The 288358-nt window shown below is 42.1% G+C and overlaps 5 protein-coding genes across 15 annotated transcripts in view; 4 read left to right on the top strand and 1 right to left on the bottom strand.

The window, feature by feature from the left end:
* Positions 1-48256: 48256 nt before the first annotated feature.
* tnni4a (troponin I4a) lies at positions 48257-63936 on the top strand. Its single transcript, XM_060903533.1, has 6 exons — positions 48257-48337; positions 51203-51256; positions 52677-52808; positions 61660-61749; positions 63301-63471; positions 63745-63936. The coding sequence occupies exons 1-6, from the start codon at positions 48257-48259 to the stop codon at positions 63829-63831; spliced, it is 615 nt and encodes a 204-aa protein (XP_060759516.1). The 3' UTR covers positions 63832-63936.
* A 25139-nt stretch (positions 63937-89075) lies between these two features.
* Positions 89076-184319, top strand: cald1a (caldesmon 1a). 7 transcript variants are annotated; one of them, XR_009651006.1, is made up of 17 exons: positions 133688-133884; positions 134352-134448; positions 146556-146696; positions 153104-153434; positions 153528-153563; positions 153651-153797; positions 157423-157514; positions 159989-160262; positions 161314-161454; positions 168870-168913; positions 169141-169216; positions 170605-170742; positions 170867-170962; positions 174069-174137; positions 174377-174419; positions 180167-180203; positions 182854-184319. XR_009651006.1 is itself a non-coding variant. In XM_060903179.1 (16 exons), exons 2-16 carry the CDS (start codon positions 134375-134377, stop codon positions 182865-182867), a joined length of 1710 nt encoding a protein of 569 aa, XP_060759162.1. In that variant the 5' UTR covers positions 89076-89187; positions 134352-134374; the 3' UTR covers positions 182868-184318. The 7 variants fall into 7 exon arrangements, 6 of the variants coding, with proteins under 6 accessions (XP_060759162.1, XP_060759161.1, XP_060759164.1 ...); XM_060903179.1 differs by lacking the exons at positions 133688-133884; positions 174377-174419 and adding an exon at positions 89076-89187 and having other exon boundaries at positions 182854-184318; XM_060903178.1 differs by lacking the exon at positions 174377-174419 and having other exon boundaries at positions 182854-184318.
* Positions 184320-185990: 1671 nt separating this feature from the next.
* Positions 185991-200021, top strand: tnnt2e (troponin T2e, cardiac). Of its 5 annotated transcripts, XM_060903176.1 has the most exons (17): positions 185991-186028; positions 186142-186149; positions 190062-190085; positions 192174-192194; positions 192892-192912; positions 193101-193115; positions 193299-193313; positions 194184-194207; positions 194521-194542; positions 194652-194712; positions 195479-195595; positions 195683-195760; positions 195877-195990; positions 197854-197966; positions 198080-198170; positions 198697-198734; positions 199833-200021. In XM_060903176.1, exons 1-17 carry the CDS (start codon positions 185991-185993, stop codon positions 199876-199878), a joined length of 846 nt encoding a protein of 281 aa, XP_060759159.1. In that variant the 3' UTR covers positions 199879-200021. The 5 variants fall into 5 exon arrangements, with proteins under 5 accessions (XP_060759159.1, XP_060759160.1, XP_060759157.1 ...); XM_060903174.1 differs by lacking the exons at positions 185991-186028; positions 186142-186149 and adding an exon at positions 192688-192708 and having other exon boundaries at positions 189980-190085; positions 193095-193115; positions 193293-193313; XM_060903173.1 differs by lacking the exons at positions 185991-186028; positions 186142-186149; positions 198697-198734 and adding exons at positions 192688-192708; positions 198386-198426 and having other exon boundaries at positions 189980-190085; positions 193095-193115; positions 193293-193313.
* Positions 200022-213733: 13712 nt separating this feature from the next.
* Positions 213734-224486, top strand: arl1 (ADP-ribosylation factor-like 1). Its single transcript, XM_060903171.1, has 6 exons — positions 213734-213828; positions 222516-222653; positions 222753-222834; positions 223390-223501; positions 223583-223761; positions 223849-224486. Exons 1-6 carry the CDS (start codon positions 213825-213827, stop codon positions 223877-223879), a joined length of 546 nt encoding a protein of 181 aa, XP_060759154.1. The 5' UTR covers positions 213734-213824; the 3' UTR covers positions 223880-224486.
* A 2024-nt stretch (positions 224487-226510) lies between these two features.
* The window catches only part of utp20 (UTP20 small subunit processome component), a 73467-nt gene continuing 11619 nt past the window's right edge, over positions 226511-288358 (bottom strand). Inside the window, exons 8-62 of the mRNA XM_060903170.1 lie at positions 287003-287158; positions 282049-282195; positions 281799-281933; positions 281600-281677; positions 278526-278704; positions 278185-278319; positions 278006-278094; positions 272852-272957; positions 272609-272759; positions 272432-272494; positions 270955-271113; positions 270792-270868; positions 270584-270663; positions 269284-269551; positions 268950-269147; positions 262097-262187; positions 261913-261998; positions 261290-261415; positions 261038-261204; positions 257797-258005; positions 257279-257422; positions 253583-253662; positions 252977-253236; positions 252719-252863; positions 252533-252620; positions 252296-252439; positions 252128-252181; positions 251832-251984; positions 245686-245841; positions 245438-245578; positions 245126-245263; positions 244575-244714; positions 244405-244493; positions 243987-244294; positions 243734-243873; positions 242010-242166; positions 241826-241924; positions 241573-241740; positions 241322-241488; positions 241072-241213; positions 240782-240898; positions 240477-240647; positions 240204-240335; positions 236679-236789; positions 236495-236574; positions 236083-236152; positions 235816-235998; positions 235580-235711; positions 235333-235465; positions 231313-231500; positions 231157-231228; positions 230799-231065; positions 227184-227310; positions 226941-227086; positions 226511-226840 (exon numbers count right to left, since the gene is read on the bottom strand). Coding sequence (XP_060759153.1) covers positions 226685-226840; positions 226941-227086; positions 227184-227310; positions 230799-231065; positions 231157-231228; positions 231313-231500; positions 235333-235465; positions 235580-235711; positions 235816-235998; positions 236083-236152; positions 236495-236574; positions 236679-236789; positions 240204-240335; positions 240477-240647; positions 240782-240898; positions 241072-241213; positions 241322-241488; positions 241573-241740; positions 241826-241924; positions 242010-242166; positions 243734-243873; positions 243987-244294; positions 244405-244493; positions 244575-244714; positions 245126-245263; positions 245438-245578; positions 245686-245841; positions 251832-251984; positions 252128-252181; positions 252296-252439; positions 252533-252620; positions 252719-252863; positions 252977-253236; positions 253583-253662; positions 257279-257422; positions 257797-258005; positions 261038-261204; positions 261290-261415; positions 261913-261998; positions 262097-262187; positions 268950-269147; positions 269284-269551; positions 270584-270663; positions 270792-270868; positions 270955-271113; positions 272432-272494; positions 272609-272759; positions 272852-272957; positions 278006-278094; positions 278185-278319; positions 278526-278704; positions 281600-281677; positions 281799-281933; positions 282049-282195; positions 287003-287158 — 7698 coding nt within the window. The 3' untranslated portion in view covers positions 226511-226684. The remainder of the gene's footprint in view (positions 226841-226940; positions 227087-227183; positions 227311-230798; positions 231066-231156; positions 231229-231312; positions 231501-235332; positions 235466-235579; positions 235712-235815; positions 235999-236082; positions 236153-236494; positions 236575-236678; positions 236790-240203; positions 240336-240476; positions 240648-240781; positions 240899-241071; positions 241214-241321; positions 241489-241572; positions 241741-241825; positions 241925-242009; positions 242167-243733; positions 243874-243986; positions 244295-244404; positions 244494-244574; positions 244715-245125; positions 245264-245437; positions 245579-245685; positions 245842-251831; positions 251985-252127; positions 252182-252295; positions 252440-252532; positions 252621-252718; positions 252864-252976; positions 253237-253582; positions 253663-257278; positions 257423-257796; positions 258006-261037; positions 261205-261289; positions 261416-261912; positions 261999-262096; positions 262188-268949; positions 269148-269283; positions 269552-270583; positions 270664-270791; positions 270869-270954; positions 271114-272431; positions 272495-272608; positions 272760-272851; positions 272958-278005; positions 278095-278184; positions 278320-278525; positions 278705-281599; positions 281678-281798; positions 281934-282048; positions 282196-287002; positions 287159-288358) is intronic.

Genomic DNA, 288358 nt, shown 5'->3' with positions numbered 1-288358 from the left:
TGAGTTTTGTATTTGGTAGGCGCCTGTCTTTGTCTGGTTTATCAGACTGGTTTGTATGCCGTATCTTTAATATTTCACTTCACTGAAACTAAAGGGCCGAAGCCTGTTCCAGCATCACAATGCCCCTGTGTGCAAAGTGAGGTGCACAAAGACATGGTTTGCCAAGAGAGGTGTGGAAGAACTTGACTGTCCTGAAAAGAGCCCTCACCTCAACAGGACTGAACACCTTCGGGATGAACTAGAATGTACACTTAGTACCAGCCCTCCTCCTCCAACATCAGGGCCCAACCTCTTGTGCTTTTGTAGATGAATGAGCACAAATTTCTACAACCACTCTCCAAAATATAGTGGAAAGCCTTCGCAGAAGAGTGGAAGCTGTTCCAGCAGTAAAGGGGGAACAACTCAATATTAATCCCAACGGAACATCTCATCTCATCATCTCTAGCCGCTTTATCCTGTTCTACAGGGTCGCAGGCAAGCTGGAGCCTATCCCAGCTGACTACGGGCGAAAGACGGGGTACACCCTGGACAAGTCGCCAGGTCATCACAGGGCCGACACATAGACACAGACAACCATTCACACTCACACCTACGGTCAATTTAGAGTCACCAGTTAACCTAACCTGCATGTCTTTGGACTGTGGGGGAAACCGGAGCACCCGGAGGAAACCCACGCAGACATGGGGAGAACATGCAAACTCCACACAGAAAGGCCCTCGCCAGACACGGGGCTCGAACCCGGATCCTCTTGCTGTGAGGCGACAGCGCTAACCACTACACCAACGTGCCACCCCCCCCAATGGAACATTAATAATTAATTTGATTTTGGACTGGAATGTCCAATACTTGGGTGTCCATATACATTTGGCCATATAGTGTACCATATTACAGGCAACTGTAATTTGTAATACATATATTTCTGACTCTGCTGTAAACAAAGTGATTACACTACTGTGTTGACTTCTAGGTAGGTTGTGCTAGCTTTTAGTGGCCACTTTAGTAAGTGACCTTTTTCATATGTTTCTAAATGCTTTCTTAAGGACTGTAGTAATAATAATAATAATAATAATAATAATAATAATAATAATAATAATAATAATAATTGATATAACACTTTGAAATGTGGATTAAAGGTAGACTGCCTTTCAGGATTTTCAAGTTTAGGTCATAAAAATAATTTTCCTTGACACCCAATTATTTTTGCTTAGTGGACCGAAAGCTACTGAATTCAAATCACAGATTTCTGATTTTATTCGTTTTTTTTTTTTAATAGAACATTTAATGAATTTAGGGACATGTGGCCCTAAATTCTCCGCAATTTTTTCCAGCTTCACCATGACCCAATTCAAGATACTATGTCATGCTTCACATGGTGGGCTTTCCCCTTTCGTGCAAGGCATTGTGGGATACAAATTTGAAACAGGAGAGGAAAATGGAGGACACTAATGAAACATGAAAGACCGACTACAGTAATGGAAAGTGAGAAGAAAAGACATCATGTTGTGAAGGAAAGGAAACGCAGGACCAAACTAATAAATATTGGCGGTCAGCGAGCACCTCGGTGTGATCAGCTGTTCATTTAGCGACAGAATGATGTAACTGTCAGTGCACGGTCAAGGTAAATCTGTAGATGGCAGTAATGCAACACTGGATGCCAGCTGCCATAAAATCCAAAAGAAGAAGAAGGAAAAGAAGAAGAAGCAGATAAACCTGCGCATGCGCACATGGACTTCCTCTGTCTGCTTGACTGCGCAAAGTAAGCGATTTCATGCACATTATTTGCTAGGGAATCTCCTCAAATTAAATAACTTCCCAGCCACAGAATGGTCTGGGGTTTTTTTTAGATATTGCAGAAATAAACATGGATTCCATGGATTCATGCTACTGATGCCAAATTCTGACCCAACCATCTGCATGCCATGGTAGAAATTAATACCTATTAAACCTGGCAAAGTTTTTCCAATCTCTATTGGCCAGCAATCCTTTGCCCACTGTAGTCTCAGCTTCCAGTTCTTGGCTGACAGGAGTGGAACCTGATGTGGTGTTCTGCTGGTGTAGCCCATCTGCCATAAGGTTCAACATGTTTTGCATTCTGAGATGCTTTTCTGCTCACCACAGTTACCCACTTTTCTCCCAGTTCTCTCCCATCGGCCAGCTCTCCCCATCATATGACAGCTACCAACCAGTGAGGATGAATGCTAATACATGCTTCCTCCAAGACAGGTGAAGTCAGCCAACTGTGTCTTCTCGAACTGCTGCTCATGCAGGGCAGTGTAACACATTTGCAAGAAAGCATTATCCACCATTTTCCAAATACACGAGTCTAGTGTCACTGTGAATGCAAATAAAAAAAGAAAGCAGTGATATCTAAATTTACTTTGCTTTTATTTCATTGCAGACAGTATGAACCTAAGATATTTCTTTTTTTTCTGGTGAACTTCATTTCTTTTATTAATGTACATCCATTCCTGTATTTCAGGCCTGCAACACATTCCGAACATGGGCTGAGGATTTCCAGTTTATCAACAGATGTGTGAGAGAATTACTGAAATGTTCCTCAAAGAAAGAAAAAAAAGTGATTTGGATATTTCATCCTCTATGGTGCATAATACCATTAAAAAATTCAAGGAATCTGGAGGAATTTCAGTGCGTAAAAGGCAAGGGCTCAAGCCTAAGCTGAACACCCGTGATCTCTGATCCCTCAGATGGCACTGCATCAGGAGCTGTCATTCATCTATAGCTAATATAGCCACATGGGCTCGGGATAACTTTGGCAAATCTTTGTCAAGCACTACAATATTGAGTTATTAACAAATGCCAGTTAAAATTTTACTGTGCATAAAGGAAGCTTTATGTTAACTGCGTCCAAAAGAATTGTCTACTTCTCTGGGCTTGGAGGCATCTGGGATGGACCATCACACAGTGGAAACATGTATTGTGATCAGAGGAATCAGTATTCCAGGTCTTTTTTTTTTTGGAAGAAATGGATGCCATGTGATCCAGACCAAAGATGAAAAGGACCATCCAGACTGTTACCAGTAACAAGTCCAAAAGCCAGGGTCTGTCATGGTATGGTGTTGTGTCAGTGCCCTTGGCAAAGGTAACTTACATTTCATTGATGGCAGCATTAATACAGAAAAGTACATTGAGGTTTTGGAGCAACATATGCAGCCTACAAGACGACATCTTTTCCAGGGATATTTCAGTAAGAAAATGCAAAGCCACATTCTGCACACATTACAAAGGCATGACTGAAGAAGAAGAAGGTGCCTGTTCCCTCTTTTCCCAGCAGAGAATGTGTGGCGAATTTTGAAATAAAAAATATGACAACGACGAACCCATACTGTTGCGTACCTTAAGATCTGTTTGCAGGAAGAATGGGACAAAATAACACCTGAAACATTTCATCACTTGGGGTCTTCAGTTGCTAAACATATTTTAAGTGTTGTGAGAAGGAATGGCAACATTATAAAGTGGTAAACTTTTTGTAAATGTTTTGCAAGAATCAAAATTGAAATGTGTTTATTAAAAAAGAACTCAATAAAATCCATAAGATAAAACATCAAATAATGTGATGTCTGTGTTTTGGATTTTGTACCCTCCTGTGTAAACTCTACAGAATATTGTACATGAAAATCCCAAAATATCAGCGGTTTCTGAAACAATGAATCCAGCCTGTTTGGCACTAATAACCATGCCACAGTGAAAGTCACCACAATCGTAATTTCTCCCCACTATGATATTTGGTGTAAACATTAACTGAAGCTCTTGACCTATACCTGTAATATTAAGTAACTTTAAAAATGCACAATGGAATTCAACACAATATCACTTTAGATCCATGCATATATTTGAAATTTATGATATTGTATGTAATGCACACACATCTTGAAACATCGATAAAGGACATTTATTGTCAAACTCAAGAATTAATTCACAATAAAAAAATTCAAAGTGACAGTTGGTCCACGTTCGGCCCGTCATGCTGGAGATTCTGGGTCTGTGTCGTCCAGGGGTCTCAGCAGCAGTGACTGAGGGTGTCAGGAATCTGTCACGGAGGTGAGCTAGCCTGATGTGCTGATCCTGAACTGGCGTCGTGACTCGAGGCTGACCAGGGCGTGGACGATCCCTGGTGCTCCCTGTCTGTCTGTAACGCTGACTCAAACGGGAAATGGTCGAATGATGAACACCGAAGTGCCGGGCGACCTCTGTCTGTGTACTTCCGGCACGCAACATCCCGATGGCCTGTTCACGTTGATTTTGGCTTAGGCGTAGCATCTTCAATAATGACAATTTTCCCATCATTTCCCCCGGGTATTTATAGGCAAGATTGTGTGTGTACAGTGTATGCAAAATTTGTTTGAAAATTAAAGCCTGTCCATGTCATTGACTACCCGAGTCATATTGTACGTTATTGAGTACAACTCCCTTAAATTCTGATTTGAGCACAGATTTGGAACTTATTCGGGCGGAACGAAGTTATTTTTCCATTGTGATATATTTCTTTTCTTCTTGAGATAAACTCAGCACGAATTCAGCAAGTTTTATCAATGTGCGTTTTTAAAGTCACTTAGTGTATATATATATATATATATATATATATATATATATATATATATATATATATATATATATATATGGTAGCTTGAGGCACAAACATCTATTGGATCCTGTTGAGTCATGGATGTCAAGCTTTAAGAAATTATTTGGAGTAAATGACATTTGAAGACTCTTTCTGTTTTAATTAAAAAAAAAACACCCTTGATAAATATTTAAAACCTTCAGTAATGACCATGCCACACAGAGATACAACAGGCCACACTGATCTCATCTCCCATTCACAGCACATTGCATCTCGCTAAGCTAAATCTGTACACATTAAAAGCAAGATTAGCGTTCACCAAATGGTAGCAGGGTATGAAATTGGCTGGATTCTTGGCTTATTGCTGTTTATCTGTCTATATTATGTCTGAAATGATCAACATTGAATCACAGACGATGAATTGAAGGGCCATGGGCCATTCATCTGAGCCCACAAAGCAAAGTGGAGGCTCAGGGAAATTGGCAGGGACCTCTTTCACAAGGGCAAATCTCCACATCATCAATGCCCTCTGTGAGTTTCTGCATTTTCACTGAAAGCTAATTAACTGATTAGCCTGATTTGAGAATGAAATGAGCTTGTCTGTCCGTGCTGGAGAGTATGCCAACTGCCAGCGCAGCTACGTGAATGGGAGAGTGGGGACTTTATATCGCTGGATAACTGCTGAGTATTATTGGACTCCTATGTTCAAGAAATAATGTCTGTTCGAAATGTATCTTCCTTTCATAATGTAAGCACTACTGTACTTCATTAGCATGGGAAGTGCTGGCTTTAGTGATGATCACTGTAAGAATAGGTCATCATCTTTTTTTTGGAGGGGGCACACTACATCACATCACATTAGATTACATGGTATTTAGCAGACGCTCTTATCCAGAGCGACCTACAACAAGTGCAAAAGCCAGGTACACGAAGTGCTGAACTTCTAGACAAGAAAGTTCTAGTGCCAACTGAAGAAGTGACAGAATAACACTTAGTGTAATATTCTGCTGAAGTACCGACACTCAGCAAACAGCCAAGGAAACAAACCAACCATACAAATTTCAACTAAATAGAGAAAAAATAAAACTCAAATGGCTAACCCCAGGCTAAACAGTACACCGCCTGGGTTGGTCTAGACCAATACGCAGTTACACAGTGGGCAAGTAAGCAGGGGAGAGGTGCAGCCTGAAAAGGTGAGTCTTCAGTCTGCGCTTGAAGGTGGTCAGGGAGTCACCAGTTCTGACCTCAATGGGAAGGTCATTCTACCAATGAGGAGTCAGGACAGACAGCAGTCTTGAGCAGGCTGGGCAGAAGTGGAGAGGAAGGAAGGGCCAGGCGACCAGTAGTAGTAGTGGATCAATGTTTTGGTGCATGGTTTACTTTGTTAAAAATTCACAAATCCAATCAAAGGCAAATGGTAAGCAGTGTTGTTTGTGGCTATGTAAAATACCCTCATATACCTGTCAGATTGTAACCATTGTGATGCTGGTCCATACTCGTCCCTGATCTACCTAAGAAATTAAACAGTGTTTACTTTGGCTTAAAACACTAACTGGGCAATTTTCATTTTCCATTCATTAGGAATAGCAATTTCTTTTGCTGAGGCAAGGGAAAGGGGCTTGATTGAATTCCAAATGAAAAATGAATGGCTTAAAAAAATACCCACTGAGAACATAACAGTCCATTTACTCAGCTGATAAGGCTTTTTATACCCCTTTACAAGATATGGGGCTTAAAAGTAACAAGTCTAGTATTCAGTATATATTGGCTAATTTAATACGATTTTACATGTTCTTTCCATTATCTTTAGCTTTAAGTCCTTGTCAGGAATATTTCTGATATCCCAATGGCGACCATGTTAAATATGCATGCTATATGTTTAATCAGGTTCAGGCAATGGAATTTATTTTGTTGCAGTACAAAGGTGTGCTCTATGGGTTGTTTCTATTGTACAGTTTACACGTTTTATTTATAGTAGAGCAGATAAGCAGATGAATCGTGCACAAGATGATAAAAGCATGAAACTTTCAGGGTTTGTTCTTGAGGGCATAACAATTAATTTAAGATATGGAGGTGCGCTCAGTTTGACCTTGGAGGTCAATTAGAGGTCATTGAGGTCATCAATAGGACATTTCTATGCATGAGAGCTGAAATGGGTGTGTTTTTGGGAGCAATTTTGCTAAAAATGTACAGTAAGTATAAATATGCATGTATTAAGGCATAATCAAGTAAATAAACAAATAGATATATACCCATAGAGGTAAATGAATGAAATAAACAAAAAACGTAATGATAATAACGTAAAATTGGGAAATGGGGGCGGCACGGTGGTGTAGTGGTTAGCGCTGTCGCCTCACAGCAAGAAGGTCCGGGTTCGAGCCCCGTGGCCGGCAAGGGCCTTTCTGTGTGGAGTTTGCATGTTCTCCCCGTGTCCGCGTGGGTTTCCTCCGGGTGCTCCGGTTTCCCCCACAGTCCAAAGACATGCAGGTTAGGTTAACTGGTGACTCTAAATTGACCGTAGGTGTGAGTGTGAATGGTTGTCCGTGTCTATGTGTCAGCCCTCTGATGACCTGGCGACTTGTCCAGGGTGTACCCCGCCTTTCACCCGTAGTCAGCTGGGATAGGCTCCAGCTTGCCTGCGACCCTGTAGAACAGGATAAAGCGGCTAGAGATGATGATGATGAGATGGGAAATGGCAGATGAACTGTAACTGATAGATACCCAGGTAAACTACATAAATTTAATCATTAAACTGGAAGGATTTCTTATCTGTTAGTGAAAACAAAACAGAATTGTTCCACTTTCTTTCTGTTCAAATTGCTGCCATGGCATTAGCTCCTGGCAAAGAAGTATATGCCACAAACGAAAAAAATGTCCTCAGCTCTCCTGTTAACTGTGATGTAAGTAATTTGGTTCCATGCACTCAAGAGGAGGCAGACACAAGGCTATTCCTTCATGTGGCAGATGCTGCTAAAAAGGGACTTAAGAATGTGTTAGTTAGAACAGTGGATTCAGATGTGGTCGTCTTGGCAGTAGCTGTATTTCAGAAAGTTGACCTTGAAGAAATGTGGATAGCCTTTGGAACTGGTAGCACTTTCTGCTATATTGGCATCCACAAGGTGGTTGCTGCTCTTGGTCCTTCCACTAGCAATGCTTTGCTCACATTTCATTCTTTCACTGGCTGTGATACAACATCAGCATTCTGCGGCCATGGTAAAAAGACTGCTTGGGACACGTGGCTTGTGTACCCAGAAGTCACGGAGGCTTTTCACGAAATGTTGCAAATGCCACAAGAACTGAGTGACCTGTCTTTGTCACAGCTGGAACGCTTTGTTGTTCTCATTTATGACAGAACAAGTGCATGTGTAGGTGTCAATGAGGCACGGAAACATCTTTTCACACGAAAGTCAAGATCGTTGGAAAACATCCCTCCTACACAAGCTGCTTTGAGACAACACATCAAACGAGCCATGTATCAGGCTCATGTATGGAACCTTGCCTTGGTTATTAGGCCCCAGTTGCCAAGTCCTTCAGACTGGGGATGGGTTAACAGTGACGATGGATGGCAGCCACTTTGGACAACACTACCTGAGGCCTCACAGTCGTGCTATGAGCTTTTGCATTGTGGTTGCAAAAAGGGCTGTTGTGGTCAATGCAAATGCAAAAAGGCAGAATTGAAGTGTACTGCCCTTTGTGCATGTTCTGGAGACTGTAATGATTAGAATACTCACATTAGGCCTGTATCACTTGTATCACTCATTTGGAAGTCATTTTACAATTACAAAGTATATACTGCTTGGCAATATGCTACAAAATCATAAAAGTTGTTGAAATTGACATAACACATCATATATTTTAGAGTGACCTTCATCTTAACCTTGACTTCTAAGTGTAATATCACTATAAATGGACCCTCATGACCTAGAAAAATGGAAATCCACATGTAATTACAATTTTTGTCACACTTATATGATAAAATGCCCCAATTTTTAATCCTGTCCATTGAAATTGCACATAACAAGGGTCGATGACCTCTAAATGACCTCCAAGGTCAAACTGAGAGCGCCTCCAGATCTTAAATTAATTGTTATGCCCTGGAGAACAAACCCTGAAAGTTTCATGCTTTTATCATGTTGTGCGCAATTCTTATGTTTATAGGGCCTTAACAGCTCTACTATTACCATTTAAGCTAAATCTATTAATTTAGACCCCATCTTGTCTGTCATTATCCATCTTGTGGGCTTGTGTTCCTTTATCTTTTCAGGTGCTGGATCAAAAGGACTGTGAGTTTCTGCAGAAAAAAAAGATTCAGTTGTGAAGTCTTACACTTTACAGGTATAGAGAACATTTGAAACTTATCGGGAGATTTATATAATTTCTATTTTCTACCTTTTTTTCCTGGCTGTGCACTACAATACTACATCAACAGCAAAATTAAGATTCAAGTTCATGTGGCATTAATGTTGTCATTTATCATTTGAATGAGCAGATCTGTAGAGAGTTTTGTCCCCAGAGAACACCATGACATCATGACATTTGCGAAGCTCCTTCCAAAAATGACAGATGATCTCTCCGTGTGTCAAGCTTTAAGATGAATGTGACTCTTTGTCTCGCTGATGTGGCATCTTTGTTCTAACAGAGTCAGAGTAATTATGCGCCCAGAGGAACATGATTTATCAGGGATCGGGGTGTGCAATTTGCAGGCACAATTGCATTCTGTCTGTGGAACCCATATTTCTGCATATCAGGCTATGAGAACCCTAAGTAAATATTTAAGGGAGGACTCACAATTATATGCAGCAAATGATTAATGCCAAGCGAATGGCTCACCATTCACTGGTGGGGTGGGTGTCAAGCTAATTATAGTGGGTGGATTGAGGCCAACCACAGCATTTAGAGAAGATCCTAAAAGCTTTTCTAGGAGACCTGCTCTACCTTCATGGCTCCTCTGAGACTAAACAAGATTTACAATGTTTTCTTAGCCCTACAGTTTGTTTTAGCTGCTGGCACAATTTCTCACCTTGTTGAGATAAGAGAAAGGTGTACGCTCTATGGACCTCTTCCTGAATATGCATTTGGTGAAATTGTACCAATTTTCATTTTCCAAAACACACATGCTAACTCAAGACTCATGCACTGTCCCTGCCAGCAAAGTGACTTTCCGTGTTCCCAAAGACAGCTGGTCGAAAACTGTCCATCACTAATCTAAGATTACCTGCCACCTGACTGACATTGCACCTGCCACCAACATGGCATCTTGCATGTGACAAGTCCACAAGATGGCTCCATGTTGCCATTTTGAGCTCAACCCAACTAGGTTACATGGGTGGCCCAGTCACAAGCCACTCACCTGCAGACACTATCCTGAGCCCAGGACTGAGTCCTGTTAACCTTAATGCAGACTGGGGACATTTGTCTGCGCTGTCTCCTCAGATCTGTTCACCAAAGGTTTAACTACTGCAAGCATGAATTTTCCAGTGACATTGGTTTGATGTTAAACAAAATACACAAGTCCCTTTACCACAACAAGTTCTCACTGCATGAAGGTGCACAAGGGGACATCTGCATGAATGAGAAAGCAGATAATGTGGTTAAATTTTATTTGATTTCATTTGAATGAGGTTGTGATAAAAGGAAAGATTGCTGATTCCACCTTTATAACTTTAGTCCTGCAAATAACCCACTTAAACTCCCAAAATCCATGAGCAGGTCCAGGCTCACAACTTGCTGTCAAAGCTCCATACTTTTTTCTATTAGTTTCATTGCAGTTGGATTTGGATATGGACAGGGATACGTATGTCCCTGCCAATCATAAGAGAATACTGAAAGACATTCATCCCAAGCCTCACTTCAACCTCTCATTTGATTGGCTTGGAGGAAAGCACACTAGTCATGCTCATGGGAAAAATATTGGAAGACATACTGTACAGTAAGCAGGTGACCCAGCAACCAAATCAGGTGACTAGCATGAAAGGGTAGCACATTAATGCCAAGCTGTGTACAGTACATGCCATATGTTGAGTAGTGAAATGGTTATAACAAAAAACTATGCAACTTTGTTTGGGCGGGGGATAATAAGTATGGGACAGTAATAACTATGGGACAGTTAATTTTTATATATATATATATATATATATATATATATATATATATATATATTTGAAAAGAATGTTTTACTGGGAAATACATCACCACTCGTACTTTTTCATATGAGCTACATTTGGGACATGGAGACCCAAAACCGTGACATGAATCTCTATATGTCACTCGTGAGGAAATCAGTGAATTGCTTTTGATAAATTTGGATATTTTTTTTGTTTGTGAATGTGTCTATATAATTAAAAGAAAATCACTTTGGCCTGAAAATGTGAAGTTTGTCTTCTTGTGTTGAAAAACTCGCATTTTTCATACGAAATACATCATGGATCTGAGTAACATATTTAACAGTTATTCCACAAAGTCAAGTCGTATATGAGCTAATAGCCGATGAGGTGTGTAGCACCAAGTCAGGTATAAGCCATGTACGACAAGATTGAATGGAATAACTGTTTTATTCTATCCACTTTCACTGGATTTAAAAAAACAGAGCATCTCATCTCATCTCATTATCTGTAGCCACTTTATCCTGTTCTACAGGGTCGCAGGCAAGCTGGAGCCTATCCCAGCTGACTACAGGCGAAAGGCGGGGTACACCCTGGACAAGTCACCAGGTCATCACAGGGCTGACATATAGACATAGACAAAACAGAGCATTTTTATTTTTATTTTTTGCAAATTTGATAAATAAAAACTTTATACAAAACGTCAGACAAAATAATTTCCGCTTAGAATGTAAACAAACCGGCGAAATGACAGGAGCAATTTGTGAAAAATGCGATAATAATAATTCTTGAAAAATTAAAAAAGATACATTCTTACCATGAAATACTTTTATTCCATATTTTGTTGCTTTTTTTGTATTTTGGGGGGGGGTTGTTTTCAAGTAGAGTTTTTTTATTTCGTCCTCGGTCCATTCAGTAACACGCTCCGCCATTTTCTTCTTCTTCTTCTTTAGGGTTTTTGGCAGTTTGGCGCCACCGACTAGGCTGGAGTGCGGAACAGGAGATATTGAGGAGGGAGAAAATATATTCTTTTTACTATTTCTGTTTCTTTTAAATACTTGATAACAAAGTGATATATCTGACTTGATGCACGCCACCATTTTGTTTTTCTCTACTCATGGTATATGAGCTGCTATCCTAGTAGTTGAGTAGCCAATCAGAGCACGCAATTGCTCATATCCAGTGAATTTGGACAGAATAATTCCAGATATTTCACTACAATGATGTCACTCCCAATGTTTTCCCACTGGCTAGATGTTCATTGTGAGCATGGCAAACCAATCCAAAATTAAAATTCTTTTGATTAACTTGCGTATTTTTTGTGGATGTGTCCATATAATATAAAGAACATTACATGGTGGCACGAAGAAATGAAGCTTATCTTCTTGTGTTGAAAAATATTTTCACTTGTTTGCTTCACTCACTCATGAATATATACATTCACTCGAAGATAATCGTCATATATTCACGCAACTGTGTAATATCCTGTATATATACAGTGTGGGAAATAAGACCGGAGCGGTGAACATTTACCGGTAATTTTCGCATTTGTCGAGCTGTCTTTCAAAAGCAACAAACTGGATGGCCCATGAAAAAACTGTAAAGATATGGGTCTCATCTATTTCCAGTTTTCTTCCAAATATTACACTGGGCGAATACATTTTGTCATAACATGCCCTGTGAAATGAGGGCCCCAAAAGTCCCAGCCCCGCCAAACTTTACAGGCATGTCCCTCTCCCAGAGGTCTTTCAAACAAGCCCATGCACAACCTGATCTGACATCAGGAGCAAGCGCAAATCGTGGAAAACTTTAGCAGAAGCCCTTGCTTCAACCGCTCTCATATGCGGGGATTTTAAAAAAAACATAACTCAGACATCGAAGGTCCTAGCCCCGTCAAAATGTACAGGCACCTCCCTCTCCCCGAGCCCTTTCGAACCAGCCCAGACACAGCCCAGTACGGCCCCGGTTCGGCCTGTTATGGCCCTTTTCCACTACCCTTTTTCAGCTCACTTCAGCTCGCTTCAGCTCACTTCAGCCCGACACGGCTCGCGTTTCGACTACCAAAAAACAGCACGACTCAGCTCGCTTCAGCCCTGCTTAGCCCCCAAAACTCGCACGGTTTTGGAGTGGGGCTGAAGCGAGCCAAACCGAACCGAGTGAGGCTGGGGGCGTGAGCAGACACTCCCCTGTGCACTGATTGGTGAGGAGGAGTGTCCTCACATGCCCACACACGCCCCGCGAGCACGCTGGGATCTGTAAACACCGCAAACCCGGAAGAAGGAGAATTACGAATTGCAAGAATTTCTGAAGCCTTATGCGCCTCGCCTCATCTATACGCTCTTGCCAGTATCTGTTGGCGTTGTCGGTGACAACAAGCCACAGCACCAAGACCAGCAACACTAACGACTCCATGTCCTCCATGTTTATTGTTTACTGTCCGGGTCGTGAGACTACCGCTTAAAAGCTCACTGATGTCACTGTTTGCGCTGCTTAACGACATCACCTGACGTCCACCCACTTTCGCTAACTCCACCCAATGTGTCCACCCACTTCCAGCCAGCACGGTTCAGTGCGGTTGTAGTCGAAATGCAACTCCAACAGCCCCGCTCAGCTCAACTCAGCCCAACTCAGCACAGCACGGCTCAGCCGCGTTTGTAGTGGAAAAGCGGCACTATTCTCCCTGAAACCCCTGCGTGAGCACTGCTTGCCGAAAACTTTAATATCAGTCTTGGCTCAAGCCAGACTTTAAAAATTCATAACTTAGCCATCCAAAGTCCCAGCCCCATCAAACTTCACAGGCACATCCCTCTCCCTGAGTGGCACATTCAATAAGACAATAAAAATAATACACTTAGTATTCACTGTTGTTTTTATTGCATGATGCAGTTGAATGAGTGTTTTAGGGTTGACGGTATCTGATTATTTGAGTCAGGTGATTAAGAGTTCAGTTTACATGAAACTTTGCAGTGCAGTATTATGTTAAGTGCCAAACTGCCAATCAGTGGTTATGTTGTTATTATTATGTGCATTTTTTCATTCATAATAAGAATGACAGTCATAGTCATGCTTTGTAGGATGTAGATTTATATTTTAATAGAGTTTTTTTCTTCTATTTTCTAAGTTCTAGTCCAGCAGATTTTAGTCTGAATGCCAAATGATATCATCATGTCAAGTTTTGAGTCATTTCAAAAGTCATTTTGTTACAAAGTTACTTGGAATCTTGTACTCAAAATTTTAACTCTATTATGTAAGAATAGTTGTATTGTTAATTACTAAATTTCTTATAGACTTATTATAAACATAGTATAAAAAAATAGTCATTGTTAACATGACGTTTCATGGTACCTATATACGGTATGAGTACCAGTAAGTTGTAACCAACTGGAACATCCTTGTCCCCCTGTACTTTTTTCTAGACATGGAACTGACCTGTGTGTACTGCTGTTTTCTTGGGTATAATTTTAAACATGTTTTTCTTTTTTCTTGAATCTTCTGACATTTTCTTGTAAATGAGATTCAATTTGTAGTGTAATTAGCAACTAATGTCTAGTATAATTTGGCCTTTGAAGATCACAACAATGTGCCTGGAAATAGCTGAGAAGCCATCTCCAGGCATCTAAACCCCTTTGGCTTCCAGGGCCCTAAGGTGGGCCCCAAACCCCTGGTTGCATTGTTCCGGGCCTTTGGCCCATCATTCAGACAGGCTGAAATTTAAACGGACAGACAACACTGTGACAGTGTACTTAAAAATCCTTATTTCCCACACTGTGTGTGTGTATTAAGTGCCAAACTGCCAATCAGTGGTTATGTTGTTATTATTATGTGCATTTTTTCATTCATAATAAGAATGACAGTCATAGTCATGCTTTGTAGGATGTAGATTTATATTTTAATGATGGGATGGCATGGAAACTGCAAATAAAAATGCAGTGATTTCTACATTTACTTTGACTTGTATTTCATTGCTGACAGAATGAACCCAACATATTTTATATTTTGTCTGGTCAACTTCATTTAATTTGTTGATATGCATCCATTCCTGCACTTCAGGCCTGCAGCACATTCCAAAAACTTTGTGATGGGGACAATTTAGGGCTAGTAATGAGGTAAAACAATTAAATAATGATGTGATTTGAAACAGGTGATGTCAACAGATGATTGTAGTCATGACTTGGCACAAAATCAGTATCCAGGAAAGGCCTAGTCTTTGGGAAACAAAGATAGGCTGAGGATCTCCAGTTTGTCAGCAAATCCATCCCTTATCCATAACCGCTTATCCTGTGCAGGGTCGCAGGCAAGCTGGAGCCTATCCCAGCTGACTATGAGTGGGAGGCAGGGTACACCCTGGACAAGTCACCAAATCATTGCCGGGCTGATACATAGAGACAAACAACCATTCACACTCACATTCACACCTACGGTCAATTTAGAGCCACCAATTAACTTAACCCGATTATGATTTAGATCACATTTGTTTAAATATCCAAAAGGTCATACCCTCCTGGCAGAAACAGCAAGGATTTGTGCTGAAATATTCTTGGTATTTGCTATCATAGGAGCAAAAGAGCACTAAATCATGAAATATTTACATTTTACAGTAGTTTTAGTTAAATTTTTTAACCAACCATTTAAATTGTGTCCGTGTTCAAAAAGTTTGATTTTATTCCCAGTGATGCTTGGGTAAATTCAGACCCTACATTTTGTAGAGTCTTTGTAAGAGAAAATATCTTGAATATAGTCACATGTATTGAGTATTTTCTATTATAAGCTCATGCAAAACCAAATGTCCATCCATTATCCATAACCGCTTATCCTGTGCCGGGTCGTGAACAAGCTGGAGCCTATCCCAGCTGACTATGGGCGAGAGGCGGGGTGCACCCTGGACAAGTCACCAGATCATCACAGGGCTGATAGATAGAGACAAACAACCATTCACACTCACACCTACGGTCAATTTAGAGCCACCAGTTAACCTAACCTGCATGTCTTTGGACTATGGGGGAAACTGGAGCACCCGGAGGAAACCCACAGACACGGCAGAACATGCAAACTCCACACAGAAAGGCTCCCGTCGGCCATTAGGCTCAAACCCAGAACCTTCTTGCTGTGAGGCAACAGTGCTATCCACTACACCATCGTGCCACCCCTTTGTCAACAAATGTGTGAGAAGATAATCAAAATGTATGAAAATAGTGAGCAAGCCTAAGCAGAACACCTGTGATGACTGATCTGATATACTGACGTGTGTGCTCATTTAGTCCCTAAAAATGTTAAAATCTGTTACTATATTTTTAAAAAATGATTAAAACCTATTATTAAATTGTTGAAGATGAATACATAAATAATAATCAACTAGACTCATAATTAATAATGAATAGGTTTTTGAAGACCCATAATTAATAATGTAGAAGAAATTGCAGACATGAGAACATGTTTTGGAAAGGAAGCCTTTGAACCCTGCTATTGGCAAATCTCTCTGCTCTCTGGAAATCTCATTACGAAATCTCCAGGAAAGTTTCGATGCAAAACCGATAATAACAGGCAGGGGCATAATTCTCTTGTCGCAGTGTGTCTTCAGTATTGGCAATTCATTTGACTTAAATGATTTGAATTAGCACTGCTGACACATGGTTAGTGGACTGTTAATGAGAAATGATCAGGTGCCTTGGGGAGGCGTTTGGACTTTTAAGATTGAATGATGGATACTTAGTTATTATTAATCTTGTTTAAGTAATAAGCATTTGCAAAGGGCAAAATGGAGAAATCAGGAGAAAATGTGTGGTTAGTGACCTTTTAAAAGCAGGCGTGAAATTGTGAAAACAACATGATGAAGCATGTTTTGCTGCCATGCACCACCATACATACATCTGCACATGTACCAAAGAAATGAATAAATAAAGCCAGTTAGGGGATTTTAGAAGTCTTGACAGCTTTGTGATGACAAGTTAGAATTTTATCAGTAGTTGTCAGTGTATATCCATGGCATGACTTTACATACATTACATACACATACAGTATAGCACACTGTGAGACACATAAACATGCATAGGTGTATGATAAAGGTGAAGGCTCACACTTTTCTGATAAACTTGATTGCCTCAATCACTATTTAAATAATATTGGCTGGCTTTGAGTGGTATATCAGATATATTCCATTCAGCTAGCATGATACTGAACGAGTCAAAGATGAGTACTGTAGCTGAATGGAATATATTGGATACACCACTCAAAGCCATTATTATTATTATTATTATTATTATTATTATTATTATTATTATTATTATTATACATTCAATGGAACAATTATAGATTTTCCAAAAAGTTAAGAACAGGGGGGTAATTTACCAATATTGAATGCTGATTCTGATCGAATGTAATTCAATGTTCTGTAAATCCAATGTACATGTACAAAGTTCTAACCATAAACTATATACAGTGGTGCTTGAAAGTTTGTGAACCCTTTAGAATTTTCTATATTTCTGCATAAATATGACCTAAAACATCATCAGATTTTCACACAAGTCCTAAAAGTAGATAAAGAGAACCCAGTTAAACAAATAAGACAAAAATATTATACTTGGTCATTTATTTATTGAAGAAAATGATCCAATATTACACATCTGTGAGTGGCAAAAGTATGTGAACCTCTAGGATTAGCAGTTAATTTGAAGGTGAAATTAGAGTCAGGTGTTTTCAATCAATGGGATGACAATCAGGTGTGAGTGGGCACCCTGTTTTATTTAAAGAACAGGGCTCTATCAAAGTCTGATCCTCACAACACATGTTTGTGGAAGTGTATCATGGCACAAACAAAGGAGATTTCTGAGGATCTGAGAAAAAGCGTTATTGATGCTCATCAGGCGTGAAAAGTTTACAAAACCATCTCTAAAGAGTTTGGACTCCACCAATCCACAGTCAGACAGATTGTGTACAAATGGAGGAAATTCAAGACCATTGTTACCCTCCCCAGGAGTGGTTGACCAACAAAGATCACTCCAAGAGCAAGACGTGTAATAGTCAGCGAGGTCACAAAGGACCCCAGGGTAACTTCTAAGCAACTGAAGGCCTCTCTCACATTGGCTAATGTTAATGTTCATGAGTCCACCATCAGGAGATCACTGAACAACAGTGATGTGCATGGCAGTGTTGCAAGGAGAAAGTCAGTGCTCTCTAAAAAGAACATTGCTGCTCATCTGCAGTTTGCTAAAGATCACATGGACAAGCCAGAAGGCTATTGGAAAAATGTTTTGTGGATGGATGAGACCAAAATAGAACTTTTTGGTTTAAATGAGAAGTGTTATGTTTGGAGAAAGGAAAACACTGCATTCCAGCATAAGAACCTTATCCCATCTGTGAAACATGGTGGTGGTAGTATCATGTTTTGGGCCTGTTTTGCTGCATCTGGGCCAGAACGGCTTGCCATCATTGATGGAACAATGAATTCTGAATTATACCAGCGAATTCTAAAGGAAAATGTCAGGACATCTGTCCATGAACTGAATCTTAAGAGATGGTGGGTCATGCAGCAAGACAACAACCCTAAGCACACAAGTCGTTCTCCCAAAGAATGGTTAAAGAAGAATAAAGTTAATGTTTTGGAATGGCCAAGTCAAAGTCCTGACCCTAATTCAATCGAAATGTTGTGGAAGGACCTGTAGCAAGCAGTTCATATGAGGAAACCCACCAACATCCCAGAGTTGAAGCTGTTCTGTAGAGAGGAATGGGCTAAAATTTCTCCAAACCGGTGTGCAGGACTCATCAACAGTTACCGGAAATGTTTAGTTGCAGTTATTGCTGCACAAGGGGGTCACACCAGATACTGAAAGCAAAGGCTCACATACTTTTGCCACTCACAGATATGTAATATTGGATCATTTTCCTCAATAAATAAATTAGCAAGTATAATATTTTTGTCTCATTTGTTTAACTGGGTTCTCTTTATCTACTTTAAGGACTTGTGTGAAAATCTGATGATGTTTTAGGTCATATTTATGCAGAGATATAGAAAATTCTAAAGGGTTCACAAACTTTCAAGCACCACTGTACAGGTTGACAGTTCAAGTTCAAAGTTACTTTTGGTCATAGTTAATTGTTACATTGCAGTTGTTCAAAACAACAGGGCTTTGCTGAATGGAGTCCATGAGTGAAGTCCTCTTGTAAAAGTCTCCGTCACTTTCCTCACCTCCAAGTAGAACTTTGACAATATTTCCCCTATTGCTTTCTTTTCCAATTTTTCGATGTCCATTGGTGTGTTTTTCTCTTGTAAATATGCATGAAGCATATCCACTGAAGTTTTGGTAGCCTTTCGGGTGTTCAGTGCATCTTTGTCTTTCAAAATTCTCTTTCAAAATATATCTTCCACTTTTAATCTTCTGCTTTCAATCTTCCGCTTTTAATGAAGTAAACCTTGTGGCCACGTTTGTGTACAACCCCAATTCCAAAAAAGTTGGGACAAAGTACAAATTGTAAATAAAAATGGAATGCAATAATTTACAAATCTCAAAAACTGATATTGTATTCACAATAGAACATAGACAACATATCAAATGTCGAAAGTGAGACATTTTGAAATTTCATGCCAAATATTGGCTCATTTGAAATTTCATGACAGCAACACATCTCAAAAAAGTTGGGACAGGGGCAATAAGAGGCTGGAAAAGTTAAAGGTACAAAAAAGGAACAGCTGGAGGACCAAACTGCAACTCATTAGGTCAATTGGCAATAGGTCATTAACATGACTGGGTATAAAAAGAGCATCTTGGAGTGGCAGCGGCTCTCAGAAGGAAAGATGGGAAGAGGATCACCAATCCCCCTAATTCTGCGCCGACAAATAGTGGAGCAATATCAGAAAGGAGTTCGACAGTGTAAAATTGCAAAGAGTTTGAACATATCATCATCTACAGTGCATAATATCATCAAAAGATTCAGAGAATCTGGAAGAATCTCTGTGTGTAAGGGTCAAGGCCAGAAAACCATACTGGGTGCCCGTGATCTACGGGCCCTTAGACGGCACTGCATCACATACAGGCATGCTTCTGTATTGGAAATCACAAAATGGGCTCAGGAATATTTCCAGAGAACATTATCTGTGAACATGATTCACCGCGCCATCAGTTTTGCCAGCTAAAACTCTATAGTTCAAAAAAGAAGCTGTATCTAAACATGATCCAGAAGCGCAGACGTCTTCTCTGGGCCAAGGCTTATTTAAAATGGACTGTGGCAAAGTGGAAAACTGTTCTGTGGTCAGACGAATCAAAATTTGAAGTTCTTTATGGAAATCAGGGACGCCGTGTCATTCGGACTAAAGAGGAGAAGGACGACCCAAGTTGTTATCAGCGCTCAGTTCAGAAGCCTGCATCTCTGATGGTATGGGGTTGCATTAGTGCGTGTGGCATGGGCAGCTTACACATCTGGAAAGACACCATCAATGCTGAAAGGTATATCCAGGTTCTAGAGCAACATATGCTCCCATCCAGACGACATCTCTTTCAGGGAAGACCTTGCATTTTCCAACATGACAATGCCAAACCACATACTGCATCAATTACAGCATCATGGCTGTGTAGAAGAAGGGTCCGGGTACTGAACTGGCCAGCCTGCAGTTCAGATCTTTCACCCATAGAAAACATTTGTCGCATCATAAAACAGAAGATGCGACAAAAAAGACCTAAGACAGTTGAGCAACTAGAGTCGTACATTAGACAAGAATGGGTTAACATTCCTATCCCTAAACTTGAGCAACTTGTCTCCTCAGTCCCCAGACGTTTACAGACTGTTGTAAAGAGAAAAGGGGATGTCTCACAGTGGTAAACATGGCCTTGTCCCAACTTTTTTGAGATGTGTTGTTGTCATGAAATTTAAAATTGCCTCATTTTTCTCTTTAAATGATACATTTTCTCAGTTTAAACATTTGATATGTCATCTATGTTCTATTCTGAATAAAATATGGAATTTTGAAACTTCCACATCATTGCATTCCATTTTTATTTACAATTTGTACTTTGTCCCAACTTTTTTGGAATCGGGGTTGTACAGTACAAACTGTTACAGTCACTCACGAGTGCAGAAGTTTTACGTCTCTGACGTGTCTCTTTTCCAGCTTTTCCATATATTTAATGCAGAAGATTAAATGCATGAAGAATATCCAGTGAAGTTTTGGTAGCCTTTCGGGTGTTCAGCATGTCTTTCTCTTTCAAAATTCTCTCTAAATCTTCCATTTTTAATGAAGCAAACCTCACGGCCATGTTCATGTACAAATTGTGACAGTCACTCGCTAGTGCAGAAGTTTTACATCTCCGATGTGTTGCTTTTCCAGTCTTTCTATGTCTGTTGGTCTATTTTTCTCCTGTAAATATGTGGGAAGAATATATAATGAAGTTTTGGTAGCCTTTTGGGTGTTCAGCGCATCTTCATTTTCAGTTTTCAGTTTATTTATTTCGTGCTTAAACCTAGCACTGGATCTTCTCTCTTTCCCGGCCAGCAAAGAAATGATTGTGCGCATGCGCAGCAGAAAAGTTTTGTCATTGGATCTTCACATGAGCGCCAATGTGTGACATCATGTTGACGTGCAATTATTATAACAATATTGCACACTCATTCTCTATTGGGGAGAGCAGTGTAATACATGGAGGATGAGCGATATGATAATATTGCATGCCATCAATAAACCCACAAGAAGGGAATAGAATACATGTTTTTATTCCATGGAAAAAGTGGCCCGTATGTATAATAATCTGCCATATCATCCATGGTATATTTTGCTTTGTGTCCAAAGCACGTTCTTTGTGAGACATGTTTGTGTTACAGAGGCACACATTCACACTATTCAGATAGTCTCGACTGCTTCAGTGACGTATAGTATGCATCAACATTGACTGAATACATAGCTGTTTCTCTCTCTCTCTCTCTCTCTCTCTCTCTCACACACACACACACACACACACACACACACACACACACACAATCTTTCCTCTTGAGGAACAATACCATAAAGAAATAGTGGATAATTCCCCAGGCATGAGTGTAAGCATACTAATACAAAGAAAATGCCATGTTATGTCTCAAGGCACTGCTTAAGATTGTGAATCCAGTTGAGCACAGCTACAAAAAACAACTCCACCATGCATCCTTGTGACAGAGTTGCTGGTTAACATCAGCATAAAAATCCATAATCAGTGTCAAAATTCAAACACCGTTTTATAAATGGTGAAGGTTAAGAAGGTAAAATTCAAGTTAGAGACAGGGTTAGTGTTCACATCAATTTATTCTTTCACATCCACGACCCAGTAGTAACAGTATTATTTTATTCTAATGTTTCATTTATTCATGACTATTCAGTATGAGCACTGATTATGAGGCATTCATTCTTTCATTTTCTATGCCACTTATCCATTGTGAGTCGTGGGTGAGTTGGATCCAATCCCAGATGACATTGGCTGAGACGCAGGCTAACACAGAGAGACAGACAGCCATTCACACCTATGGGCAATTTGGACTATGGAAGGAAACCCTCATAAGCACAAGGAGAACATGCAAACTCCACACAGAAAGGTCCTGGCTGACCAGCAGGTTCGAACCCAGAACCTTTTTGCTGTGAGATGACAGTGCTAACCACTGTACCACTGCACCACCCAATTATCAGGCAGCTTTATGTAATCTCAATGTGTTAACACAAGGCTAGCTAGCAGTTTCTATCCTTCTAATTGAGCTTGATGTGACTCATTTGACTTGTGAGGCAACCATTCTCTCAGAACAGATGTGATTCTTAAAGACAGTAACAAAAACAGCCTGTTCGGTTCAGAGCAGAGTCAACTGGTTCCTCTCATTCAAGAAAAAATATATATGATTTAATATATGATTTTGCCATCTATATCAGTTTCATTGTTGTTAACAAATGGTTTAAAGGAGAACTGAAGTCATTTTTAAACTTGCTTTATTTCTTAATGAACGTGTTATTCAATTATGTTTTCGATTTTAGTAACCTTATATCGTGACTCGTATTGGCAACTAATTGCAATTAAATATTATACTTATCGGCCTATTCGGTTTTTAGCCGTGTTGAATTTAGTTCGTTTGGTCCACGGCAGGCGTCACTTATCCACGCGATCTTCACGAGACTTGTGTGAGACTTCGAAACATGAAGTGTCAGCCAGGTGTCAGTGCCACCATTTTGAAAACTGTTTTCCAAATGAAATACTGCATAAAAACGAGTTTAAATGACGATTACTGCCTACTTTTTTCAAACTTTCCTGATTGCTATCAAAACAAACAAAACTTCCAGCTCGATTGCATCAGCATTCGAAAGAGGGCGCGCGCATCTTTTGACAACGTTGGCAGATGTTGGTCACTTTGATTTCCGCTGTACGTTTTACTTCCGTCCTACGATGTCTTGCACAGGTCTCAACGAATCTTGTTTACGGCCATTGCTTTGACATATGGACTGATATATTACAGAGCGTATTTCAAACACTCATAACTTGCTACAGCAGCGTCAAAATAGCTATCAAAAATGCATTCCTATATTTAATAAAATGAGATAAATAGAATTTTGATAATAAAAAATTTACCTTCAGTTCTCCTTTCAATTAGATGAAAAATACATGTAAGTAGAGGCTGAGGCTAAAAGCCTTCAGAGGAGAAGCTAGAAGTAAATAGACTAAGCCTTCATTCTCCAATCAAAGTCCAACTTTCACAAAGAGACAAACTACAGAATTGTAAGTTGCGTGTTTCTTAGTTTGAATAAAAAGAGCTGGCTAATGGCAAGTGTAGCGTTTTTGCTGTGTTTATTATGATAGTGTGGCATCGGGGGTGTGGATAAGCGTCAGCTGGGGACAGAGAGGAGGAACAGATCTACAGAGCAGGAGAGGTCAGCATCGCTGGTATCTCAGGATTGAAATGTGTCACTCAACAGAGAGAGAGAGAGAGAGAGAGAGAGAGAGAGAGAGAGAAACACTGATTGTTAGGTCTGCCTGTTGTCACCTGATGGTGAAGAACAGTGTACATTGCACACTGAGTGCAAGCAGGGATTCCGGTAAGACTAGCTATCACCACATAACTAAAAGGAAGATGCAGAGGGTTACACAGGGAGCCCTGGGACATGAAGCGGCCTGCCACTACCCCGTCAGCAAACCTGGGTGAACGTGTTAGAGTGAGGAGGGGACAGCATCCAACCATCCCAGTTTACCAAAACACTCTATGCCTGCACAGCAAATTCCCCAGTGTTGAATTAACACTTTCAGAGTTTATTTGTGTCCAGTTGGACATATATAAACACAGTAGGGTGTTAAATCAACACTTTGGGTGTTAATTCAACACTGGGGATTTTGCTGTGTGAGGACCTTCCAGATCTACTCCTTTACCAAACAAAAAGCTATTAAGAAAAGGATTGACTAAACAAATAAGTTTTCAGCCTAGACTAAAACACTAAGACCGTATCTGAGTCTGAAACGCTACTTGGAAGGCTGTGCTTGCAGAGAAGCTGGAATACAGAGAAAAAGACAAAGCTGAGCTCACCAGCGCTGTGTGTGTGCACTTAAATTAAAATAGAGATGCTGAAAAGTGTCAGTGAAGCAAAATAAAATGTACTTTGTGTTGTCGCAAGTCTGTCTACTAGTTTCTCATTTCCCAAGAGTGTCACAGCTTGCTATACGGAAGAGTCATGGAAAGATTACAGACATGAAAAAAAAAAATAGAAACACAAATGGTGTCTTTCAGTGTGTGTGTGTGTGTGTGTGTGTGTGTGAGAGAGAGAGAGAGAGAGAGAGAGAGAGAGAGAGAGAGAGAGAGAGAGAGTGTGTGTGCGTGCACCTGTGTGCATGCATAATAGTTGCATGCTTATACATAATATGATACCCCATGCTGTAAATCCTAATGGGTTCATAATAGTACGGTAATAGTACATTTACTATTATATTATAGTACATAAAAAGTACATTTAATCAGCCTCCATCTCTTTACTGGGGACAGTCATAGCCTAAAGGTTAGAGAAGCAGCTTTGGGACCAAAAGGTTTGAGTCCCTAGACAAGCAGGAATGGCTGAAGTGCCCTTGAGCAAGGCACTAACCTCCAACTGCTCCCCTGCTGCTGTGGGTATCTCAGGGTCCTATTGTACATCACTCTGGATAAGAGCGTCTGCTAAATACCTGTAATGTACTGTTTGCCTCATGTTTTTTTGTTTTTTTTCCACCACCCCAATTAGTCGACATCCCCACAGCAGCGAATACTGAATGCAAAGCTTAACTAATCTGTGCAACCCCTAGTTGAGGGTGCTTCCTCGAAGACGCACTTTCTATGGCATCAAATGTAAACATAAGTATACAGGAACCTGTGTACCATACCTTGCTTCAGGTATAAAGTAGTATACACGTAGCAAACTAGAGTAAACTAGTAAAAGTTTTCCTTTTCACATGCATGCATGGTTTGAGAGGAAAGCCTTCAGTTTTATCAATATGTCTGTCATGATATGGCATAAACTATTTAAAGAAATGCTGACCACGTACATAGGATATAAAATATTAACCAGGCCCTCTTAGACCCTCAGTTTGATGGGATAACTGAAACTGTGAAAATCAGAGGTGCGATGGTTCTAAGGGCACTCTTCTTCACATGTTTTATGAATGCCCAGAAATCATAACTTTATGATTTGTGGAATTGTTGTGGAAAATCCAGTCTCTGCAATTTTCTTTATATAGAGTGAATATTGTGCTGATACTGGATTGTGCTTAGACGATTTGAAATCTACCAATAATATTTATTGCCTAGAATATGAAATATCTATCTTCAAAAGCAATAAATAGACACAGAGCATTTTTAAGGTATGTGATCTATTTAAAAGGTTGATAACAATGCATCGAGAGCACAACTGGATATGGCACCAAGTTCTCAGGTTAAGTATGTTATAAAACTATTATGTCGGTTAACAAGTGATTTAAATGCATCATATCAATAATAGTGGGGTGTTTGCATATCCGAATGTTTAATGTTCAGACCCCAGATCTGTGAACTAGCTCCACTACCCGCTGTGCCACCATGCTCCCTGATGAAATGTAGAGCAGAAACAGAACTGAAGAGAAATGCCAGAAGTCTTGAAGAAAGAAAATGAAAAAAGGGAACTTTTCTTACAGAAACATCAAAACCAACTCGTGCTTCGTGCCATAGGCCAACTTGTGACACTCTTGTCAGAGGTTGTCCTAGTTTTTACATTTCATAACCTTAATGTTAATGTCACTTGTATTGAATAAGTGTTCAAACTTGTAATGAACCTAAATTCATGGCATTCGTGCATTATACTCTGGATACAGATGAGGTGAGTATTCAATAAAGAGAAAATGAAAAATGAGGATGAACGTGCACATCTGTGTGATAAATAGTTACGTCTTACTCTCCTCAGACATTTCTTTTGGCACCATGGCCTCAGCTGTGAAGCCAAAGCAGTCACGCTGGTTGAAAAACTGTCCCGACTCAGCTCTTAGACTTTATTGCAAGTCTTGGTAAGTGCTTGTACATCTTTTTCTCTTGAGGCATATTACCCTGAGGTAAAAACGAGTGCATGGGGGGCATAACAAAATGCAACCCACTGAGCAAAAATGACCAATCTGCATCTCAGTGGTGTCCTATAATTGACAGTGTAAATGAGTTTGAAAGTGAAAAGTTAGTGTTAAGAGCACGCATGGTGTTAGAATTCAAGTTGGATGAGAAATAAGCAAGCTATTTAGTGCTGAATGTATTCGACCTGGAACTTCTTTTCATCAAGCACAGAGTTTTCGATGCAATTGCAGGGTTTTACTGGGAAACAGCAAAGTAGGCAAATCCAAGGGGCGAATCAGAACTGAAATCATGATACAGGCAATAATTTAATTTATAATTTATCTCATTTAATTTAAATAGATTTTGCTTTGCTTTTTTTCTGGGAACACAGCCAGGCAAAGCATTTTGCACACAATCACACCTAGGGTCAATTAAAAGTAGTCGATTCAAATCCCAAGTGGTGTAAGAAAAGAGCATTTGGGAGCCAAGGGAATAAATTTGACCATGCTCTCTGGGTGGGAAAGATGGCATCCTCTCTTTCCTCTACTAATCACAGCAACGCTAGCCAATCATGGGAATCTGTGAACTTATGTACAGTACTAGTCAAAACTTTGGACACACCTCCTAATTCAATGCTTTTCCTTTATTTTTATTAATTAAAAGACACTTAAGTAATGATGTCTTAAAGTAATGATGGATGTTGTTTCTCTTTACTTAGTTGAGCGGTTCTTGACATAATATGGATTACTACAGTTGTGGAATAGGGTTATTTAATGTATTTTTTTATTTACTATTTACTGTTTGATCTCAAATGCATTAAGAAGGCAAGAAATTGCACTAATGAACTTTTAATGAGACACACCTGTTAATTGAAAAGCATTCCATGTGACTACCTCATGAAGTTAAGATAATGCCAATAGTGTGCAAAGCGTCATCAAGGTAAATGCTCATTACTTTGAAAAATCTAAAATATGAAACATGTTTTGTTATTTAACACTTTTTTTGTAATTCCAGATATGTTCCATATGTTATTTCATAGTTTTGATGTCTTCAGTATTGTTCTACAACATAGAAAATAGTCAAAATACAAAAAAACCTACAACCCCAAATCAGAAAAAGTTGGTACGGTATGGAAAATGCAAATAAAAAAAGAAAGTAGTGATTTATTAATTTACTTTGACTTGTATTTCACTGCAGACAGAATGAACCCAAGATATTTCATGTTTTGTCTAGTCAACTTCATTTCATTTGTTAACATATATCCATTCCTGCACTTCAAGCCTGCAACACATTCCAAAAAAAAGTTGGGATGGGGACAATTTAGGACTATTAATGAAGTAAAACAATGAAATAATGATGTGATTTGAAGCAGGTGGTGTCAACAGGTGATTGTAATCATGATTTGGTACAAAATCAGTATCCAGGAAAGGCCTAGTTTTTGAGAAGCAAAAATAGGCTGAGGATCTCCAATTTATCAACAAATGTGTGAGAAAATTATTGAAATGTTTAAAACAATGCTCCTCAAAGAAAGATAGGAAGGATTTTGTATATTTCACCTTCTACAGTGCATAATATCATTAAAAGATTCAAGGAATCTGAAGGAAATTTGGTGCATAAAGGGCAAGGGCTCAAGCCTAAGCTGAACACCTGTGATCTCTGATCCATCAGATGGCACTGCATCAAGAACCGTCATATCATCTATAGCTGATATAACCACATGGGCTCAGGATAACGTTGGCAAACCTTTGTCAAGCACTACAGTACAGAGTTACATCAACAAATGCCAGTTAAAACTTTACTGTACAAAAAGGAAGTTTTATGTTAATTGTGTCCAGAAGTGCCATTGGCTTCTCTGGGCTCAGCGGTATCTGGGATGGACCATCACACAGTGGAAACGTGTACTGTGGTCAGATGAATCAGTATTCCAGGTCTTTCTTAGAAGAAATGAACACCATGTGCTCTGGACCAAAGATGAAAAGGACCAGCCAGATTGTTACCAGCAACAAGTCCAAAAGCCAGGGTCTGTCATAGTATGGAGTTGTGTCCATGCCCTTGCAAAGATAACTTACATTTATTTGATGACAGCATTAATGCAGAAAAGCACATTGAGATTTTGGAGTAGCATATGCTACCTTCAAGATGGCATCTTTTCCAGGGATATTTCAACAAGACCACACATTATAAAGGCATGGCTGCAGAAGGAGAGGGTGCCTGTCTCCTCTGTCTCCAACAGAGAATGTGTGGAGAATTTTGAAATAAAAAAAAATTACAATGTACTATTGCACACCTTAAGACCTGTTTGCAGGAAGAAGGGAAGAAAATAACACCTGAAACACTTCATCACTTGGTGTCTTCATTCCCTAAACATATTTTTAGTGTATATTTATTCATTCAATTGGGAGGTGACCAAATTGGTGAGAAAGTGGGGGTGGGATATTCTTTGTAAAAGTCTGCACAGACAATAACACAAAAGATCTCAGGATTGAACTGTGAGGTTATAACCATAAGCTGTAATTTGCCAATCATATTTTGATTTAATCTATTCCTACCTTTTCTAGCCACTGTGTATTTTTGATGATGGCTTGCACTTGTTGGAGTTTGGGGGGGTGGCAACCTAGAAGCAACATCGTTTAAGGGCTGGACAGCAGGTGCACAGACACACCACACAATTTCATGTATGTAAAACAAAATGTGTTAGTGTTACCCTCAGTAAGTTGTTGCCAAAGGCTCCTAGATGTCTTATCACTTATAAGAAATCATACAGACCAGCTTAAAATCATCCTTCTGGGGATTTCCAGCGTGGGTAGCCAGCACTTGTCGTCTGCCAAAACTTCGTTTTGAGTATTGTGTACATGGGCCTCTCTGTTCTATAATAAAGCACTTTTTTTTTTTTTTACAGCCTGTCCTTTGACACACTCACACTGACAAACGAGGAACCTCCTGACTCAACAGAAGTCCAGAAGGATGGCAGTTGTAGCACCCACTAATGATCATACTTGTCCATGACTGGCATCTGCTGTCTAGTTCTTTATTAGGGAATCATCATGAGCTACAACCAAGAAAGAAAAGCTAACCGCTTATGCCAAAGGCTCTGGTACACTGTCCTAGCTATATTTGGTTGAGATACCAGTTTTCTTTACCTGAATGAGCTTCAAATAGTTTCGTTCAGCCCAGTGGAATTCGTGTGTTCAGCCTGATAAAGTTTAGCCCAAATGTTTTTGAGTCAGTGCACACTGTGTTTTATCAACTTTATAGTAAACGCATTCTTGTCTGCCTAATCCTTGCCATCAGAAAGCAATTTGTTCCAGGTTAAAAGCTAATTGCCCAACACATATTCCCTCTTTCATTTTGCCACTGTATTTTTAGTATTTGTATATAAGGTCTGATATGCAGTGTGCTCAAATAATGAATCATGTAATAGCACGCCCTAAAACATAATCTCATTAAATGAAACAAAGCTTCCTTTTTTTCCTTATGGCAATTTATTGCTTTATCTCATCTCACATCCATATTGGCTGAATTAAGCATAAAATATCTTTAGGACAGAATACCGAGACTTTCTGAACCACAGCATTATAAACAGAATTTCTCCTTTTCTCTTTGATTCTCTTCATGACTGGTGTGTTTTTGGAAAGATAGGGCTGGTGCACTGGGAATCAAGTTTCGTATGATGGGCCGTGTGCAGAGTGCCTGCCCCATGGTGACCTCATCCCTACAAAGTGTCTACAGCTCAACGAAGTGTCTCCTGGCTGTCTCATGCTCCATCAATTCCAATGACAGGACACAGAGATGGAGAGGAGATGCAGGGCATGATGGTTCAGCCCAGGGTCAATATATCTGCCATGGTGCCACTTTACCTGACCTGATGCAGAGGTCACACCCAGCCAGGACACTATTTATGTACAGGATGGAGATAATTCTTCAATACCTGGGATGTATATTTATTTATTCATTCATCTTGAGTAGAAGTGTAAACCTTAGACTCATAAGGCAACGATTCTGCATTTGTTGATACTCCAATCATCTACAATACAATATGATTTAATTTAGTAGCCTCTGAATGATACATTCAGAAACAAGGGTAGGCCTACCACTGACTCACTGATGATAAAGACATAAAGTCAGAGTTACAGGTATAGCACATCGCTAGCCTATGAAATTATTTATACATCAGTTTATAAATATGAACAACATATGAAAAATTATGAACAAGAGTAATTTGTTCTTTTTCAATAATAATTGATTTATGTACAGTACATTGATTAATTATAATTGGTTACCTTTTAAATTAATAGATTGATCCAAATTGCTGATTCCAGGGGCGATTCTAGCATCTGATCTTTGGGGGTGCTTAGCCCCCAGAGCTGACAGAGGCAACTGGCTTGAACGACAGTGTTTCCATGTTTATTCCGCATTTAGACTAGACTTAACTAGACAAGAAGACTAGACTAGACAAGACTAGACTTATGCAATGTTTTAACAGAAGCTGACCCAATAAACTATGATATCTACACATTTACAACCACTGACACAAATATTTACGTTATATTTTTAACTAAACAAGACCTACTACTGCATTTGTAATGTTGGAGCTATTCATTTTATTGTGTTGTGTTTAACAATTGTAACTCCAGTCCGTACCTTCACATCTCACTATGCCAGTAATACTCAGGTGCTACTTCGAGTTCCTCATCGGCGTGGAATCCAGTTAAAAAAACACCATGTCGTAGCAAGCACTCGTGCGGACAGGCAGCCCAATCAGAGGGGACGCAAGGAGGAGAGGTATTTTACTGGTCATAGAACTATCACGTAACAGGTGAATTCAAGAACACACACACGCCCGAGCACACATTCATTGCGCAGTGCGCAAGGGCACTTATTTCTGAAAATTACGTCCAAAAGCAGTGTTTTTGAGGGTGCTGAGCTAGGGGGTGCTGAGCTCATTTTTGGGGGTGCTTAAGCACCCCCAAAAATAGGCTAAACACGCCCCTGGCTGATTCATTCCACCCCAAATCTGCTTTATCCTGGTCAGGGAGAAGGTACTCCTCCAAGACCATTGGATACAAGGCATTCTAGATTGGGTTTCAGACTATTGCAGGGCCAATATGGGAAGCAATCAAACAAGTGATGCGAAGGAACCTTGTGTGCAAAGGTTCATCCAGATTAGGCCTCTAAATTACCTGTTTCCGTTATTTGCATTTTTTTTTCTTATTACTTCTTCTCATTTGCAAAAACACATATGTACACAACCCTACATCAGAATGATTCCCAGGCAGACAAGCAAATGGCTTAATAGAAAACCATCTGGCTGACATCATCAGAAGTTGAACTCTCAACCTCTTGATATTGCTTATCCAGCCATACAGCCAACTACTGCCTGGAGTCCAACAGAGCATAATTTGCCATTCTCTGTCACTCAGAGTGACACTAGGAAATTATGAGCATCTACATGTGGAAGAGAGCAGATAAGGTTTTAATCTAAGTGTGTTGTACTGGCCTGTGATGCAGCATGAACAACAGTTCAAAAGATGCATTGGTTCACTTCAGGTGTCTTAGACTGGGGAGAGCTAGCTTGTGGGTGGTAATTTTCAAGTGACGGAAGAAAATGGGGGTGAAAAAAGGAAATATATCTCATCTCATTATCTCTAGCTGCTTTATCCTGTTCTACAGGGTCGCAGGCAAGCTGGAGCCTATCCCAGCTGACTATGGGCGAGAGGCGGGGTACACCCTGGACAAGTCGCCAGGTCATCACAGGGCTGACACATAGACACAGACAACCATTCACACTCACATTCACACCTACGGTCAATTTAGAGTGACCAGTTAACCTAACCTGCATGTCTTTGGACTGTGGGGGAAACCAGAGCACCACCGTGCCGCCAAGGAAATATATATATATATATTCTATCCACATTCTAGACTATCAGCTCATATACTGTGAGTAGAGAAAAACAAAATGGTGGAGCATGTTGCTGAACCAACCGAGGACAAAATAAAAACTCTACTCGAAAACAAAACTCCAGAAATTATCAAGTATTTAAAAGAAACAGAAATAGCTAAAAGAATATAATTCTCCCCCCCCCCCCCAGATATCTCCTGTTCCACACTCCAGCCCAGTCAGTGGCAGTAATGCACCTTTAAGTTGGTTTGCCAACTAAGAAACCTTTATTCGAAGAAACCTTTATTTGTCACATGTACACTTCAAGCACATTGAAATTCATCCTCTGCATTTAACCCATCTGAAGCAGTGAACACACGCACGTGCGCACACACTCAGAGCAGTAGGCAGCCACACCAGAGCACCCGGGGAGCAGTCAGGGGTTAAGTACCTCGCTCAAGGGCACTTCAGCCCAAGGCCGCCCGACATCAACGTAACTGCATGTCTTTGGATTGTGGTGGAAACCGGAGCACCCGGAGGAAACCCACACGGATACGGGGAGAACATGCAAACTACACACAGAAAGGCCCTCACTGGCTGCTGGGTTCGAACCCGGAACCTTCTTGCTGTGAGGCGACCATGCTAACCACTACACCACCATGCCGCCCAACTGCCAAAAGAAAAAACCCTAAAGAAGAAGAAAAAAAACAAAACACTACAAAAAAGCAACAAAATATCTCATCTCATTATCTCTAGCCGCTTTATCCTGTTCTACAGGGTCGCAGGCAAGCTGGAGCCTATCCCAGCTGACTATGGGCGAGAGGCGGGGTACACCCTGGACAAGTCGCCAGGTCATCACAGGGCTGACACATAGACAAAGACAACCATTCACACCTACGGTCAATTTAGAGTCACCAGTTAACCTAACCTGCATGTCTTTGGACTGTGGGGGAAACCGGAGCACCCGGAGGAAACTCATGCAGACACGGGGAGAACATGCAAACTCCGCACAGAAAGGCCCTCGCCAGCCACAGGGCTCGAACCTGGACCTTCTTACTGTGAGGCGACAGCACTAACCACTACATCACTGTGCCGCCCGCAGCAAAATATCAAATAAAATATTTGATACTAAGAACGTATCCCTTTTAGTTTTCAAGAATTATTATTATCACAAATTGCTACTGTCATTTTGCTGGTTTGTTTACATTCTGAGCGGAAATGATTTTGTTGGACGTTTTGTATCAAGTTTTTATTTATCAAATTTGCAAAAAATAAAAATGCTCTGTTTCTCAAAATCCAGTGAATGTGGATAGAATAAAATGGTTATTCCACTCAATTTCATTGTATATGGCTTATAGCCAACTCGGTGTTACACACCTCATTGGCTATCAGCTCATATCTCATCTCATCTCATTATCTGTAGCCGCTTTATCCTGTTCTACAGGGTCGCAGGCAAGCTGGAGCCTATCCCAGCTGACTACGGGCGAAAGGCGGGGTACACCCTGGACAAGTCGCCAGGTCATCACAGGGCTGACACATAGACACAGACAACCATTCACACTCACACCTACGGTCAATTTAGAGTCACCAGTTAACCTAACCTGCATGTCTTTGGACTGTGAGGGAAACCGGAGCACCTGGAGAAAACCCACGCGGACACGGGGGGGAAACATGCAAACTCCACACAGAAGGGCCCTCGCCGGCCACGGGGCTCGAACCCGGACCTTCTTGCTGTGAGGCGACAGCGCTAACCACTACACCACCATGCTGCCCGTTTTATATATATATATATATATATATATATATATATATATATATACAAGCATGTGACTACTTTAATGTATACTGTATATTTCCATCAGTAGTGTTTATATTGCTAATAACTGATTTGAAAAGAATATATATGTACTGTATATTGCACCTCTATTGCTATAAAATCAAGAGACAACAGTCTGTATGAATAGGACATCCACTGTTAATGGTGGAAACAAAACAAACATGGGTTGAAAAAGCTAAAGCAGCTATGTCCTGTGACAGTCGTTGTTTATTTTAAAGCTTGCGGCTGTGAAGAGGCATTCCGCTACAAGAGTGCAAGTGTCAGTGCCTGCCAGTGATGTTGGCGAACGCTCCCTTACTCATCCAGCACTGGGGAAAACAGGTGTCAATCCACCCACAGCATTTGGCTTAAGTCTGCAAGCCATGCAGTGACAAGGCAACGGGCTCTTTTTGTTACCATAGAAATTCAAACTAATAGACCGTATGCAGTGAAGACTAACAGTGCTGAAAAGCTTTATTTCTGCTGGTGAAACTATTTTTATCAGCAGACATAATGCGCATCTCAGCTGCCATGTAGTCCTGTCCAAATCTCTGTTGCTATGATTTGTTTTGGCTGAAAATGAAGCAGAGTATCATCTCCTACAATTTTGATCGTAAGATAATAAAACAGCGTGTTCATATGCACCACACTCATCATTGATCACAGATTGTGTTTTGTTTGTTTGCTGATGTTTACACGACTCAAATACATGAAAATCTGACCCCTAGAGTGCCACAGTCAACATGTTGAGCAGTTGCACTGACCAGATGAAATGAAGCAGTGGGAATTCATATCTGTACATGAGACCAGATTACAGAGGTCATTTGTACCACACTGATGCTTGCTCACAAGCTTGCGGTAGGCCAATTTATCTTCAGCTCTCAAGGACAGCATGTAGTGTAGTGTGAAGGCTCATACACTGGAGAAATGTTTTGTGCTGTGCCTGCTCTGTGTGTGGGCTCATTTTTATACCACCTACTATTACTGTGCTATTTGCAGTCAGCATGTGGGCAGATAGTGAATGCGTATCAAGAAAGTCAAGGTTTTCCACACTCAACACAAGGTTTTAAATGGGTCTCAACATACACATGCCTAATGCTAGCATTTGGGAACCATTTCATAATTTTCTGAGAAGATTATATTTTGGTTATCAAAAACAATGCTTAACTTGGAGAACTTCCTGTTAGGAGACCCTGAAAGAACATTACAGGAACATTCCCAGTATGTTAGTTTGTAGTTACAGAAAATGGTACCCAAACATAACCACTGGTAAATGTTCCTTGACACTTGTTATATAACCATAAGAGAACATTGTGTTTTAAAGTTTCCAGAATGTTTCGGGAACAGCACTGACTTTGTTAACCAAAACAGTATGTTCCCAGAAAGTTAAGAATTGCTTCAATCACAATCACAGCCCCAACCAAACAAAAAAACAAAGCGGAGTCAAACACTAAAGTTCTAGAAATGTTCTGTGTTCGCTGTGATGTTACTATAACATCGGAGCACAGGTGGCCAAGTGGTTAGAGCGCTTGACCGCTAAGCGAATGGTCCCTGGTTCGAGCCTCGGATCGACGGGGATCTGGGGCTCGCTCCCTGTCCACCCAGCAGTGAATGGGGACCTGGTGGAAACACTGGGGAAGTTAAAGGCGGCGAGAAAAGGAACTGACCACCCTACCTCACTATGCCAATGGCCCAGGACAAGTGCGCTCTCTAACAGGCACTCCCCCAATGTACGAATCGTATATGGGACTCCCCTTTGCTTTACTATAACATCAGTGAAGACAAATTAATCACCTGGGTCAGATCCAGATTTTCTCCAACCAGAGCTCCTGAAATGGGTCAGACATGGAGTACAGACACGTTTCTGATCTTCTCTACCGTTTTAAATACCCATAGTGATAATTTGCTTCTTATGTTAAATATTTGATAGTGATGCCATGCTGTGTGTGTTTGCAAGCTGTTTTTAGTTCAAATGAAGACATAAAAATAAGTCCTAATGAGACATGATGGCTTACGAAATTGTTTGAAATTGCCTAGTTCAGACAAACAGCATGCCCGAATGCCAAGAAGGAAAAACAAGCATGTCCGTAGTGAGAGCTCTCATCCATGTTAAACAGCTAGCTTCCTCATGGGACAGAGAAAAGGAGAACTTGCCCCAGAGGCAAAGCATTCTGTCCTTGCCATCCCCCATCCAGCATCTAGCAAAGAACATAAAAGTCACACACCATCACAGACTACCCAGTGCCCTAGTGTCTGCTGTGATCAGCAAGGGTGAAAGCTGTGGGCTAGATGTGTCCTCTCTACTGAATCACTGCTCCAAGCAGTGCTTCGCAAAACAAACAATGCACTGCTGAATGATGGCACAAGGTGGCATCTCCTTGGCTGTATGCCCGATGGAGGGATTTGATATGCAAGCCTGCTGATGAATCACAACTGGCAGAACATTGCACCTTGTATGATTTATTTAGATACCATGACACATATTTTAGAGGTTAATTCATCTAGGTCTCAGCATAGTTTGAAATGTAGTGAAAAGAGTGTGAAAAGAGTGCAGTCTGTTCAACAGGTCCCATGGCTCCTGATCTAAGCCCACACACATACCTGTGATTAAAGACTACATTACCCATGGGTGCTATGTCATCCACAAAGAGTCCTCTCTAACTGAGTGAAACCATGTTGCCACTGGCTATGTTATATTTGACAGAGAGTGATATCAGACCCATAACTAATGAAAGGGCACCGGAGTGCTATTTCCCTTGTCTGGACACACACCCTTGGGACTGACTTAGTGGAAAATCATTAGGTAAATCAAATGTAATTAAAATTACAGCCAAAGAACTTAAATGCACATGTATCTGGGATGGTAATGTCCAGCATTAGGCCTGCAAATTAGTAGTAGTTATTCTTAAGAGCTGGTAAGTGTTTCAGTTTATGTCCACTATGTGCCTGGAGAAAGGCATTGGAAATTCCTTGACACTCAGACTGGAGGCTCCTGCACTCAATGTTTTACTTGTGTGCCCTGGCACATAATTAGTGGCAACTGCTTAAAACAGCAGGACTGTTAGTGTCATCATGCTGTAAAAGTGTTTAGAAATCACCTTGGGCTGTTTATGCTAATGAACTCTGAAGCATGACATCATTGCCTCAGCTTCATTCAGTGTGGTATTCTGTGCACAGCCCAAAAAACAGTGACGTACCGTAAATAACCCACAAAAAAGGGACAGGAATACTCACCATGCTGCTGCAAACCTGAAGTGTTGATTACTGAAATTGGCTTCTGTGTGTTTGCTGCAAATAGATGGAAGCACTTGTGAGGAGCAATCTTTGTTTTCAGGTGATTCTGACAGTAGTAGACAGTGATGCACTGCATGAATGCCATTTCAGAACAACCACTTCCTGCTGAAATTTTTATTTCGAGCAGGAGGACACCTGATTTTCTGGTGAAAAATGAAGACTGTAGCTATGTAGTTTTGCCCACGTCAACTACACTGTACAATACAAATATAGCTACACTGTACCGGGTAACTAACACTAGAGATATGTATGCATTGCACTAGCCAGTCAGAATATAGGTTATCATTTGTTTGATCGTCTCTTTTTGGGCAGCACGGTGGTGTAGTGGTTAGCACTGTCGCCTCACAGCAAGAAGGTTCTGAGTTCGAGCCCAGTGGCCCACAGGGGCCTTTTTGTGTAGAGTTTGCATGTTCTCCTCGTGTCTGTGTGAGCTTCCTCCGGGTGCTCCGGTTTCCCCCACAGTCCAAAGGCATGTGGTTAGGTTAACATGGGGCAGCCATGGCCTGAGGTCGGGCTGAAGTGCCTTTGAGTAAGGGCACCTAACCCCCAACTGCTCCCTGGGTGCTGTAGCATAGCTGCCCACTGCTCTGGGTGTGGTGTGTGTGGGTGCTCATTGCTCACTTGTGTATGCATGTGTGTGTTCACTGCTTCAGATGGGTTAAATGCAGAGGTTAAATTTCACTGTGTACTTAAAGGAGATACGCAGAACCATGGCCTCACTTTTTGTTTATAAATGCCTTGAGACCTCAAGAATGGCATAGGAATAGTTTTAAGCATTAACAATAAATCCATCCATCCATTATCTGTATCCACTTATCCTGTTCTACAGGGTCGCAGGCAAGCTGGAGCCTATCCCAGCTGACTATAGGCAAGAGGTGGGGTACATCCTGGACAAGTCGCCAGGTCATCACAGGGCTGGCACATAGGCACAAACAACCATTCACACTCACATTCACACCTACAGTCAATTTAGAGCCACCAATTAGCCTAACCTGCATGTCTTTGGACTGTGGAGGAAACCGGAGCACCCGGTGGAAACCCACACAGACACGGGGAGAACATGCAAACTCCACACAGAAAGGCCCACATCAGCCACTGGGCTTGAACCCAGGACCTTCTTGCTGTGAGGCGACAGTTCTAACCATTACATCACTGTGCCACCCAACAATAAATCTAATGAATGAATGAACCCTTTATTGTCACTTAGTCACAAGTACCAGCGAAATTGGCCGTCAACCCGTCTGTACATATGCACATACACATACATACAATTGACACAGGGGGAGTAGACAGGACAGGAGGACAGGGATGAAAAATACAGAGTAACATGAGGGGATGGGAGGAGATAAAAGCAACCCCCACACTATGATCCTGTGGGGAGTACAGTGTGGAAACATTAAAAAAAAACACCTCAGCACAGAAGCACAAATAACACAGTACACTTTACAACATGAAAACTCGGGACTTGAGGGGGAAGGGGGTGAGGGAGGGGGCAATCATGGGAGGGGGGTAAGGGGGGGAGGGGCAGAGGTATAGGTAACCCAGCGCAAACAAGCAGTCCGGTCCTGCAGCCATGACGGCGCTTACCCACTTGTCACACTGGGGGTAAAAGCGGTGACCATGGGAAGTGGGGGAAGGAATACAAGAGTGTCTCACTGCAGTGATCTTCAGGGGGAGTTGTCCCAGCAACGGCCTTGGCCAAGGCCAGTGCTGTCTGAGGGAGCCGAAAGCAGATAAGATTGGGATTGTTTGGTCTTGGGGTGAGTAGACGCATTCTTTTACACGACTACCCTGTCCATTCTGGTCTCCGAATCGATCCATTTTCCTTTGCAAAGCCAAAAGCTTCTCCATGATGTTATCCATGTTGCGGTTCAAGTTCTGAATAGCCACAGTCTGAGTGCTGACAGCTCTGCCCACCACTTCAATCATGTCGGGCAGCTTTATGGGGCTTTGGACAGCTGTCACTGTTTTCTGATTTCCTTGATAAACCAGGGCAATGCCTAATCCAATCAGCAAAAGTCCTGCAATCATGGTTCTGAATAGGTAGATGTCTTCAATGTCCTCCACAGAAAGAACAGCCAGGCACATGACCCACCACCTCTCCCACGCATCCATCGTGTAGCCAGCTGCGAACGTTCCAGCAGGACAGGCCGGTTCCCCCGAACCCAGGCTTCTCGTCAAGAAAATTGTGTCAATTGCGTGAAGAGAGAAGTTTATCAATTCCATGATTTTTAGTTTGGAGAGCAGTGCGGAGAGAGTCTCTCAAAAGTACAGACAATAGACAGACGAGACAGAGAAGCAGAAGCAGGGAAGATAAGGGAAGGAGAGTATATAATTATTGATATAGTAATTTTTACGATTAAAGTGATTCAAATAGGTAGCGTTCTGAGTGAATGACCTTGACATCTGTGACATTACAGCAGGAAGGCTATCGGTCTCATCGCCATTTCTGCTATACTAAAACACAGAGCTAACTGCAACTTCGATCCTCCATTTTGAGCTAATTTATTGCCATGCCATGTAGATGTGTTGCTGGCGGGTGCAGCAACACAACAGAAGGTGGATTTATGTTGTATTCATGGCCCAAGAATGTTCAAACTGCAAAGATTTGGATGCATTTTGCGAGAAATTCATGGATTGGGTGCCTACGAAGTGGTCTCTCCTCTGCTCTGCACATTTTACTGAAGACTCGTATGAAACCTCTGATCTGTTGAGGAGCGTTGGCTATAAGCCCGTATTGAAAGAGGGTGCAGTACCAACAATTAAAGGAAAAGAAAACTAAAAGAAAAGGAAAGGAAGTTCAGTTGCACCAGTTCTCCCAGAGTGTGAGCCAAGCAGTAATAGTGGAGTACTCAGTATGGAGGAAATGGAGAATGAGTGGACCAGCTGTCTGATTCCTCCACTGGATATCCCTCCCTGCTGGATATCCTTGCCTCAGCAGCAATATCTCGCCCTTACGTGGAAGAAGCGAATGAATGAAGAACTGAAAGTCAGATTGCTTCAAAACAATCGGCCACAAGCTCGGCCTTCAAGAAGTGAGAACACAGACGGGTAAGATGCGACTCTCATTTGGTTACATAACAAAAAAACAACAACACTTGTTGTTTACCTGCATTTAGATTAATGCATGTAACTTGTATTGTGCATTAAGTTACCAGTATAAGATTATTTAATTTGCTTCAGAACGTGATTATCTCAGTTCATCTGATTATTTAATTAGCTTTTTACATTTTATCAGTGAAAATGCATGCATGTACATGTACAGTATATTGCATAAGTTATAATGCCTATCCTGTTTTAATGAGAGTCACATGAGACTGTAATTTCAATTCCATCCAATTCTCTAGACAGCTTTGTTCTCTGGCTTTATTTCGTAAGGTGGGGCCTCCGTGGCTGAGGTGTTACTGTCGGATTCACTTTCCGATGGTTCGAACTGATATGATTCTGTGTGTATATATGAGAGTTTTTTTCTTTGTTGTTTGTTTTTTGTTTTGTTTTGTTTTAAACGGGGTAAAGCCTTTACAAAAAACAAACAACAAAGAAAAAAACTCTCATATATACTAACCCTGATTAACCTGTATACCCTGTATGCCCCCACATTTTGTATGCTGCTGAATCTGTCCTTTTTTCAGTAGCTTTGTATAAACAATAACCGCTAAATGTAATGCAATGTTATGTAAGGTGATCGCCTAGGCATTCTTATTGTGAAAAGTAAGTCACATGTACATGGACTGGCATTTAATGTTGTATTTGTTCTTTTCTATTTGTTTTTTGTCTGTTCATATTCTTTTTGGGGGAGTAAAGTCAGTTTAAAAATGCCATTAAATGCATAGGCCTATAGGCCAAGTTTAATGACCTTGAGGTTATCAGAGGTCATATGTCGTTTTACAAATGAAAAATGAATTCAGCACCCAAACATTTAACAAACAAGGGCATTTGCTAACTTCATTAATCATTTTAGTGCATTTCATTCCTTAGAAAGCTGAGAAACTGGGTTCAGCTGAGACGTTTACAGGCCCAAAGTTCAATGACCTCTAGAGGTCAACAGACGTCAGATAGAGCTCGGCATATTGCAGATTTGAATTCGGCACACCCAAATTGACAAAATAAGACTGTTTGCTGACTTTGTCTCAAAAATGCCTTTAACTCCTTAAATAAGCACTTTTTTGAATTTTGGTACCAGTCTACAACACTGAACCTGTAATACCCAGTTATCCTGGACACTCTTCCATACTGGACATGGACTTTTGGTTTCTGTTTCCGGTTGAGAGTACACTGTGCGCATTTTGGCTGCCGCTTCTCACCAGAGCTTTTCCTTTTTCTATTTTTCACCCCTTTGTTTTTCTTTTTGTGATTTGATGTTTGTTCTTTGCTTGAATGTTCTTTATTTGGGTGTTTTGTCCGCCGGTTGTGGTGTAGCTCCGGACCCAGTTTTGGACATCGGTTTCTTTCAGGCCTTGGTCTGCTATGGGTAATGCCTGTGCTCCTTGCTATGGACTGCGATGAACTCATTGCTCTTTTTAACATCGGTGTTGTCCAGTGCTTTGTGCGGCAGTGCTTCTGTGCTTAGTGCAATGTTCTGAACGATGTTGTCCAGTGGTGTCATGGTGGCTGTGCAGGCAGTTTGGGACATACCTTCGTGTGCCTTTTGGTAGGACTGTGGGCAGCTACACCACTGAAATTACATCCTGACCCTCTTTTGGTGGACTTTTTTTTCTCTCTCTGTAATTGTAAAGTGACCTTGGGTGTGAGTAAGGCACTATATAAATTGAACTATTATTATTATTATTATTATTATTATTATTATTATGGACTGTCCTTTTCAATTCACACCACACATGTTCAGTAGGTTTCAAATTCAAAGAGTGCACTAGCATTTTTCAAACACAAGGTTGCGTACGGTATGTAATCATGGAGGAGTAGCAGGCAATTTCCTTTGGAACTAATTGAGTTTTCCCCTTTGCCTTTTTCTTTGCTGAATACTAATAGCAAATTGCTAATAGCAGTAGTAATAGCACAGTCAACACATCTTTTACAGCCTTTTGTTCTGTGTTTCTGGGTCTGTGAGCCGAATCCATAACAAGGGTTTGTAACACGTCCTTATGGCACGCCTGGATGTACACTAACACAGATAGGACTCATAAAGAATTCAACTTCAAATTCTAATGGTCAGCCACAACTATACACAGTATGACGTGCAGTGCAAAGCTTTTTTCAAATGTGGTAACATACAAAACAGAATTTCCATAAAACAGAATTTATTAGCATTAAACAAGAAAAGAAAATATAAAAATATAGTATAAAGGATATAAAAAGAAAGACGGCAGAAAAGTATGGACTATATTATGAGGAATAAAGTGCAGGAATAAAGATGAAGTATTAATACTACAGTACTTACTTTTGTGGATGAGAATCACTTTCCTTACAACTCTAGCATGTTGCTGCTTCACATATATCCACAAATGACACTCCTCTTCGTGCTATAGATCCATCCATCCATTATCTGTAGCTGCTTATCCTGTTCTACAGGGTTGTAGGCAAGCTGGAGCCTATCCCAGGGTACACCCTGGACAAGTCGCCAGGTTATCGCAGGGCTGACACAGAAACAAACAACCATTCACACTCACATTCACACCTACGGTCAATTTAGAGCCACCAATTAGCCTAACCTGCATGTCTTTGGACTGTGGGGGAAACTGGAACACCCAGAGGAAACCCACGCAGACACGGGGAGAACATGCAAACTCCACACAGAAAGACCCTTGCCAGCCACTGGGCTTGAACCCAGGACCTTCTTGCTGTGAGGCAATGGTGCTAATCACTACACCACCGTGCCGCCCATAGCCAGAGATCATTGAATGTCATTTCATGGACAAAGGAAACTCTTCATCTGTGTTCGAGTATGCTTGCTCAATCACTCCTTTACCCAGTGGACAAACCTGTCTTTAGACTACCATGGCCACTTACAGTGCTCCCCAAAGAACACAAACAGTTGGTCAGTGAGTCACCAGATGGCCATCACTTCCATGAGAGGCCTCACTGAATACAGAGCAACTTGTGAGCACATTCTCATCTGAACCAGCAGATAGGTTGATAAGTTTAGTGATAAGCTGCTGTGTCAATTATCTTTTTGACTGGGTTTTCTTCAGGTTCTCCAGATTCCATCCACTGTCTAAAAACATGCTGATTGGTGGAATGGTTACTGGTTAACTTGCCCCTACACTGTCAGAAAATAAAGTACATTATTGTACCTTTAGGGGTATAACGGCCTGTCACTGGAGCAGTACCCTCTAAGATACTTATTTGTACCTTTATATACTGCTTAGGAACATATGAACCTTTTTGACCCTAAAAAGGTATACTTATGGCCCTTTTCCAGTACCCTTTTTCAGCTCGCTTCAGCTCGCTTCAGCTCACTTCAGCCCGACACGGCTCGCGTTTCGACTACCTCAGAGCGGCACGACTCAGCTCGCTTCAGCCCTGCTCAGCCCCCAAAACTCGCACGGTTTTGGAGTAGGGCTGAAGCGAGCCAAACCGAGCCGAGTGGGGCTAGGGGCGTGAGGAGACACTCCCCTGTGCACTGATTGGTGAGGAGGAGTGTCCTCACATGCCCACACATGCCCCGCGAGCACGCTGGGATCTGTAAACACCGTAAACCTGGAAGAAGAAGAATTATGAATTACGAGAATTTCTGAAGCCTTATGCGCCTCGCCTCATCTATACGCTCTTGCCAGTATCTGTTGGCGTTGTCGGTGACAACAAGCCACAGCACCAAGACCAGCAACACTAACGACTCCATGTTTATTGTTTACTGTTCGGGTCGTGAGACTACCGCTTAAAAGGTCACTGATGTCACTGTTTGCGCCGCCTAACAACATCACGTGATGTCCACCCACTTTCGCTAACTCCACCCAATGTGTCCACCCACTTCCAGCCAGCACAGTTCAGCGCGGTTGTAGTCGAAATGCAACTCCAACAGCCCCACTCAGCTCGACTCAGCCCAACTCAGCACGGCACGGCTCAGCCCAACTCAGCCGCGTTGGTAGTGGAAAAGCGGCAATAGTTACCTTGAAGCCCAATAACGAGCCCAAAGGGGTACATTAGTGTAGATTGTACCTTGGGGGACAGAAATGGACTCCTACTGTCCCCCTATTTCTGACAGTGTAGCTGTGAATGTGTGTGTGTATGATGCTCTGCAGTGGGCAGGCCTCCCATCCAGAGTGTGTCCCTACCTTGCACCCAGTGTTTTTGGGATAGCAAAACGCCATTTAAATCTGAAGTGTGTGTGTGCGTGTGTGTTCACGCAGTTGAACTCAGATACGAATGTGTGCTGTTGTACTAGTTTGTAATGTTTATTGTCACTTATGTACTGTATGCTGTGAACTACTGTGTAACCAAAGACAAATTCCTTGTATGTGTAAGCATATTTAGCATAAAAACCTGACTCTGAGTCAGAGTCTCATTTTGTTCAAGGGGAATAATTTGGTAGCATTCGGTTACATCTCAAACATCCACCATGAACCTGACCAGCATAAAGTGCAAGATCATCCATCTATCCATTAACTGTAACCGCTTATCCTGTGTAGGGTCGCGAACAAGCTGGAGCCTATCCCAGCTGACTATGGGCGAGAGGCAGGATACACCCTGGACAAGTCGCCAGGTCATTGCTGGCACATAGAGACAAACAATTCACACTCACACCTACAGTCAATTTAGAGCCATCAACTGACCTAACTTGCATGTCTTTGGACTGTAGGGGAAACCGGAGCACCTGGAGGAAACCCACACAGACACGGGGAGAACATGCAAACTCCACACAGAAAGACCCCCGTCAGCCACTGGGCTCGAACCCGGACCTTCTTGCTGTGAGGCGACAGCGCTAACCACTACACCACCGTGCTGCCCACTCTAAGATCAGTGATGATTATTATTATACATACAGGACACTTTTTCCATGGAATAAAAACGTGTTCTAGTCCCTTCTAGCGGGTTCCATTCATTTGGTTTGATAGCATGCAATACTGTTAGCATATCGCTTATCCTACATGTATTACATCACTCTACCCAATGGAGAATGAGTGTTGAATATGGTTTACGATATTGCATGGTTGTCAAGACAACATGACGTCACACGTCGGAAACGTAAAACTTCCGCAATAGCAAGTGACTGTGATGATTTGTAAACAAATATGGCTACCAGGTTCACTTCATTAAATACAGAAGATTTTGAGAGAATTTTGAAAGAGAAAGATGTATTGAACACCTGAAAGGAAAGTGTATGTATAATAATATTGGCTGGCTTTTTTTTGTGGTATATCAGATATATTCCATTCAGCTACTCATCTTTGACTCATTCAATATCATACTAGCTGAATGGAATATATCTGATATACCACTCAATGCCAGCCATCCATTATCTGTAGCTGCTTATCCTGTGCAGGGTCGCAGGCAAGTTGGAGCCTATCCCAGCTGACTACGGGCGAGAGGCGGGGTACACCCTGGACAAGTCGCCAGATCATCACAGGGCTGACACATAGAGACAAATAACCATTCACACCTACGGTCAATTTAGAGCCACCAATTAGCCTAATCTGTATGTCTTTGGACTGTGGGGGAAACCAGAGCACCGGGAGGAAACCCATGCAGACACAGGGTGAACGTGCAAACTCCACACAGAAAGGCCCTCATCGGCCGCTGGGCTCGAACCCAGGACCTTCTTGCTGTGAGGTGACAGTGCTAACCACTACACCACCGTGCCACCCCAATGCCAGCCAATATTATTTAAATATCAAACTGTAGTGATTGGTGTAGCCACCAATTGACCTAACTTGCATGTCTTTGGACTGTACGGGAAACCGGAGAACCCAGGACCTTCTTGCTGTGAGGCGACAGTGCTGACCATTACACCACCATGCCACCCACTCTAAGATTATCTCATCTCATTATCTCTAGCCGCTTTATCCTGTTCTACAGGGTCGCAGGCAAGCTGGAGCCTATCCCAGCTGACTACGGGCGAAAGGCAGGGTACACCCTGGACAAGTCGCCAGGTCATCACAGGGCTGACACATAGACACAGACAACTATTCACATTCACACCTACGGTCAATTTAGAGTCACCAGTTAACCTAACCTGCATGTCTTTGGACTGTGGGGGGAACCGGAGCACCCGGAGGAAACCCACGCGGACACGGGGAGAACATGCAAACTCCACACAGAAAGGCCCTCGTCGGCCGCTGGGCTCGAACCCGGACCTTCTTGCTGTGAGGCGACAGCGCTAACCACTACACCACCATGCCACCCACTCTAAGATCAGTGATGATTATTATTATACATACAGGACACTTTTTCCATGGAATAAAAATGTGTACTAGTCCCTTCTAACAGGTTCCATTCATTTGGTTTGATAGCATGCAATACTGTTAGCATATCACTTATCCTACATGTATTACATCACTCTACCCAATGGAGAATGAGTGTTGAATATGGTTTACGATATTCACTGTAGTGAGTTTTCTTAAGAGTTCAGGAAATCCAAGGTACTGAATGTGATCAAGAGACAAGAGAATCACTGGTCTAGTCCCAGAAGTATGAACTCCCTGAAGATGCAGAGATTTTTGTTGTTGTCGTTTATATTAACTTTAAAAAAATGTAGAATATAATGGATAGCTTTGTTGTCCATTAATAGAGTTTGACCTCCAGTAGCAGACATGTTATATAATGGCACATACAGAGGTTTTCACCTTCACCTGAATGCCTGCTGCACACTACAAGAATTCATCCTGGGGCAGCTTCAATTACTCTACTTCACCATAGCAGCTGACAGCTGCCACATCCATGGAAAACTGTAGCCCACGTGCCTCCCTTCAGAGTCTGCTGACACGCACTTAGCAAGTCGATTAGTCTCTCTACCAAGAATGTATGCTCGACAAGAGGGACTAGTCTGCATATATACGGTATGTATATTGTTTTAAGGAGGAACAATCTCTATATTTCTAAGGCAAACTCAAAATGCGATGTGGCATTTCGATTACTTTTGCTTGCCCATTTGTACTGTGAAATTTAGCCATTTTCAGGCTCTTTGTAGCAATGCAGGTGATATTCAACTGTAGTTAAAGCCTTGCTTGGTTGATTTCAAAGCTCTTTAAAAGCAGGCTTCTGAGCTGAATTATGGTGTCAGGCAGCGCCATAAAATGGTCAGTTAAACAATTATATATCTGCGGCACCTGACCACAAGCACTTTTGAATCTTTGTTGTATTTGGAGTGGCCATGAGACCTTCACCTTAATTAGACATGAATATAAACGTGTCTTTAAATGTCTTTTGTATATGTGTATTCTGTTCTGCACTGTGACTGTGTCCTTGACCATTGTTTGTGTACAGCAGGTTTAGGATGTTGAAGGGCACAAAGGTGGTGTGGCCCAGCAAGAGGCGTAGCTAGGGATCTATTTTAGTGAGCCATTCACATGTAGGAGGAGAGGCATCAGTCATCAAAAATCCACCACGCTGACCTGTTCTCTGCCTGACTGCTCATTCTTACTGACTTCTCGTTACAGGTAAGAACATTATATCAGTGACTTTTTATCTTAGCTAACAGCCCAGTTCAGACATAAGTGGAGATTAAGTTTGAGTGTGAAGTGTGTCTTGAAGTGCGGAAAACATTTTCCATCTCAAATGACTCCTTTATCTCTCCTAGCTCATAAAACGACTCCTTTATCTCCTCTAGTTCATTATTTTATTCATTCCTTCACAAGATTAAGAGCAGGAGGTCATGGGAAGAATCAAAATGGTATGTTAGGAGGAAATGACAGGACATTTTCTGGCGATAAAAGCTTGAGATTCTTAGTCATAAACATGTAATGTTTCAGATGCTATCAGTTTACTGGGCTGTCTCTCCCAGCTGCTGTTGTTGTGGTTTTAATATTCCATACATTCCGCATCATGCTTATTAAGAAGGATGTCTTGCAATCAAAGTCACTGGTGCTTTATTGGCGTTGCTGAACTCTGTCATAAAGCAGGGCAGCACTTGGCCTTCACTCAGTACATATTTCCTGGCATGAAAGATGGGAGCAGAGAGGGAGGGGAGTAAAGAACGTGCAGCAAACAAAGATGAATATGTGTATAGGCATGAGAGACAGGTGCAAGTGTGTGTGTGTGTGTGTGTGTGTGTGTGTGTGTGTGTGTGTGTGTGTGTGTGTGTGTGCGTGCGCGCGTGTGCACGCGCCAGCATATCTCATCCTATCTAATGCTGATCTATTTGCATTGATGCAAGTCATTTTCCCAAAATCGAGCTGCAGATGTCAGGGATGGAAAAATCACTTCCTGTGTGGGAGGGTGTATGAGAAAACACATCACCATTACACATCACAAGAATGGCTGTGAAGGTCACTTGCTCCGTCAATAGATCCATCACAGCAAGTGACCACAAAAAGGTACCCCCACCCCCCACCCCCAAAAAAGGTAGACTGGTTTTAAACTTGTTTTAGGAGAGTGACTCATAGTTGGCCCTGAGAGTGTGTTTTTTAAAAGAAGCTCAAGTAGGCTTTCACCACTGGCATTCCAACAGTAGACACAGTCACATGGCGGACGCTGTTTCTTTTATATCACACTTAACATGTCAGTAGTAGGCCAAAATCAAACATTAGGTCATATCCATATTTCGCACTAGATTACTTTTTCACACGAGATGACTTTTTGGAGGGCACTTAAAGTAACTTACTTTATTCTTCTTTTCAGTGTCCTTCTGTATTTCATTGTCCAAATTCACCCTAAGACCCCATTAGCCAGAGCATTGTAGAAGCTTTGCCCTTAGCAGCAATGGAGGAGACGAGGGCACACCTTCCTGGCTTGTAGGTCACAGAATATCAGAGCTCTGCCGTAATGCTCACTGCACTGGAACATTGTGTTTGAATTACAGTTCAGCACATGCGGTGAGGACAAGATTTATAATTGAGCCACAATATTATTTATTCTGAAAGTGATGCATGCTGTTTCTTATCCTACTATCATTGCCTATATAAAACTACATTAATGTCGAATACACTGTTAGAAATAAAAGTACAGTAGGAGTCCATTTCTGTACCCCATGGTACAACTGACACTAATGTACCCCTTAGGGCTTATTATTGGACCTCAAGGTAACTATGTGTACCTTTTTAGGGCCAAAAAGGTACATATATGTTCCTAAGCGGTATATAAAGGGTACAAATAAATACCTTAGAGGGTACTGCCCCAGTGACAAGCCGTTGTACCCCTAAAGGTACCGTAATATACAGTACTTTATTTTCTAAGAGTGTACTATGTAATTTGGAGACTTTCATGGAAGACACTGCCAGGTACTGTGAGCTCTCTTTCCATGATGCCTGAGTTAATCCATGGTAGACGGCTGTCATTTGAATAGCACAGGAATGTGCCACTGTACTCGATGCAGAACTATGACCAGAAATATTTTGGCTTGCTTTCAGGACACGTAGAGCATTGTGACCATGTCTGAGGGGTAAGGGTCATCTCTACTGACATAAACACTCTGTTAATATGACATTCACTTAACATGTCTGATTTTCAGTAGGTAATTATGAATGATTCACTAATGTACATATGCTTGTGTTCACTTCTATTTCTCATGTATGACATCATCCTTCGACAGACCGGTAAGAAATCTGACACTGTCTAAAACATTTATTAAACACTCTGAGAAAAAAGTTAACTCGAGAACCCATAGAAGCTCTTTGGCTTGTGCCTCTGGGGGAACTCTTTAAGGGTCTATCTAGGAACGCTATAACAGTTTTTTTCTATTAGTTGGGGGTATTAGTAGAACTCATTCCCAAAGAAAAGACGATCCAAAAAACTTAAACCCTTTTATGAATAAATTCCTTACATTACATATAGAAAATCTTTACATATGAACTTTGATTTTGTTTTTACAAAATATCACTTGTATTTAAAAAAAAAGAAGTTAAAGTTGTCTGTGTGGGATTACTTTGATTAAAAAAAAGGTTAAATTACTATATCTAAAATAAATGTTTAAAAATTCCAATGTGTTTATCAGCAGTTGTTAATGGATCTAATATATTTAATGTTGATGACCAAAAGTATAGAAAATATATATTTTTTTAACAAAATAGAGCAATGTTTTTGATATGTACAAAATTTTCAGTTTAGGACTGACATATTTTGTAGCTAAATCTTCAATTGTAATTGTAGTTAATTTTCAATTAAACTTAGTTAAAAAAAAAAGGCATTCATTAGAATCCTGCGTAATGGGTTTTTTTCACCTGAGTATATTATTCTAAATATATTACAGTGCTTTACTGGAAATAGGTTTGTTTGTTTGTTTGTTTGTTTGTTTGTTTGTTTGTTTGTTTGTTTGTTTGTTTGTTTGTATTATTGGGATTTTATGTCCCAAAAAAATTTGTAAAGATATATGACACCAAAAACATGCAGCATTAAGAATGGCAAATAGTATAGAGCGCAACAGAAATCAGGATAATGATTTACCAGTAATAGTCTGATTTGGAGGTGATTAACACTGTATACAGTATTTAAGGCACCGCCTTTTCAAAGAGTGTACCAAACACTTGGTGCTAAAGCGTGGAGATCCAGTATTATTTTTAATGGTACAGATTTATGAGCATGTACATTCTATTGACTGGAAATTCTGTGACATTTACATTTACTTCACCTAGCTCTTATATTTGACAGTAAATTACTTTAAATCAAATATCACACAAACCCATTGCATCTCAGGCCTAATCCAACAGTAAACAGCCATGTCTTCATGCAGATGTGTGCAGATGTAGAGGAGCATGGTGTATCGTAAGCTCCGCTACAGGTTTGCACTCTTCCACTTAGGGATGTTTTGGACGACTGAGCTCACATGTTGGAAATTCCATCAGTAATCAGCTCCGGCAGTTAATGCATGCTCCATGGCATCTGTGGATTAGGCCCCATTTACTTCCTAATGTGGCTGCAGAATGAAACAGGAATGACTTGTCTTTTTTGTCTAACAGAGGAAGTCCAGATCGAAATCCAAATACCCGGCAACACGTAGGTTGCTGCTGAAGGTGAGTATTTTGAGCAGCTTAATCTTAATCATTACATGTATCCATTATCCTCTAATTCCATTAATACTTGGATTAATGGATTAATGATGGGCTTATAGATAGATAGATAGATAGATAGATAGATAGATAGATAGATAGATAGATAGATAGATAGATAGATAGATAGATAGATAGATAGATAGATAGATGGGCGGCACGGTGGTGTAGTGGTTAGCACTGTTGCCTCACAGCAAGAAGGTCCTGGGTTTGAGCCCAATGGCCGGCGAGGGCCTTTCTGTGTGGATTTTGCATGTTCTCCCCGTATCTGCGTGGGTTTCCTCCGGGTGCTCCGGTTTCCCCCAAAGGCATGCAGGTTAGGCTAATTGGTGGTTCTAAATTGACCGTAGGTGTGAATGTGAGTGTGAATGGTTGTCTGTGTCTATGCGTTAGCCCTGCGATGACCTGGTGACTTGTCCAGGGTGTACCCTGCCTCTCGCCCATAGTCAGCTGGGATAGGCTCCAGCTTGCCTGCAACCCTGTAGGACAGGATAAGTGGTTATGGCTATATAGGGGTGGCACGGTGGTGTAGTGGTTAGCACTGTCGCCTCACAACAAGAAGGTTCTGGGTTCGAGCCCAGTGACTGGCGAGGGTCTTTCTGTGTGGAGTTTACATGTTCTCCCTGTGTCTGTATGGGTTTCCTCCGGGTGCTTCAGTTTCCCCTCCAGTCCAAAGACATGCAGGTTAGGCTTATTGGTTGCTCTAAATTGACCGTAGATATGAATGGTTGTTTGGCTCTGTGTCAGCCCTGTGATAACCTGGCGACTTGTCCAGGAAGTACCCTGTCTATTGCCCATAGTCAGCTGGGATAGGCTCCAGCTTGCCGGCGACCCTGTAGAACAGGATAAGCGTCTACAGATAATGAATGGATGGAAGTCAGTATTTGGTGTGAGACAACCCTTTGCTTTAAAAAAAAAGCAGTCTCTTGTACAATGAGTGCAGTTTTATAAAGAAATGAGCTGTAGGTTTTACATACAGAACCACCCACAGTTCTTCTGGACACTTTGACTGTCACACTTGCTTTGTAAGTTTGCAGCAAAACCCAGCAGCCTTCATTATGTTTTCTTTTTTAATCTGAAAAGTGCTTTCTTATATAGTATGCTGCTCAGATTTAAAAAAAAAATTCTGTAACATTTAATTTTGTGCTGGAAAATGAACGTTTGGACTCTAAAATGTTTTTGTGCCGACTCGATAATGTAGAAGTCATAAAATAGAAATCTATAACAAAGTTTGCATGAAAAAATAGGATGCCTCAGACAGAGACTAGTCTGGCTTATTATGTCATTACCAGATCAGAAGCTTATTTCTCATTCTGTCTGCAAAGATATAGTTGTTTCACTGTATTGTGAAGCACTAGCTTATAAGTACTTGTGTCTTTCTCAGACAAAACTTCTGAAGAAGGCAGAGAGTCTCCTTGTAAAGGAAAAAGAGCAGAAGAAGATAGAGCGAGACAGTGCTCTGAATGAGAGAGTGCCTCCTCTAAAGCTCTCCGGACTCTCGGTACAGGAGCTGCAGGTATGTAGTACGGTCAAAACAGTTCACTATGCCTTAGTTTAAATGTGCCAAATAATTTCAATGCTAATAGATACATTATAATACATAGTGCTTTTCACATTTATCCTACACTTCTTGTCACATTCATGAAAATGTTTTACATTACATGGCATTTAGGAGACGCTCTTATCCATACCGACGTACAATGAGTACAAAAGTCAGGTACACGAAGTGCTGAAAGATCTAGTGCCAGCTGTACAATTAACAGCAATACCTAGTGTAATAGTCAGCAATAGTGTCTTAAATAATGGTAGTAATTTTGTTGTCATGTGCACAATAACACAAACAAACATTTGTCTGTACAACTTCTGGGGAAAAAAGAATGAATCTTGAACTTTAACGATGGAGAGATATTAAAAGTTATGTGTGCAGCCCAGGATATCTCTGGGTATCACAGGCCTGTTATTGCTCCATCACATGTGACTGAATGCCACATAAGAAATTGGATGCTGACTGTGAGGGGTTGTGTAACTATTTAGCATGTTGGAGTCTTGTTTATTATCAGAATTAACCAGACATTCACTCCACCAACTACGAATGGCCATGTACCACCATCCACTGAATTGAGAAAGAGCTATCTATCTGTCAATCCTTTCTGTATCCGGGCCGGGTAAGGTTTCCCATGTTGAGTCAAATTTAGCCCCAGGTTCCACTCTGCCACTATAAAAACCTGCTATAAATTTACTGTATTTTACAGCTTTTTAACAAGATTGTACTGTAAGTGACTGGGCAGTTAAAGGAGTGTACTGGTTTACAATAAAATAACAAAACTAAATGTGGGATATTTCACATTTTACACAGGAGTTAGAATGTTTGTGTTAACATTTGAAAATTTGTGCAGAGAAGGTTGGGCAGAAGTAGTAGCTCACTGATTAAGGCTCTGAGCTAGAATTAAGAAAATTGTGTGTTCATATCCCAGCATGACCAAGCTCCCATGACTCACTGACAAACAAAAAGCACTAAATTAAGTTAAAAAGAAAAAAAAAACGCAGCTGCGGTTGCCAGAGATGTCTAATCTCACCTCATTATCTCTAGCCGCTTTATCCTGTTCTACAGGGTCGCAGGCAAGCTGGAGCCTTTCCCAGCTGACTATGGACAAAAGTCGGGGTACACCCTGGACAAGTCGCCAGGTCATCACAGGGCTGACACATAGACACAGACAACCATTCACACTCACATTCACACCTACGGTCAATTTAGAGTCACCAGTTAACCTAACCTGCATGTCTTTGGACTGTGGGGGAAACCGGAGCACCTGGAGGAAACCCACACGGACACGGGGAGAACATGCAAACTCCACACAGAAATGCCCTCGTTGGCCATAGGGCTCAAACCCGGACCTTCTTGCTGTGAGGTAACAGCGCGAACCACTACACCACCGTGCTGCCCCAGGCTATATAATCAAAAATCAGCCTCTCACGACAATTCAGCCATTCACATACTGTATATGTGAATGTACATATATAGTGCTAACCATTACACCACCGTGCCGCCCCTGCTAGAGATGTATTCTATAAAAAAATTATTTCCATATGTTATACATCAACATTTTTTTTCGATAACTACAGCTATTTTCCCTGAAATAGTGACATTCATAAAACCTATAGAAGTATTTTCTATAAATAAACAGCAATTAAGAACCAACAAATTACTACAGTGGTGATAAATGTAATCAAAACACAAGCTGCTTTTACCTATTCTTCACTATTTTCCAAATGTACAGTGTGGCAAAAAAGTATTTAGTCAGTCACCAATTGTGCAAGTTCTCCCACTTAAAAAGATGAGAGAGGCCTGTAATTTTCATAATAGGTATACCTCTACTATGAGAGACAAAATGAGGAAAAAAAATCCAGAAAATCACATTGTCTGATTTTTAAAGAATTTATTTGCAAATTATGGTGGAAAATAAGTATTTGGTCAATAACAAAAGTTCATCTCAATACTTTGTTATATACCCTTTGTTGGCAATGACAGAGGTCAAATGTTTTCTGTAAGTCTTCACAATGTTTTCACACACTGTTGCTGGTATTTTGGCCCATTCCTCCATGCAGATCTCCTCTAAAGCAGTGATGTTTTGGGGCTGTCACTGGGCAACACAGACTTTCAACTCCCTCCAAAGATTTTCTATGGGGTTGAGATCTGGAGACTGGCTAGGCCACTCCAGGACCTTGAAATGCTTCTTACGAAGCCTCTCCTTCATTGCCCGGGTGGTGTGTTTGGGATCATTGTCATGCTGAAAGACCCAGCCACGTTTCATCTTCAATGCCCTTGCTGATGGAAGGAGGTTTTCACTCAAAATCTCACAATACATGGCCCCATTCATTCTTTCCTTTATACGGATCAGTCGTCCTGGTCCCTTTGCAGAAAACAGCCCCAAAGCATGATGTTTCCACCCCCATGCTTCACAGTAGGTATGGTGTTCTTTGGATGCAACTCAGCATTCTTTCTCCTCCAAACATGACAAGTTGAGTTTTTACCAAAAAGTTCTATTTTGGTTTCATCTGACCATATGACATTCTCCCAATCCTCTTCTGGATCATCCAAATGCTCTCTAGCAAACTTCAGACGGGCCTGGACATGTACTGGCTTAAGCAGGGGGACATGTCTGGCACTGCAGGATTTGAGTCCCTGGTGGCATAGTGTGTTACTGATGGTAGCCTTTGTTACTTTGGTCCCAGCTCTCTGCAGGTCATTCACTAGGTCTCCCCGTGTGGTTCTGGGATTTTTGCTCACTGTTCTTGTGATCATTTTGACCTCACGGGGTGAGATCTTGCGTGGAGCCCCAGATCGAGGGAGATTATCAGTGGTCTTGTATGTCTTCCATTTTCTAATAATTGCTCCCACAGTTGATTTCTTCACACCAAGCTGCTTACCTATTGCAGATTCAGTCTTCCCAGCCTGGTGCAGGTCTACAATTTTGTTTCTGGTGTCCTTTGACAGCTCTTTGGTCTTGGCCATAGTGGAGTTTGGAGTGTGACTGTTTGAGGTTGTGGACAGGTGTCTTTTATACTGATAACGAGTTCAAACAGGTGCCATTAATACAGGTAACAAGTGGAGGACAAAGGAGCCTCTTAAAGAAGAAGTTACAGGTCTGTGAGAGCCAGAAATCTTGCTTGTTTGTAGGTGACCAAATACTTATTTTACCGAGGAATTTACCAATTAATTCATTAAAAATCCTACAATGTGATTTCCTGGATTCTTTCCCCCCATTCTGTCTCTCATAGTTGAAGTGTACCTATGATGAAAATTACAGGCCTCTCTCATCTTTTTAAGTGGGAGAACTTGCACAATTGGTGGCTGACTAAATACTTTTTTGCCCAACTGTAACTCACATACCGCAGTGAAACAGTCATGAAAGAGAAAAAAGAATGGAAGGTTTAAAAAAAAACTACTGTATAGCATATGAAAAAATAATATATTTTAATATAAATATTGATATTATACAATGGTGTTTGAAAGTTTGTGAACCCTTTAGAATTTTCTATATTTCTGCATAAGTATGACCTAAAACCTCATCAGATTTTCACACAAGTCCTAAAAATAGATAAAGAAAACCCAGTTAAACAAATGAGACAAAAATATTATACTTGGCCATTTATTTATTGAGGAAAATTATCCAATATTACACATCTGTGAGTGGCAAAAGTATGTGAACCTCTAGGATTAGCAGTTAATTTGAAGGTGAAATTAGAGTCAGGTGTTTTCAATCAATGGGATGACAATCAGGTGTGAGTGGGCACCCTGTTTTATTTAAAGAACAGGGATCTATCAAAGTCTGATCTTCACAACAAATGTTTGTGGAAGTGTATCATGGCACTAACAAAGGAGATTTCTGAGGACCTCAGAAAAAGCATTGTTGATGCTCATCAGGCTGGAAAAGGTTACAAAACCATCTCTAAAGACTTTGGACTCCACCAATCCACAGTCAGACAGATTGTGTACACATGGAGGAAATTCAAGACCATTGTTACCCTCCCCAGGAGTGGTCGACCAACAAAGATCACTCCAAGAGCAAGGCGTGTAATAGTTAGCAAGGTCACAAAGGATCCCAGGGTAACTTCTAAGCAACTGAAGGCCTCTCTCACATTGGCTAATGTTAATGTTCATGAGTCCACCATCAGGAGAACACTGAACAACAATGGTGTGCATGGCAGGGTTGCAAGGAGAAAGCCATTGCTCTCCAAAAAGAACACTGCTGCTCGTCTGCAGTTTGCTAAAGATCACATGGACAAGCCAGAAGGCTACTGGAAAAATGTGTTGTGGATGGATGAGACCAAAATAGAACTTTTTGGTTTAAATGAGAAGCGTTATGTTTGGAGAAAGGAAAACACTGCATTCCAGCATAAGAACCTTATCCCATCTGTGAAACATGGTGGTAGTATCATGGTTTGGGCCTGTTTTGCTGCATCTGGGCCAGGACAGCTTGCTGTCATCGATGGAACAATGAATTCTGAATTATACCAGCAACTTCTAAAGGAGAATGTCAGGACATCTGTCCATGAACTGAATCTCAAGAGAAGGTGGGTCATGCAGCAAGACAACGACCCTAAGCACACAAGTCGTTCTACCAAAGAACGGTTAAAGAAGAATAAAGTTCATGTTTTGGAATGGGCAAGTCAAAGGCCTGACTTTAATCCAATCAAAATGTTGTGGAAGGACCTGAAGCAAGCAGTTCATGTGAGGAAACCCACCAACATCCCAGAGTTGAAGCTGTTCTGTATGGAGGAATGGGCTAAAATTCCTCCAAGCCGGTGTACAGGACGGATCAACAGTTACTGGAAATGTTTAGTTGCAGTAATTGCTGCACAAGGGGGTCACACCAGATACTGAAAGCAAAGGTTCACATACTTTTGCCACTCACAGATATGTAATATTGGATCATTTTCCTCAATAAATAAATGACCAAGTATAATATTTTTGTCTCATTTGTTTAACTGGGTTCTCTTTATCTACTTTTAGAACTTGTGTGAAAATCTGATGATGTTTTAGGTCATATTTATGCAGAAATATAGAAAATTCTAAAGGGTTCACAAACTTTCAAGCACCACTGTCACAAATATAATACAATCCATACTGGGTCACTGAGGATTAGATTGTAGCTAACACAACACACATGCACCATTTCACCATTATTTTTGAATATAGACAGTTTTTGTACAGCAATTCCCTGGTTCAATTCCCTTGAACAGCAGGATAAGAGTGTGTGTGTGTGTGTGTGTGTGTGTGTGTGTGTGTGTGTGTGTGTGTGTGTGTTTGGGGGGGGGGGGGGGGGGTGGACAGTGCTTTCCTCTCCCTCTACATCCATGGCTGAAAGGCCCTTGAGCAAAGCACCTAACCCCCAACTGCTCCCCGGATGCTATAGCGCAGCTGCCCACTGCCCACTCACTTGTGTGTGTGTGTGTGTGTGTGTGTGTGTGTGTGTGTGTGTGTGTGTGTGTACACTGCTTCAGATGGATTAAAGCAAAGCCAAATTTCCCTTTGGGGATTAACAAATTGCAAAAAAAAAAAAAAAATAGGTTTATATATTGTTACTGTAAAAATAACACAATTAGTTTGTGTAAGCATTTTTCCCATTTTTCCATTTCCAAGGTTTTTTTTAACTGTTGCTATTTAAGAGTAACATTTCACTGTAAATTACACTGACATATTTTACACTGTTCTTTAGCAAAATGTTTATGTTTCAACCACTGGCGGCTCGTTAATAGGGGTGATTTGGGCGACGCACTCCCAAACAGGGAGGGAGTTTTTTTTTTTTTTATCTACTCCTACTACCAACAGTAATGTCATTGTCCAATCAGGCTAAGGTCGCGCCTGGTGTAGCCACGCCCTTTTGGGGCGATTTCTGTCAGGTTCAGATTTGCCCCAAAATCTCCCATTGACACTAATGGTACGTACATTTTTTTCAAAAATCATGCTCCCCATGCATCTTCTATTGGGTTTTATGTGCTCGCACAAGCAGCGTGCTTACGTCATACGCCTGTTGCGCCGCGCAAGTGTTGCCAGATTGGTTTTTAGTGCATTTTGGCGGGTTTTGAACATAATTTTGGGCTGGAAAACGCAACTTGCGCGGGAAATGTGTGAACATTCTATGAAGATGGCGGCGAGTGTTGAGTGCAACAATACGATAGCGTCTCTGAAAGAAGTTCCCTTTAGTCGTCGTACCAATGAGGAGAAAACGGCAATCAAACAGCTAGGACCTCCTAGACCGAATTTAAACATCAAGCAAGTGTCTACGAAGGGGGAGAAGACCTACTCAAGAGGTTTTAACAAGAACTGGTACCACCGGAAAACTTGGCTAGCTGGCTGTGATGTAGTCAATGCTCGTTTTTGCTACCCTTGCGTTCTCTTCCACCCTGGAAGTAGCACAGCAGACGGTACAGTGATATCTGATATTTGAATTTACTAGGCAAAAGTTGTTTGTGTGTGTGTGTGTGTGTGTGTGTGTGTGTGTGTGTGTGTGTGTGTGTGTTTTACCAATGGCAGTTGTTTTACCAATGGCAGTTTAACATTGCCATGCTTGGAATATTTCAGTAGCCTCAAGTTCTCTCTGACTTGGTGTAAATTAAGCATATTTTCAGTTTTTATATATTGTACAGTATATGTGTTCATTGGAGCCAGCAGCACCTTACCTTTTTTCCAACTTGTTAAGCCAAGTTGCACTGACTACAAAACCTTGTGTAACCTTGTGTGTATATAGCTAAATAACTAAAGCCTTTTGTGTTCATTGACAACTTGTAATACTTTACATTTCCTTTTAAGGCATGGCTTTCTGGAGGAATTCTTGGGGAAAAAAATGCAGAATTTATTTAGAATTATTTGTTGTTAAAATGGTGCAATTCCATATTAAAAAAACACATAATTAAGCTGCACGTTTGTTTGATGGTTATGCTTTTCTTCATCTTTTTCAAAACTTAAATAAACACTTGTATTGGATTTATATCCTGCCACTTTAATTGCATTCTTTAGAATTGAAGAAATTAGAATATGTTTATAATTAAGAATTTGTGTCTACTTATTATAGAATACTGGAATAATATGAGAAAATAAATGAGTAATGTAATATTAATTGATTGTGATGCCAAATGTTTTGCTTTGAAGGCTTCACAATGAATCTTCCTTAGTTTTAGCCTGGCAAGCCAGACTAAATGTGAATATTTGCCACTCGTAGGCAAAAATATTTTTGGCCGCTAGGCGGGTGGGTCTAGTTTACTAGGCTACCTTAGTTTGCCACCTTTAACTTGTTTAGTGTTGCCACCTAGTGGAGAGAAGAGATATTGTCTATATTGATATCTGAATTTACCAGGCAAAAACAAGTTCGGCCAATTGACTTGCTACCTAGGTCAATTTACTTCAGTCCTGTGGACATTTACGGTCCGTGTAGACATAACGGGGGAAAATTGCCCCCCCTGAAAAAAAATTCAGGAGCCGCCACTGGTTTCAACTGCTCAGGATCCTGCCTCAAATGTAAGTCACTTTGGATAAAAGCCTCAGCCATATTAGCAAATCTAAAGGTAGGGGATTATATTTTATTTTATACTCTCTATTTTAGTTGATACTATAATTAAATTACAGTATAAACTAAGGTTCAGTATAAACAAAGTATTAGCAGTAAATTGACTAAAATTATCTGAGTATATTACTCTAAACATACAGTGATATTATATTTTAAAAAAGTACATGAATTAACTGTAAACATATTACAGTGCTTTACTGGAAATATATTTTACAAGGTTTTTTTACACGTTTATTACAGTAAATTTCTGTCTATTTTACAGTCAACTCTTTACAGTGAAAAAAAAACCAACTACTGACAGTTCGAAGAATCACTGAAGAACACTCAAACAACTTTTTTATTTTAAGAGTGTATAGCATCTGTATGTGCTGTATTATTTACGACAAGATGGAAGTAGAAGCCTGACATCCTTAACCCCTTAAACATCCATGTTTTTTATTTAAATGAGCAGACAAACATTCCTCACTGTCATAACTGCACATCCATCCTGTTAGTTTAAAGTGCCATTCCACCATTGGATGTATTTTTTTGGCATAAAATACAATATATTTTATGACAACATGACTAGACAGAGAAATCTTTTAGCTTCAAAATGATATATCAAACATAATTTTTTGACAACGACAAGTATATTAATTTTGCGACCAAAGTCACCTACCCTTTTAATTTCCGCGCGGTAGTGAAACGTGATGTCATCGGCAGGTTCCCCTTCTTGTGTACCACGTCACGTGTGACGTGGCACAGATTATCAGCAATGGCGGATAGAACGTGATTGTCAGCTTCGGAAAAGAAGCGAAGGAAAATAGCAAGTGATGCCTAAAGGAGACGGTCGATGGTGAATATCGGCACAGCAATCGACAAGTGGAAATCGCGTTCTATCCGCCATTGCTGATAATCTGTGCCACGTCACACGTGACGTGGTACACAAGAAGGGGAACCTGCCGATGACATCACGTTTCACTACCGTGCGGAAATTAAAAGGGTAGGTGACTTTGGTTGCAAAATTAATATACTTGTCGTTGTCAAAAAATTATGTTTGATATATCATTTTGAAGCTAAAAGATTTCTCTGTCTAGTCATGTTGTCATAAAATATATTGTATTTTATGCCAAAAAAATACATCCAATGGTGGAATGGCACTTTAATCATATCTACTGTATTATTGATAGTAGTTACAGAGAAATATGCTTTCGAATGAATAACTGGATGATACGCTGAGAGTTTATGGGGTTACAGCATTACACAGTGAACTTTAGACTGAGTTCTCAATTATAAATATCTCTTAATTATTCTTTGCAGGAACTTTGTAAAGATTTGCACCAAAAGATTGACATTGTGGATGAGGCTCGATATGATCTTTCGGTAAAAGTGGCCAGAAATGATTTGGAGGTATTCAGAAAATTATTCATATATTTCTATAGTTCTGCAGTTAATTACTGTACACTTTGCTGTAGCAACTGGAAGTATCCTGTTATACAGTATGCAGTGTTGTTATTCTTTGTAGGTACTTTTGTGAACACAACTAATAGACTAATAACACAACTAATAGACTAATCCCATTATTACGCAGTCATCTCAATAATAATTATCCATCTAATTCTATATTAATCTGAGACTTTGCGTATGTTCTATCCCAAAACCCATCTCATCTATCCCAAATTAAGTTGGGGAGTACCTAAATAAAACATGATGGGACATGCAGTTATAGGAAAGTAAATAGAGACAGGGTGGTGTGAGGCCACCAAAAAGTTAATTATTTTCAAATAACAGAACATTCCGAAATGTTTTATTCCTCTTATACCACAACAGTTTGTCAACAATTACCATTTTTAATTCATTAACAAACAACACATCATACCTTTAATCATTTCTAATTATGTTTAATGTCCATGAGATATGTTAATTCCTGTTATCAGTTATGTTACAGCAGCTATAAATAGTCATTCCCTCACCAGTTCATCTTCCCCTTACCCCTCCGTCCATCTTGAATGCCCAAGTCAGACAGCAGGCTGCAATTAGTTTTCAACTACTTGCGTCTACCTGCGATAACAAAATCGCAGGTAGATGCAAGACTGTTCTTGCCTTGACACACGACGATGCAGATAATGGCAGAGGGTCTTTAATAGAGGCAGGTTGCCGCAAGTGGATCATGATCTGTTCGCATTTCAGCTGCGATTTGCTTCCAGTCAGTGGAAAAAGCAGGTTGACGCATGTAGCGGCAGGCGGTCGGCAACGCTTGAGCAACCAATCGCAGGTTGAAGCAAGTAGTGGCAACTAGACATAGGCTAACGCAGGGGAAGATGAGTCTTTAGAGATGGCTGCGATGCATTGCAGGTAGACACAGACTGCACCTGCAAATAGTTTACAACAACCTGCGAGCAGTCTTATGACCTTATATTTTTTAAAGGTTTTCTGTGTACTGCGTCTAGCTGCGTCTGCTTCCGACTGGTTGATTCAGCTTTAAAACTCTGCGTCTTGCAATATGTCTGACCACAATGAAGGATTTGATGCAAAACGCTTGTGTCCAACTGCAATCAGTTGCCACCTGACCGATCGCAGGTCGCAGCATGCGTCTTTCTGACGTCTGACCTGGGCATAAGTTAAAAAATGTAAACTCCTCTGACCTTCAGACTCTCCCATGGCAGAGAAGCACTAACACTGCAGACTCCTTCCATAAATGTTAAATAAATGTCTCCTTCCAGAAAAATTCACCATATCAACAACTGTAGCTCTTTTCTAAGAACCATGTTTACCCTGCATATGAACTGTTACCATAGAAACAATAACAGGACAAGCACATTAGCATTCATATCATACATATACATTTTATATTAATCATTAAATTAATATTACACATTAAATTAGTACCACAGTTCCTAATAACACCTCAAAATTACTCATCACACACTGGACACTTAAGGTTAACATTCTTTGTGTCAGATTCAGTCACTGCAGCAGAAGATCTTTGAGCTGAAAGGGAAAATGAGCAGACCCAAACTGAAGAGAGTGAAGAAATCAGCAGATGACAAGTTGGGAGCCCTGACAGACACCAAGCTCATGAAGGCTGACTTTAAAGCGAACTTGAAGACCGTGAAAAAGGAGGATGAAAAGGTGATGCTGATGTCCTCAAGGCTCTGCTACACTGATAGAAGTTTGAGCACTGCCTTGAAAGCTGTGTATCAAACCTTTCGTTAGTTTACAGTCATATAGTCAGCACTTGTTTTTCACATATTCCTGCAAATGTTCAACGTTCAAGTGCCATTAGAGATAATTGTATGCTCAGAACATTTGTACATTCAGTGCATTCTATTTTTACTGCTCTCCTGCTGTTTCTGTCTTTCCATTTCACTCCAAGTGTTCATTCTGTCTGCTCCCCACAAGCAGAAAGAGGAGGTGACAGACTGGAGGAAGAATGTGGAAGCCATGTCTGGGATGGAAGGCAGGAAGAAACTTTTCAATGCTGGACAGTGAACCAACAACAATCTGCAGTATTTTTACAAATATTTAAAGTTGAAGGAAAACTGTTTGATTAATTAGAAATATTTCTCCTAAAGAACTCTATATGGACTTGTCTGGAGGCGCGCGCGTGTGTGTGTGTGTGTGGGTGGGTGGGTGTTTTGTTGTGTGATTGTTTAATATTCCAAATATGTAAAGGGATTAGGCATTTCTTTCTTGTGTAGAGTACTGGTTGCTGATGTGAAGTTAAATTATGGCCTATTATTGGGAGAGATGGATTAAACAGTACAATAACATCAGATTCCTATCATACCAACTGTGTAAATATTTAATTCATAATTCAGTGTGATTAGCTGAATAAATTTACTCTAGTTTCCTCATCAAATGTGAGTTGATTTTATCGTATGTTAAAAAACATTCACATACACAAAGGGCATTCCATGAATGTTTGTTTTGACAAACCCCTACTTGCTTCCTCCACCCCATGTGTCTGTGTGGGTTTCTTCACACCTACCAAAAAAATATACCAGTAGAGGCTTTGCACTCTCACGTGACCTCATAGCAACGGTAACTACGCCACCATGACAGGGGGCATGCTTGTAGTGTTTCATTCAGCTGAGTTCATTCTTATTGATCAGTATGGGAAGGTTTTGCTGTGTTTTTGGATGTGCAAATCATTTTGAAAACAAAGACATCAGATTTTTAATTTACCAAAAGTAATTCATCATCAGGAGGAAGAAACTAGAGAAATTTCTAAACGTGGAAGGGAAAAATGGGGGGGGAAACATTCAGCGGGACTCGGTGTCAAAAGGAGAGGTCAGAAACCCTATGGTCTGCTCACTTCATTTCCACAAAGGTCTCGTCTCGTCTTCTTCCGCTTATCCGGGACCGGGTTGCGGAGGCAGCAGTCTAAGCATGGAAGCCCAAACTTCCCTTTCCCCAGACACCTCGGCCAGCTCCTCGGGAAGAACACCGAGGCGTTCCCAGGCCAGCCGAGAGACATAGTCCCTCCAGCGTGTCCTGGGTCTTCCCCGGGGCCTCTTCCCGGGGGGACATGCCTGGAACACCTCCCCAGGGAGGCATCCAGGAGGCATCCGAAAAAGATGCCCGAGCCACCTCAGCTGATTCCTCTCGATGTGGAGGAGCAGCGGCTCTACTCCGAGCTCCTCCCGAGTGACTGTGCTTCTCACCCTATCTCTAAGGGAGCGCCCAGCCACCCTGCGAAGGAAGCTCATTTCGGCCGCTTGTATCCGCGATCTTGTTCTTTCGGTCATTACCCAAAGCTCATGACCATAGGTGAGAGTCGGAACGTAGATCGACCGGTAAATTGAGAGTTTCGCCTTTTGGCTCAGCTGCTTCTTCACCACGACGGGCCGGTAAAGCGACCGCATCACTGCGGAGGCTGCACCGATCCGTCTGTCGATCTCACGCTCCATCCTTCCCTCACTCGTGAACAAGATCCCGAGATACTTAAACTCCTCCACTTGAGGCAGGACTTCTCCACCAACCTGGAGAGGGCAAGCCACCCTTTTCCGGTCGAGAACCATGGCCTCGGACTTGGAGGTGCTGATTCTCATCCCAGCCACTTCACACTCGACTGCAAACCACCCCAGTGCATGCTGAAGGTCCTGGTTTGAAGAAGCCAACAGGACAACATCATCCGCAAAAAGCAGAGATGAAATCCTGTGGTTCCCAAACAGGATTCCTTCCAGCCCCTGGCTGCGCCTAGAAATTCTGTCCATAAAAATTATGAACAGAACCGGTGACAAAGGGCAGCCCTGCCGGAGTCCAACATGCACTGGGAACAGGTCTGACTTACTGCCGGCAATGCGAACCAGACTCCTGCTCCGTTCGTACAGGGACCGGACAGCCCTTAGCAAAGAGCCCCGAACCCCATACTCCCGAAGCACCCCCCACAGAATACCACAGGGGACACGGTCGAATGCTTTCTCCAGATCCACAAAGCACATGTGGACTGGTTGGGCAAACTCCCATGAACCCTCGAGCACCCTATGAAGGGTATAGAGCTGGTCCAGTGTTCCGCGACCAGGACGAAAACCGCATTGTTCCTCCTGGATCCGAGGTTCGACTATTGGTCGAATTCTCCTCTCCAGTACCCTGGAGTAAACCTTCCCTGGGAGGCTGAGAAGTGTGATTCCCCTATAATTGGAGCACACTCTCCGGTCCCCTTTCTTAAAAAGATGGACCACCACCCCAGTCTGCCACTCCAGAGGCACTGTCCCCGACCGCCACGCGATGTTGCAGAGGTGTGTCAACCAAGACAGCCCCACAACATCCAGAGACTTGAGATACTCATCCACCCCCGGTGCCTTGCCACCGAGGAGCCTGCAAACCACCTCAGTGACTTCAGCTTGGGTAATGGACAAGTCCACCTCTGAGTCATCAGCCTCAGTCTCCTCAGTGGAAGACATGACAGTGGGATTGAGGAGATCCTCAAAGTATTCCTTCCACCACCCGACAATGTCCCCAGTCGAGGTCAACAGCTCCCCACCCGCACTGTAAACAGTGTTGGCAGAGTACTGCTTCCCCCTCCTGAGGTGCCGGACAGTTTGCCAGAATTTCTTCAAGGCCGACCGATAGTCCTTCTCCATGGCCTCCCCGAACTCCTCCCAGTTCCGAGTTTTTGCCTCCGCAACTGCCCGAGCTGCAGCACGCCTGGCCTGCCGATACCCGTCAGCTGCCTCAGGAGTCCCGGAGGTCAACATGGCCCGATAGGACTCCTTCTTCAGCTTAACGGCATCCCTTACTTCCGGTGTCCACCACCGGGTTCGGGGATTGCCGCCACGACAGGCACCGGAGACCTTGCGGCCACAGCTCTGAACAGCTGCGTCCACAATGGAGGTAGAGAACATGGTCCACTCAGACTCAATGTCCCCCGCCTCCCTCGGAAGCTGGGAGAAGCTCTCCCGGAGGTGGGAGTTAAAGACCTCCCCAACAGAGTGCTCAGCCAGACTTTCCCAGCAGACCCTCACCATATGTTTGGGCCTGCCAGGTCTGTCCAGCTTCCTCCTCCGCCAGCAGATCCAACTCACCACCAGGTGGTGATCAGTTGACAGCTCAGCCCCTCTCTTCACCCAAGTGTCCAAGACATAGGGCCGGAGATCAGATGAAACGACTACAAAGTCGATCATCGACCTCCGACCTAAGGTGTCCTGGTGCCACGTGCACTTATGGACACCCCTATGCTCGAACATGGTGTTCGTTATGGACAAACCGTGACTAGCACAGAAGTCCAATAACAAAACACCACTCGGGTTCAGATCGGGGAGGCCGTTCCTCTCAACCACGCCCCTCCAGGTGTCACTGTCGTCACCCACATGAGCATTGAAGTCCCCCAGTAGCACAATGGAGTCCCCAGTCTGAGCACCCCTCAGTACCTCTCCCAGGGACTCCAAGAAGGCCGGATACTCTATACTGCTATTTGGCCCGTAGGCACAAACAACAGCAAGAGCCCTCTCCCCAATCCGAAGGTGCAGAGAGGTGACCCTCTCGTTCACTGGGGTAAACTCCAACACATGGCAGCTGAGCTGGGGAGCTATAAGCAAGCCCACACCAGCCCGCCGCCGCTCACCATGGGCGACTCCAGAGAAGTGGAGAGTCCAGCCCCTCTCGAGGAGCTGGGTTCCAGAGCCCAAGCTGTGCGTGGAGGTGAGCCTGACTATCTCTAGCCGGTACCTCTCAACCTCCCGCACAAGCTCAGGCTCTTTCCCCCCCAGCGAAGTGACATTCCATGTCCCAACAGCCAGCCGCTGTATCCGGGGATCAGGTCGTCGAGGCCCCTGCCTTCGACTGCCACCCAATCCACACTGCACCAATCCCCTACTGCTACCTCTGTGGGTGGTGAGCCCACAGGAGGTCGGGCCCACGTCACCTCTTCGGGCTGAGCCCGGCCGGGCCCCATGGGCAAAGGCCCGGCCACCAAGCACTCGCATACGAGCCTCAACCCCGGGCCTGGCTCCAGGGTGGGGCCCCGGCTGCGTCATACCGGGCGACGTCACGGTCCTTGATTTTTTCTCCATAGGGGTTTTGGTGAACTGCTCTTGGTCTGGCCTGTCACCTAGGACCTGTCTGCCTTGGGAAACCCTGACAGGGGCATAATGCCCCCGACAACATAGCTCCTAGGATCATTCAAGCACACAAACCCCTCCACCACAATAAGGTGGCAGTTCTAGGAGGGGTTCCACAAAGGTAAGAATTAAAAAATAAAATATTTCACAACTGCAGCGTAGTGCTCATTCTTATACAGTTAAGTGAACATGAGCCTCAACACAGCAGCTCTGCACAGCCTAACCTTCACAGAGACCTAAAGTGCATTTACATTTGGGGATCCTCCATAGTACGTTGTGTGCACGCTTGGGACCCAGTCATTATGGGAAACACCTGATGATGATTTCCCCACTGTAGCCTCACATTCCTGTTACTGGCTGACGGGCATGGAACTGCTGCTGTTACAGTCCATCAGCCCTAAGCTTCTGCATGTTATGCTGCTTGAGATGCTCACCACAGTTGTAAAGAGTGGTTATTACTATAGCCTTTGTGTCAGCTCAAACTTGCCTGGCCATTCTCCTTTCTTATCAACAAGGTACTTCCACCTGCAGAACAGCATCATTTTATTGATTACTCTGCTGCCACATGACTCACTGACTGGATAACTGCATGAATTAATATTTGCAGGTGTACAGTTGTTCCTATTAAAGTGGCCAGTGAGTGTAGTTATTACTCTTTTGCCCATGATTTGTCTTTATAACTGCCTACAACCTTTTTCATATCCTACAAGCACTGTTAGATCTTCCCATTTCTAATATTTATCTATGTGAACCAACATTTCATTTTCTTTTCTTCTATTTAGAAACCAGGGGACACGGGACAGGCAAACTCTCGACTGTATATTGCATATTATTTGGTTCACATTCACTGGATATGAGCAATCACATGCTCTGATTGGCTACTCTACTACTGGGCTATCAGCTCATATACAGTGAGTAGAGAAAAACAAAATGGCGGAGCGTGTTGCTGAACCAACTAAGGATGAAATAAAAACTCTACTCGAAAACACCCCCCCCCCCCCCCCCAAAAAAAGCAACAAAATATGGAACGAAAGTATTTGATGGTAAGAACGTACGTTTTTTTATTTTTTTATTTTTCAAGAATTATTATTATAACATTTTTCACAAATTGCTACTGTTATTTCACCGGTTTGTTTACATTCTTCATCTTTAAGCATTAAAATTTGTTGAAATTTTTTTTTAGACTGGTTCAAAACGTCAAAGGAGTTTGAAAATTACAGAACTGAAATGTCCAAGGAAGAATGAAATAAATGCCTAAAGCTATTCTATACCTTGGCATGACAGCAAGACGGCACTTTCTACAAAAAAACAACAACACTAAAGTCAATTCGTGCAGCCATCGATAGATTTTTAAGAAGTCCGCCTAAGCAGAAATAATTTTGTCGGACGTGTTGTATAAAGTCTTTATCAAATTTGCGCAAAAATAAAAATGCTCTGTTTCTCAAAATCCAGTGAATGTGGATAGAATAAAACAGTTATTCCACTCAATCTGGTCATACGTGGCTTATAGCCTACTTGGTGTTATGCGCCTCATCAGCTATCAGCTCATGTATGTATGACTCGATTTTGTGGAATAACTATTAATTGTGAGTATTTGGAATTGCATATTGCACATTAACTTGCATGATGTCATACACTGATCATTTTAGAATCCCATCATATGCTCTGTCAAACTGCACATGTTGGATGTATTTACTAATATCATTTAATAAAATAGGCGGCACGGTGGTGTAGTGGCTAGCACTGCCGCCTCACAGCAAGAAGGTTCTGGGTTCCGTCCCAGTGGCCGGCGAGGGCCTTTCTGTGTGGAGTTTGCATGTTCTCCCCATGTCTGTGTGGGTTTCCTCTGGGTGCTTCCGGTTTCCCCCACAGTCCAAAGACATGCAGGTTAGGCTAATTGGTGGCTCTAAATTGAGTGTGAATGGTTGTGTCTCTATGTGTCAGCCTTGTGATGACGTGGTGACTTGTCCAGGGTGTATCCTACGTCTCGCCCATAGTCAGCTGGAATAGGCTCCAGCTGGCCTGCGACCCTGTACAAGATAAGTGGTTCTGGATAATGGATGGATTTAATAAAATAGTTGTCCAGGTTAAAAAAAAAAGGTATAATTCAAGTAAGTTACTATTTAAGCAGTGTTTTAACAACTTTACAGGGACTCAAGGTATCAAATCCCTTCAATGAAGAAAATATATATTTTACAGACAATGACTAGTATATTGAATGTACCACAACGTTATAAAATGTGCTCCAAAATGTTTTAATGACATTGATTACATTGCTTGACAGGGTTTTTTTTTTTATTTTTTTTACTGCATGTTCAACTCTAAAACATAATCCGTAACCTGAATTTAGTAAATAATTTAAGTTCGCGTTATGTCTGAAAGTGGCACGATGTTACATTGCTGCTGGTTTCATTTGCCTTCTTCACCAGATGGAGGCGACAAAGCTTTGTGCCCATGCATGGCCTCTTTCACATGCTCCAGTTCGACTCTGGCTTATACTATTGACTCAAAATCAGGTCTGCTTATCAATATGTGAGAAATGGCAAGATTCGTCACTGATTAGCAAAAATATAAACCAATATACTGTTTCGGAAAATAGTTTTGGTACAAGGTCTTTAACCGACACCTGCTGTTCTAATGGAACGGAGTGATAAACTGTCGTTTAAGACGTGATAATACTGTATCACAAAATGGGATTAAGCCAACTGTGACACGCAATCACTTCTGACCCACTTACATAAAGTAGGCCCTGTTCGGTGTTAGTACACCACTAAGTTCCACTGAAAACTGCTCATGCTTTTGAGTGAAAGCAGTGTTCATCAGTTTTTCTGCCATGCATGACCCCGGTTTTCGGTTCACAGCCACATCATGTACGTACATCCATGTGAGTACAATCAGCAACGGCCTTTACTATCAGTGTTTATAAGAGACATATGGTGTTGGAGAGAACTTCAAGGTGAATATTGTGAAGAAAAGGAACAAGATAAAGTCATCAAAAAAGGCAGCAGCCAGACACACACAGTCATGGAGAGACTGAAACACATACTCTCCAATTCATCATTTACTTCAAATATCTGTTTTTATGTTCTTTATCATATCTTCTTCACCACAGCCAAGCAGAAATACATTCTATCCAGGTTGCCTCATGCACAAATGAAAAAGATGCATAAATCATTGAATAGAAATCCTACTTTGTAAGGCCGTGCTGAAAGAGGAAACAGAAGGTAGGTAAAGGAAGGGTGTTGGAGGGGCACGGCATCCTCTACAAATCAGGTCATGTAGATGGAGGCCAAACACACACACAGCAGGGCATCAGCAGCAGCAATCTGTGTTCAACATATGACCCAGGTTCTGTCTTTGCCTGTAAGGTCACAAGCAATCTGTCTGAGTCACAAGCAAACATGTCAGTGAATCAGTTGGATTTTTGTTCTATACCGTCAAAATTACACTCGGAATTATTTGTATGAATGAAAAACAAAAGCGATTCTATAAAGACTCACAATACACAATAACACATATTTCACTCAAACAATAGGATTGATTATTATAATCCTTTTGTGTGTGTGTGTGTGTGTGTGTGTGTGTGTGTGTGTGTGTGTGTGTGTGTGTTCACAATAATTCTTCAAGCATGACTTTATTTTATCAGACATCAGGATGTTATTAGGCATTTCCTTTTCCCATTGGGTATAAACATGAGGTCACACACATGTAAAATTCCTTTTGTTTCTCTCACCATGAGCAAACTAAAGAACTTTTAACCCAAAAGAGGCAGACACTTGTTATCGTGCACAAGTCAGATAAAGAATGTTAAATATACTTTATAACAGAGATAAGAAACACCACAGTTTAAAAAGTTGTAAAAGGTTAGAACGGTTAAAAAGGCCAGGAATTAAACTTTTAAGCACACTGTCATACCACACAGTGAGGAGAATAGGGAAAGAAGCAAAGAATAATGCAAAGATACTTTCAGAATTGCGTCGATTCTTGGGATTGTCAAGTTTTAAAATCAACTTTTGTAATCACAAACTGTTGGAACGGTTGCAGGACTGCAAATATTATATCTTAGCACTTAGATAATAACTTGAAAAGGGGGGCAATTTAAAAAAAATTCTTAATATAATTCTTAATACCAAATATAAAATTAAATATAACACTAATTTGGGTGGTTTTAGATGCTTTTATTTATTTCAATCAATAAAGTACTTTTATTATATTGCAATATTATTTTGCTCCTTTCTTAAAATGAGCAAAATTAACTGATAACCGAAAAAAGGTCATTTCAAGATATACCGGTATGTGTGTGTGTTTAGTAATCATACTGTACATTTGGTTTTGTCAGCACAGTGGTGTAGTGGTTAGCACTGTCACCTCACAGCAAGAAGGTTCTGGGTTCGAGCCCAGAGGCTGACAGGGGCCTTTCTGTGTGGAGTTTGCATATTCTCCCCATTTCTGCATGGGTTTCCTCTGAGTGCTCCGGTTTCCTCCACAGTCCAAAGACATGCAGGTTAGGCTAACTGGTGGCTCTAAATTGACTGTAGATGTGAGTGTGAATGGATGTTTGTCTCTATGTATCATTCCTGTGATGAACTGGCAACTTGTCCAGGGTGCACCCACCTCTCGCCCATAGTCAGCCTGGGTCGTGAACAAGCTCCAGCTTGTTCACGACCCGGCACAGGATAAGCGATAATGGATGACATTTGGTTTTGCATGACCTTATAATAGGAAATACTCAATAAATTTGACTAAATTCAAGATATTTTCACTTACAAAGACTCTACAAAATGTAGGGTCTGAATTTACCCAAGCATCACTGGGAATAAAATCAAACTTTTTGAACACGGACACAATTTAAATGGTTGGTTAAAAAATTAAACTGAAACTACTGTAAAATGTAAATATTTGATGATTTAATGCTCTTTTACTCCTGTGATAGCAAGTACCAAGAATATTTCAGCACAAGTCCTTGCTGTTTCTGCCAGGAGGGTATGGCCTTGTTGGATATTTAAACAAATGTGATCCAAATCATAATCAGAGTCAACACATAAATGTTTGTAGAAACTCAAAATTAACTATAAAATTGCTGGCTCAAGTCAAATTTGAACCCTACTAAGTCCATCCATCCATTATCTGTAATAAGGATTGCTTATCCTGTGCAGGGTCTTGGGCAAGCTGGAGCCTATCCCAGCTAACTATGGGCAAGAGGCGGGGTACACCCTGGACAAGTCACCAGGTCATCGCAGGGCTGATACATAGAGACAAACAACCATTCACACTCACATTTACACCTACGGTCAATTTAGAGCCTCCAATTAGCCTAACCTGCATGTTTTTGGACTGTGGGGGAAACCGGATGACCCAGAGGAAACCCACACAGACACGGGGAGAACATGCAAACCCCACACAGAAAGGCCCTCGTCAGCCACTGGGCTTGAACCCAGGACCTTCTTGCTGTGAGGCGACAGTGCTAACCACTACACCGTCATGCCACCCACCCTGCTAAGTCATATATGTAAAAAAAGAATATAAAGCAGGTAGTATTCCTATGTACCCTTTAACCTACGCGTCACCAAATATTCATTCAAATAATTTTGAAACTAATGTTTTACTGAACATTGTTTATGTTTGAAAACAAATTGTGTTAAAACAAACCAAATACCTAGCATTCCCAAATGTTTAAACTCCAAGCATATAAGTCTGTGTGATTATTTAATTGCAACCTGTGTTTGAAATGACCCTGGGAGTATTACTAGTCTTCCAGAAGGTCCTCAGTTTAGGGGTTTGTTTGTATTTGACATTCCTATGTGTGCCTCTTCACATGCTCTCTCATTTTGAAGATTGTTCTATTAATCCAGCTTTTGCATTTTATGATGAGCAGATGGTCCAGTTTTGATTGGACATAAATGCAGTCTCTGCGGTACTGTTAAAGCTCCCACACACTGTTCTGTGTGACCTTTGCTGTGAAATTGCTTCCAAAGCTTTGTTGTTTCTTGCTGAACTGTTCTGCATGTCACAGCAGTTCAGATCGAGAAGCTCGTGAAAGGAAAGCTTCGCAATCAGGGAATTCAACAAGTATGTTAGAGCTGCTAACACAGAGATTTTGTGGGGTTTAAAGTTGGCAGAGTCATGTTGAGACATTGAATTGTCAATTATCAGTATGATTTTGGATAAATTTTCCTTTATTTATGGTGTATTTAGAGTTTCTCCAATTTATTACAAAATTATTAGTCCCTTTTTCTACACAGACCCTCATTTCAAGTCATCAAGTTTATTTGTATAGCACTTTTAACAACAGACATGGTTGCTAAGCAACTTTACAGAAAATTAAAAACTTTAAATATATGAGATAATTTTATCCCTAAAAATGTATTTATCCCTCATGAGCAAGCCTGTGGTGACAGTGGCAAGGAAAAACTTCCTCAGATGACACAAGGAAGAAACCTCGAGAGGAACCAGACTCAAAAGGGAACCCATCCTCATTTGGCTGATAACAGATAACGTGATTATAAATAACTCACTTCTATAACTATGTCCTATAGAGTCACAAAGTACAACTGGGCAACCAGGAAATTCATTATAGTTTTAACATGAAGTCTGTTTTATTGAAGTTATCAACTGTTCATTGATGGAGACTTGAGTGCAAAACTGTTCATGACAACTGCAATCCTAAAGTTATCATGGCAATTGTAGTCCTCAACCATCATAGCAAAACTGTAAGTGTCCAGAGCCATCTTCTAAGTGCAACTTTCGACCGTCCATATGGGGCCGTCCTCCACAGAAGCAATGTGATGAGACTCCAGCCAGACGTAGGGCATCAGGATGGATCAGGCAGGTCTGAAGAGCAGGAGAGGTCAGCATCACTGGTGTCTCAGGATCGACATGTGAGAGAAATCACAGGTTGTTAGGTATGCCCAGTGTCACCTAATGGTTAAGAACAGCATACAGTTTGTGTTGAGTGCAAGCAGGGACTCCGGCAAAGCTGACTATGACAGCATAAATAAAAGGAAGCGCCAGAGGGTAACACAGACATGAGGGAGCCCTGGGACATTAAGCAACCAGCCACTACACTGTCAACAAACCCGAGTAAACATGTGAGAGTGGGAGGGCGACAGCATCCAAACATCCCAGTTTACCAAAACGTTCCATGCCTGAGGACCCTCCAGATTTACTCCTTTGCCTAATAAAATGCTATTAACAAAAGACTTGACCAAAAAGATATGTTTTCAGCCTAGACTTAAACACTGAGACAGTGTCTGAGTCCTGAACACTACTTGGAAGGACCTCATTTGAATTTTAAAATGCCACAATACCATAATTAAAAGGTTCTAAAAGATTAAAACAGCTTCAAACAAGTGTTGTCAGGCAAAACAAACCTCGCCCGGTAGCACTTATGATGAATATGAAGGAAGATATCATGAAAAAAATAGGTACCCTATGGGTACATGTGCCTACTGCTTATAAATAAAACTGTTTTCTGATACCATGTCCATACAGTAACTATAGCATATACTGTATATTTACTCTATGAGGCAGTAGCCACAAAAATGAAGTGTAATCCAAAAATGAACAATTTAAAAATCACAGAAGTAAAATATACCAAGTGTCTGTACTTTATATTATTCTACTCTTACCTCTTACAGTTTCTGAAACTCATCTCATTATCTCTAGCCGCTTTATCCTTCTACAGGGTCGCAGGCAAGCTGGAGCCTATCCCAGCTGACTACGGGCGAAAGGCGGGGTACACCCTGGACAAGTCGCCAGGTCATCACAGGGCTGACACATAGACACAGACAACCATTCACACTCACATTCACACCTACGGTCAATTTAGAGTCATCAGTTAACCTAACCTGCATGTCTTTGGACTGTGGGGGAAACCGGAGCACCCGGAGGAAACCCACGCGGACACGGGGAGAACATGCAAACTCCGCACAGAAAGGCCCTCGCCGGCCCCGGGGCTCGAACCCAGGACCTTCTTGCTGTGAGGCGACAGCACTAACCACTACACCACCGTGCCGCCCTAGTTTCTGAAACTGAAACCTCCAAACCTAGGCTGACATACCCACGCTGTCGCCATGACCCAAACTCTTATTTCCCGGAAATGGCCCAGCATTAGAGCTCAGTGGAACGCACTTTCTCTCTGTAATAAGCATAAACATGTCTGAAAGCGATTTCTTTAGTCTCATCAATTTATTTCGAATCGTGAACCGAATTGTATGCACTCACTGGCCATTTTAATCAGAACACGTGTATGCACATGCAAAGTGCGTGATCATTATCCTCTTACATTCTTACAGCACGATGACATTGTGCCTAGCGCCTCTATATGAGGCAGTAGCCACAACAAAAATGATTTTGACCTTTTTGGTGACCTTGACCGGATGACCCTCAAAATGTTGGAGGTTCTATTTGAGACCAATGCCCATCTATCCTGAAAGTTTCATGAAGATTGATCCAGCCATTTCCCCAGAATATCGTTAACAAAGAAACAAAAAAACAAACAAAAAAAAACTGACCGAAAACAATACCTCGCCCCCTGGTGGACTCCGTCCCGGGTGAGGTAAAAATTGACAGGAAATGTTAATCTTAATCTATCAACTTTACTTAAGTCACTCTTACATGCATTAAACATAAAATTGAACAGGAGGTACTTTTTAATCTTACTCAATTTGTAAAGACTTGTAAGTACTTTTACTTACAAGTGTGCTATATGCTTCCTAATACTTTTTTATTATTCTTTAATTCGATTCAAGTTTCTATTGCTTGGTCTACCGGACAGTTTATTTAGTCCAAAATTACATCTTTGTTAAGTCATGATGCTGACATGTTTTAAATGAAACTATTGTTTCATTAGTTAAAGGTTGACAGTCATATTAATTTCAACAGCAGCTGAGACTGATGGGTTTTTGGAATAAGCCAGTAACTTTGCAAAAGCAGGTCATCTCTGGGGACAAAATATGATTTTTTTAAACTTATGTATTTTGATCAAATAAGTCTATGTTAGTGTACTCCCTGGGCCGCCACCCAGCCTGGGACAACTTCACCCATAGCTGTGATGGATGGATTTGAGGAAGCCAGTGATTCATTGAAAACTGGGCAGAATTTTAGCCTGATGTAGAACCTGAGATAATGTATTGCAATAAATTATGGTTGCGTCGATAATAATGCTAATTTCTAATATACATCAACTGGAACATGAGTAGAGGATGCAATGCAATAATGTTAACCCAACAATTTTCCTGTGGCTTCTCAATGGGTCCAGATTTAAAATTCCTCACTAATTACATTAATGATTCATAACATTTTAATAATAATATGTTTTAAGATGATTAATATGGGGTGGCACGGTAGTGTAGTGGTTAGCACTGTTGCCTCACAGCAAGAAGGTCCTGGGTTCGAGCCCAGCGACCGATGGGGGCCTTTCTGTGTGAAGTTTGCATGTTCTCCCCGTGTCTGTATGGGTTTCCTCCAGGTGTTCTGGTTTCCCCCACAGTCCAAAGACATGGAGGTTAGGCTACTTGGTGGCTCTAAATTGACTGTAGGTGTGAATGTGAGTGTGAATGGTTGTCTGTGTCTATGTGTCAGCCCTGTGATGACCTGGCGACTTGTCCAGGATGTACCCCGCTTCTCGCCCATAGTCAGCTGGGATAGGCTCCAGCTTGCCTGTGACCCTGCACAGAATAAGTGGCTACAGATAATGGATGGATGGATGTTTTAAGATGATTAATATGGGGTGGCACGGTGGTGTAGTGGTTAGCACTGTTGCCTCACAGCAAGAAGGTCCTGGGTTCGAGCCCAGTGGCCAACAAGGGCCTTTCTGTGTGGAGTTTGCATGTTCTCCCCGTGTCTGCGTGGGTTTCCTCCGGGTGCTCCGGTTTCCCCCACAGTCCAAAGACATGCAGGTTAGGCTAATTGGTGGCTCTAAATTGAGTGTGAATGGTTGTTTGTCTCTATGTGTTAGCCCTGCGATGACCTGGTGACTTGTCCAGGGTGTACCCCACCTCTCGCCCATAGTTAGCTGGGATAGGCTCCAGCTTGCCTGTGACCCTGTACAGGATAAGCGGTTATGGATAATGGATGGATGGATGGATGGATGGATGGATGGATGACTAATATGGAGACGTGGGTAATGTTGTCAACTCATATATCCCAGGTTTTCATTTCGATCCTGAACTCAGGTTACTGTCTCATGAAGTTTCACATGTTCTCCACATGTCCATGGGGATATTATTTGGGTTCTCCTCCCACTTCCCAAAAACATGGTGGATTGGTTACGCTACATTGCCCCTGGGTGTGAATGGGTGTGAGTACGGTACCCTGTGATGGATTGGCACTACATCCAGGGTGTATTCCTGCTTCACGCCCAGTGTTCCTGGCATAGGCTCCAGATCCATTGTGGCCTTGACCTGGATAAAGCACTTACTGACAAATATTGGGTTAACTAAATAATAAGGCAATACTTTAGGAAATGAACATTCTTTGGACAAGACACATACTTTCTGTCAGGCTTAATACATGTCATTGCATGTATTAAGTCATGTGTCTTCATTTATCATCATTGCTTATTCTGAAATGTAAATCTGATTGTGTGACATGCAAGATAAGCAAGTTGCTACTTGAGTACTGTCTGTTCACTAAATAATTTCTTATTCTTACTCAACTTTTCATTTGGATTAGCGGTGTGTATTCGGAGGTGGATGGCCACTGGAGTGGGATGAACAGTGCTGCACACACTTCTATTTTAGATGACTATTTTTACATCTGCTTGAGTCATTATTTTTTTAGTCACAGTACTCAAGTTTTTAACTCCTCTGAACAGGCATTTCCACTCAATCCACTTTGACGAATGTGTTTATTGTAAAACTTGTGCCTAGTGATGATGAAATACCAGCCAAAAAAGATCCAAAGGCCTGCTACATGTTGAGACCCACCCTAGAGGCCAGCTCAGGCAGGATACTGCTGAATATTTAGTTTTACAAGAGCGTTTGCAGTGCATTATACGTAACTGATCATAATAAATCATTTTCCATAATGGTGGAAGGAAATTAGCCGTGGAGTGGCTGGTAGGAGAAGCGCAGGGAAAGTTTAGGGCTCTAGCTATCTCTTTTATGCAGTTTCAAAACCCAAGTTTCCACACAAGAGTGTAACATTTCAGGACATCGAGATTTATTCCGTCCTCAAAGGCCAGCCTTGCAGAAATGAAAAAAACACGTGGCACTGAGCTACTTTTACTGCCAGCTCTCATTTTAGCTTCTGTGTTACAAAAGAGTACATATGAGTGTCTGGACTGTTTAATGCAAAGATGGATTGTAACCAGAATACACACATATGATTATTTTATTACTGTAATTAAATCTGGTTTTTCACCTAATTCTTTTGACGTTTGTAACTACATTTCAAAATAAAAACCTCTATTTTCTACTCATTACATTTTCACACATTCTATCACTAGAATTATATGTACAGTCATAAGGTGACTTTTTAGCACCAAACTTTAAGCTTTAAAGGTAGACTGTCTTTCAGATTTTTCAAGTGTAGGTCATAAGAAGAATTTTCCCGGACACCCAATTATTTTTGTTTAGTACCGAAAGGTCTCATCTCATCTCATCTCATCTCATCATCTCTAGCCGCTTTATCCTTCTACAGGGTCGCAGGCAAGCTGGAGCCTATCCCAGCTGACTACGGGCGAAAGGCAGGTACACCCTAAACAAGTCGCCAGGTCATCACAGGGCTGACACATAGACACAGACAACAATTCATACTCACATTCACACCTATGGTCAATTTAGAGTCACCAGTTAACCTAACCTGCATGTCTTTGGACTGTGGGGGAAACCGGAGCACCCGGAGGAAACCCACGCGGACACGGGGAGAACATGCAAACTCCACACAGAAAGGCCCTCGCCGGCCCCGGGGCTCGAACCCAGGACCTTCTTGCTGTGAGGTGACAGCGCTAACCACTACACCACCGTGCCGCCAGTACCAAAAGGTACTGAATTCAAATCACAGACTTCCAATTTTATTAGCTTTTTTTTTAAATAGAACAATTAATTAATTTAGGGCCACGTGGCCCTAAATTATCCGCCATTTTTTCCTGCTTCACCATGACCCAATTCAAGATGCTACGTCGTGCATCACGTGGTGGGCTTTCCTCGTTCACACAAGGCATTGTGGGATACAAATTTGAAACAGGAGAGAAAAATGGAGGACGTGATGAAACATGAAACATGAAAGACCAACTACAGTAACAGAAAGCGAGAAGAAAAGACATTATGTTGCGAAGGAAAGGAAACGCAGGACCAAACTAATAAATATCGGTGGTCAGCGAGCACCTCGGTGTGATCAGTTGTTCATTTAGCGACAGAATGATGTAATTCTCAGTGCACGGTCAAGGTAAACCTGTAGATGGCAGTAATGCAACACTGTGGATGCCAGCTGCTGTAAAACCCAAAAGAAGAAGAAGGTAAATCTGTGCATGCACGTATGGACTTCCTCTGTCTGCTTGACTGCGCAAAGTGAGTGATTTCATGCACATTATTTGCTAGGGAATCCCCTCAAATTAAATAACTTCCCAGCCACAGAATGGCCTAATGAACTAAATTTCACCGATTTTATGAAATCAAAAGGCCGTCTAGCTTTAAGGTCTCATCTCATTATCTCTAGCCGCTTTATTCTGTTCTACAGGGTCGCAGGCAAGCTGGAGCCTATCCCAGCTGACTACGGGCGAAAGGCGGGGTACACCCTGGACAAGTCACCACAGGGCTGATACATAGACACAGACAACCATTCACACTCACATTCACACCTACGGTCAATTTAGAGTCACCAGTTAACCTAACCTGCATGTCTTTGGACTGTGGGGGAAACCGGAGCACCTGGAGGAAACCCACGCAGACACGGGGAGAACATGCAAACTCCGCACAGAAAGACCCTCGCCGGCCACGGGGCTCGAACCCGGACCTTCTTGCTGTGAGGCGACAGCGCTAACCACTACACCACCGTGCCGCCCCTCGTCTTTATTAATATTGAATTAATTTGTATTGTTTGTCAGAGCTATTAGCCTGCTCGCTAACATCTGAGAGTTGCTAGTTAGCTAATATTTTCCCACGTATCTTGGTTTCTTTGGGAATGGGGCTCTAGTTTACCATTAATGCCTAAAAGTATTTTTCTTTTCTGAATCTGTCTTTACTTTTAGTACTTTCACATTTTAAATGAATGAAAGCGTTTGTAATTTCTTATTTTTTAGTGAAGAATTTGAAGCTCTTCTTTAACTTTTACCAAAGTATTAAATCTTAAATGTATATTTTCAGTATTACTAACATACAATCACACATGACAAACCAGACATGTTGGAAAAATACCAGGTGATGTTTTCCCAGTCTTCAACTGTCCAGTTTCGGTGAGTCTGTTCCCATTGCAACCTCAGCTTCCTGTTTCTGGCTGACAGGTGTGAAATCTAATGTGGTCTTCTTCTATTGTAGCCCATTGGCCTCAAAGTTTGGTTTACTGTGTGTTGTGAGAAGCTTTTCTGATCACCACTGTTATAAAGAGTCGGCATTTAAATTTCTGTAGGCTTCCAGTTAGCTCGAAACAGTCTGGCCATTCTCCTCTGACCATTTTCATCATCAAGGTGTATCTGTCTGCAGAACTGTCACTCACTGAATGTTTTTGCTTTGAGAACCATTCAGTGTAAACTCTAGAGACTGTTGCGCATGAAAATTCCAGTAGATCAGCAGTTTCTGAAATGCTCAAACCAGCCCATCGGGCATCAACAATCATGCAATAGTCAAAGTCACTGAAATCTGTATTTTACCCTCACTCTGATGTTTGATGTAAACATTATCCCATGCTTTTGACCTATCTGCCTGATTTTATGCATTGTGCTGATTCCACATAATTGACTGATTGGATATGTGCATGAATGTATATGCCAATATATAGGACCTTCATGTTTTGGGAAAATGGCATGGTTTTAATTTTGCTTCATTAAAATGTATCAGACAATGTTAATTTGTAAATATTTAAATAATATTGGCTGGCGTTAGGTGATATATCAGATATATTCCATTCAGTTAGCATGATATTGAATAAGTCAAAGACGAGTTCAATATCATGCTAACTGAATGGAATATATCTGATATACCATGAAAAAAAGCCAGCCAATATTATTATCCATCCATCCATCCATCCATCCATTATCTGTAGCCGCTTATCCGGTGCAGGGTCGCAGGCATGCTGGAGCCTATCCCAGCTGACTATGGGCGAGAGACAGGGTACATCCTGGACAAGTCGCCAGGTCATCGCAGAGCTGACACATAGACACAGACAACCATTCACGCTCACATTCACACCTACAGTCAATTTAGAGCCACCAATTAGCCAAACCTGCATGCCTTTGGACTGTGGGGGAAACTAGAGCACCCGGAGGAAACGCACATGGACACGGGGAGAACATGCAAACTTCACACAGAAAGGCCCTCACCAGCTGCTGGGCTCGAACCTAGGACTTCTTGCTGTGAGGCGACAGCGCTAACCACTACACCACTGTGCTGCCCAATATTATTATTATTATTATTATTATTATTATTATTCATGCACATTCCTTTCAGGTGTTCAACACATCTTTCTCTTTCAAAATTCTCTCAAAATTTTCCATATTTTATGAAGCAAACCTGGTGATCGTGTTTGTTTACAAATTGTCACAGTCGCTCGCTAGCGTGGAAGTTTTACATCTCTGACATGTGACATCATGTTGTCTTGACAACCATGCAGTATTGTAAACCATATTCAACACTCATTCTCCATTGGGTAGAGTGATGTAATACACATAGGATAAGCGATATGCTAACAATATTGCATGCTACCGTATCAAACCAAATGAATGAAACCCACTAGAAGAGAATAGAATATATGTTTTTGTCCCATTGAAAAAGTGTCCTGTATGTATTATAATAAAGTATATTTGACATTAGTACCAAATTTGGTGTTTGGATTTGGAGGTGTTTTTTTTTTTTTAAATCATCTGGACTAGTTTTATTGACCATTGGTTTGATTCTACCATCCATCCTGCGATGACCTGGTGACTTGTCCAGGGTGTACCCCGCCTCTCGCCCATAGTCAGCTAGGATAGGCTCCAGCTTGCCTGCGACCCTGTAGGACAGGATAAAGCGGCTGGAGATAATGGATGGATGGATGGTTTGGTTCTGAGATAGTTCTAAATGGAATGACTTTATTCAAGCAGACCTGGCAACCCTGGTTGTCATAGCTACTGTCACTTTTCACCTGAGTGATTGAGAGAAGGCCTGCACTTAATATCTGCTTCATCTATTATGACCAATACCAAGAGTCGACCTGTTAGTATGTGCTCCTCAGGCTGTGTGAAACTCACAGCAAGTAGAGAATGTGACAGATGATATTCACCACTGTTTTCTCAAACAATCTGCCCTGTCGAGAAACATAGATGAATGCAGGCAATTGAACCGCCCTGTGAATGTAATTGCATTTGTACACACAAGGCGACATTGTTTAAAATTACCTACCATCACAAAGCCATTCATGACTACACATTCGTGTGAAAACTCGACAGTCCAGAAATAAAACGAGGCCATGTGCTACGGGGTAAAAGACAAGATGTTGGCAAACTGCAGTCTTCTCTGTTTTTCACTGGGCTGCTGAAGTGTTCATAGTTTCGACAGTCTATTTTAAACAAGGTCAGACACAGACAGAGTCTTTCTTGTTACAGGGCCATTCTGAGCGCAAAAACTATTTTGATGCTTGCTTAGTTGCCTAATATGTCCAAAAGTCCATAGTGATCACTGGACACAAATGAGATCATACCAAAAATGAGTTTCTATAAACGTATGCTTACTGCTGAGATAAATATGTGAAGTCACTGAGGTAAATATAGACCAGTTTTATTCTCTTAGATCAAGAGATTATAAAACACCTGGCAGCATCCTGTAATTTACCAAATTATGCCTAAGAGGTAAGGTACACTGCACGCTATATCTGTTCTGTGGGAAAATGTTTTATTATTATTATTATTATTTAGGGCGGGGGCGGCACGGTGGTGTAGTGGTTAGCGCTGTCGCCTCACAGCAAGAAGGTCCGGGTTCGAGCCCCGTGGCCAGTGAGGGCCTTTCTGTGCGGAGTTTGCATGTTCTCCCCGTGTCCGCGTGGGTTTCCTCCGGGTGCTCCGGTTTCCCCCACAGTCCAAAGACATGCAGATTAGGTTAACTGGTGACTCTAAATTGACCGTAGGTGTGAATGTGAGTGTGAATGGTTGTCTGTGTCTATGTGTCAGCCCTGTGATGACCTGGCGACTTGTCCAGGGTGTACCCCGCCTTTCGCCCGTAGTCAGCTGGGATAGGCTCCAGCTTGCCTGCGACCCTGTAGAACAGGATAAAGCGGCTAGAGATAATGAGATGAGATGAGATGAGATTTAGGGCGGTGCAGTGGTGTAGTGTTAGCGCTGTCGCCTCACAGCAAGAAGGTCCTGGTTCGAGCCCCGTGGCCAGCGAGGGCCTTTCTGTGCGGAGTTTGCATGTTCTCCCCGTCTCCGCGTGGGTTTCCTCCGGGTGCTCCGGTTTCCCCCAAAGACATACAGGTTAGGTTAACTGGTGACTCTGAATTGACCGTAGGTGTGAATGTGAGTGCGAATGGTTGTCTGTGTCTATGTGTCGGCCCTGTGATGACCTGGCGACTTGTCCAGGGTGTACCCCGCCTTTCACCCGTAGTCAGCTGGGATAGGCTCCAGCTTGCCTGCGACCCTGTAGAACAGGATAAAGCGGCTAGAGATAATGAGATGAGATGAGATTATTATTATTTAGGGCGGTGCAGTGGTGTAGTGGTTAGCGCTGTCGCCTCACAGCAAGAAGGTCCGGGTTCGAGCCCCGTGGCCAGTGAGGGCCTTTCTGTGCGGAGTTTGCATGTTCTCCCCGTCTCCGCGTGGGTTTCCTCCGGGTGCTCCGGTTTCCCCCAAAGACATACAGGTTAGGTTAACTGGTGACTCTGAATTGACCGTAGGTGTGAATGGTTGTCTGTGTCTATGTGTCGGCCCTGTGATGACCTGGCAACTTGTCCAGGGTGTACCCCGCCTTTCACCCGTAGTCAGCTGGGATAGGCTCCAGCTTGCCTGCGACCCTGTAGAACAGGATAAAGCAGCTAGAGATAATGAGATGAGATTATTATTTAATTTCTGCTGAATTATTTTGTTGTACCTATTTCGTGCAAAGCAAGCAAATTATTATTCCCCATGGTGATGTTTGCTGGATCTATTTGCAAAATTTTGATTATTGGGTGTTTCTCCATTCTTTTTCAGACAACCAACATACCATCAGACACACGAGAGAGAGTCTGTTTGATAAACACTCAAACGTTCATGCACATACATGCTTCTTATCTTTCCAGAATGTATGCTAAAAAAATTTTGTCTTCTGTTATCTGCAGTGGCATCTGCCATGAGTGATTCAACCGTTACAATATGGGTGTCATATTGTTTCCCAATAGAGAGCGGTTCTGCAAAAATAACATGCTCGCAACATTCTACAAACATGCTGTACTAACGGTTTTCTTCACAATGTTCTTAAAATGTTGCACAAACAACATTTTGGGTCACTTGACTCAAGATACCATTCCTACAACTTTAGTTAGGTCAGGTTCTTGCCCAAAGTGATAATCACATCATCAGTTTTTTTTTTCTGGCTAATCAGACACAAGGTATGCCACCACTCTTGCCAGAGCAGTTGGGGGTTAAGCAGCTCATTCAAGGGCACTTGAGCCAGTCCTGCTGATTCAGGGAATCAAACCAGCGACCTTTTGGTCCCAAAGCTGTTTCTCTAACCATTTGGCCATAGCTTCCCCAAACTAGAAATGCTTAGAAAACCAGGAATGTTTATAAACATAAAAATGATACGTAACACATTACTAGAACCAAGGTTACTTGAATCGTAACATTCAGAAAACATTCTTCGAAACTACACTTGGTTACATGCTGTTTATTTTTAGTTGAATCAACCATCCCATATCCGGTCACCCCATTCTGTTGTAGGACAGAATTATAGCCTAAGAACTGCACAAAATGAGCATTATCTATATATCATTTGGCCCCAGAGGAACTGAGTATTAAATCTGATGGGTTGCTTCAAAAAGCCTGGCTTAGTACAAGCATGAAAGATATTGCATGCTGGATTACTATATCCTTCCGAGGGTATCACATGGACCTCTAATGGTACAGGTTAGTGGGTAGTTTGGGCACTTTGTCCAAATTGTAAATCCATTATGAGAAGGCATAGAGTTTCTTTCACTTCCCAGCGTATATTAGGCCTGTGTTTAAGTGTTTAAACAGACCACCACCCTGTCTTCTGCCAAGATGAACGTTGCCTATGATGCACACTGACAGTGGCTTAGTTTTCGAATGAGGTTTCACGAAGGATCACCAAAAAAGGGCATTCTGCAAGCCAGTCTGGCTGCTTCCTCCATTTTTCAAAACGTTGCATGTATTGGAATTTGAACTTTTTTTCTCTTTTCTTAGTGCCAGCTTGACAGATTGTTCCTTTAATTGTTCATAAAAAAATCCTGGCATGCTTTATTTTGGCAAGAAGAGCCAATATTTTAAAGCCACTGAGCGGTCAGTGAGAAGACTCCTCTGCACAGTTCTGTAAATGGTGATGTGCAATTCACAAGTGAGGCACAAGTGACACATCGGTTCTTTTTCAGTAACTTTTTAACAAGTGTGTCAGGTGAATTCTTTTAAAAGCTTTACCTAATTAAAATTTTGAAAGATTTCATTTATATTTTAATTACGCATGAATTCTGAGTTGAGATTTAGGTTTAACTTCTTTGATTGACATGTTGGTCAATTTTCACTTCGTGTAATGGTTTTAATTGGCAGCGACATTACCCACAATGGCGTCCATCTACCTGCTGATAGTGGTGGCACCTAAAGAGACCGGTACCAGCAGTACCAGCATTGCTTTAGTCTCTCCAGCTCTCACCTCCTTATTTGTACACTCTTTTCTATAGATCAGGTTCCAAAGCTTATTAGCTGAGCTGTGTTTACATTTATATTTATATTTACAGAAGTTAGCAGTAAATCTTTGCCATCTCTGCTGTAACTCATACTGTGCTGCATTGTGTTCTGGAACTTTGAATCCAATGTTTGCTGTTTCCACTACTTTTATCTTGGGTTTCTCATGAATATAATATAGAATGCTGCTGTTAAATGGTGAATGAGAAAAGAGCTTGCTCTTTTGTTTTTAAGCTCAAACAGTGAAATGTAATTATTATCCCTTATGTTTGAAATCTGATTTTTTTTCTACTACATGCCATTGTAACTGTGCAAGCAATATCCCCATGTGATGTCAGTGTAGTAGACAACCTCTAAATTCCCCAGGAATAATGAAAATACAGCCCAACAAATTAGCACCACAGTCTAAACACATCACAAATAAACTATATGGTCAAAAGTTTGTGTACACCTGATCTCCTACCTATATGTGGGCCCACCAAACTGTTGCCGCAAAGTTGTATGCTGTAAGCTTTTTATGCTGTAGCATTACAATTTCCCTTCCCTGAAATTAAAAAACCCAAACCTGTTCCAGTATGACAATGCCCCTATGCACAAAGTGAGCTCCATGGAGCCATGGTCTGATAAAGTTGACATGGAAAAACTCAAGTAGCCTTCACAGACCTGTGACCTCAACCCCACTAAACACCTTTGGGACAAACAAACTGGAATGTCAGCTGCTGCCCCCCTTCTAGTTCATCATACTAATGCTCTTGTGGCTGAATGAGCAAATCCTCACAGCCACGCTCCAAACTCTGATGGAAAGTCTTCCCAGAAGAGTGGGGTTTAATATAACATCGAAAGGATAGAAAATCTGGGATGGGATGTTCAGATGGAACCTGTGGGTGTAATGGCTGGGTATTGACATATTTTTGGCCATATAGCTGGTGTACGTAATGTAATGTAATGTAATGTAATGTTTCATGGTGGAGTTTTCCTTTAATACTTGATACAAAGTTGGACAAGATTAGAAACAAGTATATTAGAGAGACAGCACATGTAGGATGGCTTGGAGACAAAGTGAGAGAGACGAGATTGAGATGGTTTGGACACGTACAGGGTATATTGGGAAAAGAATGCTGGAGATGGAGTTGCTTGCCAGGTAGAAAGAAAAGAGGAAGACCAAAGATGAGATTTATGGATGTGGTGAAGGAGGTCATGAGGACGGCTGGTGTGACAGAATTTGATACAGCGGACAGGAGGAGATGGAGGGACATTATTTGCTGTAGGGGCGGCACGGTGGTGTAGTGGTTAGCACTGTCGCCTCACAGCAAGAAGGTCCTGGTTCGCAGCTGGCAAGGGCCTTTCTGTGTGGAGTTTTCATGTTCTCCACGTGTCTGCGTGCCGCCCAAGAATAAGCCTTGATACAGAATATTTCTGCTAGTTATAGTTATCTCATCTCATCATCTCTAGCCGCTTTATCCTTCTACAGGGTCGCAGGCAAGCTGGAGCCTATCCCAGCTGACTACGGGCGAAAGGCGGGGTACACCCTGGACAAGTCGCCAGGTCATCACAGGGCTGACACATAGACACAGACAACAATTCACACTCACATTCACACCTACGGTCAATTCAGAGTCACCAGTTAACCTAACCTGCATGTCTTTGGACTGTGGGGGAAACCGGAGCACCCGGAGGAAACCCACGTGGACACGGGGAGAACATGCAAACTCCGCACAGAAAGGCCCTCGCCGGCCACGGGGCTCGAACCCAGGACCTTCTTGCTGTGAGGTGACAGCGCTAACCACTACACCACCGTGCCACCCAAGAATAAGCCTTGATACAGAATATTTCTGCTAGTTATAGTTATGCCAGACGGATTTCTTTTCCAAGATTATGCTTAAGGAGTTTTTGTCTGACTTATGTGTTCTCACTGCATCATTTCTGGTTTTATTAACATGTTTGGGGGTTACTGAAAATACTCAGCATAGTGTGGATTCAAGATAAGAATCTCTGTTCTCCAGATTCTCACAGACAGTATCTAGCTGTAGCATTTAGCACAGCCAGAAGTCGTACGAGTTGTTTTGTGGGCGTGACTCATTTCAGACATGTCGTAAACGCTTCTGTTGCTGCGACATGTTTAAAGGGAGGAGCTTAATGTGAACGCGCATCTCCTCCAGAGCGCCGTCGGTTTGTGGACAGGAACGCAATCTGTGCGGAAACCTCATCAACTCTGTGTTTTAAAGGCTAAAGCGCAGACAGATTTGCACTCAGTGGCAGGTAAGGTGTGGGGTATTGGTGCTAAAGTTCTGTCTTATTGAAATAACCTGATGGTTTTGGCGCAGCGGGTAAAAGTTGCTCCTGAAGTTGTGTTGTGTATCCGTTATGTCGCGTGCGGGGGAGCTTTGCTGCTCTCCATGGGATGCTGTCAGGTTTGTTTGTTTGTTTGCTTGCTTGCTTGCTTGCTTGCTTGTTTGCTTGCTTGCTTGCTTTTGTTTGTTTGCTGAAACTTAAGGTGCTCAGATTCATTCCTGCTCTGTTTACAGAAAGACCTGTCCATCGTCCAGGTAAAGAGTAGTCAAGCCTCTGATGGAGAATATGGAAGGAGAAATGTGTCACTACATGAATCTCATTTAAAACATTTTTTTTTAATGAATCTTTGTAAAAGTTTTGTAGAATTGAAATACTGTTCCATTTCTTTAATATGCATGTGAGGTTGTTTTTTTTTTTTTTATAAATTACAGCCTGATAATAAGGTGTGTAAAAGTGTTTTAATGCTGCCACATTTTACCTTCAGGTTGAGGGCGATACAGTGGTGCAGCAGTTGGTTTGGTTTGGAGCTCATCCCATACCGTCTGATGTTCACTGTGTCAGTGTGGGCTTTCTCTGCGTTCTCCAGTTTCCTCCAACCTCCCAAAAACACACCGATCAGTGGACTGGCTACACTAAATTGTCCCTAGCTGTGTGGTATCCAGTGGTGGACTGGTGTCATGTCCAGGAACGGGTTCTGGATCCGTGGTGACTTTCACCGTATAACACACATACTGAATGTAAAATAAGTGAGACTCAGGGTTTCAAAAAAAAGGCTCATTGGCGACCAAATCTGTGCTTCTTTGCTCTTAAATCTCTAGCATGTAATTTCCTATTTTTATTATATTAAAATTCAATTTGTAATATATTTTTTTTAATTTGATCGTATTCAATTTCCAAACATTGCTTACAAACGCATAAAAATTCAGATTTCTATTTGAACCTTAGGTTTAGTGGCACATGTCTCATTCCATAGTGAGATTTATTCTTACTCTTTTAATACAGCTGTTATTTATACATAGGTTAGTTCTGCACTGGGAATTTTGCTATGTTTGTGCTGAATAAATTATTTACATGAATCACTCCTGCAGTACTGAGTGATTGTGTTTTTGTTTCCAGCAGGACTCACTGTAGAATTAAGCTGTGCAACATGTTATGAGTCCACAGCCTCTTGTTCACCAGACTTTTTTTTTTTTCCTTCTTTGCTGTAAACTGTGTAGTCATGATTTTATTTATTTAACTTGGGCAAGGGGTCCTAATTTCGGCCAGGCATGGCAGGCTGGAGTCTGGCCTAGTTAGGAGGTGTAATTTCTCTGAAACTGGCCTTTTTTAAAAAAAAAAAAACTAGAAATGCTGCAGGTGGCACGGTGGTGTAGTGGTTAGCGCTGTCGCCTCACAGCAAGAAGGTCCGGGTTCGAGCCCCGTGGCCAGCGAGGGCCTTTCTGTGTGGAGTTTGCATGTTCTCCCCGTGTCCACGTGGGTTTCCTCCGGGTGCTCCGGTTTCCCCCACAGTCCAAAGACATGCAGGTTAGGTTAACTGGTGACTCTAAATTGACCGTAGGTGTGAATGTGAGTGTGAATGGTTGTCTGTGTCAGCCCTGTGATGACCTGGCGACTTGTCCAGGGTGTACCCCGCCTTTCGCCCATAGTCAGCTGGGATAGGCTCCAGCTTGCCTGCAACCCTGTAGAACAGGATAAAGCAGCTACAGATAATGAGATGAGAAACGCTGCCTTGAGAGGCTTTTATATATTTATATATATATATATATATATATATATATATATATATATATATATATATATATAAATAAATAAATAAAACCTACTGATCTTGCTATTACACCTTTCTTGTTTGTTTTTCTACTCAGTTGCATGTCAGTATGGCGCCTACAGTTTAGAGAAAATTGTTTGGACTACTTTCTTCCATCAAATACTGTCCTGTGTATTTATTGTATATTTTGCACTCCTCTTAAACTGTCGTGCAGTTTATGCAGTCTGCTGCACTGTTACGTGTTGGACTATGGTCCTGAAGAAACAGTATTTCAGTCTGTTCTGGATTTCGGGACCCTTGATCTATGGGCTTCACTTAGCAAGACTTTCAGTAGCATCATCTGTGCTGTATATTCTGGCTGGATTCCCCCTCCTTGTTCTCTTCCCAAAATATTTGCGGCGTGCTGTTGCCAGTCACGAACATTCTTGTATTGTTTCATCTGTTTTCTGTTGTGGGATTGTGGACAGGCCGAGGCTGGAGGATGGGAGAGTGGTTTGCTTTGCTAAGTGAATTTTCTGTGCTGATTAGTATGCAGTAAAGAAACTTGTGGATTTTAATAGCACCATCCCATAACACGCCATCATGGGACAAAAACACCCAGATGCCTTTTGGCAACCCAAGATGGTGTACTATCTTGATTACATCCATGTGAATTAAGGTCAGAAGTTGATCTAGGAGCAGTTATGCTGTTTTGTTCCGAGTGATAGTTCAGGCTTGTGGATAAATGCTGAAGTACTATATACTGTAGGTAGCAATGCAGGTTCTTGAGCAATGAGCCAGAACAATAATTGACCATGAAACTGGATCTGATAACAGTGTGGTGTTTGGAAAATATGAAGGGAATGCCCTTGCCTTATAAGGAACAGATTGAACCTGGTGACAGATGATTTGAAATGGCCCCTGGAATGCACAACTGCACCATTTTTCTCTCTTTTTAAACCCTCCCATTCTGTCTCTGTCTTGCTCTCTTCTTTCTTTCCCTGTAATGTGAGGGTGTGTGGAGCCCAGAGGAATCTGGTGGTAATTCTGCCCAGTGATAATGAGGCTTTGCTATAGGCCTGGCTGGGGCAGGATGTAGAGAACATTACCCTGTGTTTCCGGAGTCTAGATCCTTCAGGTCCAGGCTGAAAAACACAACTCTAACACAGAGACTGAGATCGGAACCAAGTCGCCTGTTGGAGATCTTGAACTGGCCCAGTTTAGGGCTGACGCCATCCTATTAATTTTAGCATCATAACCAACATATCAAACTATGTAAAATCATTTTTGCACTGTTTGTCATTTTTGCTTGAATTTCAAAATATGTAATTATGCTATCTGCAGATCAGCATAATTAGAGGGTTTGTATCAGAACACTTCTCATTAAACATCAGAAACACTTTTCTTAATTTCAGGTTATCACAGAAGTGGAATTGCTTTGCTTTGAAAAGGGCACGCATGCGTTTTGGATACAAGGTGTACTCAAAGGCAAAAGAAAAGGTATACGAGAGCTGCTTTTGCTTCTTCCCCCCCCCCCCCCCCCCCCCAATACTTTGGACACCCATTATGAAGGTTCAGTTAGCGTTCTGTTACGTTGAGAACACTGCAGGAGAAAGCTCACGTGATGTGACCAGAGTTGCTGGACTGCATGTTCTGCACCAGCCATCCTCTGCTTTTAACCCGATACCCTGTACTTTGTGACTGGAATGAGCTTGGTCCTGCATATCCACTTCTGTAACCCGGTGCATTTTTTGCCTGCTTTGAGGTTGTGTTTTTTTTTTTTTTTTTTAAATGATCTGTTTAATTCTTAACTTATGACGATCAAGGATTCGGAGGAAGGGAGGGCACCGATCTCGGACATTCCTCGATTGTGAGATCAGAACTGTCTGAAACCTTAGCTCATGTTTATTTAGGTAACTGCAAATATCCAATAAGTGCCTTGCAGATGTTTTGATTGTAATATACGGTATAAACCTGGCACCCCCCCCCCCCCCCCCCAAACCAGTCCTTCAATGGAAAGGGTGGAACTTTTTTTTTTTTAAACTGGTAATTTGATGTGGTCTGTTCTTCAGCATGGTTGCAGTTTTCAGCAGAAAAGTGGGATTCTGGAACAAACAGTGAACTGGATTGAAACTGTAACTCCTAAGTAGGGAGACTTGAAGTAAGCCAAAACTGCTGATGTGCAAGGATTTCTTTTGGATGATGGATAATGCTGACGGACGAGTTCTTTTCGCTCCATTGCCAGAGGGTGCAGCCATGTTAGATTTAGAAATAAATCCCCTCGGTAGAGGGCACATGGATGGAGCTTTAGTTTCAATGTGTACGGTCATCCTGGTCACATGCACAGTATATTTTATCGCACACAGTTCGTCACACTGAATTTAAATCCCCCCCCCCCCCCCCCCCCCCCGAACTTCACAGTGCAGTTGAATCTCCAACTCTTGTCATCTCATTGCTGTGTCATAGAAATTGCTCCAGTTTGTCATCTTGCAGTAAGTTGTTGCTCAGTGATGTCAAGTTTCCAAAATGTTGTATTGATAGTGAAGTGCTTTTGATGTACCGGACCCTGAGCCTCTCCTCATCTGATAAAACGATTACAGGAAATGTTTGAGCAAGTCCATCTTGGTCTGTCTGTCCCAATGGGGACCTCTGCTATTCAGACTCAAAATAAACAAACATCTAATCAAGGCATGGATAACGTGCTCCTCCTGAAGTGACATTTGATGACCTGGTGTTTTGAGGAATTTTAGGATGTATAAAGACCCTCCATTTTTTAAAAATAAATCTGGTACCACTGCTTATTCATGCAGTTATCTAAAACTCCCAATCATGAGGAAGCAGCACAATGTATAAGATCATACAGATACAGGTCCAGAGCTTCAGTTAATGTTCACACTAAACATTAGAGTAGGGGGGGAATGTCGTCTCTGAATTTGTGGCATGTCAGTTGGTGCCAGCAGGGCTGGTTTGAGTTTTTCAGAAACTGCTGATTCCCCATGAGGTTTTCACACACAGCAGTCCCTGGGTTTCATACAGAATGGTGCAAAGAGAAACAAACGTCCAGTGAGCAGCACTTCTGCAGGAGGAAATGCCTTGTTGATGAGAGAAGTCAGAGCAGAATGGCCAGAGAGATTCAAGCTGACAGGAAGGCTTTACTCTTTACAACTGTGGCGAGCAGAAAAGCATCTCGGAATGTAGAACATCCTGAACCTTGAGGCAGATGGACTGCAAAAGGAGATTACCACATCAGGTGCCACCCCTGTCAGCCAAAAACAGGAGGCTACAGTGGGCACAGGTTCACTGAAACTAGACGGCTGAAGACTGGGGGGAGGACCAGGCGATTTGGTGGTTGTGGGTTTTTTTTTTTGTATTGCAATATGATTTGGATATTACGCTAATGAGTAGGGGTATGGGTGTTCCTATTAAAGCAAGGGTGATAGCATTCCGGCGCCGCGCTGGATTTCCGGCGTACCGTGGCTGGGGGGAAAAAAAAAATCTAGTTCGCCCATTGTCCTGTGTCATTCTGAGATGCGCAGATACAGTAAAGGGAATTCATTCCCTTTACTGTCTATCTGCGCATCTCAGAATGACACAGGACAATGGGCGAACTAGGTTTTTTTTTTTTTTCCCCCCAAGCCACGGTACGCCAGAAATCCGGCGCGGCGCCGGAACGCTATCACCCCTGTGTTAAAGTGGCTGAGTGTATAGACTGTGTATAAGTTGGTTTGTGATGTATGTCATATGGTGGTGCAAAGTCACTTCATTTTTGCCCCTCTTCAATGATGACGTACAGTGAAGGGGCAAAGAGACCTATGGCAACACAAAGTGGGTGGACCAAATGAGCTGTGAAAGGGAATTTCAGTCAAAAACAAAGTGATGTGGCGACAAGCAAAAGGAAGTGGAGGGTTTTTGTGTTCCCTCCCCCCAGTTTTACTGCCAGCAGTTTTGATTAAATATCTCATCTTCTCTCATTATCTCTAGCCGCTTTATCCTGTTCTACAGGGTCGCAGGCAAGCTGGAGCCTATCCCAGCTGACTACGGGCGAAAGGCAGGGTACACCCTGGACAAGTCGCCAGGTCATCACAGGGCTGACACATAGACACAGACAACCATTCACACTCACACCTACGGTCAATTTAGAGTCACCAGTTAACCTAACCTGCATGTCTTTGGACTGTGGGGGAAACCGGCGCACCCGGAGGAAACCCATGCGGACACGGGGAGAACATGCAAACTCCGCACAGAAAGGCCTTCACCGGCCACAGGGCTCGAACCTGGACCTTCTTGCTGTGAGGCGACAGCGCTAACCACTACACCACCGTGCCGCCCTGATTAAATATTTATCTTGTATAAATAAGCGTTATACTGGTCTGTGCCCATTTAAGTTTCCTCGGTGTTCTCTGGTTACCTTCCACATCCCGTAAACATGCTGATAGGTGGATTTGCTACACTAAACTGCCTTGATGTGCGGATTAGAATACCCCCTAGCACCATGCACAGTGTTTCCGAGATAGGCTCTGGATCCACGGTGACCCTTGACCAGGATAGAGAGCTTACTAAAGATAAAGGGATGAAGTAATGCATTTAAATTAAACAAAAAAAAAAAATGCTGTGGAATTAATGAAATCATGTTGATGTTTGTGCAGTAGAGTGGTTGTTTTAGCTGTCAAGTGAAGAGCTTCAATTAAGAACTGCTTATTTTAAAGGGTGGTAGGAGTATTACATTGGTATGATAAAGTAATATGCAAATGATTTAGCCTACAGGAAGTTGAGGTCCCATAATAAACTTTCTAGTTGGTAGACACACAGGGTCAGGACCAGACTCCAGTACTGTTGGACCACAGCACTGCAGGTTTTGGTGTTACTAAGCATTACCAAGACTTGGTATCCCCTAATTACCAAAGCCTTTACGGGCTGAATTTGGTGTGCCATAGAGAGACGGCACAAACATCTCCCGTGATGTGGTTCACCAGGAGCGGAAACTGATCCTCTTGCTCTTCATGGTGTGTTAAATACGCCTTGACACCTATATATAAGCTGCACCTACTTTTCGGTCCTCTGAGGACCCAATAATCCCAGCAGTTTGTATTAGTTTATCAAGAATCACGGCCGTGCTGTAATTCATCACTTTGCATTTCCCTGCACAGTATCAGACAGCTGGCACAGATTCAGTGGCAGAAACTAGTTCCCTGTGAGTGGCGTTTAATTAAGAACGCTCTTTTGGGGGAGAGGCTGGCATCCGAGAGCCTCTTACCTCATAAGAAACGCGCTAGAAACGGCTCTGTTCCAATCACTCGAGCTGTTATTAAACAATGTAGGTCTGGCTTTCTTAAAAGGGATTTTATTAGCGCTCGACTGTGGTTCAGTTGCAGGGTGACTCAGGCAGTGGGCCTTTTACCCATCCCAGACATGGCCACTGTGATGCATTCAAGGAGCTGTTGAGGGTATTTATGTGCTACTTATACCATCAGTCAGCAAAGATATTCATAGTGGGAATGAATCAGCTTCTCAACTGTTTTTAATCTGACAGAATGGGGATAATCACACGGTCAATCCTTCCACTTGGTTATAAGACTACAGCACAGGCGTGTAGACGAGCGAACCATGTTAATGCCTAAGTAGAGGGCACAGTGATGCATGGGTACAGGGTTACGATACTCTCCATCTGTTTGTCCTGGGTATAATGGAGTAAACAGACTGAAGATTGGGGTGTTCACTCTAACTGGGCATCCTCTGATTAATGAAACAGACTGCACATGCGTGTCCTTACAAAAGGGGAAAAGATACCCCAGACATGCAGTGTGTGTGTAAAAGACAGTGGAAAGGGGGGATACATTGCACAGGCTGGCCTCATTAAGGTCTGATTTTAATGAATATAGCAGTGCCGTAGGGAACAATGAACTCTTGTTACAGTAACGTGTGTGTGTGTGAGAGACATATAGAGCATGTGAGTGCAGAGCTTCTCAAGACTATGCCAGACATCTGAGAGACCACCTTGGATAATAATAACCTTCCATTAGTTCAGGTTCAACTTGATGATCAGTAATCGCATCCCAGCTGCCCAGACCTGCCTGAAGTACAAGAGTCACTCAGTCAAGCTCTTCACCAGCACAGCCACACACAGCACTTTGTGTCTGAAAGTGTTTATGTGGCACAGGTGGATAACCTGGACATGAGTTTTTATAGCATAAGGGTGTCCAAGTTTCCAGTACTGCAGAGTCAACCTCATTTAATGCATTCAAGTAAGATGGTCACCAAGGGCTCAGTGTGGTGTGTTTATCAGATTAATGCTTTCTCTCTTGTATCAGGAGTTACCAACTGGTAGGGAACCAGCAAAGTATTTCAGTGGATCAAACTGGGCAGAAATTAAAAGTATGAATGAATGAAAAATGGCTGTAGTGTGTTATTAACTACAGCAGGGGTGGGCAATTTTTTTTTTTTTTTTCCATGGGGCCACATGAGAAACAGAATTTTGTGGAGGGCCGGACCATAAGGCTGAACTAAATTCTGCATAATATTAATTGTATTTCTTTATATAAAGCAATAAATATCATTGTTTTTACAAGCTGCTAAGAGTATGGAAAAAACGAGGTTGCCTTACAAAAAATGTCATTTATTCAATCAAATTTCCCAAAACAATGGTTAACAAAATGTGAACGTTTGTACCTTTTTTTTCAGTCACATTCACCCCAAAACACAATAAAGACATCAAAATATTGTCTTTCTACTCCAAATATCAAACAAGATACATCATATAATAATGATGCCCACATTTGTCGTCTAATCACCTCATTTGGTGTTTTTTTTATTTGTTCAGTGAGAGAAATCCAGTCTCTGTTGGTCTTTAACGAGTGCATCAGAGTCAGGTTGAATGTCTGAGGTGGAGATGCGAAGCACAGTTGACAGATGATCATCAGTCCATTCGGTGTAGGTATCAGATCTACAGATCGGCTCGGGCTCCGGCGCCTGCTGGTGACGTCACGCTATGTGATTGGCTGGACCGTTTGAAGGATGGCGTACAAGTTTGTGGTTGGTCTGGACAAATTACGGAAGTAGTTATCGCGGGATTAGGTTTCGTGGGATTTTCATGTCATGTTCATGTCGCGTGCGTTGCGTTTTTGTTGAACACAACTTCAAAATAAAAGCAATGCACATTCAGTCCATGCGTGAGGTAAAATTAGAAAATACGTTTATTTTGTAATTTCTAATTAACCTTACGCGGGCCGGTCAGAATGAACCAAAGGGCCGGATGCGGCCCGCGGGCTGGAAAATGCCCAGGTCTGAACTACAGGTTCTGGAGCAGATCGTTTGTTGTGGCCAATCGCGTACATTTATCGACTCAAAATATAGCAACATGAAGTGCCACCACAAAACAAAATGTAACTTTTAAATGGTCTTATTTATAGCCATGAACTAATCACTTATGGTTAAGCAATAAAAGGTAACCGTTGTCACCGTTTTAGTTACGTTAGCTGCTTATCTGGACATTTAAAAGTAAGAAATTTTATGGTGCCAGATGTTCACAAGTGTGTGTTGGATACCTCTGACCTATATGGCTGGAGTGGAGGCAGGACTTGCGGGTTTAGAGGAGCACCCTCCGCAGCGGATTCACTATAAAGGTGCAACTACTGCAGATCCTGACATGGTTAAATAAAATAAGCCACATTTAAGTAAAGACTTGTTTTAATATAAATGTCTCTTTCATTCTCTGGAACACTACTCCAGAGTTGAGGGTTTGTAAACACTAGGGGTGTTCACACGGCACATATTTGCATCGATGCTGCACCAATGTATTTTGTTGCGATATATCTTACACCGGTGTAAATTTTGTGGCGTGTTCACACGTCACAAACCTGCTTACTAGAGAGAAGCGTGTTAGCACCGGTGCAGCCCCACTTGCGTTCACACGGCAGTTTTTGCGACCGTGCTATACGATAGTAATAATGCGGAAATGAAATATGCGCATACGTGAAAATGTACTTCCTTTTCCCGGTTGTCATGGCATCACCAAGCGCCGGGAAAACAATGTGGATGAAGACACCAGTGTTGCCAGATACTGCTGACGTTTTCCAGCCCAAAATATGTTAAAATGCACTTAAAACCGCCCAATCTGGCAACACTGGAAGACCCGCAGTTCTGTTGTTGATATTCACCATTTTGGAAGCGCAAGATACCAGGATGCAAATTATGCAATGCCTGTATGTAATCAACTCTCCTCACGCGTAGCGAGTCTACCCCTGTAGCGTTCAGACATCCCATTTTATATCGGTGCTGCCCCGCAAACTAGCATTTACTCCGGAGTAAATTTCTTAAACTACCTCCCGAGCAGGGTTAGATTTGCACCGGTTTAAGCAGCTTTCAGGGGCTACACCGGTATAACTTTGTACCGTGTGAACGCTCTACCGGGGCAGCCCCAGTGCTACACCGGAGTAAAAGTTGCCGTGTGAACACCCGTATAAACATGCAACCAGCTAAGCTGTAACAGCAGGTCCAGCTTGTGACCTACAAAGATTGAGCATAACACATGAACATTTTAATAAATGGTCTGCCAATATTTTCAGAAGACATGGGTGTATTAACTTTAAGCCTGTTACTTTTATTTAATTTAAAAAAAAAAAAACCTAAACAAGCCCAGTCTTGCCTGACTGCTATCAAATGCATGCTTTCTGCAAGTTCCAGTGGGACAGGATCAGAAATGCTGCTGCTACTATTTTCCATATCTCAGTCATGAGAAAAACGACGATGTCTAGCAGCCTGGAGTCTTCGAAGCCATTCTGCTGCATTCAGTGCTGAAGTTGACTCATCTGTAGTGCGCATATTGGGTGAAATAACCTGGAAAATGTTTAATGGCATTTATTTCTTTGTTTGTAAAACACAATCTACATGCTGTGCCATTAACGTTTCTTCGCTCATCTGGCCAACAGGCGATGAGCTTATGCCATCATGTCATCCGTCTGATGTCATCCACATTTCGCACAAATCGCTGCTTCTCTCTCCAATTCTTCACCAGGTTTTTTTCTGGGGGGGCAGTAAGGTAGGTCTGCCTGAGGTGCATATAGCTTCTACCCAAACTTGCATAATTGCAATTAATAATGAAGATATGGAGTAATTAAGCCCTAACAAGCAGTTCCCACACACATCGCTTCAGTTCTTCACCGGGTTTTTTTTTTTATTTCTTTCTGGGCGGCGCAGTGGTGTAGTGGTTAGTGCTGTCACCTCACAGCAAGAAGGTTCTGGGTTCAAGCCCCGTGGCCGGCGAGGGCCTTTCTGTGTGGAGTTTGCATGTTCTCCCTGTGTCCGCGTGGGTTTCCTCTGGGTGCTCCGGTTTCCCCCACAGTCCAAAGACATGCAGGTTAGGTTAACTGGTGACTCTAAATTGACCGTAGGTGTGAATGTGAGTGTGAATGGTTGTCTGTGTCTATGTGTCAGCCCTGTGATGATCTGGTGACTTGTCCAGGGTGTACCCCGCCTTTCACCCGTAGTCAGCTGGGATAGGCTCCAGCTTGCCTGCGATCCTGTAGAACAGGATAAAGCAGCTAGAGATAATGAGATGAGATGAAATTTCTTTCTGGCATAAAGGTAGGGGTACCTACGGTGCATATACTGTAACTTCTGTCCAGATTTGCTTAATTACAATTATTAATGAAGTTATGGACTAATTAAGCCTTAATGAGCAGTTCAACAAAAATTGTTGCTTCTGTCAATTCATCACTGTTTTGGGTTCTTTCTGGTAAATGGGTAGGTATTCCCAGGGCGTATATAGTGTATCTAGCTTGCAACAGTGAGTGTGTTTACATGCACATAGAGAAAATCGAATTTCTGCCGTAGCTCGACTGAAATCGAAGTTCTAAATACCATGGATACACCTTAGCTCGGCTGAAATCAAAACGAACTGGATTTCTCGTAATCGAGCTACACGACCTAGATTATGCGATTGTAGCCGAGCTACTTAGTGCATGTAAACCCTATCGAGCTACGTAGTCGAGCTACTTACTTCCCTTCTGGAAGTGACGAGACCACAAGTGGGAAACACAACAGCTTCGGTCGGCATGACAATAGTAGTAGTAGCGAGCAGCAGAAGAGGTCAGGAGGAACAAGGAGACAAAAAAAATGAACAATTGAACTTTTTGTGTGTTTATTAAGACACAAGTTAAATTGTAAGCAAAAAATGGACTTTAGAAAAATATACAATTGTGCAAAATAAGTTGTCTTACAAAACAGTGGTCTGTGCAGGACAGTTTGTAGCCAACAGGTGGCAATGACATGTGGTGTGAATGTAAAGTGGAAATCACTCCTCTTCATGACGACAACCGGAAGTGTACCAACACGATGGGGCGTGTAGCGCCACCTGTGGCTCGGGTGCACAATGTACCTCACACAATAGCTCGATTTCCTTGTGTGCATGTAGGATTGGATTTCTCTGGCACCCCTGCTGGGACCCTTAGCTCGATTACCGGCAGTAGCTCGATTTGGATGTGCATGTAAACGCACTGATTGATTTGTGCAAGGTGGCCCACTTTAGATCATTCCTTCTGGACTAGACGGGCCGGAGTGAGCTGCACGGTCATCGATGGTCTCGTTTAGATGTAAAAAAAATGGGGATATTAATAAGGTGAATTATATAGAGAACAGCTATTCCAGATATCATCACAATAATAATGTATGTAATGCATTCAATGCATGTAATGATAATTACATACCATATATAAAACTTTAGTGTTTATTTTACCCTGCATTCACATGCATGAGATCACTTCCTATGTAAATTTGCAGCACAAGAATGCAATTCCACCCACAAGCCACATTTTTAAATTTAACCTGCGTTCAGTCTTGCAAATAACTCACTACAGTTATGATGCTCTGCTCTGCACTGTACTATTGTTCAAAATGCATTTTAATATTGTCATAATTCAATTAAAGATTAAACTGAGGACATGTTTTCATTAGGTTTAGTCCTCAGTGTATGGTGCACAGGTCTGAAAATGCACACTGGGATTGATCTGAGGAGTTATCTTAATTTACTGCTTTAGTGATGCTGTACTGTGTCAAAAGCAACGAATGAGCAATGCATAGGAAATGAATGAGCGCCTGTCGCGTCGTCACTACGTAACGTGAACATGGAGTGATGGTTGCAAGTTAACAATACGGTGAATTCTATATCTTTTACTCTTAAGTCCTAACTGAACTATTTAAAGACATTGCACACTCAAGTGATAACGGTAGCAGTTTCTACAGAGCCTTGAGACAAACCTGGAGTGACATCAGTGACTTGTCATTTGCTGGTGTGAGCGCAAGGTCAGTCCGTCTGTCAGAGATAGAAATGAAAGTCCTGGGCTTGCTGGCTCAATGGTCAAGCAATTACATAGAAAAACAATGAAACCCAATATTTCAGATGGCTAAAGTAATCCATCACAGGACTTTAAAGCACAGCCAGTGCCTAGTACAAAGTGCGTCTGTGGGTTTGAGAGCGAGAATAGAAGCAGTGTCAAAAGGAAGCAGTGCACTCTTCAGTGCAGTTCCTACGCACTATCAACTGTGTTTTAATGCCTGCAGATTCATGGAAGAAAAAAATGTAGATGCACAATATCCATCCATCCATCCCAGTGGTTGCGTTAGACTTCTTCATTGCCCGTCGTTTTGACGGACAGGGTCGTAAAAATTCCGTCATTGTCCATTATTATCTGTCATTTTATTTTAACTTTTAAATGACAATGTATATAGGCTATAAATGCTATACATTTAATAACTTGTGTTTTCATGGACTCCTTTTCATTTAAAAATTAATTCACAGAACAAGCTTGTATTATTTAATCATTTATTTATGTATTTATGATGCAAAAAGATGAACAGAGATTCTGACGTTCGGTCACTTGTGAACACATTTTCCCTCTGCTAAAAACATTGCGGCTGTTGTGCCTTAACAGGCATATGAACAATGTTATTTTACAACGTAGCAAGACAATTGCAGTTAAAATATGAACAGTCCACTACAACGGTTTAAGTGACAATCTAATTTGACCCGTTTGCGTGAGCTCAAACCTTCCTTCTGGCCCGCATGGATTTAAATTGGGAGCTCGCTTGTGCATAATCAAAGTCGTCAATGGAGACTGCTGCCGAGGCAGTTGTCATTAAATTTTGCGTCTTTGCCTCGGACAGACGACTTCTCATTGACGTTTTAATTTTATTCTGAAGGCTGAACCCGCGCTCTGCTGCGATACTGGAGACTGGAATAACCAGCGCCACTTCAGCCAAAGTTCTGAAGTCAGGAGACATTTCTCCCAGGGAAGTGATCAGAAGCTGGCAAGAGCCTCTGAAAGTTGGATTTCCCGACCCTGCTAGTACTCTCTTCATAGGGAGGAAATCCTGCAGCATGCGGTCTTTCTGCACCCTGCGGTGACCCGTAGTGGGCTGACATGGAAGGTCTTAACTTCGTTTTATTTATGTTTAAATGTTAGTTTGTCTACCCATGCTCTCATTTAAAATGATAGTTTAGCAGATATTCGAGCAGTGATCTTCCTAAGCTTGCTGGGGAAGAATACAATAAATCGACATTTGTTTCATTTTAAAAACAAGAAAACAACTAGCCTAAATGAGCGCTATTGCATTAAGATGTACAGGCAGGGAAACGACACAAACGACCCAATGCATTTTTTTTTTTTTTAAATAGCAAAAATGACGTATCTTCTGCAGAGAAGGGAAACATTAATACATCTCACTGTGCTAGTGGTTAGAAAAGTCAGAGCGCGGTCAGGAGCGCGATGGGCGGAACAGCCTTGCGCAGTGGCTACAATGTATACATGAGTAGCCTATGCACTGAACATCAAGACTGCCGCAACGTCGGCTCAGATTGAAAGTGACGGCAGTGAAGACTATGTATACTGTATGTAAGAAAATTCTGCCACAACTTGCCAATCATTTCAGTTGTGTGTTTCATTATATGTTGTTATTAGGCTATTATTGTTCTTGGTAATGGTAACGGTAAACATCCGTCAAAATGACCGACGGTCTTCAGATTTTTCCGTCATAGCTAAAAAAAAAATCCGTCAATGACGGACAATTGTCGGTTAACGCGACCTACGATCATCCACTTTCTATACTGCTTATCTGTCGGGGTCACGGGAGAAGTTGGAGTCTATCCCAGGTAGGGCTGCACAATATATCGAAAAAGTATTGATATCGCGATATCATAGTTTGCGATACACATGCCGCAAAAATTACTTAAATTTCGATAAAAGGCACATTTTTCTGTGCCGTCCAATCACATTTGAATGTCAACAAGCGCTGCGGGATAACTCCGCCCCCCTATTGCAAAACAAGTAAAAGCCTTGTGGTGATGGCGGAAGGTGGGAGCGATAGCAAGTGTGGTGAGACAAACTTGTGTGAGGAGGAACTGGTTTCCAAAAAAAAAAATGCATGTCTGCTATTTGGAAGTACTTTGGATTCAGGAGGGATGACGTACTGCAAACTCGGGTACTTTGCAAGACATGTACCTGTAAAACAGTGGTGGGGCGGCTCACTGGGACAAACACTAATGTACAGCAGCATAAAAACATAAAACCACGCTCTGTCTCTCTCTCACACTCACACACCACTGCTCTCTCACCCGCATGTGTTATTAACAGATTGTGTTTGAGTTTATGGTGAATCTGTGTCGCTCACCTTCATCTCCCAGGAGCCGCTGAAATTGCCATTTTGAATGCTTTGTTAATGTAATGTAGTTTTCAGTTTTTTGTTTACTTCAACTTAAGACATTTTCTGCTGCACTCACAAAAATTAAGAGATTTAAAGATGATTGATGGACACCATTGCAGGTGTAGCCATGTTTTTCCAATAAAAAATGTTGGAATGAAAGCGATGCATTGGGTTTTTTTTTTTTTTAAATGCTAGATACAGGGCAGAACGGTGAGTAGAGGTAAGAAAAACAGTATATATTTAATTATCGTGATACATATCGAGATATTCAGTCATGTTATCGAATATCGCATATTTTTCTGATATCGTGCAGCCCTAATCCCAGGGCCTACACCCTGGGCAGGTCGCCAATCTACTGCAGGGTTAATACAGAGACGAACAACCATTTCACATTCACGCCTATGAACAGTTTGGAGTAACCAGTTTATTTAATCTGCATGTCTTTGGACCATGGGAGGAAACCCACGCAGGGCACAAGGAGAACATGCAAACCTGGTGCACGATATATTGTTTTGTAACTAATCGGCTCATCTGTGAAACCATGTTAAAAATGTCCTGCATGTTTTTGAACTGCTGCTTATGCTGCATCTCGCAGCACTGTAGCACACTTGGAGGAAAGTGACATTTGCCCTCTTCCAAATACATGAACTCGCAGACACCTGTAATTGGCTAGTGGTGTTGTGATTGACCGGGTAGAGAAAGTATACTATTCTTCCCTCCCAGAGAGCACAGTTAATTATGCTCCCTTGATTCCTACTCATGGATGGCTGGAGCATAGGGTGAATGCTTGCTTTCTTGTTGCTCGAATCAGGATCTCAGTCCTCATCTTCTATCCCCTGAAACATTTTTATTTTATTTCTTTTGGGCTTGCAGGAAAGTGCTTGTGTGCAGACACTCACCTTTGACATCTCTACTCAAGAAAATTCTGGTACTCTGAAGCATGAACTACAATATGCAGTCAATTTGCATAATTTGAATGATGAGCTGTCTAAAACAACTCCGTTGTTGACTCTGAATACAGTCGTAAGTGTTTTATTGCATGACTGTTGCTGTAAGGCTTTGATACATTTTGATTACAGCAAATAACTTGAATTGCACCAATCCAATAATCACTTGGGTCAAAACTAGAAGGGCACTCTGGTAGTGTATAACCTCCATCAAGCCACATATCAGCATCAAACTCCAATAACTTGAACCTAGGATCATACTAAAGCTGTCCACCAAATTTCATCAAAATCCATTCACTACTTTTTGAGTTACACTACTGTTCAAAAGTTTGGGGTCACCCAGACAATTTTGTGTTCTCCATAAAAAGTCACACTTATTTACCACCATAAGTTGTAAAATGAATAGAAAATATAGTCAGACATTTTTCTGGCCATTTTGAGCATTTAATCGACCCCACAAATGTGATGCTCCAGAAACTCAGGCCCCGTCCACACGAGTACGCGGCCTCACCCAATATGCGTCTAGCAGCGGCAGCTAAGGTTAAAGGTTAGAGAGGCGGGGCTTATACATCATCGTTTCTGAAAAAATCCGCTTCGCCATCCAGACGACTCCAGGCTATCTGGCGTTTTAGGATTTTCCCACTCTGGGACCCGTTTTCAAAAAAATACTGGTTTCACACCTTGAAAAAGCCAGCTCCGTCTGGATGTGAGGCTAAAACGATAAAGTATTTATGCGGATTCGACAAAAACGTACTCGTGCGGACGGGGCCATAATCTGCTCAAAGGAAGGTCCGTTTTATAGCTTCTTTAAAGAGCTAAACTGTTTTCAGCTGTGCTAACATGATTGTACAAGGGTTTTCTAATCATCCATTAGCCTTCTGAGGCAATGAGCAAACACATTGTACCATTAAGGCCAATTTATGCTGACAACCCAGTCCTCGCAGACAGCGCCGCAGATAGCGTCTGCGTAGCCCCCCCACCTTCGCAGACGCTCTGCGTGCACCTCCCAAAAATTGTGACCACCGCAGAAGCCTCGCAGACAAGAGGGCTCTGATTGGTCCACTCTACATCCGCTGTACACGCACTTCCGCCTTCCTACTTTCCCGGTTTGGTTTGTTTTCACGACCGCCATTTTTAAAAACACGAGCGAAGATGGAGCAGCACGAAGAGCGGTTGATCGAGGAAGTACGTACATCTATACGACTCCAGTTCTAGTCATAAGTAGCCGGAGGATAAACACTCCACTAACCACACCCACCAACTACTCCTAGCGATTTCGTGACTTCGCGCCCCCTTGCGTTGTGCCGGTGAATAACATCGCGCACGCCTATTACTCCCCGCTCAACGATAAATTACAACTGTCTGTGAAAAGCTATCTGCGAAAGCCTTGTCGCAAGAACATGCAGAGGCCTTTAGAACACTGGAGTGATAGTTGCTGGAAATGGGCCTGTATACACCTATGTAGATACGTATTGCACCAAAAACCAGACATTTGCTGCTAGAATAGTCATTTACCACATTAGCAATGTATGGAGTGTATTTCTGATTAGTTTAAAGTGATCTTCATTGAAAAGAACAGTGCTTTTCTTTCAAAAATAGGAATTTCAAAATGACCCCAAACTTTTGAACGGTAGTGTATGTTGGGGGGGAATCCTGAATCCACATGCAAATCCAGATTTGCATCAAAATCGAATCAGTTGTTCCTTGTCCCATGGCCCAGCTTTCATCAAACTCCGTTTGCTACTTTTTGAGTTGCGTTGGGAAAATGCAAGCAAACAAATGGACATGAAAACCTCTTCCAACAAAGTTGATGGAGTTAATGATGCGGTACACTTCTTAATCATGTCACATCAGAAACTTGCCAGTGTGTTGTATTTATTTCAGGCCATCAGACAGACCCATACTGAAATGGTGTAATTACAGTGGAGCATTTTGTCCATAGCAGCCTCATATTGAGTGGCACCTACATAAACGGACCCACCAACCTTCTGACAATAGCGGTCAGCGTAAATGAGTGCAAGAAGTAACTATGAAATGGGAGGAGCGCAGAGAGGCACAGGAAAGGGTTCTACACAGGAATGTGTGGTCTGAATATCCTTTGCAGCTGACACACACACTTCCCGCAGAGGATTTGCAAGCATTCCTGAACTTGGGAGAGTTTTACCTACATTGTGTACATTCCTCATTGACGTGATTGATGCGAGGCACGTTAGCTTTGTTTGTTTTAGACTAAAGAGTATAAACTAGAATGTGTCTTTTGTGGTCCATGCTTCAAAGTACAAGGACTTTTAAAAGCGTCTCTGACACACTCCCTGCTGCTGTCATCTGTCAGGCTCATCACTGACCGAAGGTCATTCCTGACCCATGGATCTCCCAGCCTGCTTTGAGTGATGGAAATATACACTGTTCTTCCACTGACTCTCAAAAAAGGAAGCTCCGCCTGGGTTTTAATCCACCAAAGCTCACAAAGTAGCATCACTGGACCATAAGATAAAGGCAGTACGTCTAGGTCATCTGTTCGAGCTTGATGATTGAAAGGCATTCATAAGCATTAAACTGCCTTCAAACTTTAATATTCACTGTCTTTTAATTAAAAGCCTTTTTTTAATCAGGTCAAATCTTTTATATGCAATTGTATGTTTTGAAAACGTGTGTGTTAATTGATGAATTCAACATGATTGGGTGCTGTTCTAAGAAAATAATCAAAGGTGTGGTGTGATTCGGCCCAGTATTACTTTCAAATAACGGCTCATGCCAACAAGTATGGGTTTTTATTTTTTATTATTATTTTTTATTTATTCTCATCACAGCAAATTATTTTTATTAATTAATGAATGATGCATCATACTCTATTCATTTACTTAATGTTGTGGAAGGTTCATGAAACAACTTGGTTCCTGCCATCACTTGCAGCAGCTATTGATCCTTCCCACTCACGTGACCTTCGTAAATGCGACTGCCATTTTGGACATGAAGTGGACTCTTAAGATCCTGACGTTGGTGAAACTTCTCAAGGCTGGTTTCTGCCCGTCGTTTTTGTGGAGACGTCAGATACTTGAACACACTGGGCACATAGTCCGGAGATAAGGGGTTGTTGCTTTTCTTGCCTGCAATAACAACAGTAACGACACATTAGCAACGCCGTACAGAAATAACGGTTTATGGCACAGACCCTTTCGGTTCTCGCTCATCTAGCTGCTACAGTGACTACGTTTACATGCACATCCAAATCGAGCTGCTGTCGATAATCGAGCTGAAGGTCCCAGCAGGGTGCCGGAGAAATCCAATCCTACATGCACACAATGAAATCGGGCTATTGTGTGTGGTGCATTGTGCACCCAAGCCACAGGTGGCGCAACACGCCCCATCGTGTTGGTACACTTCCGGTTGTAGTCATGAAGAGCTATTCAAGAGTGTAAACAAAGTTATCAGTTCCGTGTTCTCCATTGCGCGTTTTTCTCCCGTCCATGAATTTTAATATATTCAACTCCTTAAGCTGAATGAGCATGAACTCTGTCTCCTCATTGCTCCAGAAGTGCATGTTTCTGCTTGCCTGTGGCAGTGGGGGCGTGGTCAAGCACCGGTCTGTGACAGGAGGGCGGAGCCAGGGAAGGTGAGTGGCAGAATCACTTCACCTGACGGTAATTAACCTGTGTTTGTGTGTCTTCCCAGTAACTGCGCCCTATTTAAGGAGGCAGAGGGAGAGCAGAGGGGACAGCTCATCCCGGGACTAGAACACAGCGCGCGTGTGTGTTTTTCTCTCAAGAATAAAAGTAGGCTGTTAAACTGAAAAGTCTGACAATAAAAAGCCTATTAGTACCAGAAGCTTTGTCCTGCCGTCCTCTGTGCTCCACCCACACTTCAGAGAGCTCTACATCCACATTTTCTCTTCTTCATTTGTTCCTCCTGACCTCTTCTGCTGCTCGCTACTACTGTTGTCATGCCGACCGAGGCTGTTGTGTTTCCCACTTGTGGTCTCGTCACTTCCGGAAGTAGCTCGACAACTAGCTCGATAGGGTATACGTGCACAAAGTAGCTCGGCAGAAATCGCATAAACTAGGTCGTGTAGCTCGATTCCGAGAAATCAAGTTCGGTTCAATTTCAGCCGAATTAAGGCGTATACATGGCATTTTGAACTTCGATTTCAGTCGAGCAACGGCAAAAATTCGATTCTCTCTATGTGCATGTAAACGTAGTGAATGACTGCTTAGACTGCAACAATAATACCTAACACACATTTAAGTATCCGTCGTAAAGACGTGAAACTCATCGAGTGACGAGTGTGTTCATTGATAAGCTAACACAATCTAAAAGTAGACATACCATCACACTGCCCTGGCGCTGTGTACAGTTTACCTTCTGTGGTTTGTGCACTCACTATTTGCCATTACTTTCTCCAACCGTTGTTACAGATTACAGGGAACGACCTGGATTTAAGAGACAAATACATGTTCCTCTTGTTTTGAACACTTATTTGTAGGACATTACCTCTGATCTGTCCTACAGTCTACCAACAGCAAAGGAACACAACGTTAGCTAATAGCTACTACAGAAGAACAAAGAGGTTACAATGGGTTATTTTAACCTATTTGGTTACACACTCGCTGCCACAAAATGTTAACAGCAATGTAATGCCTTTTCTGGCTAATTTTATTCGTCTTGCCTCCAACAAAGTGGTCACTACACAAGTGTTGGTATGCCGAGGGCTGCCAATGTTTCCTGTTAATGGCCGCTATCCATCTTCTCCGTCGGTCAGCATCTGTCGGGATCCGATAAAATGATATATCTTGCCTTGTGTGTTGATGGTTACCACATCCAGGTGCACAACAATATAATGGCATGATGGAAGTCTTACTGAAAGTAAAAACTTTCTTTGATGGCTATATTCCTTTCGGTGCTTCGCCGTCGTTCCTCGTTGTTGGCTGTGGTAGACTACTGGTAGTTCATGTCCAAAATGGCAGCCACATTTGTCGTGACGTCACGTGGGATGGGTCAATAAACTGTCCGTACCTCATCAGTCCCTCCCCCCCCGCCTTTTTAAATCCGTTTGTGGAGCATCAACCATACAAGTCCACAATAGCATATTACAACACATTGCAGCCAGAATGTCTGTCCAAGTCATGCTGTAACTTTCTTGTGCATTAAGCTAGCTGGCCCCTGTTAAGTTTCCATACTTGGAATGTTAGCGTTTTGATCACAATCCTATATGGTGCACAATATCAATTATATCCTCATATTGGTGAGACCAACTAAGGCATACTCTCGGTGGTGTTATTTCTCTTCAGGGGCCAAACCGTCGGTCATAGCTCAGAGATTTGTGACCTTATAAAAGGAAGCAACAAAAATGTTCAAAGTGCCTTCTGCACTGCTGTTCCATACTCCGTATATGACATGACCAGCTTTCGCTTTGTGTGATCTCAAATGAGATCCTAAATCAGTGGTTCAGTTCTAGCTGTCTTTCCCAGCATGTTTCAGGGCTGGTTATGCATGGTGTAGCTAAAGCATGCCTGTCAGTAAGAGGCTGATTCAAGAGGCATGTTTTACAAGACCTGTCAGGAACGTCTCAGGTGTATGCCGAACACGGTGGGCTTTTTTTCTGTGGCATGAAACATTCCAGCAGGGTAGGTTATATACGGCACGTGCATCAGAGCCATTCCCTGGATCATGTTAATTACTACAGGGCAATTTAATATCTCACTAAATGAAACTCAACGTTATTATAGTTCACATTAGTCAACTATTAGTCTTAATTGCTTGTGTTACTCAGGACGTTTATGCACTGGCCACCAATGCAAATATTATTCATCAGACAAACGAAGTAAACTGTATTACACATCACGGAGAGGATTACGTTTGGATAGTTACCTCTGTACTGCTAGTTGTGGTGTTAAGACTTATCATTTACTAATCTAGTGTACTCTAATACTGTACTCTCGTCTACTATACTGTACTCCAAGCTACTTTAATCTCCGCTAATCCCACCAGAAAACGCCTCCTCAAACTTGCCTATTCTTTCTTTATTCCAACACTAATGGCTACATTCAAATTTGGTTTTTCTTTGCACTATTATTTTGCAACTACATTATTTGAACTTATTTTTTGATGTCTTGATTGTGTGCTGCTGTGTTGTTGTTTTTTGTGTGTGTTTTTGTAAGTTGTCCTTGAGCGCCTTGAAAGGCACCTGTAAAATGTTAAACTACTTTAATCCATTCTAATTGACTGTGGTCTACTATAATCGGTGTTCTAAATTATTCATCTACTCCTAATCCAGTTTGTGAATCTACTCTAGTCTACTATTGTGATTTATATATATTCATTACACAAAGTGAAGTATCTCAAGCGGTTTTTTTTTTTTTGAAGATTTATGGCTTATAGCTTGTGAAAATCAGAAATCCAGTATCTCAAATTAAAATATTTCCTAAGATCAATCAAAAAAAGGCTTGATAATATAGAAATGTCCAGCTTCTGAAAAGTGTCCATTTATACACTCAATACTTGGTTGGGGCTTCTTTACCACATATTACTGCATCAATGCAGTGTGGCATGGAGGCGAGCAGCCTGTGGCACTGCTGAGGTATTGTTGAAGCCCAGGTTGCTTTGATTAGCGGCCTACAGCTTATCCGTATTTTTGGGTCCGGTGCTTCTCTTCTTCCTAGTGACAATACCCCAAAGATTCTCCCTGGGGTTCTAGTTAGGTGAGTTGGTTGGCCAATCAAGCACAGAAATATCATGGTCAGCAAACCATTTGGTAATAGTTTTGGCACTGTGGGCAGGTGCTAAGTCCTGCTGGAAAAGGAAATTGGCATCTCCGTAAAGCTGGTCAGCAGATGGAAGCATGAAGTGCTCTAAAAATATCTTGGTAGACAGCTGTGTTGACTTTGGACTTGATAAAACACAGTGGACCAACACCAGCAGATGACATGGCACCCCAAATCATCAGACTGTGGAAACTTCACACTGGAGTTCAAACACCTTGGATTCTGTGCCTCTCCACTCTTCCTTCAGGCTCTCGGACCTTGATTTCCAAATGAAATGCAAAATTTTACTTTCATCGGAAAAGAGGACTTTGGTCCAGTTCTTTCTCTCCTTAGCCCAGGTAAGATGCTTCTGACGTTGTTTCTGGTTCAGGAGTGGCTTGATATTAGGAATGACAGTTGTAGCCCCTTTCCTGAAGGTGTGTGTGTGGTCTCTTGATACACTGACCCCCAGCCTCAGTCCACTCCTTGTGAAGCTCTCCCAAGTTCTTGAATCAACTTTTCTTGACAGTCCTCTCAAGGCTGCAGTCATCCCTGTTGCTTGTGCACCTTTTTCCAGCCAGCCTTTTCAGCAATGACCTCCTGTGGCTTACCCTCCTTGTGGAGAGTGTCATTGATCATCATCTGGACAACTGTCAAGTCAGTAGTCTTCCCCATGGTTGTGGTTGCATGTACTGAACTAGACCAAGAGGCACATGGTATTTATACTGTTTTACTCAAAATGAAATATTCTCAGATTGAGTTTTTGATGTTGATGGGTTGTGTTTTGCGCACTGTAGGCCATAATTATCAAAATTTAAAATAGAAATATGCTTGAACCATTCATTTGTATAATGAGTCTAGACTATCTTTTCACTTGAGTAACTGATGGAAATCTTGAACGCTTTCTTGATATTCTAATGGTTTGAGATGCACTCGTATACTATATATGAATATAGAATTGGGTTAATTACATTTAATTGGCAAAAATAATTGATTGTGGCAGGCCTACCACTGAACAGATAATTTATACATGGAAGGATCCAGGATTGATTCCCTGAAGACGAGGCTGGTTAACAGGTTGAATAATTTGGACTAGTATCTCTATTTTTCCACTTATGTAAGTGTTTTCAGTTACATAAAAGCCCAAAGTACTGAAAGTTAAAACCCCTCCATTTTGAGCAAAAATGTTCGGGGGTGCTTTTTTTTTTTCTCTCCTTCTTTCCCCTGTTTTTCTTCAGATCTCATATTTCTATGTGGAGAGCATATTTGGTTCTGCTCGAGAAATGAGGGTTTGTGTGTGTGTGTTTCTGACAGTGCTGTCGTTCACTCAGTGGGCTGCAGATAGAGCTCTCCCACTCTGTGGTCAGTGTGTTTGAGTGCGAGGGCTCTATCTTACAGCACAGCATGTTATAAACCCTCATTTTTTTTTTTTCCTTCCCCCCTGAACTTACGGGAAAGGGAGCTTATCTTACCATATTTGGTCATGTGGAGCGGCACCAATAAGCAGCAGACTTTTGATGCCTTTTTTTTTTTTTTTAAAAGGATCTCGCATGCCATTGCTGAGTGATAGAGGTGCAATCTCTGGAAAGTGAATGAGAGCACACTTTTAAAGTAAGCATTTTAAAAAGCAGCCTTGTAGCTTAACTGATGATGCATTCTGAGAATGAACACTATTAGCCGATTCTCTGAGTAAAGGCATGGATCCTACCTTTTATTCATCTATTTATTTTTTAAAGAAAGCAGGGAACTGTAAAATGACTAAATAAATAATTCACTGCTGGCATTTTTAGCAGAGGATAATGTGGATTTAAGAGCATGTTTGTGGTGTGCGACAGATCTAGTAGCTCAGATTTAAGGCTGTCTAGCTCAGAAGTTTCAGCTTGATGACAGAGTACAGCTGAATAATGAACCTCAGTGCTGAGTTTACTTGCTGTATTCCAGCTCTCTAAGCCTAGTAATGAATAAAATCAGAATCGGGCACGTCACTACTTCTGTCAACATTTTATGATCAAATTCTTTGTGCTGAAAGTTCAGGTTTCGGGAACGTGGCTGTTCATCAAGGTTTCTGCAGATGCAGGGGACTCTTGTTGAACGAAACATCTGAGACTTTGAGCTATATGCAGGTAATTTTAAATCTACGAGTTCTAAAGTGATTCACTGGACAAGGCTGCATGCTGAGGAATGTGATCCATTGTCTGGGAATGCGGGAGTCTCAATTTCCATTCTCCAATAGCGATGGCCGAGACTCCTTTCTAAGAATTTCCTTTATTCGTTTAACCTTGTCGTTTTGATTAAACTAAAAAAATGAATGTGAACAGTTGATTTGTGTGTATGTTCAGAGTAATGGTAATGTTTTGATTATGACCGAATTTGTTCTTGAGGGACTGTACAGTTATGACATGAAATGCTTAGCTAGGCTGAATGGCTGTCATGCTAAAAGAGTTGTTTCCATGTGAATGTCTTGGAAAGAAAAGCTAGACAGCTGGAGGTGATCATTTTAAGTTTGAACTGAACGTGGCTGCTGGGATGTGTTTTACTCTTGAAGACAGTCCCTGATTTTAGTTAAAAAAAAAAAAAACCTAAATGGAAACTAAAAAGGCTATTGATGTCACCCTTAACTGAGTCTAAATGCTATTTTGAAAGCTTGGTTTGAGCCAGATATCCAGTTATTTTCGGTTTGGTTTCACGGTCTTTTAGACACCAAGTTTAGAGCATGCACTGCAACACCGCTTAAACAAACTCTCTTGCTACAAACTTTTGCAAATCACAAACTAAGTTCATGTCCCCCACCTTTAGTTACAATGAGTTGGAGTCAAAGTCTTCCAGAGACCAACAATAAGCAATTCAGTCCAAAGTCAAATTAACGATACGTGTTAACACCATAAAATAAAGGCTTAATGAGCCTCGCTTAGGTTTTGGACCCTGTAGAAAAGGATAAAGCGGCTAGAGATATGATGATGAAATGACTGCCGACTTCATCGGTGATTTGAAATGCATGAATGAACAAAATGGTGACGATTTAGAAAGTGGGTGGATGCTGACAACGAAAACCCAGTAACCTCTGTTATTTCCATAACAGACAATCCTCGCTTCCATTCATGATCCTTTAACTCGCTGAAGTGTGATTGTGACTCGGGCATTTAAATAATCAAAGAAAAAGCAGTCCAGAATTACAAGTTTCTTTGGCAAGTAAAACTGATGACACTGGTATTGTAATGGCGCTTATGCTGGGGCACTGAGGAACTGGGAGACAGGTGCGACAGGGCAAGGTGCATTTTTTTTTTTTTTTTTTTTAAAATTATTTTTCATTTTCCAGTGACTTTGTGCGTGCCACAAACACAATGTGTGCCCATTGGGGAACACAGCGCTCATTTTCCTCTCTCGTGTTACTGGCCATCTGAAAGACACATTAATTGACGGCCAGTAATTCGACATGTTACCTGCTGGTTCAGCCTGACTCCTTGTCGTTCACAACTGATGCTTGACCACACCCTCTTTGCCACACGTACTTTTACTAACTGAAAGTTTACAATATTCCCATTATTTTTTTTTTTTTGGTATTGAAGAGTGACTTGTTTACTTTAAATATGTAAATGAATTAAGCATAAATTAAACATGGCTGGGCTTGCTTTACGTAAGAGTGAGTGGTGTGACAAGTGGGTCCATTTCAGTATAAAGAACTATTTGGACGTCCCCAAGGAGTTTGTTATAGCAGGGTTGCAGTGTACCATGTTTGATCGCAATAAAGCAATGACTGCATTTATTGCAGCTGGTTGAAATACTATTTCTTTTAAGGATCTTGTAGGATGTGGCAATATTTCTTTTGAAGTACAACAGTTTAATTACTCATGTTTTCATATTCGGCAGTGATTATAAATGTAACTATTTACTGCACCATGTGCTTGTAGTATTTTGATTTGGTGAGTTTTATGTCTGTTAACAACAATAAAAATAAAACCGGTTGATGAGGAAAAGGGATGACTTCTGTCCTGTCTGTTGCTTCTCTTTTTGGATCCTTCATCTCCGCTGCATCAAGGCGCACATTTTGCTTGGTGACAGCAATGGAATGCAGTCACTGCTTATGCCTGCCAGAAACTCCACAGAATTTATGGCTGAACATCCTGCTCTCGCTCTCTCTCACTCTGTAAATGTGCTGATGCATCATTATCGAGTCCAACACACAATGCACGTTCTCTTAGGCAAGGCCGATCTCCAGCCAACTGACCACCGCCAAACAAATCATCTCCACGATGACAGATAGTACAGCCCTTGTCTGTATCCAGAGACATGATGTGGAGGCTGAAGAGGCCTGGGTATGGGAGTGCATGGGGTGTTTCCTCTCCGTTTTTTTCCTTGTAGCTGCTGCAGTAAGCCTTTGAGACGCTGCAGGTCTCATTACGTCTTGCATGTAAACACAGCTGTGAGATAACGATGGCTGCCGCACAGCGAAGTTTTATTGCATATGGAGCAGGCCCGGGCTTTGGGAAAGCCTTCTGTCTCATCCAGTCTGATAAAAAGCACGCAGTTAAAGCATGTCCAGTCTAGCTTTGTGGGAGTGCTAAATGGCACATAGCATCTTAAATATATATCCATAATTCTCTGAGGATCAGGATTGGACTTCTCTGCTCTGAACTGTGGAGAGCATCTACAATTGTCACCCACATGGATAGCCTAAAGATTTGCACGTCTCACTCGGATACTGTCGATTTGTATCGGTGTTGTAGTCAAGTCACTAAACTTGGAATCCAAGTCCAGTCTCGAGTCCCCGTTGTTCAAGTCAGTAATTAAAGAAAATTTCAAGTCAAGTCCGAGAACAGGACTCCAACCGCACCATTTGAGGGTGGCTGTTGCTGCCTTTATGTGAAACCATCTCTGCTATGGTGTTGGACTACTGTTACTACTTGACTGCCCCATTTTGGTTAATGAGCTACAGATAAAGCTTGTTCATCACTCAGCAAGCCCCACCCACGATCAGTGGAGCAAATAACATGAGCTAGTTAACACTAGCTAGTTCATCTGTCAGGAAATAAACCCTGCTGTCAACAGAGCAGTGAACATGGGCCCTGTCCACACGGCAATGGATTCAGGTGAATCTGATAAAATTGTTTATCGTTTCGGCGTGGCGTCCACATGGCACTGGCATTTTGGGTGCCCCAAAACGAAATCTTTTTAGAACGGGTTCCAGAGTGGAAAAATCTGGCAACAGCGCCATTGCGAAGTCGTCTGGATGAGTAGAACGGATTTGTTTACGATGTCACAACCACATGACTGTCAGTGCTTCACGCCGAGTAGAAGTGTAACGAACCCAATGCGAGTTGTCAACAAATCCTATAACTTGGTTCATGAAACGCGCTTACAAAATATTTTCACTGCTTTCCAAAAACAATCCCGCCAGCAAAAATGGGGGGGGAAGGAGCGATCTCACCTCTTCAGATGTTGGTTTAAGTCTGACAATACATTCCTCAAAAAGGGCATAGAAGAACAAAGTAATCCATCAACGTGTAGCATTCAATTTATTCCGGACCATTAAAGAATTCTGGAGGATATCAGAATGTTGGCGTACTGGCTTCCATCTACCCCCATTCATTCCTCTTTCCACGTCTTTCGTTTTACGCTACTGATTAATAATCAACTTTGTGGCTCATGCTACAGAAGAAGGGGTTTATGCGCATGCATCTACTTCTATTGTTCTGGTGTCTCCGATGGGACCGTCTTACAGCGCACGTAGAGGTGTGGCATGTGTATTGCATCGTTTTCAGCAAGCGTTGCGTTGCCATATGTACCTGATATTTTACTGATCCGTTGCCCATGTGGACGCGATATTTAAAAAAAAAAAAACTCACTGCTGTTGTCATGTGGATGTAGCCATAGTGTCACTCACTTCTATCTCTGAGTGGAGTCTTGTCAAACAATGATTTTGAAGTTCGTTGTCCCCGTTGTCTCCTCGATTAATTCTAATACATATGGAACAGCCCCCCCCCCCCCCCCCCCCCCCCCCCCCGCATGAGAAGTCTGTATAAGCAAAGCGGACAATCCTAGGCACGTTCTCTCCAGGCATTTTGGCGCTATTAATGGTAGTTTGTTCTTGAACATGACGTATGAACAAGTGAACGTGCATTCTCTTGCACAAAATTGGTATAAAAATTAATGTAGATATAAATATAACTCTTTTATGCCAAATTATTTTGGCATGTTACCAAAAAAATTAAGAAAATCCAAGTCCTCGTCTCCAATTTACAAGTCCGAATGCAGTTAATGCACGAGTCCGAGTCAAGTCACGGGTATGAGTCGGACTCGAGTACTATGAACCTGATTTGTACTTCAGTACTGCTGCTACAATCAGATTTCACTGCATAATCATACTCATACTGAGCACGTTTTCAACACATTTAGTACTGTTTGATATATTAATAATACACATTTGTGAAAGAGTAATGATTTATCTCATTACCTAGATCACCCAGAAGAGGATGGGTTCCCTTTGGCTTGCTTATTAGGGATGTAAATCTACATCCGGATTTCTATAAATCAGTGTCTATTGTTAAAGGTGCTGTGTAAATAAAATTGAAATGAGTTAGGTGCCATAGCAGCGTGTATTCCATCAGCTTGGCTCAATCTCAGCTATGAGAGAGGGCCAGTCCCAGCTGTCTGATCCCTTCATTTTTTTTTTCATTTGAATTCACTGAGTAAATGGTACTCAAGGGGCTTAAACAGGATATCATTCCTCTGTGCATTCTGACCTTGCTTTTAAGGTGAGGTCATGCCTCCACTTCCTCTCCGAAGAGCTTGCCTTCTCTGTTCCATTTAGCTCATTTCAGTTCCAGTTTGATTAATACTTTATGAATGAAACTGGATGAAATGTTTATTGTATGAATACTGTTACTAATAATTAGTTAGCCGCAATTGGAGATTAAGGGGCCAAGCACTTCCTGAGCCCACTCCTTAGAGGTGGAGAAAGACGAGAAACCCTTGGAACCATCAGTGCGCGCGCGCGCACATCGCTCGCGCGCATACACACTGATTAGCCATACTGTAATATAACCACTGACAGGTGAACTGAATAACATTTTGATTATCTCATTACAGTGGCACCTGTCAAGGGGTGAGATATATTAGGCAGCAAGAGAAGTCAATTCTTGAAACTGATGTGTTGGAAGCAGGAAACATGGGCAAGTGTAAAGATCTTGGTGAATTTGACAAATTGTGATGGCTAGATGACTGCATCTGAACATCTCCACAATGGCACAGCTTGCGGGGTGTTCCTGGTATGCAGCAGTTAGTACCTGCCAAAAGTGGTCCAAGGAAAGACAACCGGAGAACCTGGGACAGCGTCATGGGTGTCGAAGGCTCATTGATTTGCATGGGGTATGAAGGCTAGCCCATATGGTCCAATCCCACAGAAGAGCTCCTGTAGCACAAACTGCTGAAAAAGTTAATGCTGGCTGAAACGGAAAGGTGTCCACATGAGCTTTTTAATCTAACCTATTTTCCAATATCCTCACTCGTAAGGATATTGATGAATTGTGGGGTTTTGTTTTGTTTTTTTTGTGTGTAAGTAACAAAACGTTAAATTACACGTTGGTTTGAAGAGAAACTTCAGCTTCTCATGTTAAACTTGTATTTTTCATAAGAAATGCATCATGAATCTAAGTGACACATTTTCCAACATGGTCATGCCAATTACATCACTCCCAGTGTTTTCTTGCTGACTAGACGTGCGTTTATCAAAAGGGCAAACCAGTTAAAAATTTAAATTCTTCTGATAAACTCGCATTGAGGATATGAAGTTTATCTTCTCGTGTTGAAGCTACACTGAGCCCACTCTCATCTGGATAAGGGAAATGGCACAGTGAGGCTCCTCCTCTTGGACTTCTCGAGTGCCTTCAACACCATCCAGCCCCTACTGCTTCAGGACAAACTGAACAGGATGCAAGTGGACTCCTGCCTGGTCACCTGGATCTCCAGCTACCTCACTGACAGGCCACAGTACGTTAGGCTGAAGGACATCATGTCTGACACTATAATTAGCAGCACCGGAGCACCCCAGGGCACGGCGCTGGCCCCTCTTCTCTTCACCCTGTACACCGCGGACTTCTGCTACAACTCGGAGCTGTGTCACATTCAGAAATTTGCCGATGACCCAGCCATCGTTGGGTGCATCAGTGACTACAGAGAGGAGTAGTATAGGAGCCTGGTGAGGGACTTTGCTGTGTGGTGCAACAGGAACCATCTGCACCTCAACACTTCGAAGACCAAGGAGCTGGTCATTGACTGGGAGGTCCAGACCAAGGTCACGACCAGTTCTGATCGAGGGAGTTGAGGTGGAGGCTGTGGATTCCTACAAGTACCTCAGGCTGTGGCTGGACAGCAAGCTGGACTGGACTTGCAACACCAAACACTTGTACAGGAAGGGACCGAGCAGGCTATACTTCCTTAGGAGGCTGTGGTCCTTTAACATCTGCAGGAAACTCCTGTGGATGTTCTATCAGTCTGTGGTCACCAGGGTCCTGTTTTACACCGTGGTGTGCTGGGGGGGGCAGCACATCCAAGAAGGGGACATCCAGGCTGGACAAACTGATCAGGTGGGCCGGCTCTGTGGTCGGCATGAAGCTGGACTCTCTGACGGTGGCAGAGAAGAGGACTATGGACAAACTATTGAACGTCATGGACGACGCCGGTCACCCTCTGCACACCGTCATCAGCAACCAGAGGAGCCTGTTCAGTGACAGAATGCTCCTTCCCAAGTGCAGGACGAACAGACTCAAAAACTCCTTTGTCCCTCACGCCATCAGACTGTACAACTCCTCTCTGGGGGGGGGAGGGGTAACAGGAGGACAGAGGACAGGAAGGAGCAGTAGCCTAGCCTGACAAAAAGCAATACTGGATAATGTGCAATATCTTTCCTGCTACACACACACACACACACACACACACACACACACACACACTCTTACCCTAACACCACTTCTGTCTTCCCCATATCTTATTCTTTTGTATGTGTAAATGCTTAATTTCTTTTAATTTCTCTAGAAGTTTTTCTCTATTTCTTTTCTCTGTTTATCTGTAATGATGCTGCTGTAATCTTAATTTCCCTGAGGGAACCCTCCCAAAGGGATCAATAAAGTTGGTGGGTTTTTTTTTTTAATTTAATCTAATCTACGGACTACGGGTTAGACAAACCTTGAATATTCAAGAAATGCATTTTGTTCAGCAGGGTCTGAAAATGAAAAGGTTCACATTTCACAAAGATTAGACAGTAATGTTATGAGAAACAGCAAAAAATGTTATTGTTAAACAAAATGGCAGACTTTGTTTTGTAAATTGCAAATTTCTTACAAAGAACACTTGGCACCTTCCAGAGAGTTAACAAAAGGAAGGATCATGATTTTGAGTGGTTAAACATTTTATCATATTATAATTATAGTGCTCCCTAGAGGTGAATTTAGACCAAACTTTATGGAGTCTCTTGGGTCCTAGTCCTTTTACTCAGATCTATGTTTGGGAATGGAAACTTGTTTCCAAATTGGAACTAAATCCTAAATGCCAGGCACCAGATACCTTTAAAAATAAATACATTTCAGTTCTGCAATAACCCTTAATTATTGTAAACAAAGACTACATATCTGTAAAGACGTACGTGTAGCTCTGCCAGGACCTGTCTGTGACTTGCGTCACACATCGATGCAACTGCATGACCATTTGTTTAGATACGAGCTAGCATGCATGGCTAATGACAACAGTGTGAAGGATGAACCGCAGTAAATGGTCAAGTTATTTAAACCACAGCCTCATTTCATTTTGCCCATATGAACTAGGGTGGGGGGGATAATACTGAAATGGTGTGTGTAACACTACTGCTGAACGTTTGTACATGATCTAAAATTCACAGCAGATCTGTAGCGTAGCGGCTGCCAATGTACAGCGAGCATGAGCTCGTCTTATAGAGCTAAACTGAAACCGACAGGTTGAATCCATTCCCCGTTTTTATTTTATAATTTAAGGCACAATCTATTCTCACACAATCCTTTTAATATTTATTAATCTCTATATAAACGTCAAAGTACTTTGACAGTTCCACTGAAAACGATTAAAATAACAGGTGGCTATAGGGGAAAATTACACCTTATAAATCCTGATCGACACTTCTTTTTACGGTAAACTAAATCAGACTCTCATCTCAATACATCTGTGCTTTATAGTGTAACTCTCTGGATAGCAGCTTACAAACAAACAGGGAAACTTTTACATCTCTTAGCTCATCCTTTTTTTTTTTTTTTTTTAAAGGGGAACAGAGGGCAATATATAGAGTAAATATAACAATAAAACACATTAACGAACCTTATTCAAGACTTACAAAAGTTTTTTGTTCTAAGGTTGGAAAGTTATAGTGTTTTTGAAAGTAGCTCGAGCAAACTATTTCCGCAGTTTGAACAGCCCGCCATGATATTAATTTTATCCGATCAGAATGCACGTTCATTTTCTCTGCGTAACACTCATGACGTATGTATGTGCCCAGTTGTGTTGGCTCATTGAGGTTGGGAATAGCACGTGTGAAATACCTGTTTCTGCCTCTTGCGACAATTTCGCAAGTCCACGGGTGGCGCCTATCTCATTGCAGCAAATAAATTCTGCTGGACTCGTGAGCAACTCCACGTTACATTTTCCGCACGAGCACCACGCCGTGTCACCTGCCCCACGCTCGCCATGCCCATGGTCAGCATCAGTCTCATCCTCGCCGTCATCCGAGCTTTCTTCTCTATTTCATCACCGGAGTCGAGAGTACCTCTCCTAGGTTCAAACTGGTACCCTTCTAAGCCATAGCCTGCTTGCAGTGTGTCTTGCGGGATCTCTTCGTATGATTCGACAGAGCTGTCGCTTTCACTTGATGCGCCCGACGCCATGATTACACGCTTATCTCCTCTATTTCGGAGAGTTCCGCTAGTGCAGTGGGTAGCGCTGACGTCACGGTCTTTTAAAAATGGCGACTCTTGTGCGGTTTAGCGTATAAAGTATTATTTACAATTACCAAGATATTTCGTTGTTTTCTAGTATACAAATTTGATAGAATACTTAAGAATACGTTATGTCACATCAGCAACTGTATATATTATATTTGGTACCCCTTTAAATTAAAGTAGCTGGTATCCAGTAAAATGTGGTGATGCACAGGAATGTATTCATTTAAAAAGAAACGCTTAGATAACATTTTATATTAAATAACAGTGCAGACACTTTTTTTCATAGAATATTGTAGAACAATTACTTATAAATTAATAGCCTACATTATTGGTCGACGATGTTAAATAAGGAATACCTACTCATTAAGTGTTTTTCTGTATTTTAAGTGTTTTCTACACTGTAGAACAACACTGAAGACATCAAAACTATGAAATGGCATCCGGAACAGATATGGAATTATGTGGTAAACAAAAATTTAAATTTTTTTTTTGTAAAACACTTTTTTTTTTTTTTTTTTTTTTTTGGGGGGGGGGGATTCTTGAAAGTGGCCACCGTTTATCTTTTACTCTTTACACACTATTAGCATTATCTTAACCAGCTCCATGAGGTTGTCACCTGGAACGCTTTTCAATTAACAGGTGCCTCATCAAGTTAATTAGTGCAATTTCTTGCTACCTTAATGCGTTTGAGATCAAATAATAAATAGTTAATAGCCCTTTTCCACAACTGTAGTAATCCATATGTCAAGCACCGCTCCGGTTCTGGTTGAGAGTACACTGTGCGCAGTTTGGCTGCTGCTTCTCACCAGAGCTTGCCTAATTAATTATTTACTTTCCTTCCTTTGTTTTACTTTGTTTTGTATAGGGTTTTTTTTTTTTTTTTAAATAAAAACATTTTGTCTGCCGGTTGCGGCGTAGCTCTGGACCCAGTTTTGGACGTTGATTTCCTTCAGGCCTTGGTACACCGTGAGTGAGTGTGCTCCTTGCTACGGACTGCGGTGAGCTCGTTGCTCTTAACTTCAGGGTTGTGCAGCAGTGCTTCTGTGATCGTTTTGTGGATCCATGGTGTGGTGGCGTCGCGGCGGCTGTGCAGGCAGTGTAGGATTTCTTTGTGCACCTTTTGGTGGGACTGTAGACAGCTACGCCATTGGACTTGTATCCTGACCTTGTTTTGGTGGACTTTTTTAAGTTTTATAAAGTGACCTTAGATGTGAGAGATGCCATATAAACTGAAATATTATTATTATTATTATTAACATTAACAAAGTAAACTGAAACGACAGCCATCATTACTTTGACATGAAGTGTCCGTCTAATTAATAAAAATGAAGAAAAACCATTAGGTGTGTCCAAATTAGGTGTCCAAACTTTTGACTTTTTGTTTTGACGCTCACACATCAACTTCTCATCTCATCTCATTATCTCTAGCTGCTTTATCCTTCTACAGGGTCGCAGGCAAGCTGGAGCCTATCCCAGCTGACTACGGGCGAAAGGCGGGGTACACCCTGGACAAGTCGCCAGGTCATCACAGGGCTGACACATAGACACAGACAACCATTCACACTCACATTCACACCTACGGTCAATTTAGAGTCACCAGTTAACCTAACCTGCATGTCTTTGGACTGTGGGGGAAACCGGAGCACCCGGAGGAAACCCACGCGGACACGGGGAGAACATGCAAACTCCACACAGAAAGGCCCTTGCCGGCCCCGGGGCTCGAACCCAGGACCTTCTTGCTGTGAGGCAACAGCGCTAACCACTACACCACCGTGCCGCCCTCACATCAACTTCAATGATGAGTTTTTTTTAATGATTTTGGAATCAAAACAGGGAATTAAAGTGGAATCAGGATTGATTTGATTTTTATAATTTGAAATGATACCCCACCCTAATGGGACTGAAAGGTCATTTGACTGCCAAGTAAAGGCGCCTCCTCTTTCACAATTTGTCGGATCCCCCCCATTTACAGATATTCAAATCTTTCCTCTGTGCAGACACTTTATTGACAGCTGCTGGAATGTGAGGAGAACTTAATCACTGACCCCTGCTTTATTGAAAGTTGCAGGTTTTGATTGGCAGATTGAGTGAAGGTCAGGAATGAGTGAAATTAAGAGAAAAATGTGTGCATTGCTGGCTGTGTGTGTGTGTGTGTGTGAGAGAGAGACCTTGTTAAGATGCTGATGGGGCACATTTATTGAGATGCCCAGCTGCACCTGGCTGGCACACCTGCTGATGCATGGTCTACACCAAACACTGGAAAACCCAGGAAAAAAAAATTATAGTACCTAAGAAACAAGAAGATTCACTCAAACTTCAGATGGGGCAGAAAATTAACTTTACAGCTCACCAGCTAATGTTTATGTATAAAATACAAACACATCAGTTGTTATTATTAATTTGTACTACAGCGTGTGTGTGTGTGTGTGTGTGTGTGTGTGTGTGTGTGTGTGTGTTCAATAGCAGCTCTGACAGTATTTCCAGCTGTGAGGTTTATGTTAATGCACTAGGTCTAGTGTTATTTCTTAGCAACATACACAGGAACTTGTATGGCACATGAGTTGTTTGTTTAGGGTTTTAGAAAGGAGTCTCCAGTGTCGACACTTTAACGGTCACAGGTAAAGCTGTAAGTTTAGATTAAGTTAATGTTAAAACAAATTAAAAGCTCCTTTGTGACGGTGTCTACAGACCCCTTCGCATGTTTGTAAACAAACCAACCGTTGCCAGGATGCGTGCGCAGCCTGGACTCAGAAACAATGGCGCTGCCCATAGACCGGCATTATGAGCTGTCAGATTATGCAAAACAATTGCCGTTACAAGACCGAGAATGCTACATAAATAAGTTAACTCTAACAAGTGGACATCGCCTACCGGATCCATATTTAATTAAAGAGTGGACAGACGATGTTAGTAAGTTCCCTGGTATACAATGGCCAGATATATACTCGTACCTTATTGACAAGACTTCAGTGTACACCCACGAAAAACTTCGTGCCTACAAGTCTTTAGACGCATATGATTATGTGCGGGCATGTACAACTTGATTAACAATGGGACATTCATATTCATTTTGTTTTAATCAAATTATGCCAGTGATGTGATGGCAATGTGGCTTTAGCTACAACAGCAAATACCAACACTAAACAGCAATTTGCAGGAGGTAATGGCATGAAAGGAATGATAGTGTAAAGAGTGCAGCTAAGAGAAATCAGAGCTGCGTAAAAAGCGAGAGGCAGAGAGCAGAAATGAAACTGAACGGGGCGGGAGCTAGGTTAGAGCAGTCAACGTAAGTTGGCATTTAGAGTGAGGGCACACAATTTTACCTTTCCATCCTTGCTTTAAAATTGTGATTTTCAGCATACACAAATAATGATGGCACAAAATCTGGACTGCTTCAGTCAAGCGAGACCTCTCCTACAAACAAAATTGCATGCAAAGCTAAGTTAACATGCTAACAATATTCATTACATTGTGTAACTATGACCCAGCTAATCAGACAAACGCTACCAAAGTATTTTGCTACATCAATAAACGAAGACTAGAAAGAATAAAAAAGAAAGATTTAATAAATAGCCTGATCTTACCTGTGATGAAGTGGGTGCTGCAAACCCATGCATTTTTGATGGTGCTTTCATCCCAGTCTACACGTTTGATGGCTTGTAGCCATAGACGACGGCAATTTTTTATTTTTTATTTTTATTTTTATTTTTTTTGGAATGGGTGAGATCCTGCTGGAATTCTGAACATTTTAACCCCATCACTGCTACAATTCTGACACCCGACAACACAACAACTAGGTATTTCTGAGTCTTTTTTGGGTCCAGGCTGCGCGCGCAATTTCCGATTACGTATGAATGACGTTTACTGCGAAGGGGTCTATATTTGTTAAAAGCACTAAACAATTTAATTTTTTTTTTTTTTTTTTTAATGAGACAGTTGGATATACTGTAAGCACAAGTCAAGTCTTTACTGACCTGTTCCAAATCAGTAAGCACAACCATCATCCAGACGGCAAAGGTTGAAAATGTCGAAAAACTGAGTCGTCAAACTGGAAGGTGGGGGGGAGAGTAGAATTTAAGCGGGGTGGAAGCCTCACTGAGGCTGTAGCTCATACTGGCCAAGAGGTCCATAAAACTGTAAATATGACAGGTGGTGCCACCATCTTGACACATTTTATGCACACCCACCTGGGGAACATTGTGAGTTTGATCAAAATCCAATCAATCTTGTAGGAGTAGCAATTTTTGTAAACTGTGGACAGGCAGACGTGTAGTGTGATCACATGAGCTTAAAAACAGTGGACGGAGATGAATTTGCTAGAAAAACCTTACAATAGTATAAATGTGTTTCTTTAATGGGCGGCATGGTGGTGTAGTGGTTAGCACGGTCACCTCAGAGCAAGAAGGTCCTGGGTTTGAGCCCAGTGGCCGGCGAGGGCCTTTGTGTGGAGTTTGCATGTTCTCCCTGTGTCTGCGTGGGTTTCTTCCGGGTGCTCCGGTTTCCCGCACAATCCAAAGACATGCAGGCTAGGCTAATTGGTGGCTCTAAATTGACCGTAGGTGTGAATGGTTTTGTCTGTGTCAGCCCTGTGATGACCTGGCGACTTGTCCAGGGTGTACCCTGCCTCTCACCCATAGTCAGCAGGGATGGGCTCTAGCTTGCCTGCGACCCTGTAGAACAGGATAAGCAGCTACAGATAATGGTTGGGTGGATGGAGCTTCTTTAATGCCCTGAGAAATTACCACAGATGAGAAATGGGTGAATTAGTGTTCAGGTGAATGATACCCCTTTTCCACCAAATCAGTTCCAGGGCTGGTTCGGAGCCAGTGCTGGTTCACAACTCGTTCAACTTGCGAGCCAGCTGAGAACCAGTTTGCTTTTCCATAGCTCGCGGTGCTAAAGGAAGCCACGTCATTACGTCGCTGTATACGTCAGTTACGTCGCTACGTTTGCATAAACCTTGGCGTGAATATCGAAGCAAAAACAACGCGGAAGAAGCAGCAACAACAATAATAATAATAATAATAATAATAATAATAATAATAATAATGGATGACTTCGCGTTTGTACAGCTGCTGCTTCTCGTCACTTAAAAATGGCGACCTTTCGCGGTCTTATTGTTGTTGGTCTTAACAACTCCGCCCCCCCGCTGACGTAAGCGGTTCTTTCCTCTGGCCCAGCAGAGAGTTGGTGCTAGCCTGGAACCGGTTTTTCTGGCCCCAGAGCCAGTTCTTTGTCAGTGGAAACAGAAAACCCGGTTCCAAACTAAGCACTGGCCCCGAACCAGCCCTGGAACTGCTTTGGCGGAAAAGGGGCATGAGAGGATTGTGAAGACCATGGCAAGTCTGGAGCATGTTGGAGGATGGTTCTTTCTGGATCAGTGGTGCTGGATGTGACAGGTGGTAGGTCTTTTTGAAAATGAAAAGTCCATTTAGTTTTAAGCACACCATCCACTCACAAAGATTGACATTTAGAGTTTCCCTCTTGTTTTTTTTTTTTTTTTCCCTCCCCCTCCCAGTATCCTAATCCTGTAGACCTGCTCTAACTGACATGGGGAAATGTTCGGCGTTGCATTTCTGCCCCGTTGCTTAATTCAGTTCAAACTGAGTTATTGACACAGTGGCAGTACAAGGTAATATACAATACATCACATTATACTAGAACAGATTTTACTGTGACACCCCTCTGTTTATGAACTCTTTGAGAGATAAACCAGGCCGGCAGCACTTCTGATGCCAGATAGCCTTCCGTATCTAACGAGAGCGTGTTAACACTGCCTTACTTTAGTGAAGCCATTCCATGTTAATGGACCTTTATTGACAGACATGCAAATAAGGGCAACGGTTTATGTTGGCAGCACGGTGACTTTTCTGGAGGAATAAATTTCTTCTTCTGCTCGAGCAGTCCAGGAAGGCTGCACTCCAGAAAGCGGTGGGAGGTAGATCCAAACATTTAGTTATTTAATACATTTGGCGGTAGGGGTTGTGGATCACTTCAGACTTGGCTGAGTTTGAGAAGAGCATTTATGTCTTATGGCAGGCAATCTCAGCAGGCTGTAGACACATCACCTAATGGCTAATTGTGCAGGCTGAGTTTGTAGTCATCAGCGCTGCTAATTATCTACTGGGTTGTGGCAAGTGTTCCCATTCAGAGGATATATTTATTCTGCAGGGACGTGAGAGTCACAATATAGCAAAGCTAAATGGCAAAGCACGCGTGGCCTGAAAATAGATAGGTTTGGTGTTGGCATTTAGAATGTGCAGTACATAGTGAAAATGCCTCTGCTTTTTACTTCTTTTCGAATTGAATACAAAAGTTTTTTTTTTCTTTTTTTCAACGTCAATTCAAGTGAAAAATATTTACATGAATTTCTCATGAGTTATTATGCCCGCCTTTTGCTTTAATGACAGCGTGCACTTGAGCTTACATGGAAATGCCCAACAAATCGGACAACCCATGTAAAATCTGGGGGGGGGTCCCCAAAAAAACTTTTTATATTTAAATGAGAACATTCCCAGGCTGTGTCTGAAATCACTCTCATTCACTACTCCCTAGTCACTATGTAGGGAATTCAATATGGAAGACTATATAGTGAGCTTAACAGGATAAGTGGCTATGGATGGATATAGTGAACCCATTGGTAAGAAGGGGGGACCACTTCCGCACAGTACTGTGCCATGCCGTTATTTACGTCATTACTGTCGCACAATTAAAACGTGCCAGATCAGTCGGCTGGTGGGTTTTCAAAATAATAAATGCGTATTTTTGTGATAAATACATATTATACTGGTCGTATTTCCTACATTAATCAATACAAAGCACTTTTGTGTCCGCTGCATTTCAATTCTTTTAAATCAAGGCTGAATACTTTTCTTCTTTGCTGCTGCCTTTCATTAAATCAAATTGGAGGCTTTTGATTAATTCCTCGCTCTGCACTCTGACTTTTATATTCTTGTATTTTATGTCTTATTCTATTTTAGCTCATTTTCTATTCTCTTACTATTTTAATTGTACTTAAATGTCCGTTTATAATGTCTCTTCCTCTGTCCATTCACCCAACACATTTCTTCCCCCTTCTCTTTCAGCATGACCACAATGCATGATGGTATATTGATTGATTGATTACTTTATTCTGAACAATAAAGATATATATATATATATATATATATATATATATATATATATATATATATATATATATATATATATATAGCCGCTTTATCCTTCTACAGGGTCGCAGGCAAGCTGGAGCCTATCCCAGCTGACTACGGGCGAAAGGCGGGGTACACCCTGGACAAGTCGCCAGGTCATCACAGGGCTCAGACACAGACAACCATTCACATTCACACCTACGGTCAATTTAGAGTCACCAGTTAACCTAACCTGCATGTCTTTGGACTGTGGGGGAAACCGGAGCACCCGGAGGAAACCCACGCGGACACGGGGAGAACATGCAAACTCCGCACAGAAAGGCCCTCGCCGGCCATGGGGCTCGAACCCAGGACCTTCTTGCTGTGAGGCGACAGCGCTAACCACTACACCACCGTGCCACCCATATATATATATATATATATATATATATATATATATATATATATAAAAAATAATCAAAACATCGTCATAAACAGAATAGCGTAGCCACAAGGCAATAACATAACAATGTTCAGAAAGGATTAGGAAGAAGTAATAACTTATCCAATCCTAACCCTCTATACCACCGCTAATCAAATGTCACTTTCCACCATAATAAACTATATATACAAAAGAAAACAAAAGCAATAAACTAAAAAGAAAACATACCAACATCCCAAAACATACCGACATGGTATAATATCGATCAAATCATATACAGATACTTATGTTATGCATATATACACACATACAATACATGTATACAGTACATACATATACACATAGCTATACACTAAATACAAGGAGACCAGTCATAGACTTGCTCTCAATTTCATCATCACCTATATAGTCTGCCTGTCCTCATTCTCATATATATTTTTATTAACATGTTTTAATATAATTTTTTAAATAGTTTTATGTTGGTACTATTTTTGAGTTCATTTTCCAGACCATTCCACAATTTCACCCCACAGACTGTTATGCACATACTTTTCATCGTTGTTCTAACGTTTACTCTCTTAAAATTCATTTCCCCTCTCAGGTTATACCCACCCTGCCTTTCCATAAACATATTTTGTACCTCACCCGGAAGAAGGTTATGTCTTGCTTTATACATAATTTGTGCAGCCTTGTGTTTAACCAGATCCGTGAATTTCAGTGTGTGCTTTTACGAATAATGCGTTTGTATGCTCAAGATATCCCGTATTATTGACGATTCTTATTGCTCTTTTTTTGTAATGTGCATAACGGCTGCAGGTTAGATTTGTAGGTATTACCCCATATCTCCACACAGTAGCTCAGATATGGAAGTATGAGTATATTATACAGAGTATGTAGTGATTTATAGTCCAGAATGTGTCTTGATTTCCCCAAAATTGCAGTAATCTTTGCTATTTTTGCTTGAACATGATTATGTGGTTTCCAGCAGACTTTATGATCAGCAATCACACCCAGAAATTTTATTTCATAAACTCTTTCTATGGTTATGTTGTCAATTTTCAATTCAACTTGAGGGTTCGACTTATATTTTCCAAATAACATAATCTTTGTTTTACTCAAATTCAATGACAATTTGTTTACGTTAAACCACCTTTTTAATTTATTCATTTTGGTTGTGATGGTTTCCATAAGCTGCTGTGCATTGTCCCCGGCGCAAAAGATGTTTGTATCATCGGCAAATAAAATGCATTTCATTATACATGATACATTACATAAATTATTAATGTACAATATAAAAATATATTGCTTGGTTAGTGACCACTGGTTGTACGCTACTTTTTCACAGTGTATTGTGAGATACTACGAGTCTACTATATAGGGTGTAATAATTCTCACTATATATTCGGACAGCACTACAAAATGGCGAACTCACTCACTATACAGTCCACTGTATAGTGAACGATTTTGGACACATGGCCAGAATTTTCAATGTGGACTCATTGTATGTGACACAGAACAGGAAGTGCTATGTATAAGCATGGCTTAAAACAGCCATCAGTTTACTCCTGTCTGGGCTACAACTGCTTTCCAGCTTGCAGACAATGCTCAACTGTTTCTCACTCCCTCAGCGTGCTGTGCAGTTTATCATCTACGCTGCGCAGCACAGATGTTAAATACAGTTTTGTACAGGTTTAGCTAATGTGTAGAATTGCAAGTTAGAATGCCAGACAAATATGAACTCTTGTTCTTAACAGCATTGCCACGGGTCATGCAGTGAAGGGGCTAAACACGGGCTATGAGAGAGAGGTAGTAATTTGCTGGAGAAATGTGTCATTATGGCCGGTCTGATCCTCACCCTCTGGAGGAGAAGAGGAGGCTCCCAGCAGCAAGAGACCAATTCTGAAGCTGAGGGATGGACGTGATCTGGGGACAGCGAGCGAAACGGGGCCCTTCCATTATCCTGCTGTGTGCTTGCTCGTAGCTGCGTACGGGTGGTCCTCTGGAGCAAGGGCCTCTTCTATTTCTGCATGTTTTTGCTTCAGCTTGTAGGCTAAGAAAGGAATGTTCGGGCTCAAAGAAGACAGGGCCTCAGACACAGACACTCGCCTGCCCCATGCAGAGAACACACCACAAATATAAACCAAGATGTGCAAATGCGTCAGCACACTCAAATAAACCTCAGTCACTGAACCATGTAAAAACTTATTAATGAAATGTGTTGCGCAGTGTCAGTTCTAGTGCTGATTTAAGATCTTTACGAGATGTGATGGTTTTATAGGATGAGGGAAGTCGTGTTTACATGAACATGACCATATGGGCCCACATATGAGAGTCAGTCATGTCATGCTGCAAATAAATTAAAAAAAAAAAATTTCTGCACTACATCAAAGATTTAGGGTGATATGAAGTTCATTACCCTCTCTCTCTCTTTCACACACATTCCATCGGAGTCAAAACAAAATGGAGAACAGTCCAGACAGGCCTCCAGTGCTGAACAGGAAACCCACAGCAAGAGTTTGCTTTTTAAAAACCCATAGCATCCAGGCTGAGGCTGGCTAACCAGGGACAGCTTGATAGATAAATTTATAGAGGACGACAGTGAGAGAGAGAGAGAGAAAGCGAGGGGAGGGGGGGGCAGGTTGGAAGGTAGTAGTGGCATAAAGAGAGAAGGAAACAAGAGGGAGAGGAAGGGAGGAGTGGAAGGGAGAATTAGAGAACGGGAGGAAGAAAAAGAAAGAAGGAAGGGAGGGTTAGAAAGAGGCCCGTGCTGTCTGCCCTGGAGAGGGAGGGATGAAGAGGGAGAGGGAGAACGAGAGACGGAGAGGGAGGGTGAACAAGAGGGGAACGGAAGAGGATGGCTTTTGCCTTTTCTGGTAGCTACATTGAACGAGAGAAGCTCTTTGTGTTGGAAGTGGTGCTGAGACAGAAACGGGGAGAGAGCGACTGGAAGGCTGGAATGGTGTGAGAGCACAGAAGTCGTCTCCTCCAGGGCTTTTCGTTATTGTAGTAAGGTATGCTGGCTTCTGCACACACTGTTGTAGCTCCTGAAGCTTCTGGGTGGTCTAGTTTTCCCTCTACTCACCAGCCGTGTGTGTGTGTGTGTGTGTGTGTGTGTATAGATTCTTTGAGCGTGAACATCCTGCGCTTACATCCTCTCCTTTATCCGCTTTCCTCTCTCTCTCGCGCTTTTGCTTTCTCTGTCCCGGTTTTTTTGGCATCACCATTTTCCATTTGTGGTTAAGCCAGGAAATGGCAAAGAGGCTGGAAATGTCTTGCGCGTTAGAACTTTTGTGAAAAGGGTTAAGTAAATGTGGTTACCGTGAGGTAGAGGTGCAGTGTAGAAATTCACCTAAATGCCATAATATGTGGTTTCAAGATAATTGAGCTTGTTTGTGTGTATGCTATTATCTACAGTAAGGAGTAAAGCTGACAGACTGGATTCTTTTTTTTTTTTTTTCCCCCCCCTTTCTTTTAACAGGGCCACACCTCCAGGACTGAACCATGGATGACGACTTTGAGTGGCGCAGGGAGCAGAGGAGACAGAAAAGAGAGGAGATGCGGCTGGAAGCAGAAAGGTAACGTCGCTTCTCCTCCATCTTTTTATAGTGAACGCTCACGGTACCGAACAACCTTTTTTTAAATTTGGTGGATACATGTTTTGTACCTGGAAAAGTGCACGTGTTGCTATTTTTAAAAAAAACATTGAGCGAAGCTTTAAAGGTATCAAAGGTTTGATGGTAGATGGTACCACCCCAGGGACAAGGAAAAGTACAGTTTGGTAGCTTTATTTCTGAGTGCAACGTGAGAATTGTGGGAAATCAGTGAGCAGGTATTGTGTGGGTTTGACTCACTCTCAGGGGAAAGTAAGTGGCTCAGGCTACTGATGCATGATTAGTTATTTTAAGCTGCTTTTAACAATATGATATCTATAAAAGATAATCTGACTAATATGGTGGTCGTAAATGACGTGTTTTTTTTTTTTTTTTTTTTTTTGTACTTGAAGTCAGAAGCACAACAGCCTGTGTGAAGTTAACTGAGGAAATATCAAGGGTTTTTTCCCTCAGAGATTTTCGTGTTACATACCATACATGAATATACTGTATGCAAGAAGCTTTGCATTGAAATATTGCTTGAGTGCAAAGTTGATACTTTTTTACGTTTAAAACTTGCACCTCAAGATTTTAAAAGAGCTGAAGTGTCATAAATAACCGTACAGTTCCGAGGCATTAAACTTTCCAATTTAATTTGTTTATGATGCTATTTTAACCATCTGTGTTTCATGTTAACTTTACACGACTTCTTTCACTGGGTGGGTCAGTGGACAGATGTACAAAGATGTAGCTTCTTTTTCCTCCTCTCTTCTCGCTCAGCTGAGTTTACTGTACATCTGGTGGCCTTTTTCGACCCAGCCCATTCTTAAAAGATGAGTAAACGCCCCAATACTTCTGCTTTTCTTCAGTGCCGATTTCATGGGTCATAGGATCAAAGTTATTTTGATAAACTTACTTATCACACTTGGTTGGTGTTTTCTTTTCTTTTTAGTCTTTCAGATTGTCGGCCATTCAAAATCCAAACCCCCCCCCCCCCCAAAAAAAAAAATCTTCCACATTACATTACCGGCATTGAGCAGACGCTCTTATCCAGAGCGACATACAACATACCCAGAGCAGCCTGGGGAGCAGTTGAGGGTTAGGCGCCTTGCTCAAGGGCTTCCAGGGAATCAAAAAAGCAACCTTTTGGTCCCAAAGCTGCTTTTCTAACCATTAGACCATGGCTTCTATATCATTTTAAAATGTCTTTTCTACCTGGATTTATTTTATGTAGGTTATTTGGCAAGTCTTTATTCCATGGTAAGCCCACTTGTCAATCAGCTTTAGCAGGAAGAGTTGGAGCAGAATACCCCACGTCAGAATGTAGTGTGTTTCACGTACAGCCTTATGACCAACGTTAATCAGTCATTGGGGGGGAACTAGTCCTCCTATCCCAGAAGTAGACAGTGAGTCGAGTGGACGTCAGACTGAGTCAACTCACTACTTTTGTTAGTCGTGTGAGTCAGAGTTCAAGCTTTGACTTTACTTCATCATGGTTAACTACATAACTGACTGACTGTCATGGTACAAATGTTATGAAATGGGTGGTTTGAAAGCCCACCTGTAATGTGTGTGAGGATTTATTGTTTTTTTTTTTTTTTCTTTCTTTTTTAAACCGTTAACTTCTTACAGACACGTTCACTGCACATTTGATTTGATTAGCAAGAGATTAATCAGAGGCAGCTTTCCAGCGTCACTCAGTTTGGGAGTCAAATATTGCATCGGATTGTGTTCTTGAGCTGATGACAGCTGTGTTTGCTCCTGCTCTCAGCTCTTTCCTGACAGGCTTTTAGATGGTGCTGATGGCCATGTGATAGCTGCGCTTTGTGCTCTGAAATCCAGCTTGCTTGAGGCTCGTGCCCATTTAAGGCAAAAAAAAGACACTCCCATAAACACTGATGGCAGAAAGTCAAACAGCGATTTTTGCATCAGCGTTTGTCAAATGCTGCTGCCTTTTTTTTTTTTTTAAAAGTACTCCACAAACAGTGTGCAGCTGCTAAGGAATGATTTATTCTCCAGTCACAAAGCATCATGGGTAATGAATGAGCAGACCTCGCTCACTGCTATTCCCAGCATATTCGTTGCTGTAAGTGCTGCATATTCTTTTCAGTAGCTAACACCCTTGTTATCATTGGCAGAATACTGGACCTTGGTCAATTGTGTGCATTGTTAGGTTTGCAAGTGAAGTTCCTGTTCAGTATGTACCATGCAGCAAAGTTAGGTTTTCACTGTTTGGTTTAAGATACATTATATCCTCGGTGTTTCCATAATCCGAGGCCGGTGTTTGATGAAAGTGAATAGTGCTTAAATTTGTCGCTATTATATTTGGCTGTCGGAGCATAAAACTAATACTTTTTTTGTGTGCGCGCGCTATATGTTGTCTAGGAAAGGGCTGAATTTCCTTTCCAAGTTTGCAAAACTTTCTGAAAGTTTAGAATGACTAGAACTGTTTGTGTTATTCTGTGGAGTGGTTCCAGATTGATCGTCATTTTCAGTTCTCAACTGTCTTGAGACAAAAGATACAATCAAACAATATTGTTTTCTGTTGTGCAAATACACTTTCTATATAATTTTTTTTTCCTTGTAATCAAACAACGAATCAGCATAGTCTAAACCACACGTCATCTCGTTAGCCCCATCCATTCAACCATCACCAGAATATGCAGCGCAAGAGCCAAAGTCATAGCCAAATGTTTTTCTTTTTTCAGTCCACATAATGTTTTGTCATCTGGCCAACTTGTTCAACATTACTAGTGTTGGCTGGAGGAGAGTAGAAGTCCACTCGTGTTACATCTCGGTGGAAGTGTCTGGGAGTCTGTAACAGCAGGAGGGCAGATGTTGCAGAGGCGCTGGCGAAAGGGAATGATAAGCTCTGTGCACATGGGAGAACCTTGGCATTGGAGTCCAGCTGGAACATGGTCAGGCGATGACGGTTTTGACATGTGCCATTTCACTCCTCCATTGGAGATGGCCAAAATTCTGTCTATTTCAGAAAGCGCAAGAGGGAGACTCGGGGCTCTGTCTAACATCAGTCATAGTGAGCAGAAAGTAGCCCTATATGGTTATTACTTTTTCATTCATTACATACTTTTTTCATATCACTTACATTTTCAGATAACTACCTAACTGTTTATCATAGCTTTTCATCATAACTTGTTCCACTAGCATCTGTGAATGCGAGCGAGAGAGCAAGAGCTCTGATGTGTAATTTTGCTGTACAGATTTTGAAGACCTTTTGTATCGTATTAACAGCTCTCCGAGATTTAATAAAACTGGAGCTTGATCAAATTAAAGACTTTTTTTTTTTTTTTTTTAAATTATTTATATTTGGTTTGAAGTTATTAAGCTTAGGGCGGCACGGTGGTGTAGTGGTTAGCACTGTCACCTTACAGCAAGAAGGTTCTGGGTTCGAACCCAGTGGCCAGCGAGGGCCTTTCTGTGTGGAGTTTGCATGTTCCCGTGTCTGTGTGGGATTCCTCCGGGTGCTCCGTTTTCCCCCGCAGTCCAAAGACATGCAGTTAGGTTAACGTGGGGCGGCCTTGGGCTGAAGTGCCCTTGAGCAAGGTACCTGACCCCTGACTGCTCCCCGGGCACTCTAGTGTGGCTGCCCATTGCTCTGGGTGTGCGCGTGTGTTCACTGCTTCAGATGGGTTAAATGCAGAGGATGAATTTCACTGTGCTTGAAGTGTACATGTGACAAAGGTTTCTTCTTATATTGGTAAATTAACAACTTTCTTGTAAGATACATTTGAGTGACCATCCATAATAAACCAGGGTCAATTTAGTTTGGGGGGGGAAACAGTGAAAAATTAATTGTTGACCTGTTATGATGATGCAACAATAACTTAACACTACGTTCACACTGCAGGCTGAAGTGACTCAAATCCGATTTTTTTTTTTTCGCCCATATGTGACCTGTATCCAATCTTTTATTGACACTATGAACGACACAGATCCGATTTTTTTTCAAATCCGACCCAGGCCGTTTGGATATGTGGTCCTAATTCCGATTCCTATCCGATCTTTTCATATGCGACTTCAGTCTGAACCGCCAGGTCGCATTCATCCGACTTGCACGTCATCAACAAGCCACAAATGTCACTATTCTGCGCTGAAGTAGGCGGCGGGTCTCTCAAAAAAAAGTTACAGCATGGCGCATGACATCAATGCGACTCCGCACCCACACGTTCCTTTGAACGGAGGTTGCAATCACTACCCCGCAGAACGCCTGAGCCAAAACCCTTGCCCTCTTCCTTCTCAACCTCCTCCTTAACATCAGGCTATTGTGCATGTTCTGGCTCCCTCGCAACAACAACTGCATCATCGCCAGGTACTCCATGCTGGCTACTGTCATACACAGGAAACTTTAGGTTACTTCCATAAACACTGGCCATGCTCACTGCGTGTGACATCGTCGTATCCTGCAATGCGCATGCGGAACACTTTTAGGTCGCTTTTCGTTCATACTGAGGATCACATACAAGTCGCATATATTTGTTAATGTGAACGACCTCACAAAAAAAATCGGATTTCACAAAAAAATCGGAATTGAGCATTAAGCCTTGCAGTGTGAACGTAGTGTAATTCTCCCGTTCTCAATCTCTGTCTAATTGTTTTCATGAACAAAGAAACAAGTTAAAATGGCAGTTTGATAGTTTATGTAACGTAGTAAATTTTCGTACTTGGTAGTCCTATTAAATGCATATGTATTAAATTGTTTCCTCTTTGCACATAAATATAAATTTTTATTTTTTTTGGGGGGGAGGCAAAATTGACTTAGTTTTCATTGACTAAAATGGTTTTAAGTTTAGTTTTAAGTGGCTAAAATTGATACAAATTATATGTTAAATAAAAACTAATGCCCCATTTTTACACTCGCCAAAAACCCTATATTTTCTGCTGTATTGGTGTCGTGTGGGAACGGGAGTAAAATGACCAAGTCGAAATGTTAATCTATTTCCTGGTGACATTAGTAAAATTTAGGTTAAACTTTTGCCATGGCTCCAGTGGGTATTGGAACCATCAGGTTTACGTGTTGTGAGCAGTCATGATGTTGCTAGCAGTGATGTAAATGTAGTAATATCGTGATGGAATTAGTCCTACTGCCCCAGTGTAAAGCAATTGGCAGCAAACTCAAAACAACAAGCAAAGAAAACCTCAGCAGATATAAGCAAACATATATTATAAATAGCCTTTGCTTGAACAGAATGAATGTTCAGAGACATGATGCAGCTCGACTCATGCCATGTTGCTAACTAGCTAATGTCTCTGCTTGGGTTTTTCACAGTGATGGACTTGCTACCTCGTGAATTATACGTCCTGTCCAGTCTTGCATATTTTACATGTTTCGCAGAGGTTCGCGCTCTGTAGCATTCTGTTAAATAGTCAGGTGGGAATGTATGAGATCATTTACTTTTCCATTATGGGAGACTGAGTGGGAATGAGGAACTTCTCTATCCCGTATCATACAATAACGAGTTTTGTGTGTCTAAAGGGGCTTAACAGTAAGAATAACCAAATGATTAAACTAATGAATAAAACTATTGTGTTTTTGACACAATGGCTAAATCCAGGTTAGCCGCTATAACCTACCCTGAAACACATTTAAATATGCTTTTATTGAAATATTTGTGATATGCTTTTAAAGATTCTGGTGCTTATCCATTGGCTGGTGCTAGATTTTTGTTATTCTCATGAGAAGACGCCATAGTGGGACATCTCATCTCATTATCTCCAGCCGCTTTATCCTGTTCTACAGGGTCGCAGGCAAGCTGGAGCCTATCCCAGCTGACTACAGGGGTGATAGCGTTCCGGCGCCGCGCCGGATTTCCGGCGTACCGTGGCTGGGGAAAAAAAAAAAATCTAGTTCGCCCATTGTCCTGTGTCATTCTGAGATGCGCAGATAGACAGTAAAGGGAATTCGGAATTCCCTTTACTGTCTATCTGCGCATCTCAGAATGACACAGGACAATGGGCGAACTAGATTTTTTTTTTTTTTTTTCCCCCCAGCCACGGTGCGCCGGAACGCTATCACCCCTGTGACTACGGGCGAAAGGCGGGGTACACCCTGGACAAGTCGCCAGGTCATCACAGGGCTGACACACAGACAACCATTCACACCTACGGTCAATTTAGTCACCAGTTAACCTAACCTGCATGTCTTTTGGACTGTGGGGGAAACCGAAGCACCCGGAGGAAACCCACGCGGACACAGGGAGAACATGCAAACTCCGCACAGAAAGGCCCTCACGGGGCTCGAACCTGGACCTTCTTGCTGTGAGGCGACAGCGCTAACCACTACACCACTGTGCCGCCCCCATAGTGGGACATTCCTAATGTAAATATTAAACATTACTGTTTTAATATGAGAAGAATTTCAGCAAGCTCAGACATGAGGAATATTTCTCAGGTTTTAACTGTTGGCGCCTAAACACGAGCAAGAGGTTTTTTGTTTTTGTTTTTTTTTTTTTTCTTCCCCCACTCACCATTTTCTAATGATGTTCATCTTAATGCGATTTCGGTGATGTGGTACTGGAGACAGCAAATGTTGTACTCAAACTTCAGAACTGCAATGCAGCTGTATATGACAGTACAAGTTATGGCACTTGAACAGAAATCTGCAAGATAGCGTTGATGCTAGTTTTAGCATGAAGGTTGATGCGTCGGAAGCTGATCTGTTTGAGTAGAGTGTAGAACTGAGGAGGTGAGAGTGAGCTGGAAAGGACTAAAGCACTGCTGCATCATTACCTTTAGTTAGATGAAGCAAGAGAGAAATCCCAGTGACTTCTTTATCAGCTGGTAGTCAAACTGCATTGTGGGTAGTGTAAGAAACTGAAATTAGACCAACGTATCATTGAAAGAAGCCTATATGAAAATCATTAATTTTATGATAAATCTTAAATGCTATTTAAAGATTAATGTGCAAGTTGTTCAAGGTAAATGCATAACTAGAATAACTTGATGGTAGTGATGAGCTCCAAGTCATCATGTCATTAAATCATAGATTGCTAGCCGTCGGTCACAGAACTCTGGAACCACTTTTACCCCTTTTCCACCAAATCAGTTCCAGGGCTGGTTCGGAGCTGGTGCTGGTTCACAACTCGTTCAGCTTGCGAGCCGGCTGAGAACCAGCTTGCTTTTCCATCGCTCGCGGTGCTAAGAGAGGACGCGTCATTACATCGCTGTATACATCAGTTACGTCGCTGTATACATCAGTTACATCGCTGTATATGTCAGTTATGTCGCTACGTTTGCATAAACCTTGCCACGAATATTGAAGCAAAAACAACACGGAAGAAGCAGCAGCAACAACAATAATAATAATGGATGACTTCGCGTTTGTACAGCTGCGGCTTCTCGTCGCTTAAAAATGGCGATCTTTCACGGTCTTATTGTTGTCAGTCTTAACAACTCCGCCCCCTTGCTGACGTAAGCTTTCCTCTGGCCCAGCAGAGTTGGTGCAAGCCTGGAACCGGTTTTTCTGGCCCCAGAGCCAGTTCTTTGTCAGTGGAAACAGAAAACCCGGTTCCAAGCTAGGCACTAGCCCCGAACCAGCCCTGGAACTGATTTGGTGGAAAAGGGGCATGCGAGAACCAGGAGTATAACAGCTATGTGCTCATGCACAGCTGTATCTGCTGTCGTGTCGATCAGCAGCCACTGAACTCTGTAGGCAATGATATGAACCGCTAACGTTTAGATCTGCTATTACAACCACAGCCTGTAGTGTGCCGAGAGCCTCTGAGAATTGGGCTGCTTTGAGAGGGGTAATATTGGTGCAGGTCAGAGGTTATGCAGATTCCATGACCTAGGGCTGCCTTTCCCCCTTTCTCACTCTCGTATACAGACATTTCTCCCTCTGTGACTGTCGTGGCCTTTCCCGAGCCGGAGCATGCAGTTCCAATGCATTGTCAGGTCAGCGACACTCTGCATGCATACACTGTGTGAAATGTTTTGTCTGTTGCTTACTGCTCTAATAGAACATTAGAGCATTATGACCAGAGAAGAGCATGTTTCATTTATGTGCCTTTGACTGCTTTAAACCTTTAATGTCTGAGGACTGTTTGGCTCGTCTCTGAGAGTTTTGTCTTCTACGCAGCAGGCATTTCGATCCCACACATCTGCTCTGTTTTCCCATGAGAGGCCAGGAAGAGCTCAGGAAATAACACCCATCCTCAGCGAATGGGCCGTTCCATAACGACTACTCTCCCTGCACCACTAAAGCTTGTGTGTATTAGACAAACGAAGGTAGAGAGAAACAAGGGAGAAGGACACCAGCAGACACTAGAATGAAGGATGCAGGAACAGTCTCTCTCGTAACACTGGATTGCTTTTATAAGCTTGTAAATGACAGAAGCCTGATCATTTCAGACCACCTTAACGTTGAGAAGTTTAACACGCGTCTCTGGGACTGTAGGGAAGGAGAAAAGGAATATACCAGATGAGCAGAGTGTCTGTGAGTGCAGTGGGAGAAGAGGATAAAGTGGGACAAGTGTGGGAATAGGGCAGGCTTTTGGCAGATCTCTCTCTCTCTCTCTCTCTCTCTCTCTCAGACCTTGTTATTGCTATGTCAAACCCCACTCGCAGTGGCCTTTCCCAAACTGTTTTTCTCGGACATTTCTGAGATGTTTGAACACAAGGAAAATATTTGGGAATGCTAATATGTCGGCTATTTGGTTGTAGCCTTCTCTCTGCCTGTGCCTTCATATCACCGCCATCTCCCACTCTACAGCCATTTCCCTCTTCAGAGATTTTATAAAAATCGCTAAAGCAAGGCTCAGACTGCCCAGCGTTCACCACAGTGGCTCTTAAAGGAAAACTTGAGCATTTTTTTTCCCCCAGTTTGATTTAACGTGGACATGAATTTTAACACTGATAATAGAATCGTTTACTCGTATGTTGGAAGTCTTGGGGCAGTTGACAGTTTAAAATATGCCACAGCATTACACATTCAAAACTACAGCTCTTACACAATATTAGGATTTTGTAATAATACCCTGAAGCTCATTAAACCTGTTTATATTGAATGATTTGTCGCAGTGGTTAGCACCATTGTCTCACAAAGAATGTTCTGGGTTTGAACCTCGCAGCCAATAGGGGGGCCTTTCTGTGTGGGGTTTGCATGTTCTCCCCGTGCCTGCCTGGGCTTTATCCGGGTCCTCCGGTTCCCTCTCACAGTTCAGACGTGCAGATTACGCCAACTGGCTACTCCTAAACTGCCCCAAGGTGTGAATGGTTGTTTGTCTCTGTGTTAGCCCTGTGATGCACCCTGAGTGGGTTGCCAGTCTATCCTGCCTCTCACCCAAAGTCAGCTGGGATTGGTTCCAGCTTCCTTCCCCCCCGACCATTATGGATGGATGGATTATTTGATGTGCTTAGTGACTGTGCTGCTAATTTGTTGGTTGATGTTGAATTTTTGTTATTCCTATAAGAAATTGGTGGATATCTGCTGCATTGATGTCCTGAGGAAAAAATGTAAAGATCTGAAACGCATGACACTGGTCCGATTTTGCTGGTAACAGCTACAAAAGGGCAAGAGCATCTTTTCCTCACTCGAGTAGTTGAGACGGCAAACATTGACCATATTGCATTAGCTCCAGGAATACAGTGCAGTTATGCATGACGGTTCTGCAGAGTTATGGCAGAGATCAGGCTCTGCTAATTAGCAGTGTGCAAGATGGCGAGCCAATGGCATTGATGGAAGTATTAGTGTGAATGTTTGAGCAGAGTGTATGGGTGAGACAGCTGGGCAGGCTTAAAGACTAAAGTGCTGCTGCATTGCTGTCTGTAGGTAGAGGGAAGCGAAGGCTAAAGGCCTCTGCATGCTCTTGCGACAAGGCTTTCGCAGATAGCTTTTCGCAGACAGTTGTAATTTATCGTTGAGCGGGGAGTAGGCATGCACGATGTTATTCACCGGCACAACGCAAGGGGGCGCGAAGTCGCTAGGAGTAGTTGGTGGGTGTGGTTAGTGGAGTGTTTATCCTCCGGTTACTTATGACTAGAACTTTTTTTTTTTTTTTTTAATAATGACTAGAACTGGAGTCGTATAGATGTGCGTACTTCCTCAATCAACCGCTCTTCATGCTGCTCCATCTTCGCTCGTGTTTTTAAAAATGCCGGTCGTGAAAACAAAACAAACCGGGAAAGTAGGGAAGCGGAAGTGCGTGTACAGCGGCTGTAGAGTGGACCAATCAGAGCCCTCTTGTCTGCGAGGCTTCTGCGGTGGTCACAATTTTTGGGAGGTGCGCGCAGAGCGTCTGCGAAGGTGGGGGGCCTACGCAGACACTGTCTGCGACGCTATCTGCGAGGACTGGGTTGTCAGCATAAATTGGCCTTAAACCTCACTAAAACGTTGTGTGTGTGTGTGTGTGTGTGTGTGTGTGTGTGTGTGTGTGTTTCCATGGATAATAAACCAACATGTTGAAAAACTTGTAAACTTAGTCATCTCAGAATTTCCAAATCAATCTTGAATGCCATTGTACACCATGTCATTTATAAAGATGAGTATGCAAGTTGTTCAGGATAGATCCCCCCCCCCTTAGGATGAGCCAGACATGAAAAATAACTCTCATTTTTCTTGTGAAGATTGGCGTTGAAATGGAAAAGTATATTTGAAACTACTGCCCACTAAAAAGTAATCCATGGATGATTTTAGATATTTTGAGTTTAATTTGCTAGCACTTTTTTTTTTTTTAACTGAAGTGGGTTTATTTTTTCCAATAAACATTTATTGGTGGAAATGACTGCCCTGAGACTTTATAAAAATTCAAAAGGGTTGTCTATAGTAAACAGTGTACACTACAGATGCATTAGATGGTGATAGTTTAAAAAAGTTGGTGTATTTTCTTTAAACAATACCTCATTCACTAGATGTGTTCCATGTGTAGTACGTAGTAGTCAATACACACACACACACACACACACACACACACACTAGATGAAAAGTGCAAACAGGGCTAGTGTGTGCCCCCCCAAATCCACCCCGACTTCTAAACATGTTTTAGCTACTGATAAATGCAGTGCTGTTGCAGAGAGCTCAAAGATGTTATTGCGGTCATAGGAAAAGGAACTTGGCCTCGGGATACAACCTCTGAGTCTGGACTGCATTATCTCTTCCACATACTCTGCGCAATGCAGATAGTCATGGTAGACATGGCAAACAACTCTGAAGACAGAAAGTAAAGGGACAAGGGAGGTCTACAGAGCCAAGTTATCTAATGTCACTCTCCCGCCGGTCTTCCTTGGGCGTTAACAGAAGGCTGTCTTCAATCATAGGAGTTCCTGGCTACAACAAAGGCAGTACATTATGCTGTTTTCAGAGTACAAGACCAACAACTTTATTCATCACATGTACATTTTGTGAAATTCCTCTGTCTTTAACCCATCTGAAGTGGTCTCTCACACACCCCGAGAGCAGTTGGGGGTTAGGTGCCTTGCTCAAGGGCATCTCAGCCGGCTGCCCCATGTTAGCCTAACCTGCATTTCTTTGGACTGTGGGGAAAACCGGAGCACCCAGAGGAAACTCATGCAAACATGGGGAGAACATGCAAACTCCACACAGAAAGGCCCCTGTTGGCTGCTGGGCTCGAACCCAGAACCTTCTTGCTGTGAGGCAACAGTGCTAACCACTACACCACCGTGCCGCCCAGCACAGGAAGGTCAGTAGATTGGCGTTGAAGTGGTTTTGTAAAACTTTCAAAGTACAAAATCAAATCTGCAAAAGAAAAGCAGTTGACACTAGTAGATATACCATGCTCTTAGGGTGTGTCGGTACATGAGGAAAATAGAGGGGAAAAGAGTGAACAGTCATAAACGCAGAAAGATTGGAAAGTTTGCTTACAAGTTAGTTATATACAAGCACTGACTTCCTCCCTCTGCTCTAAATCCGTTCTGTGACTGACAGCTACACACTGCGGTACAACTCCACTCACTCACACACACACACACACACACACACACCGAGAGAGTGTGACAGCAGTATAACAGTAATGACTGTAAGAAACACATTTACTGCCCCCAAGACTTCCACCCTGCTTCCTTCTGTGTTTCTCTAACTATATTATATTAAAGTGTGTGTGTTTTGTGTGTCCGTCCAGGCTGGCTTACCGCCGGACTGAGGAGGATGAGGAAGAGGCAGCTCGTGAGCGTCGACGACGGGCACGCCAAGAGCGTATGCGAAGCAAGGAGGGCGAGGAGGTCGCTAACCCAGCCGAGAGTGTGGGGCTGAATAGCCACAGGTGCTTTTTACACACACACACACACGTGTGCAAACAGCATTTACACAAGCACATCACACCTATTCATACTGTGGACGCCACCTACTCTCACACCACATTTGGCCAAATGCCCACGGTGGCCATGTTGCTCAGGACTCCATGCTCAGGCTAGGAAGATGGGAAAGAGAAGAATTGGACAAAACGCACAGCTACACATCGAAAAGGACATACTGAAGGCAATGCAGCAACTGAACTGAAGTTTAATTGTATAATGGTCAACTTAAAAACCCTGTGTTGTGTAAGGTGGGATTTTATTTATTTACCCATCCACCCCTGAATTTACACTTTCTCACTCCTCCAGTGAAAACTGATAACTAGAACCAAGTATACTTTTGTTCAGAATGATCACAGGATTACTGGCACTGAATCATTAGGGACCGTCTAAAACATGTTTGAAGTGGGTGATCTTGGAAGTTTAAAAAAATAAAATAATACAATATAATAATTCCCTCTCAAAGGCCATTTTAGGCAACTTTAATTTCCACTCAGTGTGAATGGGTGGAGATGGCACCCTGCAATGGCCTGGTATTGCATCCAGGGTGTGTTCCTGCAGAAGTGATTACGGTCATGAAAGTGGTAACTGAAGATGGATGAATGTCCATTTTAGCTTCCTGGTGAAAATGAAGTGCAGGGGCAGAGTGTACGCAGGTCGATAGGTAGACGAGCGGGCAGATCATTCGGACTGGATGAAATGATTAGACAGGCTTTTTACAGCCTTGCAACTGCCAAAAATGATGGATTTTTTTCCGCTTTTCTTTTTATTGTCGGAGCATTTGATTTATTCATTGCTGTCAGGATGTAAAGAGAATTTAAGAAATGTAACTGAATGTGTTCTCATAACAAAAATCACCTGCCATGCCTTTTTTTAAATATCAAAGGACAGATGATCGGTTTCTGAAACGTTACCTTCAGTAAAAAATAACGGGGTATTTTTGAAATGCATTTGTTTTGCAGTTTGTTCTCTGACTAGAATGAGGAATTTGGAAGTTTACTTATTTTTGATCATGTTCCTGAGAAATCAGCAAATGTGGGATGTATTATATAAAGACCTCTTGGTGACCAGAAGGTTGTGAATTTGCATCCCAAGACTGCCACAGAATCGCTGTGAGGGCTCTTGAGTAAGCTCTTTAACTCCCAGCTTCTCAGTTGAGATGCTGGAATTAGATTCTGCTCCAAATAGGAGTTAATTTGGATAGATAAATGCATTTAAATGTAATCTACTGTTGAGTAGATGGAACAAGAGCCATGAATTTTGCCTCATTTTTCCATCTCCGTCTAGAAAGAAAAGTTCAGCAGGAGAGTCAGTGGAATGAAGCAGGCACTAGGGGTCACTTGCTCGCCTTAGAAAGAGAGCGGTGTGTTGGATGTGACCCAGGAAACAGGTGGACTCTGGGCCATTGCAGTTTTTAGCACTCCATCTTAATAATACATACATGAAACTCAAAGCTTCATAAAGAGAACACAAACAGCAGCATGATCTCTGTAGAAATCCCCTCTGTCCTTTAGCTCGGTCCTGAGAGAGTAACTTCCTGTAGCAGCTCGGTGAGGTGGAAGCAGTGGGTCGTGCTGACGTGCACCAACACTGCAGTATTGTACACCATGCATACTTTTCCACACAAGAGAATATCACAGCAGCCTGCAAGTGTCCTGTGTGTGTGTTGTGAAATCGTGCTGATGCTGAGGGAAATCTTTGCCAAGTGGTGAACTCAGATTACATTAACCTACAATAGCACTGACGGCATGTCCCTCGCATCCCAGTCCAGGGTGAGGAGGCAGGAAAAGCGCAAACCTGATCCAGATCATCAGCAGACACTTCATTGAGGGAGGAGAAGGAAGGAGTGTGTGTGTGAGAGAGAGGGAGAACGATGAAAGTTATACAGATATTGCTTTGATAGCTATACTTTTTCCTATGCTGACTAGTAAATACTTTTACTATCCTCAAAATTGGCAATAAAAATGTTTCTATTTAAGTAGTCAGTGCCCTTAAATTAATTCCCCTGAAAAAATTTTATAGGCTCCCGAGTGGCACAAGAGAAAAGCATTGCCCTTTTATCCAGAGATTGCTAATTGCAGTCCTGATTATGCCACAGCCATCTGTGGCCAGAAGTTCAAGGGAGCGAGATTGGCCATGCTCTCAGGGAAGGAGGGATGGTGTACACTTTCTGCCCTGTCAGTTACAGCAACAATAGCCAATCATCATGGGCATCTGTGAGGTCGTGCATGTGGAAGTGGGTGGATAGCTCTTTCCTCTGAGTGTTATGCTGCCTCTGTTGTGCGAGCTGCAGTATGAAAAGATGCACCCAGCTGGCATCCTGTGCCTCGGAGGAAGTTTAGGGTGACTTGACAAAAGTGGAAAAACTTAATCTGGTATCAAGCTTTGAATGTACTTAAAAGCGCTGTTGAATTCTTGATTCTGATTGGCTAGAAGGTGTTGATTTAATTTTCTATAGCAGCATTGTGCTAAGCAAGTCAAATCACAGATTTCTATAATGCATGCATTGTAATATCGTTTCTATAGTTACAGCTCTATCACAGGGACTTAAGACTGACGTGCCATGTAATCCAACCTAAACAAAATTCAAAACTGTATAGTTGTATAACAAAGAAAAACGTAATTGTTTATGTTGAGGCTTTCTGTAAGGAGACATTTATTTTAGTTATAGAAGTCTTGAGTGTCAGCACTTTTTATAAAAGTAAGTTTTCCACCATTCAAGAGACTTCATGGCGAAGGACTTTTATATTTTCTGGATTCTTGGTAGCATAAGTGTTTTTGTTTTTAAACTTCGAGAGGGGGGGAAGAAAGGCTGGTAATGTTGGGATCAGACTACACAAGGTTTCTTTCATGTTAGTCAACACATCCGATTAGGCAGCGTGCCATAAATTATTGTCCTGTCTTGGTCGAAAAACTGGTAGCACTACATGTTCGATCCCAACCAACCATTCACGTCCTTGCATGTCACTGGGGGATGGTCAAGAAATTGACAATCATGGCCATCAAGGAACACATCGTAGGAGTTGTCAAACTCTGCAAGAAAATGCAGAAAACTCTATGCTACAATTTTGTCAAGGTGTCATTGGGCATCCCAGATGCCACATCGCTGTTCTTTGTCATGCTACAAGGCCGATTCATCTTCATGATGCTGGAAATTTTGTTGGCAACGACAAAATCCTGTCAAACTCGGGCTGAATTTGTGTAGTCTGGTCCCAGTATAAGGGAACAACTGTTTTTATAGCTACTATAATACAAGTAATAACAAGAACTAACTTATTTTATGCAAGTTTCCACAGCATTAAGCGTACAGTACCTTGCAAAAGTATTCATCCCCCTTGGTGTTTTGTCCTGTTTTGTTGCATTACAAGCTGGAATTAAAATGGATTTTTGGGGGGTTAACACCATTTGATTTACACAACATACTAGGGCTGTGCCGATAGACGATGCCATCGTCCATCGACGATGGAGAGCCACCATCGTGATACCACGCCCCCTCCTGTCATAAACATGCATATACGGTATCATCTGGGCCTGTTTAACCTAAAAAGTTAGTTTTTTGTTAGTTTAGTTAGTTTTGTTTAATATATAAATATATTATATAACATATATAATTATATATAAATACATAATTATATAAATTACTATAAAGTAATATCCTATTACCGCTTGTTCACGTAGGCTATGGTGCAGGGACGTGCTAGTGAACATAACATGTGGTTACACAAATACAGTATGCTACTAATAATAAATTTTGACTTCATTTTTTAGCCTACACTATACTTTTAATGTAAAACTTGTCATGTTCAAACAAATAGCCACTATTAACGACTTCAGTCGGGAAATATTGCATCTTATCAAACGGCAGTGAAGCGCAGACTTCGGCAGAAGTCAAATAACTTTAATCTGGTAAATAGGCCTACTTTCAGACACAAAATGTTCCACTCTAAGCCATAATGTCAAACCAAATGGAAGAATGAAGGTGATTCTGACAAATGTAAAGACAGAAAAAAAAAAAACAATATTAAATCATGATTTTAAAAGCTGGTGCAATAATTCAAACACTAATAAATTGGAAAAATTAGCGCGTTCAAGTGCGCACTAAAGGCCGAAACGCATCTTCAATTCATATGGTGTAAATAAACAATGAGTAATAGCTTAAGTGTAGTTTCTTCTCATAGTTTGAATACTAGTCTTTCATTGTTAGAGCTGATTAATATCTTGCCGTGATCAGTGAGTGCTCGGGGAGGTTCATTTCCACCTGCGCTTTGCGCAGCTCATTTCTCCGAAGCCAGCTGTGCGCAAAAGCAGTGTTGACTGCTCGGCAAACTCCAAACGCTCGGTCTGTACTGGTCCTCTGTTGCGCAAGCGAGTTGGTTATGGCCAGGTTCAAATTGTGCCCAAAACAACTTAACCACGGCCATTTCAATTGCCTGATGACTGCGACAATATTCGCCCCGTGGTCCGTTGTTATACAGGCGATCTTTTTCTCCTCTATTTTCCATTCGGCAAGTGTCTCGCGCAATGAGTCTTCTAAATTGTCCGCTGAATGTGTCTCTGGCATGAAACTCGTCTGCAGGCATTTGGACTGCATTGCCCACTCTCGGTCCACATAATGTACGGTAGCTGACATATAGGGCATCATGTTGCAGCTGGACCACATATCCGTTATCAAGGCCAAATACTCCACATCACCTAGCGCTTTTTTTTCTTTACGTGCCAAAGCCTCGGATGAGTATCTAATACTTTTAATAATAATAATAATATATTTAATAATGTAGTATTAAAATCCCCCTCCGCCCATGATATGATCGTCCATCACGATGTTTGCACTGTAAACATCGTCGATGCCAATTAAGGGGACATCGCACAGCCCTACAACATACCTACCATGCCCCCCCCCCCAAAAAAAGTCTATTTTTATAGAGCCACCTTTTGCTACAATTATAGCTTGGCACATCTAGCCACTGGGATTTTTGCCTGTTCAAGGCAAAACTGCTCCAACTCCAAGTTAGATGGGTTGCGTTGGTGTACAGCAGCCTTCAAGTTATGCCAAAGATTCTCAATTAAATTGAGGTCTGGGCTTTGATTAGGCCATTCCAAGACATTTTAAATGTTTCCCTTTAAACCACTCCAGTGTAGCTTTAGCAGTATGTTTAAGGTCATTGTCCTCCTAGACTGTGAACCTTCGTCCCAGTCTCAAACCTCTGGCTGACTCAAACAGGTTTTCTTCCAGAATTGCCTTGTATTTAGTGCCATCTATCTTTCCTTCAGTCCTGACCAGCTTTCCTGTCTTTGCAGATGAAAAACATCCCCACAGCATGATGCTGCCACCACCATGCTTCATTGTAGGGATGGTGTTCTCAGAGTGTTGGGTTTGTGCCACGCATGGTATTTCCCATGATGGCCAAAAAGTTCAATTTTAGGTCTCATTTGACCAGAGAATCATCTTCCATGTGTTTGGGGAGTCTGCCACATGCTGTTGGGCAAACTCCAAACGTGATTCCCCCCGGCCACTTTTCCATAAAGCCCCGCTCTGTGGAGTGTATGGCTTAAAGTGGTCCTATGGACAGATACTCCCATCTCCACTGTGGATCTTTGCAGATCCTTCAGCATCATCGGTGTCTTTGTTGCATCTCTGATTAATGCCCTCCTTGCCCGATCTGTGAGTTTTAGTGGGCGGCCTTCTCTTGTCAGGTTTGTAGTGGTGCCATATTCTTTCCATTTTGCTATAATGGATTTAATGGTGCTCCCTGGGATAGTCAAAGTTTGGGTTTTTTTTTTTTTTTTAAATAACCCAACGCTGATCTATACTTCACAACTTTTTGTCTCTGACCTGTTTGGAGGCTCCTTGGTTTTCATGTTGCTTGCTTAGTAGTGTTGCAGAGTCAGGGTCCTTCCAGAACAGGTTAATTTGTACAGACATCATGTGACACTTTGATTGCACACAGGTGGATCTTAATCAACTAATTATGTGACTTATGAAGTGAATTGGTTGGACCAGCTCCTGTTTAGGGGTTTCATATGAAACTGGGTGAATTCCTATACACACTCCAGATTTCTGTTTTTTTCATCTTATTGTTTGTCACAATGAAAAAACAATGTGTACCTTTAGTGGTAGGCATGCTGTGTCAATCAAATGGTTCTAACCCCCCAAAAATCCATTTTAATTCCAGCTTGTAATGCGACAAAACAGGACAAACACCAAGGGGGATGAATACTTTTGCAAGGCACTGTAACTGTAAATGGTTAATAGTACAATGTGTTCTTTCGTGAATTTAAAAACTATTGCTGGCAAATTTCTTGCATAATAGAAAGGGAGGTGTACCATTTTTGTAATATTTTAGCAGCCCTTGATTTATTTTCTTCTCTCTCTCAGTATCACAGTAACTGAGACGATCTCAAGCCGGGCCGGTGAGGGAGATGATGAGGAGCAGGCCCTGCTCGAGCGCCTGGCCAAGCGGGAGGAGCGCAGGCAGAGGAGAATGAAGGAGGCTCTTGACAGGCAGAAACAGCTGGAGTCCACGGATGCTCCATCCTACAGCTCCTACAGTGTGGAGAGCTCCTATACCGCCTCTTACCAAGCAGTCAACAACCAGGAGGAGGAGCCGGCATTCAACAGCAAGGAGGAAGTGAAAGAGGAGGTGGAGATCGTTCCACAGAAAGGGGTGGAGGAGGAGAAGCCGTGCAGGCCTTCCTTGAGGGAGCAGGTATGTTTGTGTAAATCACGGACATGTTCATGCAGTTTGCAGCTGCGGGTATTTCAAGTTGAGTTTGTTTTGATGAAAGTTGTTCATTTTCAGGAATCTACTGAGGAAAAGGCTAAAATAGATGATGAGGTACGGCTGCCATTATTGATTTCCTCTCGCTTTCACTTATTAAACACCATGCAGCTTGAACCATGTGGCTCCCGATTCCTTTCATAGGGCGGTACAGGTCAGGATGCCGTGCGTCCGAGTGAAAAATGCAAGCCTTTAAATGAAGACCTAACTGATTCTACAATCATTTCAAAGCAGGAAGTGGAGGAGGATGCAGCACAAGTCGATGAGGATGTAGAGGAGAATGAGTTAGAGGTGCTTACACAGAAGGCAGCTGATGAAAAGCAGAGTGTTTGTAAAAAATGATTTTGGCTTGGTAAGAGGCTAAATGCTTACAGATGATGGATAATCAGAGCTTTTGGGGCTTAGTGCGAGAATTGTTTTTTTCCATTTGGAGAAGGTGATTTCTCAAAATTTCATTAAATATGTTGAAGTTAATTGCAGAATGTAAGGCTGCACAATAATGGATTATTTTTTCAATATCAATTAGTATTATTGTTCATAATACTTCATCTGATTTATGAAAAAAAGGTTTCAATCAACATTAATCAGGCTTCCTCACACTGTATATTATAAATCTGTTTTCCTTCACATAATAAAACCCAAGTTCAAGACACTTTAGTGTGCTAAGCCTTGTGTAATAATCTTTACACTCTTTATTTTGCATATAAATGGCATTTGCATTTTTTTTTCCCCCTCATGCTCACTGAACTACTATGGAGGATGCAAACGTACCTTCAACTGTATAAATATTAGAATAAGACTGTTTAGATTATTTAACACTTGAAATAGAAAAATGTTAAATACAATAACAGTTGGCATGATCTCTAAATGCATGTAGTTAAAAAAAAAAACATGGATAGTGAGTTTGTTATAGAAATTACTTATTCTGTAAGGCACAAAACCTCAAACATGCTGTTAAAGGAAAATAATCAGTTGCAGAGTGGTGTGATCTGAATGGCGTTAGGGTTACCAACCCAAAGTTGATGATGTACTTATTTAGTATAAATATTCAGGTGATTTTATTTATTATTATAATTTTTTTTAAATAGGAAATCGCGCACTGATTATTGAGAAACAGTCCGAATCTCTTGACCAATCACCTCGAGCAACATGGCAAAATGGCAGCTAAGCACTTAATCACCATGTGGAAGAATTACAAATTATGTCAGCACTTGCTGTTTCTAAAAGCACTAAAGATGCTACGAAGTTTGGTCTAAAACTATTCAAAGGTAAGGTTGGAGTTGCGATTTATTTTATCCATTTCAAAACTACGTATTTTATGTGACTCTGCGTCCATAAGTGACACCAGCCTGTGTTGCGCCATTATTACATTTGTATGCTGCTTTTGATGTTTGAAATCTTTTTAATACAATTTTTTTTTTTTTTTAATTTAAATAATCACCTGTGGAGTTATGCTATAACAATTATCATTGTCCACCTCAGGCTCAGTGAATATTGGTGAATAACCTCTACTTCTTCGTCTCAGTTATTATTCACCGATATTCACTTTGCCTTTGGTGAATAATTGTTAGTCGCATCCTGAAGTATTTTCACGGAGCCACAGCAGTTAACGAACAACTTAAAAAAAGATTTGGTTTTAAAGGAACAGTCCACCGTATTTCCATAATGAAATATGCTCTTATCTGAATTGAGACGAGCTGCTCCGTACCTCTCCGAGCTTTGCGCGACCTCCCAGTCAGTCAGACGCACTGTTACTCCTGTTAGCAATGTAGCTAGGCTCAGTATGGCCAATGGTATTTTTTGGGGCTGTAGTTAGATGCGACCAAACTCTTCCGCGTTTTTCCTGTTTACATAGGTTTATATGACCAGTGACTTGAAACAAGTTCAGTTACACAAATTGAAATGTAGCGATTTTCTATGCTATGGAAAGTCCGCACTATAATGACAGGCGTACTAACACCTTCTGCGCGCTTCGGCAGCGCATTGATATCTGAGCTCCGTATCAATGCGCTGCCGAAGCGCGCAGAAGGTGTTAGTACGCCTGTCATTATAGTGCGGACTTTCCATAGCATAGAAAATCGCTACGTTTCAATTTGTGTAACTGAACTTGTTTCATATCCCTGGTCATATAAACCTATGTAAACAGGAAAAACGCGGAAGAGTTTCGTCGCATCTAACTACAGCCCCAAAAAATACCGTTGGCCATGCTGAGCCTAGCTACATTGCTAACAGGAGTAACAGTGCGTCTGACTGACTGGGAGGTCGCGCAAAGCTCGGACAGGTACGGAGCAGCTCGTCTCAATTCAGATAAGAGCATATTTCATTATGGAAGTACGGTGGACTGTTCCTTTAAGACTACATGTACTTTTTTTTTTATCAGCACAGTTTTTATCCCCCACTGGCCGAAAGGCCCAAAGGGGGCTTGTCGTGGTGATTTCCGTCTGTCCCAGGAAAGGGTGCTCACCTTCTGAAATCAACTTCTCTCACAATATTTGAAGGAATTTCATGAAACTTGACGAGGAGATTGTCGGTAGTACGCATATGGTAATTTTCGTTAAATTCGGTCACATTTTACCGGAGTTACAGCCCTTGATTAACAAAATTTGCACGTTTTGACAATTTCATGAGTGTCCTCCTTCTGAAATCAACTCCTCTCTCAATTTGTGGAGGAGTTTCTCGGAGCTTGGCAAAAGGCTTTGTTATATGACGGTAATATACATATTGCGATTTAATTTTGTTTGTGAAAATTGAGTTTTGACCCTTGATTTAAATAACTTTTTTGACAATTTCATGAGGGTGTTTGTTCTTCTGAAATCAACTCACGATTTGTGGAGGAATTTCACCAAACTTGGCAAAAGGCTTCATTATGACGTTATACAAATATTGAAATTTCGTTTAATTTGGGCAAATTTTACCAGAGTTATGCCCTTCATTTATTAACAAACTTGTATTTTGGCAATTTCATCAAGGCATGCTTGCTTTCTGAAATCAACTTCCCTCAAAATTTTTGGAGGAATTTCATGTAATTTGGCAAAAAGTTTTTATCCCCCGCTGGCCAAAAGGCCCAAAGGGGGGATTGTCGTGGTGCTGTCGGTCTGTCTGTCCTGGGAAGAGGACTCACCTTCTGAAATCAACTCCTCTCTCAATTTTTGGAGGAATTTCATGAAACTTGGCGGGACTCTCTTTTATTATATGTCCGGTAATACACGTATCGCAATTTTGTTCAATTTAGTCGTGTTTTGCCAGAGTTATGGTATCGTTGCCGGGGGGATATTGTGCTCTCTGAGCACTCTTGTATTAAATATTAGGGAACATCCAAGAAATAAGTTGGTTCCCGTCATCACTTATGTTATACTGTAGCTGCGTGTTTTTAATCTGGCCTCAGATTTTAGGGGGAAAAAAATAATAAACAGCATTACCCTACCAGTATCAGTTGACTTTTTTATTTTTAATTTATTGAGGCCCAGCCAGAAATGATCATGATTAAAATCTGATTAATTGTGCAGCCTTGAACATTTAGTATCATTTATCTCATTTCTATGCAAAACTGCCTGAAAGCAGCGACCTTTAAAAAAAAAAAAAGTTGATGCAGTGTTGGTGCTGAGAAGCTTTGCCCCAAAACCTGAACGTTATCCACATACCAGTGTGATCCCACAGTGTGTCCACAACAACCTGCTGTCTTTATCAACCTACCCACAGTCTTCAGTAAGGTCACAGTCTATTCGATACAGTCATGTTTCCATAGACTGATACCAGCCTTGTTGCATGACAGGTGTGTGTGTGTGTGTGGGTGTGTTCACTTTACCTTTCCACTGTCTCACACCTTTTTCCTTGCTGAGTGACCCAGAGCTACTTCACCTCACGGAGAGCGTTGTTTTGTACCATGTTCTGAGGTTGTTTCTCTTTCTGTCAGCAGATGGAGGATGAGGACGCAGGGAGGAAGAGCAAGCAGCAGAACGGGGGAGTTTATGAGGACAGCAAGCACAAAAAGGTGGAGAGAACCCAAAGGTGGGTCACATCACACAGGATGCCTTTATCAGTTTCTGGCTGAGATCAGCATGTTCATTAGAGTATCTGCTGTGTCTTTAATTATTTTCCATAACTAATTAAACACAGCAGTTTGCAAATATTTAAATAAATAAATAAATAAAAAATGGATGATTCATTCACTCCTACGAGCACGGTTTCATTGCAGTAGACTAGACCTTACTTGATGCATACGGAAGTAGAGAGAAAAGCAGAAAAATGCATGTTCTATCCTGACCTTGGATTACTGCCTGTGTGGAGTTTCACATGTTCTCCCAGTGACTACGTGGGTTTCCTGCAGGTTTTTCTGATTTGCTTACACCTCTCAAAAACATGCCTGCACACGGATTGTGTGCATGCATGCAGCCATGGCTTGAAGGTTAGCGAAACATCCTTGGGCCCAAAGAGCTGCTGGTTCAATTCCTGGGACTGGCAGAAAAACGTGAGGGGAGTTGAGTGGATGAACAGCACTTCCCCTCCTTCTGTATCGTGCATGCGTGGCGTCAGATGGGTTAAATGCAGAGGAGGAATGTCACTTCTTCCTTTTTTTTTTTTTTTTTTAAATGTACACCTGACACAGGCTGCTGCTTCTTGTGTTTTGAGCTCGTTTCTTATTCAGGGTATATTCCCAACACACACCCCTTGTCCAGTGGTCCAAGGATGGACTCAATCACCATGACGAGGATCCTTTTGACTACTTTTGTTATACCTCCACTCCAAGGCGGGAGGGTGTTATACTGGTTTACCTCTGTCTGTCTGTATCTCCATATTTCCGTCTGTCCAAAACACCCTTTTTCTCAGCAACCACAAATCATAGCCACTTGGTACCAAACTTCAGCTTGGGGTTTTATACCGTGTGTACCGTTTTCAAGTCTGTCGCACATCGACTTCCTGTTTACCGACTGAATGTATTTATGAAACCTGTAGGGTGGATTTACGAAATTTTCGTAACCCTTTTTCTCAGCAACTACAAATCACAACTGTTTGATATTTGGTACTGAGCTTCAGTTTGGGGTTCTATACCGTGTATATCGTTTTCAGGTCTGTCACACATCGACTTCCTGTTTAACGGCTGAATGTATTTACGAAACGGTGGATTTTGATGCCATTTCAAGAAGCAAAACGCTATTTCAAAATGACAGTTAACCAGGATGCTGTTTGAAATACCTGGGGAGAAACACTGCTCTTGACTTGCTTGTTTCAGGGTTAATTATTTGTTGAAGTCAGCATTCATACAAAGTTTCCTATTCCTTCGATTGCCTGCATTCTGATATAAGCGAGAGCGGGGGGATACGTAAGTGAGCAGTAGCTCACAATTTATCTTGTTCCTTTTGTCATTTATGGAATATTTTTACCAACCCCATAAAAATACCGGCTTCTAAAGTTATAGATTTATTTTTAATTAAAATTATTTAAATGTCTCATCTCATCTCATTATCTCTAGCCGCTTTATCCTGTTCTACAGGGTCGCAGGCAAGCTGGAGCCTATCCCAGCTGACTATGGGCGAAAGGCGGGGTACACCCTGGACAAGTCGCCAGGTCATCACAGGGCAGAAACAGACAACCATTCACACTCACATTCACACCTACGGTCAATTTAGAGTCACCAGTTAACCTAACCTGCATGTCTTTGGACTGTGGGGGAAACCGGAGCACCCGGAGGAAACCCACGCGGACACGGAGAGAACATGCAAACTCGGCACAGAAAGGCCCTCGCCGGCCACGGGGCTCGAACCCGGACCTTCTTGCTGTGAGGCAACAGCACTAACCACTACACCACCGTGCCACCATTATTTAAATGTGTTTTTGGAAATAAATTCCAAAATGTCAAAAATTAAACTGAGGCTGCATACTGTGTTCAACCCAAAATTTGCATCAATGAGGCAATTACAGGAATTTCATTCTTTTAAGAATGAAACCTTTAAACAACAGTCTGGCAATCTGATTTTTAAAACATTTGGTCAATTAGATAAAGAATGCAAAAGTGAGTATGTATTTCTTTTATTCTATATTTATGCATTGTTCTGATAAACTGAACATCCTGGAGCAATCTTGTTAAATATTAAACTTTGTACACGTTAAGCTCCCAGCTTATTATTCAGATATTCATCTTAAAGCACATTTGTAATACTTTTAAAATGAATAACTGGGCAGAACAAAAGTGTTCACCATATTGTCTGGATAGTCCGAGTGTGCTGTGATGCATCATTAGCAGCAGTTTGAAAGGAAAATATCTCTGAGGAAGCGTGCGTTGGCCTTCACCGTCCCCAGTTGGTAGCTTTCATATGATAGGGGTGTGCTGGCTGTAATTCAAGACTGTAACTTTAGACGTGTGTGTGTACCTGAACACCTTTCAAGACCGTATTCCTACCTCGGAGTGTTAGCATATGGTTGTACGCGTACTCCTATGGATGTATTCATACATGTTTTTGTTTATGCGTGCGTGTGTGTACCAGCCGTGGCAGCGTGCACTCTTCTGAGGGTCTGGCAGCAGAGGAAGGGGACGACGGGGAGCAAACACGCCTGGAGGCTGAGAGGAAGCTGGAGGAGCTGAAGAGGAGGAGAGACGAGACGGAGAACGAGGAGTTTGAGAGGATGAAACACAAGCAGCAGGAGGCTGAGGCCGAGCTGGAGGAGCTGAAAAGAAAGCGGGAGGAAAGGAGGAAGGTGCTGGAAGAGGAAGAGAGGCTGAAGAAGCAAGAGGAGGCTGACAGGAAGGCAAGAGAGGAGGTGTGTTAAATTAGTGTCGCACATTCCTTCCTTCCTTCCATCGGCGTCGAAGGGTGTTTTTAAGATTGATTTGTGCCTGCAGTTAACGTTTTCTGAGGAGTATCTTTTTCTAGAGCATTTCGATATTTGTGTTGGCCTTCGTTTCTGGCTCCGGATCAGGTTTTAGCCTGAGAATTGAACCTCTATGAAAAGGAGCACATTCTTTGTATTCTTGCACCAGCCCTCAGTGTCATTAGGGCCTCAAAAAAAAATTTCCATTTTTTCCCCCTTTATATAAAAAGGTTAAGATAAAATTTGACCGAGCCTCTGTCACATTACACACATTTCCTTATTAGGATTTTCCTTTTTGAGTCTGTTCCTGTGAGAAACCTGTATAACCCTGGATAATGTACACAGCAAAATCCCCAGTGTTGAATTAACACCCAGAGTGTTTATATAGGTCCAATTGGACCCAAATTAACTTTGAAAGTGTTAATTCAACACTGAGGAATTTGCTGTGTATGTGACAGAGCTATAACTTCTTTTTATTGTTATCACGATCACACGGACCATGCCATTTCACTCCAGAGTCCAAATTCAAACAAGCACTTTTATAATGTGCATTACAGATTACAGCACACCATCATTTAAACGTCTGCTCTGTATGCAACAGCTCTGCTGTATTTCTCAATTACATTATGCAAATGTACCCATAACCTCATGCAGTCTTTAAGCTTTGAGCAGGCCTTAACCATGCCAGACTGTGTGTCCCGGTCAGCTCACCTGTTCCCTGCATTGTGGTACTAACAAGCTCCTTGTTCCTAATTAAAAAGTGGAGTAAATAAAGGACTAATTAGATACCACAAGGCCCCGCGTCTGACGGCTGAGAGTCGAGCCAAGAGCCGCCGCAGGCTGAAAAAGAGCAGCTTTATGATTCCCCAGCTGAGATGGAATTCACTGCTTCATTAGCATGCTGCTTTCTGGGGAGTCTGTTAGGTGTGCATGTGAGAGAGAGAGAGAGGGGGAATGGAATCGGATTTGAGGGTTTTTTTTTTTTCTCTTTCTCATGCAGGAGGAGAAGAGGAGGATGAAGGAGGAAATAGAGAGGAGAAGAGCGGAGGCGGCTGAACGGAGACAGAAGGTCGGAGAGGAGATTGACGGAGAAGCCAGCAAGCCCTTTAAGTGCGTGAGCCCCCGAGGATCCTCTCTGAAGGTGAGCTCCCACTCATTCAGTCGATCTCTCTCTCTCTCTCTCTCTCTCTCTCTCTCTCTCTCTCTCTCTCTCTCTCTCTCTCTCCTGTTTTTACGCTTTTCTTTTCCTGTGTCAGTGTACTGACCGACTCACAAGAACACACTGGCTCCACCAATGCGTACACTGCTGTCTCTATCATTTAATGAGAGGAAGGACAGCTTATCGGCATAAAGAGGAAATTGTTTCCAAGAAAAATGTGCATTTGTGAATGTTTGTCTCTGGCCATTAAGGGTGGATGCATTTGCTCAAATGTAATCTGGTTAAAGGCTCTGTTGTGGTTTGCATGCATGTATGTGTGTATATAACTCACTCACTCACTCACTCACACCTTTTGCATTGTGCCTCGAATATACTGTATATCCGTAACAGAATAAACGTTAAGATAATTAAGAAAAAACAATAGTGCTACTTGGAACCCAGCCATTCCTGACAGCTCACAGGAACCAGCCTAACTGCTTATAAATTCTTATTTTTAATGTTGACACAACTCCTGAGTAGTGTTACCAGGGTTACATGACCCCTACGTTCAATGGCCACTTTATTAGGAATATTTTTTTTTTTTTTTTTTGTATCCTGCAGATACAAGTCAAGAGCTTCAGTTAATGTCCACACCAAACATCAGAATGAGGGAGAAAATTTGATTTTGTTGACTTTAACCATGACATGGTTGGAAACTATTCATCTTCTGGGATTTTCATGCACAACTTTTTAAATAGAATTATGAAAAATAAAAAAATCCATCCAGCTAGTGGCATGTCTGCAAGCAACAATGCCTTGTTGATGCGAGATTTCAGAGGAGAATAGCCAGACTGGTTTGAGCTGACAGGAAGGCTATGCTTACTCGACTGACCCCTTTTTTTTATTATTATTATTTTTTTTATATAACCATGGTGAGCAGAAAAGCACCACAGAACGCATAACATGCCAAACCTTGAAGCAGATGAGCTACAAGAGCAGAAGCCCTCATCAGGTTCCACTCCTGTCAGCCAAGAAGAAGAATCTGAGGCTGCATTGGGAACATAAGGCTGGACAGTTGAAGATTGGAAAAAGACAAGATCCCCCCCCCCCCCCCCCCCCCCCCCCAAAAAAAAAAAATTGTCTAGTTTCTGTGCCCGTTGCAGTCTCCGGTAACTTCTTGTTGTAGTCAAAGTCAAGGAAATCACATTTTGACCCATTCTTATCTTTAAAGGTAGTCTGCCTTTCAGATTTTTCAAGTGTAGGTCATAAGAATTTTCCCTGACACCCAATTATTTTTGTTTAGTGGACTGAAAGCTACGGAATTCAAATCAGTCTTCCAATTTTTAGTTTTTTTTTTTTAAATAAAATAATTAATGAATTTAGGGTCACGTGGCCCTAAATTCTCTTTTTTTTTTTTTTTTTTTTTTTTTCCTTCCCTGCTTCACCATGACCTAATTCAAGATACATCATGAATCACATTGTGGGCTTTCCCCGTTTCACGCAAGACATTGTGGGATGCAAATTTGAAACAGAAGAGGAAAATGGAGGATGCGAGTATGTGAATGAAACATGAAAGACCAACTACAGTAATGGAAGGTGAGAAGAAAAGACGTTATCTTGCGAAGGAAAGGAAACGCAGGCCCAAACTAATAAATATCGGTGGTCAGCGAGCACCTCAGTGTGATCAGCTGTTCGTTTAGTGATAGAATGATGTAATGGTCAGTGCACAGTCAAAAAGAACCTGTAGATGGCAGTAATGCAACACTATGGATGCAAGCTGCCGTAAAACCCAAAAGAATGTAAATCTGCGCATGCGCACACGATTTCCTGTCTGTTTGACTGCGCAAGGCAAGTGATTTCATGCACACTATTTGCTCAGGAATCGCCTCATATTAAATAACTTCCCAGCCACAGAATGGCCTGTTTTTGTGATCTTACAGAAATAAACATCACAGTGACCCAGTTTCAGAGGGAACTAAATTTCACCAATTTTTTTTTTTTTAAATGAAATCAAAAGGATGTCTAGCTTTAATGTGAACATTAACTGAAGCTCTTTACCTTTTTATATCTGATTTTTATGTGTTGCACGTGTCACTTTATTGGCTGATTTTAGATAATTGCATGAACGAGCAGGTATTCCTAATAATAGTGTGTATAGGCCCTTGAAACGAGTCAAATAAACCTGCAAACACATTCAGAAAGGTTTATAGGAATCAACTGTCTTTGTTAATACTGATATCAGTTTGATATAACATGAGTCAGGTGCCTGAGATTTTCATTGACGTACGGTTGTGCTGTAACAATTTATTGGCTTTAGAACATCATGGCAGTTAACTTTGTAGCTCATAGTACTTCTGATATGACCAAATGTAAGTTGCATGATGTTATATGTCAAATACAGGGTTAGTCAAAATTGTTAACACTTAAATGATAGAAACCAATCGGATCTGTAGCAGAAGTTCATCAATGGCATACTGCTGCACCATCTGCAGGGATGGGAATTTTCCGCGGATCCGCGGAATTCCGCGGATTTTATCAACCCAGGGGTCATTTTTGTAAATCGTCTAAATCCGAGGAGAAAATATTTAGGGGGGGTTAGGTATGTGTTGACCCGGTCAACCATCGGGAACAAGGCTCTGTTTACATCGGCAGTTCAGAACGTACACTGTATTTGATTGGCCGTTGAGAGAGAAATATCACGATTTGACCAATGGTAAACGAGCATAGATAGGAAAGGCCAAAATGTCACATGTAAGCTTCGTTCTGATTGGTTCTTCGCATTTCGCTTTCTTACTCATTCAACATGGCGCTCCACGAGGCCGGAGATTGAGGATGTAACAGCGAATAAGAGCTTCAAAATGGTGAAAATTATCACAAAAGAAAACGAATCGCTTATTCAGATTAGCTGCTAAAAGGAAAAAAAACATCGCTGCAATGAAGCATTCCTAGAAAAAGAACAAGTACTTTGTAAATATGTTGAAAACTTAGAGTAGTGTTGCTAGTTATGTGATTGTGACTTTGGGAGCTGAGAGAACTGTTCAACAGGGAAATTCTGTTTCTGTTGAGACAAGTTCACTGCAAAAGAAGTAACTGCATTCTTTAATAAAGTAACTGAAACATTTACAGGATTATGTCAAATATTCTGTCTTTGTGTTTAATTTATATTCATCATTCCTTTCATTCTAGCATGAAGTTAAAAATTCTTTTTAGCTGAGCATTATTGAGACTATTTTTGTTTATTAGTGTCCAAAACTCAAGCTTCTTTGGACTGAAAATATTATTCAACTGAGCAATCTGAGACCATTTCTAGTGGTCTAAAATGTATAAAACTCATTAGCTTCCGGGGGCCTTTGGCCCCCTGAACCCCTGACCAGGCTCCGCCCTGGACCTGGCTGGGGGCCGATGGCCCCCAGACCCCCGATTAAATTTTCAGCTGAAAATACAATTTCTCATTCTCATCCCTGCATCTGTAAGTAGACGTCTGACATCACTGTTGGGGTGTCAAAGCAGGGCCCAATTACGCCAGCAGCCGTCATGGCGCACCACACGTTCAGGAGAAAAATAATCCATTAGTGTTAACATGATTTTGACTAGCCCTGTATTGAAACCTAACTTCATGATATTTTAAAGTCAGAAAAAATGTTTCATAATGCTCTTGCCATAGTGTCTTGGAATTGTCATAAGTATTCATAAAAATCTTGGCAGCCATGTCAGTTCAACACCATTATGAGACTTTGACATGGCAGAAGTACACTGAGGTACAAAATCAGCTGTCAGAGTTCTGATATAAGCCAGGCTGGAAAATGTCCTGACGCAGCCTTATGCCATCTGATATGTCACTTGAATCAGGTGTTGTGTCAAATTGATGTCAAATCGTAACAAAGCAGTTTTTGACAGCTGATAGCGATTGAATGTAGGTGTATTTCACTTGTTTTGAAAGGTCTGAAGTATTACAATTATAATACCCCCGCTCCGAAGGAGGGGGATGTACTGGTTTAACCCTGTCTGTCCGAAACACCCTTTTTCTCAGCAACCACAAATCATAGCCACTTGGTACCAAACTTCAGCTTGGGGTTCTATACCATGTGTACCGTTTTCAGGTCTGTCGCACATCAACTTCCTGTTTACCGACCGAAATGTATTTATGAAACCTAGAGCGTGGATTTTGACGCTATTTCAAGAAGCAAAATGCTATTTCAGAATGACTTAACCAGGATGCTATTTGAAATACCTGGGGGAGAACACTGCTCTTTACTTGCTTGTTTCAGGGTTAATTATTTGCTGAAGTCAACATTCACAATAAGTTTCCTATTGCTTGCATTCTGATAAGTGCGAGCAGGGGGATATGTAAGTGAGCAGTAGCTCACAATTGATCTTATTTGTTTTAAAGCACATTTAGAAATTGCTAAGAATTTTTCAGTAACTAGACTTGCTGTATGTAGTTATTAGAATGAAGAATGTAAGTCCGGGTCCACAGGTGGGCACTGGGAGTTAAGTATTACCCAGACTAGGAACTTTTTCACTTGTGTCGCTAAACTCCGAAGATATCATGTTAATCCAGTGCTACATTCTTTAAAGGTACATATAAACATGTCACACACAAGGCTATTAACAGAAGTCTCAACTGGGACAGAAGTAGCTGGTATAAGTGCGTACTTCCTTCTATAACTTTGCTTTGGAGTCACTATTTCATTGGATTCAAATAACAGGTTTAGTAAACAGACTGTTATACAGATGAACTGAACACTAACCACACACTTCCTGTCATGACACATGAATAACGTTGTCCAGTTTGTGTTGCTTGGTCCGAAAGGGCTTATTCAGTATCCCCTCTTTGTCCACAGCTTTACTTTGTCATCATGTTCACTGTATGTAGTGCATGCTGTGTGATCTTTAGGTGTGAGATCTGACTACTACTGATATTGCTATTTTTATGCACTCAAATGTTTTTATCTTTCTTTATTATGTGTGTCGGTCTGGGAAACCCATTGGATGTCACTGTGGCTGAATTCTGGAAAAGTCTGGTTTTGGTCAAAATTGGGTTTGTCTGAGAATAACATACTTGAACAGGTCTACTGTAAGACATCATAAATAAGTTTCATGAAGACAGCATGAAAGTGTTTTTATTTAATCTTTTCTAGAAGATCGCCATTCAAAGATCAGGTTAAGTAAGGTGCCAGTTTAAAACAAAAGTCAGTCTGCTTAAAGATGTCTAAAACCTTGTTAGCAGAGTGTGATTTTCCTTACCCAGTGAATGGCAGGCTTTGGATGTGTTGCTGAAGATGCTGTACATGCTATAGAGAACTGTACATATGCATAATCAGTTTATTTTGTAATCAGATACCATCTGTCAAAATGGGCGCTTTTGAACCAAACAGTTGTAGGAACTCTGAGAGGAATTACAAGAACTACATGCCTTCTTGAGGGCTTGCTGCCCCCCGTTAGTGTTCATACCACCAGTAGGAACGCCGAAATGACGCAAGCCGGCTTGCTCGTGAAGTTAGCAGCTAATGCTAGCGAACGTTTTTATATTTTGCTTCGATGTGTCAACATGTGTGACTTGTGGCATGGGAAGGACACTTGATTTTAGACATGTCAAATCCACACTGTATTTGTGTTGTACGTATCCTCAACCTGGATTTCTTAATCGGGCCATATTCCTTTTTATTATTATTATTATTAGTAGTAGTAGTAGTATAAATTGCTAATGCTAGCATTAATAGCTGTGGTTTACACAGCTAATATTAGACAGATTTTTTTTTTTTTTTTTTTAAATCGCAGTTGCCAATGCTGCGTTGTCTCGCGGCCAGTCAGTGTACACTTACCATACCAGTCAAAGGTTTGTACACCCCTACTCATGGGTTTTTCTGTATGTTGACCATTTTCTACATTGTAGAACAACACTGAAGACATCAAAACTATGAAATAACAACATCTGGAACACATGCTAAATTATGTGGTAAACAAAAAAGGTTTTTTTTTAATGTTTTATATATTAGATTCTTCAAAGTGGCAGCATGGTGGTGTAGTGGTTAGCATTGTCGCCTTACAGCAAGAAGGTTCTGGGTTTGAGCCCAGTGGCCAACAGGGGCCTTTCTATGTGGAGTTTGCATGTTCTCCCCGTGTCTCTGTGGGTTTCCTCCTGGTGCTCCGGTTTCCCCCACAGTCCAAAGACCTGCAGGTTAGGCTAATTGGTGGCTCTGAATTGACCGTAGGTGCGAATGGTTTTGTCTGTGTGTGTCAGCCCTGTGATGATCTGGCGACTTGTCCAGGGTGTACCCTGCCTCTCGCCCATAGTCGGCTAGGATAGGCTTCAGCTTGTTCGTGACCCTGCACAGGATAAGCAGTTACGGAGACTGGATGGATTCTTCGAAGTATCCAGTGTTTACCTTGATGATGCTTTGCACACCATTAGCATTTTCTTAACCAGTTTCATGAGGTAGTCACCTGGAATGCTTTCCAATTAACAGGTGTGTCCCATCAAAAGCTAATTAGTGCAATTTCTTGCCTCCTTAATGCGTTTGAGATCAAATAGTAAATAATAAAAATACAATAAATAGCCTTATTCCACAACTGTAGGAATCCATATGTCAAGAATCGCTCAACTAAGTAAAGAGAAATGGCATCCATCATTTACTTTTAAGACATGAAGTGACTTAATAAAAATAAATCCTTGATTTAGAAGGTGTCTCCAGACTTTTCACTGGTACTGTACGTCAGTTCTGGAAAACAAACAGAACTTTAGACACTAGTTGAAAATGTCAACACTTGGCCATGTGAAATGTTTCCCAGGCCGCCATACATGTATCTGTTTCCTGTATTATCTCACTGGAAAATTTGCATGTTTCTGAGCATTGTCTAAAGATGAACAGCATTCTTGCTTCCTTCTTTTTTGCGGTTTGTTGAGGTAGCTATTTGAAATGGACAGAATGAGTGTGTTGCTGCTTCCATCAGCATGTCAGTACTGAGGGAACGCAGGAAGACCATTAGCCTAATAGGATTACTGTAACCACATTTGAAAAGAGCTGTTTCAAACATGCCAGGGAATGGGGAATTTCCTGAAGGGAGTATTTTAGGAACTCCCACATTCGCTAGCTTCAACAGTAAGAGGGGGATGGGACGCTGGACGGCTTGGGGGGGGAGGAGTGTGTGCGCGCGTGTGTTCACTTTGCGAGAACGCTTCTCCCAGCCCCCCCAGCCCTCTTGTCATATATTATAAACATGCTGTAGTTCCCACAGAGATTTTGGGCTGAAAAAGGGGTCCTGCTTTTCCTGGCCCACTGACAGGCTAAAAAGAACAGTCTAGTCTCTCTGCCTCTCAGCATAGCTAAGCCCAAAAGGGAACGTGTGTGTGTGTGTGTGTTTCCACATGACCAACACAGTGAGCTTTCCATCCGTTATCTGATCTCTCTTCCCAGATTGGTGAAAGGGCAGAATTCCTCAACAGGTCAGCGCAGAAGAGGTATTTGTCCAGATTTTCTATTTTACAAAAGTCTCAGAATCTGAGCTTGTCTTTCTAGCACATGGGCTCAAGTTGAAATCGTTACAGATGTACACAACTGAGGTTTTCTAAATGCACAAAAACCCTATTCATACATTCACCGCACCATCAGCAGTTAGTTTAGTCAAGATCATGCAGCAGTGGGGTTTGGTTTGTTTATTTGATTGATTGATTTGTCTGTGTGTCAGCGCCGTGAAGACGTCTCACTCTCCCGTTGTGTCCAAGATTGATAACCGATTGGAGCAGTACACCACGGCTGTGCAGGTGAGCCCTACGCACAATCTCGCCGACTGCATTTCACCACTTCCCACTGAACAGCACATTGCACATGTTATGATGGAGATCTCTCGAGGCATACAAATCTTTCGACCAGAATCATGGAGTTGTAAACATGGCAAGTCACAACGAGCAGAATGTAGTGTTTTAATTACATCACAAGACTTTCATGAAGGCACACTTGAACATAACTGATATCACATTCAGACCGAATTACACAGCGCTCATCTAAACTAGCATGCCAACGTAAATCGTATTAGTTTGCATTTGCTTCATGTGAAATATACAGATATAACTTTTATATTCTCTCAGTGATGCCTTTATCACTGCCTCCAGCAGCTTTGCGCATCCTCTGCAAAGCTCTTATACTCTCTCTCAGTTCCAATATTCTTCCTGACATCTCTGTTCTAACTCTCTTTTATAAATTCTAAGTCTTTGTAGATTCTTCTTGGCATTTCTGTTATTACTCTGTCAAACACTGCGTTCTTCAAAATACATCTGCGATGATTGTGGCGAATGTTTGACTTTTATTATTTTGGTCCTTTTCAAAATATTTTTTCTGTTGAGTATTGAAACTGTACCCACTTTAAAAAAAAAAAAAAAAAACTTTTTGTGAATTGTAAATAAAGACATGATTTCCTCTTTTCACCAGAAAGAATGAGGAATGCAAACTTGTCTAGTTGCCGATTGCCAATTTTCTCTGCAACCGTTAGCTCGGTGTCTGCTTGCTAGATTAGGGTTTTTTTGTTTTTTGTTTTTTAAATGAAAGATGTATTAAACAAAGATGACATACTTGCATTAGGGGAAAATATATACTGTACATTGTATATGTAGAATGTACAAGAAAGTACATGACATGGTGTACTATATATCATGGATTCTAATATTTTTAGGCGTGAATTGTCATTTTATAGAGTCCTGTATCCAAATACACACTGGATTTACTGGATTCCAAATGATTATACGAAGATAGGTTTTCTTAAAAACACTATCTTTGACTTTATGTATATTTTAAAGAAAAAGACTTCATAAATTTCATGAATCAATAAAATCTATCCAGAGTGCACACTTTGTCGGCTATGTACATAATGTCTAATACAGCAAGTATATTTATGGAACTGCTAGATCAGTTACTATTATTATTGTCAGACTGCTATGATGTGTGTATTTCCGTGTGTGTATATAACAGAGAAATTCACCCTATGAAGTTAGCCAAGCTTTTATTAAAATACTGCCAATATGATACAAATGCAGCATTTTACACTCCTCCATTAGTCATTTTGACATGTACATGCGCTCAAGAGGCTTTTACTGTCAGTCCATCTTTCTTTCTCTCTCTCTCTCTCTCTCTCTCTCTCTCTCTCTCCCCTTTTCAGAGTAATAAAGAGGTGCGCTCGCCACGTGTGGCTGCGATGGACCTACCCGTGGTTTCTGATGGCGTGCGGAACATTAAGAGCATGTGGGAGAAGGGCAACGTTTTCAGCTCCACCATCAGCACACCCTCCAGCAACAAGGTCAGCAACATTCAGTCAGAGCACACCGATGGCCACGTGGCCCATCTTTCCTTTTTCACCATGTTCCTGTCCACCCCAGCACTCTGATCTTTGATTCTCAAGGAGTTTTCGCTTCTGTTCTCAGGATGCAGCTGGAATAAAGGTGGGCGTTGCAGGTCGCATCAACGATTGGCTGAATAAAACACCAGAGACGAGCAAAACGCCAGGAGGAAGACCTGTGGTAGGCTACAAGCGCTGATAGTCACTTTGCATGCCTCTGCGTATTCTTTGCTAGATTAGGACATGAGCAGACATGCCTTTTGTAATAAGCTGTCTAGCTGGCACCACCTAGTGGCTGTGGTGTGCTCACTGTACAGTACTGATGTAAGGAATGCAAGGGTTATGTCGCTGCCCTTTGCCATCATGTGGCAGTCACTCATGCTTTATCAGTTATGTAATTCAGTCTGGTACCATTAATCTGTCTTCACTCCAGTGGACTGCTTAGTTTAAAGGTGTAATTTGCACGATTTAATGTTTCTATACTAATATAATTATACCATTGTAATAGATCTCACTAGTTTGCATTTTTCTAGCCCTGAAACAGGCCCAGCGGCACGGTGGTGTAGTGGTTAGCGCTGTCGCCTTACAGCAAGAAGGTCTGGGTTCGAGCCCCGTGGCTGGCAAGGGCCTTTCTGTGTGGAGTTTGCATGTTCTCCCCGTGTCCGCGTGGGTGTGCTCCGGTTTCCCCCACAGTCCAAAGACGTGCAGTTAGGTTAACTGGTGACTCTAAATTGACCGTAGGTGTGAATGTGAGTGTGAATGGTTGTCTGTGTCAGCCCTGTGATGACCTGGCGACTTGTCCAGGGTGTACCCCGCCTTTCGCCCGTAGTCAGCTGGGATAGGCTCCAGCTTGCCTGCGACCCTGTAGAACAGGATAAAGCGGCTAGAAATAATGAGATGAGATGAAACAGGCCCCTGATTCAGTTTTAAAGACAAACCATGAGGCATTTATATGTAGTTTCAGCAGAGGGGAAATGTATTTGGTGAGAGAAAAGGGGAAGGCTGGTCACGGTCATTCTAACTGTAGTTTAATTCACAGGCAGTAGAAAGATCTCGAAATTACAAACTTCTTTTCACAAACTTCTGGTTCTCTAGTTCCAGCAGGTACACACTAAAGCCAAGTTTACATTAGACTGTATCTGTCTCGTTTTCTTCGCGGATGCACTGTCCGTTTATATTAAACCGCCTGGAAACGCCGGGAAACGGGAATCCGCCAGGGTCCACGTATTCAATCCAGATCGTGTCAGCTCCGGTGCTGTGTAAACATTGAGATACGCGGATACGCTGTGCTGAGCTCTAGCTGGCGTCGTCATTGGACAACGTCACTGTGACATCCACCTTCCTGATTCGCTGGCGTTGGTCATGTGACGCGACTGCTGAAAAACGGCGCGGACTTCTGCCTTGTATCACCTTTCATTAAAGAGTATAAAATTATGAAAATACTGCAAATACTGATGAAAATACTGCCCATTGTGTAGTTATGATTGTCTTTAGGCTTGCCATCCTTCCACTTGCAAGTGGTAAGTGATATGCGCTGGGATCACACACACAGCGGCTCAGTCCCGAATCACAGCTTGTGCACTTCACTCGCGCGCTCTGTGAGCTGCGCAGGGCCGGAGTGCGCACCCTCCAGAGGGCACTCGCTGTTCAGGGCGGAGTGATTTGGAGCGCAGGATGCCTGCGGAGCCGAGCGTATCCGTGTATTGGTGTTGCTGTGTGCACGCAAATCGTGTATTGGTGTTGCTGTGTGCACACTAATCGTTTTAAAAACGTTAATCTGATGATCCGCTGATACGGTCTAATGTAAACATGGGCTAAGAACCCCTTAACATGGAAGGGACTTTAGAGCTTGACCATCAAAACCATCGCTGTAAAAACAGTGTGTGTGGGCTAACAGCTGTGTTCTTGTTGGTGTCAAATGAAGTCCGTCATGTGCACACTTAAACACGGTGAAATTCATCCTCTGCATTTAACCTGTCTGAAGCAGTGAACGTGTGTGCGCGCACACGCAGCCATACTACAACGCCCAGGGAGCAGTTAGGGGTTAGGTACCCTGCTCAAGGGCACTTCAGCCCAAGGCCGCCCCATTGTTAACCTAACCGCATGTCTTTTGAATCTTATCAGCATTGATATCTGCCATATATAGAGGAAGTGAAATACGTAATTATTAGCTGTAGTCAGTAATATTTGAATAAACAGTTAACGAACCTACATTACAATAACTTTTAATCATGGATAAGAGCGCGTTCTTGGGCATGATGTAAAGCAGAGTGATTAAACCCCCTTACTAAAATAAAAATCACTATTTTTATAAAATGAGGACAACAAATAGGATAAATTGTCATGTTTTAATAAATAATTGAATTACCTATTAATAATAGTCTTCCACCATGCAATCTTGTCTGTTAACACTAGGCTTTGGTTGCTAAGCAACACAACATACAAAGATTAAGGTATTCTGTGGACAGAACAATGGCTCAAGTGTAATGGTTTTATTGGTTTAAAACCCGGGGCATTAATACAGAATTAAATTACCGTGATGTAGTTATGTATATTAAACTTCCCAACGGCTTTGAACACGGCCCAGCGAATCGCATTGTAGAACTGAAAGTATCCATTTTATAACGATAAGCATTTAGCGCTTTCCTCATGCTGGCGTGTGAGACTCGGTGGAGAGTCGGTGGCTGGTTTCACATGTCACAAAGGGAGCACCTTCTTGCCCTCGCCCTCCCCAGTTGGTAGCTGTCAGATGACAGGGAAGAGCTGGCTAGTGGGTGGGAATTGCCAAAATGAGGGAGAAGATGGAAACCAGACGGAAATATCTCATGCTTGATATTCCTATTTAAAAAAAAAAAAAAAAGCTGTTGTGCAACTACTTTCTCTAAAATCCTAGCTAGAATACGTTTGTTGGAAATTTGAACACCGATAACTGATGTGTAAATGACTGTTATCCTAGCATCAGCGAAAGGTGAGGTAAATTGCATATGATGTCCGATGCACTGAATGTTTTCTCTGTTTGTCCTCTGTCTGCTTAAGTTCCCCCCCCTGTTGCCTAGATCAGTTCCTCAGCCTTGCTTTCTTCTGGGCTTTTCTCCTCTGTCCCCTCTTCTCCTTTGTCTGTGCTGAGGAACAGGTAGGAGTAATGCCTCTGCAGTGCTCTTCACTTTCTCTCTGTATGCGTTCTTCACTTTTCTTTTGATTGTTAGGCGTACGTCTGTTTCTTCAAACGTTTTTGTCTTAGCCCTGTATGTGACACTACTTTTTGTCTTTTTTTTTTCCTTTTTCAGGACCTGAAACCTGGTGATGTAACTGGCAAGCGTAATCTATGGGAAAACAAAAGCTCCTCTGCTGCCAAGGTAACCTGCTACATAACTAGCATCAATTATTTTTTTTGTACTACAGACTGTCCCCGGGGAAGAATTATAATGCCTTTCTTCTTGCTAAAAACAGCCAGTGTGCTTTTATCACCCTTTTTGATTTCGATTGTCATCTTAAAAATCAGTCGATATAGTCCTCAGTATTTCAAGATAAAGAACAATAAGAAGTGATTGGTGACCGTTAGCTGAGCAGTAACACTGTGTGTTTTTGTTTAAAGACTTCTTCCTGCTAGTTGCCTTCAGATTTGGCTCCTTGAGGAGGTAAATGTTACTTTATCATAAGGGATGCACAGCTGATCCTGTTCACAAAATCACAAAGCAAATAAATTCACTCGCTGTGACTCACTGTCTCTCTTTGTGAAGGAGTGACTCTTGCTTTTCTCTCTCTTGCTCACTGGCATGGGAGGGGAGGGGGGTTATGGAATGCTATGCATTGCTAGTCACTTTTAAGGGCTGCAAGCAATTTCTAAAGCCTCCTGTTTGTGTAATGTGCCATGCAGGGCTTATTTTGAGTAAGGTATAGTCACCTAAAGTGCTTGCGCCTACTTTCTTCTATGTTCTGTCTCTAAACACGTTTGCGCGCACATAATATGCAGGTCATTCTGTTACCTTCTATTTTAGCACAATCCCTTGTTGCTTTTGGCTCCTACACTAACAGACACACTCGCTCACACATACATACCCTGAACAGCTGCCAGTATAGCAGATCGCATCAGCCCCTGCTCTGTATGCTAAAGCTGAAAAGGCATGCCGTAGCCTCGACTCTCCTGCATGAAGCCACATGTTTGCAGAGGGATGATGTTCCTCAGATAAAGCAACACAGCCGAGATACTTATTTTGATGCTCTATCTTTGGCAGTATCTAAGTTGAACATGTTGTGAGGCAGCACGGACATGTAGCGGCCATGTTAAGGCCAGGCCAAGGCTAAGGTTAGCTATGCACTGCACTGCAATTAATGCTGAGAGCTAATGAAGGGAAAGCTGTGTTAACGGCCACACTGATGAGACGAAAAACTTTGGTTACAACCATAATTCCAAATTCAGTATTTCATTACACCAGCCATGATGAGCTAACAAATGGCGGCTGGGCTTCCACCTGCCTTATAACCTACAACGCAATGTGTTTGGGGTTCTATATTAAGTTTTTATAAGCACACCTCTTCCTTGCTCTGTAAAAGGAGGGTGGTCCAGTGAGAGACCCAACGCATTCTATCAGATAAATGGGAGTATACTGTAGTTGTGACTTACCCTGTGTCCGAAATCGCTCCCTACTCACTATATGGTGGCGACGCCATTTTGTAGTGCTTTCCAAAGCCTTGGTGAGGATTATTTACACCCTATATAGTGCACTCACGGTGGTGTAGTGGTTAGCGCTGTCGCCTCACAGCAAGAAGGTCCTGGGTTCGAGCCCCGGGGCCAGCGAGGGCCTTTCTGTGCGGAGTTTGCATGTTCTCCCCGTGTCCGCGTGGGTTTCCTCCGGGTGCTCCGGTTTCCCCCACAGTCCAAAGACATGCAGGTTAGGTTAACTGGTGACTCTAAATTGACCGTAGGTGTGAATGTGAGTGTGAATGGTTGTCTGTGTCTGTGTCAGCCCTGTGATGACCTGGCGACTTGTCCAGGGTGTACCCCGCCTTTCGCCCGTAGTCAGCTGGGATAGGCTCCAGCTTGCCTGTGACCCTGTAGAAGGATAAAGCGGCTAGAGATAATGAGATGAGATAGTGCACTCAGTGTCCCACAATGCATCATGAAAAGTCGTGTACAACCAATGGTCACTAACCAAAGCAATACATCCCATCATGCTGAAAGAAAGCAAGTCTCAAATTTAATTTAATAAAAGGCAGTGGCAAAGAAGAAAGTATTCAGCCTTGATTAAAAAAAAAAACTGAAAGATGCAGGTACTTTGTATTGATTAATGTGGGAAATGCGTTCAGTATAATATGGATTTATCACAAAAATACATGCGTGTGTTTATTTTTGAAAACCCACCAGCCGACTGATCTGGCATGTTTTAATTGTGCAACAGTAAGGATGTAAATACCAGCATGACGGACTAGTGTCCAAAAGCGTTTTTTCATTTTACTAATGAGCTCACTATATAGTTCTCTATATAGGGAGTAGTGAACAAGTGAGCGATTTTGGACACAGGGTTCTCTTCTCTTGCAAGCATTAGTTCTGGTATCTCATTATGGAATATCGCGACACCCATATTGGTGGACAAGCTTATCTTGAAGACCGATGCTAAATGTAGCCAAACGAACAGATGTCCATTTGTGGACTTGCCTCATAAAGGTCTGTAGTGATGACCAATCAGTGCATGTATCCTCAATATTTTCAGAAGGCAGAATGTCTAAGTTTCAAGTTTGTTACGTGCACAAAATGTTTGGGACAGTTGTACATTGAAATGCTTGTAACACGCTTTGCCAAGGCTGGTGCCTTAAAAAGCGGTTTATAGTGAATGCACATTAAAGTCTGCCTTATCCAGGGTTTCAAAGGGAAGATGAGATAATGGTACCATAGTTACATGCCACAAAGCAGTCAAGGGTTTATAAACAAGGCAGACGTGTTGTGGCCCTTTCATCGGAAAACAGATGCGTCACGATGTTGACCAATAGTTTCCAAAACCTGCATGACGAGCTGATTTGGCAGCAAGGGATACTTTAATGGTAGAGAGCTTTATCCTTGTCTAGCAGTTCCTCTAGAATTGATAAAATCACTGGAAAGGAGCATTAAAGACCCACTGGCAATTGGGTTTAACAGAGGACAAATGTGTACAAGTGCATGAGCTCTCCTCATAGTGTACTGATCATTCAGGAAATAGAAGGGGTGGCAATGTGCATAATTTTTTTTTCTTTTTTTTTTTTAAAGGGCTCCAGTTTCCCTTATCTGTAAATTGCCCATAAAGCTGTCAGATTATTGTGTACTTTCCAGTCTCCCTAATGTGGCATTGCTTAACTTGCCAGGTACATGAATAGCTGTCCATGACCTAAAGAAAGAGCTGCTCCAAAAGATCAATCTTCCAATAACTGATCACTGTAATGCTATCTGTCCTGACTGAAATGAGACTTTATTAAACTATGACTGCAGACACACTATTTAAAGGCAACCTAGAGGATGGCCATCAATGTGAAGCCATCAGACCAAGGAGTCTGTTTTGAGGAGTAAGAATGTGAAAGACTGCATCTTTCAGTTTGATTAACATTAAACCATTGCCTGAATACACAAGGCATATTACAGATGAATAGGTCAACGTTCTCCACTTGTATTTTCTTACGTCCAGTGCATGTAGATCTAATCTTGGTCATAGACCCCCTTCTTTCTTTGCAGTCAAAATCCTCAAGGAACATCCACATCTTGCTTTCTTAAGGGTCTTTGTTTACAGTGAACAAATTTATTGAAGTAGGGCACTGGAAGTCTACTTACAACCCCGATTCCAAAAAAGTTGGGACAAAGTACAAATTGTAAATAAAAACGGAATGCAATGATGTGGACGTTTCAAAATTCCATATTTTATTCAGAATAGAACATGGACGACGTATTAAATGTTTAAACTGAGAAAATGTATCATTTAAAGAGAAAAACTAGGTGATTTTTAAATTTCATGACACCACATCTCAAAGTTGGGACAAGGCCATGTTTACCACTGTGAGACATCCCCTTTTCTCTTTACAACAGTCTGTAAACGTCTGGGGACTGAGGAGACAAGTTGCTCAAGTTTAGGGATAGGAATGTTAACCCATTCTTGTCTGATGTAGGATTCTAGTTGCTCAACTGTCTTGGGTCTTTTCTGTCGTATCTTCCGTTTTATGATGCGCCAAATGTTTTCTATGGGTGAAAGATCTGGACTGCAGGCTGGCCAGTTCAGTACCCGGACCCTTCTTCTACGCAGCCATGATGCTGTAATTGATGCGGTATGTGGTTTGGCATTGTCATGTTGGAAAATGCAAGGTCTTCCCTGAAAGAGACGTCGTCTGGATGGGAGCATATGTTGCTCTAGAACCTGGATATACTTTTCAGCATTGATTGGTGTCTTTCCAGATGTGTAAGCTGCCCATGCCACACGCACTAATGCAACCCCATACCATCAGAGATGCAGGCTTCTGGGGGCGTCGTGGCTCAGGTGGATAAGGCGCCATACCATAAATCCGGGGACCCGGGTTCGATTCCGGCCCGAGGTCATTTCCCGATCCCTCCCCGTCTCTCTCTCCCGCTCATTTCCTGTCTCTACACTGTCCTATCCAATAATAAAGGTGAAAAAAGCCAAAATAAAATCTTTTAAAAAAAAAAGATGCAGGCTTCTGAACTGAGCGCTGATAACTTGGGTCGTCCTTCTCCTCTTTAGTCCGAATGACACAGCGTCCCTGATTTCCATAAAGAACTTCAAATTTTGATTTGTCTGACCACAGAACAGTTTTCCACTTGGCCACAGTCCATTTTAAATGAGCCTTGGCCCAGAGAAGGCGTCTGCGCTTCTGGATCGCGTTTAGATACGGCTTCTTCTTTGAACTATAGAGTTTTAGCTGGCAAAACTGATGGCGCGGTGAATCATGTTCACAGATAATGTTCTCTGGAAATATTCCTGAGCCCATTTTGTGATTTCCAATACAGAAGCATGCCTGTATATGATGCAGTGCCGTCTAAGGGCCCGAAGATCACGGGCACCCAGTATGGTTTTCTGGCCTTGACCCTTACGCACAGAGATTCTTCCAGATTCTCTGAATCTTTTGATGATATTATGCACTGTAGATGATGATATGTTCAAACTCTTTGCAAGTTTACACTGTCGAACTCCTTTCTGATATTGCTCCACTATTTGTCGGCGCAGAATTAGGGGGATTGGTGATCCTCTTCCCATCTTTACTTCTGAGAGCCGCTGCCACTCCAAGATGCTCTTTTTATACCCAGTCATGTTAATGACCTATTGCCAATTGACCTAATGAGTTGCAATTTGGTCCTCCAGCTGTTCCTTTTTTGTACCTTTAACTTTTTTCCAGCCTCTTATTGCCCCTGTCCCAACTTTTTTGAGATGTGTTGCTGTCACGAAATTTCAAATGAGCCAATATTTGGCATGAAATTTCAAAATGTCTCACTTTCGACATCTGATATGTTGTCTATGTTCTATTGTGAATACAATATCAGTTTTTGAGATTTGTAAATTATTTGCATTCTGTTTTTATTTACAATTTGTACTTTGTCCCAACTTTTTTGGAATCGGGGTTGTAGTTCAGAGTGTTTGTCCTGCTTTTCATGAGATTGTGAAGTGTGGGTGTTGGTGCTGCCTCAGCACAGTTTATAGAGCAAGTAGCATGGCTCAGGAACAAGGCCTCATTATGAATATCAAATATCCTTTGAAATCTTTTGTGAAAACCAAATTAATGTCATTCAAGTTCAGTGACCCAGTTAGTAGCTTAAAGTGTAAAGTAAACAACCACCATTCCAATAGTGTATGGTTATATTCCAATAACATGTCAGGACCTAATGAATCTTGCATATTGAATGAATTGGAACGATAATTCTGTGATTAGCAGTTCCAAGGTTATGGATAGAAATGTGTTCAACTCTGACTTGTGTTCCTAAAGTTGTTTAGGAGCATAACCAAAAAATTGAAGACTTTTTGGGACATGCTGAGTGTATGTGAATGAATGGGTCTATGGGCCGCCACAAATTGTAATGAAATTAGATCTTGCCTCCAGTCAAAATGAGTAACAATGGAGTTTTAAATGCATTAACACTAGACACCCGCAATACTCACAAAAGTGCATTATACTGGAGTATACTGCAGTAGAATATAAGCTCCTCATGCAGCCCTACTTGCTTTCCAAAACAGGAAATTGATATAATGTAATGTGTAAATATAGTAAAGGAAATGCATCATACATAATACCAAAGGGGGTGAAATCAGGGGTTCAGTACTCACTGACCTTTGTCTTTCTGAATCTCTCTTTGCATCTCTCTCTCTCTCTCCCTCTCTTGTGCGTGCTCACACCATCACTTGCTTTCTGTTTAACCCAGGTGACGAGCAGAGGAGATTGCAAATCTGTTGCCAATGGTAAGAGAATTTGATGGGGGGTGTGGGTCTATTTTACTTCTCTACCATACATTGTTCTAACGTGTCTATATATACATCAGAGGGAATGTTGGCTAAATAAACTTCCCTTTTTCAATCTATTCTCTATACCACGCTTGAAATGTACATTAGCAGTCAAAAGTTTGGACACGCCTTCAAATTCAATGGCTTTTCTTTATTTTTATTAAAGACACGTGTCTAAAAGTAATGATGGACTGTTTTCTCTTTACTTACTTAAACAGTTTTTGACCTATGGATTACTGCAGTTGTGATTTAGGGCTATTTCCTGTTTGGTCTCGGACACATTAAGAAGGCAAGAAATTGCACTAATTAACTTTTGACAAGGCACCTGTTAATTGAAAAGCGTTCCAGGTGACTACCTCATGAAGCTGGTTAAGATGATGCTAATCGTGTGCAAAGCGTCATCAAGGTAAACGCTGGCTACTTTGAAGAATCTAAACTATGAAACTTTGGGGGGGGTTAACACTTGTTTGCCACATAATTCCATATATGTTCCATGTGTTATTTCATAGTTTTGATGTCTTCAGTGTTCTGCAATATAGAAAATAGTCAAAATAAAGAAAAACCTATGACTGAGTAGGGGTGTCCAAACTTTTGACTGGTACTGTCTGTGGTAGTTCTACATATGAGAATTTGCTCATGTTTTCCGATACTGGGGGGGACTGAAAATCTGTTTAGTCAAAGCATACTTGTCAAAACAATATTCGTGTAACTATATAGCACTTCAAATCTGAGGCTATAATTATATTGTAACGTTATAAGAACATTGTCATTATAAGGGCTTATGATGAGATGGACAGCTTCCTAAATCTGTAGTTTATATTTAACTCTCCAGTGCGACATATCTGAAGGGAGACTTTCTATTTTTTTTTTTTTTCCAGGATAGGAAACATCCAAATTATTGTCCGTATTAATCACACACTTCACTAAATTCAATCACTGAATTTTAGGTTTCTTAACCTAATTTCTAATCATTCCACTTGAGTAACGGCTTTATCCAGGACAGGGTCATGGTTAGCCTGGGAAATCCCATGCTGCTTTGCACAATCGTTCCGATCTGAAAAGACAGCATGGAAACTATGGTCTAAAGGCTCGCCTGAGTTAGGGAGCCAATCAGAGAGTGGGGAGGGGTGGAAAGACGGTGACGCGTACTACTCAACAAACGGAAGCTTGTAGTTTATTTGGGACTGTTTACGGATCACATTTAACATGGCGGCGAGCGATACGAACCAAACTTTCGATCAAGCTTTGTCTTGCACAAACGGCAGTAATCGTTCGGTGTCATTGTTTTCCTATTTTTGTTTTGCCTTCTCTTCTTCGCCTCTTCGTCGCTCTAACTACGTCACCGGGTACAACTGCCATGATTGGCCATGGGCTATGTATACGCCAAATGATACATTCGCAACGTCCAATAAACGGCCGTTGACAATCGTAAACCACACCTCCCCTACGAGAAATTCAATAGGCGGATTCCAGACCATATTTCACTTGTGATATGGTCTGGTGTTAACCAGACTAGGTCATGGTGGGTCTGGAGCCGATCCCAGTAACACTGGGCGTGAAGCAGAAACACACCCTTTACAGAACACTAGTCCTTTGCAGTGTACCATGCGCACACGCATTCATAACTAGGGACAATTTAGAGTAGCCAGTTCACTTACCGGCATGTTTTTGGGATGTGGGAGGAAACCGAAGAAACCTAGGATTTCTTTAAGTTCTGTTAATACAAAGTTTTTAAAGACAAGTTGTGTCTTGTGCCTTACATACAAGGAACAAAATCTCCCACATTCCACAGTTCCATGCCTGCACCTTGGCCTGGAGATCGAGGCCAACTATAAATCACCATTCATTTATGGGTTGTGCGTTTTAACATGCCTCTGTGGCATAGTGTTCTATTTTGAAAGCACACCTTTTGTTCCATTATGGGAGGACACTGTGGCCTTCGGACATGCCGGACATGGATAGATAACGTGTGCGCGCGCGCATATGCACAACGGTAGTCTTGTCCCCCACTGCCTCAGCCTGCGTTTTAGACTTGGACAGGACCAGCAGCTGCCTGTTTGTCACATTATTGAGTGGGGTGACAAAAGATTAGCAGGCTAACGCATCACACGGGCAAGTAAGGAGAGCAGCTGTCCTCTACTTCTGAATAGGCACACACTAGAGACTAATGAGGCAAAACCTCCTTTAATTATTCAGAGAATTTGATCATTTATAGCAGCTTACAATCCTTGTGAGGAACTTCCATTAACATAAATATTAATGCATAACCTAATGTAACCTTGGTAACTGAAAGAAATCCTTATGGCTCTTTTTAGAGGTGTTTTTTGCGTTTTTAAATTATAGCTGCAGGCTTTATGTGGGGGGGCTGTTCTTATGGGGACCAGCAAAATGTCCCCACAAGATTAAAAACGGTCATCCTTATCAGGACACTTGGTCCCTACCAAGATTTAAAATTGCATGCGTGCAGTGGATTTTTTTTTTTTAACTATTAATATATTATACCATTGCATAAGAAAACGCATATGAATTTATATTATATTGTGATATTTGTGCTGTATGTCATATCTGCTATTTGCATTTCCTAACAGATTGTTTTATGTCTCATCAGGAATGGGTCATTAACCTTTCCAAGAAGCCACAGCAGCAGGGACCAAGTGAAAGTACCATATTCTTTCCACATGCATGTACTTGTACCAAAAATACCAAAAGTAGTCTTCTGCGTTTTTTTTCTATGGCCCAGACACATCTCAAAGATGAGGTAGAGATAAAAGAAAGTCTTTTTTTTTTTTTTTTACCATGCAGTCAAAGTCCTCCAGACCGCATGGTCCTGATTTACAGAGTAGTGTTTCACATAAAGCTACTTTTATAGCGTGGAGTGTGGACACTTAAACCAACTGAAAATCCTGAGCAGTTCTAAAACGACCCATTTCCTTTAGATTGATTGATTAGAGATGTATTTAAATATCTTGCATAATTTCACACAATTTTAAACAGCTCATGTGTTGCTTTTTTAGAATCTCTTCTCTGCTAGTCACCCTTCACACCTTTTAATTTATAATTAAAGCAAAGCTTGACACATATTTTATTCATGTTCACCAGTCCAGGGCAAAATATGGGCACCCATAGAGTAGTGTATTTTTTACTTTTTTTTTTTTTTTTTGTCAAAGTGACACATTTTTAATTGTGAAACTATGGTCTTAATATATGTTAGCACAGTGTATGTTTTGTAATTAACTATATATTTTGTATGTTGCCACTTTATATAAAATGATTCTTGCTTCTGCTCTCAATATTATTGGATCGGAATACAGCCATTATAGACATTCATGATTATTATTACAGTATCTTTTATTCAGTTTTGTTCAAGTACTTTTTAGTCAGTATATTCAACATGACGTATCAGGTTTCAAGTAGACATAAATGCTTTGTTCCGCACTCAGTAAAGGGAACATAAAAGACTTTCACGAACATTTCTGTGCATATAATGCTCGCTTGATTTTGCCATTTATCATTTTGAAACTGTGTTCAGTATGTAAAAGGACAGATGGCTCTAAGCCATTACTTCGGACCAATAAATGTTTTTTTTTCTTTCTTTTTGTTATTGTTTTCACCCTTCAGCACTTCATTTAGAGTAGAATACTAGATATTGTCAACAGTGTAATTGGACTGTAAGTATGTGCTGGTGGGCAAACAGTCATTGGCTTCTTGAATCAGCAGGTCTCATTGGTTAATGGTTGTGACTGACTGGCGTATGTGTTTGTGGCTTGTGTTGTGTTGTTGGGGTCCCCCCCCCCCCCCCCCCCCCCCCCCCCCATTTAGTATTTTGGTTCATGTTTTAAAATGTGAAAACTTCTGAGTTTTGGTCTTTGACAATCAATTACAAGACAGTGTTGTATTCTATATGCTCCATAATGAACCTTGACTGTATTGGGGTAATTCTTTACAAATCATGCCAACTTTTAATTCTTTACCTTTTTAACACTAACCATTTATTGTAACCAAGTTTCACACAGGGCATCTTTTTAAATATTGTATCATTGTCTCAAAACAGCAATAAAGAGATCAGTGTTTAAAATAAATAAATAAAACTCGTGTCTTTTTATTGCACGGTTATACATTCAGCACAGTCCACTGTAACTATTATAATATGTCAACAATGCTTCTTCCTAAAATCCTTCTTCGGCTGTATCGGCAAGCTGACCGCAAGTATGACGCCATGCTAAACTTGTATCACCTTTTGATTGTCACATGTAACACTCCCCCCAAGCCCTAACAATAGACCCAGTGTCGCTGTCCAATCAGATAGCAGCACAGAGGTCATATGGGCACACAGGTCTGTATTAGGTGAGCGATGTTAGACTTTGCTGTATACTCTGTCCTGGATCCTTGAGAATAAGATCCTCTCTGTGCTTGTGGACGTCTCAGGTAAGAGGCAGAAATATGTCTGTCTTTTCTTTATCACGTTCAATTCCAGCCTGGTCTAAAGTGTGTTCTCCGAGTAACTGCTATTCATTTAAACAGCACTTCAGCTGTATGGTTATTGGCTTGCATTCAAGTGCTGTTATGTAACATGTCCAAAAAGCTTTGCAAAAATTGAGCGCCAAGGCCAGAGGTTTAGCTCTGTATTACAGCCTGACTCGAGCAGCCAGCATGGCTTTGTGCTGATCTCTGATGAGACCAGCATGCTTTGGGGTCTTCACTTAATGCTGTTTAATGCAGGAATTATTTACACCATTCCTACTACTAGACATCCTGTGATTATTCCAGTCTTTACATCATGGCAGAAGTGGCTTAGTAAAGTATAGCTTTTCTAATACCTCTGAGAGATGGGTAATCTACTGCAAAGACTGGCTGGATTATGACTGAGTTGATCTGACTGAGCATGTATTTAAACTCTCATTTCTAATAGCATTCAACTCATTACAATATTCATTTGCTTTCAAGTACATGCTTCATTCAGTTTCTCGTTAGAGTGCAAATGAAAGCAAAGATATGTATTCAAAATACTTTAACACTTAAAGCACCATGATCATGAATCTGAGGAGTCGAATGTAATTGCTTCACTAGAGAATAAGGATTGGTTTATTAGTGGCTAGACATAAAAACAATAGCAAATATAGCACTACACTGGAAAGACAGTAGGGTGGTGTGTGTGTGTGTGTGTGACACTGATCTGACCAAATGGTGCACGTTTCAAAAATAGCCCACAAGGACACACTTTGATTTACTGCGTAAATGAGTGGGAGGTTTGGATGAGATCAGCCAAGTTCATTGTCTGTAAGAGCAAATAGCACCTGTTCTAAACCATAGTTTATTATTCTTAAAAATAACCCCTTCTCATTACCCCATAACACCTGCCCCTTACTCTTTTATGACCTGCTGATTTACTTCCTGGAGTGTTTCAGAAATGGTTTATTGCCACATCAGTTTTTAGACCATCATACTTTCCTACTCAAAAGATTGCTAAACCTAAAAATGGTGAATTAATAAAGGTAATCTAATAATACTTTTCGAGAAACACTAAACTGATTCCAGTCATGTCCACTGGAAGGACTGTAGTTCAACAGTCAGTGATGTTGCCTGAACAAATAGTACTTGGTATTCTTTCAAAGATGACCAGATTATCTATAAATATATAGGCACAAATATGACACTTCATCAAAAGCTGGTAAACAAATTAAATATTTTAAAATGTTCTTGTGACCGATTGATTTGTCTCGAATGGCACTCAGGACCTGTATAGCCATGGCTGATACAGAGGAAGTGGTGGAGGCGGAAGTGCAGTAAGTATCATCATACTATCCCATATCTTATCGTTCTCGTTTTATTTCGCTCTGTAATTACTTTTTTTTTTCCACCTCCCTTCTCTTTGTGTGTCTGTTCTCGGATTCCATAGGGAAGAAGGTAAGGTGGCTGGAAAGTTCACTCTTGTAATCTTATCTGCTTGATTTCTTGCATATTAATTAACTATTATTCATCTGTTAGTTAATGTTCCTGTATGAAAAGGAAATTGGTCCCTTCAGAGGTTAAGCTTGATTAGATTTTCCTCTCTATATACAGCATTTTGTAGAAAAGACATAGGTTAAATAGATGTTGTTTACACAACTGCTGAGAAATGCACACATTTAGGAAAAAAAAGGATGGTTAAAGACTCTTAGCTTTGTAAATTGTTTCTACCCAAAACCATCTCTGAATAATAAAAATAATAATAAAAACCCCTCTGCTGTAGATCTTTATATAAAGTGGACCATGATGCACATCATGTAATACTGTCTCAAGCAGTGCATCATCCAGATGACATGTGACCATATGTGTAAGGTGTCACTACAATCATGGTCAACTCCAGAATTATTGGCACCCTCTTTTATATTTATATATGTATAAATTAGTTAATGCTGACACCTTTCTGTTTTAGCCAGCATTAAAATTTTCAGCAGTTTGTGCTACAGTCGCTCTTCTGTAGGATTCATTTCAGACTGGAAATATGAGAGATCTAACCTTTCAAAGCAATTTTTTTTTAAATGTTGCACTTATTGATAGCCTTCAAAATTCTTATGAACAAAATGATTATATTTTCAGTTGCATTACATGACACTAATGGCATTTAGCAGACCCTCTTATCCAGAGCGACATGCAACATACCCAGAGCAGCCTGGGGAGCAGTTAGGGGTTAGATGCCTTGCACAAGGGCACTTCAGCCAGTTCTGCTGCTCCAGGGACTCGAACTGGCAACCTTTTGGTCCCAAAGCTGCTTCTCTAACCATTAAGCCATGGCTTACTTTTGCATTCACTGTGTATTTTGGAAGTCTTCCACACCTCCCAGTTTGACTGGGGTACAAATATAAGGTGATGCAGAGACCAAATTCTTTTATTCATCTACCCAAAGGATTATAGAATATTATTATTTAGGCCGTTCCCATTAGGGGTCGCCACAGCAGATCTGTTCTGCATATGTGACTTGGCCTAGGTTTTTACACCAGATGCCCTTCCTGACGCAACCCTTCCCAATCTATCCGAGCTTGGGACCGACACTAAGTATACACTGGCTTGTGCAACCCCAGTGGCTGGGTATTTTACCTAATTTGCATGTCTTTGAACTATGGGAAAAACCAGAGCACCTGGAGGAAACCCACACAGACACGGGGAGGCCCCCGCCAGCTGTGAGGTTGGAACCACTGTGCCACCCACGAAGGATTATAGAATACACAGTGGAAATGAAACAAAGCCTTCATGTATAAGACAATAGCAATAAAAATGCTTACATGCCTGAAAAAAAAAAGATTCCCTGCACTGTTATGGCTATAATTAAGAAATGTAAAACAACCGTAGCTGTAATGAACCTGCTTGAGGGCACAAATGTATTTTGCTCACACACCGTGAAGATCATCAGAGAGACAAAAATGTCTCCAAAGATCATCTTGGTCCAACCAAGATGGTTGTGCAAAATCTCCAAACAGTTTGTTGGCATGGAGATGGCGTCTAATTTTATATTTGGAGGCTTGTTGCAACCATCTTCCTCAAATCTACACTTAGACACAATGCCATATCAACACTATTTGGATCACATGCCAGAGGAAAACTTTTCTTTCATCTAACTATAAACATAAGTTCCTGGGGTTTCCTAGAAATTACTTCGAACTTTGAGAAGAACCAGTTATATGGTCAGATGAGGGGGAAAAAACACTCAGTGGATTTGATATAAAAATGTACAATATAGGATCTATAATAGGCTTTAGTATAAATACGCAGGTGATTATAGAAAATCAAACTGATTGGTCAAAAAATTCAGACTATTTCTCGATAATCACCTCGAGTGACATGGCAAAATGGCAGCCAAAAGCGCTTTGTCACTGTAAGTGACGAAGAATTATAAATTATGAAAGAAAATGCTGTTCCTAAAAGCACTAAAGATGCTGTGAAGTTTGCTCTAAACCTGTTCAAGGGTAAGGTGGAATTGTAATTTATTTTATCGATTTCAAAACAAAGTATTTTATGTGAGTCGGCATAGATAAGTGACACAAGTCTGTATTTGACAATCAGTGCACCATTATTACATTTGCATACCGCTTTTGAAGTTTGAAATAAATGATTTTAAAAAATTTTTAAATAATCACCTGTGTATAATTATCCACCTCAGGCTCGGTGAATATCAGTGAATAATTGTTAAATATAGAAAAAACCTAATCCACATTAAGTATTGTGAAGGATCATTTCAGTGGGAGAGTGGTATTTTTGTCCAGTGGCCCTGGGAACCTTGTTAGGATTCATAGCATAATAGACCCCATGAAGTACCAGAAGATTGAAGTGAAAATCTGTCTGCTTCTGTCAAAAAGCTACAGCTGGATTGGGGCTGGTTCTTCCAGCAGGACAATGATGCAAAACATATGTCCAATTCCACACAGAATCTAGCTTTTGACTTATCCATCCCAATCCCCTGAGTTAACTTCCATTGAAAACTTGTGGGCTGAACTGGAGAGGAAAGTTCATGATAGAGCACAGAGGAACGTAGAGGATGTGGAGAGATTCTGTCCTGAGGAGTGTCTCAGTGTCTGTGTTCTTCTCTCATCAGTCATTATAGGAGAAGACTCAGATAGTGCTGTTATGTTTGCAAAGGGCAGTTACACCTGGTATGAAATGCAGGGGTGTCAATAATTATGAAATGTAGTTAACGATATGTATTTTGGGGGCAGCACGGCGGTGTAGTGGTTAGCACTGTCGCCTCACAGCAAGAAGGTCCTGGGTTCGAGCCCAGCAGTCGGCGAAGGCCTTTCTGTGTGGAGTTTGCATGTTCTCCCTGTGTCCGCCTGGGTTTCCTCCGGGTGCTCCGGTTTCCCCCACAGTCCAAAGACATGCAGGTTAGGTTAACTGGTGGCTCTAAATTGACCGTAGGTGTGAATGTGAGTGTGAATGGTTGTTTGTTTCTGTGTCAGCTCTGCAATAACCTGGCAACTTGTCCAGGGTGTACCCTGCCTCTCACCCATAGTCAGCTGGGATAGGCTCCAGCTTGCCTGCGACCCTGTAGAACAGGATAAGCGGTCATGGATAATGGATGGATGGATAATGATGATAAGGGTTTTAATTCTGTAGAATTATTTTTTCAAACTTAAGCTAAATACTACAAAGACATTTTTATGACATTTTTGCCCATTTTTACCAAGGGTGCCAATAATTCTGGAGCAGACTATGTGGTTTGTTTCACAAACCTAATATCTGTAGTGCACTCTTGCAAAAACAGATCCCTTAGGGATTTGTCTGGATGAAATGGGTTCTACACTGTTTTTCTTTCAAACTCCATCATAGGGTTTTACCTGTAGGGTTAGAACCTTTAAAGTTTCCATCAAAGGGACAAAACTGAAGAACATTTCAGGTGTCAAAATTTAGTTAAATAGTACATTTTGTAGCATGTGCAATGTTTTTAGGTTTTATACACATCTGGTAATGAAGAAGGGAGTGTTTATGATGTACAGAGAAGGACTGCCAGTTTCCTTTATTAATTTACAGTAAGCAAATAATATTCTTGTCTCATTATGAGATAAAACGCAAATAAAAAAATTCAAGATGCGATCTGTTTGTGGATCTCAATGTTCTGACGAAGGTGATAAGTGGATGTGCTTTGTGGTTAAGCTCCACTTATATAATCATACAATTTAATATAACCAGTTATTTCAACACAACAGCTTAACATTGCTGTAATGTGTGAGAGGAATGTAATATAGACAAATCTGCATCTGAACTTTCATGTGTTCAGAATGAACATGTGCTTTTTTTTCTGCTTTGGGCTGTATTTATCTACTAATGCCAATTATGTCCACTCAGTTGAGGAGGAAATCATTGAAGAAGGTAAAGCTGTGGTTCTATGTTGACTTGCTGTGAGCTGCATGCTTGTGTCCACACGTTTAACACCAGTGGGTTCTTCATCCTTTTTTAGAGTGTTCAGGTAACACTGGTCTGTATGGTACCCTCATTTTGTGTTCAGTTGAACGTACACAAAAATCCTTCCCAAACTTGTCCCCATCATTGTACCTGTTTTAGCTCATGCTGTATACTGGCTTCTGTCCAGTTTACTAATGATCACACTTTAATCTAGTACATTGATGTGTCCTTTCATATGGAATAACACTGCACAATCAACCTGTAGTGATATTGCATGATGTGAACTGTGACACACACGTTGGTCATTTTACATTTTCACGTGACAGAATTTAGGAAGACCTTCTGGCTATACCATTATTTTTCAACCCCAATTCCAAAAAAATTTGGGACACTGCGTAAAACATGAATAAAACAGAACATGAAGATTTGCAGATCATGGAAACCCTATATTTCATTGAAAATAGTACAAAGACAAATCAAATGTTGAAACTGAGAAATGTTATTGTTTTTTTTTTTTTTTTTAATATGTGCTCATTTTGAATTTCATGTCAGCAACAGTTTTCAGAAAAGTTGGGACAGGAGCAACAAAAGAATGAAAAAGTTGTGTAATGCTAAAAAAAACCTAATTTGGTTAATTGGCAACAGGTCAGTAACATAATTGGGTATAAAAAGAGCAGCCCAGAGAGGCGGAGTCTCTTAGAAGTAAAGATGGGGAGGGGTTCACCGCTCTGTGAAAGACTGCATGGGCAAACAGTGCGACAATTTAAGAATAATGTTCCTCAATGTAAAATTGCAAAGAATTTGGGGATCACATCATCTATGGTCCATAATATCATTAAAAGATTCAGAGAATCTGGAGAAATGTCTGTATGCAAGAGACAAGACTGAAAACTGACATTGGATGTCTGTGATCTTCAGGTCCTCAGGTGACACTGCATTAAAAGCAGACACGTGTCTGTAGTGGAAATCACTGTATGGGCTCAGGAACACTTCAGAAAACCATAGTCTGTGAACAGTTCATTACTGCATCCACAAATGCAAGTTAAAACCAGATGTAAACGATATCCAGAAACAACATCACCTTCTCAGGGCTCAAGCTCTTTTATGATGGATGGAGGCAAAGTGGAAAATTGTCCTGAGGTCTGACAAATCAAAAGTAGAAATTCTTTTGAGAAATCATGGACATCATGTCCTCCAGGCTAAAGAGGAAAGGGACCATCCGGCTTGTTATCAGTGCACAGTTCAAAAGCCAGCATCTGTGATGGTATGAGGGTGCATTAGTGCACATGGCATGGGTAGCTTGCACATCTGGGAAGGCACCATTAATGCTGAATGATGTATACAGGTTTCAGAGCAATATGCTGCCATCCAGACAAAATCTTTTACAGGGAAGACCTTCCTTCTTTCAGCAAGACAATGCCAAACCACTTTCTGTACATATTAAAACTGCATGGCTCTGTTGAAAAAGAGTCCAGGTGCTAAACTGGCCTGCCTGGAGTCCAGACCTGTCTCCCATTGAAAAGATTTGGTGTATTATGAAATGCAAAATATGACAAAGGAGACCCCGAACTGTTGAGTAACTGAAATTGTATATGAGGCAAGAATGGGACAACATTTCTATTTCAAAACTACAGCAATTGGTCTCCTCAGTTTCCAAACATTTACAGAGTGGTGTTAAAAGTAGAGTTGATGCAACACGGTGATAAACATGCCCCTGTCCCAACTTTTTGAAATATGTTGCTGACATCAAATTCAAAATGAACATATATTTTTCAAAAAGCAATAACATTTCTCAGTTTCAACATTTCATATGTTGTCTTTGGACTATTTTCAATGAAATATAGGGTTACCATGATTTGCAACTCTTCACATTCTGTTTTTATTTACAGTTTACACAATGTCCCAACTTTTTTGGAATTGGGGTTGTACTTCTGGAAGGTTTTATTATTATTATTATTATTATTATTATTATTATTATTATTATTATTATTATGTTGTAGACTGTCTGTAAATGTTCACTTACTGGAGTCTTATCAATCTTATTTTTTATGATAGTGCCTCCCCCTGAAGTGGAAGGTAAAGCATATTTTACACCTTTTTATATGCATATAGTTTATATTTGGACGTTTGTATTTGCAGTTCTTCATTAATATAGTCAGTGGATCACTGACTAACGTAAGGTTTTCTGACATTAGCCACTCACTGTTTATATCTTTTTTTTTTATTCATCGCATTGTGTCCACTTTCATCTTATGTTTTTTGCAGTAGCGCCTTCGCAAGAAGTTGAAGATAACTTTGCATGACTTTGACATTATTGTAACTATAAAATTTTCACTGCATGCTTAGATATAACACTTTCCACTATTAAATGTTTATTAAGCAGCTTCGCAGTTACTAGGGGAAAAAATCATGTAAACTTTAAATATCATGCTAAGGATTCATAAATACTTTTTCATTTAGCATGTAACACATTAAATTACAATTTCTCTTTAGTATTTAATTTAATTTAATTTAATTCCTAAATCTTCGGCCTATATCTTTATATATTTTCTTCATATTTTTATATCAGAGCCAGAAGTTGAAGTAGAAGGTAACAGCACGATTCTGCACTCACCTTCTATTCACATTTTCATCACATAGCCATCATGACATGACTTTACTTTGCTTATCCTTCTGCCATCCCGTATACTGATTTACAATGTGCAGTAAAAATCTTCAGAATTGCATTTCACAACTCCAAGTCTCATATATATTTTTCATATTTTTACATCAGAGCCAGAAGCTGAAGTAGAAGGTAACAGCACGATTCTGCACTCACCTTCTACTCACATTTTCATCACATAGCCATCCTGACACTGACATTACTTTGTTTATCCCTCTGCCAAACCGTATACTGCATTACAATGTGCAATAAAAATCTTCAGAATTGCATTTCACAACTCCAAGTCTCAAACATTTTTCATGTTTTCACATCAGAACCAGAAGCTGAAGTTGAAGGTAACAGCACGATTCTGCACTCACCTTCTACTCATATTTTCATCACACAGCCATCATGACACTGACATTACTTTGCTTCTGCTTCTGCCATACCGTATACTGCATTACAATGTGCAATAAAAATCTTCAGAATTATATTTCCAAGTCTTATGGGCATTTTTTATGTTTTCACATCAGAACCAGACGCTGAAGTGGAAGGTAACGGCACGATTTTCTCCTCATCTCGAAAGCCTAGATTTCTAAGCTTCTGTCTAATAATTCTAAGTCCAGATATAACTAGATTTAATGGGATTTTAAGTCCAGATATAACTTTTTAACTATATTTTTTTCAAATACTTTTAGCGCATATCCATTGACACAAAATGAACATATTCATATTCAACAGAACTTTTATTATTTCTCTATGTTCAATTCTGCTGCTTATTCTGGAATTGCTGTAATTTCTATCCATACACTGCAAAAAATGATATCTTAGCAAATGAAAATATCTCGAAAATAGTTGAAACAATCTAACATTTCCTATTAGAAGAATACAAGATGACACCAATTCTAAGATTATTAAACCTAGTTCTAGATTGCAACCAACTTATTCTAAGATGTCTTGTCAAGTAAAAAATATCTGTCCATGCAGCAAGATCATTTCACTAGTATTAAGTAATTTGCTCCTCAAATTCAGTTTTCAATTTTTTGCAGTGTAAAGATTGTAGACATCACAAACAATCACACTTAGAACATGTTTCATTTATGGTAAATGGAGATGATGTATTATGTAATGCATGCTGACTGTCACTGACGCATGCTGGGCTCTTGCATGTAGGTCAAGGACGCACAGCAAATGTTTTGGCAGACATCTTGCATCCCATAATGCACAGTGTTTATTAGTGTTATTAGGTGTCAGAACATCGCCAGTCAGAACATTGGGTTGTCACTGCTTCCAAAAATAAGTCTACAGATTTAGGAAAATTGTGAAATTGCTTTATTTTATTTGTTAGAAGGTTGTTTTGGGTTTTTTTCCATTTATGAAATGCACCTGATATGTCTAATTTTTTTTTTTATTGTAACCATTAGCCCTGGCAGAGGAAGAGGTCACAGGTAATTCCATTTTTTCCCCTTTTATTATTAGGTCTTTGCTTTTGCCAGATACAGTGCAACATAATCTACCAGCTCAAGACTGAGCATAACATTTTCATCTTTCAGTTCACCGGCCAACTAATTTTTATGTTCATCATCGATTTTAAATATTAAATTGGCAAAGTCAAATGATGCCCAGAAGAAATGACTCATGAACACATCTCCTATTCAGTTCAGAACTACAGTGTTGATTGATCAAGTGTACAGTATACAGTATGCTTGTAAAGTCCAATGCTAATGTTAATATTAATGTTAACATCATTGCTTGTTTTAGATGAGATGAAACCAAGGCCAAAGTAAGACTTTTTTTATTATTATTATTATTTCAACATTTTCAATTATTGCAATTTTGACATTCGTCCATAGTACATTCATCATAATTAAAAATGAAAAACATTTTTTTAGGATGTTCATGCAGAATATTTCAGCTCCAAAGATTCCAGAGGGAGAAAAAGTGGACTTTGATGTAAGTTCATTATGATGTGCTTTAATAATCCAAAAGAGCCAATAGATAGTTTCAAACGTGTTTGTAGTGTACAATGTAGTGTACAAGGATGACTAACTACTGAAAAACCACCATCTACATGTCCAGTTGTTAGCTGAGAGGACTGGAACCCTATGTGATCTTCTGCTGTTGTAGCTCATCAGCCTAAAAGTTCAGTGTGTCTTGTGTTCTGAGATGCTTTTCTGCTCACCACGGTTATAAAGAATGGCTATTTCCAGTGCCCTGTGACTCTACAAGAGTAACGAAAAGAGCTAGTCGCTTTAACTTGGGGAGTCTCAAACATTTTGTAGCCAGGGACTTTAAAAGAAATTCCTCAGACCTGCTCAATATACAGTAGATTTATTTTATGAACATTGATTAAAAGTGTACAATAATATTTTGTATATTTATTAGACCCATAGAGTTTTTTTCTTCCCTAACTTTCCACCAGCAGGTCCAAGGTGAGGTTTGGATTAAACCCATCCAATTTAAGTGAACCATAACAACTTGATGATAAATATAATAACTTTGATAATGATAGGTTGTTGTAATTATCTTTGAAAAACTCACAGACGTCCCCTGGCTATGTGATTCAAACCCCTGTGGATCCCCAAACCCCACTTTGAGAACCACTGCCCTAACTGGTGAAGGTTAGGTTGAGTTAATGTATGGAGGGTTAGGGTAATTTAGTTACCCTAAGATTTCATGTCATAAATATACGGTATTTGTGTGTGCGCACGCGCAACAGGACATTCACAGGAAGCGTCAGGAAAAGGATTTGGCAGAACTGCAGTCCCTGATCGAAGCTCACTTCATTCAGAGGAAGAAGGATGAGGAGGAGCTCATTGCTCTGGTCAACAGGATTGTAAGTATAAGTCCGAGACCACTTCTGTCCCGGTCTAACAGGATTGTCCAGGAACAAACTGCTCACTTTAACTGGAACCATGTGCAGGAGAAGCGACGTGCTGAGAGAGCAGATCAACAAAGGATCCGGGCAGAGAAAGAAAAGGAAAGACAGGCCCGTCTGGCGGTAAGTGACACCTCTTTCAGCCAATCACACCTAACGTACTTTTCAGGAACCTTGGGGAGAAAAGAAGGAAAGAGACAAGCTTATGAAAGAGCAACTGTACTGACTATTATTTACAGGAGGAGAAGGAAAGAAGAGAGCAGGAAGAACAGAGGAAGAAGCAGGACGAGGACGCCAAGAAGAAGAAAGTTCTCACCAACATGACGCACCAGTATGGTGGAATACAGCAGAAGGTCAGAACTACAGAAGTGATAAAATGATTAACTGTATAGAGATGCTTAATATTTAACAGTTATTCCACAAAATCGAGTTGTATATGAGCTGATAGTCGCTACACGCCTCATCGGATATAAGCCATGTACGACAAGATTGAGTGGAATAACTGTTTTACTCTATCCACAGTCACTGGATTTTGAGAAACAGAGCATTTTTATTTTTGATTTTTTGCAAATTCGATCAATAAAAAACTTTGTGCAAAACAGCCGACAAAATCGTTTCTGTTTAGAATGTAAACAAACCGGCGAAATGACAGGAGCAATTTGTGAAAAATGCAATAATAATAATAATTCTTGAAAAATGGGTGGCACGGTGGTGTAGTGGTTAGCGCTGTCGCCTCACAGCAAGAAGGTCCGGGTTTGAGCCCCGTGGCCGGCGAGGGCCTTTCTGTGTGGAGTTTGCATGTTCTCCCCGTGTCCGCGTGGGTTTCCTCCGGGTGCTCCGGTTTCCCCCACAGTCCAAAGACATGCAGGTTAGGTTAACTGGTGACTCTAAATTGACCGTAGGTGTGAATGTGAGTGTGAATGGTTGTCTGTGTCTGTGTATCAGCCCTGTGATGACCTGGCGACTTGTCCAGGGTGTACCCCGCCTCTCGCACATAATCAGCTGGGATAGGCCCCAGCTTGCCTGCGACCCTGTAGAACAGGATAAAGTGGCTAGAGATAATGAGATGAGATGAGGTTCTTGAAAAATAAAAAAGGTCCATTTTCACCATCAAATACTTTATTCCATATTTTGTTGCTTTTTGGTATTTTGTTTTCAAATAGAGTTTTTATTTCGTCCTTGGTTGGTTCAGTAACACGCTCTCTGACATTTTGTTTTTCTCTACTCACGGTATATGAGCTGATAGCCTAGTAGTGGAGTAGCCAATCAGAGCGTGCGATTCATTCATTCGTATCCAGTGAATGTGGATAGACTAAAGCTTGTTGCCTCTTGTTATTTTAGGGCTAAATCCTGCAGGTTTTTATAAGGTGTTGGCGAGTCTGCCTGAGGTTTGGATATGAATGTATTTATATACACTATCGTTCAAAAGTTTGGGGTCACCCAGACAATTTTGTGTTTTCCATGAAAAGTCACACTTTTATTTACCACCATAAGTTGTAAAATGAATAGAAAATATAGTCGAGACATTTTTCTGGCCATTTTGAGCATTTAATCGACCCCACAAATGTGATGCTCCAGAAACTCAATCTGCTCAAAGGAAGGTCAGTTTTATAGCTTCTCTAAAGAGCTCAACTGTTTTCAGCTGTGCTAACATGATTGTACAAGGGTTTTCTAATCATCCATTAGCCTTCTGAGGCAATGAGCAAACACATTGTACCATTAGAACACTGGAGTGAGAGTTGCTGGAAATGGGCCTCTATACACCTATGGAGATATTGCACCAAAAACCAGACATTTGCAGCTAGAATAGTCATTTACCACATTAGCAATGTATAGAGTGGATTTCTGATTAGTTTAAAGTGATCTTCATTGAAAAGAACAGTGCTTTTCTTTCAAAAATAAGGACATTTCAAAGTGACCCCAAACTTTTGAACGGTAGTGTATTTATAGCCTTGTATATACTGTAATGATCAATTGAATGATAGAGACTGAGAGAAACTGTCTGCTTGGAATACCTAATGGAAAAAAATGGTGAAATGGGAAACAACGACTCCCTTTGATGTGAGGATGTGGCTCGGTTGATTATATCATTATTATTTTTATCATGTTTCACTACTTGGCTTTACGACATCTAATGCTTTTGATATTAAATTGATGTCAGATCATTTCACTTTGAAGCAGCCCTTGTGTCTTATTCCGACGTTTCTTCCTGACAGATGGAGGGTCGTAAAGGAGCAAAGAAACAGACTGAGAGGGAGAAGAAGAGAAAGATCCTGGCTGAAAGGAGGAAGCCACTCAGCATCGACCATCTGTCTGAGGATAAATTGAAGTGAGCCATTTGCCCTCTGACTCCCTTTGGCACAGGAAGAGATTCACTCAGTGACACATTGAGGTCTCAGATCGGGTTTTGAAAATGTCTGAGTGTGTTACTTGATTCCACAGAGAGAAAGCCACCGAGTTGTGGCAGTGGATGATGGAGCTGGAAGCTGAGAAGTTCGACCTCAGCGAGAAACTTAAGAGACAGAAATATGATGTAAGTGCGTCAACAATTTCATATGCACCTGAACACCTGAATTTTACAACTGTTACATAATTTGCATTAGATTATGCTATGTTTGGATCAATTCTGATTTGAAAAGATTAACAGACACAGGGTATCTAGTCAACTAGTCAAATAGCTGGAGGGAAGTATAGCAATGCACTAAGGCGTCATTGGCGTGCCTGTCTAAAATTGTCACTTGCTTGCAGATGACTCTTCTCCAGGCCCGAATCAATGAACAGCAAAAGTTGTAAGTAGTTGGTTGTGAGGATGGTGGCCTCACTCTTATGTAGCCTGTTGCCAGTAACTTGGTCAGACTTCTTATCTCGGGTCTGGAGGCTCGCTCGCTTGGTTGCGGCTGCAGGTGAAAGGCAGGTGTGACTGGTAGGGTTCGGTCAGGGGCGGCTTCTCGTGCACATGCAGACACCCTCGGATCCACAGGTTCCTTCCTTACTGCTCTCGGCGATATGTCGTGTTGTCTTTTTGTGCTTAGCGAGGCTTCCATATGTGTCCCTTACAGATCACTCAGCTTCTGGCTCGAGTCAAGGATCACCAGAGGTAAGTCTGCCGAACCACACTGGTCACTTTTCCCCGGTGGTCAAAGGGCCATGGGCTGGCAGAAAGACCCGGCGTTCTTGTCATTCAGAAATATAGTGCACATGAATGCTTTTATCACAGATTTTCAATTTAATTTAGATTGACAAGTGCATTGAACATGAACACTCAGGACTGCAAGTCTATTGGCCCACACCCTCTGAAACCACTAGATGCCCAGAGGATCGAGCTCGGAGCATGTGATCCAGCTCAATCCCAGAACCAAACTGGCATCGAAGGGGAAAAATCTTTAGGATTTGTAAATGTAATCCTAATATGACCAGTTTAATGGCTCCTTCACTTCCTGCATTAATTCATGTCCTGTCTAAAATATTTAGACAGTCTTAGCACATACAGTATCAAGCCGAGTAGCTCAGCAAATTTGAGACTGTTGTACTTCTGATCCAGAGCTTTAATACATGTGTAAAAGATAGTCATTAGAAAAGTCCAGACATTTGGATTTGTTGTTTGGCCAGAGGTAAGGATCTTCAGGTGGAACGGTAAGTTTAAAGTAAGCAACTAATCTACTTTTTTTTTTAATTAACAAATAAATGGTTTAGAAAATGGTTCATAAAAGGACACAGAGTTGTGTTTTCTGTGTGACAAAGTGGTGTGTGTGTGTGTGTGTGTGTGTGTGTGTGTGTGTGAGTTGTTTTTGCATGTATAAATATTAATTTGGTTTTGGGTTTCTGTTGTGGGTGCCATCTAATCTTAACCCATGTATCGTGTATTTTATTTCTACCATTTCTAAAAATTCCTAACTAGTTATAAAGTCTAAAATTGGTAAAGTTGTGTATCAGGTGGACATACGTAGGTGGCTCATCTATCGAAATACAAATGAGCCTTCTTACTGTTTCTTGTTCAATAGAGCACTACTTTAGTACTATATTAAGTGTTTTATGCCTCGATCTGTTTCAGTATGAAAAGAAATTTCAAACCACAATCAAAATATTTGTTGCAATATTATTAATCAATTTAAGTTTATTTCTCAATCAAGGCCAGTTGTTGCAGTAATTAGGGACAAAGATGATCAGTAATTATTGCTTTTATTCCCCCATGCAGTGTCAAAGGTCGTGGCAAGGGCAAGGTGGGTGGCAGACTGAGGTAAACAGCCAGCCATTTGAGATGCACCAGGAATCCAGAAGATTAAATCTGTGCCATCAAGAAGCATTCAACAATCACACTGAACTATTGTATTGTTTGACAGCACGCGTAGCTCATATAAAAACAGTAAAGAGATCTTTTGTTGTATTGCTTTTCTCCCTGCTTGCTTTCTTTAATCATAATGTGTTTGCTATGATTATGCTCATCCAAAGAAATGCATCACAAACCAAAAATCCCCAGATTTGCACAAGGAAGTCTCATCTCTCATCTCATTATCTCTAGCCGCTTTATCCTGTTCTACAGGGTCGCAGGCAAGCTGGAGCCTATCCCAGCTGACTACGGGCGAAAGGCGGGGTTCACCCTGGACAAGTCGCCAGGTCATCACAGGGCTGACACATAGACACAGACAACCATTCACACTCACATTCACACCTACGGTCAATTTAGAGTCACCAGTTAACCTAACCTGCATGTCTTTGGACTGTGGGGGAAACCGGAGCACCTGGAGGAAACCCACGTGGACACGGGGAGAACATGCAAACTCCGCACAGAAAGGCCCTCGTCAGCCACAGGGCTCGAACCCGGACCTTCTTGCTGTGAGGCGACAGCGCTAATCACTACACCACCGTGCCGCCCACAAGGAAGTCATTATTATTATTATTATTATTATTATTACCACCTCGCCCAGGACGGAGTCCACCAGCGGGCAAGGTATTGTTTACGGTCAGGTTTCTTTGTTTTTTTGTTAATGATATTATGGGAAAACGGCTGAACCAATCTTCATAAAACTTTCAGGATAGATAGGCATTGATCTCAAATAGAACCTCCAATATTTTGAGGGTCATCCGGTCAAGGTCACCAAAAAGGTCAAAATTTTGTTGTGGAGGTGTTGGCGACTACGTCATCGTGCTGTAAGAGTGTAACAGTCACGTATTAATTATTGAACACGCATATACGTGTTCCGATTAAAATGGCCAGTGAGTGTATACAATTCAGTTCACCATTCAAAATAAATGGACTAGACTAAAGAAATCGCTTTCAGACTTTCAAAATTCTTTTTACTGTTTTTGAAAAAAAATGAACACAGTCATAGGCAAGACATTGAAATAAGCAGTACAGTATTGTTATTACAGTTAAGCCCATGATCCCCACCCCTTCCCACTATTTCCCTTCTCATCCCCCAGTACCACCACACCCCTCCCTCCACCATCATCCTCCCCTTCTCAGCTTAGAGTAAATAAATAGAAATAAAATAAAATAATAAAAAAGTAAAAAGAAATAAAGTAATAGAATAAAATTAAATAATAATATAAAGGGACTTTGAGGACAAGACATTAAAGAAACGTTGAAAAATGGCCGGTTATTGCCATAAAAGTAAGAAGAAGAAGTGGCAAGGATTAATTACCACTCAAGGGGGCAGAGGCAAAAAGCTATGGTTCAATCAGGATTTCAAGGTTGTGAAAGTAATCTAAAAGTGATCCCAGATCTTGTAGAATTTTTTCTTTGAGCCATGTAGTGAATGTCTAATTTTTTCCAGTGATAGACAAGCAATAAGATCTTTGAGCCATTGGGAGTGTGTGGGTAAGGCATTGCCCTTCCAATTGGCAATTCCAATTGCGTCCATGGCTAGCAGGGACGCAAAGGCTAATGCTTTACGCTTAGCTTTAGGGAGCCCCTCTTCTTCAATTACACCAAATAGTGCTATAAGTGGATCAGGTTGAAATGTATGTTGTAATATATCAGACAATGTTTCAAAAACGTCTCTCCAAAATTTTTCAAGACTAGGGCAAAACCAGAACATATGAATCAATGTTGCTTCAGAGTTACCACATTTATCACAGTTGGGGCTGAGTTCTGGGTACATTTTGGACAACTTCGTTTTGGATATATGGGCTCTATGTACAACCTTAAATTGAAGAAGAGAGTGGCGCGCACACAAAGCAGAAGAGTGCACTTGGCTTAAAATTCTTTCCCATGTATCTTCAGGAAGTAATATATTTAGGTCTTGCTCCCAGCCCAACTTAATCTTATTTAGTGAGGTTCGGTTTAGCCCTGATACAAGATTGTAGATAACTGATATTGACCCTTTAGCGAGTGGTTGAAGGGAGAGAAAACTATCAATGGGATTTTCAAGCAGGCATATAGGGGAAAGAAGATATTAACTTTTTAATATAATGTCTGACCTGCAAATACCTGAAAAAGTGGGTAGGTGGCAAATTATATGCTTCTGATAATCCTTCAAATGAGACAAAACAGTCTCCACTAAACAGGTCCCTAAATGATGTTATACCTTTTCTGTGCCATTCTGAGAAAGTTGAATCCTGTAAGGATGGGGTGAAGAGGTGGTTAAAGGCAATAGGACTTAACAATGAAGGCAGTTGTAGCCCAAAGCTTCTCCTAAATTGGGCCCACACTCTCAAGGAATGGTGTACAATTCTATTGCTACCTGATCCTGGAAGTAAAGGAAGCGCTGCCCCCAACAGTGCAGGAAGAGATGTGTGTTTGGTAGTGTTGGCTTCAATGGAAATCCAAGCTGGGGGGTTAGGATGAAGATGAAAATGCTTCCAGAGCATCAGAGCTCTAATGTTACTAGCCCAATAATAAAAACGAAAATTGGAAAGCACCATACCTCCACTGCACTTAGGCCTCTGCAGGTATGCCTTGCAAAGTTGGGGCTGTTTATTTCTCCATATATAAGAAGAGATCAGTGAGTCTAAAGAGTTAAAAAAAAAAAAGATTTGGGGATAAAAACAGGGATACATTGGAAAAGATACAGAAACCTAGGGAGTATCTTCATCTTCACCGAGTTAATGCGTCCTATCAGGGACAGAGACAAGGGAGACCATTTTGTTATTTCTTGCTTGACCTGATTAAGGCACCTGACAAAGTTTTCTTGAAAAATGTGTTTATGTTTCTTTGTTATGGAGACTCCAAGATATGTCAAACAATATTTTTCAAGTTTAAGTTGTATGTTTGAATAATCTAGTTTTGATGCGTTTTCATTAAGTGGAAAAAGTTCACTCTTTTGTAGGTTTAGTTTATAACCAGAGAACTCACCAAACTGGCCAAGCAGTGAAATTGCAGCAGGAAGTGAAGTTTCTGGGTGGGAAATGTAAAGAAGGAGGTCGTCTGCATATAAGGAAACTCTGTGTTCTACGGGTACAAATCCCCGACAAGCGACTGCATCCCCGAAGGGCAATAGCTAGTGGTTCGATTGCCAAATCGAAAAGTAAAGGGCTTAAAGGGCACCCCTGGCGGGTTCCCCGCTGTAGTTGAAATGGCGTTGAACACATGGAGTTTGTTACCACAGAGGCTGTTGGAGAAGTATATAGCAACTTTATCCAGGAGATAAAGTTTGACCCAAATTTCTCCAAAACTGTAAATAAATATCTCCACTCCACCCTGTCAAATGCCTTCTCAGCGTCCAAGCTGACCACACATTCAGGGACACTATTGTCAGTTGAGTACAGAATATTGAGTAAGCGCCGTACATTGAAAAAAGAATGGCGGCTCTTCACAAAACCTGTTTGATCAGTGTCTATTACAGACGGAAGGGTGTCTTCTAAACGTCTTGCTAGCACCTTGGCTAAGATTTTAACATCTGCATTTAGTAGTGAGATCGGCCTGTAAGAGGCACAATCTTCTGGATCTTTCCCTTTTTTAGCTATCAGAGTTATGCAGGCTTGATTGAATGTTGGTGGGAGACCACCAGTTTTGAAGGATTCTTCCAAGACAGAGGACAGAAGAGGAACAAGTTTTGCTGAGAAAGCCCTATAAAACTCGGCTGGAAAGCCATCGGGGCCTGGGGATTTCCCACTTTGCATAGATGATATGGCCTCAGTAATTTCAATATCTGTTATAGGTTCATCCAATCTGCTTTTTACGTCTTCTGATATTTTTGGGAAGTCTACTTGACCTAGAAAATCATCCATTGTTTTGGTATCAGACTGAGACTCAGAGATGTATAGGTTTGAGTAGAATTCTTTAAACATGTCATTAATTTTAGTAGGATCAGTTGTCGCCTCTTCTTTGTTACATATCCTTGTAATCATTTGTTTAGCCTTGATACCCCTTAATTGGCTGGCCAGTATCTTGCCTGATTTTTCACCATGCTCATATACTTCACTCTTAGTCTTTCGTAATAAGTTTTCCACATGATATGTGGAGTGGAGATCAAACTCCGTTCTAAGCTCAAGTCACTTTTTGTACAGTGTGGGTGTAGGGGTTTGGGCATATTGTTCATCTAGTTTTAGAATTTCAACTGAGAGGTCAAGTCTCTTCTTATAAATACTTCTATTTTTGTTTGCAACAAAGGATATAATTTGACCCCTTAAATAGGCTTTGAGGGTGTCCCACACAGTAAGACAGGAGACCTCAGATGTCCTGTTTGTCTCAAGAAAGAGAGATATTTGGCCTGACACCCATGTTACAAATGCTAAATCAGACAGCAGTGCGGTATTCAATCACCAATGCCTCTTTCCCTCGCCACTGCCAGGGAGAGAGAGGCCTAAAACTAGGGGGGCATGATCTGATATCACAATGCTTTGGAACTCACAGGAGCGAGTGTGTGTGATTAGCTTATTGTCTATAAAAAAGTAATCAATTCTAGTGTAAGTGTGGTGAACATTAGAAAAGTAAGAGTATTCCTTTGTAGAGGGATGTAAAAAACGCCAAATATCAGACACGCCATGTTCAGAAAGGAAGGACTGTATGTGACTAGTTGATTTGCGTACCGCAGCTGGATTGGAAGAGGATCGACCTAACACTGGATCTAGCCAGCAGTTAAAGTCACCACCAAGAATCAGAGAGTGCATGTTAAGATCAGGTAGGCGTGAGAAAAAGCGGTCAAAAAAAGCAATGTCGTCAAAGTTTGGAGCATAGACATTGGCCAGCATTCCATGTCCCAACAGCCAGCCGCTGTGTCCGGGGATCAGGTCGTCGAGGCCCCTGCCTTCGACTGCCACCCAATCCACATTGCACCAGTCCCCTACTGCTACCTCTGTGGGTGGTGAACCCACAGGAGGTCGGGCCCACGTCACCTCTTCGGGCTGAGCCCGGCCGGGCCCCATGGGCAAAGGCCCGGCCACCAAGCGCTCGCATACGAGCCCCAACCCCGGGCCTGGCTCCAGGGTGGGGCCCCGGCTGCGTCATCCCGGGCGACGTCACGGTCCTCGGATTTCTCTCCAAGAACGCGGAACACTGGACCAGCTCTATACCCTTCATAGGGTGCTCGAGGGTTCATGGGAGTTTGCCCAACCAGTCCACATGTGCTTTGTGGATCTGGAGAAGGCATTCGACCGTGTCCCCCGTAGTATTCTGTGGGGGGTGCTTCGGGAGTATGGGGTTCGGGGCTCTTTGCTAAGGGCTGTCCGGTCCCTGTACGAACGGAGCAGGAGTCTGGTTCGCATTGCCGGCAGTAAGTCAGACCTGTTCCCAGTGCATGTTGGACTCCGGCAGGGCTGCCCTTTGTCACCGGTTCTGTTCATAATTTTTATGGACAGAATTTCTAGGCGCAGCCAGGGGCCAGAAGGAATCCTGTTTGGGAACCACAGGATTTCATCTCTGCTTTTTGCGGATGATGTTGTCCTGTTGGCTTCTTCAAACCAGGACCTTCAGCATGCACTGGGGCGGTTTGCAGTCGAGTGTGAAGCGGCTGGGATGAGAATCAGCACCTCCAAGTCCGAGGCCATGGTTCTCGACCGGAAAAGGGTGGCTTGCCCTCTCCAGGTTGGTGGAGAAGTTCTGCCTCAAGTGGAGGAGTTTAAGTATCTCGGGATCTTGTTCACGAGTGAGGGAAGGATGGAGCGTGAGATCGACAGGCGGATCGGTGCAGCCTCCGCAGTGATGCGGTCGCTTTACCGGTCCGTTGTGGTGAAGAAGGAGCTGAGCCAAAAGGCGAAGCTCTCAATTTACCGGTCGATCTACGTTCCGACTCTCACCTATGGTCATGAGCTTTGGGTAATGACCGAAAGGACAAGATCGCGGATACAAGCGGCCGAAATGAGTTTCCTTCGCAGGGTGGCTGGGCGCTCCCTTAGAGATAGGGTGAGAAGCACAGTCACTCGGGAGGAGCTCGGAGTAGAGCCGCTGCTGCTCCACATCGAGAGGAATCAGCTGAGGTGGCTCGGGCATCTTTTTCGGATGCCTCCTGGACGCCTCCCTGGGGAGGTGTTCCAGGCATGTCCCCCCGGGAGGAGGCCCCGGGGAAGACCCAGGACACGCTGGAGGGACTATGTCTCTCGGCTGGCCTGGGAACGCCTCGGTGTTCTTCCCGAGGAGCTGGCCGAGGTGTCTGGGGAAAGGGAAGTTTGGGCTTCCCTGCTTAGACTGCTGCCTCCGCGACCCGGTCCCGGATAAAGCGGAAGAAGACGAGACGAGACGAGACATTGGCCAGCATAACCTGGGCACCAAATAGCTTCCCTTTTATAATTATGTACCGTACACTACTGTTCAAAAGTTTGGGGTCACTTTGAAATTTCCTTATTTTTTTTAAAAAAAAAGCACTGTTCTTTTCAATGAAGATCACTTTAAACTAATCAGAAATCCACTCTATACATTGCTAATGTGGTAAATGACTATTCTAGCTGCAAATGTCTGGTTTTTGGTGCAATATCTCCATAGGTGTATAGAGGCCCATTTCCAGCAACTCTCACTCCAGTGTTCTAATGGTACAATGTGTTTGCTCATTGCCTCAGAAGGCTAATGGATGATTAGAAAACCCTTGTACAATCATGTTAGCACAGCTGAAAACAGTTTAGCTCTTTAGAGAAGCTATAAAACTGACCTTCCTTTGAGCAGATTGAGTTTCTGGAGCATCACATTTGTGGGGTCGATTAAATGCTCAAAATAGCCAGAAAAATGTCTTGACTATAATTCTATCCATTTTACAACTTATGGTGGTAAATAAAAGTGTGACTTTTCATGGAAAACACAAAATTGTCTGGGTGACCCCAAACTTTTGAATGGTAGTGTATCTCCCATTACGGTCCTTGGTTACACTAGAGGGCTCAAAAGGTATATTTTTGTGTATTAAAATAGCCACACCCCTTGATTTAGCCTGGAAGCATGAACAAAATAGTTGTCCCACCCATTTGCCATGTATGCAAAAGCAGTCAGCATCTAGCAAGTGGGTCTCTTGCAAAAATGCGATCCCGACTTTCAGTTGTTGTAAATGCAAGACAACCTTATTCCTCTTTACCTGATGATTTAAACCCTTGACATTCCAACTGATTAGGTTCACATTACTACCCACTATGAATGCCTAGTTAGCTCAGTTGGGTCAGCAGATTGTATATTTGTGTTAGTGGATAGCCACTGTGGCATATAAATATAAACTTTTTTTTTCTCCTGTTGGAAAATAAAGTTCAAGTCCCACTTGAAGAAAAATTTAAAAAAAAAAAGCTGAGAATAAAACTCCCTCCCCCATATCCATAATCCCTAGTGCTGCTACATAAAACAACAGCAAACTCTTTAACACAACCATTGTGTAACACACTTCACCTAGAGTATCCCAATAACTCTCTGTCCATTACAGGCTGGGTTTGAACCCCAAAAAGTCAAAAAGGAGAAGAAAAAAGGTCTGTCTGTGCTATCAGAACCACATAAACACAAGGCTATTGTACATTAACAGCATTTATCACTAAACATGAAGGCTTGGGTTAAATCTAATTCTGCACACAATTAGGAATGAATAGTAAGCTATAGGAAAAAATCATTATAATACGGTAGGAGACAAAGATGACTGATGGAATGAATCAGCAGATAATTGCGAGTCCAGTTGGACTGTTAAGAATCTAAAGAAAATTAGCAATTTATGATTGCTATGTAGGCCTATCCTACATTAACAATTTACAAGAGCCCACTTAGAAGCTTGGTCGTAGTAGACAATGCTGATTTAGTTAAATGACCAATGCAAGACATAAAGGATAATAACTGTCTTTAGCACTAATCATCTTGTCTGTGTTGGCCTATGCCAACATCATTAACTTTACCAGCCTCGTACTCCTTAATGTACTTTTGTGCAGCTGCGACCGAATCCAGCCACTTCTTTCTGCCGTTGGGGAGGGTGATGCGCAGGCGAGCCGGGTAGAGGAGAGCAGGTTGCAATCCCTGTTTGTAAAGATCAGCCATGACTTCTTTATATTCGGTCCGCTGGCATAGCACGTCTGGGCTGTAATCTTCTACCACACGAATGCTGTGACCCTGGTAGATCATCTTGCCTTTCTTGCAAGCTTTGCGAACTAGGAGATCTTTTATCTGGTATCTGTGCATGCACAACAGAACTGGACACGGTCTCTCACCTACCTTGGGCTTGGCCGTAAGACTACGGTGCACACGATCGATTTCTGGAGGAGTTGGTAGTAGTTCCTTTCCGAAGACCTCAACAAGAAACTCTGCAAAAAACTGAATCGGACGGCCGCTTTCAATGGATTCGGGCAAGCCAAGGATACGTAAATTGGAGCGGTGGCTACATCCCTCCAGGTCGGATACTTTTGTGGCTAGCTTAGAGTTGGCATCATGCAGGTTAGCACACATAGCTTCCAATTCTTGTAATCGTTGACTAGCATCGTCAGAAAATAATTCGAGTGAGGATATTCGTTGACCGTGGTCTTCCGCCAAGGAACGAATTTGATCTAGCTTAGAGTCCATCACTCCCAGAGCAGATTTAAATTCAGCAGATAGGGATTCTTTGTGTTGTTCCAAAAGCGTGGTCATAGCCTCCACAGTTAAGCTAGCCTTGGATGCTGGCTCCTCTTTTTTGCTGTATTTCCCTGGTTTGCGGGCCATTCTCGCACTTTCCAGTGGCAAAAAAAGTATGACGCAATTAAATCAAAAGCATTGACTGTTGATGTGGAAAGTTAGATGGGGTTAGAGATGAATTTTATCTACTTTCAACGAGAGCTTGAGAAATTCACGTCTACTCCATATTCGCCAATCCCGGAAGTCCCCAAGAAATCGCTTTCAGACATGTTTATGTTTATTACAGAGAGAAAGTGCGTTCCACTGAGCTCTAGCATCGGGCCATTTCCGGGAAATAAGAGTTTGGGTCATGGCGACAGCGTGGGTATGTCAGCCTCGGTTTGGAGGTTTCAGTTTCAGAAACTGTAAGAGGTAAGAGTAGAATAATATAAAGTACAGACACTTGGTATATTTTACTTCTGTGATTTTTAAATTGTTCATTTTTGGATTACACTTCATTTTTGTGGCTACTGCCTCATAGAGTAAATATATGCTATAGTTACTGTATGGACATGGTATCAGAAAACAGTTTTATTTATAAGCAGTAGGCACATGTACCCATAGGGTACCTATTTTTTTCATGATATCTTCCTTCATATTCATCATAAGTGCTACCAGGTGAAGTTTGTCTACAGTATCCACTGAAGCCATGGGAAGACTTGGGCCTCAACTGTTTTTGGGGAGGTGTAAATCTTTAAGGGATCCACAGCAGGAGAAGGTGTGCCACAGTTCAAACATGTAGTTTAAGAACTTCAGGTCCAGTAGATTATTACCGTCATCTCCTCCACACTCATGTTTACAACAGTAGGAAATATCGTGCTTGAACCCATTCTATACTACAGGAACTACAAGAAGTAAGAAAAAAAAATGTATAAAACTATGGTTACCAAAAAAAACCCAACCCTATAAGCACAGCATGATATAATCAATACACCAGACAATGCAGCTGACAACACGGTATACTGCTACATCAGGAATAGCTCAACTACATTAGGCTTTAAAGCTGAACGGATTTGAGTCCTTTGTCACTGGTTCTGTTCATAACTTTTATGGACAAAATTTCTAGGCACAGCCAAGGAGCGGAGGGTGTCCGGTTTGGTGGCAGCAGGATCACGTCTCTGCTTTTTGCGGATGATGTGGTCCTGTTGGCTTCATCAATCTGTGACTTGCAACATGCGCTGGGATGGTTTGCAGCCAAGTGCGAAGCGGCTGGGATGAGGATCAGCATTTCCAAGTCCGTGGTCATGGCACTCAGCCGGAAACGGGTGGAGTGCCTACTCTGGGTCAGGGGGGAGTTGCTACCTAAAGTGGAGGAGAAGAAATCTTTATTTGTCACATGCACACTTCAAGCACAGTGAAATTCATCCTCTGCATTTAACCCATCTGAAGGAGTGAACACACGCACACACAGAGCAGTGGGCAGCCCAGAGCACCCGGGGAGCAGTCAGGGGTTCAGTACCTTGCTCAAGGACACCTCAGCCCAAGGCCATCCCATGTCAACCTAACTGCACGTCTTTGGATTGTGGGGGAAACCGGAGCACCCAGAGGAAACCCACGCAGACATGGGGAGAATATGCAAACTCCACACAGAAAGGCCCTCACTGGCCGCTGGGTTCGAACCCAGACCCTTCTTGCTGTGAGGTGACCGTGCTAACCACTACACCACTGTACTGCCTGGTGGTGTAGTGGAGTTTAAGTATCTCGGGGTTTTGTTCACGACTGAGGGTAAGGGGGAGCGGGAGTTGGACAGACGGATCGGGGCAGCATCAGCAGTGATGCGGATGCTAAACCGGTCTGTTGTGGTAAAGAGAGAGCTGAGCCAAAAGGCAAAGCTCTCAATTTACTGGTCCATCTACGTTCCCACTCTCACCTACGGTCATGAGCTATGGGTAGTGACTGAAAGAATGAGATCGTGGATACAAGCAGTAAAAATGAGTTTTCTCCGCAGGGTGGCTGGGCTCTCCCTTAGAGACTGGGTGAGAAGCTTGGTCATTTGGGAGAGACTCAGAGTAGAACCGCTTCTCCTCCACATCGAAAGGAGTCAGTTGAGGTGGTTTGGGCACCTTGTTAGGATACCCCTTGGCCACCTCCCACGGGAGGTTTTCTGGGCATGCCCCACCAGGAGGAGACCCCGGGGCAGACCCAGGACACGCTGGAGAGATTACATCTCTCTGCTGGCCTGGGAATGCCTCGGTATTCCCCCAGAAGAGCTGGTGGAGGTGGCCGGGGAGAGGGAAGTCTGGGCTGCTCTGCTTAGGCTGCTACCCTCACGACCCGGATCCAGATAAGCGGTAGAAGATGGATGGATGGATGGATGGATGGATGGATGGATGGATGGGACGGATTTGAGTCATTATCCGTATTTACTATATGAAAATCAGGCTAATTTATGATATGATTTTAGTTACAGCGTCAATACATATTGTTACAAAATGTGTCATTGCCAAGAGTTTATAAAGGACTTCAAGTTAAAAAAAAATTGAAATGAGAATGAATACTGTGTTTACTAATCCATCCATCCATTATCTGTAGCCACTTATCCTGTCCTACAGGGTCACAGGCAAGCTGGAGCCTATCCCAGCTGACTACGGGTGAAAGGCGGGGTACACCCTGGACAAGTCACCAGGTCATCACAGGGCTGACACATAGACACAGACAACCATTCACACTCACATTCACACCTACGGTCAATTTAGAGTCACCAGTTAACCTAACCTGCATGTCTTTGGACTGTGGGGGAAACCGGAGCACCCGGAGGAAACCCACGCGGACACGGGGAGAACATGCAAACTCCACACAGAAAGGCCCTAGTCAGCCACTGGGCTCAAACCCGGACCTTCTTGCTGTGAGGCAACAGTGCTAACCACTACACCACTGTGCCGCCCCATGTGTTTGTTTACTAATAAATATAATTAAATGAAAATGTATATTATTGGAAATTCTCATGAGCCATGACACTCATCTAAATTATTTCTGATCAGCTCAACTCCATGGGTGAGTCCAGGATTTATCCCTTAACTTTGAACTCTAAACCTAAGGGAGGAAATGTTATTTTAGAAACATTTTTTGTTGTATTCCTTGAAATTCTCTATACATTCTGACAGAAGTGAATAAATCAAATGCTCTGACAATAAAAAGAAAAAAAATCTGTCATCTCTGGCAGTAACAGGTCTGTAAAAGGCCTGTCCAATAGTTTCGTTTGGTTCAAATGAAATGACTGCATGGTTTACCTGCCTGTCTACCTGCACACACTCTGCCTGTGCACTCAATGCACGTGACTGGAGTCTTCCACAAGGCTAGGCAGAGATATTTCACACATTGCTAAAGCTAGTGATCTAGTCGACATCTGTGAGCTACTAACAATAGCCATATTTGTTGTTTATATTCATTATGGCAATGTGAGGTGTTTTCTTATATATGAATGAGACATGAGGTAGTTGGTTATGACAACGACGGGCTGCAATCCTCTCTTCAGAGCTTCCTCTCATATGTACTCATCCTCCAGCAGCAGTCAGGCAGTGTGCGTTCATGTGTTTTGGAGGAGTGGCTTTGGAGGGAGGGCTGAAGTTAGGGGTGGGGTTTTATTCGGTTGGACACTTTCAAAATCTATACGTTGTCTATCAATGTGATAATTTACTCTTGCTGGTTTCCCCAACGTTGCTTACTGTAGCTTTAACTTGAATCTTTTTTTAAACGTTAAATCTAAGAAAAAGTGCATTTTACCATTAAAAAACGTTTTAGCCCACCTAATCTGTACAAGATTTCTGACAATTGCTGCATTTTGGTTTTAAACAAGCAGCAGAGTTGAAAGTAACAGGGATTTTTAAGCATATAATTTAAAAATGCACAAAATGTGGCATGTTAATGACATAACACAAGTAATTATATTATTATTACTACATTAATGTAATAATTTACATCAACAAACTTATTTTCATGTGGTAATTTATATCCAGTCTATAATTTGGATAACAGCAAAGTAACCATCAGTCAATTTCACAATATCTCATCTCATCTCATTATCTCTAGCCGCTTTATCCTGTTCTACAGGGTCGCAGGCAAGCTGGAGCCTATCCCAGCTGACTACGGGCGAAAGGCGGGGTACACCCTGGACAAGTCACCAGGTCATCACAGGGCTGACACAGAGACAACCATTCACACTCACATTCACACCTACGGTCAATTTAGAGCCACCAGTTAACCTAACCTGCATGTCTTTGGACTGTGGGGGAAACCGGAGCACCCGGAGGAAACCCACGCGGACACGGGGAGAACATACAAACTCCACACAGAAAGGCCCTCGCCGGCCACAGGGCTCGAACCCGGACCTTCTTGCTGTGAGGCGACAGCGCTAACCACTACACCACCGTGCCGCCCAATTTCACAATATCACAAAAAATAAAGGGAAAAGAAAGAATGAAATGACTTATTTTCTTCTTCCCATGACCTTCAGAAAAAAAATGGATGATGCAACTTCCTGTTCCACAAGTGTCTTGTGGAATCTTCTGAATATTTCATAAGAGTGAATGTGTTCAGGTAAAAAGGTTGTGGGACACAAAATGTACATTATTCATAACCTATAACAGATGACTCGTGGAGAAAGATGTTTTAAGCATCAGATGTTAAACTGATTCAGATATTAATGAAAATAAAAATGAAATTAAATGGACGAATGAATGTAATATCAGCACCCCAGTGGAGGAACCATTCATTTGCCTACTTTGTGATGTAGATCTGGAGTTTATATAGAAAAGTTGCGTCATACGCATTAGCCACTGGAGGGCGCCATTTCATATATTATTTTATGCAGAATGAATAGACTAAATTGTATTATTATTATTATTATTAGTAGTAGTAGTAGTAGTAGTAGTAGTCAACTTAAATTAAATCAACATAAAACCAGTAACAGTACATTAAAAATAGTTTGAGAATTTTTTTAATTGAATATACGAATCTACGACCGTGGATAAAAGACTAGCTCCACGCTAAAATTGTGTCCAACGTGGGCGTCGAGCTACGGTTGATCTGATTTACAAATCATGTATGCAAGCATTTTGCGGAAGTGGGTTATATGAAGATTGGCGAATCTGCGACACTCGTACACATGCTACATTGACACGTCATTTAAAACTTCGAAGACGGAAACGCTCATTCCAGACAGCCAGGTTGCTGATCTTCTATCCGCAGCGCGCCTGGAGTACTCAGTTCAAAATGGGTATGGGGTGGCTTTTTTCCCCCTTCTTTGAAAAATGTTAGTTGTTTATGAAGTCTTTTGTAATGTGTGTTCATTTTATCTGAAGTAGAAGTCGTTATCGGTTGAATTTAGCGCTTGTCGCTAGCGGACATGCTAACACAGGGTTAGCCTGGTGCCATGGTGATCTAAAGGGCTGTGAGATTTTATACATTTTAGTGATGAAGAGCGCCTTCATTAAACCTGTGCTGTAAGTCACGGTCACTTGCTGTTTACGTCCCAGTGATTTGCTTCCTGTTTGCTTAAAAAAAAAACATAATCCAGCTTCCTGTTGGAAATGGAGTGTGCTAGTGGTTTATGGTGTGCGTTCTAGCCCCATCATTGAATTGAATTGAATTGAATTGTCCATCTGTGACTTTTCAGAAGGCGTTACAAAAATTTCCTTAATTCTGTTCTGGATCAATTTATTCAGTTCAGATTATCTTTAAAAGATCAAAAAAATAACAAGTAGGAGAAGTGAAGTGTATGTTTTTTTTTGTGTGTGTGTGATCTTGCTCCAAAATCCGAATGGATTCGGTTCTCTTGTTTACATGCATGTCGATTTCATATCGAAACGAATTCACACCGTCAGCAACAAAATCCTGACATGGAGCTCCTCAGTTCGGCTTTTTGAGGAACTCTGGAGGAAGGATCAATGCCTGTGTTTGTTTTACATCTGATCTGTGACACGATTGAACATACTAAAGACGAGTAATTCAAAATCGCTCCAGATTATTACCGGCGATTATTCACGTCACACGGTACTAAAGACGAGAATTGGATATCGTGCCACATTATTACCGGCGAACCGGAATATCTTTCTGAAAATGACAAAGAAAGAAAGAAAGAAAGCACAACTTTATTCATCACACACTTGTCAGGCCTAGAAATTCTTTTTTTTTTTTTCGCCAGCCAGCCGGACTAGTTACCTTCCAAAGTAACTAACCAAAATTTGTTCATGTATGAATTTTACTTCTGTCAAAAATAACACGAGAGTAGTTACCAGGGCGGCACGGTGGTGTAGTGGTTAGCGCTGTCGCCTCACAGCAAGAAGGTCCGGGTTCGAGCCCTGTGGCCGGCGAGGGCCTTTCTGTGCGGAGTTTGCATGTTCTCCCTGTGTCCGCGTGGGTTTCCTCCGGGTGCTCCGGTTTCCCCCACAGTCCAAAGACATGCAGGTTAGGTTAACTGGTGACTCTAAATTGACCGTAGGTGTGAATGTGAGTGTGAATGGTTGTCTGTGTGTCAGCCCTGTGATGACCTGCCGACTTGTCCAGGGTGTACCCCGCCTTTCGCCCGTAGTCAGCTGGGATAGGCTCCAGCTTGCCTGCGACCCTGTAGAACAGGATAAAGCGGCTACAGATGATGAGATAAGAACAACACAGAGCTCCATAATATAATAACAACAAATAATAATATAGGCGGCACGGTGGTGTAGTGGTTAGCGCTGTCGCCTCACAGCAAGAAGGTCCTGGGTTCGAGCCCCGGGGCCGGCGAGGGCCTTTCTGTGTGGAGTTTGCATGTTCTCCCCGTGTCCGCGTGGGTTTCCTCCAGGTGCTCCGGTTTCCCCCACAGTCCAAAGACATGCAGGTTAGGTTAACTGGTGACTCTAAATTGACCGTAGGTGTGAATGGTTGTCTGTGTCTATGTGTCAGCCCTGTGATGACCTGGCGACTTGTCCAGGGTGTACCCTGCCTTTCGCCCGTAGTCAGCTGGGATAGGCTCCAGCTTGCCTGCGACCCTGTAGAAGGATAAAGCAGCTACAGATAATGAGATGAGATGAAATAATAATATATTGGAAAACTTGGGAACTTGGTGTATGAGTATTGAAAACAAGTATACTTACTATCATGACTATAGCACCCAAAATATGTCCAACATGCTTTTCTGTATTTCACCATTTGAGAGAGAGAAAGCATTAGGAGCTTCATATTGACTAGGAATCAACTTGAAGAAAATTATTCCATAAAAATCGTATTGCAGCCAAGGCCTACCCTGCTCCCACGTTTGCTTATAAGTCCTTTGTCATTTCTCCTTCTCGTACACTTTATCTGCAGCCTTTTTCTCCTCTTCAGACCGAGGTCGCTTTGTCCCCGTCTCTGGCGGTTTCTGTACGCCTTTCAGAAAATACCAAAGCTACGTTGCGATATGGAAGATGTAAACAACAACAGCAAAAACACGTGTTTAAATGGGCGATAATGTGGCCACATCTATTGAATTTGATAACGTGATTACCGCGATATTCAACGAGATGCGTTATATGCATGCGCAGTAGTGAAAAAACCGACAGCCTGACTTAGTTGACGGTGTGTCTGAATCTTCGCTATATATATATATATATATATATATATATATATATATATATATATATATATATATATATATATATAATTTTTTTCCAACTAGCCAGCCGGGCTAGCTAGTGACAGGAATTGCCCACCAAATGACAAATTAAGTTGCCTCGGGCGACCGGACCACCGCAAATTTTGAGCCGTGCTTGTGAAATTCTTCTCTGCATTTAACCCATCTGAAGCAGTGAACACACACACGGAGCAGTGGGCAGCCATGCTAACAGCGCTCAGTTGGGAGTTAGGTGCCTCACCCATATTAACCTAACCACATGTTATGGAAACCGGAGCACCCGGAGGAAACCCACGCAGACAACGTGAGAACATGCAAACTCCACACAGAAAACCCCCCCCAAGCTGCTGGCCTCGAACCCAGAACCTTCTTGCTGTGAGGCGACCGTGCTAACTACTTATACCACCATGCCGCCCACATGACAATCACATCTTTACTAATTCTTGGTGTTTTAAATTGAGACTATCCTCTGAAACTGCTCTGTTGAGCTGCAGAGATTCAAACCTGCAAACCCTGATTTGATTCAGCTTAGTTTCTTCAACTACTTTTAAGTTAGTTTACAGAAGTCAAATAGGCCTGTCACGATAACACGTTTTGTTGGACGATATATATCGTCTCAGAAATTATTGCGATTAACGATATTATTGTTGACGTCTTTTCAAGACAATTTTATGCCACTAGTAAAATAATCATGCAAATACACCCTTTCAAAGAACAGTAAACTTTTTTTTTTAAAATTAAGTCAACTTATTCAATTCAACAGTGGAATGTAAAAAATATATAAATAAATAACAATCAAACAAAACCACTCACAACAATAAATAAAATACAATCTATGGCTCTTAAAAATTGCACTTGAGTAAGTATTAACTTGGCACGGTAATAAAGACATTCTTTTCTTCGCAGGCAACATTCTGCCAATCAAGTTTCTCAAAGATTATTACCCAGATAAACAAAGTGCAAAGTAACAACATATTGCCAGCTGTCATTTGGATAAAAGTAACAACGATTAGAACGAGAACATGTAGGCAAGGGCGGAGGTTTGGTATTAACATTGGTGGGGACATAACCCAATGCCAACTTCAGGTCAACATTAGAGGGTCACAGTATTTTGCGCCGTTGTGTTCCACCAAAAGAGCAGCCATCGTCTCTCCAAAGTTTTAAAATTTGAAGTTCAGAACTGTAGTAATTCATGAATAATAACCTGCAATCCATTTGATTAAATGCAAATCTTGCATATGGTGATTAACTCATTCTACTAATTTGCAAATGTGTTTTACAAGCGAATAACGCATTGACTGTCGGGAGGGAGTATGTTCCTTTCCCTCATAAATGGAAGTAAAACGCATACGGAGCCTTAAACACTGCGTTCCGTTAGTCTGGCAAGGGGTAGTCGGCTCTCTTCTGTGGGATCTTTAACTAGTTTTAGAATGCTAGTTTAAGCTGATATGTGATTGATCTAACGGTAAAACAGGACGAGGGCTCGAGAACTTTGACACGTTGAAAGGTTACAATTTTACTTGGCAACAGAATGTATCTGAATTCTGATTGGTTGTTATATTCTTGCCCTTCTGTTGTCTTCTTGAGCTCGGAGAGGAGGGAGTGACGGGGTTCTACAGACAAGTTTCTAGCTGACCGCTTTCAAATGAACCCCCTCAAAAACCATTCAGTTCAGCGTATGTGTATACTCAGTATGTGCCGTTTTCAAAAGAGGTGGGTGTAACCAATTTCTGATTGAGAAAGCGGAGGCTGTTATGCTTATTACGTGAATGTTTTATTTGATTAAAAGGTGTCTGGGCCACGAACAATGTCCACATCACCATCGGGTTGTTGTTGTTTACATGTGTCATGTTACCCGAACTTGGTCAAGGCTCTTCAGGTCTGTCAGGTTTGAAGCATTTCAAATTCAGGGTTAGCGGGTTGCTAAAGTTTGTAGGCACTTCACAAGCAAGACTAGGTGCAATATTAGCCAACACTAACACAGTTTGATATGATTTAATAATGTCTTTGTGACCTTAATGAACACCAGTTGTTGTATTATTTACATGCCACGCAAACTTAAACAGTCATTCATATGTTGTCGTTTTTACACACTGAATACGAACTGTTGTTAACTGATTAATTTTATGAGCTAATCTAACGTTACATTCCTCAAGGACAGTTTGCTAGCTAGCAGCCGGTCACTGCACTGCAACCGCATTTGCTAATTGACATGGTAGCTGAACTTGCTTGCTGTTTTCATGACCACACCCCAGAGCGAGTATTCATGAGCAAATTTTGCGTGGTGTTTTGCCCAGTGGAAACCTACAGTAACCATTTGTGTACCGTGCACAGAGCGTGATTTTTTTTTTTTTTTTTTTTTTCCCCTTCAATCAGAAATATTGGTAGGGACACATCAGCTGTCGTTTGATATTGGTAGGGGCACGTCCATACCCAATTCTACGCCTATGGTCTGTACAACAGAGCAACGTCTTTTCCCCATTCAGTGGATCCCCTGGCTGGATAACTGTTGCATGCTGGGAGGCCCCACCTCTGACAGAGCCACGTGAGATGACAGAAAACAGCGCGGTGTTTTATTCAGTCAATGGGTCAAGCTAATGCTCTGGCGACTTCCCTATGTAGATGTACAGTGCTTAAATGCCAAAATCGTGGTTAAAAAAAAAAAGTTAATTTTAATTTACCGTATGATAAGTCGGTATATCGACTATCGCAACAGGCCTAAAGTCAAATGAAAAATCCAGTCAAAAACTTCAAGTTCAGACTTCTTAAAAAAAAAAAAAAGCTCCTGTACTCTTTAAATATAGAATGATCCATCCAGGGGTGGAGCTAGGATTTTTCGGGGGGGGGGGTCACACTGACTGGCAGCCTGAGTATATTACATAACACAAAATAATTACCATTGCTAGTTTTAGGTAGCTTATGGCCCTTTTCCACTACCCTTTTTCAGCTCACTTCAGCCCGACACGGCTCGCGTTTCGACTACCAAAAACCAGCACGACTCAGCTCGCTTCAGCCCTGCTTAGCCCCTAAAACTCGCACCGTTTTGGAGTAGGGCTGAAGCGAGCCAAAGCGAGCCGAGTGAGGCTGGGGGCGTGAGCAGACACTCCCCTGTGCACTGATTGGTGAGGAGGAGTGTCCTCACATGCCCACACACGCCCCGCGAGCACGCTGGGATCTGTAAACACCGCAAACCCGGAAGGAGAAGAATTACGAGAATTTCTGAAGCCTTATGCGCCTCGCCTCATCTATACGCTCTTGCCAGTATCTGTCCGCGTTGTCGGTGACAACAAGCCACAGCACCAAGACCAGCAACACTAACGACTCCATGTCCTCCATGTTTATTGTTTACTATTCGGGTTGTGAGACTACCGCTTAAAAGATCACTGATGTCACTGTTTGCGCTGCTTAACGACATCACCTGATGTCCACCCACTTTCGCTAACTCCACCCAATGTGTCCACCCACTTCCAGCCAGCACGGTTCAGCGCGGTTGTAGTTGAAATGCAACTCCAACAGCCCCACTCAGCTCGACTCAGCACGGCACGGCTCAGCCCGACTCAGCCGCGTTTGTAGTGGAAAAGCGGCATTAGAAACCGGCTCTTCCATTATTGCGGTTTCTTCCACGTTTTCTTGATGTGTTCTAGAAACAGCACTAAAACTTGGCTTCAAAGCCACAAAATGCAACTTTGATGGGGGGGAAAAAATAATAAATTGCTTACCTCTCTTCACGTCAAAAGGAGGAAAGTTTCGCTTGTTTTGACACAAGAGGAAATACTCATAATTCGCAACTAAAAAGACTGCAGCTACACTGGCAGCTTGACCACGCTTTCTAGTGCGATCGTGTTGCACTTGCACAGAACTGGGTTTTTGCGCCCAAACCACAGGAAGTCTATACAAGGTTATAGAAACCCTAATGAGGCTGAGGTGACAATCTAGTTAAACAAAAAAAAAAGTTTGAAAAATTACAGTGGGTGCTTTTCTAATATTCTTATGCGGCTATTGAAAAAATGTATGGTCCGACAAAGGGTCCCCCCCCGCCAGCTATGCCCCTGTCATCATAGACACGCGTTTGATCAACTTTATTCATAGCTAAGCATGGGGCTAACATGGCACAGTGGTGTAGTGGTTAGCACTGTCGCCTCACAACAAGAAGGTTCTGGGTTTGAGCCCGGGGGCCTTTCTATGAGGAGTTTGCATGTTCTCGCCGTGTCTGCGTGGGTTTCCTCCACAGTCCAAAGACATGCAGATGGGTTAACTGGCTACTCAAAATTGTGTGTGTGTGTGTGTGAGAGAGAGAGAGAGAGAGAATGGTTGGTCCCAAGTCTGGAAATGGGAGGGCTGTGGCAGGAAGGGCATCTGGTGTAAAACTATGCTCCAATTGATGACATGTCAAGGTCATGGCAGCGACCCTGCACACAAGAAGAAGAAGAAAGATGGGGCTAAACCACCTGATACTTTGCTAGTTAGGGTGTAGGAGCCATTCCTTTCCACCCAATCCAGTCTTCTGATGAGCTCCATTTATTCATTTAGTGCAGGTAGTTGTGAGATTGAATAGCCTCCTGAATAAAGTTCTGGCATCATAATCAAAATATATAGCATTGTGCTATGCTCGACTGAATCGTTAACTCTTCAGAGCGACTCGTTTGAGCTTCTGTTCAGATTTGTTCACTGATTTCATTTAATTGTAATTCCTGTTTGCTCAAATTGATGCATGGTTTTTGATCCCTAACCAGCTCGAGTGATGATGAAAGGCTTAATATTTATGTTGATATCTGTATAGACCCCTTCGCATGTTTGTAAACAAACCGACCGTTGCCAGGATGCGCGCGCAGCCTGGACTCAGAAACAATGGCGCTGCCCATAGACCGGCATTATGAGCTGTCAGATTATGCAAAACAATTGCCGTTACAAGATCGAGAATGCTACATGAATAAGTTAACTCTAACAAGTGGACATCGCTTACTGGATCCGCATTTAATTAAAGAGTGGACGGACGATGTTAGTAAGTTCCCTGGTATACAATGGCCAGATATACTCGTACCTTATTGACAAGACTTCAGTGTACACCCACGAAAAACTTCGTGCCTACAAGTCTTTAGATGCATAGGATTATGTGCGGGCATGTACAGAACGTGTTTTACACTGAAATTGATGATGCTAACAATATTCATTACATTGTGTAACTATGACCCAGCTAATCAGACAAACGTTACCAAAGTATTTTGCTACATCAATAAACGAAGACTAGAAAGAATAAAGATTTAATAAATAGCCTGATCTTACCTGTGATGAAGTGGGCGCTACAAACCCGTGCATTTTTGATGCTTTCATCCCAGTCTACACGTTTGATGGCTTGTAGCCATAGACGTCAGCGTGTGTGTGTATGTGTATATATATATAAATTTTTTTTTGGGGGGGGGAATGGGTGAGATCCTGCTGGAATTCTGTACATTTTAACCCCATCACTGCTACGATTCTGACACCCAACAACTAGGCATTTCTTCTCGTCTCTACCGTCGCCAAAAGTCAGTCTGACCGTCGCTGAGTCTTTGAGTCCAGGCTGCACGCGCAATTTCCTCTTACGTATGACTGACGTTTACTGCGAAGGGGTCTGTAATATACTTGGATGATCCATTAAATAAAAGAGGAAGGAAATCTTATTTCTGACTAAATGTTCCAGGGAGAGACTCTCACTGACTTCAGGTGGGGGGGAACCTGTACAACTAAAATTTGAAGGCAAGGAAGTGTTTGGCAGAAAGAATTGAACATAAGGGAAAAACTCAATGGCTTTCATGTATTGTCACTTTCGCTTTATGCTGGGGTTAAACTATATGATATATATTTTGTCCTTCATAATGGTCACTGTCAGATTAGGCAGTCGAATCAGTTATAGTGACCTCATTTCTTGCTGTGTCTTGGTCAGGAGATGAGCAATACAAGCTTGACCCCTGACAGTAATCATCCATGTCCTTGCCTGTCATCAGGAGCAGGGTCAAGAAATTATCAGTCATGGCTATCAAGGAACACATTGTAGGCGTCGTCAAACTAGGCTAGAAAATACAAAAAAAAATATTCAGTGTTGTAGGGTGTCCCAGATCCCACATCGCTGTTCTTTGTCAAACTAAAAGGCCTGTTAGTTGTTCCTGATGTTCATATTTGGCTCCGACACTGGAAACTTGTCAGCCGCAACAAAATCATGTCCGAATCAGGCTGAATGTGTGTCCTCTGATCCCAGCATTGTCGCACCTTTTTTTTTTTTTTTTTAAATCTCTTCCTGAATGAAACCTCTGTAATTGTGGTTTGTTTCCATGCAGGAAGTTTCTTCTCGAGCCTGTTTTCGGGTCTCTTTGGCACAAGAGAGATGAGAATTCTTATCTTGGGTTTGGATGGTGCTGGAAAGACTACAATCCTCTACAGGCTGCAAGTTGGAGAAGTTGTCACAACAATCCCCAGTATGTGAATTTAACATTTTAAGAACAATCAGCAGTTAAAGCCGTAAATTATTAACCGATCAGACAATGTGCTCGTATAACTTCACTTTCCAAACACAGCTATCGGGTTCAATGTTGAAACTGTGACTTACAAGAACCTGAAGTTCCAAGTGTGGGATCTTGGTGGCCAGACGAGCATCAGGTAAGAGAAAAACACACATTGCTGCTGTTGTAGTAAACAGTCTGTCTGGCATTTGGACAAGTTTAATTTGAGGGATCGACTGATTTCAGTTCCGTGTGTGTATAGAGGCTGATATTTGCCTTAAGCAGTGGATCCTGGGTTTGATGGCTGATCTTGTGTTGGCCTGGAAAAGGATCGAGTTTAAAGGCATTCATTTTCACATCTGAAAAATACGTTAATTTGAATTCAATCCCTCGTCAGAAAGGGCTTTTAAGTAGAAACTTTTTTTTATTAAGAATGAAACATTCTTGTTATGGTTTACAGCAAGAAAAGGACAAGCGCCGTGGATCTGTTTTACTCTGTCAGCATGTTCCTGAAATGACACATCTTATGCGAACAAAGTTCAAAGCTATCACGCCTCTGATGTGTCTCATAACTTGGCAACAGTAAATTAGAGAGGCGTGGTCTGGTTACCGTGAGGACGACTGTAGTGCATCAGGCTCAGGGATGAGCTGGTTTTACAAGCTGGAATTAAAAGTGGGATAGGTGCATTCATGCTTCACGTTTGTTTCCCAGGCCGTACTGGCGCTGCTATTATTCCAACACAGATGCTGTGATCTATGTTGTGGACAGCAGTGACCGTGACAGGATGGGTATCTCAAAGTCTGAGCTGGTGGCGATGCTGGAGGTAAATGAAATAACCAGTCGTTGACCTGGATCATGATGCCTTGTGTAGATTTGATGTCGTTAACGTTTTCTCTTCCTGCAGGAGGAAGAACTGAAAAAAGCCATCCTGGTTGTGTTTGCCAACAAACAGGACATGGAGCAAGCCATGACGCCCACTGAGGTGGCCAATGCCTTGGGGTTACCTGCACTCAAAGACAGGAAGTGGCAGATCTTCAAAACATCTGCCATCAAAGGAATAGGCCTGGATGAGGCTATGGAATGGTACAGACCTTCTTAAGGCGATCGTTACAAAAGAACAGTTTTGTGTTTGCTGAGTATTAAAGCGTTTGTTTGCGTTTCTCTGTGCAGGTTGGTGGAGTCTCTGAAGAGCCGACAGTAATTGCACTTGCGCCACTCTCTGTAAATACTTCTCTGTCCTCTGAAACTTCTAGTTGAAAGACTTTGGTGCCCTTTGGACCAGTGACTGCGTTTCCCTTTTCCCCTTTATATGAAGGCATTTTTTTTTTTTTCTTGTACCCTCTACTTAAAATGAAACTACAGTTACAGAATATCTGGGCTTCAGTACAGCCTGAGCACTGAATATTCACTGGTTCCCAGTTCATATGGACTCTGTACATGAGCTGTAGGAAACACTGCGGTCCTAGACTTGTGCCGATTGATCTATACTGGTGCCAGTTAGACCTGTTCTTCCTGTAAACACATCCACTACATTGGAGTATCTTAATCAGTTTGGCATTTCCTCTGTCCCCCTTTAAGCTTGGTACCAGACTCTTGAGTCACTGCTACTTGTGCTATTTCTTCAAACTCCTTACTCGGTTCTCTGGCTTTGGTATCTAACTACATTTGGGTATTTTAGTGGGTTGTTTTATTTAAGACTAATTGTTTTGTTTGTATGCAGTGGATTTGTCATTGCGTATTTATATACAAGCATGTACAGTGGACAATATTGTGTTAACACTGAAATAAATCTGATATCAATAATCTTTTCCTGCATGGAAGAGGTGAAATGGTCTTGCAGTGGAGTCAGAGTAATCAAGTTAAATACTCATGAATCATTTCCCGAGCAGGTGCAAGTGTTGCTTGTTCCTTTGAAAAAAAAAAAGTCATGAGCGAGATGAAAGTCTTCAACCAGTCCTCATCGCTGTATTATTCGGAGTCATGAAGGTGCCATAAGTATTGGACAAAGGACAAATGTTGCGTTGACTTGTTCAGACGTTCCATATTTCCCACTTGCCAAGTCACATTAAGTATTTTGCTTTCAAGTGGATCAAAGCAATTCTTCAGCCGAGGGGCCAAAACTATGACGTTGAGCTGACAAGTTAAGGCAATGATATTTGTAAAGGATGGACTCTAAGGCAAAAAGTGTCCTGAAACCCATATTTAAAATTCATCACCCTAATGTCATTTCAAAGAAATATTGAATTTTAAGAAATGAAGGTTCAGGTATTTTTCTGATGTAATTTCCATTACTGACTTCTTTCCTCATAGAGAGCCAATTTGTCTTTTTTTTTAGGATCAAAAGAGACTCCATATAGTGTGAAACTTTTATCTTGAGTATTGCATCTAAAATATTTTGCTGTGAATGCAAGTCCATCACTGTTTGTGCGTATGAGCTTTTACATCAGTTGCATTTTGCACATTTTCATGGTGAGTAATTTATAAAAAACAGTGACAGTTTTGAAGTTAAAGGAACAGTCCACTGTACTTCCATAATGAAATATGCTCTTATCTGAATTGAGACGAGCTGCTTCGTACCTGTCCGAGCTTTGCGCGACCTCCCAGTCAGTCAGACGCGCCGTCACTCCTGTTAGCAATGTAGCTAGGCTCAGCATGGCCAATGGTATTTTTTGGGGCTGTAGTTAGATGCGACCAAACTCTTCCGCGTTTTTCCTGTTTACATAGGTTTATATGGCCAGTGACATGAAACAAGTTCAGTTACACAAATTGAAACGTAGCGATTTTCTATGCTATGGAAAGTCCGCACTATAATGACAAGCGTACGAACACCTTCTGCGCGCTTCGACAGCGCATTGATACGGAGCTCAGATATCAATGCGCTGCCGAAGCGCGCAGAAGGTGTTAGTACGCCTGTCATTATAGTGCGGACTTTCCATAGCATAGAAAATCGCTACGTTTCAATTTGTGTAACTGAACTTGTTTCATGTCACTGGTCATATAAACCTATGTAAACAGGAAAAACGTGGAAGAGTTTGGTCGCATCTAACTACAGCCCCAAAAAATACCATTGGCCATGCTGAGCCTAGCTACATTACTAAACAGGAGTGACAGCGCGTCTGACTGCGTCTGACTGACTGGGAGGTCGCGCAAAGCTCGGAGAGGTACGGAGCAGCTCGTCTCAATTCAGATAAGAGCATATTTCATTATGGAAGTACGGTGGACTGTTCCTTTTAATGTCATTAGAGGAATTGAGTTGCCTACCATTAGTCACTGAAAATTGTTCTTACTCCATGATAAAAATGGAAAGGCCTGTAACAACTTTGGAACACTTTTTTTTTTTTTTTTTTTAAATTCAGGAAGTAGGTAGAGTTTTAACCACACAGTGTATTAAAAGCTACAACCATATTTTTAGTTTAGAGTTAATTTGGGTATAATTTTGTTTTACTGACTGTCATGCACTGATGCTCTCACTAATACAGCTAATCTTGCATTTTTGGTAACTTCTCAAATCCTATAGTCATGAGGGTGACATTCATAGCATTTTATTTTCTATACATGTTCTAGTGCTTTTAAAATTGAGGCAAATACTAATCAAATCAAGTTTATTTGTATAGCGCTTTTAACAATAAACATTGTCGCAAAGCAGCTTTACAGAATTTGAGCGACTTAAAACATGAGCTAATTTTATCCCTAATCTATCCCCATATATCTATACTATATCCCCATATCTATACTAATGAAGCCAGTCACTTTGTATATCCTGCTCTATTAGGAAACCAGCTATTGTCTCCCATTTGTAATTTCACCATTACCCCAAACAATAATACTCATCTTATTCAGTTTTGAATCCATATACATTTAATTTAAAAAAAAAAAAGTGCATTTATCCACGTAATGCAACAGCCTCCAGCTAACACTTGAATCTATAAATCATGAGGGCCAGATAGGATCACACACTTGGACCCGAGGACAATTTATTTAAAACGAAAAGATGTAACAAAAAATTTCACTGAACCATAGCCAAGTCTCTGAGTGAAGAACGTTTGCGTTTCTTTGCTTTGTGTCCTGGCTGTAAAAACTCAGTTTTCCTTTTCTTTGCCTCGGTTTTCTTCTGCTGTTTCTTGATCTTTTTCCTAGCAGCAATGTCAGGGTTGGTTACAGCCTAAGGAACAAAAGGGAAAATGGGCAACCATGGCGACACCACAGTAACAAGCTTTACACTCAAACTATTACAGTGAGCATGGTTCCCTGAAGAAACTCACCTGCAAGGCCTTGTGTTTCTTGCGTGAGGCTCGTCGCTTCGAGGCCTCCTTCTGCACAGCAGCAAAGGCCAGCGAGAACTTCTCAAGACCCACCCACTTCTTCAACAGCTCAATGAGCTCCTGGGCCAAGTTCTTCAGTGTGGGGTCTTAAATAATCAAACCAGATTAGAAGAATTAGAAGAAAAAAACTACTAAATAAATAATTCTTGGTCAATGAGCGTTAGGAATTAAAGTTGCAGAAACCTTGGTCTGCATACGTGCTGTCCAGTTCTCTGTAGAGCGGAGCAATGATGGTAGTCAGGTATGGGCCAAGACGCTCTTTGCCCAGGTGAACAGCAATGGCTCCCAGGAACTTGAAAACACACGTTCTCTGTGAAAAATGGAAAAGAAAACATTTTCTCAAACAGGCGGAGTCCCCACCTACAACAAGGGACAGCAACTGGCAAAAGAGAGTCTGGATGTGGACTCAGCAAAGTGCACTATATGCCAAAAGTCTGTAGACACCTGACCACCATACTTGCTTTCTGAAGGTCCCTTTCCAGATTTTGTCCCCCTTTGCTGTTATAATAACCTCCACTCTTCTGGGAAGGCTGTGGCTATGGGGAAGTGCTCATTCAACCACAAGAGCATTCATGAGGTAAGCCACTGATGTTGGATGAGCAGGCCTGGGCTGTAGTCTGTGTTCTGCTTCATCCCAAAGCTGTTCAGTGGAATTAAAAATTCATGGCTCTGTGCAGGATACCCAAATTTTTCCACTCTAGTCTTGGCAAACCATGTATTCATAGAGCTTGATTTATGCACAGGGGCACGGTCATACTGGAACAGGTTTGGGCCTCTTCATTCCAGTGAAGGGAAATTGTAATTCTACAGCATACATTCTATACAATTATGTGCAATTTTGTGTCAAAAGTTTGGAGAAGGCCCACATAATGGATGTGATGTTTGGGTGTCCACATGGTGTATTTCACAGAAGTTTTTTGGGGGGTGGGGGAAGAAAAAAAAATAGCAGCTGATAAACATACAGTACACAACCCCGATTCCAAAAAAGTTGGGACAAAGTACAAATTGTAAATAAAAACGGAATGTAATGATGTGGAAGTTTTAAAATTCCATATTTTATTCAGAATAGAACATAGATGACATATCAAATGTTTAAAATGAGAAAATATATATCACTTAAAGAGGAAAAATTAGGTGATTTTAAATTTCATAACACCACATCTCAAAAAAGTTGGGACAAGGCCATGTTTACCCCTGTGAGACATCCCCTTTTCTCTCTTTACAACAGTCTGTAAACGTCTGGGGACTGAGGAGACAAGTTGCTCAAGTTTAGGGATAGGAATGTTAACCCATTCTTGTCTAATGTAGGATTCTAGTTGCTCAACTGTCTTAGGTCTTTTTTGTCGTATCTTCCGTTTTATGATGCGCCAAATGTTTTCTATGGGTGAAAGATCTGGACTGCAGGCTGGCCAGTTCAGTACCCGGACCCTTCTTCTACACAGCCATGATGCTGTAATTGATGCAGTATGTGGTTTGGCATTGTCATGTTGGAAAATGCAAGGTCTTCCCTGAAAGAGACGTCGTCTGGATGGGAGCATATGTTGCTCTAGAACCTGGATATACCTTTCAGCATTGATGGTGTCTTTCCAGATGTGCAAGCTGCCCGTGCCACACGCACTAATGCAACCCCATACCATCAGAGATGCAGGCTTCTGAACTGAGCACTGATGACAACTTGGGTCGTCCTTCTCCTCTTTAGTCCGAATGACACGGCGTCCCTGATTTCCATAAAGAACTTCAAATTTTGATTCGTCTGACCACAGAACAGTTTTCCACTTTGCCACAGTCCATTTTAAATGAGCCTTGGCCCAGAGAAGACGTCTGCGCTTCTGGATCGTGTTTAGATACGGCTTCTTCTTTGAACTATAGAGTTTTAGCTGGCAACGGCGGATGGCACGGTGAATTGTGTTCACAGATAATGTTCTCTGGAAATATTCCTGAGCCCATTTTGTGATTTCCAATACAGAAGCATGCCTGTATGTGATGCAGTGCCGTCTAAGGGCCCGAAGATCACGGGCACCCAGTATGGTTTTCCGGCCTTGACCCTTACGCACAGAGATTCTTCCAGATTCTCTGAATCTTTTGATGATATTATGCACTGTAGATGATATGTTCAAACTCTTTGCAATTTTACAGTCGAACTCCTTTCTGATATTGCTCCACTATTTGTCGGCGCAGAATTAGGGGGATTGGTGATCCTCTTCCCATCTTTACTTCTGAGAGCCGCTGCCACTCCAAGATGCTCTTTTTATACCCAGTCATGTTAATGACCTATTGCCAATTGACCTAATGAGTTGCAATTTGGTCCTCCAGCTGTTCCTTTTTTGTACCTTTAACTTTTCCAGCCTCTTATTGCCCCGTCCCAACTTTGAGATGTGTTGCTGTCATGAAATTTCAAATGAGCCAATATTTGGCATGAAATTTCAAAATATCTCACTTTCGACATTTGATATGTTGTCTATGTTCTATTGTGAATACAATATCAGTTTTTGAGATTTGTAAATTATTGCATTCCGTTTTTATTTACAATTTGTACTTTGTCCCAACTTTTTTGGAATCGAAGTTGCATTTTTAAAAAATGGTCGCAGTTCCATGACATGAAAGTGTGTGGCTTCTGTAGCATCTGAGCCAATCACATGCATTATATAAATGACTTCATTATTTAGTCATGAATTTCACCAGTGAAATAGCTGGTGGTCTAAACGGCTGCAATAGTGCAAACAACTATCGATAACTTAGGAGTACGCTCGTAATCTAGAATCCACTGCTGGCTTTAGATATATTCAGGAGATTGCTATGTGCAATGGAATCGACCCCTACAGTCTGGGAAAAAAGGATTTGTCATAAGATCTCGAAAGCTTCCCTTCAGTCGAGTTCCCCGACATCTCGAACTATCTGGTGTTGCAGACGCCCTTCTACACCGCAAAACAGATGAAAGCGTGGAAGAGTATGGAGGCTTACAACTTTTTTGTATGTGGCTGGGTAAAGGACCTCGGTATCAAGTCGCTGCCGAATGAATCCTGTATTGTTTTTGCCCGTGTGTGTGTGTTTTTTTTTTAAGCTTTTCGTTTGCCTCTTTACAACGAAGTGCTGCAAGTTGAAGTGTAAACAAACAGTTCACTTGATTCTCACTTGTGTTGGCTCTTATCTCTCAGCTAAATCGTTCACAAAGATCATCAGAAACCCCTTTAAAGACCTGGATCTTAGTTAAATAAGACGGAGAAGTGATCACGGCGCATTGTAACTGTATGGCTGGGTAAAAATTTTGTCGTAACCTTCATGCATATGGACTTTGTGAGGAGTGAGGAAAGAAACAGCTGGGGACTTTAGTACTTCACGACTTAAAAAAAAAAAAAGTACCATAAAATAACGACACGGAGCAAGAAAAGTACTTGGAAAACACTAAAGACATAGCTGAGAGGGAGATACAAACCTTTCACCAAGTGCTTCAAACTCGAGCATGCTTCAACTCGGCTCCCTTCGATTTCAGTGAGAGGTTCAAAAGCCACTTTTCTTGACATCTTTTTGTGAAATCCTGTGTTCGTTCACCCTTTTTTATTAGTTCACGGGGAACCCTGAAGAAACTTTTATCAGTTTCACGGTTTGATCGATTCGAACAACCTAAAACAATGCAAGCGCAAGGCATTTTTCATGCAAGCAGTGCACCTTCTCCGTACAAACGCTTTGTCAACTGAGCTTTGGTAGACCACCAGCTAAAGTTTTGAATAACTAATGAGGCGGATGTGATATGTGACAGGAGAAGAGCATTATTGTGTAGTGTTCTATTTAATAGCTCACCTTCACTGGCACTTTCGGGGTGTTGGCTGCCTCTCTCTTAGCAAGCAGTGAGAGTTTCTTAATCACCCAGAGCAGAGAAGGTGGCCGATTTTCATCCTGCTCATCTAGAACCTGCTGTTGCTGCTGCTCCTCTTCCTCATCTCCATCCTCCTCCTCGGTTTTCTCCACAGCATCATTTACTCTTTCTTCTTTTCGATTCTCCTCCAAGTCAGACTCTGGTGAGATAAGATAGATCACCTTGGCCACGAAGAGGAGGTTCTTGATTACCTGTTGACAGTCATAATACATCAACCCATTACTCTGCATTACTGCTGACAGTTTTTGCTTGTGCTCAATTTGATTTGATGAGATTTCCTACCTGCTCGCCAGCACTCGTGTCCAGGAACTTAGATTGCAGCTGGTGACAGAACGATAAGATGAGCTCCCTCATCTGAAAGTGAAAAGCAGAAAAGGATTTCAGAGGTCACGTTTGAGCCAGTAGAGTGAAGGATAACGTTGTCCTGTAGAGTCTCACCTTCTTGTCCAGGCTGGTTGAGAGGAAAGATGAAGCCACAGGTGGAGTGTTTTGGGGGGCATTTCTCTCAGAGCGCCACAGAGACAGCAGCTTCTCTGGTTTCTGAGCAGCAAAAAGCAGGCCAAAGATCTGAGAAGCAGTCCGCCAAACCCAGGAGTGAGGATAACGCAGGTGAGCTTCGATGTGACCTAGAAGAGTGAATGTAGTTCGAGATTACATCAGAGTTCAAGAGTTGATACGTTTGCTAGTGTGTTTCTGAAAACCATGAGCCAAGGTTCACTTTAATCCTGGGATTAAAGTGAAAAAGTAATTCATGACTTCAGTTATAAAACAACTCTGTTCTATTTTTTAGACACCACTGGCTCATTTTCCACACACCAGAAACTATTATAATACTAAAAAGATATGAGAACATTCCTTCAGAGTAAAATAAAGTTGCCAGAGAGTAATTTGTCAAGCAGGGAGCAAAAAGCAAAACCCTTGAACTTTAGCTGAACCTCTGCGTTTTACTGTTACCCTGCCACTAAGCTCAGGACAGCAAAAATTCAGTGGTGCATATCACACTCTTGCAGCTATTCGAATATTAATATAAGGCAGAAAACACATCTCTAGTCCATAGGTGTGACATGACAGATAGCAAATGTTTATTCTTAAAGTTTCTGAAGCAAGAAAGGGGCGTCGTTCACAGCTGCTCCTGCATGCCCAACAGCAATAGCTCCTGATCATTATGGTTGAACTGTTACGTAAATACGAAGGATTAGTAAGTGGATTTATTCTGTCCACATTCACTGGACACAAGCAATCGCGTGCTCTGATTGGCTACCCTACTACTAGGATATCAGCTCATATACCATGAGTAGAGAAAAACAAAATGGTGGCGCGCATCAAGTCAGATATATCACTTTGTTATCGAGTATTTAAAAGAAACAGAAATAGCTAAGGGCGGCACGGTGGTATAGTGGTTAGCGCTGTCGCCTCACAGCAAGAAGGTCCGGGTTCGAGCCCCGGGGCCGGCGAGGGCCTTTCTGTGCGGAGTTTGCATGTTCCCCCCGTGTCCGCGTGGGTTTCCTCTGGGTGCTCCGGTTTCCCCCACAGTCCAAAGACATGCAGGTTAGGTTAACTGGTGACTCTAAATTGACCGTAGGTGTGAATGAGAGTGTGAATGGTTGTCTATGTATCAGCCCTGTGATGACCTGGCGACTTGTCCAGGGTGTACCCCGCCTTTCGCCCGTAGTCAGCTGGGATAGGCTCCAGCTTGCCTGCAACCCTGTAGAACAGGATAAAGCGGCTAGAGATAATGAGATGAGATGAGAAATAGCTAAAAGAATAGTCTCCCACCCCACAAAATATCTCCTGGTCCACACTCCAGCCCAGTCGGTGGCAGTAATGCACCTTTAAAGTTGGTTTGCCAACTGCCAAAAAAAAAAAAAACCTTAAAGAAGAAAAGAAAATGGCGGCCCGTGTTACTGAATCCAACCGAGGATGAAATAAAAACTAATTGTAAACAAAACCCAAAAAAATACAAAAAAAAAGCAACAAAATATGGAATGAATGTATTTGATGGTAAGAATATACCTTTATTTTTTCAAGAGTTTTTATAGCATTTTGCCGGTTTGTTTACGTTCTAAGTGGAAATGATTTTGTCGGACGTTTTGTATAAAGTTTTAAAGATTAAAGCAGAAGCCGCAGAGAAAGCCAAAAGGTGGCTTTGGATTAAGAGGGCGGATCCGTGGACGAATGCTGCCGGGACTCAAGCTGGGGTCTGATCAACCCTGGCTGGGTCGACTGGGAGAGGGTGTATGATATTGAAAGACCTGAAACACCAGATGACTCCAGGTTACATCACTGATGATGCGTCCCAGCGCATCCAAGAGATGCATCTTTCATCTGTCGGACGTTTTGTATAAAGTTTTTGTTTATAGAATTTGCAAAAAATAAAAATGCTCGGTTTCTCAAAATCCAGGGCATGTGGATAGAATAAAACAGTTATTCCACTCAATCTCATTGTGCTTATAGCCAACTCAGCACTTCACTATTGGCTCATATACGACTCGGTTTTGTGGAATAACTTAAATATACAGTTGTGCTCATAAGTTTACATACCCTGGCAGAATTTTTGCTTTCTTGGCCTTTTTTCAGAGAATATGAATGATAACACAAAAACTTTTCCCCACTCATGGTTAGTGGTTGGGTGAAGCCATTTATTGATAAACAACTGTGTTTTCTATTTTTAAATCATAATGACAACAAAAAACATCCAAATGACCCTGATCAAAAAGTTTACATACCCCAGTTCTTAATACCGTGTATTGCCCCCTCTAACATCAATGACAGCCTGAAGTCTTTTGTGGTAGTTGTGGATGAGGCTCTTTATTTTCTCAGATGGTAAAGCTGCCCATTCTTCTTGGCAAAAAGCCTCCAGTTCCTGTAAATTCCTGGGCTGTCTTGCATGAACTGTACGCTTGAGATCTCCCCAGAGTGGCTCGATGATATTGAGGTCAGGAGACTGAGATGGCCACTCCAGAACCTTCACTTTGTTCTGCTGTAGCCAATGACAGGTCGACTTGGCCCTGTGTTTTGGATCGTTGTCATGTTGGAACGTCCAAGTACGTCCCATGCGCAGCTTCCGGGCTGATGAGTGCAAATTTGCCTCCAGTATTTGCTGATAACGTGCTGCATTCATCTTTCCTTCAACTTTGACCAAGTTTCCTGTGCCTTTGTAGCTCACACATCCCCAAAACATCAGTGATCCACCTCTGTGCTTTACAGTAGGAATGGCGTTCCTTCCATCATAGGCCTTGTTGACACCTCTCCAAATGTAACGTTTATGGTTGTGGCCAAAAAGTTCAATTTTGGTCTCATCACTCCAAATTACCTTGTTCCAGAAGTTTTGAGGCTTGTCTCTGTGCTGTTAGGCGTATTGTAGGCGAGATACTTTGTGGCATTTGCCTGGTTTTAACAGAGCCCCTGATTTTCCATTTGTTAATCACAGTTTGAACACTGCTGACTGGCATTATCAATTCCTTGGATATCTTTTTGTATCCCTTTCCTGTTTTATACAGTTCAGCTACCTTTTCCCGTAGATCCGTTGACAATTCTTTTGCTTTCCCCATGACTCAGAATCCAGAAACGTCAGTGGCTGGATGAAAGATGCAAGAGTCTGTCTGGATCCCAGAAACTCACTCAGCTTTTATGCACACACACTGATTACAAGCAAACAGATCACAGGTGAGGATGTTACCTTTAGTAGCCATTCAAACCCATTTGTGTCAACTTCTGTGCATGTTATCAGGCCAAAATCACCAGGGTACGTGAACTTTTGATCAGGGTCATTTGGGTAGTTTCTGTTGTCATTATGATTTAAAAAGAGAAAACACAGTCGTTTGACAATAAATGGTTTCACCCAACCACTAAGCATGAGTGGAAAAGATATTTTTGTGTTATCGTTCATATTCTCGGGCGGCACGGTGGTGTAGTGGTTAGCGCTGTCGCCTCACAGCAAGAAGGTCCTGGGTTCGAGCCCCGTGGCCGGCGAGGGCCTTTCTGTGTGGAGTTTGCATGTTCTCCCCGTGGGTTTCCTCCGGGTGCTCCGGTTTCCCCCACAGTCCAAAGACATGCAGGTTAGGTTAAGTGGCGACTCTAAATTGACCGTAGGTGTGAATGTGAGTGTGAACGGTTGTCTGTGTCTATGTGTCAGCCCTGTGATGACCTGGCGACTTGTCCAGGGTGTACCCCACCTTTCGCCCGTAGTCAGCTGGGATAGGCTCCAGCTTGCCTGCGACCCTGTAGAAGGATAAAGCGGCTAGAGATGAGATTCATATTCTCTGAAAAATGGTCAAAGAATCATAGATTCTGCCAGGGTATGTAAACTTATGAGCACAACTGTATGTCTCCTCCTTCTGTCTCCCATCTGAATTAAACTTGTGCATCTTATCCAACAAACAGTATCCCACTTTATGAAGTGTATGTCACAAAACATGAACATGCCCTTAGTGTGCATGTGTGTTTGTTAATTCATACCCCAGATGCTAGAGACAGTATCAGCTGGTTTGTGGAGCTCCAAAAAGCCACAGTGCTTGATAAGTTTGGTGATGAGGGTGAGATAGGAGAAGAGTAACCTGTCTGCAGCCTTCTCGTTTTCTTCCTCTTCGATCTAAAAACAAAAAAGTACAGAAATTGTATGCGAATTGCAGATTCACCTTTGGCTAGCACACATACTTCACTTCATACAGTCAGTAACAGGATTATGTCTCACATCAATACTCACATCTTCGAAGTTGGCAGTGTGGATTTCCCTCTCTATTAGAGGCAGCAGAGAATCCAGTCTGTGATTAAACTGCTCCTCTTCCATTTCTACAAAAATCCCACACACCTGAGCGCCCAATCTCCGTAGAGCCACCTGCACAAATATAAATGCACAGAAAATATTAGTACAGGATTTTTTTTTTTTTTAAATACACGTTTCCACTCATTAGTTTTCATATCAGTGTCTTTTTAGTTCACCTTCTCTCCTGCCAGCCAGCTGTGGACCAACGTGAACATGGAGTTCTGGTGCTTCACGTCTAACTGACCCAGTAATGACTTGATGGCGAGAGAGGCCATTTTCTTACAGCATGCTGAATCATCATTGACCACAGCCAGAGACAGAGGCACAAAGAAGAGTCCACAGTGGTCCAAGAGAAGAGGCTGTACACACAAGCATCAACAAAAATAAGCTATAGACTAAACAGAAAGAATAAATATTCAATTGTCGAAGGAGTGAGGTGATACCTGAGGGAATGTCTGGAAAATGAAGCCCATCATCTCGAGGGCAGACTGTCTCCCTGTGTCATATTCATATCTGCATAAATGAGAAAAACCTCAATAGCTTTCAGCAACACAATGGAACCAAGTTTACTCTTCCATTCTCAAAGGTATTTTTGGCGATTTTGGCAGATGTTAGTTGGATATAACTGATTTGAAAAACTGAATTCTGACAAATGACTTCTCTTGAATCGACACAACTAGACATGCCTGCTTGTCAACACTGGTTAAATGTTAGTGGTTCATGTGGATCACTTGTGACTGAGCAAAGTTTTCCACCTCCAGAATATAGAGGAGAGAAGAGAAAAAAAAAATCTCCAGCACCATATTTCATTGGTCGTCTAATTTCAATGCTTACATTTGACATCAAAGTACTTACGTGAGCTGGGCAACAATGAAGTCAAAATGGGTCTTCAGCCTCTTCCCAAGTGGATAATCCATGAGGTACTTCAGATAGATCTGGAAAAAAATAGGAAACACTACTGGAAACTTCGTAGTTTCTTCCAAGGCTTCTTCTATAAATGATGACGACGATAAGGAAGATAGTGAGGGCTGTTACTGACCTGTCTACAGCGGATGCGGACGTGCTCGTTCGAGCCATTGATGGACAGTTTGGCAACTTTTTTCATCACCTCCTCCATCTCTGGTACCACCAGCTTCTTGGACAGGATCGCCTATAAACACAGAGCATTCATTAAACCAAGAGCCAATTCTTCCAGCTGTCTAAAACAATTTGCCGTGCGTCATGCACAAGAGATTGGTTCCCTTTTGAGTCTGGTTCATCTCAAAGATTTTTCTTCATGATATCTCAGGGAGTTTTTCCTTGCCATGGTCATGACTAGTTTGCTCATTACAGAGTTGAATCTACATTCAGATTTCTGTAAAGCTACTTTGCAATAATGTCCATTGTTAAAAGTGCTATACAAATAAAACCTAACTGAACTGAACGAATTTAGTTGCTTAAAAAAAAAAAATCCAAATCTCAATATTAATTTGCACTAGCAGCGCTGGAGCAAATTGTTACTCTCAGGATCTTTCTACTTTATGATTATTATTATTATCATCATCATCATCATCATCATCCATCCATTATCTGTAGCAGATAATCCTGTCATTATCATCATCATCATCCTAACCTTTTTTAGGATGCTATTTCTCCCTCAGTTTTCAACCAATCACCACCAAATTTCACATGAACACCTCTGGGCTGAATTAAGTTGCTGCTATGACTTTTGGTGCTGATCCGGATCACCAAACTGGAATGATCCATGAAAAACATGCTTTTTACTCCTCACTAAGCCTCATTCTCTATCTCTTACCATTCTAGATCTATAGGGTACGGTGACCAAACGTCCCAGTTCATAAGAGCTAGCGTAAATCACTGACTTTAGTCACAGTATCTATCTAGTTACCTTGCCCAGGACGGAACCCACTGGAGGTGAGGTATTGTTTTTGGCGGGGGTTCTTTGTTTATTAACGATATTACAGGAAAACGGTTGGACCAATTTTCATGAAATTTTCAGGATAGATGGGCATTGGTCTCAAATAGAAACTCCAATATTTTGAGGGTCATCCGGTCAAGGTCACCAAAAAGGTCAAAATCGTTTGTTGTGGCTACTGCCTCATATGGAGGCACTAGCCACTATGTCATCGTGCTCTAAGAATGTAACGATCGTGCACTGCGCATGCACATACACGTGTTCTGATTAAAATGGCCGGTGAGTGTATACAATTTGGTTCACCATTCGAAATAAATGGACTAGACCAGGGCTTTTCAAAGTGTGGGGCGCGCCCCCCCTGGGGGGCGCCAGAGTTCTTCAGGGGGGGCGCAACGTGAGAGACAAAATGGATCGATTTTTAGTACCTAAAGCTACAGGGAGTGAGGAGACGGCCAAGCAAAAAAAAACAGAGCCTCCAGGATGTTGCGATTTGCAACTTCAGCGCAAATTCAACCAATCCCCACGAATTCAGGGCGGTGCTGCAATTATATCCAATCACCGCAACTTTCCCGCAAATTTGACCAATCGTTGGCGTCATCTTGAGGTGACATCGACAAACTACCTTCCGCCTTACTTCCGGATGTCTATGTTCAAGAGAAGCAGCATGCGCGCAGTGTTGCCAGATTGGAGGTTTCAAGTGCATTTTGGCGGGTTTTGAATATATTTTGGACTGGAAAACGTCAGCAGTATCTGGCAACATTGCATGATGTGCGAGTCAGTGTTTCTGTAGGCTTAAATTCTGTTACTGAAAGTGTGTTATATTTACAGTGAAGGACTGTGTGCACTTTATTTTTTTACTTAATACAAGAAATTAATGGATGCCAACATTTTTGCCAAAATGGTATTTTATTTTCCATTGTTTAGGCAGCTTCAGCATCATACTGTGAGATTCTGTTCAAATTGTTTTTTTTTCCTTCTATGAAGCCTGAGCCATTTATTTTATTAGTTTATAATTATTGTTTAATTTAGTCTTCAGGAGAGACTGCCTGCACACAGTACTAGTATTAATAGTTTTTTTTCTTACATGAAAGCTGAAGCATATATATTATATTTTAAGGTAACATCATGTTGTGCTGTGAGGTTCTCTGCACTTTAACTTTTGAACCAACAGGTGCATTTGGATAAGTAAAGCCTATTTTTCTGCATTTTTGTAGTCCTGGTAATCTTTTATATTAGTAAAGTTGTTTATAGGACCATTTCTCAGTGTCTTTGTTTTTTAATCAATAGTTTTTCAGTAATAACTTAATATTTAACATATCACTCAATTTTAATCACAAAAAGAGAAAATCGCAACAATTTCTCGCAACTTTCACTTCCTCCCACAATGTAATCGCAACAAAAACCTAAACACCGCAACTTTCATCGCAATTTTTTTGGAAACCCCCGCAACATCAGACATTTTAGCCCGCAACAATCACAAAAAAGGCCCGCAGAATCCGGGGGGGACTGGAAAAAGAAGGAGGTATGACCACAATTATTTAAAGTTTGGATTTTCATGGACTGGATCTGAAGATGCTCCACTGCTACAGTGTGTTGTCTGCCAAGAGGTGCTAGCTAACCATGCTATGGGATGTTTAAAATGTGTAAAACAAGATGTTTTAAAAAGCACAGATGTTTAAAATGTGAAAAAGAAAAAAATGTGTAAAACAACCATTTTTTTTTAAAATATGAATGGAACATTAAGTATAGCAACAACAAAAATTGTAAGGGGGGGCGCTGTTGTTTATTTGCTCTCCAAGGGGGGGCTGACTCTCCCACACTTTGAAAACCCCTGGACTAGACTAAAGAAATCGCTTTCAGACATGTTTATGCTTATTACAGAGGGAAAGTGCGTTCCACTGAGCTCTAGCGCCGGGCCATTTCCAGGAAATAAGAGTTTGGATCATGGCGACAGCGTGTGTATGTCAGCCTCGGTTCGGAGGTTTCAGTTTCGAAAACTGTAAGAGGTAGGAGTAGAATAATATAAAAGTACAGACACTTGGCATATTTTACTTCTGTGATTTTTAAATTGTTAATTTTTGGATTATGCTTAATTTTTGTGGCTGCTACCTCAGAGTAAATATTTACTGTATGGACATGGTATCAGAACACAATTTTATTTATAAGCGGTAGCCACATGTACCCATAGGGTATCTATTTTTTTCATATCATCTTCCTTCATATTCATCATAAGTGCTACCCGGCGAGGTTTGTTTTGCCTGGCAACACTTGTTCAATTGTGATTTTCTTTCACTGTTTGCGAGACAAAGATGTACAATTATGCAAATAATATTTAGCAGCTAAAGAGGAGGATGGAAATTAGATGTAGAAAATGATTTATACTTCGGAGTGTGCAGTCAACACTACAGAAGTCTATGAGAAAAATTTGAAAGTAATTTCCTAAACACTCCACATAAAGCCGAAGCCAATATTACTGTAGCACTTTCTTTGAAAGCCATGTAGATAGACAGGTCTAGAGATGTTCCAATGTGCTGATGGATAAATATTTCCTTTTCTCAGAGCGTCCCTTCAAGTAGGGTTCCAATGCTTACAATAAGTGTCTGAGATCAGTTAATGAATATGCAATTTTATCTCGGTGTCAAAATACACCTTGAGCAGGCCGAATGCAGTGGCTTGACGCGAATTATCATAGATGTCCTCTTCAGCGTATCCCAGCAGCACTTGCAGCTGCGTATGTGAAATGCGGTTTTTCGTCATATTCTTCACTAGGACAGTTATGGCCTAAAAGATAAAAACAGACAAGATATTAAAAAAAGGCAAACCAAAAAGACAAGACTGAGTGAGATGGATATGAAGCAGAAGGATGAAAGCAGAATTAATTTAATCAGAAAACTGTATGTGTATGTCAGCAGGTCTGTGCACCTTGAAGCAGTTCTGGACGAGGTGGAAGTTTTCTCCGTGGCCAGCTCCCGCTTTTGCGTAGTCCTTCAGCAGAACGAACAGCTGCTTGGTGAGTTGGTCAGCATTTTGCTCCACTGCAGGAAGAGGAAATTTCAGGATCCAAATGAAGGTCTGCAAAGACTCCGTGATCACCTACACACACACACACACACACACACACACCAGCAGGGTAGGGTTACAAATAAAACATGCTGAAACATTATATACAAACAGTTTGGTGATCATCCCAAGGTAAAGCCACTCCCAGTGAGACACATGGGACAGACCTTGACGTGCATGGAGCTGAGACAGTCCAGCAGAAGAGACACAAATGGGTCCAACATCTCCCGTATGGATGCCACGGAGGAGTTGACCTTGGAAGTTTTCAAACTACCATGGAGCAGCTGCATGTGTACACGGATATATAATAAAAATAAATAAGTCAAGCCACAATACAAGTACGTAGAACATCATAATTCAACAGGACATCAAGTCATCAAATTAGAAGGTGAGAACTGGGACATTCAGAATCCTTTATGAAAATCAAGAATCTATCAGGTAATGTTTGTGTTCTTACACTCAGGCCCGTGTTCACTAGGATGTGCATGTTGGTCTGGCTGCTGAGGGCCGCCTTCTCTCCGCCTCTCTTCGGGGTTGGGGGTAGGAGCAAGCAGCTACGAGGTGGCAGTCGGGGGTCTGGAGGAGGAGCAGCCTTCTGTCTGAAACACAAAGATACACGATGTTACTTTAATAGAACTATAGGACATTACTTTCTGGTGGGTGCGCGATTGTGTCCATGAGTGAGTGAGAGACAAAGAGAGACGTACTTGCTCTTGCTTGTGATGAGTGGCAGGCTCTGGCTGACCAGGCCATGGCTCAGCAGCAGAATGGACTGAGGGGTCATACTCGGATTCAGAAGTAGTCCTGCTACGACTCTCCTCAAAACACTGTGCACTCGCCGAGACACTTTCAGGCTGGCCGTCTTCTCCAAAATCTATCAATCATGCACCAGTATTGTCATTGGAAATGCTTGTGGGCAAAGATTTTCAATTTTGTCAACAACTGATTGGCCACTTACCACTTTGAGCGGAAGGATGAGCTGCGTGACCCTCTCCTGGCTGCAGAACTGAGCCAAAAGCTCATACGAGTCTGAGCTCTTGCTGTGACGGGCCTCCATCACTTTTGAAACAATACCCTTGATTTCCTTTTCCTCCGCAAGAGAGCCAAACAGCTCATTGTTGAAAATCTGAGAAAGATTCTCTATATCAGCTATTGCACACTACCCACTTAGCCAAATATACACACACGACAGTACAGACAGGATCACGTACCGCTATCAGAATGTCCAAGCAAGGATCAAGGTCTCCAGCTTTCAAGGATGGTTTCAGGACTGACAGCAGATGGTAAACAGTGAAGGTCAAGACATGGATCTAAAAAACAGAATAAACAATTTAATATTTCATAGCAACTTAGTTTAGGCTTAGTTAACTGAGAAGGCTGTTATGTAGTTTTTACCTGGTAGCCCTTTACAAGAACTCCCTGCATCTCTGTGAGAAGATACTGCAGATAATTATGCCCCAAGGCCACAATAATCTTGATCAACGTGTTTCGGGCTACGTCACGGATCTCCTGGAAACGGCTCTTCAGGTGGACACACACTTTGAGGAGTATCCTGTGTATACATTTATAATCAGTGGGCTACTTAATACTGCCTTCAGCTCAAAAAAAAAAAATAGGAAAGGTTTATACAAAACCATTCAACATTGCCTACAAAAAAAAAAAGTTGCAACTAAGTTTGTGTTTTATTAGTTTGCCTTTATTACTTAATGCATTATTTACTACTCACAAATGACAGGAATGTTAACAAAGTTAACCTATTATATAAATAATTGAGTGACATTTATTTAAATGTTAACAAAATTCACATTTATTTAACACGAACTAATGTTTCTTGAAACCAAAACTAACAAGAAGACATGGCCATCACTATCCCCCACCACAAGCATTTTATGAAGACCTCTTAACACATACACCCTTATAAGCCCATTGCTTTAATATCGACTTATGTCGTCGTAAGTGCTATGACACCTTCATAAAACGCTACCCAGCTTTTTTCAGTAGTATGAGCACGCAAAGTTTCATTGATGCAGCTTATGTAGTTCCCTAGAAAACTTGTCCAGACCGAGTCCACTTGTACAAAGTCCAATAACGAAAATGAAGGGCCATAACTCTGAAAATAATAATTAAAAGATTTTCAAACTCAACTTAGATCATGAACAGTAATATGAGCACGCAAAATTTCATTAATGTAGCTTATGTAGTTTCTGAGAAAACTTGTCCAGACTGAAATGGACGGACGAACAGACAGAAGGACTATACCCCCCTGAGCACTTCGTGGCGGGGAATAAAAGTATATCTGCATAAATGAGCAAAAAATAAATTACAGTATGATCATTTGTTGAACTCTGGTCTCAAGGTGTAAATATTGGAATTTTCTAAATCAGCCAACAAAACATTCAGTACCAGTCAAAAGTTTGGACGCACCTTCTAATTTAATGGTTTTTCTTTATTTTTATTAATTAAAAGACACGTCATGTCTTAAAGTAATGGACGGTCATTTCTCTTTACTTAGTTGAGCAGTTCTTGACAATATGGATTACTACAGTTATGGAATAAAGCTATTTACTGTATTATTATTATTATGTACTATTTGATCTCAAAGGCATTAAAGTGGCAAGCAATTGCACTAATTAACTTTTGATGAGGCACCTGTTAATTGAAAAGCGTTCCAGGTGACGACCTCATGAAGCTGGTTAAGATAATGCCAAAAGGTGTGCAAAGTGTCATCAAGGTAACCGCTGGCTACTTTGACGAATCTAAAATATGAAACATTTGTTTGAGCACTTTTTTTGTTTACCACATAATTCCGTATACGTTCCATGTGTTATTTCAGAGTTTTGACATCTTCAGTATTGTTCGACAATGTAGAAAATACTCAAAATACAGAAAAACCTATGAATGACTAGGGGTGTCCTCGAGATATACAGTATATATTAAAAAAAGATACACACGAGAACGAGAGAGGATCTTAAACAGTTGTGCGGAGATATGAAATTTATCTTTGAGTGGTGAATATATTCACGAGTGAGCAAAGCGAACGAGTGAAAATATTTTCAACACGAGAAGGTAAAGTATTTATGCTAAAAACTTAAAATTTCTAACATACACATAGTACACACCCAGGCAAGTTGGTTTCCATAACTTCCTGTGGAAAAGTCTGCATGAGCCGGACCATAGCAAAGGCGATGGGCACTCTTACCACCTCCTCATCCATCACTTCCTTTGATTTCACTGTCTTATGTTCATCGTCTCTCTTCACCTACACACATACACACAAAATCTTTTTTTTTTTCTTCCACACTGCTGGCATTAGTTACAAACAATAAAGTGACCTAAGACATGAGGAATAAAAATGTAAAACTGAACACTGACCTTGGCTACTAGACATTTATGTAGTCTGGGCAAAATGCTCTGAGTGACAGTGTGATGAATGGAGGAGATAAGAGCCTCCAGCTCCTCTTGACTCTGTGGAAGACCACTGCTAGCAACAGGGGGTCCTCTCCTTGGTTTAGCCTTTATGCCGCCTTTGGGCTTGGCAGAGTCAACTTCGCCCGTGTCCATTTCAACAGTCTCTGTGGCAATAGCATCTTTGGTCTCCATGACATCGTCAGTGTCACTTTCATCTGAATCCATGGCTTCTGCTTGCTCCTCTTCTGCTTCTCCCTTCAGAACAGTTGGCTCTGAAATTGGAGGGGGGGAACAAAACACACACACAAGTTGCATCATAATTGAGGCAGGACCTAATAGAGATAGATAATAACATGGCAGCAACATGATTCTCCAGACTCACCATCTGCCTTTCTGTTCTTGGCTGCCTCGATTTCTTTGCTCAGACTCTCATGGTCAAAGTGAAAGGCCTCCAGAATAATCAGCAGCAAACTGTCCGAGGGAGCAGTGCAGCAAGGTTACTCGTGTTCACATGAATCTTATGATACTCACAGTCACAGAACTCTTCCTCACCTAACAGCCAGTTTCTGCTCAACTATTCCCATTTGGAGCACATGGATAAAGTGCTTCAGGTAGTACAGGTATTTAGACCAGGTGAGGCGCTTACACACTGCTCCAATAACTTCAATTGCTGCGGTGGTCATCGCTTCATGCTGCATAGTGAAAAACAGCGTGTTGCTATTAACACCAATTATATATTATAGTTAGCATAACTGAATGGAAGTAGAAAACCCTTTTCATTTCACACCACTTTCTAGTCTCACCCAGGTGACTGGTGTATAACTGCTACAGTTATATCTTGAAGGATACCATGTTATTTTGTGTTCGTCACTTTTAATTAAAACACTTCAGTGCATGACAGCCTCCGACTAATTCCTTTCTGCTTAAGCACCCCCCCCACCCCCCAAAAAAAAAAATTTAATGCCATTTTCTTAATATTTGTACCTGCGGCTGTCTAAAAATTAGAAGGGGAAAAAAAATAAATAGACACCCATCATCCAATCAGAAAGTATTTTCCATGGTTATGGTATAAATAATGATGTTTACACACTAATTATATCTACCTTGAGAAGTTTCTCATCAAATAGTGCAATCATGGCATAGGGCATGATAAAGTTCTGCATGGTCCGCGAAGACATCACCACTGTGCCTTCGGTCAGCTGCTTGGCAAGCTTTCTGAGCGCTCGTCCTCTACGGTGTACCTGAAGTCCATGAACACACCCCAAAGACACACTTTTGTAGTCAAAATAAATAAAGTAAGAGAACAAGTGGTCATATGGCGCTAAAACGACTGAGATTACAGCTACATTTCAGATTCACTTCCCGATTGCATTATTATTTTTACTTCAAAACCAATCAAAAAGCTGTGCTTTTACCTGAATGTGCTTCATGTGCTCAAAGAAGTCTGACTCTGGGTCTGTGTAGTTGGTGAGCTGCACCAGGTCTCTGAACTCTGAGCGACTGGGGAAAGTTTTCACCAGACAGGCCAGGACTGAAGTGTAATCGTTCCTCACACTCTGTATACAGGATGAGAACACGACAAGCTCATCAATATGTACCTGTGCATGCTTTTGGCTCAGCCTTAGTTATTGAAGCCATACACACAAGTGAACCGTAAGTATACCTCTGTTTTGCTTTTCAACCCTCTCCTCACGGCATCCAATACGGTGTACTGCACAATCTCTTTATATTCCTGCTCAGGGCAGCCCACTGCAGCCAGCTGCACAAGTATAGCTGAAAGACACAAAGTGGCACTGTCTGCCAGAGACATGTCGCCAATCTAAAACGCACACAAAAACACAATTATTCAAAGAACAATTCGAGCACCACAATCTCACCTGCATAAGAGATCCAATACTTACTATGGAAATCAATAATTTGACACAAAATACTGATTTAAAAATTATTTTATTGCTTATGCTAAAAATCGTCCATTAGATTCTACGGTTGGAACTGCGTCCACAGCAACATAAATCCTGTAGCCTGATTAAGATTAGCCTACTTGGCATTATAATTCATGATAAACTGAACATTTCCACTGATGGTGTAACGCTTCGTGTGAATCGACAAGTGAGCAGACATGGTTCATTTGATTATTAAACCAACAAAATTTAATGGACTTCTTTCTGCAGATTGATACGATAGACTCTGGAGGACCACGTACAATAATCAGAACTGTGTCCATAGCAACAATCTGTTATTCATAGCAGCGGTTGGTTATTCAGAAATAACATACAGCAGAATGCCATAAGTGACCAATCAGAATTATGTATTCAACAAAGCCGTGCACATAAATAGCCTTTAACACTTTGGGGTTGAGAGCTTCGCCAGCAAAGCTCGGCAGGTTTAGAACAAGTAGGTCATGTCATCTCATCTCATTATCTCTAGCCGCTTTATCCTTCTACAGGGTCGCAGGCAAGCTGGAGCCTATCCCAGCTGACTACGGGCGAAAGGCGGAGTACACCCTGGACAAGTCACCAGGTCATCACAGGGCTGACACATAGACACAGACAACCATTCACACTCACATTCACACCTACGGTCAATTTAGAGTCGCCAGTTAACCTAACCTGCATGTCTTTGGACTGTGGGGGAAACCGGAGCACCCGGAGGAAACCCACGCGGACACGGGGAGAACATGCAAACTCCGCACAGAAAGGCCCTCGCCGGCCACGGGGCTCGAACCCGGACCTTCTTGCTGTGAGGCGACAGCGCTAACCACTACACCACCGTGCCGCCAAGTAGGTCATGTATTTAGATAAATATTTTCACGAGTTATCATAAATGATAAACATATCAACAGAGACTTTATACTTTCCTATGTGCCCAGTGGCAAATAATATATTTTTTAAATTACCTAAATTAGATGAAACACAAAACTTGTGACCTTCCTCGGTCACACCGGAGTCGGCACGCTGAGCACCCACTTACGCATTCATAAAAGACTATTCACATGGTAGCGGCACGATAATCACTTTCACTCTTTCAGTTTCGATTGGTTTCTCTTTCGCTGTAGGAACATCCACCATAAATAGGATAAAATATATCAGCCATAGTTTGGCCTACTTGTTTGGAGGTAAAACTTGTTGTAAGATACAGTAGCATGGCGATTTGATGTTCAGGAGGCACTTCGGATGATTCAGGAAAGTGATTCAATTTCAGGAGAGTATTCCAATTCATGATTCAGGACAGTGATTCAATTTCAAGGCACGGTGGTGTAGTGGTTTGCACTGTCGCCTCACAGAGAGAAGGTCCGGGTTCGAGCCCAGCAGCCGGTGAAGGCCTTTCTGTGTGGAGTTTGCATGTTCTCCCTGTGTCTGTGTGGGTTTCCTCTGGGTGCTCCGGTTTCCCCCACAGTCCAGAGACATGCAGGTTAGGCTAATTGGTGGCTCTAAATTGACCGTAGGTGTGAATGTGAGTGTGAATGGTCGGTTGTGTCTCTGTGTCAGCCCTGCGATGACCTGGTGACTCTTCCAGGTTGTACCCCACCTCTCGCCCATAGTCAGCTGGGATAGGCTCCAGCTTGCCTGTGACCCTGTACAGGATAAGCGGCTACAGATAATGGATGGATTCAATTTCAGGAGAGTGATCCAATTCATGATTCAGGACAGCGATTCAGTTCAATCTTGAGAACCGCGACACTGATGATGAGCGGTGTCATTTTGAAGTTCGACCCAATCCAGCTGAAGATCAACTTGAGTATGTGTAAATATTTCTTCTACAGTGCCTTGCAAAAGTATTCATACCCCTTGAACTTTTTCACATTTTTCCACCTTACAACCACGAACTTAAAAGTTTTTTATTGAGATTTTATGTGATAGACCAACACAGAGTAGCACATAATTGTGAAGTGAAACGAAAATGATAAATGGTCTTCAAAATTTTAAACAAATAAAAATCTGGAAAATGTGATGTGCATTAGTATTCAGCCCCCCTGCATCAATACTTTGCAGAGCCACCTTTTGCTGCAATTACAGCTGCAAGTCTTTTGTGGTATGTCTCTACCAGCTTTGCACATCTAGACACTGAAATTTTTGCCCATTCTTCTTTGCAAAATAGCTCAAGCTCAGCCAGATTGGATGGAGAGCGTCTGTGAACAGCAATTTTCAAGTCTTGCCACAGATGCTCAGTGGGATTTAGGTCTGGACTTTGACTGGGCCATTCTAACACATGAATATTCTTTGATCTAAGCCATTCCATTGTAGCTCTGGCTGTATGTTTAGGGTCATTGTCTTGCTGGAAGGTGACTCTCCTTCCCAGTCTCAAGTCTTTTGCAGCCTCCAACAGGTTTTCTTCCAGGATTGGCCTGTATTTAGTTCCATCCATCTTCCCATCAACTCTGACCAGCTTCCCTGTCCCTGCTGAAGAAAAGCATCCCCATAGCATGATGCTGCCACCACCATGTTTCACAGTGGGGATGGTGTGTGCAGGGTGATGAGCAGTGTTAGTTTTCCGCCACACATAGCACTTTGCGTTTAGGCCAAAAAGTTCAACTTTGGTCTCATCTGACCAAAGCACCTTCTTCCACATGTTTGCTGTGTCCCCTACATTTCTTATGCCTGTCTTTCAACAATGGCTTTCTTCTTGCCACTCTTCCAAAAAGGCCAGATTTGTGGAGTGTACGACTTATAGTTGTCCTGTGCACAGATTCTCCCACCTGAGCTGTGGATTTCTGCAGCTCCTCCAGAGTGATCATGGGCCTCTTGGCTGCTTCTCTGACCAGTGCTCTCCTTGCTCGCTCTGTCAGTTTAGGTGGACAGCCATGTCTTGGTAGGTTTGCAGTTGTGCCATACTTTTTCCATTTTTGAATGATGGATTGAACAGTGCTTCTTGAGATGTTCAGAGCTTGGGATATTTTTTTATCACCTAACCCTGCTTTAAACTTCTCCAGAACTTTATCCCTGACCTGTCTGGTGAGTTCTTTGGTCTTCATGATGCTGTTTGTTCTTCAGTGTTCTCTAACAAACCACTGAGGCTTTCACAGAACAAGTGTATTTATGCTGAGAGTAAATTACACACAGTAGGACTCTATTAACTAATTAGATGACTTCTGAAGGCAGTTGATTGCACTGGATTGTATTTAGAGGTATCACAGGACAGGGGGCTGAATACTAATGCACACCACATTTTTCAGATTTTTATTTGTTTAAAATTTTGAAGACCATTTAACATTTTCGTTTCACTTCACAATTATGTGCTACTCTGTGTTGGTCTATCACATAAAATCTCAATAAAAAACTTAAGTTCGTGGTTGTAAGGTGGAAAAATGTGAAAAAGTTCAAGGGGTATGAATACTTTTGCAAGGCACTGTATTTCTTATGAGCGTATCGGTTGACATGCATGCGCTGTAGTGCATACACAGGAAAAATGACTGAGCAATATTTCCACAGTTAAAAGTATTTTCCTTAAAAATAGTTCATTTTGCTCTATTTTGAGTTTAGTGTGTAAAATTTGGAGTGGGAGCAAAATTACAGAGTTATTGTGTAACAGTTGGTTGTGGCTCTGAACTGAGTAAAATAGTACAAGAGTTCATTTCAAGACACACTAAGGGCCTCTGCATGCTCTTGCGACAAGGCTTTCGCAGATAGCTTGTCGCAGACAGTTGTAATTTATCGTTGAGCGGGGAGTAATAGGCGTGCGCGATGTTATTCACCGCCACAACGCAAGGGGGCGCGAAGTCGCGAAATCGCTAGGAGTAGTTGGTGGGTGTGGTTAGTGGAGTGTTTATCCTCCGGTTACTTATAATGACTAGAACTGGAGTCGTATAGATGTACGTACTTCCTCACTTCCTCAATCAACCGCTCTTCGTGCTGCTCCATCTTCGCTCGTGTTTTTAAAAATGGCGGTAGTGAAAACAAACCAAACCGGGAAAGTAGGGAAGCGGAAGTGTGTGTACAGCGGATGTAGAGTGGACCAATCAGAGCCCTCTTGTCTGCGAGGCTTCTGCGGTGGTCACAATTTTTGGGAGGTGCGCGCAGAGCGTCTGCGAAGGTGGGGGGGCTACGCAGACGCTATCTGCGACGCTATCTGCGAGGACTGCATTGTCAGCATAAATTGGCCTTAAATAGAGTCAAATACCACCACAAAGAGTAAAATATTAAACACTGAATTGAGAAGAATTGACTCTGGATAAACAGCTCTATCAAAAGAGTAACTTTTCCTCCAGGTCACCAGACTGCTGAACTCCAAACCCAAACTCTAAACTTCTATTTATAACTTGAACATTCCTAATTCCACAGGTCACTTTATACTATTGCACTTTATAATATGTTTGCTGCTGCATAATTTGATTTAATACACTTCATATTTAATTCTGTGCTGAGCCAAATTGCAACAAAATTTCGTTCGGTGTACACTTGTTGCATACTGAATGACAAAAGTTGTCCAAGTCTTTTAAAGAGGGACTAAACGTTATCTGGCGTAGAGTAAAATTTTCTTCAATTTGAGTAAATTTTACTCAGGCAAATTTCCTGTGTAATCTTTGCGTGCTTCTTGAGAAAACAAAACGTACACCAGCGCTTGTTTGCCTTCTTTTCTTCTTCATCTTTTTCTGGCACTCTAATGATTTTGGCATGCTCTGATGATGATGATGTCAATTTCAATAAATCTAAGCAGTATTTTCAGTCATATGACTTTTTTGTATTCAGCTTTTATCATGATTGTACTTTTAAAAAAATAATAATATAAATGAAGCTGTTGTAAAAAGCAGTTTCAGAACTGTGTTGGAATGTGTGAAAAAACATTACCTTACCCATTCTGTCGAACTGTTTTGATCACTTGGTCTGATGGGATTAAGAGTTGGCAGTGGGAGAGGTTTTCACTCTTCTCATTGAATGGAATTTTTTACTCTTCTCATTGAACACCCCTCCCACTGCCAAAACAACAGGACATAAATTTTTTGATGGCCAGTTAATTGTCCAAATCAGTGGAGCAAATTTAAGTTTTTGTGCCTGATACGTTCCTAATACTGAACAGAATCACCTCAAGTGACCAAAACGGTTCGTCACAATGGGTAAGGTCATGTTTTTCACACATTCCAACACAGTTCTAAAGCTGCTTTTTACAACAGCTTCATTTATCTGTTTTTTTTTAAAGTACAATCATAACATACATACTTCATAGATATTGTGCTGAATACAAAAAAGCCATATGACTTTGAAAATACTGCTTAGATTTGTTGAAACTGACAACAAAATCAGAGCATGCCAAAATCACGAGTGCCAGAAAATACCCTCAGACCCGTCTCGTCTCGTCTTCTTCCGCTTTATCCGGGACCGGGTCGCGGAGGCAGCAGTCTAAGCAGGGAAGCCCAAACTTCCCTTTCCCCAGACACCTCGGCCAGCTCCTCAGGAAGAACACCGAGGCGTTCCCAGGCCAGCCGAGAGACATAGTCCCTCCAGCGTGTCCTGGGTCTTCCCCGGGGCCTCCTCCCGGGGGGACATGCCTGGAACACCTCCCCAGGGAGGCGTCCAGGAGGCATCCGAAAAAGATGCCCGAGCCACCTCAGCTGATTCCGCTCGATGTGGAGCAGCAGCGGCTCTACTCTGAGCTCCTCCCGAGTGACTGTGCTTCTCACCCTATCTCTAAGGGAGCGCCCAGCCACCCTGCGAAGGAAACTCATTTCGGCCGCTTGTATCCGCGATCTTGTCCTTTCGGTCATTACCCAAAGCTCATGACCATAGGTCATGAGACCCCAGAGGGTTAAATAGCAGAAGCCAACTCTCAGTGTACACACACACACACACACACACACACACACTTCTTACTCACTTCAAAAGAGTGGAAACAATTGTGCATGATGACCATGAGGTATTTCATATCCAGTGTGTTCATCTCTTCAATGTATTTAATAGATGCCTGGAATGCCATCAGGCGCACATCAAAGTGGATCTCATCTAGATGGCGACTATCAAAGGCATTAAGCTGGAGAGGAGAGGAGAAGAGGAGAGGAGGGGTTTGATGAGACAAAAAGAAACATGGAAGAGGAGGTCATAATGTAAGGCGCTAAACAGAAATTAATGCCAACATTGCTCTCTGATTTGTAATAATCTCTAATAATCTCTTACCTGCACAGCAACATCAACTATGTACTTCAGTTCGTTGTCCAGGTCTGACAGAGTCTGCAGAGGAGAAGAAGATGGACATGAATGCAGAGATATATAAAATACATAGCTCTAAAAAATAGATATAACATGAATATAAATAAAAAGCTAGCTGGATCATCAGTATCTGACCTTGAAGACCTCACACAGGACTTTGCGGCACGGCTTGCTGCGTATGATGGAGAAGAGTTTACCAAGAGGCTTCAGGAAGACACTGGGTTCTGAACATTGCCTCAGCAGGTTCTGCACTGTGCTCAAAATGTCCAGCTCAGTCTCCTGTATGAGAGGAAAACAAACAGACAAACATATTTAAGAAATCCAGTAAAAATAACACACAATTTACACTGCTGTGGTAGATAAGGATAATACCTCTGCAATCTTTGGCTTATGGAGGTACGGTAGGAGCAAAGAGATAAGTGTTGAGCTCTGTTCCTTGTCAGTGACAAATCTACTGATCCTGAAACAGAATAATAAAATATAAATAAAAATAATGACTTATGCCTGTAGATAATCAGATAACAAACCACAAGCTATAAGCAGCAAAGCTAGGCATACTTGGAGAGGATGTTAAGCTCCTTGCTAACTTGAGCTCGGAATTTCTTCTTTTTGATGCGATCGGAGTTGCGCACCACTCCACCGAGGTACTGAAGCACAGCAGGGATGTGAGGTAAGAGTAGCCTCGAACCTACACTCAAAGACTCTGTTGTAAGAGATTAAAAAAGGGATTTTTACAGGATACACAAAAGCTAGTTCCAAAGAGCACTTGGAGTGGAAAATGAGAGAACGCTTTAGTCATCTTGTCTTGCTTTCTACCTGTGGTGACGTCTGAACTAGGGGCTGGCTCAGGAATAACGCAACCATTAACGTTCAACTCTGTCTCCGTCTCTGTCTCCGTCTCCTTCTCTGTCTCCGAGGGTACGAAGTCTGGCGTGTTCAGTAAATTCTCACAGATTTCCAATACCATGGATACTGTGTTAGGAGAGACGTTTTTGGAAGACAGCAGGGCAAAGACATTGAGCAAGAGGTCACACTCTGGGTGGTCCGGTCTCTGTTTAGCCAGCAAAGGGAAATACCTGAGAAACAAGCAATGGGGTTACACCATAGATGTACTTATTAATCATTTTTATTTCAGTGAAAAGAGCTGTATAACACATTTCGCAGGACAACACCAACCATACAGAAGAAAAACAAAATGTTAAAACAAATGGTCAAAAATATGAACGGTATGGACGACTTGAAAACTTCAGAGGTTCAGCAAGTTCAACAGAGAGTTAGATTTACTAAAAGCGCACATTTATCCACAGCCTGATGTGTCTGTACTACCTGTCTGATTTTGTGGCTACAGATTAATTCCTCTCATAACCAGATCAGCTACCTAGCAACTTAACAAATAATCCTGGGATAGAATGTGTTTTTTACCTTGTGTTCATGCTCCAGACATGGATAAGTTTAAGGAGTGGCGTTGGAGCATATGTGCTCTCCGAGCGCAAACGACACACCTGAAGGACAGCAGAGAAAACATCACATTACATATCCAGTCCCACAATTTTTTCTTTTTACTATACAGTGAAGACATTCGTGTTCGAGGTCAAAAGATGAATGAGACGATAGATCAGAACTTCAGCTTTCGTTTCCTGATATTTACATCTAGATGTGTTCAGTAACTTGGGCTACTATCACACGGTCTCGTATCTTGCCAAGTAAGCGGCGTGTGGGTCAAAATGCCAAGAAATGAGGTGTATTTTGTCCAAAATTAAAGTCCTGTGACGTACACGGCGTACGTGTGACGTTTCTGTGGCGTTCCTGTGGCTTGTATGGAATTCAAGGGACGTAATTTATGGCATACTGAGGCGTATGCGTGGGGTATGACGTGTTGCCGCAGCGTAACCGTTTCGTTCTTACATGTGACATTGCTGCTGTGTACCTGTGGTGTTCGCAGGTGGGTATCAAAGTGGGCCCCATGCTGCGTTCATTGTCATTCGTCACAGTCAAGAAAGCATCATGCCAGCTAAGAAGTCAGGACCCAAGAAGGGCAAGAGAAGAGGGAAGACGTCAGCTGCATCCACCCACTCAGCCCCGGAGCCACCTTCATCAGACACATCAACTAAAGCGTTCGCACAGAGTAATAGGTGTTCGAGCAACGTTCCCGCTGCATCACTACTGTGTAGCTTTCGTTTTTATGGCGTATACGTGACGTATCAAAGCTGCTATGTATGTGCTACGGATTTTTAAGTGCGGACTTAAAAATACGCTGCACCCTGGAGTACAAGGAGATCGTGTTACGCATCCTAGAGTATAAGCTACGTAAGCTGGCGATGCTGTGACGTTCCGTTCTCACCGCCATGTATCCTGATACGCCGTACATTAGGGTTGGGCGGTATTACGGTAAGAAGGTATCCCGAGGTATCCAAAAGTACCAACGGTATCGGTCTCATTACCGTCATTTTAAAAAAATATATAATATCTAAATAAATATGGAGTACATGAGGTCATAATATAAAATAATAAATTGAAGATCATCCCGAATAACTGTGTGATCGTATTTTCACTAATTCTATCAATTTCCTAAAGAAGTTTTCATCGCGTGCAGGGTTGTTTATGTCGTTACCATGGCAACCCTGCGCGACATTTTGGAGTCTGACAGAAAGCTTTATTTCCCGATCCCGTCTCTCTCTCCCCCGCTCATTTCCTGTCTCTCTATACTGTCCTATCTAAAAAAAAAAAAAAAAAAAAAAGAGACTGAGACCGCAGTTGAAAGATGGCAAGTCAAGATAACGAGTTAGTGGCAAAAAAAAAATACAACATCGGCAGTGTGGCAGTATTTTGGTTTCAAACCAAACGAAAAGGGAGAGCCAGCAAACACAGATGAAGCTGTGTGTAAAGTATGTAAGAAGACGGTCACGGCGCGAGAGGGGAACACCTCCAATCTGAGTGTTTTGAGTAGGTTACATGAGTAACAACAAGGTAAAATAATATAACGTATGACATTTGGGATGTGGGTAATAAACATTTGAAATGTCATCTACTGAAGAAACGGAAGAAAACATCGTAGCGTAAACTGTTAGGTTTCTGGTGGGAATTAGCAATGCGCTTGCTATCTTTGTTGGGTGTGTTAAACCGTATGGATTTAAGTGGAATAATTGTAAGGAGTTATGTGATCAAGACAACGTTTTAAGCAAGGTAAGGCCATTTGATTATTAATTTCCCCGCCATGGCATGACGTGGGCCCATATGATTTTGCCTTGTGCAGCTATCACGCATTTGAATTAGGTTCGCCTCATTTGCGCTGAAGAATATGGTTTATCGCGCAGTCTAAACGGACTTGGGTGTTGGTTGATTCTTTTTCTTTTCTTTTTTTATTTCCCATGCTTGAAAGGGTATGATCCTGCTCATCGTGTACTTTTTTTTGATGGAGTAGGTGAAATAGTGCTGCAAATGGCGTTTCAACGCAGACGTGTAAACGACAGTTGAATGCTATTTTCAAGATGAAGGAAGAGTTGCGTGATGCTTTGAAATATCTCTTAATCCATTCATCAATGCACAAAATTCGCTTTGCTGCTTAATCCATACCACAGTGCACACAATTCGCTATGCTGCTTTTAAATAGTACATTTGAGGCATAGGCGCACGTTACACAGTAGGCCGAAACAAAATATTTTTTTTCTCGGTAATACCGTATACCCCGGGAAAACACAGAGACGGTTTAAAGGTATCAAAATTTGGATACCGCCCAACCCTACCGTACATACGCAAGGCTGAAATGCCAATGTGTGAACCAAGCATTAGAACATGGCACCTTTGATGACAGACCATCCAACTTTAAGTGAGCAAAAGTATAGGAAGAGATAACAGTTTTAAAGTATATTAAAGTAAATAAAGCAACATTTGGTTGCATATTCTTTGTTTGCAATAAATGCATGAAGCCAGAGACCCACTGACGTTACCAAACTGTTACATTCTTCTTTTGTGATGTTTATCCAGGCTTATACCACAGCTTCTTTCAGTCGTTTGTTTTGAGAGGTTTCTTCCTTCAGTCTCCGCTTCAGGAGGTGAAACGTTGCTTCGCTGGGGTAAGGTCTGGTGATGGCCAGTCTAAAACCTTCCACTTTGTTCCCCTAGATGGAGCCCCTTGTTATGTCGTCAGTGTGTTTTGAGACAGTCAGTCATTGTCTTGCTGCATGATGAAGTTCCTCCCAATTAGACTGGATGCATTTCTCCGTAAACTGGCAGAGAGAAAGCTTCTGTAGACTTTTTAAAATTCATTCTGCTTCTATCATCATGAGTTATATCAGTTAAGAATAGTGAGTCCGTTCCATGACACCACCTCCACCATGCTTGATCAATGACCTCATGTTTTGGGGTCATGGGCAAATCCTTTCTTTCTCCACCATTTGTAATTTCCATCACTTTGTTGAAGGTTAAGCTTGCTGAATATTAATTAATATTGGTTAAACTCCAGAACGTTTGTGCCTCATCTCTGCATTTCTTTGAATTCCAATCTAGCCTTTTGGTATGGCCTCTATATTTCTCTACATGTATTGGCTACGCCTAATGTTTGTGCAGTGGCTCTGATTTTCCCTTCTTTTCTCAGCTTCAGATTAGCTTTTGTTTCTCCCATAGGCAGCTTTCTGGTCTTCATACTGGTTTAATACATTTTATTTATTTATTTTTTTAAACAAATGCAGTTTTCGCAGGCGCAACTTCAGGCTCAAACCAAAAGTAGATATTCAGAGCTATTAACTGATTCTTTAACAATCTAACAGGGCATACCTGGTCACCTGTCAACCACATGTTCCATCATTTTTGATCACGTATAAAATGGGTGGGTTCAAACAAAGGGGGCCCATGTCCTCAGTGGGAACACATCTAGATGTACATAGGAAATGAAAGCTGAAACACTGTCGTTTCACTTCATATTTATCTTTTGATCTCAAACGTAAATGTCCTCAGTGTATAGCAAAAACAAGAGGATTGGCCATGTTGTTCCAATACTTTCAGAGGAGATTGTATGTACAGTATTTCAGCATCACACAGACTCACATACAGTATGCTTCAACCAAAAAGACCAATGTGGAAGCAACACACTGGCACACAAAAACCACTTTTTTTTTTTACCTGAGGCCAAACAATAGCGTGGAACACAGCATCAAGTTCATCAGCTGTGAAGTGGTACGACTCAAAGTTGTCAAAGAAGTCTTGGATGCGAAGAAGACCCAGTCGCCTCAGGTTCTTCAGGGGGCCGATACAGCCAGGCTTCAGCTACACACACAAACACACACGCCTAATTTACATTCCCATTCTAAAAACATATCTAAACTTATTTCCATGCCTATATACAACAGAGGAAAAAAAAATTCAAGACGGTACATTGTCGTTTCTCTTTTTCCACTCTCCTGTTGAGAGAGGGGAAAAAAAAAGCACTTTGCTGGCAAACCTGAATTTCTTATCACGTTATGAATCATAAAAATGGTTTCCACATATTTTGACATCGTCATATCCATGTCACCCACCCCAATCAGGCAAACAATTCTTTTACAGTTTATTTTCAAGCTATAGTTAGACCAATGCACAAAGTGCTTCTTAAAGGCTTTTTAACTTCAGAAGTGCTCTCCAAACGGCTGGCTGCAGCTCACCTGCTCTCTGCGTTCCAGAAGCAAGGCCACAGAGGCAGTGACGCACAGCAGAATCTGCAGTAGCTTGGGCAGGTAGGTTTGTATGAGGTGTCCCAGTCTATGCAGCACTATATCTATAATGTTGAGCATCCCATGCTGCCGACCCAGAGGGAGGACTGAGGAGGAGTCCGTCTCAGCCATGGCCCTCTCCACTGCAGCCAGACATGTTCCTGCATGCAAAAGAAGGGATTACACAGATATGTCAAGTTGCATATGTAGAATATGTAATAGTGAATGTATTATGCAGCTCTTAAAATGTGATGATACATCAGTCGTCAATGTTCACTGAAATTGTGACAGTTTCTTTTACTGGGCAATATACAAAAACAAAAAGTATAAATCCACACAACTATAATGCTGGGTTGTATAATTACTATTAAGCCTATCATTACAACATACACCTTTAATTTTTTCTTATTTACTTATTTGAAAGCAGAAATCCATATTTACACTAAAGCATCCAACATGCTGATTTTAGGTGACAAACAATGCAAGTTTAACTTTTTGCTTAAATGACAAATTTTTACATAAAATTAAAAAAAAAAAAAAAAAAACATGAGCATCAAGAAAATAGTATGGTGGGTAAATATATACAAATGCTTTGCCTTGTTGACAATAGACATGTTCATTGTATCTGCCAATAAAAAATAAATAAATAAATAAATAGCCTACAGGCTCGAGAATACGATATGTTTAAGCAGGCTTGTAGTACTCGAGTCTGAGAACCATGGCCTCACTTTTTGTTTATAAATGGCTTGAGACCTCAAGAATGGCATAGGAATAGTTTTAAGCGTTAACAATAAAGCTAATATAGTCATTTTTATGATTAAAGTGACCCATATAGGTAGTGGTCTGAGTGGATGACCTTGACATCTGTGACGTCACAGCAGGAAGTCTATCGGTCTTATAGCCATTTCTGCTATACTAAAACGCAGAGCTGACTGCAACTTCGATCCTCCATTTTGAGCTAATTTATCGCCATGCCATGTAGATGTGTTTTTGGCCAGTGCAGCAACACGACAGAAGGTGGATTTACGTTGCATTCATGGCCCAAGAATGTTCAAACTGCAAAGATTTGGACGCGTTTTGCGAGAAGTTGTTCAAGAGCACATTGGGCGCCTATGAAGTGGTCTCTGCTCTGCACATTTTACTGAAGACTCATACGAGACCTCTGATCTGTTGAGGAGTGTTGGCTATAAGCCCGTATTGAAAGAGGGTGCAGTATTAACAATTAAAGGAAAAGAAAACTACAAGAAAAGGAAAGCAAGTTCAGTTGCACCAGTTCTCCTGGAGTGTGAGCTGAGCAGTAATAGCGGAGTACTCAGTATGGAGAAAATGGAGAATGAGTGGACCAGCTGTCTGATTTCTCCGCTGGATTTCTCCCCCCCCAGATATGCTTGCCTCAGCAGCAATATCTTGCCCTTACGTGGAAGAAGCGAATGAACGAAGAACTGAAAGTCAGATTGTTTCAAAACAATCGGCCACAAGATCGGCCTTTAAGAAGCAAGAACACAGACAGGTAAGATGTGACTCTCATTTGGCTACAACAACACTCGTTGTTTACCTGCATTTAGATTAATACATGTAACTTGTATTGTGTGTTTAACTTACCGGTATAAGATTATTTAATTTGCTTCAGAACGTGATCGTCTCAGTTCATCTGATTATTTAATTAGCCTTTTGTTTTATCAGTGAAAATGCATGCATCTACATGTATATTGCATAAGTTATAATGCCTATCCTGTTTTAATGAGAATCACGAGACTGTCAGTTTAATTCCATCCAATTCTCTAGACGGCTTTGTTCTCTGGCTTTATTTCGTAAGGTGGGGCCTCCGTGGCAGATGTGTTACTGTTGGATTCACTTTCCGATGGTTCGAACTGATATGATTCTGTGTGTATAGCAGTAGCATGTACACACACTCCAATTTCAGGACTATCACAGTCAGATGTATTACTACGTGAGGAATCCAAAGAATCTCCAATAAATCCGAACGAAGAGGCCATTGCAACCACTCTCGTCTGCCGAGTCTGGCTTTGGTCTATAGCACCGATTCCCACTGTGACGTCATGCACTCAGGGCTGGCTGGCTCAGCGGGGCAGCTCGAATGCCAACTTTGCGGTCAATTTTAACTCTCAAAAATATATATTTTTTATTCCCAATTATTCAGCATACAAGAGTCAAGGGTGGAGATACTATCCACTCAGAAATGTATTTAAAAATAAAGGTTCTGCGTATCTCCTTTAAGGACTCCTGGCTTGACTTGAGCACTGATGACTTGGACTCATGCATTAACTGCATTTGGACTCGTAAACTGGAGACAAGGACTCGGATTTTTTTCTTGATGTTTTTTGTAACCTACCATAATAATTTGCCATAAGATATTTATATCTACACTAATTTTGTACTAATTTCGTGCAAGTGTGTCACACTTGCATGCCTTGGCACGCACGTCAGATAGACTCTCTGGCGCGCTCTCCGGACAGCGTCCACACCAAGCGGACTCTCGTGAGCGCGCTGTAAACGACTTGCACCTGCATAGGATTAAGGCGCAATCAGTGCACCGATATTAAAAACTGTGAAAACACACTCGCATTGCGAAGTATTGAGTTGCGTTGCTGACACATTATCAAGCCTTATTTCCTTGTTTGGTTTCCTGATTTCCTGTTTCTCATCTTTGATCCTGCCGAGTCTACGATAGCCTGTTTGTGCCTCGCTTGACCTATTGCCTGTTTCACCGTTTTACGATTTTGCCTGCCGTTCCGGATTGTTTACCTGTCTTCACTTGTATTAATAAACACACCTTCTGCACTTACATCCGTCTCCCAACCATCTCTGACAGAATACTTCGCACTCCCTGATAAAGAGAAGCACATTCACCTGTTCATACGTCATGTTCAGGAACAAACTAATGTTAATGGCGCTAAAACAGCCACCGTCAAATGGTGCGTTTGGAGTCTTGTTTTCAGACTCGACTCGGATCAATAGTCGATTTGACTCAGACTTGACTCAAAATTTTCTTTAATGACTTGGACTTGACTCGGACGTGAGCACTGGGGACTCGAGACTGGACTCGGACTTGAGGTTTAGTGACTCTACTACAACACTGTGTTAAAAACATTTAAGGAATAAGACAGCTCTAGTTAGCATACCCCCGAATTTTATTATTATATTTAAATATCTGTATTGTGCATGCATGTACCTTGGCTGTGATGACGCACAGGTTCCAGGAGCAGGTCAATGAACATAGCCAGCTCTTCTGGCTGGCAACCTGCCAAGAAGCGCAGCACGATGGAAGAACGTGATGCAGTGGCAGCTTTGCCCTGGAACTTATTACCAACTTTAGTGCGCATCCGCCCGTACAAGATCCTACACAACGACAACCCACAGACCCCATTAACAACAGATGATTTAACAGAATATTGAATTAAAAAGTGGGACATCTCCTACGCACCTCATGAGAATGGGGATAAGTTGGGGCCGGTGGATATCCAGCACCACTTTTCCCTCCTCAGAGATGTTGAAGTGAACAATCTCATCTTTGAAATGCTTGTCGTCTAGCAGTCTCTCCAGATTCTCTCTGGAAAAAAATTGTTGCAAAAAAAACCCAACAAACAAACTTAAAAGCACCATTTTTAAACAAAGGAAGCAAAAACACAAAAGTCCTTGCTGAAATCACATCCCTTTGGCACTGCTAAAGCCTCCAATATAGCTCAGTGAGAGTCACCTACTCTTACTTATTCCTCAAAGCTGATAACAAGAGTATTTGAGGTTGGGAAATAAATCCTATAAGGGAGCAAACGTGGCTAACAGTAAGGCTTTTACAATTGTCAGACTCCTGGAGCAATGAGTGCATACGACCTTTCTCAGTGAGGACAGAAACATGAGGCTTACTCACAGATATCATCAGCATTTGCTCCGAATATAAAGGACTTTCTTCATACACCCACCTATGGTATCCATTACAAATCTGTCACGGTATCTATTACAGCGTTCATTACCGTAATTACTGCATCAACAGCAATTAAAAAAGTGATGAAAGACAGAATGAGTAGGCAGAATAAGAAGTAAACCTACTTGTATGGAAGAATGCTTGGATTTTTATAAGTCATCAAACAGTCCAGAGCTGCCCTCTGAATTTGCTGGTCCTTATGGCACAGGAGCTAAAGGGGAGAAATTATGGTGTCATATATCTGCATGTGCACCCAATAAAAGAGCCATTTGTTGATGTGTGTGTGTGGGGGTGGAGAACGACCCTCACCTGTGTGTACAGCTCCTGTAATTCAGGCTCCATGTATAAAGCTTTGGGATTAGTGAACTTGGAGAAGACCTTAAGATGTGCAATGAGTTGTCTGCAAAAGAGCGTAATTTGCATTGAAACAGAAATAAATAGCAACCATGTTCATCTGTGTATTGTGACATTATCTGTATCTTGGATACTGAGATATCAGGCATCGTTGGCTAGAAATCAAATCAGAATATTTGCTAACACACAACTCGGTGGGACTTCCAGGTGAATCCCTCAACAAACCCAGTCAACAGTGGAAGTAGTTCCATTGGCAAGGTGAATGCAAGAGACTGAACCAATATCCAATATTTAACAGTTAGTCCACGAAATGGAGTCGTACATGAGCTGATAGCCGATGAGGCGCGTAGCACCGAGTTGGCTCCAAGCCACATACGATGAGGTTGAGTGGAATAACTGTTTTATTCTATCCACATTTATTCTATCCATCCTCAAAGACCCCACCCACCCTCAGCATGGACTGTTCACACCTCTACCCTCAGGCCGGAGGTACAGAAGTGTGAAATGTAAGACTGTCAAGACTAAAGAACTCTTTCTTTCCCACCGCCATCAGACTCCTGAACAGCTGACAGGAGTCTATAAGCATGGACTACCTCCCTGTAAACTGTCTGTGGCAGCGGGGGTGTGGTCAAGCGTCGGTCTGTGAATGGAGGGCGGAGTCACTGCACATGACGGGAATTAACCTGTGTTTGTGTGTCTTCCCCAGTGACCGCGCCCTATAAGAGAAGAGGGAGAGCAGAGGAAGGGAGCTCTTCCCCAACCCGGATGCTTGTGTGCGTTTGTGTAGTTTAAAGCTGAAAAGCTTCAGTAAAAAGTCTTTGAGAACTCAGTTCTGGCCTGCCGTGCTTCTGTGCTCCACCCACCTACAACACTTGTTACAGTGGTGCCGAAACCCGGGACGGAGCGCAGAAGAGAACAGCCCCATGGAGTCCTCCCCCTTCAAGGACCTGATCCATGCCCTCGCCATGGCCCAACAGAGCCAGCACCAGGCGCTGGTCGCCCGCTGGGAGGAACAGGAGCAAAGGTTCGAGGCCCTGGTGCTGGCGCAGCAGGAATATCGCCAGGCGTTCCAGCACCTACTCGCGTCGGTGGGGTCCACCACCTCCACCGCAGCGGGCCCTTCCCACCTCACCCTAACGAAGATGGGCCCGCATGACAACCCTGAGGCCTTCCTCGCTCTCTTTGAGCAGGCAGCAGAGGCGTGGGGTTGGCTGGTGGAACAGCGCATGGCGCTCCTCCTCCCCCTGCTCACAGACAAGGCGCAGCTGGCCGCGCTACAGCTCCCCGCCGACAGCCGGCTGGTCTACGCGGACCTCCGCAGGGCTGTCCTCCAGCGCGTGGGTCGCACCCCGGAGCAGCAGCGGCAGCGCTTCTGCACGCTATGCCTGGAGGAGGTCGGCCAGCCGTTCGCGTTTGGCCAGCAACTCCAGGACGCCTGCCGCCAGTGGCTGACGGCCGACAACCGCAACGCCAAGGGAATCATTGGTCTGGTGGCGCTGGAGCAGTTCGTCGCTCGACTTCCGGAAGGAACCGCGGAGTGGGTCCAGTGCCATCGCCCGGCATCGCTGGATCAGGCCATTGAGCTGGCGGAGGACCATATGGCAGCCGTTCCAACGGCAGGACAGCGTGTCTCCCCTTCTCCCCTCTCCCTCTGTTCCTCGCCCCATTCCCCCACCGCAGAGGCCGGCCAGCCGCATCCGCGGGGTCCTACCGTTTCCTACTTCCGTGTCTGTGTCTTTCCCCCCCTCAGGTGAGTGATATCCGGAACACCGGTGCAGAGAGAGAGAGCCTGGGCCGGTGTGCTGGCACTGCGGGAAGCCGGGGCACCTCCAGCATCAGTGCTCGGCGATGGAGGTGGGCACAGTGGTCCGGATCCCCGACGCGCCGGGGACCACCCTCGATCGGGCCGGAGCGTATCGCATACTGGTGAGTATCCAAGGGGATACGTATCAGGCTTTGGTGGACTCCGGGTGTAATCAGACCTCAATCCACCAAAGCCTGGTGCAAGACGAGGCATTGGGAAGAGCACAGTTGGTGAAGGTGTTGTGTGTGCACGGGGATGTTCACAACTACCCTTTAGTGTCGGTCCACATTCTGTTTCGAAGGGAGAAATTTAGAGTACAGGCGGCGGTTAATCCTCGCCTTACCCACTCGATAATTTTGGGGACTGATTGGCCGGGATTTCAGGATTTAATGTCGCACTCAGTGAAGAGTGGGTCCTGCCGTAGTTCAGCAGGGGGAGGTCCCGGAGTGGCATTGGCGGGAGCAGCTGTCACAGAGCCGTCTACGTCATCACCACGTCAGAGTGAGGAGCAGCAGGCTCCTCCTCCCTCTCTCGGGGAATCCCTCGCGGATTTCCCGTTAGAGCAATCGCGAGACGAATCTCTGCGGCATGCATTCAATGGTCAAATGCTCCAGCCAAATGCCACCCCGTCCTTCCCCTATTTTTCCGTTATTAAGGATAGATTATACTGAGTGACGCAGGACACTCAGACTAAGGAACAAATAACCCAACTTTTAATCCCAAAGAGCCACCGGGAATTGGTATTCCAGGCGGCTCACTTTAATCCCATGGCTGGACACTTAGGGCAGGATAAGACACTAGCCCGAATAATGGCCCGGTTCTATTGGCCAGGGATTTGCGGCGATGTCCGTAGGTGGTGTACAGCATGCCGCGAATGCCAGTTAGTAAATCCAGCGGCCATTCCAAAAGCGCCTTTGTGCCCTCTGCCATTAATCGAGACCCCGTTCAAAAGAATTGGGATGGATCTCGTCGGGCCATTAGATCAGTCAACACGAGGATATCGCTTTATTTTAGTTCTGGTGGACTATGCAACACGATATCCAGAAGCAGTGCCTCTTCGCAATATCTCAGCACGCAGCATTGCTGAAGCACTCTTCCGCATTATCTCCCAGGTCGGAATCCCCAAAGAGATTCTGACTGATCAAGGCACTACACGTTTATGTCATGTACACTGCGCGAACTGTATGGGTTACTGGGAATTAAGCCGATCCGCACCAGCATTTATCACCCACAAACGGATGGCTTAGTCGAACAGTTTAATCGCACCCTCAAAAACATAATTAAAAAATTCGTAAGCGAGGACGCATGCCACTGGGATAAATGGCTTGAACCCCTGTTATTCACAGTGCGAGAGGTCCCACAAGCCTCCACAGGGTTCTCCCCGTTTGAATTACTATACGGGCGCAAGCCACATGGCATTTTGGATGTGCTACTGGAAAATTGGGAGGAGGGACCTTCAACCAGTAAAAACGAAATTCAATACGTTATTGACCTGCGCGCCAAATTCCACACCCTCATGCACCTAACCCTGGAGAATTTGCAGCAGGCCCAAGAACGTCAAGTCCGTCTGTACGACAGGGGCACGCACCTTAGGGAATTCACACCGGGAGACAAAGTACTCGTGTTATTGCCCACGTATAGCTCTAAATTAATCACCAGGTGGCAAGGACCCTTTGAGGTCACACGGCGAGTCGGGGACGTCAACTATGAGGTGAGGTGAATGGACAGGGGGGGGGCGTTACAGATATACCACCTCAATCTGTTAAAACGTTGGAGCGAGGAGGTCCCCATGGCGCTGGTGTCGGTGGTTCCAGAGAAGGCGGAGCTGGGGCTGGAGGTCAAAAGGGAAAATCGGCATCACCCACCGCTCCGGTCCCCTGTGGAGCCCACCTCTCCCCGACCCAGCCCGCGGAGGTCGCCCACTTGCAAACAGGATTTTCTGACGTGTTCTCACCCCTGCCCGGCCGCACCCACCTCATAGAACACCACATTGAGACGCCCCCGGGGGTAGTAGTGCGCAGTCACCCTTACAGACTGCCCAAATACAAGAAAAAGGTGGTTCGGGAAGAACTCGAGGCCATGCTCGAAATGGGCATCATCGAGGAGTCCCACAGTGACTGGAGCAGCCCGGTGGTCTTGGTTCCCAAGGCCGACGGGTCGGTCCGGTTCTGTGTGGACTACAGGAAAGTCAACATGGTGTCTAAATTTGACGCGTACCCAATGCCTCGTACTGACGAGTTGCTCGATCGACTAGGCATGGCTCATTTTTATTCGACACTGGATTTGACAAAGGGATATCGGCAGATCCACTTGACTCCACTATCCCGAGAGAAAACGGCCTTTTCCACACCGTTTGGCTTACACCAGTTCCTCGCACTTCCTTTTGGGCTGTTTGGGGCGCCCGCTACGTTCCAGAGGCTTATGGATAGGGTCCTCCGCCCCCACGCCACCTATGCGGCCGCATACCTGGACAACATTATTATTTATAGTAATGACTGGCCGTGGCACCTAAAACACCTGAGGGCCGTCCTAGGGTCGCTGAGGCGAGCGGGTCTCACAGCCAACCTGAAGAAGTGTGCGATGGGCGGGTGGGCTTCCACTTGGGCAATGGGCAGGTGCGTCCCCAAATCAATAAGACAGCAGCGATTGCGGCCTGCCCGAGGCCCAAGACCAAAAAGGGGGTGAGACAGTTCCTGGGGCTGGCTGGCTGGCTGGCTATCGTAGGTTTATACCTAATTATTCGGATGTCACCAACCCGCTGACTGATCTGACTAAAAAGGGGGCACCAGATCCAGTCCAGTGGATGGAGCAATGCCAGCAGGCTTTCTCTAAGGTAAAGGCTGCACTGTGTGGGGGGCCACTGTTACACTCCCTTGACTTTTCTCTCCCCTTTGTTTTACAGATGGACGCATCGGACAGAGGGCTGGGGGCTGTTCTGTTCCAGGAGGTGGAGGGGGAGGACCATCCAGTGCTGTACATCAGCCGCAAGCTGTCAGTGCACGAGGGCAGGTACAGCACCATAGAGAAGGAATGCCTCGCCGTCAAGTGGGCGGTCCTCGCCCTCCGCTACTACCTGCTGGGGCGCCCTTTCACCCTCTGGTCGGACCACGCGCCCCTGCAGTGGCTCCACCGCATGAAGGATGCCAACACGTGGATCACCCGTTGGTATCTGGCACTCCAGCCGTTTAAGTTTGAGGTGGTCCACAGGCCGGGGGCGCAGATGGTTGTGGCGGACTTCCTCTCCCGTCGGGGGTGGGGTAGGGTGGGTGTCAGCTGCAGGCCGGACGGCTCCCCGGCCTGAGTCGGGCAGTGGGGGTATGTGGCGGCGGGGGCATGTGGCAGTGGGGGCGTGGTCAAGTGTCGGTCTGTGAATGGAGGGCGGAGTCAGGGAAGGTAAGTGGCGGAATCACTGCACCTGACGGGAATTAACCTGTGTTTGTGTGTCTTCCCCAGTGACCGCGCCCTATAAGAGGAGAGGGAGAGCAGAGGAAGGGAACTCTTCCCCAACCTGGATGCTTGTGTGCGTGTGTGTTTGTGTAGTTTAAAGCTGAAAAGCTTCAGTAAAAAGAGTCTTTGAGAACTCAGTTCTGGCCTGTCGTGCTTCTGTGCTCCATCCACCTAGAACACTTGTTACACTGTCCTTGACCGTTTACATCTGTTTGCACATTACTGCTACATCCAATCATTGCCTTATTTTTGTATTATACTGCCCATTTTCCACTACATTTACCTTTTTGTACTATACTGTTTTTTTTGCTTTTATTTTGTACTACATTGCCTTTACTTTGTATTATTTCTTCCGCCTATTTATTTATTTGTATTTGTCATTCATGGTGGACAGCAAACTAAGAATTTCATTGTGCAAGAGGACATGTCTTACTGTGCATATGACAAACAGTTTGAACTTGAACATACACTGGATTTTTAATTTTTTGCAAATTTGAGAAATAAGAGTGCTCTGAGAGCACAATATCCCCCGCTGGCAACTATATCTATGCTACAAGTGCTTAATACACCCTCATGAAACTGTCAAAGTACAAGTTTGGTAATCAAGAGCCATAACTCTGGTAAAATGTAACTGAATTGAACGAAATTGCAATATGCGTATTACCGACATATAACAAAGAATCCTGTCAAGGTTTGTGAAATTCCTCCAAAAATTGTGAGAGGAGTTGATTTCAGAAGGTGAGCACCGTTCCCGGGACAGACAGACGGCTGGACATAGCCACGACATGATCCCCCTTCGGGCCTTTCGGCCAGCTGGGGATAAAAACTTTGTACGAAACATTCGACAAAATAATTTCTGCTTAGAATGTAAACAAACCAGCAAAATGACAGCAGCAATTTGTGAAAAATGCTATAACATTAATTCTTGAAAAATTTTTAAAAAGATACATTCTTACCATCAAATACTTTTGTTCCATATTTTGTTGCTTTTTTTTTATTTTTGGGGGTTTTGTTTTCAAGTCGAGTTTTTATTTAATCTCCAGTTGGTTCAGCAACACTCTCTGCCATTTTGGTTTTCTCTACTCACGGTATAGGAGCTAATATCCTAGCAGTAGAGTAGCCAATCAGAGCGTGCGATTGCTCATATCCTGTGAACGTGGATAGAATATTTTGCGATATCATGGCGAGATCTTGAAACGAGAAACAAGCAAGAGCTTCCCCATTATTTACCTAACGTCACAAGGAACAACACACAACATAGTTTCAGGAAATTGAGGAAACTGTTTAAAATACTGTGCACTGAGGGTCAATATTTAGGAGAGTCAGTAGGTTGATAAGACAAATCCCACACCATGCAGGCTGCCATTTTGTGCCCTTGTGCAAAACCTTTAACCTTCAATTGTAAGATACTTTGGATAACAGTGGATAACATATAATAGTCTAATGAACACAATGAAACCGTCTTTGATGCTTAAATTCCCTATTTATTAAATACATGTAGTTGCTATAGACGAAATGAATGCATTAGTGTGTATCAGAACAAGTCATATTTCTTACTTGGCTGCAGCTCTCCTTGGCATTTTTTTCTCAGCTTGTTGGGACTCTTCCTCCACTTCTTCTACTTCTTCTTCCTCCATCTCTCTCATCGTCACGTCCTCCTTTTCAGTCTCAGATGAGAGTTGTGTGGAAGAGCGGATCCTTTTCATCAGATTCTGAACTGGAGCCACTAGCAGGTCAGCTGGATAGAACTCATTCCTATCAGTGAACCAAGACAAGTGTCAGTCATCAGGAGGATGTTGAATGGTTGACCACATTCAGGAATTTAATTGCGTTTTTTTTTTTTAATCCAGCATACTCACATAACCAAATGTGCAAACGCACACACACACACCTGATGAAGCGCAGCAGCAGTGGGCTGAGCTCTCGGCTTCGTGGTTCCACTCTGTCAGGGAACTGGCACATGGCTCTCCACAGCAGGCTACGAAAGTTAGTGAAGTCTGTGCGATCACTAACACTGTCTGCCTGCTCCAGTTGCTCCAGAAACAGAACGCCAACATCCCCGCTGCTGATCACATCTGTCCCCGAAACCAGCATCATCCCTGAACCTTCATCCTGATCTTCACCTTCATCATCCTCCTCCTCCTGCTGAAGCTCTTTCTCTGAGACCAAAAAATGCATTTTTTTTTTGTCTGTATAGTTTCTATAGCAACAGCTCATACACATGAGCTTGTACGGCAATTCCTTAACATAATCCAAAGTTAATAATTAGAAGATTTATAAACAGCTGTTATTTAACAAAGAAAATCTAATTGTTGATATGAAGTTCTCTTAGGAGACATTTAGGAAACATTTATGGCAAGAATCTAAAAAGATCTGCACTTTGTAACAGTCTCTAAGTATTTTGCCATTCAAGAGTCTTCAGGAAAGATCATTTTGCATTTTCAGGTTTCTTAGTAACATGACAAGCTGCATATTTTTGCTTCATAAACTGTTAAGTGATATTAGGATCCAACTTGTTTTCATACCATTAAATGCAATTAAGTAAAGACTTAAGTTCAATGTGTCATTCATTAATAAATTAAAGATTGCATTTATTGGCAAATTGTTGTAGCAGAAGAGAAACAACACACTACGGGTCATGCTGTTATAGAAAAATAATCAATTTCAGGGAAAATGAATTTGTTTGCACTGGGATCCATCACATCCACCAGGCTGTGTTACTTTCCTACAACAGCACGCACCAGTCTCTCTCTAGCCACTTTATCCTGTTCTACAGGGTCGCAGGCAAGCTGGAGCCTATCCCAGCTGACTACGGGCGAAAGGCGGGGTACACTCTGGACAAGTCGCCAGGTCATCACAGGGCCGACACATAGACACAGACAACCATTCATACCTACGGTCAATTGAGTCACCAATTAACCTAACCTGCATGTCTTTGGACTGTAGGGAAACCGGAGCACCCGGAGGAAACCCACGCGGACACGGGGAGAACATGCAAACTCCGCACAGAAAGGCCCTCGCCAGCCACGGGGCTCGAACCCAGACCTTCTTGCTGTGAGGCGACAGCGCTAACCACTACACCACCGTGCCGCCCCAGTCTATATAATCAAAAATCAGCCTCTCACGACAATTCAGCCATTCACATACTGTATCTACTATTTAATTGATCGTTAGATGAAAAAAGAGCCCACCTGCCAGCTCACCAACCATCTCTAAATGTTCATAGTAAACCTTCCAGAACTCTCTGTTGTCCATGTCTCTGGCATGAGACCTAAAATGGGAAAGGGGAAAAAAAGGGGGGGGATATATCAAAGTGCAAAAACAAAAGAAAAAAAAAAGGAAAAAAACAGCACAGCAGCTAGAAAAGGCTTTGTTCTGAAGTTTTGGTGCCACACTTACGCAATAAGCTCAATGACAGCATCCCACAAAGGTCTGAAATTAATAAACAGCATTGCGATGAGGTACCGCAGTGGAAGCTGTGAAAATACACACATCAATACTAGTATCTCTAAAATGCTCCTGTTTAATGTGCAAGTCTAATCAAAACAGACATGTTGTATACCAGGTGGAAAGGCCCTTTGGGGAGGCAGGACTGCACCAGATCATGGCGTAATTTGCATAAATGCAGCAGCTTCTCTCTGTAATCCTGCACTGTGGCTGGTACTTGCTCAGCCTGCAAGCAGCTTGCGAACACCGTCTGTGTGTTTGAGCTGCCCTCCCCCTGCAAACATAAGCATTTATCTATAAAACCTTTTGCTGATTATAGCAGTGCTGATAAATTCTCGAATCAAATTGGTCAGAAGGTATTGATTACCTGTGATTCAAATCACAGGTTTATATTAAAAGGTAGACCGCCTTTCAGATTTCTCAAGTGTAGGTCATAAAAATAATTTTCAGATACCCAATTATTTTTGTTTAGGTGGACCAAAAGCTACCAAATTCGAATCACGGACTTCCAATTTTATTAGGTTTTTTTAACAGAACAATTAATAAATTTAGGGCCACATGGCCCTAAATTCTCTGCCATTTTTTCCAGCTACACCATGACCCAATTCAAGATACTACATCATGCATGACATGCTGGGCTTTCCCCGTTCACGTAAAGTATTGTGGGATACAAATTTGAAACAGGAGAGAAAAATGGAGGTCATGAGCGTGCAAATGAAATGTGAAAGACCGACTATAGTAACGGAAAGCGAGAAGAAAAGATGTTATGTTGCGAAGGAAAGGAAACGCAGGACCAAACTAATAAATATCGGCGGTCAGCAAGCACCTCGGTGGGATCAACTGTTCATTTACCAATAGAATGATGGAACAGTCAGTGCACAGTCAAGGTAAACCTGTGCATGCGCAGACGGACTTCCTCTGTCTGCTTGACTGCATGAAGCGAGTGATTTCATGCACATTATTTGCTAGGAAATCCCTTCAAATTAAATAACTTCCCAGCCACAGAATGGCCTGATATTTTGTGAGATATTACAGAAATAAACATATGACCAAATTTCAGCAGGAACTAAATTTCACCAATTTTATGAAATCGAAAAGCTGTCTAGCTTTAATGCACTTGTTTTATTTAGTATGTTATAATTTCTGTATGACAGAAGTGCCGCATAAACAAAGCTGATTTTTCAAAAACACCTGATTCAACAGAAAGGACTGATAATGAGCAGATTAGTTGAATTAAATGTGTTAAAAGCAGGGAAAATGAATCTGTGCAAGACAAGGGATTCTTCAAGACCAGGGTTGGGGATCTGTGATAAAATCAACTAACTTGTTTTGTAGACAAACCAGCATTAAATATAACCATAAACAAGTAAAAACCATTGAATTTGTGGCATGTTGGTGTGGTACAAGAGAAATAAAACACTTCTGGACGACAGCATGTTACTGCTTTATTCTAGACAAAATTCATAGAAATGAATGCTTACGATACCCAGAGAATGAAGTGAAACTATACATACGGTATATTTTACATAATGACCAAAAACAACTGCATTTCCTTAATACAATTATCACAATTATTACAAATTAAACACTACCTCTGGTGTTTTTGGAAGCTCTGCCTCAAAGTGGGACATAATTCTCAGTGTCAGAAGGCGAATCTAAAGCGGGGGGGAAAAAATCCAGACCTTTGAAGACATTCAACTTAATTTACAATTACAATCAAAAGACAAAACAAATTTGTGAGATTTTGCATCCATGAACAGCAACGCTACCTTTGAGATGTTAGAAGAACAATTGGTATGCAACATTTGATATATCTCCAGTAGTGAGTTGTGGGACAGCTGGGCAGAGCAGCCGTTGAGGGACAGTCTGGTGTAGTACAGGTCAGCCAGCAGCAATGCAGAAAGATCAGTGGGAAACTTCCTGCATAAAACCACAAGCAACTCATTTACTACAGTGCTAATTAGCAACATAGAATTTTTTTTGTCATTTGAGCAAAAACTATGTGCACTTACTCTAGAACACAGCGGACAAGCTCATCCAGGAGCAGAGACAACACCAGTGCAGTTTCCTTAAAGCTCAGCAATGTGGTTAGAGCCTGTCGTGCCACAAAAAGCCCTCCTGAGGAGACAAAATAAGGTAATGAGAAAAACACTGCATCATGGTTGAGGGCTGCAACAATTAATCAATAAAATCAAGATTGTTTTCACATGGACAATTCGCGGTCACTGCTTCTTTTAATCAATTAATTCAAATGCCCTTTAATATAAAAATCACATTCATTTGTCAACTATACTACAAAGTGCAGCATAAAAAGCTGCTTACTGTATGGACTAAACCGAGAGAGGATTAAAAAGCCATACACACGCGCGCACACACCATGGATATACAGTGGATAATATATCCCTCATCAAAAAATTCCCGTGCAGGGATTGGCCAAGGATGTCTCACGTGATACAAAATAGTTTCACCACTGATTAAGCAATGTATCTCATGACGTCAAAAATGGGGGGAAAAAATGGATATGGTTTGAGTCAGGTCATGGTATATTCAGGATATACCATGAATTGATGTCACAATTTCAAGCTTTATGGCTGATTCGAGTCACAGCTGTGGCTCTGCGAGCATTTGTGTGTGTGTAGAGCTACGTTATGATCATGCCTAACAATGCAGAGTTAGACCTATATTTTTTTTTCAGGCTTATTTCTAATTCTTTGTAGTTAACACTTACTTTGGAAATTTTTGATGTGGCATATTTAAGTTATTCCATGAAGTCAAGTCGTATATGAGCTGAGGTGCGTAGCACCGAGTTGGCTATAAGCCATGGATGACAAGATTGAGTGGAATAACTGTTTTATTCTATCCACATTCACTGGATTTTGAGAAACAGAGCTTCTTTTTTTTGTAAATTTGATAAATAAAAACTTTATTCTACCCCTCCTAGAACTGCCACCTTATTGTGGTGGAGGGGTTTGTGTGCTTGAATGATCCTAGGAGCTATGTTGTCGGGGGCATTACGCCCCTGTTAGGGTCTCCCAAGGCAGACAGGTCCTAGGTGACAGGCCAGACTAAGAGCAGTTCACCAAAACCCCTTATGGATAACAATCAAGGACCGTGACATCGCCCGGTATGGCGCAGCCGGGGCCCCACCCTGGAGCCAGGCCCGAGGTTGGGGCTCGTATGTGAGTGCTTGGTGGCTGGGCCTTTGCCCACGGGGCCTGGCCGGGCTTAGCCTGAAGTGGTGACGTGGGCCCGACCTCCTGTGGGTTCACCACCCACGGAGGTAGCCGTAGGGGGCTGGTGCAATGTGGATTGGGCAGCAGTCGAAGGCAGGGGCCTCGACGACCTGATCCCTGAACACAGCAGCTAGCTGTTGGGACATGGAATGTCACTTCGCTGGGGGGGGAAAGAGTCTGAGCTTGTGCGGGAGGTTGAGAGGTACCGGCTAGAGATAGTCGGGCTCACCTCCACACACAGCTTGGGCTCTGGAACCCAGCTCCTCAAGAGGGGCTGGACTCTGCACTTCTCTGGAGTTGCCCATGGTGAATGGCGGTGGGCTGGTGTGGGCTTGCTTATAGCTCCCCTGCTCAGCCGCCATGTGTTGGAGTTTACCCCAGTGAACGAGAGGGTCGCCTCTCTGCAGCTTAGGATCGGGGAGAGGGCTCTTGCTGTTGTTTGTGCCTACGGGCCGAATAGCAGTATAGAGTATCCGGCCTTCTGGAAGTCCCTGGGAGGGGTACTGAGAGGTGCTCAGACTGGGGACTCCATTGTTCTACTGGGGGACTTCAACGCTCACGTGGGCGACGACAGTGACACCTGGAGGGGCGTGATTGGGAGGAAGGGCCTCCCCGATCTGAACCCAAGTGGTGTTTTGTTATTGGACTTCTGTGCTAGTAATGGTTTGTCCATAACGAACACCATGTTCGAGCATAGGGGTGTCCATAAGTGCACGTGGCACCAGGACACCTTAGGTCGGAGGTCGATGATCAACTTTGTTGTCGTTTCATTAGATCTCCGGCCCCATGTCTTGGACACTCGGGTGAAGAGAGGGGCTGAGCTGTCAACTGATCACCACCTGGTGGTGAGTTGGATCCGCTGGCGGAGGAGGAAGCCGGACAGACCTGGCAGGCCCAAACGTATGGTGAGGGTCTGCTGGGAACATCTGGCCGAGCACTTTGTCGGGGAGGTCTTTAACTCCCACCTCCGGGAGAGCTTCTCCCAGCTTCCAAGGGAGGCGGGGGACATTGAGTCTGAGTGGACCATGTTCTCTGCCTCCATTGTCGACGCAGCTGTTCAGAGCTGTGGCCGCAAGGTCTCCGGTGCCTGTCATGGTGGCAATCCCTGAACCTGGTGGTGGACACCGGAAGTAAGGGATGCCGTCAAGCTGAAGGAGTCCTATCGGGCCATGTTGGCCTCCGGGACTCCTGAGGCAGCTAATGGGTATCGGCAGGTCAGGCGTGCCACAGCTCGGGCAGTTGCGGAGGCAAAAACTCGGAATTGGGAGGAGTTCAGTGAGGCCATGGAGGAGGACTATCGGTCGGCCTCGAAGAAATTCTGGCAAACCGTCCGGCGCCTCAGGAGGGGGAAGCAGTACTCTGCCAACACTGTTTACAGTGCGGGTGGGGAGCTGTTGACCTCGACTGGGGACATTGTCGGGCGGTGGAAGGAATACTTCGAGGATCTCCTCAATCCCACGGTCACGTCTTCCATTGAGGAAGCGGAGGCTGATGACTCAGAGGTGGACTTGTCGAAGTCACTGAGGTGGTTAGCAAGCTCCTCGGTGGCAAGGCACCGGGGGTGGATGAGATCCGCCCCGAGTATCTCAAGTCTCTGGATGTTGTGGGGCTGTCTTAGCTGACACGCCTCTGCAACATCGTGTGGCGGTCGGGGACAGTGCCTCTGGAGTGGCAGACCGGGGTGGTGGTCCCTCTTTTTAAGAAAGGGGACCGGAGAGTGTGCTCCAATTATAGGGGAATCACACTTCTCAGCCTCCCAGGGAAGGTTTACTCTAGGGTACTGGAGAGGAGAATTCGGCCAATAGTCAAACCTCGGATCCAGGAGGAACAATGCGGTTTTCGTCCTGGTCGCAGAACACTGGACCAGCTCTATACCCTTCATAGGGTGCTCGAGGGTTCATGGGAGTTTGCCCAACCAGTCCACATGCGCTTTGTGGATTTGGAGAAGGCATTCAACCGTGTCCCTCGTGGTATTCTGTGGGGGGTGCTTCGGGAGTATGGGGTTCGGGGCTCTTTGCTAAGGGCTGTCTGGTCCCTGTACGAACGGAGCAGGAGTCTGGTTCGCATTGCTGGCAGTAAGTCAGACCTGTTCCCATTGCATGTTGGACTCTGGCAGGACTACCCTTTGTCACCAGTTCTGTTCATGATCTTTATGGACAGAATTTCTAGGCGCAGCCAGGGGCTGGAAGGAATCCTGTATGGGAACCACAGGATTTCATCTCTGCTTTTCGCGGATGATGTTGTCCTGTTGGCTTCTTCAAACCAGGACCTTCAGCATGCACTGGGGCGGTTTGCAGTTGAGTGTGAAACGGCTGGGATGAGAATCAACACCTCCAAGTCAGAGGCCATGGTTCTTGACCAGAAAAGGGTGGCTTGCCCTCTCCAGGTTGGTGGAGAAGTCCTGCCTCAAGTGGAGGAGTTTAAGTATCTCGGGATCTTGTTCACGAGTGAGGGAAGGATAGAGTGCGAGATCGACAGGCGGATCGGTGCGGCCTCCGCAGTGATGCGGTCACTTTACTGGTCCGTCTTGGTGAAGAAAGAGCTGAGCCAAAAGGCGAAGCTCTCGATTTACCGGTTGAGCTACATTCCGACTCTCACCTATGGTCATGAGCTTTGGGTAATGACCAAAAGAACAAGATCGCGGATACAAGCGGCCGAAATCAGTTTCCTTCGCAGGGTGGCTGGGCGCTCCCTTAGAGATAGGGTGAGAAGCACAGTCACTCGGGAGGAGCTCGGAGTAGAGCCGCTGCTCCTCCACATCGAGAGGAATCAGCTGAGGTGGCTCGGGCATCTCTTTCGGATGCCTCCTGGATGCCTCCCTGGGGAGGTGTTCCAGGCATGTCCCCCCGGGAGGAGGCCCCGGGTAAGACCCAGGACACGCTGGAGGGACTATGTCTCTCGGCTGGCCTGGGAATGCCTCGGTGTTCTTCCCAAGGAGCTGGCCGAGGTGTCTGGGGAAAGGGAAGTTTGGGCTTCCATGCTCAGACTGCTGCCTCCGCGACCCGGCCCCGGATAAGCGGAAGATGATGAGACGAAAACTTTATACAAGATGTCCGACAAAATCATTTCCGCTTAAAATGTAAACAAACTGGTGAAATGACAGTAGCAATTTGTGAAAAATGCTAAAATAATAATTCTTGAAAAAAAAAAAAGATACGTTCTTACCCTCAAATACTTTTATTTCATATTATTTTGTTACTTTTTTGTATTTTTGGGGTTTTGTTTTCAAATAGTTTTTATTTTGTACTCAGTTGGTTCAGCAACACACACCGCCATTTTGTTTTTCTCTACTCACGGTATAGGAGCTGATAGCCTAGTAGCAGAGTAGCCAATCAGCGTGCACCATTGCTTATATCCATTGAATGTGGATAGAAAATCAAATATACGATGCACTGAGAGACACCGGTAACTATACTACGCCCCTCAGTAAATAGTACTATGCCAGTCACCTCAGAGAATCTATAATTTCAACCGGAGCTTCTCAGTGCATGTATATTTGATTAATAGTAGTGTGGTTCTTATAGTTCAGGCTATACTTTCTAATCACAGGTTCATACTGTATTAATGTGCTCATTCTAATATATTATCAGTTCTGTTATCATAACTCATTCACTGGCTAATACTAAGCAGATAAAAACACATGTCGGGGATGGACTTAGAGGAGATTGTAAGTGTGGCTGGTGAGGGAAGGAGTGTTTACAGCTGCTATAACCCGAGTAAGAACATGAACTCGTAAAAAAAAAAAAAATTGCAAAGTGTCATTCATTAACATATTACAAACCGTATCCACTAGCTGACACACAACAGAAAAAGGAAAAGAAAAAAAAACACTTCAGAACATGCTGTTATTCGAAAGTATCAGAACAAAAACGCAGAGAAAAACTGCTGAGACGTGATATACAATATCTACTAAGCACTTTTTACAACACTGACCTCTTCCAAGTTTTTCACTGTGAACCTCATGTAAGAGTCGGTTTAACAGGGCTGTGACAGGAGGAACCACACTTGCTGCCTCCAGGGGCCTGCAAAACCACATTCACTTTAGCATAAATACAGAAAACACAAGCACGCACACACTGATACAGGTGTTTGGGAGGGAGTGAAGCTCTTGCCTGAGGTGAGGCAGAAGCACCAGGGCCGCCCAGATCTGAGAGAGATCTGATAGTAACTGATCCTCTGGGACAACTACGAGAGAGAGGATGAGCTGAGGAACGGATGCTATCTGCGCCTTGTCCACCCCATATAACCTGTAAGAACATAACACGCTACAATCTTAAATCTTTAAATGAAAACAGACTTAAATGTGCACTGGGATGCTTTATTGTAGAGTTATCTGACTTTGCTGGGACAACAGTCCTGATTTGGACCACCATTTGGATGGCCCCTGCTCTAAAGGTTGAAAGAAACAATTTAGGCAAATAAAACCATTCTACACAGAAGGCCCTGGCCTTACCCTCCAGACTGCCCAGTGAAGATCAGTGGGTATTTCTCGAAGGCCATTGAGCCATCAGTAGGAGGCTGAGCTTTAACTAGGATCAGCCTGACCAGCAACTCCAGAGCCAACATTCTGTTCACCGAGTCCTCACTGGAGAAGAGCTGCTCCACAAACTGCAGCATACTGGGCAGAAATAGCTGGAAAAAACAACATGCACTTTAGATCCAGGACTATATTCTTCTGAAATGTCTAAAATCAGGCTCTTCCTGGTTTAACTACACTGCTGAGCAAACATTCCTACCAGACCCTTATGAAATGTGCTTCTCAATGTCCACAGGAGACGGACGTTTATACACATGGCAAACATACAAGACTGTTACTCTTAAGTTCAGTCAGCTTTGGAGCTCCAGCCCACCTGAGGATTTGTGAGGTTTTACCAAGGGGTCTGCATTTAAAAACTACTGTATAAATAATGTCCACTTGATTAGAATTGATTTTAGTAAAGCTGAGAAAAGTACTTTTCCACTACCCTCAGCTCACTTCAGCTCGCTTCAGCTCACTTCAGCCCGACACAGCTCGCGTTTCGACTACCAAAAACCAGCACGACTCAGCTCGCTTCAGCCCTGCTTAGCCCCTAAAACTCGCACCGTTTTGGAGTGGGGCTGAAGCGAGCCAAAGCGAGCCGAGTGAGGCTGGGGGCATGAGCAGACACTCCCCTGTGCACTGACTGGTGAGGAGGAGTGTCCTCACATGCTCACACACGCCCCGCGAGCACGCTGGGATCTGTAAACACCGCAAACCCGGAAGAAGAATAATTACGAATTACGAGAATTTCTGAAGCCTTATGCGCCTCGCCTCATCTATACGCTCTTGCCAGTATCTGTTGGCGTTGTCGGTGACAACAAGCCACAACACCAAGACCAGCAACACTAACGACTCCATGTCCTCCATGTTTATTGTTTACTATTCGGGTCGTGAGACTACCGCTTAAAAGCTCACTGATGTCACTGTTTGCGCTGCTTAACGACATCACCTGACGTCCACCCACTTTCGCTAACTCCACCCAATGTGTCCACCCACTTCCAGCCAGCACGGTTCAGCGCGGTTGTAGTCGAAATGCAACTCCAACAGCCCCGCTCAGCTCGACTCAGCACGGCACGGCTCAGCCTGACTCAGCCGCGTTGGTAGTGGAAAAGCGGCATAAATAACACACACACTGCCTGGCCAAAAAAAAAAAAAATTGGGCTGTCTAATATTTTGTTGGGCCGCTTTTCGCTTTGATTACAGCATGCCTTCACCATGGCATTGTTTCAACAACCTTATGCAACATCACAACATTTATTTCCATCCAGAGTTGCATTAATTTTTCACAGAAATCTTGTTTTGACGATGGGAGAGTGAAACCACTCTGCAAAGCCTTCTCCATCACATCCCAAAGACTTTCAGTGGGGTTAAGTTCAGGACTCTGTTGAGGCCAATTCATGTGTGAAAATGATTCCTCATGCTTCCTGAACCTGATCATTCAGTACATTCAGGTAGTCAGCTGACTTCTTTTTATTGCCATATAACATTTCTGAGTCTAGACCCGAACAACTGAAGCAACCCCAGATCATAATGCTGCACTATGCATGATGGGTGCATTGCTTCATGCCCTTCCCTTCTTTCCCCAACATGTCCATCACTCTGGAATAGAGTAGATCTGGACTAATCAGACCACATGACCTTTTTCCATTGCTCCAGAGTCCAATTTTTATGCTCCCTAGCAAATAGAAGCTTAACTTCGCTAAAATGTAGTTTTCTTATGGCCATACAGCTCTTTAGTTCCAATCCTGAGAGTTCTCGTTGCATTGTGCGTATATCAAGGTGCTTTAACTTTCACTATTAAACATAGCCGTGAATTCTACTGTCAATTTTTATGATTCAACTTCACAAAGTGTTTGAGATTTCTGATCATGGTCAGTCAAAAAAAAAAATAAATTTGACCAGATTTCTTCCACGAAGTTGATGGCTCACCACTATCCTTCCAGGTTTTAATAATGCGTTGGATAGTTTTTAACCCAATTCCAGTAATTTCAGCTATCTCCTTAGTTGTTTTCTTTTCTTGATGCAGGTCAATAATTTGGCGCTTATGAAATACACTAACATCTTTTCCATGAGCAAGGGATACGTCTTCAGATACAGTAGTTTAAGAAATGAGAAACTACTCACTGCATCAGTTAGGGTTAAAAGGACTGTTGCCAAGTGAAACACATTAATCACTGCAGTAATTATCCAGTCAAACAAATATTTGCTTATTTAAATCCAAAACGGTGATTTTTTTTTTTTGGCCAGGCAGCATACTTCCATACTTACACTACCATTCAAAAGTTTGGGGTCACTTTGAAATGTCCTTATTTTTGAAAGAAAAGCACTGTTCTTTTCAATGAAGATCACTTTAAACTAATCAGAAATACACTCTATACATTGCTAATGTGGTAAATGACTATTCTAGCTGCAAATGTCTGGTTTTTGGTGCAATATCTCCATAGGTGTATAGAGGCCCATTTCCAGCAACTCTCACTCCAGTGTTCTAATGGTACAATGTGTTTGCTCATTGCCTCAGAAGGCTAATGGATGATTAGAAAACCCTTGTACAATCATGTTAGCACAGCTGAAAACAGTTTAGCTCTTTAGAGAAGCTATAAAACTGACCTTCCTTTGAGCAGATTGAGTTTCTGGAGCATCACATTTGTGGGGTCGATTAAATGCTCAAAATGGCCAGAAAAATGTCTTGACTATATTTTCTATTCATTTTACAACTTATGGTGGGAAATAAAAGTGTGACTTTTCATGGAAAACACAAAATTGTCTGGGTGACCCCAAACTTTTGAACGGTAGTGTACATAATGTATAAACATTTAGAACAGGATGGCGTGGCTATCAGCAAAAGACTCCAAACCTCTTTTTGAGTATGCAGTAATGCCATTTTTTTTTTTGACTGAATGAATCCAACTGCTCTGAATTGCTACAACACTGTAAGCTCACTACTGAACAGACTGAGGCTCAAAGCAAGAGCGACAAAACAGAACATTTTCTTCTGTTTCAACACTGACCTGCTCAAATTGCTTCATGCTGAACATTTCTTTGGCAAATGACAAAATAAGATCCCGATCCATCCCACTGGTAAAGACCTAAGAGAACAATGAGAGAAAAAGATCAGGTGACTGGGCCACTTCCAAAAATACACACAGATGTGATCATGTTATGAGTATGCATATGTCTTTTTGTGTATACACATGCATGCATGCATACCTTTTTCACCAGTTCTTGGATCATGCTCGCTGGTTGGGACAGGTTCTCTACTAGCAGAAAGGAGGAGATCACTTGAAGCAGTAAACTGTGGCAGGAGCATGACAGACCTCGAGTACAGACCAGCTGGAGAAGAAACTGTAAGCGCAAAAACCAAAAGATAAGACTTTTACACAACAACTTCTTAAACTTTGTGTACGATAATGGAAATGAGATAAGACAGAACAGAACACACAAATCCATACATATGTACCTCACAGACAGACTGTGGCTTGGTGATCTTGGCTCCTTTTCGGTGCTCTACCAGTGTGTGATAAATAAACAAGAGCCTTTCAATGTGCTCACTGGTCTGGTTAGAATGATCTGCCTCCAGCTTTGGGAGCAAATCTTTCACACAAGCCTAAGAGAAGAAAAAAAAATTAGCCGATATAAAGCAACACTATAAATGCATGACCAAGAGAAAAGACTAGAGAAGCCCATTCTGAAAATGGCCATAAGGATTTATAACCCCCCCCCCCACACACAACCGAGCGTTCACATTAGCAAGTAACCTTGTGTTTTCTATGACTGATCTTATAAATTCTTCAGATTAAGCCTATGGCATGGGATGTCTGAGGCACAGTTAGTTCACTATTCATTCACACAGCTTCAGTTGTGACTTGGGATTAGTTCCAATTCAACAGTATGTGGCTCACAAAAAGTGTGCTTTGATCTCTCCATGTTTCCTGTAAGGAACAAAACATGGCAAGGCTTGCTGTTATTGAAAAACAATCAACAGTTGAGAGGTCTGATGCAGCAAAATCTGATGCAGAGCAACCACCACAAAATTTAATATTTTACTAGCATGTCCTAAGGCAGCTGGGCCATAGAAGGTTCACGCTGCACGCTGCATGCTACACGCTACACGTTCACGTGAAGAACCGGACCCTGGGCCATTAAACTTCATGCTTGGATGTTCACGTGTTGCGTCTGTTCTACTTTGACCGAGTAACCAACAATATGGACTCTTCGGATGACGACGATTGCCTCATTCTGCTGAGACAGAGGAAGAGAAAAAGGAACAGAATTTGGAGCCGAGAACACTTCCTTCTGAGAGAAACCCGTGGTGAATTTCACCGAACATTCTATAATCTGCTTGACAATCCCGATGAAGAACTATTTTTCAATTATACCATTCAATTATATTTTTTCTGAAGTTTCCCCCTGAAAGCATAGAGTTATCTCCCTAGACCCGTTCTGATTGGCTGGCGCGGCGGTGACCGCATGCATTGACTGGAATTTCCATCTTCACGCCTAGAAAAAAGTGTGCATGTTCATTTCACGCTTCACGCGTGAAGTGTGCAGTGTGCAGCGTGCAACGTGAACGCCGTTCTATGGCCCAGAGCAAGTCATGCTACGTTTGTCCACTTTTCTTTACACGCGTGTAGCGTGTAGTGTGCAGCATGCAGCGTGCAGCGTGAACCTTCTATGGCCCAGCTGCCTAAGGTGTTTCATTTTTCTTCTACTGCAGCGATCTGCCAACAATTACAACTTTTGCGTGTTAAAAAACAACACATTGCACATTTTATATATACGGTACCGGTCAAAAGTTTGGACATAGCTTCGAATTCCATGTTTTTCCTTTATTTTTATCAATTAAAAGTCACTTCATGTTTTAAAGTAATGGATGTCGTTTCTCTTTACTTAGCCAAGTGGTTCTTGACATTATATGGATTACTACAGTTGTGGAATAGGGCTGTTTACTGTATTTATATTATTTACTATTTGATCTCAAACACATTAAGAAGGCAAGAAATTGCACTAATTAACTTTTGACAAGGCATAGCTGTTAATTGAAAAGCGTCCCACGTGACTACCTCATGAAGCTGGTTAAGATAATGCCAATAGTGTGTAAAGTATCATCAAGGTAAACACTGGCTATTTTGAAGAATCTAAAATATGAAACATTTTTTGTTTAACTTTTTTTTTTAACCACATAATTCCATATGTTGTTATTTCATAGTTTTGATGTCTTCAGTATTGTCCTACAATGTAGAAAATAGTCAAAATACAGAAAAACTTATGAATGAGTAGGGGTGTACAAACTTTTGACCGCTACTGTAGTTATATTGAAAGCTGTGAAATGTCTACAGAAGACAAGTTACTTCCTGTCATCATTTATAATCATCATCCTGTCGTGAAAACTCTCCCATGACAAAAATACTACAGTTTACCTCCAGCTCTTACAAAACCTTGACACTGGAGACTCCTTCCATAAATGTTATATAAATATTCTCCTTACAGAAAGCTTCCCTATATCAAATAAAACATGCTTTTGTTTTTTAAATCTATTTATTATCCAGCCTAGACTGATAAAAAGGAACTGAAGTCATTTTTAAACTTGCTTTATTTCTTAATTAACGTGTTATTCAATTAAGTTTTCGGTTTTATTAACCTTATATCATGACTCGTATTGGCATATTATATTACACTTATCGGCCTTTTCGGTTTTTAGCCATGTTGAATGTAGTTCGTATGGTCCACGGCAGGCGTCTTTTATCCGCGCGATCTTCACGAGACTTGTGTGAGACTTCAAATGTGAAGTGTCAGTGCCACCATGTTGAAAACTGTTTACACAGCAGCCAGATCGCCATATCATTACAATTTAGATTAATTTTGAGACTTGCCAGTTTCATCAGTGATGGAGATTATCCCATACGACTTCGAACCAACGTGGAGTAAAGAAGAGTTGGAAAGACGACAGGATAAGGACTAGTCCGTCACGCTGGTATTTACGTCCTTACGGTCGCACAATTAAAACATGCCAGATCAGGCGCCTGGTGGTTTTTCAAAATAATAAATACATGCATGTATTTTTGTCATAAATACATATATTATACTGAGCACATTTCCTACATAATCGTCACTAAGGTTTCGGACAGCACTACAAAATGGCGTACCCACTATAGATAGTTTTCACATGACGTCACAGAGTCGGGGATTCCCTAGTGGCGGCCATCTTGCGGGTCAAGCTTACTGTATGGGTGACTGAGCACACATTGTAACGCACAAGTACAAAGTCTTCAAAAGAACCCTAGCAGGCTATTTAAAGCTAGCAATGGTGCACACCTGTTGTATTCACGGCTATCGTAATAGGTCAAATGATGACGTCAAGCGGAGCTTTTATGGAATTCCCACTGTACGGGAGCACGAAGGCGAGCAAACAAACTCAGCATACAAAGGAGAAATCTATGGCTTGTGAGAATCAACTGCAAGGATTATCAGCCTTCCAAACACAGCAAAGTCTGCTCCGATCATTTTATAAGTGGTAAGTTGTTTAAATAAACAATCAATTGTGTTCAAGTTTGTTTTTGGAAACCAAAACATCATGTAAACAATCTCCGGAGAATGCCTAACTGGAACCGCTGAGTGTACGTTTACATTGTAATGTACACTTAATACCGCTCATTTGTCACGTTTCTATTTGAAACTTGTCACTTCACTCACGCAAGGGTCATTTTTGAAAAACATTTTAGGTCTATTCTGTATGATTTGATTTGTGTTTGGGATGCAAAGAGCGCGCCTTTTGGCGGATGCCGCCTGAATCGCGCGGATGCCGCCTGAATCGCGCAGATCCAATTTTTTTTCTGGGGGGGGCGTTGGAGTGTCTGATTATAATTTCAAAGTAAATTCTGTATTAAAATTACTAAATAAGCAAATCCGTTACAGTCCATGAAACAGGAAGTATAAGGATGAGAAAAAAACAGTTTAAATCGGAAAGCTGCGCACATTTGCGCAGCCCAAGCGGTGTGCAGGACTGCGCAAATGTGCGCAGCTTTGCGATTTAAACTGTTTTTTTCCTCATCCTTATACTTCCTGTTTCATGGACTGTAACAGATTTGCTTATTTAGTAATTTTAATTCAGAATTTACTTTGAAATTATAATCAGACACTCCAACGCCCCCCCCTAAAAAAAATTAAAAAATCGGATCTGTGCGATTCAGCCGTGAAAAAGGCGGCATCCGACAAAAGGCGTGCTGTGAATATATAGAGTTGTATATATCAGACAGCCTTTCAAGTTTGATGAAGTCAGTTTCAGGCTTTGGAGCAGGCTTTGGCAGCCCTGCATAGTCACTTGAAAATGCATCTTTGTCCACTTCGTAGGGGTCAATTTCCCCAATCAAGGCCAGTTTGGCTGCATACCGTTGTTGTGAGATGTCGTCTAATGTATCTATATACTTCTGTTTGCTTGATTTTGCCGACATTGATCTTTATTTTAGAAAACTGACTATATAACTTCATAAATTCGTCCGAGATAACGTAGCCGGTAATGGCGATGGTCCGTTTTGTTTGCCCCACAAGATGGCGGCTGGAGGGCATTCCCCAGAATGCCGTGACGTCAGTGAAAACTATCTATATAGCGAGTACGGAGCGATTTCAGACTAAGGGAAAACTTCCGGCTTGATTCGGTGGAGGGCGCGTGTCTTTTGACAACGTTGGCAGATGTCGGTCACTTTGATTTTCGCTGTACGTTTTACTTCCGTCCTACGATGTCTCGCACAGGTCTCAGCGACTCTCATTTATGGCCATTGCTTTGACATACGGACTGATATATTACATAGCATATTTCAAACACTCATAACTTGCTATAGCAGCGACAAAATAGCTCTCAAAAATGCATTCCTGTATTTAATAAAATGAGATAAATAGAATTTTGATAATAAAAAATTTGCCTTCAGTTCCCTTTTAAAGCATTCACCAATCGAAGCCCCGGTGAAGCAGGCAGAAACAATAATTGGAACAAGGGTGTTAATATAATTAGAATTAATCAATACCTTAGTATAACACTTAAAATCCATTGTACACAAAAGCGATGTAAGGATGTGTGTGAGAGAACATAACATTTATGAGTTTTTCTGATTATTGTGCTTTAGTATCATATTTATTTTAATAAAACTCACTGACTCCAAGGTTATCCACAGTAATAAACAGCTGAATGGATACAGAAATATATTTTGTACTTTGGACATTAAAGTATGTTTTGTGTTTAATTTTCCTTCCTTTTCTATTATTCTTGTCGATATTAAATAATACATTTCAGATGCATCATCAGCAATGTGTTACTTGAGAATGTGAATTAGGATAAAGCTTATGCAATGGCTCTCCTAATAAATGAGATATGAAATCAAGTACAACTTTCAGACTGTTTTTCCTGACTTGTAATCTACCTGCAACGAATCCCAAAGAACCAGGAAATTTTCCTTTGCAACATAACTGGCTGAAGACTGGGCCATGTGATCGAGGGCCTCTTTAATGGCATCCCAGGGCAGAGCAACATCTCCTTCCTCAGAGGGACCGAGTTTCCGTAGTGCCACAGGCAAAGCCTAAGACAAAAATTAACATTATACTTAAAATACACTCATGTGGAAAAATAAGTACCTCCCATGAAAACCGATGATTTTCCCCCCCAACGTATTTGAACAGTAAACATTTCACCGTCTTTAGTAGCGTGCCTCCAGATAAAAGTGATGTACTCAAACAAATGACACACAAAATTAACTTTTCAATAATCATTTTCATAATTAAAAAAAAAAACAGATCAGTCACATGGGGAAAAAGTAAGTACACCCTTACAATTATCACAACTTCAGGTCCATAAAATTAGACTCAGGTGCTCTAGATCAGGTGCCCTTGATAAGAACCTCCTGTAGGTGGAACCCGTCTTAGATAAACCTGACATCTAGAATCTGGTGTCGTCTTTGCTATTAAAAAGTGTGCGGTGTCATCATGCCAAAATCTGAAGAGCTCTCTTAGGACCTCAGAAAAAGGGTTATGAATGCCTATGAATCTGGAAAGGGATTTAAAAAGGTCTCTAAATTATTTAAAAATAAAGAAAATCATCTACACGTGGCAGAGATTTCAAACCACTACAAGTTTGTCCAGGACTGTCTGCCCTAGCAAATTCAGCCCAAGAGCAGACCGTCTGACGCTAAAAGAAGTCTCCAAGAACCCAAAATTTCATCACAGGATCTGCAGGTTACTCTTGCAACCCTTCGTGTGAAAATGCATACATCTACAAGCAGAAAGAGATTGGACAAATTTGACCTGCATGGGAGGCGTGGCAAGGAAAAAACCTTAGCCAAAGTAACAGTAGACATGTGGCACAGACAAAAGACAGCTTTTCAGGAGAACCACCTCATACCAACTGTGAAGCACGGTGATGGAAATATGGTTTGGGGTAGCTTTACTGCCTCAGGGACTGGGCAGCTTGCAGTTATTGAGTCAATTATAAATTCTGAATCATATCAAAAAGTGCTTGAAGATAATGTGAGACCATCTGTCTGAAAGTTGAAGTTGAACCGGAGGCAGACAGTTTAACAAGATAATTATGCAAAGCACATGAGCAAATCCACCAAGGAATGGCTCATGAATAAAGAAATGGTGGCTGATGGAATGGCCTCGTCAAAGTCCAGATTTGAACCTCACTGAAATGTCATGGGGAGATTGGAAAAGGGCAGTACGTGCAAGAAAACCCTCAAACATCTTGCTGCATGGAAGAGTAGCCAAAATGTTCAGTAAGCTGT

The sequence above is a fragment of the Neoarius graeffei genome, chromosome 21, assembly GCF_027579695.1.
Source record: "Neoarius graeffei isolate fNeoGra1 chromosome 21, fNeoGra1.pri, whole genome shotgun sequence".
NCBI lineage: Eukaryota > Metazoa > Chordata > Actinopteri > Siluriformes > Ariidae > Neoarius > Neoarius graeffei.
This window is presented reverse-complemented; position numbering and strand designations above follow the sequence as displayed.

Coding starts and splice junctions, on each gene's coding strand:
- tnni4a (XM_060903533.1), top strand. CDS start 48,257: ATGGGAGCAGAGAGGGAGGGGAGTAAAGAACGTGCAGCAAACAAAGAT. Junction 52,809..61,659: donor TCTCGGTACAGGAGCTGCAG/GTATGTAGTACG, acceptor TATTCTTTGCAG/GAACTTTGTAAAGATTTGCA. Junction 61,750..63,300: donor TGGCCAGAAATGATTTGGAG/GTATTCAGAAAA, acceptor TCTTTGTGTCAG/ATTCAGTCACTGCAGCAGAA.
- cald1a (XM_060903179.1), top strand. CDS start 134,375: ATGGATGACGACTTTGAGTGGCGCAGGGAGCAGAGGAGACAGAAAAGA. Junction 153,435..153,527: donor GGCCTTCCTTGAGGGAGCAG/GTATGTTTGTGT, acceptor GTTCATTTTCAG/GAATCTACTGAGGAAAAGGC. Junction 170,963..174,068: donor CGCCAGGAGGAAGACCTGTG/GTAGGCTACAAG, acceptor TTCCTTTTTCAG/GACCTGAAACCTGGTGATGT.
- tnnt2e (XM_060903173.1), top strand. CDS start 189,995: ATGAACATGTGCTTTTTTTTCTGCTTTGGGCTGTATTTATCTACTAAT. Junction 194,208..194,520: donor GGCAGAGGAAGAGGTCACAG/GTAATTCCATTT, acceptor TGCTTGTTTTAG/ATGAGATGAAACCAAGGCCA. Junction 195,596..195,682: donor TTGCTCTGGTCAACAGGATT/GTAAGTATAAGT, acceptor AACCATGTGCAG/GAGAAGCGACGTGCTGAGAG.
- arl1 (XM_060903171.1), top strand. Junction 222,654..222,752: donor AGTTGTCACAACAATCCCCA/GTATGTGAATTT, acceptor TTCCAAACACAG/CTATCGGGTTCAATGTTGAA. Junction 223,762..223,848: donor CTGGATGAGGCTATGGAATG/GTACAGACCTTC, acceptor TTCTCTGTGCAG/GTTGGTGGAGTCTCTGAAGA.